The sequence below is a fragment of the Hoplias malabaricus genome, chromosome 9, assembly GCF_029633855.1.
Source record: "Hoplias malabaricus isolate fHopMal1 chromosome 9, fHopMal1.hap1, whole genome shotgun sequence".
Classification (NCBI taxonomy): domain Eukaryota; kingdom Metazoa; phylum Chordata; class Actinopteri; order Characiformes; family Erythrinidae; genus Hoplias; species Hoplias malabaricus.
This window is the reverse complement of record NC_089808.1, coordinates 21,387,286-21,675,643: the sequence shown is the minus strand read 5'-3', so window position 1 is coordinate 21,675,643 and position 288,358 is coordinate 21,387,286. Positions and strand designations below refer to the sequence as shown.

Sequence of the window (288,358 nt, the reverse complement as noted above, 5' to 3'; positions counted from 1 at the left end):
GTGCTTACAGCATTTGTGAATGGACCCCAACCTCTTATGTCCACACTTCAAAGCCTTGAAAGTGGAGGTCTGTCAGATTTCCAACTATATTCGCCAATAGAGTACATTCCCATTCAGTAACAAGTCCTACCGTACACATTTGATAAACAAAGACTGTGTGGAAAGAATGTTTAGAGCATGTAGAAAGTGCACAGTATTCCAGATCTCTGAAGGCTATTGTACTGACCTACATGGCAGAGTGTTTTTCCCTATCTCACTTCAGTTATAGCCTCTACCCTTCTTGAAAGGCTTTAGATTCAATATTACTACACTGCAGTGAGGGTTTGAACACATTTTCCCACATAAACCTAAGTGAGGTCAGGTACTGATGTTAAATAAATACTTTTGGGTCACAAACCCCAGTCCAACTCCTGAACGGTGATCCATCACAGCTCCCAGCCCAGAGCTGGGATGCTCTCCACACTTCAAGCCAACCCTCCATTGAAGCTAAGCAAGTTTGGGCTGGTGCCTGGTTGGGAGAACTCCCAGAAATATGAAAATGGGGTGGCTGTTGGAAGTGATGTTAGTGGCAATGATCTGTGTGGATCCCAATGCCTGAGTGCAGTGACAGGGAGACTGAACTGAATAAATGGCACAGCCCTTCTGATGACAGTTCATAAAACAGTCAGGGCGTTAAGTCCTAATTACACAATTCCTATTTTATGTGAAGAAAAAAAAATACTCTATGTTTGTTAATGGTTATTAATTAGGTTGTGTTAGGTTGTTATATTAGGAGGTAAGGACCTTTAAAATCAACAATAATCAGTTACAACACATAGATCGAAAGGGTAACAGTGGCCTGTTTACCAAATAGTGAACCCACATGTATCTAAAATACTTGCCAGATACTGACCTTACTTTGGCTCCTCCATCAGTCGACATTAAGCCTGTGAGCTGCAGCCCATATTTGTTAATAACTTTAACCATTTAACCACCAGGTTTAATCAAATATCTAATAGAATGTCTTTTTAGACATTGATATGTGTTGTGTAATTTAACATATGCAATGACATATTCATTACCAAGGCGTTTTCAGCAAGTTCTCTGACACTTTTATTTTCATTGTCTGTAACCACCTATTTAGTTCAGGGTCACGGTGAGTTCTGAGCCTACCTGGAATCATTGGGCGCAAGGCAGGAATACACCCTGGAGGGGGTGCCAGTCCCTGACAGGGCAACACACATATTCACTCACACAGTCACACCTATTGACACTTTTGAGTAGCCAATCCAGCTATCAGCATGTGCTTTTGGATCACCGGAGGAAATCCACGTGGGCATGGGGAGAACACACCAAACTCCTCACAGACAGTCACCCGGACTCGAACCCACAACCTCCAGGACCCTGGAGCTGTGTGACTGCGACACTAGCTGTGCTACCGTGCCGCTCTGACACTTTCAGTATTAGACAAAAAAATATATAATAATAATAATAATAATAATAATATATAAGAGCCTATAGGCTCTTATGGGTTAAGCTCTATATTTGTATAGTCAATGTGTTCTGCTACTAACTAGACGAGCTGTTCTGTCGTTGACGCTCATTATTTTGTTTGCAACCATGACAACAGAGCTCTGATTGGTCGACCTGATTTTAACGCATCTATATAAAACAAAATATAGAACAGGTTCTAACTGAATAACTGAGCAGCATCATATTCTGTCAGTTTCAGACTCTGTTAAAGACACCATTAACATACATGTTTTCAAATCTCAACATGCATATTTTCGCCTGTAAAATTCAGATTCTGTGATAAGGCCTTTAGTCTGATGTCAGGTGGAATCTGACACTATGGTCATTTCTGGCCTCCTAATTGTGCCCATCTTCACACAAACAAGCTTATGCATCGTCCAGGTGAATGTGAAGCTCTACGCAGGTCTAGAAAAGCTCACACGCATGTGATTTTCATTCTTCATCATTCAATGTCTACATTTCATATTCCATGAATCATTGTACAGTCCATATGGACAAATGCTTTAGTGAGACCACCTCTCAGTCTTCTGTGGTTACTATTTTACCCCTTCATCTGGGACTGTGAGAGAAGATTGTGATGGGGGTCTTTCAGACCTGCTGATAGTTAGCAGGAGAGTTTGTCAGGTTCAGATCAATGCCCCGTACTCTGATGATCCAGAGCTGACTTCATTTACAGCCCAAGCTCCTCTCCTCCAAACCCAGTCCCATTTCCCCAAGGTGCTGGGTGCTGGGTCGGTTCTATAGAGTGCCAAGATTAGATGTGTTGCTGGCGTGAAGTTAGCTGTTAGAAGTGTGAATGTTCTTTTTTCACAGGAGCTCATCTGAGCTCAGAAGATGGGCTTTCTCATTGCACTCAGTGCAATTTCTTTCCTCTCACCTTCCATATCCCTCACCCTCTTTGAGAAATGTGAAAGCTGGACAATAGCAAATTTTTCTGCTATTCTTGGGGGGATTTACTATGAAACACTACTCTGCTCTACTCTATGAAAGGTGTGCCTTATCATTAATACCTGAGGATATTATTATATGATAATGACCATTGTCATGTTGATACAAATTCATTCACACCAGTTTACATATGTTACATTTGTTTAAGGCAATATTGGGATTCCAACTTCAGAGTTGCCCTGCCTCCTTTTGTTTGAGTCTTTCCAATCAGTTCAATGGAGCCATGTTTGAGTGTGCAATGGTGAGCTTAAATGCAGCAAAACAAACAATATTCTGTGAGAAATAAGTGTACAGGTACAATGAAATGGTTAAAAATGAGCATTTCTGCTCCTCATTTTTCACTGCTGGCTGCCTCAGCTTTGAAAGTAAACAGAGGCTTGCAATTTGGCAATCATAAATTTTACATTCAAGAACTATTTTGTTTACAATACTTTTCTGTTATACACTGTAAAAACCCCACTGTATTTATATTAAAACAACAAAGAAACATTGTTTTACCATACAATTAACATGATGGCATAGTGTGACAAATGAGAGAACTGAGATATATAGCCATACTTAGATATAGCCGTACCGCATCTTATATTCAGCCCTTAAAAGTAGGTATTGCCGAAAGGAGCAAAGAAATGTGCGGCATCTGGGTTCCACAGTCCAGCACTCAGAACACAGGCTGATGGTAAAATTTCGGGACCAACAGACATCTCATCACAACATGCGCAGAAACACAAACACAAATACAGAAAATAATCACCCCAGTTCAACCTAAAATCAAAAAGTCTCAAAGACAGAGAAAAACAGAAAAACTCTGAAAATCACAGAAAATATTGAGCAACAAGGCATGCTGGGAGTTGTTTTGGCTGATATTTACGGTATTTCGCTGTTACAGAAACCTGTTTTTAGTGTTTATGGTCATTTAAAGTTATTCACCATAAAATTTACAGACATTTTTTTTTTACAGTGTATGTCCTTTTAGATATGGATACAAATGATTACAATGCTTGTTATCTAAGTAAAAGTATGAATCTCATATACCATATACACCACATTTCCCATTTTGCCTACGGGACATACAGAGCCTAAGTTTGTCGATATCTGCACTTTCAAAATTTCTTCTAAAATCAATTACAAACATGGAAAAACCCTATTTTGCTGTAGTACCACCTTCTACTCTTTGGGTTTCATGCACTTGAATCTTTCCACAAGATTTTGGAACACTGCTGTGAGGATCTAGGAGCATTTAGTAATGACAACATTATTAAAGTCAGGTACTAATGTTGAATAATTAGTTCTGGCACTCTCAATTATGACAAAAATCACTCCATTAACAAGTGGTAGGGGGTTTCATACCACTCTAACTGACGCTTGGCATTGAGCATGAAAACCTTAGGCTCGTTTGTGGCTGGTCCACAGTGGATGCCCATTAAAGTAGGTGCAGTCACTTCTTAGAAGGAGTGTCCATTTGACCAGGAGGGCCAAACATTTGCACATGATCAAAGTGAATCAAACAGCTCTTAAGCATGGTAAGAAAGAAAGAATCTGACCATATGCATCGCATCATCCGATGGTTGCCATGGATATACATCTTCATTTCCAAAACACATCAATACCTGTATACCTTGCACTCAAATATTTATGAAGTGTACATCAATGGAAGAACACCGAGCTTTTGATATATGACATTATCCAAGTCATTATGAAAGATGAAGGCCGATCAATGTCCAGCAAATGTTGGAGGAGGACAACAAACCCCAAAAAAGGCACAGAGAAAACGGGGAGATAAACAAAGTAATCTCCTGTGGAGGATCGTGTAATGAAGCAGTGACAGTGTGACAGATCTTTAGCATCTGGGGCTGCTTGGCAGTGATTGATGGGCAGTGGATGTTGTACAGACCTGATCTGACGGCTGATTTATGGCCCACCTCACAGCTGATTAGGAAATGTCATTAGAGCCTGGCAATCTGCAGGCCACAGCTGCGGCCAGTGATGACCCACTGGATGTGTCAGAACAATGACCCGCTGGATGTGCCGCCTTGACTTTGGAGCTATCGCATCACTTTTGATGAGTGCTTTATTATTTCCTTATCGTCCTCTTCAGAGGGATATTGTCTGGCATTATCTTATCTTGCGAACAGGGCTGCTGGAAACCACAGAGATAACCGAGCAAGCTCTGGCTCTCCACTGATAGGCTTTTGTGGAAGGATAGATAGTGACAAGGGGCATCTGAGAGGTTGAACACATCTGTGTTGCTGCTTCCAAATTATCCCACAAATAAGAGTGTACTTTCCTTGACAGAGAGTTTGCAACTGACTTTGTTTGGCCAAGGTACACAAAGAGGAAGGATCATGGACTCATGAACATGAGCTGGATCCATAAACACTGGATCTATACACTTGACCATCAATAGATATATGGCAAAGGACAATGACAGGGACAAAATATGCCAAGGCAGTAGCAGTGCATGCAGTCCAAGTGCACATAAAATGTATTACTGTCTCTGGGTGGGTAAGATAGCCCTCCCTCTCCTCCCATCATCCAATTGCAGGTGACTGTTAAAGAGCAGCTACAGTTCTGCTCAAAGCTAGTTGAAGTGATGCAGTGCCTGGATTCTGAAGTCTCAGAGGAAGCATTTGTTAGCTATTCGCCATTCTAGCTTGACTGGAAGAAATCTAGTTGGGTGGAACAGTTAATGACTAAATTTGGAAGAAGGAAAACAACTTAGCAATATGAAATGGAAAATAATAAAAATAATATATACGTTGTTCAAATGAGGGACCTCCGAATAGCCTTTGAATAAGGGGCTAACTTTGTAGAATCAGATGAAAAGGAATGACTTTATTATGGACTCAGATACGCTGTTGAAATATGAGGACATCTAACCATAGAAAGGTGTTCCAGGAAGGCATATCTACAATGTTCCACATTAGAATAACAGTGAAGACATCACCAATTGATGGAACAGATATGGAATTATGCAGATATAAACAACGCATATTATCCTAGATTCTTTCAGAGTTGAGCTCAGGCCCTCACTATGTCCACACAGAAAGTAAAAGTAAATCTGACACCAGTCCGAACAGATCATGCTGTTAAACTGAACCATTCAATGCATCTGGGTCACTGACCAGTGATACAAGTCTGTACATCCTGCCCAAAGCACTTTTATTTTGAAATGAATGAACAGAAAACGGACTGGTGTTTTAATGTGCAGTGCTGTATCACATAACAACCTGGTTTCTGTTTCTGAATGATTTACTGCCTGAAAAGTAGATCATAATATAAAGATTAATGAAATATTGAAATGTAAACTCAGTCAGAAAAGTCAATGTTTATCGATTGGCCTGATGTATGTAATTGTACTTCCTTCTAAGAATGAACTTCTAGGGGGTTTCCTGCAAACATGAGGTCTTCAAAGAGAAGGCAAGGAACTAAAGAGAAACTATTCCCTGGAGCTGTGACAGTGACACTACCTATTGACAGAGAAATCGTCTCTTACTTTTTACTTCTTTAAATATGCTTAATACCAATCTCCACAATTTTTAAAAACAAATAAATGATAGAAACCTGAATTAAGAAATGTAACAAATTTTTTGATTTCCCATTATATTTCAGAAAATGAAAATGCTTTGACAAGGTCATTTCTACCTCAAATTATCCATCCATCCATTATCTGTAACCGCTTATCCAATTTAGGGTCATGGGGGGGTCCAGAGCCTACCTGGAATCATCAGGCGCAAGGCAGGAATACACCCTGGAGGGGGCACCAGTCCTTCACAGGGCAACACAGACACACACACATTCACTCACACACTCACACTTTCGAGTCGCCAATCCACCTGCAACGTGTGTTTTTGGACTGTGGAAGGAAACCGGAGCACCCGGAGGAAACCCACGCGGACACGGGGAGAACACACCAACTCCTCACAGACAGTCACCCGGAGCTGGAATCGAACCCACAACCTCCAGGCCCCTGGAGCTGTGTGACTGCGACACTACCTGCTGCGCCACCGTGCCACCCCACCTCAATTTATCACAAAAATGTTTTGGCCAGATGTATATTTAGACCATCCCTGGCTATTGATGTCCATTTTACCATCCAAGCTGCATGAAGTTATGACCAACATCCAGACAGATTGATGTATTAAGCTGCTTAATTTATGATCTTGAGGTTAAATACAAAGAGAAAACCTACTAATCACCCCTTCTCTTCCAAAATAGCTGGTTTTCCACAATAGCCAAAACTTGCGTCACTTAATGACTTTGCTAACTTCATAAAATATTGATGTGTGTATGGGAAGTAGGTAAAATAAAATCCTAATAACTTCACGGAATTAGATTTGGGAACGAGGGGAAGGAGGGGGGTGAAGAAATGCATGAAAGACTTTAGCCGTGCAACTCATAAATAGTTTACCGAGCCAGTGAAGATTCATCACATTGCATAAGAGATAAATTCTATTTCCCTGCCTGGGCCCCCTCGCCCTGGACCCCTGGGTTGAATAAAAGATGAGGGGGATGGAAAATTGGAGCACGAGGCTAACTGGAGGTACTGCAGACGCCAGTGCAATCCAGATCTCCATGATAGGACGCTTTTGGCACGTTGTCACAGATTCTATCAGCCTGCCATGGATGGGGAATATATTGACAGTAATAGAAAGACCACCTGCTCTTCCTCAGCTTCAAAACTCTAGCCCCTGTTGCCACTATGTTGCCATATTCCACTGCAGCTGACCATGATGAAGCTATCATACATCTATACTATTGTACACACAGGTTAAGGCTGGGCTCAGGGAATTGAGACAGATGTGGGTTTCTGCATATGGGATTATTTGCACTAGGATACACGTCAGCTCATTTGACCAGGCCTGTGTAATATTTGCAGACAACTGTAAATGTCATAGGTCAATCCTGCTATTTAGCTTCTGCCATGAAATAATCTTTACTCCTGTAACTGCTCTAAATCCCTTTTTAAGCTTGTCTAGACATATTACCTTTATTGATAAAGCTCTGTGCAAACTGGACATGATACAGGACGGTGGGGTTTATACCCATTGGGAGCCCTGTGGTCAGAGAAATCTGAGATGATTGGTGGAATGCCATCGGGCCTTCAAAATGCACCAGCCACGTTTAAATCATCCTACACTTGACCATACATTACGCAGAGTGACCAGTGAGCAGGGTGTAATGTGTGTCCAAGACTAATGGCCAAACAGTGCACAAGGCCGACTGCTTCTGTTAATGCGTTTAGGTTGATGTATGACTCTAAAACTATATAGTGCCGCCCTGGCTTCTAGTTTCAATTTAATTGCTTTTATTCCGAGTGCTCATTTTGAGTCCCAGCCATCTCCGGTGTTTTATGTGTTTTGACATTGCAATCATTGGGATGAAAAGCCTTGCGGATGTATGAGCAACTTCCCCTCCACACTGCAGAGCCAGCCTGTTCTGACCAATCAGAAACTTCAGTGACATTGACAATGTGCCTCTAGATTTGTGGCTATTCCAAAACCTTTTAATGTGAAGTGGAAGTAATTGAAACTTTGAGTTTCTGTCACATTTGTCACTTTTTACATGTCCAGGGATTTACTGTACTTTAATTACAAATGATTCATTTTCAAGATCAAGTAAAATTAAAAAAATAACCTAAAATCTTCATCAACTATCTAAAATTTGAAAGGTTTTGGTGTTTAATGCGTCACTCTTTTAAGTTTAATACATCACACATACCTTTTTAGTTTAGTCTTAGAGGCTAGTTGCATATGCAGCTTCTTACATTCCCAGTAAGAACACATTCAGTGATGCTGATGTCAGGACATTTTCCTTTTCTTCACTAACTTTTACTTGACAGCTCCACATCTTTTCAAACCTAATAAAAGAGTGTACATTAATTTTGTTTCTATCACTTTCCGCGTTCTACCAGTTTTTTTTTTTATTTAACATTTGAGGGTTTTATATATATATATATATATATATATATATATATATATATATTAATTTTCATTTCAACTGTTACTTTGAATGGCATTTGTGGGAAGTGGTCTTGAATCTTGAAATATATTAAGAGGAATAGTTTACTTTTACTGAAAATGTAGCTAATAATAAATGAATGCTAGCAGGTGTCTGTTATCATTCTGCTAGTACCACATGCTAACTGGTCCCTAGTGACTTTCATTAGTCATTCACAATGATGGTGCTTAGTGTTTTCTTTGGGTAACTCTAATACTGAGTAATGCTCTCTTTAACATCTACTCTGAAGGTATAATTTTAGCAATGAAAATACCACTCCAGCTCATCCCTGAAGTTTTAAACCAGGTTCCACTACTTGTGAGAACACATTTCCCCCATTTCACAGTCCAAACCTTAGGGTTTCTACCCATTTAGCTGTGCACATGGTTAACTTAGGCTCATGTGCAGCTGCTCCAACACTCCTCATTCTGTTACTAAATGCTTTTCTATTGAGATTGTACACTTTCCAATGTTTTAGAAGCATATCTTTTTTGACTATGCTAGCCCTCCCTCAAGTGTTTTTTTCCTTCCCTCCTCTTGTTAGCCTCCTCTGGTTTTTCCCCTCCAGGTCCCTACACCTACTGTGACCAGATTTCCATTACGGAAGGGAGCCGGTCACTATGGTGCAGTCTCCTTCGCCTCTATCGCCCCGATCTGTTAGGGCTAATGCTTTTAGGCGTGTTAACCGAGGGACAGGCCGAGTTGCGGCAGGCGATAGCAACAATCTACACGGCCCTCCGCTGACAGGCCTCGGCCCTGTGCTGAAAAGCCAGAATTGATAGCTCGGCAGCCTGAATAACAAGTAGAAGAGGCCCTCCCGTCACCCCAGGTTTGCTAGCAGAGTCCCACCGGTTGCATGCTAATGGAGCTTGTGCTGTTTCCTCTGCGGTGCTACAGCGGAGATTGAAATGCTGGCCCACACCTCACCTGCTTCTCTTTTGTGCTTTAGGCTGAATATTGTGGAGTGAAGGTCAGAGAGTTGTGTAAGTAGCCCTAGAGGGGTTGTTAAATCTGTTGGGGGCTAGTCATAAAGCTTGGTTATGGGGCCAAATCCTGGCATGTATAAGGCCAACACATTTTAGTAGCTTTTTGCTTGTATTACTACCTTATATCCACAGATTTTCCTCTTTGCTGAAATTAGAGCATCACCTCTTTAAAAGAAAGGATATACACTAGATATTGAAACATTGCTGTAAGTATTTGATTGGATCCATCCACAAAAACATTTGTGAGGTCAGGTTGTGATGTCAATGCCAACCAATTATTTCTGGATCACCAACCACACTCTAGCACATGCCAAAGGCATTGGATGGTGCTTCATCTTCAGTTAAGTGATCTCAGACTCATGTTCAACTTTGCTATTATATATCATATGCATACTGTAATTCTGCCAGAGCTACCATGGCCCCAATTGAGATCAAGCCTGTGGACAATGCCATGCAGCTGATCCACCTCAATATAATTGTGTTTGGACTGGGGAAGAAACCAGAGCACCTGGAGGAAATCCATGCAGACACTGGGAGAACATACCAATCTCTTTGCACACTGACCAGAGATTTGAACCAGGATCTTAAAGCAGTGTGGCAGTGACACTACCTGCAGTGCTACATGGCCACCACTTTTGGAAATATCCATCCATTATCTGTAACCGCTTATCCAATTTAGGGTCGCGGGGAGTCCAGAGCCTACCTGGAATCATCGAGCGCAAGGCGGGACACTTTCGAATCGCCAATCCACCTGCAACGTGTGGTTTTTTTTTTGGACTGTGGGAGGAAACCGGAGCACCCGGAGGAAACCCACGCGGACACGGGGAGAACACACCAACTCCTCACAGACAGTCACCCGGAGCGGGAATCGAACCCACAACCTCCAGGCCCCTGGAGCTGTGTGACTGCGACACTACCTGCTGCGCCACCATGCCGCCCTCTTTTGGAAATATAGTGTATAAAATATTCCACTATGTTTTAAATTAAAAAAAAAAAAAAGGGGGAGGCAAAACTGGATTTTAAAAATGTATAAAAAAGGAACTCCTAATAGAAGGAAACCACATCTCAACTGGTGTAAATTTTGACAGTCGCTGATCCTTCAATTCCTCATCCCCCAGCTCCCCTCTCTGCCCACACCAGTGATGGTTAAAGTGTTCCTGGACAGTTGCATTTACTTTAGACAATCTGGAGCTCTCCAGAGTATGAAATAGTGATGAAATATCCAGACAGGTAGCTCTTCATTCTCACTCGCTGATGATGACAAATCTAGCATGCTTAGTGAAGTCATATGCCCCTGCCATGGATTCAGTGCCGTTCTACCGATGCTTGAACAAGAGGGGTAGGGGGCAATTATTCCTCCCAAACAGTAGTTTTCAAGCAAGAACTTGGCTTTAAAAATAACCAGTCATAGCCACAGAAGGTGACCTGTAATGGAGCAAGAGGATTATTTGTCCTTAAAAGCTCTTGGGCGGGTGCTTGGTAAGAGATACGATACTTTAAGGGCAAAGGATTGAACTGCCATTAACAGTAAATGAAGTGAACTGAACTTGATCCCTCCCATGAAATGGCTAAAACTGAGGTTTGATTAGCAACTCTTCAGTTCTGTCATTCTTAGCACAGCTGTGACAGTGAGGTAGCATTTGACGCAGCTAGTCCTGACATTGATAAATGTAGTAGCTAGTAGCTGGTATCAACGTGTAGTAGCAGATGGGGCAGCAACCACAGAGGACCACTTCAAGGCTGGTCCTCACTGAGGCTTGAAGCCTGCAGTTTATATTTTGTAAACTAGTGTAGTAATTGGCTTGAAAATAATGGAAGCATTGTAGATAATGATGCAACAGATAATGATAAATATTTAGCAACATAATATAATCATGTGATTTCAAAAATACAGATCAAGGGGTATGGCCTCCTTAATTTCAATGGAAGTCAATGTAAAATAATAATAATAATTCCAAGTTATTTGGAGTATTTCGAATCATTATGAAATTTTCACCCAAGGTGAAGGATCGCTGTTATGTTCAAATGCTGTAGCAAACTAAAAATCCACAAAAATGGAGATGCATGTTTTTCATTGGACAGTCATAGCCTCTTAATATATCATGGCTGAAGTGACAGGAGGTTCTTTGGACATGACACACTGTTGGACTTTTTATAGGTTAGTATCATTTTCTGAGACAAACATGGTTTGAACTAAGGAGAGATAACTGAAGAAGTCTAGAAGTATGAACTCCTTCTTAAATACTACAAAGACTGCAGACAGTAGCAAATTTGTGGCGAAAGGTTTGCTGTGACATTGATTTGGTGGGAAAAATAACTCATGGTAACAGTTCCAATGAATCCTGTAATCATATGGCATACATAATACATTATAATGACTACTGTACGTCTGTATAATTACTCACAGATAGAAATAGCTATATACATAATTTATAAGGTATGCGTTTGCAAATTTGTAACAGCAAGCGTTATAATGCACTATAATATCCATTCATAAGAACAATGTACATAATGTAGCAGCATGGACTCACTTGTTCATAGGGGCAGTTTTGGTTGTTAAGGGCAGAGCATTATACACCATCTGGGAGACTTGTGTGGCAGTAGATAATACTCATCATACACAAAATGATGAGTATTAAGACAAGGTCATTCTACCAGTATGTGTCATTTTTTGCCCTAATAAGGGAACAGGGCAGTATTTGGGCTTGGTGGATGATGAGTGACAGAGCCTCTCATGCATGGAATAGGAATGGGTTAAGCATTACTGAATGTATGTTTTTCCCTCATATCTAAATTGAAATGTCCCCTGAGCTACTTTACCTAGTGAAACACTTGCCAGTTGAGCAGTCTTTGAGCCTGAAGTGCTTTGAAATCTATGCCCCAATAATGAACCCTCTTTCCAAGACACTTAGATCTTTTCCTCCTGCCATGCTGATCCAAAATCAATGTCAACTGGGCCTGCTCAGCATTTTTAAACCTGCCAAAGAAAATGGTTGAATGTTAATGGCTTAATTGCATCATGCAATACACCTGTCTGGGACGTTACATTTATATTAATTAATGTTTTTGTACATAAATGTGGGTAGAAGCTTTTGACAAGCATCAATATCCTGATCATTGCAGAGGCTAAGCAGGAATCTTTCCCATAAGCACTGTGACAATCTGTCACAGAATATAAGCTTTTAGGCATGAAGTTAGTGTATTGACAGTTTTAGAAATTGTCCATGTCAGAGTTAAGATAAGAGACTTAAGCTCTTAAATATAAGTGATGGCAGCTGACTTTGAACATTAGCAGCTCAGATATTCAGTCTCAATTTAGTCCTTTTTCCACCGCTCCATGTCACTTCTGCTTTTGAAAGCCAATAGTGAAATGTGTTAAAAGAATTATCCAAACCTGCACAAAAACAAACTTAAAAAAAATAAATATAAATGTGTTTTTAATTGAAAAGAAAAAGAAAGATGTTTCTCAATTTTCTTCCTAAAATTTATCTTAAGAGTTTAATATTACAGTAAAATGCCTCACAAAGTAAATAAAATTAGAAATAAGAAAATATTTAAGCCTTTCTTAACATAATATTGGTAATATATAACATGTTCTCTATCAGTTGCATTTTATTTTCATGTATTTTCCCTGTACTTAAAAAAGAACAGGACCCTGTCGACTTGAAACTTGCTTCTCAGGATGCTGGGAAGTGTGGGTGGTATTTTTAATTGCTGATGTAACAATTAGCTGTTAGTGTTCTACTCCAATCATGTTCAATTAAACAGTACCTGACCTCAGTTTCTTGTTTGGCACATTTGAATATAGGAATTCACTTGGATAATAACATTCACAAAAGTATAAAATATAGGTTTGCATAAAATGGCAGCATGTAGCTACGTAAGCTGCAGTGAGAGCAGCCCCTGAATGGTAGGGAAAGAGAGCTTTGTTGATCACTTTTACTTACTTAAAGTGGAAAAAATACAAAGTGATGGAAGACCACAGCACTTTTGGATTCATGTACTTTTACAAGAGTGTATTTCCATTGCCAAGGTTCTGGAGTCTGTATCTGGGAGCATAACTATCCCCAGGATGCTCACTGTATGATATGATATAATAATAAGTGTATGTATTGATAAGTAGACATCTCACATACTTTGTTACTCATTGGTTTTGAGTTCAGAAAAGGCTTGCCGGGCACTGAAGCTATATATCTTTTGGGGATAGCACTCTTTATGCGAACAGACCTGCATCTGCGAATGCATAATTGATACAGAGCCTCTCAAAGCCGGCATTTGTATGCAGAGTGAGGTTATGCCTGGAGTGCAAAAGCGCAATAATTCATGTCGGAGCGATAACTGACGACGCCCAACTGGATGGATGGTGACAGTTATAATTTATGAATTGTTTCATTTTGGGTCTGTGGCACATCCTAAAGATTTAAGGTTTGCCAGGCTTGGCAAGTCAAGTCACTTGCAATTTGCGCCCCTTGGAAAGATTGCATTACTTTTCTATCAGTGTTAAATAAATCACAACACTTTCAAAACAAAAGCCCAGCCCTCCTACGCATCTACTCCAGTTGTGTAGGGAAAGACTTGCTGCAGGACTGTCCTCAAGAGGTTCTGGGAGTGTCTGAGAGCGTGTATGTCTGCTGCTTCTGACCTCCAGTTCACCCCGGGTTCAGCCCAAGTTCAATGCCTTTCCGTCCCATCATCCCCACTGATGCCTGCAGGACTATAACCCTTCCCTGTGGTGCTTTTGGGTGCAAAATTATATAACAACTCATTTACTCTGGATGCCATTACATTGGCCTTAATTAACTACTAAAGTGCAAGCTGCGTAAACATACCATGAATCATGTCCCAATGTATTTATGACCTTCATTCATTCTGAATATTGTTTAGATGTCTGCTTTCAGGCAAATTCTAGTGTTTAGCTTAGCAGTCAACTCTGTTCAAAGCTGATCTCAGGACACACAACATTGCTCAGCCTCTCCTCAGCAATTCAGAACCTTGATTTTGATTAAAACAGTGACATTTTTTTTACATTATGGTCGTTTCTCCTGCTTTATCCTGCACACTCGCTTTGTTGGAAATGCTCTGTGACCGGCCCATTACTTCTGCGCTAAATTATTTAGCCACAGATATGTGTAAGCTAGCCAAGCCCACTTGAATTGGGGACTGAAACATTGTCTATCCACAAGCTATCAGCTCCCTAAAGAATGACCTCAGTGCTAGCATGGCTAAGTTTGACAGAAATTTAGAATTACATTGTGGTTGCCTGAACTAGCAGGGGACACACACTGCTAGAAAGCTGAAACAGAGTGAAGACTTAAAGGTTAGCAAAACATATGGATGTTTGGTCTAGCTTTGGTCTTTATGATGTTTGGTCTTTATGACAGATTTTCACTTAAGAAAATCTAACAGTGAGTTGTAATAGGGACGTCATAGTTTATGACTTCATAAGAGTGCAATATGTTCACATTTGTGTAGGATCATAGTTCAAAAACTGCTAGCATAGAAAATTATTTTAATTAACATGACATCATGCTTACTTCAGCTAGCCTGTGAAGACAAACCTCCACAAAAGCTAATAAAGGTAATATGTTGACAATTATGTAGGTGCATAATTCAAACCCTGCTAGCTTTGCTAAGACAGAAGGAAAGTAAATATTAACAGTTAGAATGACCTCACTGGTACTTTAGCTAACTGACAAGAACAGGTCTCCTTATTATTGATATAGTTAATGCTGTCACAACTTGGAATAAACTATAACGGTGGTTCTCAAACTTTTTAGACTAAGTAACACCCATAGTCAAACCAAACCTCCAAGGACCACCTATGAGTGTTATCACAGACAGATGTGCACACCTGGTTCTTTCTCCATTTCAGAGTGGGTGTTATATTGCAAAATCTTGTCTGAAGTCTTGCATGGTTTAATGGTTTTTTTTTACTTTTTAAACTTAAAATTTCCAAGTCTCATGCTTGGTCTTGGCTTGTATTTCTTGTTTCAGCTTTGCCCTTTTTGTAATAAAGACCAAATTGCTGGCATCTGTCTCAAGCCTGTCTCTTCTGTCAGTAAGCAGCTGAAACTGGTCTTTCTTAACATCTATTATGCAAAAATATTGGGAGATTTTTCCCTATCTGTAAAAAAAAGTTGGGGAACTCTATAGAATTATGAACAAGGTGAAGCATTGTGTAATTTACATGTGAAAACATTAGATTTTGAATTATCAATCTAAGGGCGGCACGGTGGCGCAGCAGGTAGTGTCGCAGTCACACAGCTCCAGGGGCCTGGAGGTTGTGGGTTCGATTCCAGCTCCGGGTGACTGTCTGTGAGGAGTTGGTGTGTTATCCCCGTGTCCGCGTGGGTTTCCTCCGGGTGCTCCGGTTTCCTCCCACAGTCTAAAAACACACGTTGGTAGGTGGATTGGCGACTCGAAAGTGTCCGTAGGTGTGAGTGTGTGAGTGAATGTGTGTGTGTGTGTGTGTTGCCCTGTGAAGGACTGGCGCCCCCTCCAGGGTGTATTCCCGCCTTGCGCCCGATGATTCCAGGTAGGCTCTGGACCCCCCGTGACCCTAAAAAATTGGATAAGCGGTTACAGATAATGGATGGATGGATGGATTATCAATCTATTCTTTAATTATTAAGCAGTAAATTATTCAAACTCAGTCACACCTGTGGGCAGTTACACAGAGCTAACTACCTTTTTTTTTTTTTTTTTTGGCTGTGGGAGGAATCTGAAGCCCCAGAATGAAAATCCATGCAGACACGGTCTCATAGGTTTCTAATTAACATGGCTAAGAGATAATAGTGTATGCTGGTAATTACCCTCATCAAGGGTGTGGTCTTTATTACTTTATCTTTTGCTCTATTGTCGCATGCTAGCTGAGCATCTTAGTTTGTACTGAGCAGCTCTGAAAATGTGTTTAATCCTGATTTATATGATGTCACTAATCAAGCATGTATATAAACTAGAGTTGACAATCTGTCGCAGCCCACATTTACCGCAAGTTGCGCGTTAAACAGATTGCTCAATGCCAGCATCTTCATCATTTAACAGTGGTAATTGATTTTTCGTTCCCATCTTGGCAAAAGGAAGGCTCCCTCCTCCTGGCAGCTGTTCCAACACCATGTGGAAGAAAAATGTACTTGATGTTTTAGATGCATCTATTTATTAAGAAAAAGACAGTGGAAAACCAAGGCATATATAAAGCAGTCTATGCTTTCTCTTTACCTGTAATCATGTAATGTCAATATTTACATCTTTCATAACTCCTGACTGTTGTATTATAGGCCGATACAGTCTTCTTAGAAAGACATGAAACAAACAGGAATACTCTGAAGCAAGTTGGAGACCATGCCTAATGCCATAGGTCAGATAGAGAGTTGTATAGTCTCCTGCTATTAGTTTGTGGAGCAGTTGAAATTCCAGTGAGTTGTGATCCAAAAGTTCCAAAAAAAGATCCAAAAGCAGGTGTCTACAAACTTTTGGACATATGTATGCTCTTGATGCACTGCTTTGTCAGAGCTGACAATGACAAACCAGTGGCAGATTTTTCAGGTCTTTACAGGTAGAACTGCAGGAAGCCATTCATCTGTCACTGCCAAAAACAACAGAGGCGAGCGAAAGAGAGAGAAAATTTGTCCTTGTGTGTCACGACAGAGGTCAGATTGAGAAGTGCATGTGTGTGAACGAGAGAGAGAGAGAGAGACAGAGAGAGAGAGAGAGAGAGAAAGAGAGAGAATCTAGACTATAGATCACTGCCATTGCCTCTCACTGCAGTGCTGAGTATGTGCAGCAAGATATTAGCATGCATAAGCTGTGTTTGTGTGTGTGTGTGTGTGCTAGAGAGAGAGAGGGAACGTTCTACTTAAGAGCAATCTTTCACTGTGACAAACCATTTAAGGGGAAATAGGATGCCATTTTAATTTCCATTCAGCAGCCTACCCTTTATTCCACAGCTCACCGTGTATATCTAGCTTATCGCTAAAACAGTTTCAGGTCTTTAAGACCAATTACTTTGTTTTAATTATTTGTAAAAATGCAAATACTTCTTGTTTACAATTTAAAATAAATAAAGGATTAATTCTTATCTGGCTGCCTATTCAGGCCTGTGCTGTTATACACTAGATGTGCCAGACTTCTTATGAGTGACTTCAGCATGAATTTAAATGGGACGCTTTGAAGCAGCTGTACTTCTCTCCAGAACTGAACATTATTCTGGGGTCTTCATTAAACATCTGTTATGGTGAAAACAACATAAGGATCAAAGCCCACAGCAGTGTTCTTCCCCAGCTAAACAGCCCTATTCCTTTAAATGATAATGAGCTGCTCGCTGTTCACCCCAACCCCGAGCGCACAGCAGCAAAAAAAGGAGCAAAAGCTCTAGATACCATTTTCACTTTTAATCAAATCTCTTATTTCTCTGTTACACTGAGGTTAACCTCATCCTTGCGCTCTTACATAAACGCAGGTCCAGCGCTGTAATTGGACAGACTCAGATAAGGGAGTGGGACAATTCTAAAGTCTCTGCACTCTACGCAAGTTAAGCGCAAAATCAGCACAAAATCAGAATCAGATGTGGCATTAGGATGTGGAGCAGTTAAAGGCTAAGCACCACTTAATGAACCTCCATGAATATTTCACATTATTTCAGTTACTGACATAAGTATGAATTAAAATGAAAATAGCAGCTTAATTTACTTTAAAACTGACAATTTTATTAAATTGACGGAAAAACCCCGAGCTCTCTACTTAAATTCTTGAACGCAACCGTGACGTCACTGGTGGACAACAGCTGAAGTGCCGTGGTAAAACACTGTTATGACAGTATCCAGCTAGCTAAATAACCAACATTATTCATGACAATAGCCTAGCAATAAGCTAAAGTCAAATTTAGAGGTACTGTTATTCTTGTAAATGTGATCGAAGTCGAACTCGAATTCATCCGACACTATAAACCTCCGTAATGCAGCTACGTAGCCGAGTATAATCTGAGCCACCGAGTTTAGCAAGTCAAGCTAACGTTAACTAACACCAACTAAAACAGGCGAAGTGAGTGTCCTCACCCTGTTTACCTCCATGTTACAGAGGCTCCTGAACACCTTTCGTTGGTTTCCTTACATGCCCATATTGTTGGAAAAGCACCAGTGAAATGAGCTACAGATAACGGAGTGAGCGGATGGTCCTTTCCAAAGTGCCCGTTTAAAATTGACAAATTTAGTCCATCTTCTGGATATTTTGGGACATTTGTGCACAGATGTGGGATACCAACGGTCTTTTAAAACTTATTCCTTGAATTAGTGAGAAATAACATGTTTTCTGACTATCAATAATCACAAGTTAGGAACTCAAATTTCACTGTATTTATTTGTTTGACACTTTCATGTAGCTGGTGCTTAGCCTTTAAATGTGATGTCATTTTGGGATGAGCTGAACTGGTACCTGACCTCACTAACATTCACATAGTTGACAACCACCAAATCTTTAAAGAAATGTTCCAAACTGAAGAACCAGAGAACCTGAGAACCTTCCTAGAAGAGAAACTACCATCCTTGTTCTAATGCCTGCTTCACTATAATCTGTCATCCATTTTGTGCATCCATTTCTTAAATTGGATCAAATGCAAACAAACTTTGTAAAAGTGAAAAACAAGACATGTGATTCTGTTTGGCACTAGACATATTGGGTCAGTTGGAGCAATGACAGGTGTTCTGTTGTAAATCTTCACCCAGTGCTAGGCAGTGTTGATAGCATACACTTTGCAGTGTGTGACAGTGAAGACTGAGGAAGTTGACACCTGTCTAAAGCTCGCCTGAAGAGCCTTTAGCCTGGTGCTACCCATAATGCTGTGTGGAATATGCCTCCTTTAGGAAAAGCAGAATGAGTTTGGGGTCATGGTGTTATGTTGCATAGTCAATTTAAATCAAGCAGATATAAAAAAAAATGTTATTTTCTTAACATTGTACTTAAAGGGAATGTCTTTGATTATGGGGAAATGCAGTTTCTTATGTGCTTCTTAGACACATTAGACCAGTAGCCAGCCCACAAACAGATTTGAGAGCAGGCAAATGATGAGGGAAAAAAAAAAAACTGAATTTGATTTTTAAAAAATAATACAATCATGAACATCACATGATAATTTCAGTAAAAAAAAAAAAAAAAAAAAAAAAAAAAAAAAAGTAGGGCTATTTCATAAAGACAGGCCACTTATATAAGCCCTAAATGACCACCGACATAGACCTATGTGTATGATTTTCTTTATGCTAGATGACACAAATCAAAATAAGCAGTTCCAAATATTTATGTACTGGGCGTCATGGTATTGTCACTGCCAGGATCTTAGTGTACTGGGTTTGAGCCTCTCAGGCTACTGTCGGTGAGGAGTTTGTTGTGTTCTCCCTGTGTCCACATGGGATTCTTCTGGTTGGTCCAGTTTCTGCTCACAGTCAAAAACCTATATTTGTAGGTGGACTGACTTTGTGAAATAGTTCACAGATGTGAGTGTGGGAGTGACTGGGTGAGTGTGTGAAATTGTCCACATTTGGCCACCACTTACTTTAAGCCTCCTCCAGAGCTGTATTAGCAAGACCCTAATATAGATATGAACCTAGAAAACCCACACCGTTGGCAAATATAACTGAAGGAAACTAACAGCATGGCCCAAGGCTGTAAATATAATCCAGTTTGGTCAATTTGCTCAGGGTCAGCATCCCCAGAGACATCATTCTTCTCTACTATAACTGAATTCTCAGTGGTCTTGGCACACCACTCTTTGCACCTTTAGCCACTACCTGAATTGTCAAGTTAAAAGATTTATTGTGGAACGTATACAAGCACACAGTGAACATACATGAACTCATCGTTTGTTGAGATAGAAGAATCAGAGCACAGTACAGAAATTTCTTAGTGTTCTGAGTGTTTAGGGGTCTGATGGCCTGGGGCAGAATTTATTACAGATCCTGGCAGTGATAGACCAGAAAACGGTGGTACTTTCTGCCAGATTGTGAGGGATGGTTGGGTGGGATCTTCCACAATGCTGTTAATTTGCAGATGCAGAATTATGTACATGTATAAGTTAGACGTAAGAGGGCATGATGATCACCCCAGCTGTCCTCACTGTTGTCTGTATTGCTGCAATTCCCAAACCAGACAGTAATGCAGCTGTTCAGGATTTGATTAGGTGAGATTCTCTGCAATGTGAACAAAATCAAATAGTGTGCTTATACGCCTGTCAGTGTGTAGTGGTCAGTCTTCACTTTGTACACTTCTGAAGTCAATAACATCCCAAAAACTTCATTTGTCCACATCAAGAAACAGGTTGTTGGGTCTGCGCTTCATTTTATGCTGAATTTTCTAATTTGGTGATAAGACCTGTCATTGTAGTGTCATCAGAAACCTTAGAGACCTGGAGTAGCCACTGTGTACACACCAACATCTTGGCCATGCCATACAAATGTGTTCTTTCTGTAACTGCTCAAATATAGTATTCTGTGTCCAGTGTTTATTTCCAAATGGCCAGTGAAATAATTGCAAAATCGACACTTCATTACAACTCCCATCTTTTCTAAATGTCACAAAGAGTACAGCCTCAAAATCATGAGGAAAACAAATTATGACGTGTGTCCATATTTTATCCCAGATCCGACCACCGAAAGCCACCATCTCGAGTGCCCTCCTGAAGTAGGAAATATTAAAAACCAAGCATACTGACCTTTTATTTAATTGCCTCATTTGGATGCATGGTCTCTGAAAAACAGGTGTCCGGTTCATGTCACTCTCCACTCTAGCTCAGATTTCATGCTCCTGGAAACACAGGTTGATTAGTGGTGAGAAATCTCAGGTGCATTTCTATGGCATTATCCTGGTTGCTTGGGGTAGGCATACTTGTGGGCATGTGAATGCAAATGATTTTAGACATTCCTTGAAATGTCATGAGCTATAAAAGATCCCAAGTATTTTATGCCATGTTATGCTATCATCCATTTTTTTGTGCAGCATTCAATTTGTGTTACATTATAATCTGTTTATAGAAGGTATGCTAACAATGTTTTCATACCAGCAGTGACTTTTCATTTCTTGCCACCAAAGTGACTCGGCTTATCACCTGGGAACTTCAGCTGACCTTTGGCTGTCACTGAAGGCAAGTGTCATTTCAGAGTAGTGCACAATCCCATTGGAAATTATCACATTGCTTCACTCTATGTTTGCATAAATTAAAACTTTGCAAACAGTACTAAATAATGCATGAGGGAAAAAAAAAAAACACATTTCCAGGTTCGGATAGTGTAGGTACATCCCACAATTATGCCTCAAGTAAAAAGATCATATCCTACCCCTTTTCCTTTAAGATCCCTTTGGGGTTTTAATTAAATATGTGACCTGTTTTTGTTCTCCCCTGTATAAATATCCCTCTTCAGAAAGGCCAGTTTCAGGACTGTTCCTTTAAATTCCATTGATATTGAGCTGCTTGTAGTTCACCCCACCCCAGAGCACAGCAGTGAGGAGCGAGGAGCAGAATCTCTGGTTTTTAGCAGAGTTTTTGCTCAGTTCTCTTTCTTGTCCATTCTTCTTTTTGCTGTTTTTACTCAGTGATTTTATTTCTCCAAACTTGTTTTAGTTTTGTTTAATTTATAAATGTAGGTCCAGTGCTGTGATTGGATGAAATCAGATAAATAGGCAGGACAGTTCTAAAGTTTCTTTAAGTTTCTAAAGTTGCTCTTTTTGTAAGATGCAAAAAAAAAAAAAAAAAAAGTCAGTCTGGCTCGTTTTATCCCATGTTTTCTGACTTGGATTGTGTGGTCTTGTTTCAATGTACGTTGATGGGCTTCAGCTTCCCAAATTGATGTGTACAAGCACTGAACGACTGATTTATTCATATGTCCCTGTTAAAAGATTGAATAATACCTGAAAGTGTTAAAATATACACACATATGAAATGGTGTGTCTTTGTCACTGTCTTTGTCAGCTGAACAACATTTCACTACCCTGGCCTTGCAGTATAACGTAAGGATTAAAAAAAAAATGCATCACACAGTCTCCATGGTGAGGAGCACTACAAAGAAAATGCCATTCGGACTGAAAGTCTGTTATAAATTGCAGTACTACAAAATAAAACGTGGCTAAAATAGCTTTAGTTATGTAACAGTACCAATGCACAAGACAAGGGCAGAAAACCAAATTCCATATTGCACCAACATAGCTCCTGGTTGGATTTATTGGATGAAAATATGGCCTAAACTTGCCTCAAAGGAGGACACTTAGGGCAAAGTGTCTGTAATCATACTTTCTATTTTGGTGGATTGAACCTAGAGCACCTAAGCTGACTTTGACTGCCCTGACAATGCAATAATCCCCTTTTGCACCAGTTGGCAGAGGCCTGGGCACCAAGCTGTTGGCAGTATGCTTGCTTACCACCTGCCTGGATGTCTGGAATAAAAAAGCTGGACTCTCTGGCTACAGGCCTCATTGAGTTAATTATAATGTGTCATAGTAAATCTGTCAACAGATGCTGTCAATATATGATCTTTATTTGCTTATATGCATTCTAACCTAATAGAAATGATGCCTGCAATATGTTCCAACATTTGTAAACACCACAAATGGTTAGCAAATTCAGATATTAGTGGATAAAATGTCAATTGAATGGGATTGAGATAGTCTGCACACAAGCCAAAAGTCACCATGCGTTATACAAAGTATCTGCAACAGAGGAATAAAGCCCACACAGCATTTATTAACATTAACTAGCATTGTCCTCCAAGTGTGCTGAGCATTCCAGTAACATTAGCAGCTAGCCTTCACCCTACCAGATTTGTAACACTGTGAGATTGGGGAGTTCTATCCTGTGAATTTGGGAGACATTGAAGACAATAAAATAAAATTAAAATAAATCCGCTGCAGTCAGAATGTATTACACCTAAGTAGTCACTCTACGCTAGTATATAATATGCTAAATATGCTAACTTTTCAGGGCTGTGGTTGAGTTAGCCAAATAAATTTTTTTCTGATTGCTACAATCTTAATGTTTAAGAATATGAGCACTAGCTATGCTTGTTCATTCATTCATTCATTTTTCATTTTCTGCAAGAGCTTTACCAGTTAAGATTCTGGAGCCTACATACGAAAATAAAATGAAAGAGTGCCCATACATTGCAATGCATCACTCATTCACCCATTCACTCATGCACATATAGGGACATTTTCACACACTCAGTCACACACTCGTGGGCAGTTTCACACACGCAGCCAGTTTATAGAGAGAGAGATACCTTCGGATAGTTTTACACACGCAGCCAGTTTATAGAGAGAGAGAGAGAGATACCTTCGGATAGTTTCACACACACACTCATTCATTCCTTCATTCATACATTTTCTGTAACAAGAAACCACAGTAGGTCACCAAATCAACCAGAGAAAACCCACTCAGACACAGTGAGAACACACTTGAGGCAGGAATGTTTTATATCACATGTTAAATACAACCTCTGTATACCCCAGAATTAGTCTGGTCAATTAATTATACCAGTGTTTTTAGAGTTGTGTGGTGAGCTAATTGTTGTGTATTCCCCTGGTGTCATTCCTCTTCCACCCCACCACTGGCCTGCCTCGCTGCTTCTAATTGTTGTGTACATGCTCCAGCACTCCAGATTTAGTGCAGCACTGCCCTTAATTTAATTGGAAACCACGGAAGGGAAGGAAGAGAAAAGGAGGAAAAAAAACACGGAAAATGAAAAACAGAAGCGATCTTTCTTCAAGGGGCAATAAAAAGGCTTTGAATAATGCATGGTGCTGATGGGTAGCTTTGCAAGTAAATGTGTTGAGCAGGATGAAGGTGCACTTTGCTGTCAGTGTTCAGAAGCTGAAAGAAGCTGTTTGGCATGATTCAGTGTTACTAATGTCATTGGATACCAGACCGGCTAGGAATTATAAGACCTTAGAGGCTGCTAATACAGTGTAGCAAACTATGTTTTCGCACAAAATGATCAGAACGCGAGCACTAACAAACCATATGTCCAAACATTTCTAGACCAATTTTATAATTAGTGAATCCATCCCCTTTAAAGTCCACCCACTGTGAACTATGACAAAATGTAGAATCTCCACAGAAAACTGTGAAAGTGAATGAGACATTCTGAATAAGATCACAGCCAACAGGTTCACTGCTAACTATCAGCAACAGTGGAAGAAATTGTGGAGAAATGCAGCTCTAAGCTCCACATCTTTTAAGGTGGAACAGTATGTTTGAGGGAAAATAACAACTATTGTTCATATGTGGCTAACATTTAAGTTGTTTGCACGTTTTGATTCACTGTTTGAATTACTACAGAAACTCATTTGTAACTTGAGTTGTTTAGTTTTGTAGCTCTTTCGGTAATCCAGTTAGCTGTTTCCACCGTAAGTGATCCGAACAGCAAAAATGAGTCAATATTACTAACATATGGAGCAGGAATAGAGCAATATCCTCATCTCACTTCATGCTTTTCAACATTTGGAGTTCTGTCTGTTTTCTAAAACAACCCCAGATGACTCTGCCAGTAGCAGGCAGAGGGAGAGCAAGAGAGAGAGACCAACACACACACACACACACACATATATACATACATACATACATATATATATGTGTGTGTGTTTGTGTGTATTTAAAAAATATGTTTGCTTGTTTGTTGCCATATTCACATGTTAATTAAGGTTCAACTGTTATACATTATCATTTCTTTTAATGTTTAACATGTTCCTTGACTCCCACTGTTCTTTAGATTGTTCCTTTATCAACATAATTATTATTTGTATTGTTTATTTATTATTATTTATTAATTATTATTATTTTTATTATTATTATTACTAACTTTTAAATAATCAATATTGTTGTATTAAAGCTTTGGCAATACTGTATGAAAAGAGAGAGAGAGACAGACAGAGGTACATAGATACATTTTGGACTGAGCCAGTTTGCAGTTTCATTCATTTACAAACACTGGGGTTTTACAAACACATTGGACTGGTTTCGAGCACACAAACAGACATGAGAGCTAGTGAATGGTGAGGAAACATCTTGAACTATGCCTTTAATGTACGCCTTTAATTACAAAAAAAAAAATATCTCATTGTGCACCTCTTCTACTAGACGTCCACACCATGCTGGAAGGTTTACAAGTCTTCAGACAGCACTGCTAAAAACATTCTGAAAAATGACCAATTCTTGAGAGGAATACTCTGATACTCCTAAGCTAAGGTTGTTTACCAGACGCACTGTATTTAGCAGCCTCAATAAATCTTAATACCATGTTTCATTAGTTCATTTGACAGCCAATTACACACAATCACCATCACTTTTATTCATCATTAAATTACATGCCATGTACAAGATTGTCTTGTTAGATATCTTGTCTTCTCGCCACTAAACACACCAATTTGTTTTGGATGCAAGGCTCAATATGGACTGAAATGCAGGCTTGGATCCCACAATTGTTCACATAAACATTTGGCCATAACTTTGTGAACATCTACTCATCAAACTCAGGAGAGAGTTTGGCATAGCTTCTAATTATTTTTACAACAGACGTTGGAACATTTCTTGAAGAATTTGATTGCCTTCAGCTACAAAAAAAAATGTCATTTTGGTGTCCAAAAATGTTTCATATAGTGCGGGTAATAAATAAAATTCAGATTCTTAAGTCTGATCCCTATTAAACAGAAACACCAAACGTATTCAGGTTGTTTTGAGCTTCACCAGAATAATACGTTTGATTCCCTTGTTTGTTTGTTTTTTTTTATTTATTTATTTTTTTTATTTTAAATGGCTGCTTATATCCATGCACCTGTCAGAGTGAGTCTCTCATCATGGCTTTCCATTCAGTGATGTTCCCCAGGCAGTTGAAAGGACAGACAGGTGGCCAACTCAATCCCTCCCATCACTCTCACCATCTGCCTCCCTAACCCCCACAAAGTCTACACCCACACCTCATCATAGCCCTCATTATTTTTAAACTTCTTCTCCATCCTAACCACCCACACCACACGCTCAACAGAACACTTCAATTCTGTATTTCAGTGTAGCATTACATGTGGATTTCCATAGAAATTAACTTGCTAGAACTTTCTATCATGATTTTTGCCTCTTGGATGAGGTTCCAAAATCTCAAATTTTTCTCAGCCTCATCTAGACCACTGCTGGGCTGTGACTACAGCTAGGCCTTCATTTCAGGCCAGAAAAAGAAAGTAAAACAATCTAGTTGCTTATTGTTTGGGATTTCTATATTATGTACATATTTTGACTGGTTTTCCAGGACTAGCATTGAGCACACCTGCACTATTCGTTCATTTATTCATTCAGTTTCTGTAACTGTTTCATCCTGTTCAGGGTTGCGGTGTGTCTGGAACCTCCTTGGAATCATTGGATGCAAAGCAGGAACACACCCAATCCATCACTGGCACCTGCCCTTGAATAAGAATATTACACTGCAACAGAATATTTTGGAATGTTTTTGTTTCTTTTAGAAATGAACTTGCTAAACCTTTCCATCTTGTTTTCTTGCCTCTCAGATTAGATTCCTGTGTCCCAATCTTTCAGTCTCATGAAGATTTCAAAGCTAACCCTAAGTTTCAGGGAAGAAAAACACAGAAAAACAATTCCAATGCAAATTTTGCTAGCGCCACTATGGGATTTCTAATAATAAATGTGTACTTTACTGTACATAGTACGAGTAATACCCTCTGGAGGTGCAATGGGCAAACAGGGTACTAATTTGTCCATCAGAACTTACACTTAAACAGGTACACCTGCAGTAGTGTAAATATACTTCACTTACTAGCAAACATAACAGTTTATACATAACCTTTACCCATTCCTTCATTATTGCTCATAAATCATTAAAGTTACATGCATATGTTTTATGGCATCTGTAATTAATATGACAGTCTAAATATTGGCAGTGACCAAAGAAATACATGTAACTCCATTTTGTTGATATTAAGTTAATGAATCATTTGAACACAGTAGATTTCTTTCACAATGTGTGATGATTTCATGATGAATGTACCAATAGCAATGATTCAAAATTACTTGGAATTATACCTTTTTACATTGACTTCCACTTAATGCATTTTCAGATAAAGAATGGTTAGAGAACTTTAAAATGTGTGTTGGAGATGGCTATATAATGTGTCTATTTATGTTTGCACCGCATGCTTATGCAGACCCAGAAATTCAAAAGTAATCCGATTTCTCAATGCATGTATACACATACTCTGATTTATGAGCTAATCCAGCTCTCTTAAACTGATTTCATAACCAGATTTCTAGACCTTACTCCAATCTCAGAAATCAGAATATGCTGTTACATGACCACTTGAACAATCAGATACAGAAATCTCATTAGAACAGATTAAGTGCATGTAAATGCAATCACTTCCTTGTTGGGAGGAACCCATAGGTGGACCACAAAGACACCCATACAGAAACAGGGAGATCACACCAAACTACTTATAAACATTAAACAAAGGTGAGGCTTGAACCTAGAACCCTAGGACCTGGGGCTAGTGTGGCAGTGGCACTACCTAACATATATTTAAAATTAACATATATTAATTGAATGCCTTAGGAAATGTTATAAATGCATTTGTCAGAACCTCTTTCCTCCCTATTATTAGCCTGTATTCCAGTGACTCCACCAAATAACACCAGCTTTCTACAGTGAGAAAGATGGCGAAGTGTTTTCCACCCACAAAAGTTTAATGACTCTTCAAGGCAGTAATTAAAGCAAGTAAACAGAGACTTGTCGATGCTTCGTTTGCTGTGTGATCTGCTGCTTAAGAGGAGACTTGCAGCAGGTTGCCTTTGAAAGGAACTTGAGAAAATAACTCGTCTGTGAAAGGAAGGTTAGGCAGTGGTGTTTATTTGCTACCCACAATAAGCCAGACAGAAGGCGTGTGTTAGCCCAGATTGGCGCTTTAAAGAGCTGCAGTGTGATATTTACAGAGGCTATTGGAAATTAGCAGTTGATTAACACACCAGTGATCCAAGGGAGACAGCGTGTGCCGGAGCTTTCAGTCATTGTGCAAATTAATTAATGTGAGTGCGGTAATTGGCGCGATCATGACGGGCAGAATGGGATGCATCTATCCCATAAACTCTAGAGGAATTCAAATGCCTTTGTTTTACTCCTTTAATGAGGATCAATGAAAACAAACAGTGAGGAATCCTGACTACTCTGGGTCCTTCTCATCCAACATTTCTTCTAAAATGATGGGGGTTCATAAGGATGTTGCCCCTCCTCCCTTTGCACAATAACAGCCTCTACAGTTCTGGGAAGGCTTTATAATAGATGTTGAAACTTATGTGAACATTTAATATCAATCAGTCTTGAGAACATTAGTGAGTTCCTAATGAAGTGAAACAGTTCTTAATAAAAGGTAGGGGTTCCTGATAAATTAGCCAGTGAGTGGAAGCCCAAGGCAGTGGTGGACAGTGTGTGAGAGTCCAAAACAGAACTTCTTAAGGCAGAAGAAGGAGATTCCAAGAAGGAGATAGTGAGTGGATGTTCAATGAAGAAATTTCTAACAAAGAGGACAGTGTGAGGTGGTCCAATGTAGGACTTCCTAACAAAGTGGCCAGTTCCTAGATGTCCTAGGAAGGAGTTCCAAACAAGTTGGTTTAATACAAAAGTTACTAACAAAGTGACAAGTGAGTGGATGTCCTAGGTATAAGTTTTTAATAAATAAATAAAGTGGTCAGTCAGTGGGGGTCCAAAGTAAAATAAAAAAAAATCCTTAAAAAGTGTCCAGTAAGTGGAAATCCAAGGCAGACTTTCCTTATTAAGTTTCCAGTGAGTGGACATCTAAGACAGGAGTTCTTAATTAAGTGACCAGTGAATATGTCCAGTGCAGGAGTTCCTATCCAGGAGGGCAGTAACATTGTTCAATGCAGATGTTCCTAATACACAGTGACAAGTGACCAGATGTCCAGGGAAGGAGATCCTAAAAGAGTGGCCAGCAAGATGTGTCCAATGTCCAATGAGGAAATGCCTAACAAAGAGGCCATTGAGTGGAAGTCCATGACAGACATTCCTTATTAAGATTCATTTACGTCTAAGACAGGGGTTTGCAATAAAGTGGTCAGTGCATAGAACTCCACGTCAGGGAATTCTAGTAAAATGACTAGTGGGTGGAAGTCCAAAGAAAGTTCCCAAAAATGTGGCCAGTAGATGGAACTCCAAGGCAAGGATTCTTTATTATGTTTCCAGTGAAGTCTAAGACAGGCATTCCTAATGAAGTGGCCAGTAAGTGGAAATCCAAGCAAGAGGTTACTAATAAAGTGGCAAGTGTGTGGAAATCCAGGGTAGGATTTCATCATATAGTTTGAGAGAATGCGGATCGGAATTAGTCCAAATAAACAGAGGACCATTCCCCCTTACAACTAAATCTCCAGGTGTTGGCTTTCATGTCGAACTACATATTTGCACAACGTCCTCCAGGACAAAGAGTTTCCAGGCTAAGAATAGCCCAATCTCCCCAACTCCAAATCCCCCCGCTGCCCTTGAGGATTCCGGCAAGTAGGACAGGCTGCGGAAAATGGGGCGGCTGTGTAGTACGACGAGCAGCACATTCAGGGTATCAATAATAAATGCCAGCCACAGTCATAGGGTGCAACCCCAGCTCTAAAAATAATCCGTCAACTCGGCGCAAGACATAGGAAGGCATCAAAGCTGGGAAAAAGAGGTTTAGTGTCTTCAGGTAAAGGGAGATGTCGGAGGTACTTTGGCAGTGGCCCAGTGCTTCCGAACTCCCTTAAGGCCATGGTAGGCCAGAGAATTCTGAATGGAAAGGACTCTGAGGCTGGTTTGTAGAAATAAGATCTGCTTTAAGTATCTGTGTCAAAAGGACAGAACAACATGACCTAGCAAGGACAACACTACATACCCAACCTATCAAGACATTGTGTGAGGTACATATCATCGCTATCCTTCAATTCCTGCCACATGGAAATTTGGCACGCCTTCAAATTGTGATTGAATGTGCCCCAGAAGAAAAAATTAGATCAAGACCCTCTCAAATCCTACAGTTGTGGACGCAGCTGTTCAGCCAAGAGCTATAACACATTGTTTGGGCATTCAGGCGCAGGGGTTCTCAAGGGTTGGAGAAGCCCAGTCAAGGGCTTTGCATCATATTGTAGGAGCTGAAGCGCTCCAGGAGTGGTTAGGGTGGACAGGGCCAAGGTTTAGCTCAGGAAGGGGGGCTAAAAACACACACACACTTCTTGATCCACAATGCAAACAAGTCTCTGCTGGTTTCTTCCGCTTTCGGCAATGTACTCTCTACCCAGACGTGCTTCGCCAAGGTCCTCTTGATTTTTTATTTCCTTGTGTGCGATCTCCACTTCCATCCATTCGTCTGGACATGGAGGATTTTCACACCAATTGAGTGAAGTTTGTGAGTTTGAAATGAACTTAATTGGTTACAACTAGTATAACTCCATATTAGGAAACACTTTTAGTTCTTCTTGTTTTGGATCTTAGTTCCTCTCTGTGGTCCTTTATCATCCCATGAGAGTGTTTCCTCTTGAGTGTGGGCTCCTCACTGTGTTTTTTTCTCCTCCTCTAAGAGTGTTTCTTATTTTGATCCTTGGTTCCACTCAAAGGTATTTTTCTCATCCTTTAATATTGTTTCTTGTTTTGAGTCTTAGTTCTTCTCTGTGGTTCTTTCTCCTTCTCTAAGACAATTTTTCATTTTAAGTCTCTGTTGTTCTCTCTGGTTCTTCCGTATTTCTCCAAGAGTCTTGGTTCCTCTCAGTGTTCCATCCTAATTCTTTGAGAGAGTTTCTCATTTTGAGTCTCTGCTCTTTTTACTGATTCTTCCACAAGCTCGTTTTAAGTATTAGTTCCACAGTATTTCTCCTTCATGTTCTAAAAATGTTTCTCACTTGTGTTCTCACTCACCTTGTGTTCTCAGAAAGCACTCCCTGCCACTCTTGCCTTTGCCGACCTTCATTACGATGCATTTCTGGAAAGCAGCTTGGGGACAACAAACCAATTGAATTGAAATTTGTTCTCCACCCAGAAGCCAATGTGCATCTACAAGTTGCCCCTTGATTCTGATGAGAGCGAGACCCCTTTTTGCGAATGTAAATTGGTTTGAAGAAAAAAGAAACTCCTTTGATATTGGATGTTTGTTTTACGACTGGAGTGTGTGTGCCCTGATCTGCTGGACTTGTGGAGCAGGCCCAGGGGGCGTGGAATTCTGATTGGAAACACTACTCTTGGCTGTCCGATGCTATCAGCGAGAACGGCAGGTAAGGGGCAGCCTACTCTGGTGCTGGGCCACTCTATTCATCAGAAACAGAATGACCATAACAACAGGGTTACGCTGACCACAAACTGACCATGCGCAAGGTGCTGGATGCGATAGAGCTGGACTGATCAATGTCTCGCAGTTCAGGTCTCACATAGCTGGAAATCATTTCATGTGTTGCTGCATTTCTGTGCAGTCATTTTTTCACTCAACTACTTCATGCTTCTCAGCTGTGCAAAAGTCTTAGCACCCAGTATTTTAGGAGAAGGAGAGAGATTGAGACATATACATACATACAAGGCATAAGCAGGAGAGAGAAAAATAGAGAGAAATGATGGGTGAAAGAGGATAGTGTGCCACTGTATGTGAGACGGGGTTTAAACAAGGATTATCACACTGTTAGCTGCCTGCCTGCTCTTCATTACACCCCTGACAAGCACACACACACACACACATGCACACACTTACTCAGTCTCAATTCAGTTCATAAAAATGTCAAGGTTCCACATTCTTTTTTGGGTATAAATGTAGATCATAATTATCACACAAAAACCTTGTATCTTCAATGTATCAAATTTACAGGAGAAAGAAACTAACCTTCTAAATGTATAATGGAAGTCAACCTTCAAAATGAATACTAAACCCATTTGGAGCACTTGTGCTGATTCATTCTCTTTCAAATGAATGGTTACCAAATCTAATAGTAAGATAGCGACAACGTGCAGGATCATACCTTCCCAGGTCTTTTCAGGCACCTGGATCTATTTGTTCAACGTGATCAAGTGACCACTGGCCACTTTAATAGAAACCCCTACTTATTACTTCCACTAACTGGCCAAAGAACTACAGACAGCAACTACTAGAAATCCTTGGATTATACTTCCATGTGTACTGGTCACAAACCAGTTTCCTAGCCATGGCAATGAGCAACCTAGCAATATGATCAACACTAGCTGAAAAGGTACTTTGAGTTCAAAGGTATCCACCTCTCACCATTCAGTGCGCTTGTTTCCAACTCCAGCAGGTCTCCAGTATCCGTAGTTTCAGGTTCCCAATAAGTTTGATGTGTCACATGACCCTCTTCTCATTGAAAAAACAAAAGTTGGATCCAAAATGGCCACCATGGTCACCACCCATCTTGAAAAGTTTCCGCCCTCCCATATACTAATGTGCCACAAACAGGAAGTTAATATCACCAACTATTCCCATTTTATTAAGGTGTATCCATATAAATGGCCCACCCTGTATTCAGACATACAACATGCTTTGGAGCTCATCTAATCATTCCCCATGCTATGCTGAGAGCAGTGGTCACCTCACACATCAGTCAGTGGAAAGTATAGAAGAACTGTCTCTGCCATCTGATGCATTTCTGTCCTGAAAATATGCAGGTTTTTGTTATTTTGTATTCATATGTATTTCATCTTCACAGGGAATAATTAGTGCATCTATCATGTTATGTCACTCAATAAAAGACAAACTGGTTATTGACCATACAGTTATGGTCATTTCAAATGCATTTCAATACATTTCAAATGGCCTCGACCCCCATAAGACCACAACAGAGCAGGAATTATTTGGGTGGTGGACCATCCTCGGTTCTGCAGTGGTTGTGGTGCCTATTGTGCTGGTACCAGTGGCTCAGATACAGCAGTGCTGCTGGAGTTTTTAAACACAAAGTGTCACAGCTGGACTGAGAATAGTCACAAACCAAAAATACCTATCCAATAGCTTCCTGTGTCCCATGATGAAGGACTAAAAGACAACAACACAAGCTGTGCAGCAACAGATGAACTACTGTCTCTGCCTTTACATCTACAAGGTGGATCATCAAGATACGTGGGTCAAACAGTACACAGAGTGGGTGGACACTCCTTCAGCATTGCTGTGTCTGATCCTCCCCAACACCACTGGGCATATTTGTCATGTCAATGAATCTTGACAACCTGAGCCATTCATCTACTTCAGTGTCTGTCTTTAAGCATCAGAGAAATGGTATGTGAATATGAGATATCTCATTAATTTGAGGTTGTGTGATATTTCTTCTCCACCTGAGAAACTTCGCTCTTAATGAGCTAAAGCCATATGAGGACACATCTGCGCGTCTATCACAAACATAGTGATATTCAACTGACAGCTAACATAAGAAAGTAGACATTGGCTTGGACATTGGTGTTTCATTTGGGATGCTGGACGTGTCCAGACGGACGCAGTTTGAATCCATCTGTCAGCATCTGATGCTTGTTTTCTAGCAGACTCACCCCAGGAAGTCTTTAATTGTGGCTGAGCTTGTGAGTGTGTTTGTGAGAGAGAGCATGGATGTGTTTAAACAGGCCAACGCTCTTCGCAAAAGTGGCCTAACCCCCCTCTCCACAGGGGGCTGATGATGAGTGGAGCGTGGGTGCGATTTCTCTCATCAAAGACTTGAAAAAGTAGCATTAAAAAAAAGGGAAAAAAAAACACAGCAGGAATGTGAGCCGAGTTATCAGACAAGATTTCGCTTTTATTCTTCAAATCTATAAAAGTATGGAGGCTGCCTGCGGCTACAGCTAACCCAGGTAAACAGACATATTTGTATCTGTAGGAAAAACAGCCATATTCCTTACTGTCAAAAAGTGTGACAACTTTACCAATCTGAAACAAGTGCATCAGCCCCAGGGGGCCGTCAGAGATCTTTAGGATACAATATTTTCACCAGGTATTCCTATAATGGAAGGTGTGATGAATTCACTAACATTCAATGCTACAACTTTCAGTATTGGACTTTTATTGTCTCTCCAAAGCTGGGTGTGAAAATACTTTGGGTTTTCCTTCAGTTTTACTCTTCAGTTTAGCCAATTGCTTAATGTCACCCACTAGCAAAGTCTCCACTATCATAAAAGTAGTAAAAAGCTAGTGTCAAAGTGCTATATAAGCAACAGCCCAAATTTTGTTATGCTTGAAGGAGAACATTAATATTCAATTTTATTATGTATCATTTCAGCTATTGGAAATTGCTAATTACAACATACAGGGTCTCCTCCTATAACACAAAGTGCTGAAAGTTAGCATCTAACTGCCATTGAAGCACCACCACAGCAGCTAAACATGCTTGGAGGAGAACACCAACTTTCAAGCCGTCTTTTTTTCCATTTCATTATTTCAGTTAATATCAATCACTAATTACCGCTGACTAGAGGAGTCTCAATCTAACATGCAAAGTGGTATTTAGCATTTAATTTCCTCAACACTTACAGCTGCTCAACACTCTTGGAAGAGAACAACACCTGTCAGTCCTAATAATGTATTATTTTAGGTATCAGCATTTGCTAATTACCACCCATTAGCCAGGTCTCTTCATACAAAATCTAGCATTAAACTGCTATTTTGTATTAATTTAGCATCAAAGTGAGTGATCAGGAAGTTTGGAGGACCATCTATACACACCAAGAGAGGGTCATTGTGGCCAAAAACAACCAAGGCAATGTTCAAGTGTGTACTTTCTAATTCTAAAGATGAAGTATACATAAGAATTTAGCCATAATGAACATAGATCTCTAGGTTTATAGTCCTAAGAGGAAAACACTGTCTTTAAAAAGCACAAATAAATACACTTGAATTGGGAAATTAGAATGTGTCCATGCTAAATAAAGCCACATCTAGAGGTTAGCAACTGTGCTAACCTTAGGCATGCAATATTACCTGCTGGCAAAGATTAGCTGTGTTGTTTATTAAAAGAAGAGGTTAAAATGATTAAACGTTTGGCTACATAACCAGGGGTCTGGGCCCATTTTGGCATTTTAATGCCCCTGAACTCTACATTTCTTTGCAATGGTAAACAATACAGCTGTCATAATTAATACTGTGAGTTTGAAACTTTCCAAACTAGAACAATCACTGATATCCAACAATGCTAATGCTGTTATAAGCACCTTCACTCTACATTGATTACAGTGTATGAAAGCCCCCCTGCTCCCACATTAACCTCTATCGGCTCAGCTCTACATGACTCTGTTTGGTTATTGTATTTTCCTAAGTAGCCACCTCGGAGACCATACAGATTCCTGCAATCTCAAAAAAGACACAGATAGATTTGAAAAATAGCCCCAATCCAGAATCAATAGCTGTGTCTGAATGCTAACTGAGACATAGACTGACGCCAAAGGGGGCTTATCGAGAGACTCTTGGGGTTTTGGCAAGAAGGAAAAATCCCTCCATGTGTATTTTATGAAAACATATTTCAACCAAGAAGCTAATGTGGCTAAAAGTGAGAAAAACCAAGAGCCAGTTAGCATGGTTAGCATGGTCTGGTTATGAATTTTACGGATTAAACATTGCAGCATTTTTAATAATTAAGTATTTTGTGCATTAATAATTCCTGAGAGAAGTATTATTTCACCACACTCTTATATATCAAAAAGCAAGGAACATGCAGTTTGTTTAGTGCTATAAAACATCCAAGTATCCATGCAACCATTTTAAATAAGGCCTTGTGGGATTACGATGCAAGACCTACAGCCAATCTGGGATCCTGTGTACTTTTGAGTCTACAGTCGGTTCCTAATGAGTACAGTTCTGTGGAGAAATGCCAGTGATAATAGATCAGCACAAGCACCAAAAGGCTTTATGAGAATGGGCTCAGGTGTTGAATGTATAAAAAGGAGATCCCACCACGGCCTCCACACTGACCAAAGATAAACCAGAGCCTCTAGAAGAGCCCAATGGCAAAAAAAGAACCCTGATAATGGAAATACATTTCATTTAAAAGTTATTTGAATCTCTTATGCAGCTTTTTAAAGCCCTCTCTCTCAACAATAGTGTGGAAAGTCTGGGTGCCCTGGGCTGTATCATGCTCTGTTGACACAGCCATTTCTGAAAATCTCTCATATTTACAACATACTATCACGTTCCATGCGTGTGATCCATGTGGAACACAAATGTACGGGCTCTCCAAAACCTTTACACTCTGATATTTAATTATTTATTTACATCAATTTTCAAACTTTATATATTTATTTTGAAATGGGTGACACGTTTTTGAGGAACCCAGTGAACATTGATGATGCATATGGTCCTAAGCCATGGTATAACTTTTGGGATGTGAACCCTGTTTATGAGCTTTGAGAGAAACTTGACTTACAGCTGGTAATCTGCTGTAAATTTCTCTTCAGACATGAAGAAATCTTGTTTGTTTTGACAGCCTTTATAATCAGTTCAAGAGCCATATGAATCAATTTGGGAAATTTCTCCAAGAAAAAAAAGAATTATAAAAAATTATTATACACACACACACAGAGAGTACTGTGCAGAAGTCTTAGGCACCTAAGATAATTATTTAAACAAAGTCTTCTCAGTAAGAGCAGTGCTTGTATAAAAGTTATATATAATCACAGTAAATACAAAAAAAATAGTAATATAAAACAAGAAGAACAATGTTTTGTTCAGATTCTCCTTGATTTGCATGAATTTGTTAAATCAACAGCATACATTTAAAATCATTTTTTATTAACTGGGAAAACAAGGTATTCGATTATAATGGCAACACGGTGGCTTAGTGGTTAGCACGTTGGTTATTAATGTGTGTCCCAGCGACTTGGGACTCGTAATGCCATATCAAACATGGAATGAATGAAACGGTTGCATCTGGAGGGGCATCCTGCAAAAAACCTGTGCTAATTCTAATATGTAAGCTGTAACTATTCACTGTGGCACCTCCTAGTCTGAGCAAACAAGTGAAGAAAGAAAAGAACTTTGTTTATTTTTATGTTTTCTGTTTGTATTTACTCTGGGATTAATGTGTTGGTTTCTAAAGCATTGGAGCTTCACAAGTGTTTTCTAAATTAATAATATCAGTGCATTATGAATTTAGGGCTCGTAGGAAGAGCTATTTGAGTTCTAAACTGACCACCTCCTTTGATGTCTAGTCTGTTGATTAGTACCAACACTTTTACTCTTATTCACCTATTATAATGCTTTAAACAGACCTTTTATGAAAACTTCACTGGTTCAGTGCATGCAAACCGTAATTGGTGGATCTAGAGCCTACCAACACACAAAGAGTGTGCCACCGGTTAGTTTTTGTGGGGTGGCTAAATCTGAAAACCTGGAGTAAAATGAAGTGCAGACACTTTAGAAATGTCCCACCTCCTTGTCTGAAACTCTCCAATCACAGAGCTAGACCTGCTTTTATGTGAGCACCCAAATGCAGGATCAGGGTGAACAATGAGCCGCTCATTATCATTTAAAGGAACAGGCGCTGAAACTGACCGTTCTGACCAGGAGAGTTTAGACAGGGGCAGAACGCTGCTGTGTTGTTTATCCTTGTGGTCTTTTGATCAAAGCAGGTCACAGGACACTGCATGAATACCCAAGAACCATGTTCCCTTATGGGTAGAATATCTCCAGTGCACACGCTGAGGACACAGAAATCCAGTTGCACATACAGGCCTTGGTTTCATAAGGTATGTTGCATAAAAGACGTCTAGAAACCTTTGGTGATCTAACATATAATGATTTTTTAAATTGCTGTAGTTTGATTATTGTGACTGGACATTTGGACATAATTCTGTTACATAAGTAAGTGAAAAATATCATCTACCCATAGAATGTGTCTATGTCCTCAGCTACTACATCAATGATTTGCTTTGGTTATATTCAGATGTGTCATGTCTAAAAGGTGATATGTTCCCATGTATGTTTCTGTAGAGTGCCATAATATTCTGCCCACCATTATGCCAGGTTATAGAACTCTAATTACCATTAGGTGAAAATAGGGGCTATTTGCAGCTTATATTGTTCTCAGCTCAGAAGACAGCAATGTATAGAGAGGGGTTTTTGAAAAGGCCAAAATAATTCAAGTCATTTTCCTTAACAGCCACGGCCTACGCCTTTCGCTCACAAAAGAGCCAGCATGGAGAGTGTGAATAGAGAGGTCCATTTTTATTTGGCGGAGAAGACGAATGGACCCCGGAGTCTCTCTCGCTTTTTCAATTATTCATGAAGAGAAATTCGCAAACACAACCTTCTACTCCCCAAACATAACACCTTTCTTAATATTTCATCACCAGACGGTGGGACTCAGGGAAGGAATGACCTGAAAATCACACAGCAAGGGTCAGTCTGAGCCAAGATACACCACAGTTTGTTACGAATGGAAATAACACACATATACTAAAGTTAGATCATGCAAAAAGCATGTTTTTTGCTGACTGGTGTTGTGCAAAATCATAGAACAATGTCTTGTTTCCAGTCAAAACTGTCACAGAGGGACCACTGGTCTGCTTATGAGCCCCATGGACCCCGAGGAACTCCAAACTGGAGAAACAGGGAGGCCTTGCCCTTAAGCATGGGGGTGCCTCACACTCTCCTAAACCTAAACATGCACATTCTTGATTTTCCACAGGCAGCAAGGCCACCCTGTTCCTCCAGTGTCAGGTTCCACAGGGTGCATGTTATTCCCTAGCTTAAGGGCAAGGCTGCCCTGTTCTCGTTGGTTGGAGCTTTCCTCACTAGAGCAGTCCCTTTCAAGTTTCCTCAGCTTCTAGAGGGCTGTATCTGTGGTAGCAGAATCAGAGAAGTAGTTTGCCAATGACAATTATTTTTCAGCTTCAGGAAAATCACAGATAACATTACATATATCCTGCTTTTCTGGTGAAGACTGAAGATCTAATATTGTTTTGTCAGTAGGCGTGTCTTGACAGATCCACATTCTTTCAGACCCATATTGTTGGGTTGTGCCCACATGGTAAAAGGATGAGCGGAAACATTTATGGATTTTTTTTTCATTTCTTCTCTCAAAAATATAGAGTTTTTATTCTAAGGAGGAATGCTTGTGGTAGAGTAGGCATTTCATGAATTTTAAGAGTCTCATTTCTTGAATTCCACACTACCCTTTGATATCTCAGTAGATCATCATTTTCCATATAATATCTTACCATTAAAGCCTGTAGAGGTGGTCTCTGAATTTTGCACAGCTCTGTATATTAAAGTTTTGACATATGAAATCACTTTAATGGAAAGAGAAAAGCCAGGCTAATGCTGCATCTCCGTAAAATTTAAAGCTGGAGCATTTCTTCAGGCTGTGAAATATTGACTGCTGCTCAGGCCAGTCCTACCCCCTACAACCAGCTTTTGAGGGTTTGGATTTCACTGTCGATTAAAAGCTTTGTCAACAGATCTGATTTTTCATCCTCAAATGTCAGAAAGCAGGCAGTTTATTCCCTTTAGGCTTTTTTTTCCTCTCCATGCTAAATCCAAAATGGTGGCTTTAATTATGGTTGACATTGATAACAAGATTTCCTGCTGCTCTTTTATTTACCACTTATGTAAAGATTATAAAACGATAAAGTGCCAGATGGATTTTGGTGCCCAAAAAAAACCCAGAAAAAATGATCTGTAAACCCACTTTTACCTTTTTTTTTTTTAAAAAAAACTGCTCCTTCAATGCAAGTCCAAAGTTTAGCCATGTTAGCATGTATGTATTGTTGTTTATATGACAGAAGAGGTATCATGAGTGAAATACGGGGTCAGCACCATGGCTGACCATATCTGTTCTGATTCTGATAAAAAAAAAAAAAAAAACAGACTAAGACGGCCAGGACTTATGTCATATATCTAAGGAACCAAACCCGTTTCTTTGCAGTACTGGGCTTTCCAACTGCAGGCAAATGGCAGAGGCAGGTGGAGATATTCATCTATTTATATATATAATAATTAAAAAAAAAAAAAAAAAAAAAAAAAAAAGATAGATCTGAAAAATGTGACGGTACACAGTCATGATGCTACTTTAAATGGACTGGGGACTTTTATTCTGGAAATAACTTAATGTGTAATTCTGATCAGAGATGTATTTTTAAGGATTAAACAATGGCCAGAAGGGACTTTGCCAAAATATTTTTTTTTTACCTCTGGATAAGATACCTTTATTCCAAAATGGATGCAGTATTCTATCCCAAAAAGAGAGGCCATGTTAGACTAGGAACATTCAAAGTGATTAGTAGGGGCATATAATCAAGTTAATGAGTCGTTCCCTTGTCCAAGATGCTGGCTCCTCTTTTGCTTCCAAACTGAAAGTGAAGAAGCTGTGATTGGTTGAATGCAGTCCATTGAGACTCATATTCCTGCAAAATGTGAAAATGTAAAAAGACCCCTGCCCCAACTCAAGCAGACATCCCACCTAGACACTCTGGAGTCAGATGGCTTTTACAGAGGGATGAGGCTCCAGTGACCAGCAGACCACCTAAATTCACAGCGCTAATGCTGAAACAGACAAGGGGGAAGTGATATTCTCCAAGTATCCAATATCTACAGACTGCTGACTAGGCACATTTGGAGCATCCATTTCACTTGAAGCCCCTTCCCCTCGCATTCACCAGCCCTCCATATAATGGACTATGACATCTTAAGAGTAGATTTGGACAGAGGCGCGAATAATTTTTTGTACTGTATTAGCTTTATTACATGCCTCTGTACTGAAGAGTATTTGATGGCACTGAAACCCAAGAAAATGTATAAGGCCATACTAAAAACAAAACAAGAGTGAAATGTTATTTCATGATTTCTGAAGCTATATGATCTGTAGATGAATAACTCGCAGATTACATCACAACATCTGAAAAATGCATTGAAGTCTTAGGTGGTAACAGTTTTCCTATGGCAAAAATGCAAATATGGCTAACAGAATATAACAGTTTTTTCTGCTCATTATGCAACACTATGCGAGCCTTTACCCCCCACCCCCTCCACCCCAACAGAAAGAGACAGTGGGCTTCTGTGCTTCTGAGTGTTGTGAGACTCTCTCCAGCACAAGGAGAAGAGCTGTGTATTAGATAAATCTATCCACCTTTCCCATCTATTCACATAAACCAGACAATCTGTCCACAATATGGCACCCATGCCAATAACTTCTTGTGACTGCAACTCAGATACCACTCAAGTCAACACTTTGATCACAGATTCATGTGCAGATGCTCATTGTTTAATCAGTGGGCACAAATTGACACCCATGTTCAGAATGGGTACACCTTAGTCAAGTTGACCAAAGCTACGATCTGAATAATAACTGAAGGCCTCATATAAACTGTAGGTCTCTGGATATGAACGTGTTTATATGCTAATAAGAATAAAAATGAGATTTCACATCCAACATGGCCATTACTCACGCTGCGTAATCACCACTGAAGCAATTACGCAGGTGTAATTAGTTTTTCTTCTCAAACAGGCCGTCATTTCTGAGCGCTAATAGTGTCCACAGCATGAGCGGCCGAGTTCAGACAATTGTTTATTATCTATCAGTTCTGAATCTCATTATATATGCCTGGAGGTCAGAGGACACTGAATTACAGTCGCATTGCCCAGCCAACGGCCATCTCTCCAGCCCCTCCCCAACCACCACCAGCTTTGAAACTGTCATAAGTTTGAATTAGGCTGAGATTCATTATCATCTCTGGTAATATTTCATGTTTGCCGCTTCCCGCTGCCGAGGGGCAATAAGGAAAGCAATTACAAGGCCATGCTTTTGCAAAACCAACATGCCAACGGCTGGACTATCCTCAATTTTTCTCCAACGCTAATGCACACATGTTTATCAGTCAAAACAAGCAAAGCAAAGCAAGAAAAAAAAATAATAAATAAATAATGGAGAACCTGAGAATCTTAACAACCACGCAAGGCCTGGTGCAAAAAAAAAATCATCCTTGAAAAATCTAACTTGTTTCAGTTCCCTGGCTTTGACTTAGAGGATATAGAGTGATAAACAAATCCTCAAATGGGGCACTCACATGTTCAGTGCATTTGCACAATAATTTGGGGATTTGGAGCCTACCAACGCACACAATGTGAAACAAGACCACCTCATTGTCATTTAAAGAGCTGAAATCGGCCATTCTGAACAGTGCTGTTTAGACAGGGGCTATTGTTAGGGGAAAAAATAGCCACAAAGAAGAATATTCGGAATGAATGTGTGTGGGTTTGGTGTCCTGAAGTATTGGAGGCTATAATAAAAAAACAGGATACTGAATAATTTGATGGCATACTTAGTGGTTGAGGATTTGAGTGTTGCTGTTGAATGTGTGTTTACATGTACTTAAGGAAAGCTAATGCTAATGTCTAATGGATGTTCATAGGTGAAGATCCAATGACTGGTGGTGATTGAAGATGCAGGTGCAGGAACAGAGAAGCATCTGCTGAATTTTATGGCTCAATTTTGGCATGCGTGTCCTCACTGCTTGGGACAGAATTCAGATTAGGCTGAAATTGATTTGGCACAGTACTGAACTGTTCCAAAAGCAGTTCCCTTTCTGCCCCTAAAATTCGGCAGAACATTCCGGATGCTGTCTGAAGTACATTGCAGAAAGGTAAGTGACCAAAAACTTGCCAGTCCTTCACAGGGCAACACAGACACACACACATTCACACACTTTTGAGTCGCCAATCCACCTACCAACGTGTGTTTTTGGACTGTGGGAGGAAACCGGAACACCCGGAGGAAACCCACGCGGACACGGGGAGAACACACCAACTCCTCACAGACAGTCACCCGGAGCGGGAATCGAATCCACAAGCTCAAGGACCCTGGAGCTGTGTGACTGCGACACTACCTGCTGCGCCACCGTGCCGCCCTGACAAAATGCAGTAAACAAAAAAAATCAACAAAAACTGAGATACATTGGACAGCCGTGATATATAATCTATATATTTCCAGTTGAATGGGAGAAGCTGTACATGAAGCCAAGCATCAGCTACAAGAGTATAAACCTCACCAACACTGGACTGTGAAGCAGTGGAATTGTGTCCTTTGGAGAGATGGAGCTCCATCATCAGTACCTGACCTCACTAGAATTTATGTGGTTGAATGCAATCAAATCCCCACAGAAAATGTTACATAAGCTTTCCTAAAAGTGGAAGTTGATGGACAAATGGTGTAAGTATGATAGAACTTTACACCAATCCACAAGGACCACCAGAGAGCAGTTGTTGTTTAGGTGGTGGATCATTCTGAAGGCTGCAGAGAGACAGGGTGGAGGGCTGTTAGTGTGAGTTGTGCTGGTACGAGTGGATCAGACATAGCAGTGCTGCTCAAGTGTCACTGCTGAAGTGAGAATAGTCCACCAACCCAAAACAGCCAGCAGTATCCTGTGTCCACTGATGGACTAGACATAACAAAACCAACATAAACTGAACAGCAATTGTAGAAGTGTCTAACAGAGTGGATAGTGAGTGGACACAGCGTTTATAAATTTGAGCAGCACTGCGGTGCCTGATCCACTCTTAATAACACAACACACACTAGCACACTACCATTACGGATGTGCTACTTTGTCAAGATGGGTCAGTTATTCTCCTTATGATTTGCTATCCTGATGGCCCAGTTTATTTGTTTGATCCAAGCCTGGAGATTCCAAAGCCTTAGCCTCAAAATGGAAGCTGTTGAAAGTCCTCCAAGCCATTTCCCTGCTTTCCATCTGGATCCAGATTTATGAAGCTTTGATGACAATGCAATAAACAGCCACTGTATTTTTTAATTATGTGCCAATAAATGGGCCAACAGAACTTAGAAGGGGATGAGGTTGTTTCTCCTTCTATCCATCACTCCCTTCTCTCCCTCCCTCCCTCCATCCATCCCTCTAGTGATTTAGCTTGTCATAAATGTCATAATTGGATACTCGAAAACTCACCCAGCCACTCAGCTTATTGCATTCCCATCAGCAGCACGTAAAAGCAGCACATGCTAAAAGCATTTCAAAAAATAAACACCCAGCAAAAAAAGTAAATAAATAAATACAAGCTTAAATATATAAATAAAATAAATCACATCATAAATCTTTGCATGCACATGCTCAGCTAAAAGCATCACCTTGAAGCCAATTTGGATTGAATGGCGCTCCCAAATGAAAGCCCAGCGTCGCTGGCTAATGCTCCTCCATTCCCAGAGTTTGGCGATTCAGACACTTTCAGCGTCCAAAATAGATTTGATCAATCGTCCATCAATGTTGAAATGCCCTTAACAACCTCTGGAAGGCATTGACATTTATGGATGTTTCCTCATCCTATTGCAGTAATAGTGAGTTGTGTCACACCTTCTACTCATCATGGAATGTTTTACAAGCTGTTGGAACATTGTTGTGAGGATTTGTTGGCACATCAGCGAGGTCTGGTACTGACAGTGGAGGATTTGCTTTGGGTCACAAACACCATTTTTGGTTCTTGGAACTTAAGTTTTTAGAGCCCAGTGCCATGTGCTGCCAGATGCTGGAGGGATAACTCCAGACATAACTTGCTGACACTTTGTCCCCCTGGAATAACAAGTTTCTAGCATTCCTAAACACTGCATTTTAACAGGTTAAATGCAGACAAAGTTCTAATCCTAAGAACTAACTTTCTCCTTGGAATAATAATGTTCTCTCTAGCAGGTGATTTTCAAGGAACATGAACATTCATTTATTGTGCAGGGTTACAGTGGGTCTGGAGGCTACCTGGAATCACTGGGTGCAAAGGTTCATCACAAGGCAACTAATACTCACACATCCACACCTATGGAAACCTTTGAGTCACCAGTCCTACCTACCAACGTGTGTTTTTTGACTGTGGGAGGAAACCAGAGTGGAACATAAGTTTACTCAATTAATGGAATCAATGTTGTAACAGATTGTCTATATGTAAGAAAACCAAAATGAATGTTTTAAAATCATGGCAATTATTTGATGATTTATGATATTTATGTTTATTAATTATTTTTTATTACATTTCTTGTTTTAGGACAAAATATATATATATTTTGACCAGTGCATGGGACAATTGTAGGTTTAAAAAAAACCACAAGTTTGAATTTACTGTAGGTCAGACAGCAACCCATGACTGTGCTAAACTGTCCCAGTAAGTCAATGTCTGAAATTTCAATCAGAAATGTTGATTTAATACACCAAAATATCTGTCGTCTTTTTGGGGGGTGGGGGGGATAAATGAATGAGAGCACAATAATATATTCTAATAAACTAATTTACTATGTAACCTCATTACCTTTTAGGCTTTAATTACTTTTCAAACTTATTCATTTATTCATTGTCTGTAACCTCTTATCCAATTCAGGGTCGTGGTGGATCCGGAGCCTACCTGGAATCACTGGGTGCAGGGCAGGAACACACCCTGGAGGCATATATTTTATAACAGGAGTAACGAATAGGTGGCCTATTCTATATAGCTGTCCTATCTGGACCCGGACCTGTAACTGATAAACTATTAAGAGCTGTTTCATTTTTAACAGAGTGTTTGTTTTCAATGGTGTGACTCTTCTAGTCGTTACGATTCAGGTTTACCGCTTCAGGAAATTACCAGACTAAATCACATGCATTTCTGCATATCACATGAGGCTAGTCAGTCAATCAGATCTGTGCATTATGATGAGCGCTGTGACTCCAATGAGTGACACACAGGGTAGGACTCCAGACACCACTGTCCTGGGGACAGTAAAAATAGCCCAAGGGACGTGATAAAAGCTCTTTTCGGACACTTTCAGGACGACAGTGTATTTGTAATATTTATAAATGTTGTATATTGAAATGTAATTGAAAGGTTAATTTGAGTTGATATTCAGCTGTAAAATAAAATATTGCTAAAACTACATAAAATAGTGCTATAACTTAACTACAATGCTACTTTAAGTAGGTTATACATTATGTTCTGGACCTTGGCTTGAGAAAAACTTCTCTAACTGGACCGTAATGAATTTAAATAAATTATCCCTGTTTTATAAAATATAAAACTTTTAAAGAAAAGGGAGATGAAAATATATAAGATATACAATTGTACAAACTTAAAATTATTAGTATTAAAATAATTAGCCATGTGGTCTCACGACAAATAATCGGAACCTGATTGGTCCTCTCACATGTACTCAAGGTGCTGATTGGCTCATGAATTAGAAATAAAACTAATTTAAGTTTAATTTTGGAGGAAGGACATTTTTGTTGTCCAGAAATACATAGAATATAAAAAATACACCACACAATGTTAAGGAATTATCACAAAATAAGAATATGTGAATAACACAATTTTTGGCATTGACAATGGTCACTTTAAATGGATGTTATGGAGGAGTTGCACATCAGAATAGTTCATCAAGTTCACCATGCCCAGTGCCAAGTGAGCTAGAGGAGTGTTTGTCCCCTGTGTGTTAAACTTTCAGGCCTATGATTTTCCAGCAGGGAATAGTCTACTAGTTCTTGGACCTGGATTCTAAGATCAATACAGAGGCTCCATTTTGTTCTTCTTCTTAACATTCCCATCGCACCATTGGTCAGACGTGTCCTAAAGCTATAGCCACAAATATATAGACTCTAGTTTCACTGCTAGCATCTTAATTCAAGTCTAATGACCAGTCCAACATGGCCAACTCAATACCTGATCTTCCCATGACCTCCCTCCTATAAGAAAAAAAAAAAAGCTAATGGAAAGACGGCGGCGTCCAGGCACCTGGTCTGGGCTCGCTGCATTGACTGCTTGGCTGGGTTTCAATACAGGATCTATACAGCCATACTGACCTCTCCCATGGCTAGGAACCTTATTGACCCTCTGAGTGGCTCTTCCTCAGCAAGGTTAATCTTGCTTTCGAAGCTGTTTCCTTCTTTGTTTGTCAATACACATGAAGGTGACCAGCATGGCTAACAACGTTGTGAAAGCTAGAAGGGAAGTTAGCATTAGCTCTTTCAGGATTTTCGTCTGAATTCAAGGACATTAGCAGATAGTTTGCTCCCAATCTGTCATAGAAACAGCTTCTACTCTCCTGTGAAGGCTTTAGACTAGGTACTGGAACATTGCTGTGATGATTTAATGGCAATCAGCCACAAAGCCTTAGTAAGTACTGATGTTGGAAGTTCTGGACCATGAAGCGTCTGATCTTAGAGGGAATTTGGACTCGAACTTATTTGTATTAGCTAGGACACACATTCTGTCTGAACACTAAGCACATTTGTCACTCTGGATAAGAGCGTCTGCTAAATGCTGTAAATGTAAATGATGTTGAGGGAGGAGACAATAATGTTTCCTCACTTCCCATTCCACCAATTTTCCTGCCATTCCAAAGAAATCAAACGGGTGGCCTTCAGTCCCGACCTACAGGTAGAAAGAATCAAAAACAACCCTGAGGCTATCTTGGATTTGGACACTTATGCAGTAGACAAGCGTTGAGAGGTAGGTGTATCTCACAAACTGCCCCACTACACCAAACACTGGGCAGAAAGAATCACGTAGGTAGCAAGCAACAACAGAATCAAACATATGTGAATGAGTCTTTAAGAGTGCTCCATTTTACTTAATATTTGTTGGTGGACGATGGAACACCTGTGTCTGAAATAGGGGAGGGGACACAAAATTTGTGGAATTCACTAATGATGAATGGTGTACATAAGCTTTGGTCAAGGTTTGGACATAGATGTCATACATTATTAGAGCTCCACCAGCTTGGGGGGGGGGGTCCTCTACCCACATGTTAAATGATTGCATCACCATGCTGCTAAAGGCCAGAGCCATCTCAGTGATGACCGCTGGGACCTTCTAGGTGTCATATCTGAGGGGACGGCAGATTGGGGAAGGACACTGACATTTCAATAATTCAGGGAACCTCTAGTGATATAATGAGGAGCAGGAAAAGGTGATGGAAAGTATCCCACTGGGGGGTCCTCCTTCTGTGAAAATATTGACGCTTCTGACCTAAGGCGCTCTCCAGTGTCATGTTACTTCTGGCTGTGACAGGTGTCCAGACAGCAGTGGACAGATGTGACTTTTCTGTTGATTAATATGCTCATCGCCATCTTTTGTCACTCGCTCTTTCAGCTCACATCACCTTTTGATCTCAATTCTTTTTTCTCAGGAATTTGATGGTTGCAATTGAATCAGTAAGGAGTTGCTCACAGTGGTGGTGAGGGTAACCAAGACGTCCGAGTTGTTTAATGCCTCTGAAAGCTGTCTTACAGAAAACTCTGTTTAAAATACATAATTATGTTCAATGGTGGTAATGGACAGTAAAGTTATTCCACTGTTGTGTTCCCTTTGCTAGCATTTAGTAGCAGCTCACATCAAATTAAAAACCCTGACACTCTCCAATAAAACCAACAATGGACCTGCATGATAGCAATGGTCAAAACATGTAAAGGTAGATGTTAACGGAATGGCTCTATTTGCACCAAGGACATTATGTCCCCTGATACCCATCACAGCCACATTATAAAAATCCCCCTGCAGGGAACTATCATTTTCTCAGCTTTGCTTAGTCCAGCTTCTGGCTTATTCTAACTAAATTTCAGGCCTGTATATAAGCTGGATCTACAAAATAAAGTAGTTGTTGAGCTTATTCTGAAAAGTCAGTGAAAGTTATTTGTCCATTTAACTTAAGACAAAGTTATAGTTTTGATTAAAAAAATAAAAATGCCTGTGAAAATAACAGGAGAAATGTCCTTCATCTTGTTCTGGGTTGCAGGGGGTCTGGAGCCCACCTGAAATGTTTGGGTGCAAGGCAGGAATAAGAAGAAGTGGTTAATAAAACAGAATTCTCATTTTAAATGCTCTCAGCAAATAATCTTCCCAATTACCGTCAAAATAGCTTCATTGTTTGAACATTAACAAAATAGAAAACATGTCATTTAGACCCAGTGAATCACCAAAAACGGCATCCACCTAATGTATGGGAGATCATTTACTTCCAGGTTTGCAATTTCCTCAGAAGGAATCAGGTAATCAGATAGCAATTGTTCTTTTAGAGCTGCAAACCCCCTATCCTAGCAAAACCAATCTGATCTAAATTTGATTTGATCCAAGATTTACAATGGCTGGGATACAAGACATTTGCCATCCAACTTATCCTGCAACAGATTCAGTATGTCAATTTTCTCTATTTTCAATTGATGAAGTCTGGATGAGTTTGTGGGTATTGGAGTATATTGAAGGCTTGCGGTTTTAAATTTGGAAAGTAGTCCGTCTTTAATTTCTCCAGTCTTATGACTCAGATTTGGATTAGAATAAGGTTATTCCACAGCAGTGGTTGAGAGCTCACATTTGGTGGCCATAATTATATAAGTTGTTTGCTTTATTTGGCAAAAGGATCACATAAAGCATGTTTGGTGATCTTGAGTTGTCAACAGAAGTTGCCAATATTAGGAGGCCACAGCCTACATACAGTAATTCGAATGTAAATCTAGATTAGGTAGGTTACAATCAACATATTGTCATATGCAGTATATGTCTAAACAGTCGTAGACACCTATCATAACTTGTGAGTTCACCAACATTTCAGACACAGATATTCATACAGCTTGGAAAGCTTGCACACAGAAAATTATTGAGCTTAAGGTCACTTTGCCCAGTGCCAATCATCAGCTAGAGAAGTGTGCCCCCTAATATCTTTGGGATGAAATAAAGTGGTGTTTGTGATCCAGAACTAACCCTCCAAAGTCAGTATTTGATCTCACTAATGTGCTTGCAGTATTATGCCATCAAATACTCTCTGCTATGTTCTAACATCTTATGAAAACAATTGAGAAAAATAGAAGCTGTTACTGTTGAATACACAAACCATGAGCCAGAGATATCATTTTTTACATATCATTCAGGACATAAATTGAATTCTGAACTTTAGAAATACAATTTGCATGATCAGACTCAGTGGGCTGTCAACACCTGAGATTCTAACTCCAATATGAGCTGTTCAGATGTGTCCAGATCTTTCAGCATCAATGAAATGCCTATTCCAGGTGAGGTTTGAGGGAATAAAGTGATTTAGACTGTGAATACTGATGTGTTACAGCCCTCTATGCTTTTCGCTGATGGGCTTAGCCCTCATAGGGCTGCTGGGAAACAGCCTGTCAGATGTGATTACGTGGGTTGGCACTGGGAGGCAGCTTTTGACCTCTTGGACCAGTCATTTTTTAGCAGGCAAGTGTGGTGGACAGCCCTCTGTGAGTAATCAGTGTCAAATGAACCACTGATAAATGTGTTTGGCTCTCATTCGCTGATCTGTTACAGCGATGGCTGCCGAGCAGCCAAAAGCCCAAGTCCAAGCTCTTTTACAACATAAATGAATGAATTAATGAGGACATGAATATGCCAAATTTAGCCTAGTTTGTGTGTCTAGAAGTTCTCTTTGGTTTAATCATCTCTGCAGTATTGTCACCAAGGCTGGATGAAAACAAGTCTCAGAATTGGGCTCTCAGTCCAGTGAAAGTATTGCTACTTGGGTTAAATAACAGTTCCAACCCCCCGGACTCTGCGGAACATGACAAACCTTAAAAAAGGGTGGAACCCACAAAGAGGGGAAACTACAACCAGAAAGAACAGGGCAGCCTTGGCCTTAAGCAAGGGAATGCCTCACATATGGAACCCAAATAGAGTTGGTAGATAATTGGTTCCCAATGTCAAACAAACATGGTTCGTATGATTCCTGAGATGGAATCAGAATGCGCAAAGTGTTCCCTTGATAAAGGGCAAGGCTGCTGTCTTGTTCATTTTATTTAAAAATAAATACCAGATGATCCACCAAAGAACACAGAAGACCAAGAACATTTAGTCAATTTTAAGAAGTACAATTATGTATTCACTGTAACAGGTTAGCGTAAAGCATGTGACGTTTAAGGAGGCTGTGCGCAGCTGTATGGAGATTTATAAACACACTACCACCACAAGATGTCTTACCATCACTTCCCTTTACGATATATCAGGCAAAGACACACACTCACATGAAATAAGACAAATTCAGCAGTCCTTCTCTCTCTGTGAGATATAATATGTGTGTAAATGTTGCAGAGATCCGAACCATCCTGCTATGCTTATGAACAGCAGAGAAACATAACGAATGCCGAACCGAGGTTCTGGCCAATGCGCATGGTGTCGTACCAAACACAGCCCCAGAAACACACACAAATGGAGCGTCTTCCTGTATTTCCTATTATTCAGCCACGGTTCACGCTGAAGAACTTACTCTTCTTTGGTACCAACCGGGAACAAATATATATATTTTTTTTGGGAACCTGTTTATGTCAGTGGAAATGCACCGAACTGTTCCAAGTTTAGTTCAGGAACTGGAACTGTTCCGGTTCCTAGTTAATGGAAAAGTGCTATGTGTATCATACTTTCGCATGCTCGTGTCAGCATTAGCAGTCAGTCAGTAAGAGGCCGGCCCGGTAGATGGTCTGGCAATTACTAGCAGGAAAAGAAGATTAAAAATGTAACCGAGAAATTATTTGATTCCTTAGTGTCCTCTGTCCTCCGATACTAACAGAGGAGAAATTATTAAAATTAAAACACTCAATAATTATAATTCCACCAATAACTTTGGTGCACAGCTGCACTTGAGTACAGAAACATTATATATCTACAATATTACTTAGTAATACAAGAGGGTACCAACAGCAATCAAACTTTATAGGCTACAAGAAGTGCTTCACAAGAGCACCATTGCACCATTGTTTTATCATTCAGCCCATGACTTTTTCTGGGGACGTAATGCTATTAGCTAGAGTGATATATTGTAGAAGGCAATGGAAGCACCCAACAATGATATGAATACAAAAACATGTGTGAGAGACAGAGTATATATGAGTCAGAGATTGTGTGTGTGTGTGTGTGTGTGTGTGTCAGGGGTGTAATGAAGAGCAGACAGGCAGCTAACAGTGTGATGATCCCTGTTCAAACCCCATCTCACATACGGCTGCACACTGTCCTCTTTCATCCATCATTTCTCTCTCTCTCTCTTTCTCTGCACCTGAGGGTTGCCATCACACCTTCTCATCCTCCAGAAACACAACTGCAGTCCACACTCACACTCCTCTCAGAAACAAAGCTCTACCACTATGTTCTACCATCTACACACTACAATATACACTACATATATTCTTTGTGTATATTAGGGTGTGTATGTGATGCCCTGTTCTGGACTGTCACCTTGCCTTGAGCCCAATGATTCCGGTTAATCTCTGAACCCATAATACCACTGATCAGGATGAAGTTGTTACACAGAAAACAAATGAATTAGTTAATGATTTCAATTATAAATTATAAATTATAAATTATGCGTATAAAATGTACAAACGTAAAACTATAACAAACCTGCATTACCATAAAGAGCTTATTATGGGACTCTATAGGTATTTATTCCATTTTGTCTGTTTGCACATTAAAAATCAAGATATGAGGTAACACTGAACACTCACTCTGGGACTAAATATCTTTCTGTCCAGCAAGCTTCCAGGAAAATGAAACCCATTACGTGAGCCTTCTTTAAAAATAGACCATTATTTTCAGAAGGGTGAGTATGTATCATAAGTACAATTTCAGATGTTGTTCGTAGTAAGTCAGTCAGCTTGTAGGCTACCAAAAAAAAACGTGTAATAGTAATAAACACTCTTTGTACAACATTGCTGTGAAGATCTGACAGCATTTAGCCACAGGTGTTAACCTCAGGCTAATAGTTCTACAGCCCAAAAAACTCCCCAAATTTATAACACAATCGTTTTAGTCTTTTGAGTCAGTGCTTAGCATTAGGATCATATGCTGCTACTTTTGACAATGCAACCTGGGCATAGATTATGATGGTGTTTTGTGACTGAAACTATATTTTTCCTAATATTTCCATATTAGCAAACTGAAGCTAAAATAAACCCACTGTAAAACAGATCTGTGAGGTAGCTAGTTGCTAAACTAGCATTAGAAGCGAATCTAACATTAGAATCTAAACTAGTTTTAGCAGTAAATACTTAAGTCCTTTGTGGTAGTCTGATTAAAAGGGTCAAAGCAGCCAATGGATCTACAACTTGATGATGAAGCTCTCTACTCATTTGTGATGGACCTGAACAGGCCTCCATGCTAATTCTCGCTAGTCTGAGGGGAAATCATTTGCATTTGTGTGGGCAGGAAAGCTGGTATTAGTTTGATTTTTTTTTTTTTTCAGCTTGTGTGTGGTTCATTAACACTGTGTGGGCTCAAGTCTACGTGTTACAGAGATTTGTACTGTAGACATACATGTTTTCCAACATTGTACAATATGGTCACAAATCAAGCTAATCTGAAAACACCAACTGTCCATTACATTGATCAACTATACAATTAGACATATCATTCAAATGATCACCTTGTTTCTACATTCACTGTCCATTTTATCAGCCCTATTCATCAGATGGTAATTCATCTATTGCTATATATACACTTTTTAAAACGGCCTCTTTCACTGTTTGTCAAGACCACCACAGAGCAGGGATGGTTTAGGTGATGGATCATTCTCAATGCTGCAGTGACACTGATGTGGTGGTGATGTGTTAGTGTGTATTGCTCTTGTATGAGTGGATCAGACACAGCACTGGAGTTTTTAAAAGTCCTCAGTGTCACTTCTTGTCCACCAAGCAAAAACATCCCGCCGACAGTGCCCTGTGTCCACTGATGAAGGACAAGAGAACACAAACTGTGCAGCAACAGAGGAGCTACTGCCTCTGACTTTACATCTACGGTGGGAACATCAAACTAGGTGTGTCTGACACCACATTAGTGTCACTGCAGCGCTGAGAATCCTGACCATTGAAGAATGGTTTGAAAAGTGGTCAACATAGTATTTTCTTTTCCCACACAGGATGGAATTTCTGTTTTCTTCTGAATTGACCATTTTTAGATGTTGTGTCCACTCTGATGAGCAAAGGCAAGGGAAAACGCAAATGCAATTCCACTCTTAGCAGCACTCTTCTTCTTTAATATCGAGACCGCTGTCACCGGCTCCGGATTTATCCACAAGCGAAGGTGGAGAAAAGGCCAGTCATTCTCCTTAATGAAGATTAATGCAGGCGTTTGGGATAAAGGTGGAATTTTATTTGGGATTAGATCAGTTCACTAATGCACAACTGCAGGCCCTGTCTTGAAGGCCCCAAAGAACAGTGACAGATGCTGGAAATTGATATTGATTATAAAATGTATGAAACTTTCTTCATTCTTATTTCATTTGTTTCCTTCCTCCTTTTATCTTCATGTCTCCCCCCCTTTTACCTTTCTTTCCTCCATTTCTCCATCTTTTTGCCTCTATAATTTACCTCTCTTCCCCTCTCCATTTCATGTTCTCTCTCTCTCTCTCTCTCAGCTGAAGCTGATTTCAAGGCCTAGGTCCTGACACATTTCAAAAGCCACCTAATCGAATTCCTGCTTTTTTTTATTCTCTCATTCTCTCTCTCTCTCATATCTCTTTCTTCTGTGGATCTCTAGGATACCGTCATGGATTTAATCCTTTAATTCTTCTGCAAAAATAATCGAATAAAAACAGATAAAAAAAGACTGAAGTGTTTAATATTTTACTTTGAAGCAAATACATTAAAACATTAATATTAAAAAGAATATAAATATATACTCTGCCAGGGTTTATGTCCATTTAGGTTTTCAGGACCCTCCAGGGTCTTGTAATGACAAAGACTCATCTTGCATTTCTTCTGAAACCAAGTGTATTCTGCAGGACATTGTCTTTTATTTACTCCAATTCCAGGATTTTTCTTCAGAAAATCTTTACATTTGAGGTCATTGCTGTAAGGATGTGATGGCAGTTAGCCATGAACCTTACAGAACTCTGTTTGCCTTTTCTTCCCCCTTGTGTAGAAACTAACAGTACTTTCAGAACAACCTCCACTTGTCCATTTTAACAAGATCAATATCATTGATAGTAATTCAGCTAACTGCCAACTGTAGAGGCTTACCTGAACAATACTCAACTCTAAGACAAGTGTGCGGTTTTCACAAGGTTAAGAAAATAGTTAAGAGAATACATTTTTAAAGATTTTTTAAAAAAATTTAAGATAAAAATTAGACAATTCTAAACAAGATTTGTGAAGAAAAGCAATTTATCTTAACTTTAATCAAGACACTTTTGTGAATCTTGCCCGAGATCTTCATGTATAACCTGCTGGACAAGTCCTGTTTCTTTAAATTATACGTAAAACTTTGATTTGAGTGGGGCTCAGAGAAACTGAGGCAAATTCTACTACACTGAAAACAAGAAACTTAGGTGGTTATTTACCACTGAAAAAGCACCACCCACTTTTGATGTAATAGTAGGTAAAGGATTTGTGCAATATTCAACCACTCATTTTTAATGAGACGTACCTTGATGATAATATATAACCTTTATATTTAAAGCTCAGGAGATCATTGATGTCTTGACGTAATTATCTTAAGAAAATAGGTCAGCGGAAAATCATATTTATACTATGGCTGATTGGCAAAGACATGTCTTTGGTTGAGAATTGCAGCTAGAAGCAAGATACTGTGGCATAGAGAATTGAGTGTCTATTACACAACTCTAGAGCCATGGGGACCTGGGTTCAACACTTGCCATGGCCCACTGTCTACGTGGAGATCAGTGTGTTATTTCCTCCTCTTCTGCCAAGCTTGTATGCTCCTCAATGATCAGAACCACCACACAGCAAGTGTTATTTAGGTGGTAGAAGATTCACATAACTGCTCTGACCCTGACATGTTATTGTGTGTGTTTTGTGATTGTACAAGTGGATGCTTAACCACATACCCCATCAATCCCAGTCCATCAGTGGGTGTCGTCCTGTCCATGGTCCTACAAATTCTGGGAAGCCCTGGAACCAGCTTGCAAATCCGTATTGAAGTTGGCACAAGCCCAAAGGTTTCAAACCACTTTAGCCCCAGGAACTCAAAACTATACAATCCCTTCTTGACCCCAGCATTTGTCCACACGTCCCAGCTTCTTTTCCGTATATCCCACCGACATCTTCTAAAGTCCAAATCAAATGTCAGGAAAGAGGAGAAATCTGAAATGGCAAAACATCAAGACAACGTTTCATGTGCCAGATTTAATAGCCCTTCCTGACACCAAAATTCTGACAGAGCACTTTGTGACAGATTGGGGGCAGAGGGGGATTTAGTGGGTGTCTGGAGGCTCGTACTGGGGGAAAGGTCTCAGGTAGAAACAGTGTCTGGCCTTAGATGTTCAGGAATAGACATTCTGCCCCAGGGCATCTGAGGCTGGGATTTGGGAAGGGCTGCTCTCTTCAAACCAACAGCAGCAGTTTCTGAAAGACCACAGGAGTGAGCAAACCTGGGGGGTTGGGATAACAGGATAACAGGGGATGATCTGTATTAAATGGTGACACTGTTTTCAAATGGATCCTGATAATGATATGGAGCAGGAATAGAGCAATATCTTTATTTCACTTCATGCTTTTGAATGTTGGGAGTTTCCTCTGTTGTCGAAAATACTCCAGATGCCTCTGTCATGAGCAATGAGAGAAAGACTAGCATACTGGACCAAGCCAGTTTGTCTTTTCACTCATTCACAGACACCGGGGTTTCATAACCACATCAGACTGCTTTCCAACACACAGTCAGACTACAGAGTTCTGAATTTCACAAGTTGTGTTTTTTTAAACTATGTTTTTAAAAACAAAACTTGTGAAAGCTCGGTAAGCTCAGTTCAACACTAAGAAGAGAACACTAATAGCCCTTTCTTTGCAGACGATAGAATGAGACTCTGAAGCAGCCACTTATCAATCTAGAGCCTTCATGTCCAATACCAAGGATCAGCTAGAGGATAATAAAGGAATTGCATTTTCGGGAGAGATGTTGCTCCATCCTGTATAACTGGGATATGTCACAGTGTGTTTGTGATCCAGAACTAATCAACCAAAATCAGTACTTGTCTTGATTAATGTTTATGTGGCTGAATGCAATAGGATCCTCACAGTTATGTTCCTTCACCCGCACCCCCAATTTTACCGCTGGTCATGGGGATCAAACCGCAGTTAGCTTCCAGTCCCAAGCCCACTCCTCTAACCATTAGGACACAGCTTAAAAGTAGTGTAGTCTCTCTTTTCACAAGACCAGTATGTCCCCAGAAGCAGTGTGAAAAGATAACTTGAAGAGCTGCGGTAAAACCTGAGAGAATTTTACACTCTGAATTACTGAATTAATGAAAGGTTGACTGGAGCCTACCCACAATCACTGGGCACCATACAGGAATACACCCGGGACAGAGCACCAGTCCCTCACCGGGCATGACGCGCACACACACACACACCTGCGGACACTTTTTGCAAATGCAATCCATCTACCAACATGTGCCTTTGGACAGTGGGAGGACACCCATGTAGACACAAGGAAAACACACCTACCTCCTAACAGACAGTGACACAAGGTCAATATCAAACCCACAACCCAGGCACCGTGGGTGTGTGTGACAGTGACACTACCTGTTGCACCCCATGAATCCACTCTCTTGCACAAAATATTTTTTAATTATTTCTTTTTTGGAGAAAAGTCAAATCCATGCGATTTGTATTTGTGTAAAAAGAGGTTTTACTGAAGCTGTTAGTGAGGGCTCTATTTCAGGAGAAGAACCCAGCCAATATATATATATATGGTTTTTAATTCAATCTGCATCTCTGGCTCTCTCTCATTATGCTGTCATTTAGATCAGGGTTCTGATAAGCAGACACGGCTGACTGAAAAAAACAAAGTAGAGAATTAAACACGTAGAAACATGCTCCTATAATCACATTACGCCAATGTCTGGTTTACTGTATTGTACATAAAAACTCATAGATACAATCAGAAACAACTGTATCCATGTAAAATTCAGGACACTGCAAATCCAGGCGGATCTGCATTTAAACAAACCTGTACCAAGGTTACACCTTAAAGACAATGTATTTCAGGTTCTAGGACATCATGGGGGTACTGCAGCTTGTGTCGCTTTCACACAGCACCAGGGTCCTGGGTTCCTGTGTGTAATCCCTGCCTCAGGTGAGTGTGTCAAACTGTCCAGAGGTGTGAGAGTGAGGGTGATTTGTGAGCGTGTCTCTCTTTGCCATGTGCCCAATGATTCTGGGTAGGCTCTGGACCCACGCCAACCCTGATCAGGATAAAGTGGGTACAGAAGATGAAAGAATTAACCAATGAACACCTTTGTAATAAAAAGGGCAAATGCTGAGAAATGCTCCAAAATCATCTGAATCAGATGATGCTTGCTTTTATGAGTAAGGACAACTTGCCAGAGCACAATCCAGCAGCCAAAAGGCGATGTTCACAATTTTAATTAAAGAAAAAACAGATGTCATACATTTCTGAGGATGTTTCCTCAACATTTGCTGCTCTTTGTTGAGTTTGCATGTTTTAAACTAGTGTATTGTGTTTTTATGAAGCCCAAGTGTCAGTAAACTGTGGGGGGTGGGGTCTATTCTTGCTCCATAAGTAGGTAATATTGACTTATTTGTGCTGTTTCAGATTACATAAGGTGGAACTTACTCTAAATTCGGGAGTGCGCTAACTGCACATAAGTAAACACGGACTGTGCTGCACAATTAAACAAAGGAGTTTCTGTGGTAATTAAAACAGTGATTAAAAACTTACAGAAAAGTTCAAGTTCAGCCACGTACAAACAGTTGGGGTTTTTTTCCCCCTCAAACATACTGTTCCACCTTAAAAGACACAGAGCTTCCCCCTCAATTATAGATGTTCCCTTTAAGTGCAATGCATGGTTGTAGGGGTTTGAGGTGTCACTAGAGGTCACTTCACAATATCTTGCAGTGCTGGAATATATTTCAGTGTCCTGTGCACAAATAGCCAATCCAGTGACAACAAAAACATGTAGAAAAATGAATAAAACATTATATATAAAGTATATAAATAATTGTGCAATTGTTACTATAGATGTGGACTGTAGATGGGAGGGGCCTAAATATAGGTTGCTGATTGTTTGCTAATATTTGGCAGATGGGAATTTAAAATATTGGTTGCTGCCTGTTCTTGTTTGAAACATTTTTCCAAAATAAAGAGAAAAAAACCTCAGTGAAAACATCATCTACAGCGTTTTTGTAATTAAACTGAATTCACTGAGCATCAATCTCTGCACTGACACCCATTTCACATGCTGTCCAAACTGTGGGACTTGGAGTTGTACAGCGCAATGATTTCTCATGGCACTGAAAATGCCCACTGACATTTCCCTTGCACTGTCCTCCCCGTTAACAAAGCCCCCGAACAGCTTACTTTAAGGCAGCGCCATGCTCATAAGCCATTTGAAATTGGCTATTGATTTTAATTTGAGCACACTAAAGCCAATTGAGCCTTGATTGAAAGGGGCCTTATGGCAAGTGACATTCACACCCACAGCAATCGTGATTAAGAGGCAAATGGAAACAGTGGCAGTAGCCGCAAGCCTTCATTTGCTTGGACGGATGAGCCTTCCTCTGTGCTTCCGAGAAGAAATGGTCAGACTGAGAGTTAGCTAGTTAGCTCAGATGTGATGGTAGCTTTCAATTACCGACAATAAACGGTCCATGTTCCTGCTTGATTTATGGACGTTAACTTGAATCTGATAGCTGTTCGCAAGCACTATTGGAGAATTAATATAATCTTCAAAGAAAAGCATTTCCAATTGAATGGGACACACTAGAGCAGCCACACATGAGCCTAGGGTCATAACACCCAGTTCCACACATTGACTAAAGGAGTATAAAAGGAGTACAAAGCCCCCAGCATGTGTAACTCTACCAAATGCAAGAATTATTAGCATAACTCTAGCTTAGCATAGCCCAGCACCAAATATTCCGGAAAAGAAAGTTATAATATATATTAAATAATTAATTATATTAAAAGGCTCACAGTAAGGCAAAGATACAACACAAAAATATAGACAAGCTCTACTTACAGCTAGCATAAAACCAAGAGATTTCTCAAAGAACCCCAAGGTGAAAGAACACACAAACAAATCTTCTACATTTTCACAGGTATGACCTTTAAAAAAAAAAGTCAAAGCAGATGTCCAATGCCCCCTACTGGACAGAAGGTATATATACAGGCTAGAAAAAAATGGATGAAAACAGCAAGCATGTTGGTAACATACCCCACTGACCTCAAGATCAACCTCCTTGGGTTGCAGTCACATAATTTGTTTGTTTTGTTTTTTGGCATGGACACCATATTAGTAACCAGTGCTCTGGTTTCAGAGCACAGCATTAATCTAAACAGATGTGAAAATTGATAAATATATCTTCATTCCCGGGCGACACGGTGGTGCAGCAGGTAGTGTCACAGTCACACAGCTCCAGGGACCTGGAGGTTGTGGGGTTGATTCCAGCTCTGGGTGACTGTTTGTGAGGAGTTGGTGTGTTCTCCCTGTGTCTGCGTGGGTTTCCTCCGGGTGCTCCGGTTTCCTCCCACAGTCCAAAAACACATGTTGGTAGGTGGATTGGCGACTCGAAAAGTGTGTGAGTGAATGTGTGTGTGTGTCTGTGTTGCGCTGTGAAGGACTGGCGCCCCCTCCATGGTGTATTCCCGCCTTGCGCTCAATGAATCCAGGTAGGCCCACCTGAATTGGATAAGTGGTTACAGATAATGAATGAATCTTCATTCCCTGTGCTGGAGAGAGTCTCACAGCACCCAGAAGCACAGAATCCCAATGTTCCTTTATGTCAGCGGGGTATAAGGTCCCACTGTGTTGCATAATGAGGAGAAAAATGAGTGTTATATTCTGTTATCCACATTAATATGGAATTAGATTTGTGCCAAAAAGAATCGCAAAAAAAAAAATAATCTCAAACATAAAACTTATAACTTGCAAACAAAATATCCAGCTCTGATGTTGGTGCTCCATGACTTTTGCGCGTGCTCTTTCTGTTTTGTGCGCCTGATCCCTGAGTTTTGTATAGAAGCAAATCTGTCCCATCAGACTTTTTTCAAATTCAAATATTATTTGAATATTTTTTTTTCGCACTGAAACTATGCATCTGAATATAATTGCTCTTGAATTTAACTCGTGAATTTTCAAAAACACGTTTTCACTGTTATTATTCAAGGTTAATAAATTCAGATAAATAAATTCTAGTTAAAAAAAATCGAAACAATATATTTCGAAGTTGCTCAAATTCGGTACGAAATTCAGACGCCAAATTACGAGTTACAAAAAATTCAGATACACATCCGGGACACCAAGAATGAGCAATCGATTCATTAGGATTTTCTCTATCATCTTAAATGGTGCAGTAGTTGCATTCTAGTCTAGTCGCCGCTAGATGGCGAAATACAAACACAACTTCCATACCGTGGAAAAACTACACGTTTAGCTTCTTCCACGGATATTATCTCTTTATTTTCAAAGTGTCTCATAAATCTGAAAGTCTCACTACAGACACAATATAACAGACTATTGACGTCCTGAAGATGAATAAATTTTACTGTGGAATTTTTGTTATGGCCCTGTGAACAGAGCATGTGTTAAGCAAAAAAGGGCTATATGTTTAAATATTAGGAAAGGGGAAATTCCATGAGAGCTATTCAGCAACGTTCATATGCGTGATATTCGGCACATGTGGAGTCCCAAAGCCAAATAACACACGATTGCTGCAATTGAGTTGTGAACAACGTCAGTTGTCATTCAAAAACTTGTTAGCCAATGGGAAGGCACCCTTGAAAAAACCCGCCCACGCGAGAGGTTTGTGCCAAAAAATGCTCCAAAACTCAGTGATCAGACGCGCATAACTCGTAGTGCTTGCGCACAGAACTCGTGCAGTTTGTACACAAAACTAAGAGAACTCACGCACAAAACTGAGAGAGCATGCGCAGAACTCAGAATTCACGTGTAAAAGTCATGGAGCACAAAAGTCAGAGCTGGATATTTTGTTTGCAAGTTATAAGTTTTATGTTTAAGATGATTTTTTTTTTTGTGAGATTCTTTTTGGCACAAATCTGATTCCATACATTAACGTTTCCATTGTAGGATCTAATGGAAAACATAGCACATTAGACTACAATGCATTACTCTGCTCAGGAACAAATGTGTTATTTCTTTACTCATACAAAGATCATATACAAGTTTTAGATATTGTTTTATTACACTCATGTTTTGTTTCAGTGTTTCAGTGTGCCATATATTACAGGGCAAATAATCTGATCACTGTCCCTGTTGTCTGAGAGTCTTGTCTGTGAATCCCAAATATCTCCCTACACCCTGGTTTCTGCACTAAAGTAGTGCACTGCATGTTGAAAATAATTTTTAATTGGCTATGAGGTTTATGTTTCACAGTTGAATTAGTGTCTAATTACTGTCTTTGTGCAGTATTATTAGTTTTTTCATGTGAGGTGCACTATGTTGGGACTATGGCACTATTTGGGACATGAGCGCATCTGTACTGACTGACACACAGGAACAAAGGTTTGTTTAAAATTATGCAGATAAATGTGCAGATCCATACTTATATTTCTTTCATTTAAACAACTAAATGAGGACTAAAAGTGTTGACAGAACAATAAAACAGTTTATACATCATCGTTTTTATTTGAGCTACTATTCACAGTGACATCACTTGCAATGTGTATGTTGGTTTGTGCTGTGGTTTCAGGCTATTTACCATGCCATTATACACTAATAAGCCACAGAAGTATGGGTCTCCATCCCCCCATGTCTGAAACCTTTTTTCTCCATTGTACATTCTCTAATATCCATGACCTACGACCAATAAGGCCCTAATATGGGGTTAACCTGGTGAGGTCAGAGCTGGGGAAATTAATTTCTAATCAAGTAAGTGTATAATGGAGCTTTATTCGATGCTATCACAGGCCTATGAGTACTTCCCATCTAATGTTCTCCACAGCCATTTCAAACAGCTTGCTTAAGGTTTTGCTTTGTATTGCCTCAGACAGATGAGTTATGGCCCAGCTAATGACCCGGTGTTTATTGCAGCCGTACACAAACAGCATATCTCATTCAGAACTGGACCACAGATGAAATCAGTGAAACCATGATATTGCTCTCCCCAACTCTCCCAAACCACAGAAGAATAGTCTCTGTGTGTGTTCCACCTCTTCATGAATGGCTTGCTTGGTTTTGTTGTTTGGTTGTTCCTGGCTCGGTCCAGAGAGTTTTTCTTGCTTGGAGAAAAGCATAAACAAGCAAGCGCGAGAGAGACAAAAACAAAACATCCAAGCTCACAAATTAATGACCATCGTGACTGAAGTGGTTCACTCCAAAACATGTGTCCCTACCCCATCTTGTTCTCATTTTCCCTCTCGTGGATCAGGATGTGGGCCATTGCCGTCTAGCCCAGGCCCATGCCCACATGATTTCTCACAGATGTTTCAATTTCATGCCTTCACAAGCCTGCCTTTCACTTGCCCACTGTTTTGCGTCTTTGGGATGATGGCCATATGGTAAGATGATATTGATCTGGCATCCCATCTGACAGCAAACGCATGTACAGCATTGGAGCAAAAGGCCTCAACTTTGGTGATGTCATTCGGTATATCAGTGAACATCTGTGTTGTGTGAGAGTAAGCTTAACGTTGAACAACCATAGGAAACCAGAATGTATTTTGTATTGTTGTGAGTCATGTGTAAATGTTGTATTGGCTTGCTTGGTTTACTTGCTCTTGGTGGTTTGGCAAAGGGTCCTTGAGAAACAAGGCCCCAGAATCTTCCCCCTTTTCTTGGTCTATAGCTCACTAATCATCTGCCTTGTTGAAACCTTTGGACAGCACATAAAATCCAAACGTCTGGCTCATCGAATTTCATAAACCATGCACTCTCAGGGGTGCCATCTTTCCAGTTTAGAACAATTTCTGTGGTGCACTTAGCTAGGCCACATGTGAAGACATTAGTATTCTAAAACTACAGTTGTAATTCCAATGGATTCACTGCTATCAATCTGTTCCCATCCATCCAACAGGGCTGAGTTTGGTTTGTAGAAATGCTGCCACAGACATTGAGACCTACAATGGGCATTGAAGGGTCAGCTGAAAATTAAATGGTCTGCCCAATACCACAATTATGCATTCAGTATTTGCATGTTTGTAGACATTCCTTTAAACTCCTTGGGGAAGACTCTAAATCACATAATAATGGGTAGAGTGAAGAAAACAAAGCTCAGATATTCCACCAGCACTGTTCAATCTGCTTTCAGGGCTTCAGGCAGAGGGTTACAATCTTGCAGCCTCAAAGAACCCTCAAAGCAGTCAATAATCCCAAATGACTCAAATGAAACACTCCATTTACATGGTTGATGGCTAGTTCTTTGCAGATGTTTCCATCATGGATCTCTGGTGACCTGGAATGCAACTTCTGGGAGAAGGAGAACCCAATAGCTGTTATTCCATTTGGTTCCCAAATCTTGGTCAGGATCGGAGGCGTGTGTTGACTGACAGTTGTGCAACACCATTACCCGGTTGGCAGGAGATAGTCCATAGTAGGCGTAGCCAAAGGACATCAATCAAGGCATCCAACATTTGTTCCTATCTTTAGGGAGCTGAGTCAAGCAAATTGAGTATGGATGGGCCACTGTCCAGTGGAGATGGGAATGGATTTGGGAATGAGCTGTGCTGAAATGAAGCTTCTGTCAAGGTGCACCATAAAACTGGAATGGACTCATTGATCTAGAGAAGTTCAGATTAAAAATTGATTAGGAAACAAGAAGATACACTGAAGACTTTCTATACCCTTTGGTAAAGTATTAAGTCAAAGGTCAACACATAGCTAAAAGTTAGAGGCTGTTTCCAATCCTCACAACTCTGACTTGTCCACTGAAATTGGTCACACAGAAGGTCACTGTAGGATTTGATTTGCTCTTAAGGAGTCTATTTTGAGTCTTGGTTCTTCAGTGTTTCATCTCAGTCTTAATGACAGATACTGACTGAGTCTTGGATCCTCTCAGCATTCTTTTGGGAGGTTCTGAGTCATGGCTCCTGTCAATGACCAGATGTTTTCCCTGGCATTTTCTCTCCTTAGGGAGCATCAAGCCCCTAAAGAAACCTGACTGAGGGACAACTTTTAAGAAATCAATCCTTATTTGACAATACAACCTTATACCCAAAAGGCCCATAAAGTCACAGGAATAGAAACACCTGCCTTGTATCTACACTCATTGTCCAGCTCCACTGACCATACAGGAGCTGTTTGCAGTTCTACAATTACAAATTGTAGTCAACATGTTTCTCTGCACACTTTCTTAACCCCATTTCTCTCTACTCTTCAGAGGACCACCACAGGGCAGGAATCATTTGAGTGATGGACCATTCCCAGAGCTGCATTGTCTGCAATCGGTGTCACTGCTGGCCTGAGAATAGTCCACCAACCAAAAATATCCAGCCGTCCACTGATGAAGGACTAGAGGATGACTAACAAAAACTGCGCAGCAACATATGAGCTAGTGTCTCTGACTTTACATCTACAAGGTCGACCAAAGATGTAGGAGTGTCTAACAGAGTGTTTAAAAACTCTAGCAGCACTGCTGTGTCTGATCCAATTGTAGCAGCACAACACACTTTAACACACCACTACCATGACAGAGTCACTTCAGTGCTGAGAATGATTCCCCACCCAAATCATACATGCTCATACATGAACTACAAGCATTGCCCAAAAAGACTGTGAAAAAATATCACAGTATGAAAATAAAAACATTTTGAGCTCAGTTTGTGTGGTCTAAATATGTATAATATATTTTTGCAATGTAACAGTCCCCCCCGTCCTCCAACAGTTTGAATACTACAGTCTTAAAGCATTATGAAGACAGTACTGATAGGGAACCTTTGATTCTCTGACTGAGCCACAGTCTCACGCTCATGCTGTGTGATTTTGACAGTGGTTTTGGAGCTGTGGGGGTAAATTGGGGTCTAGTTAAATGGTGGATCTCTCTCTCTGTGGGATACCTCCCAATGTGGGATGCCCCCTCTATTCTCTTGCCCATAATATGGGATTCCAGAGGAGCAATGTGCACCAGTTCTGCTGCCACTAGCCCAATCCTGTAATTAGAGTTTGCCAGTTCATCCAGCCAACACGTTCCCGTTTTTTTTTCCTTGCCAGGCCAGAGAAATTTGATGTTTGATTATTTTGTGATGTTGTTAAAACAGAGACCATTTAAGAAACAATCGAAAAAATAAAACCTAGTATCCTAAAAAGAGAATGCAAAAGAGTAAGGCAAAAGGGTCTATGACCTTTATCTCAGACCCACTCAGATCTCTTCTTCTCCTTCTTTTCAATGCCATCCCTGATTACGTAATCTGAAGTTTATTTGTAAAAGTGCAGTGGATGGAAACACTTTTTTTCTGTTGCTAATGTAAGGAAATGATACTCCAAAAGGGGAGTTTGAGAAAATCTATGAGGAACCAAGTCTCCCAAGAGGGACAATCTGAGAAAAAAAAACTGAGGAAGCACATCTCAAAAGAGAGACATTGTGAGGAAAAAACTGAAAAGAACCATGTCTCTAAAGAGAGACTCACTGAGAAACAATGTAAGGAACTAAGACAAATTCTGATCTGACCATGATCATCACTTCAAGGGGGGTCTATAATGAAGCCCAGCTTGAATCCTTGAGTGGAAAAACTTCTGAAATCTGGGCTAAGCTTCCAGAACAACATCAGTCACCACAAACCCCTTTTCAGCTCCAGATGTTTCCAGGGTCTTTCCAAGGCTAAGAGATCAGGATGTGGCACTAGGTTCTAGGATCCACAGCAGAGAGATGTCTTCATTTTTCAGTTAGGTGGTTCCCTAGCTGCTGAAAGCATCTCTGAAGGCTTAGTTTTTAGCCCAAGACCTCCAACGATTTCCAGCCACTTCAGGATCATGGAGGGTCCAAATGGGTCCAGTACCCCCATTCCTCCCCTCGTCCAACATTTCTTCTGACATCAAGGGAAGTCTTTACAGTAAGTGTGGGTCCCTCTTGAAAAATGTCTCTGAATTTAGCCACGAGAACATAACAGGGGTCAGGTGTTGAGGTCAGATTGGGGAAACCTGGAATTGGACTGGGTTTCCAATGCTCTACCAATGCCTTGCTATTGGTCAATACATGTGGGTGTGAGACATGCATATCCCAGCAATGGGTTCACCGTTTTTTAAGGTAGACCCACTAGCATGAATCCTTATGATTTTACTAAGCTTTAGAGTCTGTAAATAGCGGTTTTCTCAATTAATCTGTAAATTATATTTTATTAACTCATTAATAACTTATTGTTTTGAGATTATATTTTCTTAAATCAGAAGAACAGTAAACATACTTGATATGTTTATTATAAAAAGGTTTGGGATGGGAGACTACCAAGAAAAGCTTGGGTGGCTGCTGGAAGTGGTGATGGTGGGGCTAACAGGGGGTGTTGTCCCTGTCCTTTGTGTGGATCCCAATGCCTGGGTGCAGTGGTAGGGACACTGTACTGAACAAATGGTGCTATCCTTTTGATGAGACATAAAACCGAGGTACTGACTCTCTCTCTGATGTCATAAAAGATGTGTCCTCAACAAGAGTCACAACGAGAGCCAATGTCTGGCTAATTCTAATTCTGTGGTCACTTCTGGCCTCCTGATTGTCCCCATTTTCAAAAAAACAGACTCAGTCACTCTCTCTCAAACTTACAACTGAGGATCACTCACTGTTTTTAAGTTCACCACACATAAAATAATGAATCAATCTGCTTAGAGTCCCCAAATTAACCTGTTTATGCCCCATAGTGCGGGTTGCCCACAGTTAGTGGCCACAAACATCATGTAAATATCCTCTGAGTTTTGTTTAGTTGAGGCCAAACTTAACCACACTTCCCTTTGAGTGCTTGTTCTGAGATAAAAGGGTCTCTATACTAAAAGAAAGCCAACAGGTCAGGGGTCACTCTCCTCAGTGGCCAGAGGCTCAGGGCTGGGGTCATTCGCGATCTATAGGTGGTCGAGCAGAGGGCCAGCTCCTGTGTTATTTTAATGCCCGCTGCACTCACATTAAGAGACACTCAAACCACTGGCTGACAGCATGAGTGAAAGGTGTAATTACAGCCCACACCCTTGAGACCCTGCCACTACATGCAAGTGTGTGTGTATGTGTTTGTGTGTGTGTGTGTGTGTGTGTGTGTGTGTGTGTGTGTGTGTGTGTGTGTGTGAGGGCCCTCCACACACTCTTTTTTAGGCCCCATCAATCACCGGCCGCCCTCCAAGTCTTTAGCCACCGGACCGCGTAACCTTTTTCGAATTATGTCAATGTGCATTTTAAAAGGGATCAATACGGTACAGTAGGCAGCAGCCCACATCTGCTGTGATCCATAGAAGCCCCTCATTTGGCCCGTGATAAAATGCCACATTACAGCCAGGTCATCCATCACGTCCCTCTAAGTGACAGCCACTCATTTGTCCCGGCCCTCGCTCAGCAGCGTCCAGGGTGTCATATGATTGCTTATTATGGCCGACATGACGGAGAGAGATTGAGTGGGGCTGAATCTGGGTCAGGTGACCTGCCCCATAGCCCTGAAGCCCAACCCTCACAGACCCCAACCCTTCGTCCTTTCATTCCAAGCAGGGTCCTAATAAGATAATGTCCCTTGCTAGGTGCAGGTGTGCAGACAATCAACAGCTAACCACTACTCTTTAGGAGGCTATTTCGGAGATTAGATATGAGATAAGATATCAGATAAAGGGGCACAATGAAAGGAAAGGAGGGAGCCTTTACAACCATGCCAGACCTGGCTGACAACAGCACTGCCATAGTATGCATTAGAGGAGTATATAAAGGCTTCACCCACCGCAAACCTAAATTGCATAAATGCTTACAGACAATGAAGGAATGAATAATAATTCATTCATTCATTATCTGTAACCACTTATCCAGTTCAGGGTCGTGGTGGGTCCAGAGCCTACCTGGAATCATTGGGCGCAAGGCGGGAATACACCCTGGAGGGGGCGCCAGTCCTTCACAGGGCAACACAGACACACACACTCACACCTACGGACACTTTTGAGTCGCCAATCCACCTACCAACGTGTGTTTTTCTGAGAATGGTCCACATTCAAAGGATCCACCAGTTCTGTGGTCAGAAGCTGACCATTGGTAAAATCATAGCAGCTTTAGTGTCATTAAGGTAGGGTTTCTAATAAAGTGGCCAGTGAGTCAATATTCTACCTTTTCGTACACATTCTACCTTTTCGTGCACATTTCGTACACAAGTGGACTGTCTGAAGTGCCCGTATATGTTGGCTATAAGTTTTCACTGACATCTGTGTCCCTGTCCAGCAAAACCCAGCCTTACTGTGTGTCTGTGGAACATGATCCCAGAGGAATGGAAGGGGAATTTCAGCCCACAATTGGGATCTTCACGTTTTAACTCGATTAATTCCAAAATCGTCCTAATCCACTTCAGCTGAAACACATCTGCTTGGAGGGCTCGTTCCGAACACTCCCAGACAATAGCATCTGAGCAGGAGGAGACATTACTGTGGTTAATACAATGAGTCTGGCCTTGTTGGCAAGGCTCATGTAGGACATAGAGTAACATTTGTTTGGCAGAAGTTGCTCTCAGTAGATGTTCAAACATATCCCACAACAAAATGTTATATAACGTTAAAAGAAAAAAAAAAAGAGGATACACAAAAGTGTTTCACCAAAATATCTCAAAATACTTGGTTATACATTTGTAGTAGGTTTACACAAGGGTTTGCAAACATTTTAACCAAAGGGTCAGGTCAGTTTTCAGTTTTTCAAAGGGCCAGACTGAGGCTTAATAAGCAAATGATTTATAGAAAATTTGATTCGTTTTTTAAACATTATTCATTTATTTATTTGTATCAATGCAATATATATATTATCATGCGTCCTTTTATTGCCAAATTAAATAATCTATTTTAATTAAACTATTTTTATTTAACTATTTTAATTAAATGCCTTTTATGCTTTGTTTGTTTTGTTTTTTTAAACTCTTAATTCAACTGCTCTTTACTGTTTCTTTTGACTCTGTGAAGCACTTTGAGTTGCCCTTGTCTATGAAAAGTGTGCTGTAAATAAACTTCTATGTTCAATGAAGACATCTGCTTCATATCACCCCCAGTGCGGACTACTGTGATTTGGAAGGTTTCACCAAAATGAAGTGTTTTTAACAAGCATCCCTTAACGACCCGGCTTCTATAAAACATTCATTATGCAGAATTTTTTAAATCTCAGTGGACTTCCCCGTTAAATGTTATGCTGTGATTGAATTAGCTAATATCTGATATCACCCACTCCGCTGTCCTGAGATTTCATTATCAGAGGCTTCCAGCAAGCCCTTACAATTCATCCTACTGTCCAGCTAACGAGTGAAAAATGAGCCTGCTCTCTGTGTGTGCATGAGTGAGAGAGAGAGAGAGAGAGAGAGAGAGAGAGAGAGAGAGAAAAGCTGGAGATTGGGGATAATGGATCTAACATTGAGTGACAGTGAAGGTGGCACAGCTTTATGCAGTCCAATAAGAGCAGGAGGGTCAGTGATCTCTCTCTCTCTCTGTACAGAAAGAATATTCCACTACACTCCTTGACTTTCTCCTCTCATTCCCAACCTGAGATATCAGGCTCTCATGCATAGGTTTGTATAGGAGATAAAACTATACATTTTAAGTCAAACAAGGGTCTTGTGTTTGACCTCCCATGTCCAGTATATTGCACATAGCCTACATATACAGGTAAGGCAAACTTGATATGATATTATTTGGAAGTGGAATCCCAAATCCTATTTGCAGAAGCCAAATCAATTATTCTGGAAATGGGAGAGTCTGTGCATGACATTTCACACATCCTGCTTTTAAATGCTCCAATACTTACCTTCTGTTGTCTCTGTTCTATCATAAATATAGCTGCAGTCTTTGTTCTGCCTTAAATAGTGCTGTTTTTGCTTTTTAGTGTGTTTGTTCCAGCATAACTGGTGTCAGCATTTACATTCAGATTCAGAGTTCATATTGTTTTGTTGTGCCAGCTTAAATTATCCAGTACTTCCATTCTGGTGTTTTCATGTGTCTGTAATCGCTGTCATTTTCATGTACTGACGATTATTTCCACATTAATTGATGCAGCATTTACATTCCATAAAGGTCATGTATATAATGAATTTATATGGATATTTTATGTTATTATAATTTCACAGTACCTCTGCCTACACTCTAAATGTACCTTTAAATTTACAACAGTGTTTAAAAGTCCAGTTTTGTTCCTTAAAAGGTACATTACATTCTCTTCTCTTTCATTATAGAACTGTGTCATATATATATAAAAAAAACATAATATAATCCTGAAGATTAAATGGAGAGTATGAAATAAACACAATTTTAAAATCTATAATTATAATATATATATTAAGGTACAATTATGTTCCCTAATTAAAGGTACAAATACGTGGCCTTTTTTGTCAGTGTACTACAGTGATGCTGCAGTATACTTTGAAACCATTAAAGTTTTATCTCATATTCTGCACCTTAAATAGTGTAAAAAGTTACATTTTTTGTGTCCCACATTAAACAATGCATCATACAAATGTTTCTGTATGTATATCTTTGTGTCTTCATTCCACATTCAATAGTAAATAACTTTCATTCTCTTGTCTTTAATCCACCTTAAATTGTGCAGCCATTCCATTTTAAATTATGCAGCAATTACATCCAGGATTCAGGCCCACCTTAAATGCTGCAGAAGTTATAATCTTGTGTCTTTGTTCCACATACATTTTTTTCTGTATTCATATTCTGGTGTCTTTATTCCACCTTAAATCCTCTCGGCTGAGCTCTTTTGGAGCGAGTATGTTTTACCACCATTTCCATTTAATCTGTTTAATGAGATGAATCACATGGGGGTGTCCGTGATTTAAACAAGTTTAGTACAAAATCTAACACATCCAGGCAACTAGGTGTCGGTTTAATATGTGATTTATAACGTGAAGGGGGACTGCTGACTTTTAAAATGGCTGACTTTTAAATCTGGAATAAATGAGATTTCAAAATAAAAATCATCATCGAGTACAGTTTCATTTGAACGCACAATTTACTAATGACTGCTATGAGACTGAACTAGCATTTTTCAACTAAAGTGATACTTTTTCCTAAATCTGATTTTAACAGGAGAAGCCGAACAGAAGTGAGAGGCAAAGCCTTGTGGTGTGAAATAAAAAATATTAGCATATTTATTACAGCAACAGAGGACACACCCTCGCGCAGAAAGCCGCAATGAAGGAAAAGGGACAATGGGGCAACAGCTTTACATAGAGAACAAAAGGTCGTCTCACAATAGGAACCAGCCAAAACACATTCACAGATACAGGTCTGAAAAAAAGGGGACATCCCCCTCTTTCCTCATTAGAGCCGCTATTACGGACAATTCCAAAACATGGGTCTTCTACTTTACGTCACGATTTACCATTGGTCAGTACCCTGCCACTACCACGCCGCAAACATTCAGCTCTGATGCTCTTATTTTGTGTTCAGTCACAAATTGTAAATGTGGTCAGTCTCTTTTTACAATGATTTAATGTGGAAGAGGAGTGGGAGCCATCATCATCATCCTCAGAACCAAGGAATAAAATTCGTAAGAGGATTTTCAAGCCCAAACACTCTAAACCTATCATTCATAGCTTGACCCCCACCTTGTTTCTACATTCACGATCCATTCTCTCAGCTCCTACTACTGTGTAGTTCTACAGTTAAAGACTGTAGTCCACCTGTTGCTCTGCATACTGCTTTAACCTTGTTCTTCAATGGTCAGGACCCCCAGAGAAGGTATGATTTAGGTGGTGGTGTTGGGTGTGTGGACTGGATCAGACATCCATCAACACAAAGTGTGCAGTGACAGATGAGCTACTGTGTCTGATTTACAGGGTGGGCCGTTTATATGGATACACCCTAATAAAATGGGAATGGTTGGTGATATTAACTTCCTGTTTGTGGCACATTAGTATATGGGAGGGGGAAAACTTTTCAAGATGAGTGGTGACCATGGTGGCCATTTTGTAGTCAGCCATTTTGGATTCAACATTTGTTTTTTCAATGAGAAGAGGGTCATGTGACACATCAAACTTATTGGGAATTTCACAATAAATCTTGTGGAAGCCTGTGCTAGCAGTTCTCCTGTTGCTATCAGTGTTTTAAGAGTGGGAGAAGAGGGTTGCATTGACAATCCAACACAATGGGCAGGACTTTGAACACATTTTATAAGTGGTCAGAAACTTGTAAATAACACATGAAAGAATAAAGTTACATTAAAACAGCACACCATTGTTTTTCTTGTGAAATTCCCAATAAGTTTCATGTGTCACATGACCCTCTTCCCATTTAAAAATAAAAGTTGGATCCAAAATGGCTGACTTCAAAATGGCCACCATGGTCACCACCCATCTTGAAAAGTTTCCCCCGTCCCATATACTAATGTGCCACAAACAGGAAGTCAATATCACCAACCATTCCCATTTTATTAAGGTGTATCCATATAAATGGCCCACCCTGTACCTCTACAAGGTGGAGCAACGAAGGAGGTCTAACAGAGTGGACAGTGAGTGGAAAAACTTCAGCAGCAACTGCTGTGTCTGATCCACACGTACCAGCTTGACACACACTAACACACCACCACCACACGAGTGTCACTGCAGCGCTGAGAATGACCCACCACCCAAATCATACCTGCTCTGTGGGGGTCCTCACCATTGAGGTAAAATGGGCAAAACAAAGCATGCAGAGCAACAGTTGGCTCTACAGTCTGTTATTGTACAACTATAATGTGTTCCTGTATGGTCAGTGGAGATGAGTGTAGTAACAAGGATTCGGATCGGTGGATATTCCAACATATTTATACCTGACTTTAGTATTGTAGCTTTGCATGAATGCAATCAAATCTTCACAAAAATGTTCCAGCATGAAGCGAAAAGGCTGAAGCTGTGACTGCAGCCGAAGGGGCAAACTACCTACTAGAAGAAGGTGTCTACAAACTGTTGGTCATGATGTGTGAATGGGATAAATGCTTTGCTACCATTAGATTATTTCCACCACTGAAGCTGGACCTGTGTACCATAATGATTGTGTAAACAGTAAACAGTGTATGACGTCTTCAGGTAGTTCCATTTCTTTATGCTAATACCCCTGCAAAATACACACAACATCAATAATCTCATACCGTCAGGTGATAATGATCATTCAATGAACCAGTTAAAACCGTAATTATGAACATCAGTGCCAGAGGAAGACAATGCTTTGTATCATGTATAGAATATATTGATTTATATGACATCACAATGCATCAAATAAGGAAGAAATACCCTGCTGAAAAAATGCTTAAGCATTCAAGTTTCAAAGGGGATCGCTTTATATATCTGGCCTCAGATGGCTGCAACATCAATGGGGGTCCAAACCAGCAATCTCCTGGTCATAGGCTGCGTGGTCCCCTGTACCATTTGGGATCCACTTTAAGAGAAACATACTGAGTCGGAATACTTCACAGTGGTGAAGCTAGGAACCAGACATCTGAGAACTGAATGCCTTTAAATACTCCAAAATGCAATACATTTATTTAATTTTAAAAGTAGTTTGTTGTTTGTCCCTAGATAGGCATTTGGTAAAACATTATTCTCTCAGTGAATTAGAAAATAAATTATTAAATAATAATAAAAAAGAAAAGGAAATGTACATGTAGCATGAGTGACTGTGAATCTGATTCCTGTTTGTTTCAGTCTTGTAGTCTTAAGATTTTATGATGAAAAACAATATTCTAATGTCTATTCATGGCAGAGAGTTTCTTGTAGGGTTTTAAGGCACATTTGCCCAACCTATATACGTGTGTGTGTATATATATATATTTATATTTGGTGGCATGGTGGCGCAGCAGGTAGTGTTGCAGTCACACAGCTCCAGGGGCCTGGAGGTTGTGGGTTTGATTCCCGCTCCGGGTGACTGTCTGTGAGGTGTGTTGTCCGCGTGGGTTTCCTCCGGGTGCTCCGGTTTCCTCCAAAAGTCCAAAAACACACGTTGGTAGGTGGATTGGCGACTCAAAAGTGTCCGTAGGTGTGAATTTGTGTCTGTCTGTCTGCATCCAATGATTCCAGGTAGGCTTTGGACCCACCGCGACCCTGAATTGGATAAGCGGTTACAGATAATGAATGAATGATATATATATATATATATATATATATATATTTTTTTTTTTTCTCCACAATTTTACCTAAAAAGAGATAAAAAGAGATTCACTGCTTGTTTTGGAGAGTAAATAAAATATGGAACTCCCTGGTTCCTTTCATCACCACTGTTAAGAAATCAGACTCACTTCAGTTTCTCTTTAATAAACCATTTCATATCAAAATTAGTTTTTGTGTCTGAATTGAACTGAATTTTGTGGCGTTGTAAATCTTTGGAAATCTGAAGTTGCAAGGTTATGTTCTGAATGTGATGACATGGTGCTTTGGGATGTCCAGCTGGTCAACCACCTTGACCTTCCTAGACCACCAAGAGTGTGGTCTAATGGCTTTCAAAAAACAGCTTAGAGCACTGGAAACCAGCTGGATTTTTCAGCAGGGCTTTTGAAAAAGGGTAAAAATATCTTTGAGGGTAAAATTCCTGCTGAGGCTTGATACAAATAATCTTTCTCTAAGATCCTATATTATGACTTTGTATGCTTAAATAAAACAGGCATAGTGTACAGAAGGACTCGTACAAAAATAGTGTTGTAACTGACTGGCAGCCAGAGTAGGAGGATTTTTTGTTGAGCCTTTATAGGTTCTATCACTCAAATATCTTCTTTTTCCCCAAAGTCACATGCACCACCACCAATCTCTCTGAATGAAAACTGTGGTCAAAACAACCCTGAATGGAAACGTGTTGAGCAAGGCTTAACTACTGAACGATAGTCTTGGGTGATGCCATGATAAATACTATGTACATTAATATCTCATGATACTGCCTCTACCGGGAAGAAGAGAAGAGAAGAGAAAAGAGAAGAGAAACAGCACAGTTAATAAGGCATCTAAAATCAAGCAGCTACAGCCACCACTTGACTGAATAAGAAAGAACTGCAGTCACTTTCACTTGTCAAATACGAAGCTCGAGTTTTCCATGCTACATTCCAGAGTTTCGCTTCTTGCCCTTCACTCCGTCTCGCTTTTTCTTTTTTTCTTTTTTCTCTTCGAAAACTATTGTTACAAACATTCTAGAGGTTCTTTTTTAAATGCTATGTTCATTCGAAATAAACACTGTACACTTTTTACACTATGGTACATGTATACGTTGCGCTTCTCATCTTAGCAATCTTATCACTGTCGTAAACAGAAAGGTGATGGAAACGTGGTGTGGTGAAGTACTAGATAATTCCTAATCCTCTTTAGCATTATGCTAACATTACACTGGCCTACTTCTCTACGGGTTTTCACGATGCTCACGAGAACGCAGCCATGCATTAGGTACCAACTAGCCATGAAGCTACAGGTGTTAGCTAGCTGCAGGATGTTAAAGAGAATACTTCATTGAACAAAAGAAGCCTCTACCAGTTCATGGAATTAGCCACGTTAGCTAAGTTGGGTGAGGAATTGAGAACCTCTTCGTAGAGACATCTTCTGCTTTACTGCAACTGGAGGGAAATTAAATTGGAGAAAATGATAAATACATCTATAGGTCCACGCACTACCTCATGATTTCTCAAGACAATACTAGAGGTGCTTTAGAGCCAACGTCAGTTAAAATGGCCAGCACTTACCAAGATATACTAAGTGTATAATGGCATTCTGTTGATCACAGTATTGGAAAACTCTTCTGAGATGCAGAGCTAAATATAATACAGCCGTGCTGCTCTCCCTGTGTCCTCGCACGCCCTTAGAGCTCAACATCTTCCTAGTCTCCGAAGTGATCATGTTCCCAGTCCACTGCTAGCTCTATTTCCGCTGGTGAAACACAAGCTTCTGTTGCCACGGGACATAGGGATCGAATAGGCTTGTGTGTTTGCTACTGAGGGAGGATTATGTATATATAATCAGGTGCTGTACAAAAATTAAATGATCAGTCTGAACAAACATCACACAGACGGCTAATGCTTTCTGTCCATTTTCAGGAGAACGGCTGACATACCCACACCTGAGGCATGCTCCGAACGCACCACCTTTAGGTCCAGATCCACTCCAGCTATTATCAGGCACCTCCTTATGCATTCACAAACAAAACTGAACCTCCAACAAGTGGTGAAAGAAAAAAATAACATAAAAAATAAACAATGCAAAATGACTGTACACTTCACAAAACCAGTGTTCGTTAAATCATCTACGCTTTCTGAAAGTTTGTTTTCTCTGTAGTCTGCCAAGCGTCCTTTCTGTCCACCGTTCTGTCCGCCCTCTCCAGGTCAGTCTCTGAGGCTAGAGTGGCACTCCAATCGTCCGAAGGTGGGGGTTGATAAAATGAAGCTGCTGATTGGGGACTGTTCTGAGAGCAGCTCTTCTGGATTTAGCACTCTTGCTGTCTCTCCTTCTTCTTTCTCTCTCTCTCTCGTTCTCTCTCGGTCAGTCAGTCTTTCCACTGGGTTATACCTGGACGTGGCTGCCCTGGGCGTGCAGACCCTGGACGCTGGAGAGGATTTTCTTCTGGTGTCCCACAAGAGTCACGCCCATTTTACTCAACTCACTGTAGGGGGTTAGTGGAGGGTCAGGGTTTGGGAGATGTGTTGGGGAAAGACAGAGAAACAGAAAAACATATTAGGTTTTAAACTGGTGGTGTTATAACAACCACAAATACTGTTTGCTGTCGTAAACAGGCAACTCAGAATATTTACATAGATGGATGGATGGAAATAATGATGGAAACCCTTTTTTGTAGTGATGCAATCAGATATTGCAGATTCAACACTTGCCTGAACTGCAGTTTATACAAATTTCCTTGTCTTAACCCTTAGACGCTGAATCCCAATTCTCTTTAGTTCTACTACCATTATTTATTACTAGTGTTTCTAAAATAATTGTAGGTTTCACATCAAATAACATTGGATTAGATCACCAAACTGAAACATTTATTTTATTTATTATTTCATCATATTTTGGAAGCTTATTATAATGATAATGATAATGACTGTTACTATTATAAGCAGCTGAGTAAATAACCAGTGCACAAAAACTGTCTTTATTAGTTGTGATATTGCCCACATTGACCCTGAAATAAATGCTCAAAGGCTGGGCCTGTTGTGAACACCAGACTTGTGATTAGTCATGGATCCTAGTGCTGAGAATATCAAGAAAACACTAACCCTAGTCTAACAATAAAGTATTTCTGTGGCATGGGAAAATAACCCTGCAGATTTCTTGAAAAACTGAGGGTATGCTTCATGGAAAGGATTGCAAGCTGTAATAAAGACCAGGGGTGGACATATTTAAGACTGATATTATATTTAGCAATGACCTTTTAATGACTGTCCTTGATGCTCTTTTGACTGGAAAACTGAATTTAAGTGTGATATCATAGTGTGACATGCGTAATATTTAATAATCTCTGATACATCATTTATTATCTATCTAATTTGCATTTTCTGTACCTTAAGCTGATGTAGAGTACTGAGTCTAGTGTGACGTATCCAGACGAGGCAAAATTGTCTTTGTACTGGCCCATCTTGATGGCATCTAGCCACTCATCCACAGAACTGACGCTGAACTCTGGGGTGGTTGGGTCATCCCTGCAAAAGAACCGAATGTCTTAGGTCATGGCAGCTTGGGTATTTCGTGATTACTTGTAACACAAAAGAGAAGTAAATGTTATCAAGAGTCTTTTAAGGCTATTTTAAATCTGTTTGTCCAATCTGTCCGCCGCTGTCCTGTATGTGTCAAGAGCTGTCAACATGCAGCGGGGAGCCATGTTGTTTTGTTCACCTTGTAAAATGTGTATAACATTATCATACGTCACAAACTGCATTCATTTTCACAGTTTACATTCATATGCATGCATAACATCCATGGATACACCATATAGCTCATACAGTGTTTCTTCAGAAAACAAAGGGAATCGTAGGTATTTTCCTCCTTCTTTGCTGCAGTAAGTTCTGATCTTCTGGGGTGGGCAATATGGCCCTAAAATAATATCACGATATTTCACGGTATTTTGGCAATAACAATATTCTTTTTTCTTTTTAATCAAGAACACACTATTGCAACAAAATAAATGTTACATTAATTATATTAAATTAATAATATATTTCATTCATTCATTCATTCATTATCTGTAACCGCTTATCCAATTCAGGGTCGCGGTGGGTCCAGAGCCTACCTGGAGTCATTGGGCGCAAGGTGGGAATACACCCTGGAGGGGGCGCCAGTCCTTCACAGGGCTAATATATTTCATTTTTCAATATTAATTATAAACAATAAAGATTTATATTCGTACAAATGTAACATTTTCAAACATTCATACAAAACAAATAAATATGTAAATATCTGCTTATTTTGTAAATGACATTGTATAAAATAAACATTGTAGCATATAAATCTACCACACAAAGAGCAGAAAATTGTGTGCACATATACAGCAAACGTAAACAATATAAATATAAAAAACTACAATGCCCTTAGAACTTCCTTTATATATAATAATATATAATAATAACTTTTATCTGTTTCTTCCTCTACTAATACTTTACTCTCTTCACTTGGATGAAATGGCTGGTTTTAACTGGTATCAGATTTGATTCAAAATATGTTGGGCACTTTTTTTCATGTGTATGTTTTTTTGAAATATGGGCCATTTCCATTCAGGTATTTATTATTGTTTTTTTATGCTCTTATAGGTAATTGGCAAAATAATCAGTGGATGGAACTCAGACGTATATTACACTGTCAAAAACAGCTGAATGCTGTTTTTAAGAGGCTGTGGTGGTTTACCATATGGAGCTGTTGGCCAGCTCTTTCAGGCTGTTGGGGTTGCGAATCAGCTTGTCCAGGGTGTTGACTATCTGCCCAAACTTGGGCCGGTCACTGCGGCCCTTCTCCCAGCAGTCCAGCATGAGCTGGTGGAGCACCACAGGGCAGTCCATGGGAGCTGGCAGCCGGTATCCTTCATCTATGGCCTTTATCACCTGAGAGATAGACACAAAGAGATTTAGCTTCTTCCATTCCTGATAAGTGATCTGTGTGAAGTTCCATAAAATATGAATGTCTGGACATATTGCTTGACCAGTTATACCACTCACATCTTGATTGGACATCTCCCAATACGGCCGCTCTCCGTACGACATCACCTCCCACATGACGATGCCGTAGCTCCACACGTCAGAAGCAGAGGTGAACTTCCTGTAGGCGATGGCTTCCGGAGCCGTCCACCGGATAGGGATTTTTCCCCCCTGAAGCGAGAAGACAAAAGAAAATCCAGCAAAAAAAAAAAAGCATCAGTCAAAAGCCCCTACACTTTGAATGCTTTCCACATTCTCCTCTGCCTTCACTTTCACCTCTCCGGCTTTGTGGTTGATAAGCAGAATCAGGATCAAAGAACAAGGAGACATTTTCCTCCCTCTTCTCTGTGGCAGGGCTAGTCCACACTTCTCCAAGCTCTCTGTTAAAACACCCGGTCCTTAGTGGCTAATCTCTGCACTCAAAGTCAAACAAAAGGCAAACTGGTTCCACTCTATGTAGATGGACGTGAGGGGAGAGCCAAAGAGCAGACCAAGGGGCCCGTTGGGTGAAGCTTTTCAAATAGGCTTTTAAAAAGCTATCTTTACAGTTATTTAATTATATCACCCATCAAAGTCAAGCCACATAAATGTCTATATAAATGTGGCTTGGCTGGATACAGGGTTCCATGACTTCAGAGTCTGAAACCATGGAAAACAAGGGGAGCATAACATGGATGCCACTTATGGCTCTTACGCAGAATATTTTCGATAAAGTCTGTGCTTCTGAGGGTTCTAATAGGGCTGCTTTTACAGAGATCTGTTAGAACTGAATTGTTTTAGGCCGTAGCGCGTCTGTTACTGATGTGTAGTTAGCTTTCAGGAGGGTTGGACCAACTCTTGGCAGGCTACAGTCACATCTAGTAGAGCTAGACGATATGTCCAAAATTGACATCACAATATATTTCTGAATCTCGTTTGTTATGGTATGATTCTGATATCGATATAAAAGGCCCAGAAAAACTGCCATGAACGATCACCATCAAACATAAGCCTATTGGCTTTGTTAATATTTATATATTTTAAAAATGAAAAAAAAAAAAAAAAAACCTTAATATTAGGGGCACATGTAAATAAATACGGACGCTGTAAATAGTGCTTATTAAAATATTGTAAATGTGTTTAATTTAAATAATATGTATTATTATTGAAACATTTTATATTGTGATATATATTGATATTGAATTATTGTCCAGCCCTAACATCCTGAGAACAAACACTATTAGACTTTATTCAAACTGGGAAGAGTTTTTCAGGCTACAGTCAAAATTAGACACACACACGCAAAGCCTATATGCTGTGTGGTCTTTTTAGGCTTGGGGGAAGTAGTGTCCTCCCTGCTCAGCAGTGTAATTGGCTCTCCTTTTGACCAATGCTTTACACACCTGAGTGTACACTACGTCGCTTGCCTACTGCAGGCCTACGGGAAGCCCAGCTAATGACAGTGAGGCTGGGGGAGTGAGAAAGGAAGAGACAGGGGCTCCAGAGATGTGAAGCGGCACAGCACGGGGGGCATGGACAGGGCATGGTGCTCTCTCACAGTGATGTAATTAATATACAACTGGAGGAAAAGAATGTTGACCTTAGAGCGAGAAAAAGCTCACTGCTGTATTTGCCCAGGAGCATGCTTCCTTACACAGGCACACACTCACACAAAGAACACTAGACCCTCTGTCTCTTTTCATCATTCATTCCCTTTCCTTTCTTTACATAAACACGGGGGGGTATGGTAAAACGTGGCTTTTTTCCCACGTGGTCCGTGTGTCCTACCCGTGTTGTGTATGCAGCTTCAGGGTCATCCTCCAGGACTCGGGACAAGCCGAAATCAGACACTTTGCACACCAGGTTACTGTTGACCAGGATGTTACGGGCGGCCAGGTCGCGGTGGACGTAATTCATGTCTGAGAGATACTTCATCCCTGAGGCGATGCCTCTCATCATCCCCACCAGCTGGATAATGGTGAACTGTCCATCATGTTTCTGTGGAGAGGGAAAAAAAAGAAAAAGAAAAAGATAAACATAGCTGGATCATCTTACCCTCCATCCCCTCCACCGCTTCTCACCAGGCAAATATTATTACATTAGTCATCAAACCCGGGAGCAGCTCCAATTCAGCGGCTAAGTGATTGCACAAGTGGACAGGATGTTGATGTTTGTCCGAACCTGGTAAAACAATTCTGCTGCTATTTTTATACATTTTTTGTGTGTTTGCTTGGAATATGTGAAATATACAACATATGCCAAAAGTATGGAGGCAAGCGGAGCTTTTTTTAAGTTCCAAGAGAAATATTTGGCCAACAACAGACATGTGTAATGAAACCAAAATATCTGAATAGTCCATTGTTAGTCTGTCAGTTTGCTCCCATTCATTTTCATTCTCCTTTGGAGAGAAGGGAAGGATGTTCCAAATTAACGGCACATTGTTAGGGAGTGAGTAGTTAAACTTTACATAGATTCACTCTCAAAATCAAGTATTTACTAGAACGCTCTTAAAGGAACCAAAAGTGGTTCTACTATGGCCATGGGGAGAGTACTTGCTTCTGTGTGGACGGAAGCTCTCGGACAAAGGAGGTTCCAGGGGTTGTGGGTTCAATGCCCGACTTGGGTCACTGTCTGTGAGGACTGTGGTGTGTTCTCTTGTGTCTGTACAGGTTTCCTCCCACAGCCCAAACACACATGTGGATGTGCTGTGTGAGATTGTCCATAGGTCAGTGTCTGAGTGACTGTGTGTGTGTGTGTCAGAGTGACTGGGTGGGTGTGTGACACTGTCCACAGGTGTGAGTGTGTGAGTGACTGGGTGAGTGTGTGAAACTATCCACAGGTGTGAGTGTGTGAGTGACTGGGTGAGTGTGTGAAACTATCCACAGGTGTGAGTGTGTGAGTGACTGGGTGAGTGTGTGAAACTGTCCACAGGTGTGAGTGTGTGAGTGACTGGGTGAGTGTGTGAAACTATCCACAGGTGTGAGTGTGTGAGTGACTGGGTGGGTGTGTGACACTGTCCACAGGTGTGAGTGACTGGGTGAGTGTGTGAAACTGTCCACAGGTGTGAGTGTGTGAGTGACTGGGTGAGTGTGTGAAACTATCCACAGGTGTGAGTGTGTGAGTGACTGGGTGGGTGTGTGACACTGTCCACAGGTGTGAGTGACTGGGTGAGTGTGTGAAACTGTCCACAGGTGTGAGTGTGTGAGTGACTGGGTGAGTGTGTGAAACTATCCACAGGTGTGAGTGTGTGAGTGACTGGGTGAGTGTGTGAAACTATCCACAGGTGTGAGTGTGTGAGTGACTGGGTGGGTGTGTGACACTGTCCACAGGTGTGAGTGTGTGAAACTATCCACAGGTGTGAGTGTGTGAGTGACTGGGTGAGTGTGTGAAACTGTCCACAGGTGTGAGTGTGTGAGTGACTGGGTGAGTGTGTGAAACTATCCACAGGTGTGAGTGTGTGAGTGACTGGGTGGGTGTGTGACACTGTCCACAGGTGTGAGTGACTGGGTGAGTGTGTGAAACTGTCCACAGGTGTGAGTGTGTGAGTGACTGGGTGAGTGTGTGAAACTATCCACAGGTGTGAGTGTGTGAGTGACTGGGTGGGTGTGTGACACTGTCCACAGGTGTGAGTGTGTGAGTGACTGGGTGAGTGTGTGAAACTGTCCACAGGTGTGAGTGTGTGAGTGACTGGGTGAGTGTGTGAAACTGTACACAAGTGTGAGTGACTGGGTGAGTGTGTTAAACTGTCCACAAGTGTGAGTGACTGGGTGAGTGTGTGTGAGTGAATGTGACTGGGTGAGTGTGTGAAACTATCCACAGGTGTGAGTGTGTGAGTGACTGGGTGAGTGTGTGAAACTGTACACAAGTGTGAGTGACTGGGTGAGTGTGTGTGAGTGAATGTGACTGGGTGAGTGTGTGAAACTGTCCACAGGTGTGAGTGTGTGAGTGACTGGGTGAGTGTGTGATTGACTGGGTGAGTGTGTGAAACTGTCCATAGTTGTGAGTGTGTGAGTGACTGGGTGAGTGTATAAAACTGTCCACAGGTGTGAGTGACTGGGTGAGTGTGTGAAACTGTCCACAGCTGTGAGTGTGTGAGTGACTGGGTGAGTGTGTGAAAATGTCCACAAGTGTGAGTGTGTGAGTGACTGGGTGAGTGTGTGAAACTGTCCGCAGTTGTGAGTGTGTGAAACTGTCCACAGGTGTGAGTGTGTGAGTGACAGGGTGAGTGTGTGAAACTGTCCACAAGTGAGTGACTGGGTGAGTGTGTCACGCCCTTGTCCTGTCCTGTCTGTTTTCCCTGCCATGTGCTCTCTTAGCACATGGCTGTTTGTTATTGTCCATGTCTCCGCCCTAGTCCCGCCTTTGTTCCGCCTCCTCCTCAGTGTCCTCATCAGTGTCAGTAAGCCCCTCGTTATCTGTTTCAGGTGTCCCTTGTCTGTGTGGTGTATTTAAGTTCCCTTGTCGCTCTTCCTCGTGTTGGACATTCCATGTTTGCCTGTCTGTCTTGTCGGTTCATTGATTTGGTTCACCTACCTGTGTATCTGTCTGGTCTGTCTGTTTCTCCGATGTGCTTTGTGTTCCCTTTAGGTTTGTCTGTTTTAGCTTTCTGTGTAGGTTTGTTTGTTTATTTCTCCTTGAAACTATCCACGCGTATGAGTGTGTGAATGGGTGAGTGTGTGAAACCGTCCACAGGTGTGAATGTCTGGGTGAGTGTGCGAAACTATCCACAGGTGTGTGTGTGTGAGGGTATGATGCCCTGTGAGGGACTGGTTGCCCTGTCCAAGGTGTGGTTCTGCCTTGCACTCAATGACTCTGTGTGGGCTCTGTATTTACAGTGACCCTGATCAGGATGAAGCTGTTAAATAACTAAACAAAACAAACATAAATAAAGCATTACTACAGCAGACCTGAAGTGGACACTAATGGTGCTGCCATTATGCAAAAAGCCTGATATTTTACAGCCGGTCCTGTTGTAATAGCCTCAGTGCTTACAGGAGTTTATTGGTGTAAAAGCATGTGTTTTTGGTGCTTTTTGTGAGGAACAACAAAAGGGTCCGGACGTCGCCTTTGGCTCTTCAGCCCGAGCTACGAGCAATTAGCCTGATGCCTTAATCTGCATATCGCGGCGGTGAACTAATCTCGTTAAAACGCCTCTTTTGTTCCTCGGAGCATTATCAATCCCGAGCGCGGACTTGCATTTCGCATGCTCTGTGGGAGGAGAGTTAATTACGCCTCGTTTTTATGAAAAGTAGCTTGCTGATTGATTGCTTGGTCGGTTCTCAATCAAGCTTCAGTGCTTACTGTAAGAACAGTGCGAATGTGGGTGAAAGAGTGTGTGTGGAGGGCTTGTTTTTGCTAAATTGATCCACGCTCTAATTAAACACGTGTAACCCGAGTGGACAGGCTATGAGATATAACCGTAAAAAAAACATAATTACGTTAGCTTTTCTTTACGCGGGGCTAAATGCGTATTTATGGCGTTCATTACCCTGAGGGGAGATTGAAATTTTCAGACAGGCCTTTTTTATTTATCTAGTTTTTGAGCCAAATTTCATTTTCATTTGCTCAAAGTGTGGGCAATTAAAGCGAGTGTCCACTTAGAGGGAAAACGTATCTGTCGGGGGCGTAATAAAATTACGAGGCCCATCCGTCCAGGGTGACAAAGGCGCTAATAAATCCGAGCCCGGTGCGGAGGAGATGTTTGGACAGATTTGTGCTGCGAGCCTCGGCTTCATTATAAATCCACTGACTTCACTCTCTCGCTCTCCTCTGGGCTGTGCTCTTCATAATATCTCTCTCTCTACAGCTGCCCCCGAGGCCTGAAGCCGAAGGAAGCCGCGTCGTCTCCTGCAGGGCGTGTTATTCTCCGCTTAATTTCCTCGCTGTATCAGACTTTCAGGGAAAGTGTCCCGGGTCGTCCCCTTGAGCAGCGTGCGCTCTACAACGTCCCCGAGGCAATTAAAGCCTGAGCAAGCCATTGTGAAGAGTCTCCTTGCTTCAGCTGCTTTGGGTTTAGTTGTGCAAACGAATGCTACTCACCTTTAAGAAGGTATCCAAGGACCCGTTCTCCATGTACTCTGTTATTATCATCACCGGCTTGCCTGTGGACGTAAAATAAGAAACTCAATTACTACTGAGGATGGGTGTTGTGGCAGGAATATAACACTGCAAACCTGAAGGCATTTTTCACAATACAAGATACTTATGAGTACATCTTGATTCAAGCTCCACAGAAAGAGTAGTGTGCAGTGTAATACGGGGCTGGAAGTAATTACATTGTCAACTGAATAATTGCTATAGTCTTGAATGTGCTTTGATTGATTTGTAAATACTATTCTTTGACTATTTCCTTTATTTAATGTCAGCTTATTTGCTGATCACAATGGAAGTATCCATACAAACACTCGTAGATGTGTTCAGATCTCCTCATGATTTCCTCACGTGCCTCAAACCTAAACTAAAAATAAACCTTTTCTCTGTTGGTTTTCACATTTTTTATGCAACACGCACACGAAGTCCAGCGAATGGACTTGGCTGCTTTGGGGGCGTGTCATGACATAAAAAAGCAAGCAGGTTTGTCTGCCCCAAGCAAGTGTGTAGTCCAATGCTGTGTGCGAATGAAACATTGTGATTTTTTTTTTATATTATTGACTTGTGCAACCAATGATTTTATATCATGCTGTATGTTCAAACATAAATTAAAACATCATAATTCATAACTTGGGGTGGCACGGTGGCGCAGCAGGTGGTGTCGCAGTCACACAGCTCCAGGGGCCTGGAGGTTGTGGGTTCGATTCCCGCGCCGGGTGACTGTCTGGGAGGAGTTGGTGTGTTCTCCCTGTGTCTGCGTGGGTTTCCTCCGGGTGCTCCGGTTTCCTCCCACAGTCCAAAAACACACGTTGCAGGTGGATTGGCGACTTGAAAGTGTCCGTAGGTGTGAGTGAATGTGTGAGTGTGTGTGTTGCCCTGTGAAGGACTGGCGTCCCCTCCAGGGTGTATTCCCGCCTTGCGCCCGATGATTCCAGGTAGGCTCTGGACCCCCTGCGACCCTAAAATTGGATAAGCGGTTACAGATAATGGATGGAATTCATAACTTGCGTATGCAGTTCTTAGTGACTTCTTATGTACATGTTGAAGATTAAACCAATGTCATCCATTCGTGCTTCATTAAAAATAAATTAATTAATTAATAGCCCCCGGAAGTAGTACAAAAATTCCAGACACCTTCCGCCATGCTTTGTTTGGTTTGAATACATGACTGTAATCGTACAGTGAAGCCTATATCAGCACTGCTCACTTTCTCCTGCATTTTGCTTTTTTCACATATCCTTGACTGTTTTTGCTTATTTTGTGACGCAGCCCTTCCCGCACAGCCCTGATTGGCAACCGCCAGCGAAACTCACTTTTTATTTACATAAGGGTCTTGTTATTTTGTTCGTAGTACAGTACAAAGGTGAGCTATGATATTCTTAACATGTCAATTTGGAAATTAAAAATAAACAAACAAATAAATAAGTACTTTTTTCCATTTTAATGTACAGACTCTATAATCTATAGTAATGACATGGTTCCAGTCATGGACATGTGTGCAGTGTCCTGCACATTTTAATATTCCCCTGTAAAAATAAATAAATAAACAGATTAAAAAGAAGGGGGGACACTTTTATTCATTTATTAATTTTTTTTTTTTTTTTACTTTTTTTTCCATTTTAATGTACATACTCCATACTCTGTAGCGATGAAATATGGTTCCAGTCATGGACTTGAAGTATGCAGTGTCTGCAGTGTCTGCACATTTTAATATTTCCCATAAAAAATTAAATAAATAAATAAATGAGAGGGTGGCTTTTATTTATTTTTTGAAACATTTTTTTTCCAATTTTAATGTACACACTACACTCTATAGTGATGACATATGGTTCCAGTCATGGACTTGAAGTATGCAGTGTCCTGCACATTTTAATAATTCCCCACAACCACATCACCTAAGTAAAGGCTTATTAATTTATGAATTAGCTAATAAGTTAGATCAGCAGGCCACGAGATTACCAAGACCAACATTGGAAAGCACTTCCCTGTAACACTGAAAAACAACAACGAAAAAAACGATACTGCTCCAGGAAGCCACACAGATATAAATCACAGTAATGGCCTCATTAATCCTACAGCAGTGGGATACTACGGCAAAGGGGGATGTTGGGTTTGGGGGGAGGGGGGTGCTCTAAGGCCCAGGCCATGCCCCTCCCTTCCTGGGACTGTCCCATTATTCACTATGACAGATCCTCATCAGAAGGCTCCAGCAGGAGCAGCAGTGTTTAATTAGCCAAGGCCAATCCCCACTGAGCAGCTGGACGTTAACAGCGGTGACTGACAGCTCAGTTGGGCCCCTGAGGCCTGGTGGGTGGGGCTTACACCTGGAGAAAGTGGAGTGGTGACAGGTGCTGAAAGGAACTTCACCTGTAATCTCGACACACTTGCCATGCCTTCCCTTGAGGCTCCTGGTTTGTGTTACAAATGACTCCTGCCTCGCCTCGGGTTCCCGTCGAGGAAACAAGGCGTCAATCAGTCGATGGTGCATGCTGTACACATAGGCCGAGTGTTAATCTACTGATTAACCCAAGAAACAAACACACACACACATAGACACACATAAACACCTCTCTCCTGAGACAGCAAAATTACTACATTATTCTCAGTGCTAATCACAAAATGGAGGCTGGCTGTGAAGCCTACTGTATGTTTAAAGGCCTTAGAGACTTTACGCTTTCCTCCTGAGACAAAACCACAACACTGTTCTCACAACTAATCAGGCAATGCAGGCCTTAGAGACCTGAGGTTTTCACACATGCACACACTCTCAACAAACCACTTCAATTAATACACAGCACCTCAACCCACATACGCTACAGGTTAATATATTCACAGCCTGCTTAATTACAAAGTCATATCCTTGATTATTTATCTAAATAACAACTACCCTTTTTGAAAATATACCTAAGTAGGGACTACAAACGCAGCAAACAGAGGTCTAAAATGGCTGGGAACAAACTGTGAAACTATTGCTATCCTGGTAGAGAGTTGTGGCTTAGTGATTTTTATGGCTATGGCGTTAATATAGACATACTTCAAGTTGTCGTAACCTTCCCTCAAAATACAGAGGCTTTAAAGATACATATGTTTCTCCCACTTGTCCACAAGGGAACAGTGTATTGGGGTATTTGGGATATTAGTGAAACATCTGTGACCTGCTGCGATCAAACCCCAAGCCAGTTTTCTCCCCCCTGTCTAAACAGACATACTCAGAACCTGTTCCTTTAAAAGATAATGAACCGCTCGCTGTTTACCCCAACGCCAAGTGCATAGCAGCGCGAAACAAGGAGCAGAAACTTCCATTTCTGCTTGGTTCTCTTTCTTCTCTGTTCTTTTTCTGTTATTATCCAGTGCACTTATTTCTCCATGTCTGTTTTGCTCTGTTTAAATTCGTCTGTGCGTTCTCACATAAACACGGGTTCAGCGTTGTGTGGGGCAATTGTAAAGTGCCTGTGCTCTATAGAACATGCAGCACAAAATCAAAATGGCTTGTATAGTCCCATGGTTTGTGACATAAGCAGCCCACAAAAACTGAATGGGTTGTATTATACCACACATCGGTGTTTGGTATTTACTCCAGATTCCCATTAATGTGCAAATCCAATAAAAATGTAATTTTTAAATGTGCTCCTTTTAAGGCCCCTTACAAAGTCTCTGTCATATAAAAGAGGCAAAATTTACTCTGACTCTCTACATTAAAGCTCTATATCAACATCCATGGTTTTGGAATTAAATATCCAAGAAGCTCATATACTAGATTTGATGCTCAGTGGTCCACATACTTTTGGCCATATATTACAGTTGCTATTTTAAGTATGATTTGGCCCCTGGCCACTGGCCATTTTCTGAGCACAGGACTGCAACCATGCTCTGTTATAGCACTGCCTTATGAGTGTCACTGCTGAGCTGACCATTGTTCACCACCCACACAATACCTCGTCAACAGTGTTCCTGTGGTCAGAAGCTGACGAATTATGAATCAAAGAAGGTTGGTAAGTTGCGTATGATTGTATGAATTGAGCTATTCAAAGGTTGAGGATCAAAAATCAAACAAAAAAGATCCAGAGCTGGATCTGACACTGCAAATCAAAACATGACCGTTGGGCTGTATGTGTGTCTAATGTGGCAGCTCATATGTTAAAGTGTCTGCCTGGCGTGGCACGCTATGCCTGCCCTGGTTAAACTGTGGCAGCAGCGTGTGGAAAACCATGCCAATGTGAATCAGTTCACTAGGACAGGGAGGCGTAAAAAGCCAGCCCTTTGCGCTACTGACTTAGTAGCAGCAGAAAGGCACATGAAGGCCAACATGAGTGGGTATGTATGGCCAGTACTGGAGGAGGAACTGTCAACATATCCCGTAAAACCTCACTAAAATGATGGATGAGTGGAAAAAATCCCAAGTGTATGAAAAGTCAAGATATATCTGGTGTCTACAGTTTAATGGTCTAAAGTCTGCTTTTTCAGTTTTATATGGCACCTACAAGGGCAATGTAGCTTTAGTATTTTTATATTCCTTTCAAAAGCTTATGGTACATGACCATTTTCTATTGAAAATGTTGTACTGTATGGTTTTCAGAATACCACTTACAATAAATTAATAAGCTATATTTAAAAAAAATCAGGCAGTTTGTTTGTGATGAGGGTTGTTATTCTAATCAATCCAAGTTACTTTGTGGGGTCCCTCAGGGATCTATTGTGGGCCCATTATTATTCCTTATTTATGTTAATTATTTTTCAAATATTTTCAAATATGTTTTCCAATAATGTGTGCAGATGACACAACTGTTAAAAAAATATATTTTACATTCAAACTTCATCTGCCTAGGCAACATGATTTTACAAACCTTTGTTTATTATAGATAGGTCAAATTGTATTATCCCTAGTGGTAAGAAATTATACTCTCTAAAATTACAATTGAGTACACAGATGACTCATGTAACAAATACAATCTGTTGATGGTAATTTGTGACATTTTTGGATGGCCTCTGCCATAAGAAGGGATTCCAGTTTCCGTACTATCTTCTGAATAACACTCTGAGAGTATGTCACAAACACCACAGTTCTTCTTAATTTCAGTCTGACTTCGCTTAAATGAACTCACATCACGTCTCCTCCATCATCCTCCAGACACCACCATCTTCATGAGGATTCAAGTGACTGAATGAAAGGGTACAGGGAAAGTTGAAATGTGTGTGGTCATATGTATATATATATATATATATATATATGACTTATATGGATATATGCAGTGTGTGGATTGTTAATCCGTCTGATACGTTTATTCTACGTTTAAGTTTAACAGCACTATCCTCACAGGTCCGAAACCAAACTTTACAAAGCCTGAGACAATAGTATCGTCAATCGCCAATAGATTTCATGTCATGGCGTTTCTGCTGAACCACTGCTTTAAGCAGGCAGACAGATAGATAGACCCGGACATGGCTCCCATCTCATATGTGCTTAGCCGAGACGTTACAGCTCAGCTGTAAAGCTATTGTCCATGTCTCTTTCTCAGGGACGTGTAAATACTGCCCGTGCCACTGCTGATAAATGGCTCGAATCTGCTCCGGAATGCCGGAATATGTGTTGTGGAGATGGAGGTCAGGTTTGTGTGTGTGTGTGTGTGCGAACCTCTCTGTTGAGGGGAGGTCAATAGCCCTGCCAGAGCATCTCTGCAGCGTCCAGCCTAGTTGTACATCAGCCCAAATTAAATCACTATCTCACCATGATAGATGTATTGCCAGACACCCCCCACCTTCCGCTTCAAGCCAAGAAGGAGAAGGGGGTTGGGGGGAGGGGGGAGGGGGGAATCCAATTCCCTTTTACTTTTCGACTGCAGAGTAATGTAGCTGTCAGCTGACCCCAAGTGCCACAAGCGCTCTTAGGACCACACGCCAGCCACCGGACATTTGATGTCCCCTTGCATGCGTGTCTGCTTTATCACAGAGAAGCATGAGACGTCCCTGACAGACACTGATCCTGAGGTAGCAGGTGGCTGGACAGGTCCCTGATTGGACGACCGCCCAGGTTGCGAAACCCAAAGCTTCAGATCCAGGGAGTTCAGACTATTTCAGCACCTCCACGGATTGGACTACGGTTGTAGTCCAAAAAAACTGTACATATTTACTTGCACTGAATATTGAACTGTAATGTGGTAAAATTAGTTAAAGGAACTCTAGGTAAGATAGGCCTCGTCATAGTGTAACTCATTTTTACAGCACTGTAGTGAAATAAGTGAGTAGGGGTGGATTCCTACCCTCCTCCACAAGTTAAATAATGCAGTTTCTGCCAAGACAGAGGCTCTATTCTCCCTTCACAGCTCAGTGAAGCATCACAGTCTTTTTGAAGCTGTAATATTAAGGTATGTATTAATTTTTATTAAGGTATTAGTAATTATAAAGGTAGTATTCCTTTAACCTAAGTACATGTACTTGGAAGGGAGACAAACTCACTCTGGATTTTTAATCCCACCCCAGCTCAGATTTTCAAACAGATATTTCAGTTTAAAAAAAAAGCTATTAGGTTTTCTTACAAAAACGACATTTTGAAACCTCTTTATCAAAGCACTCGGCTAAGTGGTCTGAAAGGGCACCGGTGGTCCATGGTTGCGTGTGGAGAGCCAGGCACGGCAAATAAACCTGTTTAACTCTGCATTAGACACTGATTAAACATCTCGGAAACGCCTGAGGTACAAAAAGAAAATAGGACAAAATAAAAGCCTGTGAAAGAAAGGGTGAGATTTACTGTTGACAGTAATCTCTGGCTACCTTGAGGGGAGTGGTAATTTCCCTTCTAGTTCACACTGCTATCACACAGGCCAGCGCCCAGATACCTGACATGGCAAATTATCCCATCGAGGTCCTAAAGGTTATGAGTAAAAACACATTAAAAAAAAGCACACAAACTTGTAAAGAAATGTTCTCATTTTAAAGTCCACTCCAAACAAAAGAAGAGTCAGTTCAGGGTTTTGTAAAGCTCCTTACACTATTGGCCCAAGGCTCTCACTCATTCCCCCTCTCTCCCACTGAAACATGATTTGGGTGCCACAAAAGCTATTAGCTGATTGTACTAATGAATCACGATTGATCATGTAATTATACATAGTAAATTTAATCTAATTTCTCTTATGTTTTGACCCATAACACTCCTAGACTTTTGTACCTAGTTAACATCTGTATAGATGTTAAGAAAAAACACAAAGGCAGCATTAATGTTGCTTAAAAGGGACGTTATGAAAAAATATGCATTTCAATTTGGTGATCTGGAGCCCACCAACACACACACTGTGAAACAAGTCCGCCCAGTCAGTTTTCTGTGGGCCGCCTAAGTCAGAAATCATGGGCTAAAATGGGACATTTTTATGTTGCTCCGCTCGCCACAAGTGCAGACTTTAGAACTGTCCCGCCCCCTCATCTGTGTCTCTCCAATCACAGCGCTGGACCCACGCACATATTTAAGAGCGCAAAGACCAGGTTAAACAGAGCAAAACAGGCACAACGAGCGCGGAGACAAGTGAAGAAAATGAGGACTTAGAAGAAAGAGAACCGAGCTTCTGCTCCTCTCTCATCACTGCTGTGCGCTCAGGGTCAGAGTGAACAGCGAGCGGCTCATTATCATTTAAAGGAACAGTTGCTGAAACCGGCAGTTCTGAACAGAGCTGTTTAGTTTGGGGGAGAACGCTGACCCAGACCTGTGTTCCCTTGTGGAAAAAGAGGAGAATATGTCCCATTTAAACATTTATATAAAACAAGGTACAACAATAACTTTCCTTCAAGTTCTCTACTTGTTTTATTACACATGGAAACAGAAAATAAGCAGCTGGTTTCTCTGGCACTGTTGATGTTGACCTTTTCATTTTCCACTTTAAAATTGCTCCACGCTGCTGCACAACAACCACTTTGGAATTTGATCAGAGCTTAATACAGCTACGTAGCTGATGGTGATCAGATATTATCGGGACATCCCTGTAAACTGTAATAACAATCGTACTAGACGGAGTCTGCAGGAAAGACGTCAATCTTAGTTCCAGCTTGAGCCTGGATGGCCTGAGGTACAGAACCTCAATAAGAGCAGGATCTAGGGCCAGATTCAGAGGAAATGACAAACACAGCACTTCAGGGCAGTAATAAATGCTGCTTGACATGTAATGCCTTTTCAGAATCAGGCGATATGATTACACACGAAAGGTTCTTTAAGACTGAGCTATAAGGCATATATACATTTCATGTAGGAACATGTCAGAGACAGCCTGAGATGTGGAATCCAGTTCATAACAGACCAACACTTTCCGCTTTCCTTCCGACTCCAGTGATGGCAGCGGAGGATGGGGATCGCAGGCCGAGAATATTGAGCTGTCGCTCTCTGCTGGGAAGAGTAATTCCAGGTGTGCGGGTGTATTGATATCCAGGGCAGTGGCTCTGAAGCATATGCTTGTAAACAAAGTTGTCGCAGGGAGGCCTTGTCAAAGAGGCAGGGAGATGCCTGGAAATGTGGACGTAGCTGCGGGCGGAAATTGCTCAATAAACGCGTTCCCGCCAGAGCCGATCCGACCCAGATATTTGTTACACCTAAGTGCGGAGGAAAATAAGCACCTGACAGGAACACTGGGCCCACTGTAATCAAAGGCAAATGATGCTTGGCCCCTGAATCGCTGCAACCCAATACCACCGCGGCTCCACATGAGCCTGCAGCAAGCTTCTTAGAAAAGATTATCTCTCTGCGTGCAGCAGGACAGAGAGAAAAAAGATAGAGAGAGAAAGGGATAGACTACACAGTTAGAGATCTAATTTGCAGTTTCATAGCATTTGTTGGTTCGTTTGCTTTTCTATACAGTTCTGTCTACTTTATTACAATCCATGCTCCTGCATGTCTGCACACTGGCTACTTTATTGGAAACACTGCCCATGTGCTTATATTCACTAGCTTTATTTAAAAAAAAAAAAGTTGAAAAACACTGAGGTTACTGTGGCCATATACAGGCATACAGCTATAAGCAATAAGCTATGTGTCATTCATTGCATTCATAAGATCACTGTGGACTTCATGGATGTACAAATAAAGCTGAACTATCACTGACTTTAAACATTAAATGACTAATTTCAATATAAATATATAGAAAAGTAAAGGCATCCTGAGCAGACAAAGAAGATAGTGGACATTTTTGCCCTTCCCATGTTTGTTTTACCCTCCCTAGGAGACGAGAAAGTGGCCGCCCACAAAGTTTTCTGTATTCAAGTAAGTGAAATTTCAGGAGAAATGACCATCCACCGAGGTAAAGACACTTTCTTCACGGCCTTTAATAAAGTGTTGGTTCCAGAGTTGCTGTGGCTGAAATTTAGCCCCAGAGCCAGAGCCAGTGATAAACGAATAGAGTCAGGACAGGGTCAATGTTCATTCTTCATTTACAGCGGGTTCAGATCAGAGTGAGATATGATGCATGTGTGGAAATGTAGAGTTCTGAGCTTGAGAACAGTGGAGAAAAGTAGCCAACATGCCTTGACGCGCCTTTAACACAGCCCCAGAAAACACCCAAAAGGAGGTTCCTGTTTAATTTCCATTTATTAACATGTTATAAATGACCTGTCCAACACCACTGCGCAATAAAGCTTTATTTGAGGCTCAGGGCTCTTTCTGGAATTTCTTAAGATTGACACAGGCATGGACAACATCATGGTTTGTGCTGAAGAACCAACTCTTCTTTGGGAATTTACTTTTGTAAATCTATTTATGCTGGTGAAAACGTGCTGATAGGTTTGTGAACGGGAACTGTTCTGGTTCCTCGTTGGTGGAAAAGTGCAATAAGAGCTGCTGAAAGGCTCACAGGCTTCTTTTATTCTCCCAGAAACACGTTACCCTTGCTAATGTGGTGTGATGGCGGACTGGGAAAGTTTGGTTTCACTGACTCTACTTTATCTCTCCTCGTCAGGCAAATCCCGCTCTCTCCTGCTGCCATGTGGTGAGCTAGCGGACCCTAGTGTTTTATTTACCTGTGTCATTTCAGTGTTAAAACACACAGTATTAGCAGTACCGTTTTAAGATTGAATGTGAAAAAACGAACTAACTAATGAGACTCTAAATGCAGCCTCATCGAACACAACACAGAATTTAGTTTCGTATTGGGACTTCCCGTTTAACTTTAAAGTGTGCTCTAAATTAAAAAATGTACCATTGCTCTGTGTTGTTCCTTTGTCATTCAGGGCAGTTTCACAGCATTTTTCTGTGATATTTACCTTTCTCTGTGTTAAAAAAACAATAATTTGCATGTGCAATGTTTGGGTCAGTGTGACCTCCAGCTCTGTGCTGTGCTCCGAGTACTTGGGAAAACTAGATGGGAGGGAGGTGGAGTGTGGGGGGAAGCTGAATGGAAGGGAATTGCTGAATAAGACATATTTGTTTGGATAAGAGAAGCTGGTGCTCTCGTGTGACCTCTGGTGGCAAAATGTTCGGTAATGCACCTTTAAAATAGGGTACGATTTATTTCTCCATACACATTTGTCTGCCAAGAACGCCTCTGAGATCGGAGACTGACCACTGATAAAGGCATAGAAGGTGTATAACACAGTCTGTGCAATAAAAGCTGGACTACAGTCTCTAATCATATACAAGCAAGGTACAGTAACAAGGTAAAGGGGCTCATAAAAGTACATGCTCATATCTGCATTCCTCAGCAGATGAACCCCATTAACTGGCTAAACCAACACTGGCCTCTTCTCTCACCCTCCAGAGTGATGACCGCTCTTGCAGATGGACTATTGATTTTACAGCAGGTGTTAAAGTCATGGTCCAGAAAATGGCCACCTTGTACACCCTATATTCTCTTTCAAGCAGCAAACCTCCCTGTTAACGGTGGCCTCTAAAAGTGAATTCATTTTCATGTCCAATGACTTATTTTATTCCTGGCTGCCGGAGATGTGATTTATAAGGGAGTATCTCATAGGATTAAAAAGATATCGAACAGGCTGCCGCCCTTGCAGCCTTTCCCACGTCCTGCTTGTAAGACAAGCAACCCGGGAACAAAAGGGACTGTTATTTAACTCCAGTGTCCTATCGATTCTCTCTCTGTTTTTTTAATGGCTTTTTAACAAAACGACATATAATGTAGTTAGCAGTGATTCGCCATTCGAGCTGTGTTTCATGGGGGTAGATGAGGCCTAGAACACTGAAGCTTTAATTCATCATATATGATTCTGAAGTTAGGACATCCTGATATATCCCTTATCCCAATTCGAGTGCTGTAATATTGAAGATCTGACCATAACAATACTAGCATTTCTGTAGATCTTGCAGATTCCTACTGCAAATTTTAAAGGAAAATTAAATGTAGCACAACCAATCCAATTTAGCTTAGCAAATTACTTTAAAACTAATTATAAATTAAACCAGATGCCCCTCTGTTTATTAAACCTATAGCAGAACAGGCTGTGAAGCTGAGTTATTACATGTACAAATAAGTTTTAAAACATTGTTTTTTTGGTAACATATATTTCACCTGCTCCTTTGTCAAAAATAAATAAAATATTGAAATTTGTGAGAATTTATTGGTCAATTAGAGAAATTATAATTAGAGTCACTTTACTGGCCATTGTGCTTTCATACAGAGGAATTTATTCTCCGCATTTACCCCAATCCGTGCAGTGAAACACACATTTACACACTCTAGTGAACACTACGGGGCAGTGAGCACACATACCCGGAGCGGTGGGCAGCCCTAGCCATGGCGCCCGGGGAGTAATTGGGGGTTACGTGCCTTGCCTAAGGGCACTTCAGTCATGACTTGCTGGCTCTGGGGATCTAACCAGCAACCTTCACCCAGTTTCCTATCCAGCAGGCCATGGAAGTTATGGCTTCTTTGAGGACAAAAGTGCTGCATTTGCTCTGTTCTTAAGTGAGTTTTCATCTAGAAGATTAAAAGATTAAAAGTTTTTTATAAAATATAATATGACAATTGCTATTTGGAATACGGTGTAACAGTTGCCATATGACAAAAGAGCGGAAGAAAGTTTGATTTTTGTATTACAACATATTTGTACACCTCATATATAATATAAACATAAATGATAGCTGGTACTGTTCAAAGATTAAAAAAAAGTTCAATAAAAAAACTGGAGCTGATTTGAAAGTTTCAGCGCGTTAAATATTTTAAAATCTACTTTGTGAAAAGATGTCTTTTTACATTTAATGTATTACTTTTTCTGGATTCCTGGACTGAAACAACGTAATTGATTGAGACATTCAGCTTTATTCAAACAGTAAACACACCTCTTACAAATGTATGACAAGGGACCGAAACGTCACATGTGGCGTCACACTTAATAAGCAGATGAAACTCACCATAACTCAAATATGAACAGTTAATAAATAAAAATAAAAATTATAATATAAGATATAAGATATATATAAGATATATAAGAAAATCAGCTGAGACTGCATTCATTTAAATGCCATGCTATTACATAGCCTACAGAGCTAGCTGTAACCTCTATTTTGGATCTGCAGTAGCAGTGGTATTGGTTGAGGACACAAATGCACATGTCAAAGTTCATCAAACATTAACAATGTGTAAAATTATTGATAAATCAATAAGTGGCCTATTTACTTTGGGATAAATTTTCCTTTACAAAAGGCTAGGATTGGAGCAGGGCTAATACACTTTATTGGTATAATATACTAATAATAATGATCTGTTAACACATGCCCAGAAAAGATCCAGTCCTAAACTTACACAAGATCTGCCTTCCGTTGACAAACACTCAAAAATAAGACTCAATAAAAAATATAACAACTGAAACAGGAATGTTATTGACTGGAGCATGGTGGAAGCAAGCCTCCTACAAATTGAATACTGCCAGATTAGTTGACTCTTGAGCTTGTATAGAAAGGAGATGGAGGCGATAAGGAGGGATAAGCCGTGTTCTTGTGTGTTTTTTTCCTCCTGACATGTGACGAGAAGAACAAATGAAAGGGCCATTCTCAAGTCTTTCTTTTAGCGTCACAGCAATCTGCATAAGAATGGGGCAATCAAAGCCTGAGTGAGGGTTTAAAACATTATTCGGATAAAAGCAGTGATTGCGGCTGTGCAATGCGCAGTTTTGTGATGAACACACACACACACACACACACACACACACACACACACACACACACACACAATTATGCCTCCATGCCTATGCTTAAAAAAACCCATTCTCATACATTACCATAATTTTTACCCCCTTGAAGGAGCTCTAAAAGGATTATATGCTCAGAGATGCTTTTTCAATATTGAAGTTCATAAGCAAATTCTGACCATTGAATTTCAAGATTGTCTCTATGCAGGATATTATGGAAAAAAAAAATCTGTGTATTAGCACATTAAGGTGACTGTTGGGAGCCTACTAACGCGCACACAGTAAAAGAAGACTACCCGGTCAGTTTTTGTGGGCTGCCTTAATCAGTAAATATGGGACAAAACGAACCATTTTGATATTTTACTATATTTTAAGTAGAATGCAGAGAGTTTAAAATTGCTCTGCCCCCTCATCTGCATCTCTCCAATCACAGCGCTGGACCCATGCTTATAAGAGTGCCCAAAGATGGGGAAGGACACTGAGTAAAAATGGAGAAAAGGAGAACAAATGAGAAAGAGAGTTGAGCGGAAACGGCTAAAAACCCAAGCTTCTGCTCCTCACTCCTCACTGCTGTGCGCTCGGGGTCAGGGTGAACAGTAAACGGCTTATTATCATTTAAAGGAACAGGCACTTGCTGAAACCGGCCGTTCTGAACAGGGCTATTTAGACAGGGTGTTTGATCCTTGAGGTGTTTTGACCAAAGCAGGTCACAGATGTTTCATTAAGACCCAGAACTGAGTTCAAACTATCACACTAATAACGGCATAATTACAAAATAAAATGCAATACGTTCTAATAGTCAAGTCTTACTCAGTTTGTCTATCCTCGTTTTCACTGTGGTGAGCTGCCTGGACACTGACGTCTGAAACCAAGCTGTGAAGAGACTGTTACAGATGGGTGAACAGCAGAAGCTTATTGAGCTGATACTCTGTTCTCATCTGCTTTCACTTTCTCTCCCTTTCTTTTTCTCTCCTCAGTCCTCCGGCCGTTGACCTAATGGGCTGTGATGTGTGAAATTGCATCTGCTCTGTATCGCATGGGTGTTCATTCACATCCCCTGCTCTCCCCCCCAGACACATATGGATAAACTGACATGCCCGCTCTTCTATACACTGACGTACAGACTGACCACTGCTCACTCTCATATCTCTTGGGACCTTCCTCTACCGGTTCTCTCTAATTCTGCTCCCTTTTTCCATAGTTTCAACATCTGCTGCATTTCGGCAGAAAAGCTCTGCCTACTATGGAACAGTTCTGTGCTTCATGAGATCCCTGTAAAGGTTTTGTGAACGTAAATTGGACCGTTGGAAGAAACAGGTTTGCTCTTATGAACAAGTAATGTAAAACTGATATTACACTATGCAAAAAACAACAAACTTGTCAACACACATATTGCCGTAGAATCCTTTTCATGGAAACAATTTTAAGAACATGATTGAGAAGGCAGAGCCTGTGTTGCCCTGACATAATAATTCAATTATAGGTGTCACGGTGTTTCTATGCCTCTCTGTCAGATGTACTTGGGCCCCTTACTGGACTGGCATAATAATGGAGCCATTATCGTATTCTGGACAGGGACATTTTCAAAAACGGAGGGAAGACAATCTCTGGGATGCAGTGAGATATGTGAACAGCATCTTAGCTAGGTCCAGAAGAAAATGAAAGCATATTTATCTGATACTGGTTGGGCAGCATGGTGGCGCAGCAGGTAGTGTTGCAGTCACTTAGCTCCAGGGACCTGGAGTTTGGTGTGTTCTCCCCGTGTCCGCGTGGGTTTCCTCCGGGTGCTACGGTTTCCTCCCACGGTCCAGAAACACAGATTGGTAGGTGGACTGGCGACTCAAAAGTGTCCATAGGTGTGAGTGAATGTGTGTGTATGTGTTGCCCTGTGAAGGATTGGCGCCCCCTCCAGGGTGTGTTCCTGCCTTGCAACCCACCGTGACCCTGAACTGGATAAGCGGTTACAGACAATGAATGAATGACACACATGCCAACACATCCTCCAATAAGAACAAAAGAGTACATGTAAGAGGATGAGTCTTCATTTGCATCTAATGCTGCCTGCTTAGTTCTAGCTCAGTGGCTCATCTGAGGCTATTTCTGCTCTTCATCCAACACAAAAACCTTACAGATTTCCTTTGAAAATCAAACAATTTATGAATGAATGCTTCTCATTCATAAACATGCTCTTATGTGAGCTACTAATTGTGAGCTACCAGTGCGGTCGCCTGAAAACTTAAGCCTATAGCCCTCAGTAGACAAGTGATTAACCATTCATTAACCCTAACAAACACACACAGTTCATCATTAGTGAGAACGCACACAGATAACCTGCCCAAAAACATCCCTCAGCTTCAACTTCAAATGTACTCTCTGTAGGATCCTGAAGAAATGGCACACTTCTACCACAGGTCGTAGCTCCCTAGATGCTGTTAGCCTTCATTACTCGCAATTAAGCTCCTCTCACACCTCTTCCCTGACTTTTAAAGCAGCCTGGGCCACGTCCTCCTCTATTTCCATAATGCATTAAAAACACCACTTATTCGCGAAAGAGTGGCAATTAGGCAGCATCTGCCTTTTTGAAATGGAAAGCAAGCTTGATTTACACGGGTAATAGTTCTACAAACCGTACCGACCAGTGCTAACAAAAGGTCAGCATTTGCATTCGGCATTAGGGACTGGAATGAAGGGAAAGGAGAAAAAATAAAAATAAAAAAGGAGAAGAAAGAATGGTGCGAGACGGTGCTAATATGCATTCCTCTGAATATTTATGACTCTAAAACACATCCAATTAACTATTTAAATAATTAACATTAATGGGGTCATGCATATGCATGTGAGCTTTTGTTGAGCTCCATAGGTAAAACGGGGATCAGGAAATGTGCATTATGTGCCATGAAAAGCACATTGGGAGATCTCTATAATCCTACACGTGCCTTTATTGCCCAGAAATGACATGGAAAAGCCAGATCACGGCTGGAGACGAAGATTTTCCCCTAGAAGCGGCAGAACTAAGCAAGATGCAAATATGCCATGGGTGCTGTACATAAGCTGACAAACAATGGGACTAAATAAAACAGCGAGGAAGGAATGTGAAAGAACCAGATGTGTGTATACACATTTCAAAAAGCAGATAATGCCACATGTGCAACGCCACTTGGAGCTGAAAACTAGCTAGCTTGTTGAGGACTGAGCTTGTGTTCCCATCTAGAACGAAGTATACAAATACATGACGGAACAGGCCAGTCTACAGCAAGGCTAAACAATCAGTCAGACCTCTGTGCTGTGTGTCCAGCAGAGCTGGACAAATCCTCAAGGAAAGAAGATGACCTCACTCTCAAGGACTTGTATCTGGTGCATATAGACACGAGAAATGTATATCCATCCTCACATGGGGCACCAGCTATATTGGTACTCGAATGGTCTTTTTCCACTGAGTGTTACCTACTCTGCTCAGCTATAATTTACTCACCTTTGGTCCCTGAGTCCTGGCTCATTTTCTACTACAACAGATGCTGCTCGAAATGTAGCTGATGATGTTGCAAAATTATTAGAGAGCCTACGAGGGCCTACAATGGCAGAAACATTAAAAATGTTGCGTATTAAGCATTTTTGGGACTGAACACAGCTCTGCATACCAGTTCAGGCAGATCAGTAGTTTTTTTATTCCTTGTTGCACCATCCAGCTCTACCTGGAGTGTTTTTATATGGGTTACTGATCCAAGGAGCATTTGAATATCTTCAAAAGACCACAGCATATTTTTTACTGCAGTTGGAGTCATAATGCCAAGGTGACTGCTACTGTAGCTTGGAGATATTACAGATGAGGAGTTTGTGCTGGGTGTCTGCATTGTGTCATGCTGAATGATGCTTCTCTTTGGCCAATCAGCATTCTGCAAGGTTTATATGTCACAGATAGTCCAGATTTGGCTCTCTTGGTACCCAGAGCGAGCAGGTCCTAATAAGTACCTGGTTCCTGGTACTAGGACCAAAAAAGCTCCTTAAATACTCTACTGACAGGCTTCTATGTTTAGCGTGTCTAAGTCAATAGTAAGCAATGAATGTGTTTGGGTTTGGATCATGAGAGTATAAATCATACATTTTGCACAGTTCTGTCATTTTCTCTTTACCCCACCTCTAATCCATCAGCCAAGACGTGCAAAATGTTTTTTCTTGCTCTATGTATGCTTTCCTGCCTCTGCATCATTTCAAACACTCACATCTGGTGACCACTCCCTCCAGCCGGATGATGTTGGGGTGATCAAACTGGCCCATGATGCTGGCCTCGCTTAGAAAGTCCCGCCTCTGCTTTTCAGAGTAGCCAGCCTTCAGGCTCTTGATGGCCACGTAGATCTCCCGCTTGCTGGGCAGTTTTAGGCGGCCACTGCATACCTCTCCGAACTCTCCTGCGGAAAATAAGTACGGCAGGTTATGATAAGATTATGTTAAATTATTTATCGAATGACTTGAAGGTCCTAGAAAAGAGAGGTAGGGTGTTTAAAAAGACAGGTTCACAGTCATGGTTACTGCACAAATATGACTAAAAAACACCACTTTCAAGGTGAGCCGAATGAAAGGATATGTTCAATGCAGATCTATGATGGTGAGCAAGTATTCAGAACGAGCTGTGGATTTCACAAAGCAGAGCCAAGGTTCTGTGTATCAAGATAAGAGGACACAGACACTGTAATTAAAAACTCTTGGGCACACATTAATTGTCTAATGACTGCATTAGTTCAGGTCCTTGATAATGCTAATGTAGTAAAGGTAATATTTTAAAATGACTTGCACAGGTTCATAATATAATATAAATACTGTAATACCTACACTGTATGTCCACCTTTCCTAAAGAGGGTTTTTATGAATTTTTTATATGAAAAGCATGGTCGACAGAGTGAGACATTTTGGGGCAGCTGTAAATAATCTTTAGATCACCAGGCCCAATGCTAAGCATCAGTTAAAATGTATAAAACGCAAAATAAACTACTCTGAAATTAGCACCTCTGAAACTGCACTACGTAACTTTAGGTTGAGGGATCAAAACAACACCCCTTCCCCCACAGTAAAAGTGAATTACACTCTGCAACTGTAGGGGGAGCCCAGGAGCAAAAACAACAAATCGTACCTAGTGTTTCTTTAAGTGGGTCAATGCTTATTAGCAATTTATCTTGGCCAACTACTACTATATTTGTACCTTTGCTTAATAATTTACTTCAGGATTTCTGAATTCTGTCATAGCGAAACCTCTCCTAAGTCATGACTAAATAAAAAAATACAGATTGTAACTAAATGGGTCTTAGAATAATAATTAATTCAGCAAACAATCATACCTGCTCAGTCACATTTCTCAATGTTAATGAGAGACAATAGGGACAACTAAATTGGTCTCTCATAAGAATGTCAGCTGAGCCCTGTAGTAAACAGACTAATGTTTTATTTCACTCACCAGCACCAATGACTCTCTCTATACGAATGCTGGAAGCCTCAATTTCCTTGGCGAAATCCCGGACAGCTTGATTGGGGTCCTCGTAGGTGTGTGGGTGAATGTAGGTCCTGCTCCCTGGCAGCTTGACTGCAATCATAAGAAGAGGCTCTCAGTTCTGTGACAGACACTTTTAGATTTCTATTTATGCTTGGACAGTTGTGCGCCATAAACGCAAATGGTCTCCTAAAAAAAGGGTGGTAAAGAAGAAAGCATTCCATTTTTTTCTGAAAAGAGCCTCTTTTCTAGGTTTATGCCACCTCTAAACAAAGCCATTTTCTTGACAATCTATAAAGGCACAGTGTCGCTGGAATTGAATTGCCGTCTTTACCTCTCCCGTGCTGAAACTGCATCTTCTCTTCGTCCGGGTCTTGCTTGGCTTTGATGTAGCCGCAATGCCTGCAACACATAAAAGTGGAAAAAGATGTAAAATGTTAGCTGTAGAATAAAATTTTTGAGGATGCCTATTCTGGATGCTATAAAGCTAAGAATGGTGCTGTGACACACCCCAGTTTAGGCTCAGAGGCTTATGGGAGATGCAGGGGAGTTGTTGATGTGATTGATTCAGCTCAAAAAGAAATGGGCTCCAATACAGTGGGCACTAACCTTAGAGCATGCTCACTGTTACACACCCAAAGTATTCATTATCCCTTATAGGTTATTGCAGGCACACAAATAACATGCCTAGTTTTGCCGGAGCACCTTCGGTTGCAGAGCATTTATCATACTGGTGTATCCTGGCATTTCAACAATGGGAAGGTAGGGTTCAAAATACATAACCCTCTTTATTGGGTTTAAGCCCTTGAAAAGCATTGGTGCTTCATATCAGTGTCTCGGTTTGCATGTGGTATTTGATTTATATGATACTGTAGCATAAGGAAATGTATAAATGTACAGCTAATAAATGTAGAAATGGGGAAAAAAAAAGCATTGTAGTTATTTTGTAAGTTTTTGTGTGATTAGTTTTGTGTTTGTAAAAATGTTATGGAATTTTGTTTTTAAAAAAAATCAGCAGGATTTGGACATATTCATAAAACATGCATTGCTTGTATTATTAGTTGGTTTCTTCGTTCCTTTTATGTGAAAACAATTTCTGAATGATTTTAAGACCAAGGTTTCATTTTTTCCAAAACAGCACAACTGTCTATGTTTTCAGTGCAACCTCCTACTTAAAAATCAAGTCAGCCATTGGCAATTAAAAGGAACACTATTTAATATTTTTACCTAATGACAACTACAAAAACACTGTGAGGCTCCTCCAACATGTAGTAGAGAGAACAGTGCCTCTCTCACAGCTCCTGTTCCTTCCCCCCTGAAAAACTTGGCTATGCAACTTCAGAACCATGGGGTCTATCTCTCATGAGAAATGCATAATGCTTTACCACACATAGCTTATGGTTGTTTACCACGCTACAAGAATAATCTAGCTCGGTTTTCACGGTACAGATATCATGGCAGAGTGAGCAAGTAGGAGGGAGAGAGTGAGAGCGGTTCAAGAGTTAATTTTTGACAGAATTTACTCAGCAGAGTGAGCTGAAACAGGCATGAAGACACACCTTTTTTTCATGTGTTGCTGTGATGATGATATATTTTTTGAAGTGTTAAAATAAAGTTTTTGACCGGTTACTGAACAGTGACAGAACAGTTAACACCTGCTAACTAGCCGAATCAGCTCCATTTTTAACGGTAGACATCGATTCTGGTAATAAGTGCTTTTCTCTAGTTGCTGTGTGGCTATAATGGCCAGAGGTAATGACAAAGTCTTAGAATAAGGATTTTTGAGTTACTGATGAACGAGGGCCAGTGGTAGTGTCTGCTAACTTTAGCTGGATTAGCTCACTTATTAGCATTGGATATAGATTTGAAGCCCAAAAGCCACTCATGACCAATGTGAATATCCCTCGGTTCAGAAGGTCTCTGTGTGTGTGTGTGTGTGTGCGCGTGTATATGAGGAGAAAGAGCGAGAGAGAGAGAGAGAGAGAGAGAGAGAGAGAGAGAGAGAGAGAGAGAGAGAGAGAGAGAGAGAGAGAAAGTGCTGTGTGTGTATGTAACAGGTAGGAGGAGCCAAAACAATTTTCAATACTGGAGCCTTCAATTTAATTTAGCAGAGGTTAAATGCAGTAGTGAGCAGTATTTTAACTCTGTTTGTGCGTCCTTTAATTTAGTAGATCAAACTGTGAACCGAAGCTGGGGTTTTTAAGGTAGCACCAGACTAACAGAGGAATATTTTAGTGGCTCTTGAATACAGTCAAGGGTGGGGGACATTGTTCCAGGACAGCTCAGTTTGACAAACCCATACACACCATTGTGTATCCTCACACTATTCTCCTTTACCATAACATCTGAAGCAAAGACACAAACCAAGAAACAGGACACGGCAATGACTTCAGCTAAACTGAGCAAAAATGACTTGCTCATAACTCATGGAATTAAGTTTAGAAATGCAGTGGAAAGGATAGAAATCCTGTAGATGGATCAGGATTGTAAAGAAAACTGAAACAATACCAGTACTTTTGCCTCCACTACTACGCCACAGACGTGCTATACACTAACTACATAAAATTGCATAATGTAAGGTTACAATATAAAGCTATTTATATTATAGGGCAGATTTGTTTCAGGATTGGATTATCATCAATTCTTTACCCATTGATTACAATTTCCCCCCAATTAACCCCATGTTGTGTCCTGGCTTGCTTATCTCTGTATGCATTTACACAGCGCATATTTAATGAAACGCCGTATTAGGGAATACCACTTCACCTCCGTCCATCTCCCTCCCTCCATCCTCCTCTCCTTGTCTCCCATTACTAATCAAAGCAGGAATTATTAATGACAGCCCGTCGGAGGAGAAAGAGTAAAAACCCTCTCATTACAATCAAGTGTGAGCGCGTTTTAAAAATCATTTGCTGATTGTAATTGGCTCAGGGGCTGAGTTCCATGGGTTTTGATCTGGAGAGAGAGGGACTGGCCACATGCACGGTAGGTATGGGTGGTGGTGGAGGGCAGAGAAGAGCCGGGGGCTTTTGGACCTTAAATTGGCCGTAATGAGGAGCAGGAGGGGTAGTGGGGTAGCTGTGCCAGGGTTAGAGAGTGGGCAGGCTAGGGCTAGTTGGCTGGGGCTGGCTGTAGTTTGGGAGCTGAGAGGGATGAGATGTGAGCACGGCAGCAGCACTCCAGTTTGATGCTGATTTTGTTTGGCTGATTAAATGAAGGCTTGAAATCGTGTAAACACCACTAATTGGCTGGACTGATGGATCCCTTTGTGTGTGTGTGTGTGTTTGTGTGAGAGAGAAGAGGGGGGAGAAGAACCCACCTTCTTACAGCACCCTCCTCTACATTTCTGGGAAGAACCATTACTGTAAGGATTTGATGGCATTAAGCCAAAATATTATTCGCCCTCTTTTATGTTTGTGGCTTAAGAAAAAACAGACATATATATTAATTATGCAGATGTAGAAATTAAGGTGGAATAACTATAACGATGGCCCCCAAATTTAGCTTTATTAATTTACTTTTTTAATTTAAGGTGGAACAGAAAAATCAGCTGGCAAACAACACTAATTCTATTACAGCTGCAGCTTTTAAGGTGGAATAGAAGAAAATAACAAGCCAAATTAGTTGTTCATTCACCAGATTATAGCTTTGTGTCACCTTAAATGGTGCATTAGTTTCATCAAAGCACCTGTAATGGCTTCACTGAAAAGCTCATATAAGCCGGTGTTAGTGTGACTATGTGAATATAGTGGCAACATTTAAGGTGGAACTGAAACTTTGAAGAACTCAGCATAGCACTTGGAAGAAACAGCTTCATTTTTAAGGTGGAATGGGATAGTAAGTCACTTTCAAAGTATTCTGGTGAATTTGGGGAAGGTTAAACGAGTCCTAGGCAGTATGAAATGTTTCAGTAATTGTTCATGTTTCCTGCATGTTTACTCTGGCACTGTGAAGGTTATGGAGAGTCCAAATCCCCACGACCCCGCTCCACAAACCCACCTTGAAATCTTCCTGTTTATATATAAAACCGAATAGTAATCCTACAGTATAAAGTTATTTAAATGTCAAATAGCACTGTCTAGCACAGAACAAAATGGCTGTAGGTTGGGTTCTGTTCATTAGCGCACACACACACACACACACACACACACACACAACAAAAACATTCAAGATGTTCAGATTAATGCGTGTGTGAGCAAGTGAACATTTGCATGCATTTGTGCGTCTGTGTGTTTTTCACAGTGGCTGAATACATTTACATAATAATTATAAATGGTCTGATTTCAAACTGCTGGTAAACAATTTCACAATTAATTTCATACCCATCTCCAAAATGATAATCTCAGATTCTTTCATGTTAGGGTCCTTTTTGTCTCTCCTCCTTTTTCTTCTCCTTACACTGTGAGTGATTTAAACACACTGGGAGGTGAACGGTTTCCGAAAGGAATACATTTGAAATGGACAAGTGCGATCAGAGGAAACAGCGATTTCAAAGTGGAGAAGCAAATCCTTCACACAACACCACAAAGGATCTATTCATAAAGCTTGACATTTTTAAATTGATTATTTTTCATATTTTGTTCCTAAAGAGCTGTTTTACCTCTTACAGAACCTCACATTAAATAAAATTAGATTATCTTGGATAGGAGCAATACAAGAAAGGATCTTACATCAACATAAACATGCTTCTCATTAGAGACCGTTATGGCTCCTAAGGTTATAAAATGTATAAAACCTATAAAGCAGAAATGGCTACTGTTATGATAAACCTGCATCAGCCTAAGGAGCTATTTAATGAATTATATACACTCATTGATCACTGGATTAGTGATCACATGGTGCTGGTGTGTTAGTGTGTGTTGTGTTGGTGCAAGTGTTCCTAATTTAGTGATTGATCAGTGTAAATATGGCATCACTCTCCAATAAAAAACAGACATCTCCATGTTTGTATGGGCCAATAAACCAATGAACCAATAGAAACGCTCCAAAATTACTTTGAATAAAATTTTGACTGTCACACAGCTCCAGGGACCTGGTTCGAGTCCCACTTTGAGTGACTGTCTTGTGAGGAGTGTGGTGTGTTCTCTGGACCCACAGCGAACCTGAACTGGATAAGCACTTACAGACAATGAATGAATGAATGAATGAATGAACATGCAGCTGTACATTGCAGATAAAATTTGCTTCATATTGTAATGTAAACAGCTATTACTTCACTAGGCAATGTATTAAAATAGAATTAAAACAGAATATATTATAAGAATAAAAATAAAAATGTAAATGATTACAAAGCTATCCAAGTAGAATTTAAACTTAATTAAAATATAAAAGACAATAAAACAGGAATAAAAGAAAGAACAGTTATTAAAGTAGCAAAATAAAATATATATATATATAATAAAATATATATATATATATATATATATATATATATATATATATATATAATAGTAAAATAAAATAAATAGATCTACATCTCTAATTCAATCTAACTGCAACGCTACTCAAAAGCACAGGAGAACAGGAAGGTTTTTAGTCTACTGCACTTTGCTCAGTTCATAGAGCTGTAAAACATCTCTTTTCTTTTTCTCTCTCTTTCCTGAAAACAAAGCTTTTAGTTTCTTAATGCACGCTGTGTTTCTTTCTCAAGCTCAGGAACGTTCTGTACTATCCTGGAATGGTCACCTCACACAAACCTGCTGTAGAACGCTGACAAGAGAAAACAGAGCCACTCCTGAACCTCAGCAGCTTCAGCACAATTCACATTCATGTTAACTCTCTCTCTCTCTGGCTCCATTTCTCTTCTCTCGACATACTTGTGGACTCAATTTGCATATCAATTTAGTCTCTGCCTCTAACATGCTGTCAATCGTGAGTCATTTTTCATGCAGTCACTGTGGCTTCCTCTCTCTTGGGGCACTCACCCCTACAGTTCCAAACCTCAGCATCTCTCTCTCTCTCTCTCTCTCTCTCTCTCTCTCTCTCTCTCTCTCTCTCATTTTAAACTCCAGTGCTTCCTCAGTCTTTTTTTCCTGTCCTCATCTCAATCTCCTCACTTCCCTTTCCTATTTTCTCTCTGCCTTTGCCCTGTGTTTTCATTTTCCACTCCTTTCTACCCTTCACTTCTTTTTCAAACCATTTTGCTCCTTTATCTCACCTCCTATCTCAATATCTGGATCTTGGACGCTGTCCGACACCTGAGTTGCCAATGAGGCTCTGGGCTACGCAGGCTGGCTGCAGAATACCAATGCTATTGAAGAGAGGAGACAGAACAGCACACCCCACGTTCAGCAATGTTTAAGGATCACCTCTATTGATCACATTTGGAGTGTAAAGTTCACTGATGCAAAACAACCAACGGCAAACCACAAGTTCGCAAAGGTGCTACAACAAAAACACACACTCAGGAAACAAACTATTATGCACAAGGTTATATGAGCAAAGATAGCTTTAAGAAGAGGCTTGAGTAGCTTTTAAACATGAAATTTCATACACTTCTATGGATTACAGTGTGTTATACAGCGGGGAAAAAACAAAAACAAGGGCACACTACGGGGTTTAAGGCAAAGGCATTTTGGTTGTAGTTTTTTTGTGACACTGGCTACATTGCTTTCACTTTACAAGCACCCCAACAGACTGCCACACACATGTACATATTTTTACATTCAGCCTCCACTAGATTTAGTCTTTATTTTAAAGACTAAAACTAACTTCTTAATGAACAAAACTAAATAAAGTGACAGTGGAATTTTTCACTATTTGCCTTGCTGTGCCCCCACCCCCAACCACCCCTAATAACCCAGTGTCCCCTTTGGGAACCACTGTCTTAGGGTAATGCCACAGTTTTGTAAATGTAACCATTATCGGGATTTGAATCTCCAGTGGTGCAACGGGCTGTTGATCTACAGTAGCCCTGAATAACCATGAACCTCTGATGGAGCTTGAAAACAGATGTAGGCAGTTATTGCCCATTCAAGCACCCTACAATAGGGGTCATCAGTTCAATTTCTGGAAGGCTAGAATCAGAATTCTCTGTTATTAATTCAAGTGGCACAAACTCAGGCGTTGGAAACGGATCCTCCGGGATTGGAATAGGTGTCTCTTTTTATGTAAGTTTGCCACCAGAAAACCGGCAGAAATACAGTAATACAAATACAACAAGTAGACTAACAGCGTCTGTTGGCTTCTTCTTGCTGCAAAGCACATTAGCAAGTGAGGAGCTCGGCGAGGCCCAGCAGTTCGAGTGTGTGATTTCTGACAAGCTTGATGGAAAAAGTACTTCCCTTACAAAGAAGAAAACAAACATTTAGAACAGAAACTCTTTAGGGTCAGTGCTGAGGCGGAAACAAAACCAAACAGGCGGAGGAGAGGATGAGAGACTGAGATCAAAACACTGGAAGAGTCCTCCTCTGAGCTCTAGCAGGAGATGGCAGGGCCTTGACGTATAGTTGAGAACAGAGTGTGATACCTTTATGAAGCGCGGTGGGAACCTGATAAATATGGATGGAGAGGGAGGCTTTTTGAAAGTGAATGCTGCAGCGGGCTGGAATATGGATCTAATGGAAGTTCAAAGGCGCGCCGAGTGGAGTTTCAAAGCTGAAAGGAGCCGATCAACCTTGGCTAGAGAGCCCGGCGCTGACGGGAAAAAAAACGACGTGATAGATCAAGTTGTATCGTTCAGTATATTTCATGGGACGCGGAGGGTTTTATTAGATTAATAAAAGAATGCTGAGCGGAGAAGCTGAATTTGATATAGTGCTGCATGTGTGTATGTAGCTTGCGGGGAGGGGGGGGTAAAAGTGGACAGCGGAAGCAGGGCGGAAGGTCAAGTCTTCCCTCCCTTCTCCTGCTGCCTCTGCATTCATCTCCATTAAAAGCTCCTTGGCCTAACGTCCTTGCCCACTGTCTCCATCTCACTCACACTTAGCGCTAGAAAACTGCTCAGATATTCCCTGGATTAGCACTGCCTTTTCACAGCGTTATCTCCACAAAGCTGGCTGGACAAAGTCCTAAGGCTTAATGGATCTCATTTTACAAATATTTAATACACTGGACATCCAAGTGAACCTGAGACCATAGTTGAATCTAATGTGCCTGGAGGTCAGCAGGTAATCAGCGAGGATTTGATGACATGTAGAAGACTGACTTACTTAATAATGGAGGGATAATGGGCCAACTGGGAGGTCTCAACATTTCCCTCCTCATTCTTAAAGTAACGGAAGCACATAGAATTACTCTCTAATTAGGGATGAACACTGATAAATGTCAATTGTCAAATGTCTCCTTTAGCATGATGCTAAATGTGGAACAGCTCTCGCTCTGGGCTCATTTAATCACTTCTCAAACTCAACAGTGATGGCACAGCTTTAATAATCTAGACACAATGTAGTTTTAGAATTGTAATTTAATTTCATTCACAGCCAAACCAATGTTAAGTATTTGTTATTACATTTTTGAGGCCACAGCCCATGAAAAATGGACTGAGTGGCATTGTTTCACAGTGTGGCTGTTGAGATCCATGTTCCATAATCTCATAATATGTAATAATTGAGGAACACAAGTGAACAGGAACTCCCCAAAGCACAGTTCAAATAGTGATAAAGTGGGACTTGTCACACACAAGACCTAAACGACCACCAAAACTGGCACCTCAGATAATTGCATTTTCATCTGCCAGGTAAAATCAAGCTTCACTTGCTGCAGATTTAAAATTAAAAAATAAAATAATGTCTATCTGCTATGAGAAGACAAATCTTTATGGCACAATTACAGGTCTGAACAAATGTGCAAAGGTCAAGAAGGTAATAAAAGAAAAAAAAAGACAAACAAAATCAAACAAAAAAACTGCTGCTGTTCTCAGAAAAATAGGCTCCTCCCCAAAAAGTATAAATCTTAAGGGGAATGTATATGATTGTGGGGAAACGCAGCTCTACGCTCCGAATTTTTTAAGGTGGAACAGTGATTTTTGAATTTTGACTAAACACGTTTCAGTTTAGTTTAGTTTTGTAGCACTTTCTGTAATGCAGTTAGCCATCTCTCAAGTTTCCACATTAAGTGATCCAAAACAGCAAAAAGAAGTCAATGTTATCCACCTAAGGAGCACAAATAGAGCAATATCTTTATTTTGGTTCATGCTTTTCAACGTTTGGGTTTCTCTCTATTGTCTAAAAATACTCTAGATGCCATGAGCAAAGAGAGTGAGAGAGAGAGAGAGAAAGAGAGAGAGACTAGCATACCAGAGGAGACAGTTTGTTTATTTATTCATTTACAGACACTGGGGAATTGTTTAAACATTAGACTGGTTTCCAGCACGCAGACAGACTGGAGACCAGCCGATGGTGATGAAACATCATCTGCCTTTTGTAAAAAGTGTTTTTTGATTACAATCATGAACTAATGTGTTTACAAAAACAACGGTCAACCAACAATCATTTTTTCACTTTAAACACACTGTTCCACGTTAAAATATGCAGAGCTTAGAACTGCATTTCCGCACAATCGTAGACATTCTTTTAAACACCATGGGACATTTCTGGAATTACTTGAATTGTGAGAAGCAGAAAAAGCATCTTGGAAGATTGAACCGTGAAGTTGTCCTGGCAGATAAACATGAAGCAGGTCTTCTGAATAGAGTGAAAGTTGCAATTAAAAGTGTAGCTAAACTAAAATCCTGAAAAACTACTAAAATTCTTGAACCTTCTATGCAATGTATATTGTCTTTACCTTGGCTTAGCATCCGTTTAGCCTGGGAATGAAGTCAACGAAAGGGTGGTCTCTGACTTTTTGCCCAGTGGCTCTCTCAAATGAAACCAGTCACTAATAATGAATGAAAGTTAAAATGTGCACAGCTTCCATTAGCCTTTGCTCCATTTTAATAGCTGAGGCATTTTTGAGTTACGTGTTCCTATAGATCTCATCCTAGAGTACTTCCTCTAAGTACTGCCATCCTGATGATAAACTCAGTGCAATCTTGCTGATGCCCTATTCTCCACCCCAGACCCTTTTCTCTTCTTGCGGTGTTTAACGTCTGGCAGTGTTAAATGTTTACTTCCTCTCCTGTGCAGCCTCCAGACATTTTGTGCCTGGGGAAGCTGAAAGGCATGAAAGATGAGAGGCTGGAAGGGCAAGGCGTGCTGGCTATTTCCGCCGATAATGCTTAATTGCCCGTTTTGATTACCTCGTGCTTCTCGCTGTCTTAAAACGCGACATAGCCAACCTCAGCCTTTCATTTGGCAATAAACATGTGACCTTGAGATGTGCGGCAGCTCCGGCTAAACAAAACAACCATGAGCTCAGCGGATATGCGCAACATTTTTTTAATAATTTAATTTTAATGCGGACGCAGCCAAGACGTAGAGGGCAAAGAGAAAGACTCTCTCATTCTTGGTTGACAAAAGGTTGATACTTTGGAGATTAGGGGTGTTAGGATGTAGTCTGTCCTTCTTTCCCATGGTCAAAGCCTCTAAACTAGATGCTGAAACACTTCTGTGAAGACTTGATGGCATTCATTTAGGTCAAGTACTGATTCTGGATGATTGGCTATGGATCATAAATGTATAACTAGAGCAGTACTTCTCAATCCTGGAGCCACTGTCTTGCATATTTTAGATATTCCCCTGTTCCCAGTTAGAGTTAGGGTTAAAGAGTAGGATTGAAAAACCACTGACCCGTGTCAAGCTCAAATTTTGATTCTATGTTTTAAACCAATATAGTTTTTATAAAATTCAGAGACTGATTCCTCACCATTTGAATGATGCTGGAAAAAGGTCTTGTGTTTTTACGCAGTCCTGGCTCTGTAAATGGTCTTTGTCAGAAATGTCTCAGGAAATGGCACCTGGAGGCATTTGGACAGTGGATAGAGCTCAGAAAGTTGACAAGCAGGAAAAGAGATGAGGATGTTGCTCTATTCCTGCTCCACAAGTGGGTAACATTGACTGATCATTGCTGCATAACATGCACTACTTAAGGTGGAGTAGTTGGACTCCAAATGAACTGAGACTGTACCAACTTGGTATGAATGTAAACTCAGACTGAAAATGCTGCAAAACTTCAATCACAAACAAGCTACAGCTGGCTTCTTACACAAAAGCATATAGCGCCACTTTAAATAAAATGTTAAAAACATTTTAAATAAATAAATATATAAAATCAGTCCTAGCAATGTCTTCTGTATGAACTCTAAGAATAGGGGAGTTTGCCTTTAAGAACTTTACTTTTGCAAGACATTTTCACAAGAAGCAGCTTTGTGAACGTTGAAAATCAGTGTCAGTAATAAAGATAAACTCGGAGGTCAGTGCTCAGTAATCAAATGACCAACTGCCAGCTCTGTATCCCCTACAGAAACAAGAAAAGAACACAGCATCCAAAGGCAATTACTGCTGTACATGGAGCTGGAGAGGGGGGTCCAGAGAGAAAGAGAGAGGACATGACATTGCAGGAAGGAGCCTATCTCCGGCTGCACATTTGCAGCAGGCGGTAATGCTTTGGTCACAGTGGCTGGGGGCAGGCTCTGATTTGCATTGCTTTAGGCAGATCAGCTGATTCCAAATGCTCCCTCGAGTGATCGGTGCCGTTAATTGGATGGAGCCGGACAGGAGGAACCGGTGCTCCCCCTTTTGCTCTAATCACCCCGAGTGGTTCTTCACATTAATGTCGAATCACGACTGGCCGGTGGCGCTGGAACGCCGCAGGGGCTTAAACCCTATCACTTCCTTATCATATAATAACAGCTCGGGCAAATGAATGTGAAATCTAATGTCCATGCCTTGTCTCTTCTCTTTTTCATTTACTTAGAGCCTTTCATCTCTTAGCCAACCCCCACCACTCTCGCTCTCTCTCTCTCTCTCTCTCTTGCTCGTAACATGTACCTGGACCCTATCCAGTGCAGATCTCTTTGGAAAAAAAGGTATGTTCACTCTGGCCAAAGTCATTATTAGCGAAGGAAGGGAGATTAAATGGAGATGCTAGTACCAAGGCAGGTCTGTGTCTCTGAGGGTTGCGATGGGGACATTCAATTTGGGGGCTATTCATTAGGGTAATTGTGGACGCAGAAGGCGATAATGAGATAGGGATGCCGACCTGTGAGGGCAGTATTTTTATATATCAGTTTGATTCAGTACCGGCCAATTAATAAGCTGCATTCAAGCACCAGCGGCTGACCTCCACACCCATGGGCACAAATGAAAGGGCTAGCAGTAAAAATCTCATTTGCTTAAGTCCTGCAGAAGAGCTATGACTGTAGGTCACCCAGAAGCAAACTCAAGGTGGCTCTTCTGTAAATGCCACGAGAACTGAACGGAATGCAACTGGAGTTCACATTCTGTCGTTTGTCCGGACGAACGGATGCGACTCAGAATGAGAAACTACAAATTTTCTTCAGAGAAGTTAGCACAATGACCAGATGACCACAAACACCCGATCTTGCAGAAGAGAGCACATAGTAAACGTGTTCAGATTAGTCAAGACATGGCTAGAGTTTTGATTGGGCCTAATATTAGGTCTGGACATATTATGGAAGAGAAAAAATAAACAAACAAAAGAATAATAAACCCAGTCAGTTTTGTGTTGTAAACATATCTAAAATGATAATATCAGCTGTTCTGTGCCTCTCCAACGAGTGCAGAGAAATAAAAGCACTGAGTAAAATGAAGAAAAACGAATGAAAACTAGACCTTTAGTCCTGCTGTGCACTTGGCATCAGGGTAAACAGCCACTGGCTCATTATCATTTAAAGGAACAGGCGCTGAAACCAGCCATTCTGAACAGGGTTGATTAAACAAATGAAGAACACCGCTGTGCTTAATTCTTGTGATATTTTGACAAAAGCCGTTCACAGATGTTTCACCGAACCTGTGTTCCCTTGTGGAAATGGGGTAAAATATGTCCCAATTACGAATATGTCTGCTTGAGCGTGGCCATGTTTAGAATTCAAAATCGACACTATCCTGATAAGTTGATCCAACCCAACTGTAGGGAAAAACGTGCTGGCTTTATATATTGTTTCCGACCTCACACCTCATGAAAACTATACTCTGTCATAAAAAATGACACACTCCCTAAATAGCATACTTTAAAGACTTTTTTAACTACTACACCACTGCATTGTGTACTACATAGAGATTCAGCCCTGTTGTGGCGGCAATTGCACAGCGATGCCGACACCAATGTCGAAGTATATATGCTCACAATGGGGCAGGGCTCTCGTGTACACTGCAGTGTATTCTCGGCATCGAGTCAATGCAGAAGCATAAAAATCGACCTTTAGGCACTGTAAACAATGTAAAGTAAACACTAAAGCAGGAGTGACTGCAAGTATAACTTTGAGAAATCTAAACTGGTCCAAACTACTTGAAATACCTGAAGTGAATCCTATGGGCTTTGACCAATTTCAAGTTCTCGTCAGCCTTTCAAGAAGAGACAGCACTGTCTGTGAAGCTAGTGCTACTGTAGATTACAGCCAGGACTTTCAAACAGTGTGGGATCCCATACAGTGTTTCCTCATGCTCTGAGAGGAGGTCTGCCTGGCTGTAATTGCACTTGAATGATAGAGGCTTGCTGTGTGTACTTGCTCTTTGTTGGCTGAGCTGCATTTCATGTCCTGGATGCACCTAGAGGCTCGGTTCTGGCTGAGCTACAGCTCTAGCTGTGCTAGGGATACAATTACAATGCGGAGCTGGTGCCAGAGGGTTGCTTTCGCATACAGCTGCTATAATCCAGGTGATAGGCCACTCCATCACATTAAGAGGATAGGGAATCCATTATACCATTAGCATGCACACGATAGATGCGAGTACGGTTTGTGTGCGTGTGTCTTCTGTTGGCAAGACATTATAAAGCTCTTGAAACTGGGCTTGCTTGAGCAAAATGCTAGACTCACCAGTACAGCTGGTTGTGTGATAGAGCTTGAAAAAAAAAGCACATGCAATTTGCAAAATCATTTGGCAGTATCTCGTTCCATCCATTGTGCTAGGAACGCAACACGTCTCGCTTTGCAGCACTGGCACCTTTCCCTCAGTCACAGACAAAGTGCCACACTTGCATTGTGATAGTGCTGGCTGAAGCTCGACTCTAACATGCTGTTCAAAGTTTTCTAGACAATGAAAGCCATAAAAAGCTGAGCTGCTTTTTTTTTTTAATTTTTAAATGAATTCCTTTGTAGCCCCCAAAAACTTTGTCTTCTCCCATGTGAAAATTGTGTCTGAGGCCCCGTCAATATGGACAGGTCTCTTGCTTTGTGGTGTTTTGATGTCCCTTTTAAAACAGTACTTATAACCCCCTACTGGACTGGCATGAAAATGCAATCATTTGTGTATGTGCCTGGACGTGGATATTTTTAAAAACTTCCCTCCCTCCCTCCATTTTTGAAAATATCCCCGTCCAGACCGAACGCAAACGGTTGCATTTTCATGCCAGTCCAGTAGGGGGCAATCGGTACCGCTTTAAAAAAGACATCAAAACACCATGAAGCATGAGGGAAACAAAGGTTTAATCCCATATCACTCCATAATCCCTATGTAGTACACTATGTGTGTCATGGAACTGCTGAATCTAGACCCTAAAATTGCATTACATAGTTCTAATACAACAAAGTTTATATTTATTAATATGTGGGCATCTGAAAACTATTTGACTACTTCATGTTTGACTACTGACTTCATCTATACATTGTGTTTTTATGACTTATGTAATTCATTATAAAGGGAGTGAGGATCCATATGAATTACAGCCAGAAACAGACAAAATGTGGACAGAAGGCCTAAAAGCAGACTAAACCTTTTTATCCATCCATCCATCCATTATCTGTATCCGCTTATCCAATTTAGGGTTGCTGGGGGTCCAGAGCCTACCTGGAATCATCGGGCGCAAGGCGGGAATACACCCTGGAGGGGACGCCAGTCCTTCACAGGGCAACACAGACACACACACACTCACTCACACACTCACACCTACGGACACTTTCGAGTCGCCAATCCACCTGCAACGTGTGTTTTTGGACTGTGGGAGGAAACCGGAGCACCCGGAGGAAACCCACGCGGACACGGGGAGAACACTAAACCTTTTTATTAGTTTTTAAATATATTCGTATTCTGAGTTCTGAATATGACTGCACACCTGCCCAAAGGTGTGAGTAAGTGACTGGGTGTGTGTGTGATGCCCTGTATGGAGTGGCACACATATTCTAAACAGAGCCATTATTTAAAGGGAATGTAGACATTTCTGGAGAATTGCTGTTCTCCCCCTCCAGCTTGTTTTCATTCTGCATCTTTTGAGGTGGAATGGTACGTACGAGTAAGATGCTGACGGTTTAACTTCTGCAAGTTTTATTTGGTTTGAATTACCACAGAAACTCGAGCTGTTTAGACTTTGGCTAGCCCTTTTGGTATGAGATTACCTTCAAGGAAAGGTGAAGTTAAAGTCGGTTCTACGAGTGGAGACAATAAGTCAATATTATGCTCCTATGGGGCAGGAATAAAGCGACATCTTCAACCCTTTTAGTTCTCTTGTCTGTCCAAACACACCTTAGCTGTGGCTCAGCCAGCGACACACAGAGAAAAAGCCAGAGCCATTTCTGATCAAGTAACATTGACCCATTTACAGAGCCAAGTTCTTTCCAATTTACTGAGTATTAACACTGGACCTTTTTCTAGTGTGCAAACACACAGGAGAGCTGGCAAATTCTCTGACTAGCCATGGCATCAGTAACCACATCATTTATATGATATATTGCAATAACTATAGAGCAAATACATTTAAATAAACTTTAACAAATATATTTATGTGATTTGTGAGCTGGTGAATTGCTCATTGACGGGTTTGACCAATCAGAAGTTACCAACAATGTGTTGTATCATAACAAACCACAACTGACTTAGCAGTGTTCAAGTGTAAAACAATGGTCTTTTTGGGGGGCTGTACCTTATTTTGTTACATAATCCCACTGGATATTTCCGCTAAAATGCTCAACCTTAATTTGGACAACTTTCAAGAATTTCAAATACTAGCCTGGACCACATCAGCCAGCCTTTCAAGTGTAAGGAAAGAATACTTTCTGCTGAAGCCTGGTCCATTATTACCAAGAGAAGTATGATTGAAATGCTAAGAGTTTGAAACCCTTCCAACACATTGATGTGTTATTTTATTCTTGGCTTCTAGGGGCAATCAGCAGACAGATGTGTGCACATGTGCGTGTGTGTGTTACGTACACCTTCCCATCATCATTAACTTTTAAGAATAACCTAAGGCGTATACCAGATGCTCCCTCTCTTTAATGATGTTGCACTGACAAAGAGCCTTTTCTTCCCATTGATTAGCAAGACTCCAACGTCTTCCTGAGCACTTCGCCCTTTATTACACAGACGTTTTCATCTCTGCCACGCTGCACAATAAAGATGCCACTCGCCATTTTTCTCAAAGCTCTGAGCTCGGCAGAGAGAAATTACCGTTGAGATTTCAGAGATAACACAGATTCTATTCTACAGACGTCTATTCCATAGACGCATTGAAACATTTCTGCTTTTGTGTTTCCACCTTAAAAAAATGAATAAAAATGCACCCGTTAAAATGCCTCTTCTCTGTGCTGTTATTTATTGGACAGGTTAAGAACACAATCTAAACAAGGCATACATCCTTAAGACTTTTACAGTGTTGGTCTAATATTTATTGATACAACACATGAATAGCAGCATACATCACACATTTTACCCTAAAACTCCTACCTCTTCTTTGTATTCATTCAGAAGCTCAGCAACTTTTTGAAGGGGAGCTGTGTGTTTGAGTAAGAAGTCGACTGTAGCTTGTGGCTGAAGTCGAACTGGTCTGTAAGTTTTAATGCACTGTTTGAAATACCACAGAATCTCATTAGTAACACGTTACTAATTGTTGTTTCATTTTTTGTAGCACTTCTGTCTGTGTTTACTTTACATTTACATGTTGTTTGCCATCTCTAAAATTGGGTGTCAGTTCCACTTTAAGTAATGCAACTAACAGCAAAAATAAGTCAGTGTTACCCTGGAGCAGGAATAGAGCAGCAGTAAAATTGGAAGCAAGGCATATATAATAGTTCAGAAAATAAAAATAATATAAATGAAATAAAATAATAATTAAAAAAGAGCCATATCTGGAATCCACTGATGCATCCAGGTGAGCTAATATAATAATAATAATAATAATAATAATAAAAAACAAAATACAAAAAAGTAAATAATTTCCCCAAACTTTCCAAATACCCAAAAACAAAGAGACGAATCCTGAATCTGGTGAAGTGAGAAAACGAGGGAAACAGCAGTGGGGTTTTTGGCATCCCATTGGGCGAGCTCACAGGAGTTAGCCACACTCTCTCCCGTCATTAGCATTCAACTGGCAGATTTTAATTGCTTCTCTGGGAAACAGAACCAAAGAAAGAGAGGAAGAAACAGTTTGATGCACGTTGGCCATCTGGAAGCTCTAACAGGCCAAAATTCTTCTATTGTTCAAATGCAGCGCTACCTGCCAATACGCAGCGCATGCTGAAACCAGCAGATTAAAGCTGTGAGTATTCTCGTTATGTGGGACTCTCTGTCCATGAGGGTGTTTATCGGAGGTGTGAGAGGGGCTTGTTAGTAAATGCTTCAGAGTCTTTGCATATGTGCTTTGATACACTCCAAAACTCTGGAGATCTTAGCACGCCAGTTTGATTAGTTTCAAGGCATTGATTTGATGAGAAATTAATGTTAAGCATAAATTTATCAGTGTTTCAGTAGCCAATCAAATGTATGCATACTTGTCAGAATAGTCAAGAATCATTATACAATAAATATATTTACATGCAGTATATGCAGTACATTTTTTGTTGTTAAAATGGCCCCAATCTGGAAAAAGGAGTGTTGTTTAAAAAATGTTTTGTTTATGGAAACTTTTGGATTCCCAGTGCAACTCTATCTACAGATCTATCTTCAGAGCAAAACATATTTGTATATTACAGAAACCTCAAGGTGTCTATGGAGTTTCTTCACCTCACTGTGCTGTAAAATTCCCAACAGGCTTAAAGAGGAACAGTTATTAAAACAAAAACTATATAAAGTATTAAATGATTTATACAGCTTTCTCACAACAACCATGACGCTGTAAATTATGCATGAAGCGTGTGTATCTACAGTATTAAAATGCTACGTGGCTTACAGTAGTCAGCAGGCGTGGTGGAAAGCTGGGAAAGAGCGAGGGGAAATGATCGTCTGGAAGAGAAAGAGGTGAACAGAAGGGGGGGAAGGAACAATGGCATGAAGGAGAAGGAGGCTGAATAGCGTGGTGGATGAAAGAGATGTTGGTTATGTGAGTAGGGGAGTTAAGAGCTGGAGCTGCAACACCGAGGCCTGTCTTTCAGCCTTCAAAGAATATCCTGTCAGTGCCATTATTCTCTCCTTCCTCTCTCGCTCTCTCTTTCTCCTCTCATTCACTGTTTCACTTACCTCGTTTTAAGAGGTGGCAATGATCCAATCCCCAGTCTCAGGACTGGGCCGACACCAGCTGAAAATGCTGGATGGAATATCAGAGATAAAGCTCAAAGAATCGAATCGGATACTATGACAAAGCTAGCCGCTATGGAATTGCTTATAGTGCAACATAACGCAGTGTGACACAGCAGCTGTATTTAGGCTTACGTTAAAAGTTAGGGTTAGTGTTAAAATAGTGCAATGTTTAAAAAGTTTACAGCTTGAACGATGCAAATCGTGGCTGGTTTGTCTACGGGAAAACTCATGATTGTAGCCCTCATTTTCAAATACAGCCTAAACAATACGTTTTATAAAATTCAGAAGATGTTTCCTCACCATTTGCTAGCCCCAGTGTCTGTAAATGAGTTAAAAAACATACAAACTTTCTTGGTCCAGTATGCTGGAGTTTTATTTAGACAAAGGAGAGAACGCCAAATGTTGAAAACATGAAACAAGATGAGGATATTGCTCTGTTCCTGCTCCATATGTGGGTAATATTCACTTAATTTTGCTGTTTCATATCACTTAAGGTGGAAATGTCTCTATATTCTGGAAATGGCTTACTGCGTTACCGCTATGAAACTATTAAACTAAACAACTTCAGTTCCAAGTGAGTTTCTGTGGTATTTCAAACAGTGAATAAAACTTACAGATATGTTAAATGTACAAAAAGGCAGTCATTCCACCTTAAAAGACGTGAAGATTCTGAATGTAAACAACCAGCGAGAACTGCGTTTCCCTGTAGGTGTTCCCTTTAAACAGACATATTATTAACAACTCATTTATTCAGTCCATGTGCACATTCTGGAGCCCACCAATGCACCCACTGTGAAACAAAATAACCCAGTCTGTATTTTGTGATGTGATCTGGAAGTCAGAAAACATGAGATACAATAAGTTGTTCTGATATTGTGTTGGATGTTGCATAGAGGGTACACACTTTAGAATCGCCCTCTCTTCTGAGCCTGTCCAATCATATTACTAGATCTGTGTTTATGTGAGAGCGCAAAGAGGATGTTAAACGCAGCAAAACAGACACAATGGGCATGGAGAAATAAGAGCACTGAGAAAAAACGGAGAAAAGGAAAAACTGAGCTAAAACAGCCAAAATCAGAGCTCTCCTCACTGCTGTGCACTCAGTGTTGCGGTGAACAGGGTGCAGCTCATTATCATTTAAAGGAACAGGCGTTGAAACTGGATGATTCCGAATGCGGCTGTTTAGACGAGGGGCTGAAATAGAACAATTATTTGTTATGATTTGTTTTAGGCATAGTTTAGACACAGTGAGAATGAGGTTAAAGGTGTGTGTGTGAAGTGCGGAGCGGGGTTTGCTGTAACTAAACAAAAAAAGGCTGTGATTCTATATCTCATGTTGTTGAATATGGATTTATTCCTGCGGCAGTGTCTGTATATTTCAAGCCTGTTTTCACATACTTAAGTGAAGTGCTTCAATTAACATTTAATTAAGTTCATTTAAAGCAGAGGGTGCTTTTAAAGAAGGGATACTGCTTCACCTGGGGCTTTTATTTTCAGTATTGGAAAACAACGTGATGTTGTGTCGTCTCCTACTCTTCCATTCAGTGTCTGGGACCCTTTTGCCAGTCTATGGTTGTCTACTGAATAGCTTTCAGCTCTCCCCTCCGTCTATCTCCCACTTCACCTAGCCTCTCCTTTCTGTCTCTCAAGTGGTCCCTTTCATCATCGGAGAGTAGGGCATGCTGTTGCAGAGCTACACACACAGCACTTATACTCTGTAGATAGGCTTCATTGGACGAAAACCCTTTGACGAACCCCCTGCCCCCCCCTCCCTCTGCTCTTCTTTACCGGCTTTCAATTTGGTGGGAGCTGAGAGCAGGAATGCGTAATTCATGAAGACGTATCGACGCGTGTGTAAAACCTGCTTAGCGCCTTATTTGCCTGGCACCTGGCCAGCTGGGCATAATTGCTGTTTCTTTCTGAAGGTTTCCTCTCTCTCTCTCTCTCTCTCACTCTCTCTCTCTCTCTTTCTTTAATGAGAACAGACCCCATGCCTGATTATGCAGTGGTCAGGCGAGAAGCTTGGGCACCTCAAAGAAATAAACACTGTTGGATAATTTTGGAGGTTTGTTATCTCTGGATCAATATGAGCTTCGATGGTAAAATCTCTCTCTGTGTGTGCATGTGTATGTGTGTGTGCCTCTTCTCAACAGGCCATGGTTGGATCTGATAGGTCTCGGCCCAGTCAATCCCGAATAGAGCACTCAACGTGATAGGCAATCACCTCCAATCAATACTAACGTTTTTAGAGACTTCAATACAAGCTCTCTTCAGGAACGGAATAGCAATTTAATTCAGTCTGAGGGTATTATATTTATAGGCCCGGAGACTCCCACCTCGGCTGGTTTGCCTTAAAGGGTTCAGTTACTGCGCAATACGACAACACGGGTTCTATAGTCTGAATGAAAGAATGAATCAGAACTGTTCTAACGGCAGGATCTGCTTTATATTTGGACTGATAGACTGGTATAATATATGAGAGTCAGAAAAAATAAAAGTTTTGAAGAGACATGTTTTAGAACTTATATTCCATTTGAACTTATATCGCTTTGCAGTTAATGTCCCACCTCTGTACATTCACCCATTGGTAGATTTATCTATGTAAATGGTATAATACCAAAATATCAGCAGTCTATACCAATAGCAGTGTGATTTGCCAGTCCTCAATACAAGTTTGTTGCTACAGCAAAAGACTATGAGGAATGCTATTAATCGTGTTCATTTATGCATTGTATTGTTAAATCCATAATGACGCCATGCAAATGCTAAACCAGTAAGTATCTTAGTACACATTTAAAAAAATATAAGAATTATTCATTATCAATTATCCATTGTCTGCCACACACTCACTAACACACACCTATGAACACTTTAGAGTAGCCAAGCCATTTATGGGTGCAAACCCACGCAGACACAGGGAGAAGACACCAACCTCAGGACCCTAGATCTCTGTGACTGTGACACTATCTGTTGCACAACCGTGCTTCCCATATAATAACTAGTTCTGTCAAAATTAGGGCGTTAAATCACACAGTGATTTTTTTTAACACTAATTAATAATTTTATCAAATTTGGCCACAACAGCCTCCCATAATTCACTCTTTTTACAGAGGTCAGTGATGTATTAGAACTTTTATTTAGCAGTGTAAACACAGCATCACAGAGGTCAGAAGGTCGATTACATTTCATTTATGCTGAAAAATATATAAATCTCATAAGAACTCTCACTGTTTTGTCTAAATATCTCTTTGAAACTTTTACACAACAACTGAAGAGATTCTAATCCAAACATCGCTAGAACTACACTGACATATTATAATCTAATAAAACTGAATGGTTTCCTCTCACCAGTTTGTCATATATATAGCAGAACATAATTATCCCCCTCCAAAAATACAAGGACGTACTAGCATATTAACTTTATAGTTGTGATTACTTTTTTTGGGTCAATAGATGCTACTAATATAAATATAATTCCATTGTGTTGTTTTACTTTCATTCTTTATTCATTCATTAATTGTCTGTAACCACTTATCCAGTTCAGGGTTGTGGTGGGTCCAAAGCCTATCTGCAATCACTAGGCACAAAGCGGGAATACACCCTGGAGGGGGCACCAGTCCTTCACAGGGTGACACACTCACATTCACTCACCCACTCACACCTATGAGCACTTTTGAGTCACCAATCCACCTACCAACATGTGTTTTTGGACTGTGGGAGGAAATCCACACAGGAAATCCACGCCGACACTTGTCTTAAGAAGGGACAATGCGATTAATCGTGATTAATCACAGCAAACTGCTTGATTAATTAGTTAGTTTTTTTAAGAGATTTGACAGCCATAATATGATAAGTTTGAGAGTTCTCTTTACAAAATCCAGAAAATTACCTGACATGGTCAATCAGGTATGTTGATATGTCCAAACAAAAGTTTGATGGCATTAGAGACCTTAGTCGCAGGTAGAACTGACTACAACCAAATACTGCTTATGGCTGTCTGAAATGCAAGCACCAAAGATCAGCCTGGTCTCTGCAGATACAAAAGTACTGGGGAAGCATAAAAATGGCCGTAGCATTTGTAGTGACTTTTAGATAAAGAGAGAAGATCAAGGTCCTACCTTCCACTCACTACAAAGCAGGCCACCAGGAAGATGAGCAGCACCACTCCCCCTGCTATTGATACGGCCAGGATGGTAGACTGGTTAGGGTCTCCAATAGCCAACATATCTGAAAGAGAGAGAGAGAGAGAGAGAGTGAGGATTTACAGTATGGCGTGGTACCTACGTGCACTATGAGATACCTGATGCCCCAGAGAATGCAGCGCTGACATTCTATTGCCCCACATCGACAGCAAAACGTCAAAGTCAATTTTCTCCGTTCGAACGTGATGTCCAAGCGGCCGCTCCTCCGTTCCTAGAGGCGCGCCTGGGATTGGACGGTTTCTCCTTGCGCGTATGGATTTTGCTCTGCCTCGATCAAGCCATTACTCAAAACAAATACATCATTTATCAAGCCAGGCGACGCATGAGTAAGTGCCCCTCTCAGAGAAATGAAATGAATATCCCCGGCAACATGAATTGATTTCGAATTACAATCGCTAACATTCAGCACTCGGAAAGTCATACACTAGATACTACAACACCGTGGAGCACGAGGACTTGGCAGGAAAGAGGACTCTGTGCTAATTTATTGAAACACCTCAGCGGTGGAGATAATGTCAACAGTGTGGCTCTCTGGGACGACTGACTGCTCTTTTGACAGTGCTAATATTAACTTTGCTGCAATGAATGAGAGACAGAAAAGAGCCATGCTCCTGGCTTTTGCTGCCTTCTTGTCTTCCATTAAAAAAAACAGCATGATATTGTTTGATATTTTAAAAAAGGACATTTTTCAGTGAGCTGTAAAGATGACTTGGCTCCTAGACATTTAAACACCATTCAGCAGTTTGGGACCTCTTATCAATAATACAAAACTAGATTTGATTTTAATACCCTGCATCTTGGCATCTTGACCAAGTTGGAATAGGGTAGCTTTTAAGAACCAAGTGGGAAACTTCCATTTAAACATCCTGTACATACAAGAGTTTCTCAAGAGTTCTTAGTTGATGTCATTCCAGTGTGTCAAAGGACACAAAAGGTCAACATGATTTTTATTTATTTATTTATTTAGTTAGTTAGAGTAAAAGGAAAGGTTAATTCGTGAAAACTGTACAGTTGAAGGAGACTCTAATACCCTGTTGGGTCACCTCTAGATGAGATATGGCTGGGCATGGAGGCATACAGGTTCCTTATGGCATCCTTTAGAACATTTGCCAACAGATGTTGCAGATGTTGGTCCCATAGAATCTCGATTGGTGACAAATCTGGAGACCGAGGCCAAGGAACTGTCACAATCTGGTGGAGACATTCCTGGGATACCCTTGTTGTATGTGGGCAAGTATTATTCTATGGAAAAATGCCAGGTGGAGGCCCTGCCATGAGAGGCAATACATGTAGCCATAGGCACATATCTATGAGCTGTTTGTGTCCCCCATATCACTACTAGGGGTCCAATGGCTCCACAGTTGGGGCAGTGTGCCGACCACTGAAATCAAACCAAACTTCTGGATACAGTATTATCCCCCAGCGACAGAAGAAATTGATGCACATGCTTTTGAATAAAAATAACAATCGTCATTTTTAATACTACTCAACAATTATGATATAATGACAAATCAGTGGGAGATTGTTTGCATTTCTTAATTAAAATTATACACAACTATCAATCCCAATTAGAGATTGTGCATCCAAAAGATGCAGTGGCTTGCTTGCCATGTCTTGAAAAAGAGCAATGATGTGTGGTGAGCTTACATCCATGTAGACTGAGATGAAGGTTTAATGTAAAATAAATAAATAAATAAATAAAGCACTATATACTGTAAGTATATAGAAATTATTGTTCATTCCATCCTTTATTCGTGAGCTAGCCTTGACCCTCCCTAAATCTCACAGGTAGTAGCATATACAGAAAAAAGTATATGGTCCTCAGAGGCGTCTGAACAAAGAGATTCTTTCATGAATACATCCCGACGAGGCATGAGCTTAAGTGCCTTATGTCTATTTAAAAGAGTAATTAACATGATTGATGTGCAGAATTAGAAAAGTAACCTTGGCTATGGTCGGGCAGTTCTGATGGACCAGAGGTGTTTTGTGGGGCATGGCAGGGCTTTAATTAGTCTCATGCCCTTCTACGGTCTCCTGGAACGGCTTTTGAAGTGCGCCCAGATTGCCTGCCCCACATCAACGGCAAACAAGTTAGCGCAACACAGCTTTCTGTATCCTCTGAGGCATTGAGACATGTATGTTTCCTCCCGGGGGGATGGAGAGAAGGAGGTAAATAAGTCACACTCCGCTTCACGACATTAAAATAAAAATCCCATGCCGAGTCCCACAGCAGCTGCTCAACGAGGCACACGAACTCAGGAGAAGAGGAGGGGTGGGAGGGGAGAGAGAGAGATAGCGAGAGATGCTCAGATGAAAAGAAAGGATGCAGTGTGGAGAATGAGATGGTTAATGGATCAGTTCTTTAACAAAAAAAAAGCTAAATACTTGAACTACTCTCAGATACAATTAAGCTCATGAATAAAGATCTAAAACAAGCTTGTTTAAGCCCCCCGTCTTCACTTTAAAGTCAGTTTAAGAGTGTAGACCTGTTTGCTAGCTACTGTGTTTTGTATCACAATTAACACATGCAGCAATTTTGCCCATGCTATACTTTTAAAAAACAAATATTAAACTGGGAAAACAAGGAATTGTATTCTTGTGTGTAGACTGTGGATTGTGAAACAGAGAAAGGTCAAAGAGGCTTTTACGAAGAGGTGTTAACTGACCGTCATGACTGGTCTCCAGCTCGATCTCGCCTCCATAGCTGCCGTATCCTCCGTCGGTTCGAGCGCGGACCCTGAACACGTAAGTTGTCCCAGGTTTCAGGCCTTCTACGGTCATCACATTGGACTTAGTCTTTAGGACGGTGTAGTTCTGGTCCCGCTGGTTCTGAAAAATCCACACCACATGACAATGTTACCAAACCAGCAGAGCACATTCCCTGAAGAGTATACGGAGTGGTTATGGAGCTTAAATATTTTCCAGGTACAGACAGAAGTAGTGAGTTTGCAGATCAAACTAGAAGGACCCCTAGAAGTGATATCACTGATTAAAGCTATAGTATTAGCATATATTAGGTGCAGAAATAGGTTTAAAGCACTTTTATGTAAAATATAGTTATTATTCAGAATTCAAACATTCCACCCTGTAAAGGTGCCCCCTCCAGGTTGTGCTCTCGCCTTACGCCCAGAGATTCCATGTAGGCTCCGGACCAACCGTGACCTTGAACTGGATAAGCCGTTACAGACAAAGAATGAATGAATGAATTTCGTCATTTCATTTAACAGTTGTTTAGAAATAAAAATGACAATTTTAATTTTATTTAAAAAATAAACAAATAATTAAAATTTAAATACTAATATGTTATGATCACTAACATCAAAATTGCTATCTTTAAGTCGTCTAAACTAAAACTCACACATAGTTTTGGATACAATACTATCCCCCGGGAACAGAACAAATTGTTTCAAGTGTTTTTGCAGTGCTTTTTCTTCATGGAACATGGAATAAGGAATGCAGAGACCAATAAAGTCTTATCGTTGCCATTTTCCAACGACTTCCACTTTGTGTTATTCTTTGTTCAAGAAAATAACAATTGTCCTTTTTATTACTATGCACCGGTTACAAATTAACATGACAGTTAAAATGTCAAGAGTGGGAGAATGCATGATTTTTTATTACATTTTTTAGAATGAGAATCACTTTATTGGCCACTGCACTTTCACACAGAGAAAGTTGTTCTCCACATTTAACCCAATCCGGGCAGTGAAACACACATTTACACACACTAGTAGTTGGGAGTTAGGTCATGACCCGCCGGCTCTGGGAATCAAACCGACAACCTTCCGGATACATTCACAGTTTCCTAACCACAGCTGCTAAAAGTTTTTAAAAACCTTAAACAATTATTGTATCCCTAATAAATGGAGCTCCAATGTGATCACATAATTGTACAGTACGGTAGATTTAAAATGCATTAACACTACGCTTTTTCATCTATGGGTTGAAATGTAAGCCAACAGCAATGGTGTATATAGTCAAATATTAAATGTAAAAAAAATTACTGAAAGGGATGTATTTGTACAACGTATCAGACAGGTTTTTCTCTGTATGTGGACGTTATTAAAGGAATAGGCTTTCAGTAACGTTCTGAAGGTCTGAGCTACTGAATAGCCCTGCCTGAATATGCACAAATTGCTGTAGCAGTGAAAAAGAGGACACCTGTAAAGAGTGCTGCTTTAATAAGGCTTCTCAATGTGGAAGAGGGGATTAGAGGAATTAATACTGAGTATTCATTCACAGCCCCAGCAGTGTGCAGAGTCCACGTGTAGAATAATGCCAGGTCTTTCTTCAGGGTGCCAATGAGGGTGGGCTTATTAGACATTAAACAAAGAGATGGCCACGTCATGAAAGTGCTAATTTTCTGAGGGGTAGTATAAGGTCAGAATCTGTCCCTCTTAACGATGATGTGATGCTTGTACCGTGGCATAAGGAAGGTGTGAAAAGTAAACAACAGAAGAAGGGACTTGGAAACTTGGAAGATGTTTAAAAAAGGAGACTGGAAAGACGTCTAAAAGCCATTACTAACTGGCGCAAAGCACAAAATTCGGGAGGAAACCCACACATGGGACATGGGAGAACGAACCACAGACAGTCACCCAATCATCTTAGACGCTCTTTTAAAATTCGGTGCGCATTTTATTAGTTTATTATTATTTACAAGTAGCACTTCTAGGGTGTTTCTACTCTGTGAAAAGGTGATTTACTTTATTGTTGATGGAAATGAATGTAATATTTTTTATATTTCTCTGGAGAATATTAGTAGCTTGAAATGCATTAGCAACTCCTTGGAGCAAAGGCTCATGTGCACTTCAGATAGGGGAAGAATCTTACCGTTGTATACATAATAAGGCACAACAATATTTCTTTAATATATATATATATATATATATATATATTGGGAATTTTTGTTTTAAATATGAATTTTAGTTTGTAGTTCTGTTCTCACGTTTGTAGGGTAACGGTTATCACATTTGTTGCTCTGTTCTCATGCTTGTTTTTGTGTTGTGATCCCCTTAATGCTGTTATGTTCCATTTTATTTTTGCTTTGTAAATGTATTTGTGATATGACTTAGTGGGCCACTACGACCTAGAAACCTAGACAGAGAGAGCTAAACAGACTAACCTGGACAAAGAGAGCTAAACAGAGACCTAGACACAGAGAGACAGATACAGAGAAGCCTAAACTGAGTAAAGACAGACTTAAGACAAGAGAGATACAAAGACTGACTTGAAGGGAATGAAGAACAGATGAGACAAACAGACCAAAGACAGACGAGCAAATGAGGAATATCCAAAAAAGAGGCCCTAAGACAAGGGAACTTAAATACACACAAGGACACCTGAGACAGATAACGAGGGGGCAGGATTACAAATGAGACACAGACGAGGAGGTGGAACTAAGGCAGGACTAGGGCAGAGACAGGAACCAAAATCAACAGACACATGACAGGACCAAGGCGTGACAGTCAGAAAAGTCTCTGTATAAAGTCTGTATAATTCCAAGAATAAAGTCAGAATATTTAGAGAAACACTGTTTGGGTTATTATTTATTACAATATGTAGACAGACAGACTCACAGTCTGTGCGCCAGGAGTGAGTTGTGAAAGAAGCAGTCAGTGAAGTGAACAGAATTATTTATTAATCGCATTCACACGACATGACGACTAACCCCCGTCAGTGCAGCCCCTGACTGCGATGCATAAGGCTTTAGTTTATTGTACGAGTACGAGCCGTAATGCGATGGAGTTCCACTCGCTCTGGATCCATCATTTTCGTGATCATTAATTGTATCATGTGAAACTACATGCCCTCTTCTGAATAAACGGGTACTTGCACCGATTCAGGGTTTAAATACTAATCACCACCTGGTCCTGATGTGGAAGATAAAAAATCTATACCACAGTACGACTTAAGCAACACACTGCATTCCACAATACAGAGATTATTGGAATCTTATTATTATTAATATTATTTTTAATGCCGTGGCCCTAAAACTGTGCGTTGACAAGTTTAAACGTCTGGTCGATATACGAACACAAACCTGTGTGTATGTGTGGGAGAGAAAGCAGGTCAATGTTTTCATTCATATAAAATAAACAACTCATTAAAGCTATGCCCTAAGGCTCTGAGGTGACAACTCACTACCCTGCCTCCGCCAACACACCGATTGATGAATATGTGTGTGTGTATGTATTTCTGTGCTTAACACCTCCGTGGAGAAGTGTATGAGCTAATCATACAAGCATAATACGAGGCAATATTCCTGAGAGAAATTAGAATGCCACCCACTGTCACTCAGGTTAGAGCCGTACAACTTTCATCAGTGTCTGATCGATCCAGCCTCCGAGCCAATTAGAAAAAGGCCATTCCATCGGCTAATGAGCTCTGGAGTGACTGGACGCTGTGTGAACAAGTCTGGTGCGTGTGTGTGTTTGTGTGGCTTTTGACACACACATACACAGCACCTGCCACACACTCCTCTTGCACCAGACACCCATCTGTGTATTCAATATAAGCTCATAACCCATAATCATGCTAAATCTGGCCTATGCGCCATCCGCTGCCTGCTGCATGCGCTCGCTCAGAGTAGTGCAAGCTCTGAATGATGTGGCGTAACTCAACAAGCAGCATTCATTCACTATCGAAACTCAGCGGCTCTCAAGGACAACTTACGGTGGATAAGTAAACACAGCGCTATGTTCCTTAAATAGGAGAGTTTTTCATTTTACACATGATACACATTTCCACAGGAACAGTGGGGAGTGATGGTGAATTAAAATGATTAAAGATTGTGTTCTGTCTTGCAAAACACAGCAAAACACTACTGTCGCGACATGTGGACACAACTAAATGAATATATATGACATGGTGGTGGTGTGTTAATGTGTGTTGTGCTGGTACGAGTGGATTAGACACAGCAGTGCTGCTAAAGTTTTTAAAGCCCTTAGTGTCACTGCTGGACCGAAAATATTCCACCAATCAAAAACATCCAACCAACAGCACCCTGTGGACAGTGTCATGTTTAGGTTCATGAACAGAAACTGAACTGGTTCCACGTGGAAAAAATCTTATATGCAATGACGTAGTTGCTAGGTTACATTTACATTTGGCGGTGATACATTTCGGGCTCTAATAGTGGTCAGAGAGTTATGAGAGTGATCTGTGTGTGTGTGTGTGGAAAGAGGGAAGGGGGCATTGCAGAGGGGAAAAGAGAGGAGAAAAGAAAAGAAAAGGTGAAGAGGGAGGAGAGGAAAACAGAAAACAAGTGGAGAATAGAAACAATGAAAGAAGAGAAAAATGAGAAGAAACCTGTGTTTACCTTTTCATAATAGATGACTTCATATTCCACGATTGCTCCGATTGGCCTTTCAGGTCCCTGCCACGTGAGAGTGATGCTGTCTTTGCTCTTCCTCTCTTTCAGAATAACACTCACTGCAGGGAGAGGGGGAGGGAGAGAGGAGAGAGAGAGAGAGAGAGAGAGAGAGAGAGAGAGAGAGAGAGAGAGAGAGAGAGAGAGAGAAAATGTAATTGAAATTGATTCCAGTCATTTTTTAATGAGAAATTACAGCATGATCAACAGCACAGCATGACGGTTTTAATGCATTCTGGGGACTGAGCACAGGCAAAATTACATTCCAAATGAACTGCGTGTGTTTTCGAACAAACACTACATCATTCTTTATGTTAATGACATGCACTCTGATATGATTTCTATAAAATCAATCCTGCCATAGAAATCCACTTTTAAATCATCACCACAGCGCACAAACACACACACACACACACACACACACTGAGGCAGTGTTATAGAGGGGGTTCAATTCAGCAGGTAATTGGACCCCTACACCTGACAGATACAGTCTAATACCTCTCTCTCTCTCTCTCTCTCTCTCTCTCTCTCTCTCTCAGTCACACAGACACAAACACACACACACACACACACACACACACATACACACACAGTAGATGACATACAGATCATACACTATCACAGATGAAGTGAGAGAGGGAGCAGGTCTATGGAGCATACGGTTAGGTGTTCAGTTGTAAAAGTTTTGGTAATCTCCTCAGTTCTCCATCACTAACACACACACACACACACACACACACTGACACACAGACACACAGACACTAAACACTACACCAGCCAGCACGACTCCTAATCCTTCCCAAACTCCTGCTCCCCACCGGAATTTGAACTGCAGAACAAGTACCCCGCAAATATTTACATGACTTTTACTGTATAATCAAATCAGACCAGTTTGTCTGCAGATGTGGAAGTGCCTCCGTGCATTTCTGGCCCAGTGCACGTGTTTATTTCCAATGAACCCCCAGGCTCGGGCTGATAAATATTCAGCGAGAGAAATTTTCAAATTCCTGAGGCCGTGTTTGACCCCTGGCTCTCGCTCATTCCTCTCTGAAAACTCCCCTCATCACTCGCTCAGAACACTCATGCATATTTACAGCCAGGGTCAGAGGGCTACACAGTTACAAACGTGCAGCCACACACACACAAACACACACACAAAACAGTGAGTGACGAGAAACGTCAGACTTTTGACACTGGTCTGACAGAGTATGGCACACTCGATCTTATGTTTAATTTAGTGGCTGTGAACTTTTGAACTTTTACAAGAGCAGGCATCTTAGTGTGTGTGTGTGTGTGTGTGTGTGTGTGTGTGTGTGTGTGTGTATGTATGCTTTGTGAATTTCATAACCTAAAAAGAAGTGTGAGAACTGCTGATGCAAAAACTAGACCAGTCAAGGCTGTTTCGATGTTACTGTGCTGGAACAAACGGAGAAGGATATCCATAAATGATATACAATAGATAATATACAGTATCTAAGGCAGGAAATATCAGAACATGTCTGATTTGATTTTGTTGATACTTAACTACTGACACGTCTATTATACGCCGGAAGAAGACTGGGTAATGCTCATGTTCTAAACAACACCCAAAAATGCCTTAAAAAAATAATCACATAAAAATGTGTTTAAAGCTGTAAGCCGTCTCTGAAAAGAACAGATATCTAAATAAATGTGGCTAAGAAATTTCTCTGGCAACACATTTAAATTTTTGTCATAAGGCTGGACGATTTGGCCAAAATGTATGTCACGATATATTTCTTAATTTTGGTCGATACGATATAATCCCGATATCAATATGAACAATATAAAATCCACTTAAAAACTTCCAAGAATAAATATGAAACCACCATCAAACATAAACCTATTGACTTTGTCAATATTAATATTTTTAAACTAAATTTTAAACTGCACGCTCTGAATTAACAACAGCGTCCTGTAATGAACTGCAGTCAGTGACAGATGTTGTAAACAATGTATAATGAAATATTGAAAATGGTGTTTAAAAATCATATAATTCTTATTGAAACATTTAATATTGTGATAAATATATAGAAATATTGAATTATTGCCTAGCCCTAACTTGTCAGTAATGATAATCTGAGGTATCTTATCTTTCTGTATCTTACTTGTAATGCGGAGAATAGAGCCTTTGTCATTGCTACTCCAGACTCAGCACTGCAGAAACTGCACTATGTAGCTTTTGGAGGAGGGTAGGAAAACATACCCCTTACATACACTCACCACCTTCATTTCAGGACAGAGTTCACATTTCACACAAACCCTGATCTCTGAAGCTTTACAGATTGACCTTATGTGATGCAGTAAGATTTTGATAATGTAATAATTTCCTTAAAGCTGAACAACATGAGTGAAATTTCACAGGTGAAATATTGCTAGGCATTCCAACCACACTCACACTTTAGAGTTTTAGAAAGATCTGTTCTTGAATAAAACAATAACCTTCTCTGTCGGCACAATGATACCTGAACAAGCAGATCTGCCAAGCATGAAGAAGAGACCTCTCCCTCCACGTCTCAGAAAAGGTACAGTTCAAAGTTTCTGAAGATTTTAAAAGGAGCTGGATTTCTGCCTGAATAGCGCCGACAAAGTAGTCTCCCACAAAGTCAGCATCTGATTCATAATTATGAATACACACAGCTTTAAAAATAGTCTTATATAATAACCAGTGTTGAAAGGGTTACTTTTAATATGTATTCAATTACAAAATACATGCCCCAAATTGTAATTTGTAATAAATTCCATTAGATTACTGAATGTGAGCAACATATTCTGAATGCTTTGAAATATTCCAACATTTTCTTACATTTTAAAACAGTGTTAATGTGGCAATAACACCATGGATTTTTAAGGAGAATATTCTGCTGGGTTCTCCTTTAGCAACTAGCTGAATGTATTAGAGCATTCCTGAATGTATAAAACATTTGCTGCAAATGAGTAAAGACTACGAGAGAAAACATATTCAGTGATTTTTCTGGTAAAAAATAAATTAAGAAAAAAGACTCAATATTCCCTTGACTATTTCCACAGCTGTTAGGAGTGAAAACTATTAGACAGCCATAAAATATTCTGTTTTTGTAGAACTCTTACTCTTACTACTACAAACGTTTTTAGCACTTTTAGTGCATTTTGTGTTGTAGCTAATCCTCTTAAAATAAATGTAGCACCAGCATTTTCCTTCACATTATTTGAAGAGTCAAATAACTATTTAATGTTGACTTTCAGAGCAGCACCATTTATGGTGGAAAGGAGCACAAAACATCCATTAAAAAACATTCATCGTTTAAGGTGGAACAGAGTGGCAATTTTGGAAGTCTAAAATGCATTATTTTCTGTATGAGACGTATTGTTTTTTTTTTTTATTTATTATTATTTTTTTTTTTACAAATTACAAAAAACTACTAAACCATCACATTCGTACACCCAGTTTCTAACAACCACACTAAATGGTGTGTCTTTACAGTAGCTTACTTTTCACTTCTTCAGCTTCAGGTCTTCAGTTTATCACATGAATTGGTCAAATGAACCAGTCAGTGAAATGTAAGCTGCAGAAGATTTTAGCCAGACCCCAAAAAGAATTTATTTCAATTTATTACTTCTTTTGAAGGGGAGTTGTGGAGGCTGAAATCAAGTTAGTACCTGGCAAACAGAAATTGCACGGCAAAATATTACTCTCTCCTTTTACTTGCTTAAATATGAAATTCTGTTTGAATTTCCAAGACTGAAAAACTACTTCTCTCCTGGCAATGTTGTGTCAGCTCCATGACCTTGAGTCAGCAGGCAACTAACAAAACTGAAAACATGTTGCCTGTTATATTTCAAGGACTTCTAGAAAATACATGAACACTGTAATGTTATTTGAAATACTTGGGTGTATTAATTTTACCATTGTAACAGTATTCTGAATACTGCCTATTTACGTTGTTACGGAGTACCATTACTTGTTGTTACGGAGTACCATTACGTTACTTATGCTTTGTAAAAATGTAACCCCATTAAATGTATTCCATTCCCCCAACACTGGAAGTAACAAACCACTATCCACTCATAACAGATAAGAATAAGGTCAAAAGACAAACCTCTGAACACATAAATACTAAATAGTAAAATCTCATACAGTCATGCACTTTTTTTTGCACACTCTTTGCCACTCTTTTGAAGATATGCCCTCAAATATATAATTTCTTCTGATTCATTTTCAAACATCTTCCTTTTAAGGTCTACTGAAGTCTCAGAATTGTGTTGTTAAGGGGGCACAATGGGTCAAGATCAATTATGAATTAAATGTACTTTAAGTTGTTAAATATGTTTTATATCGGTTTCCTATTTACTCATATTTCATTCATGGTCATCTAACAACTTAAGAGTTATTCACAAAGAAGCTAAGACTTATTTAAAATGCTTCTTTACCACTGTGCATAACAGCATGTGCACATCTGATTACACTAACTACAAGTTCTCACTTCAGGGTCAATCAAAACCAAAAGCCAGAGGTTAGCTGTGGGTAGAGGACAGCTAGAGCATATCTCTTTATAATAAGCTTTGCCTGAGGCGCTGTTTTACTCTGATTGGGGGAAAACACACCCAGTGAAGCATGTTTAGAGAGCTGTGAACAATTTTGTACATGTTTAATGGGATTCTGCCTGACTGCAGATTCTGAGTTATTGAGATAAGCTAGACATGGAAGATACAGACAAGTAGTAAGAGAAGAAAATATTTTGATAGGAGTATTTTAGTCAAAGAAGTTCCATTGGTCTACAACAAATCCAGCTCCCTGGACCCCCAGAAAACTCTAAAAATCTGGACTGGAAAGGGAAAACTCCAACCTGAAGGAAGCGAGAGGTCTTGCCCTTAAGTACGGGAACACCTCAAACCCCGAAACTTGAGTAACATGGAGGCCTTATCCTTAAATGAGGGGATGCCTCTCACCCTGTGGAAACTGAACTTAAAATCTCAAGAGACCTCCATCTACTGGCCAGAGGTGGCATGTGAATCAGCTCTGTCCAAGACCATGAAATATGGCTCAAATGAGCAAACCTGGTTCACATACCACCCCTGCCGAACTGATGATTTCTATAGACTGATGATGTCTATAGTGTGTGAAGCATTCCCTAACTTAATGTCAAGGCCTCTCTGCTCCTTCAGGATGGAGTTTCATTCACCTGAGTAATCTCTTTTGAGTTACAGAGTTCCTCAGGGTCTGGGGATCTGATTCTGTGGTAAATCAAGAAGATAACTGAACACTCCCTGACAATTTCAACAGTTTTGGACAACTGTTTATGTTATGATGGAAATTTGTTTATGTTATGATGGGAATACTTTTAATCAGAAATGTTAAGGTATTTTTAAGAATAATTGTAATTTCACAAATATTACTTAGGTACATAGTACGTTGACTGTGCCATTCATCTCACAGCCAGCATAACTATTATTAATTTTTCACTGAATTCTAATTATAGTCAGTTTTTTTTCTTTTTCATCTTACAAACACAAACATGGTATGGATTGAGAGATGTGACTCATGAAGTATACATACATAAAACCTGGTTAAAGGTTCCTACCTGTCTGGCCTGTGGTGATATTAACAGTCACTAGCTGTTTTGGTGATGGACTCAGGTCAGATACTCCATTGACAGCCTCGATGCTGAAGGTATAGTTGGTGTTGGACAACAGGTCTGTGATCAGCACTTTGGCCATAGAGATTCCAAACTGACGGGGGATAAAATGGACGCCACTGCCACAGGGGCTGCACTTCTTGCTGTCTCCCGGGCACTTGCTGCAGTGGATGTTGTAGGTGACATCACCGCGTCCCCCACTGTCCCGTGGGGGGCTCCACTCCAGAGTGACAGAAGTGTCGTTGAGGGTGGAGATGGGGTTTTCCGGAGCGGAGGGTGGCCCTGGGACAGAGAGAGTTGGAGTGTTAGAGTGCTTGTATTTGTAGAGTTTTTATAGTAGTAACATAAGACTACAGTATAGTAGTAACACACAGACTACATAATCAAGATTCATACATTATAAAAAATAACAGGTATAGCATGTAATTGCCCTAATGACAGTACATATTTAGATAAAAGCTAATCCAGCTCTTGTAAGATATTTACAATACTTCTTTAAACTGTTATTTCAGTGCTTGGCAACATTGCAAACAATCAATAGAGACTCCAACTGTGGTGAATTTGAGAGAGCGAGAGAGAGACAGAAAACACAAAGAGAGTAATGAGTGCTTGTTATTGATAGGAACCCTCTAAGGCAACCTTTCCCTGCCTGAGAATCTATCTCTTGTCGTTTTTTTTTTTTTTTGGCGAAGACTGGAAGACAGAATGTATCCCAGAGCGTAACGCTAGTACAATCTAATCTCATGCAGAGAGCAAACTCTGCGGCGAGAGAGCGAGCGAGCAGAAAAACAAACACATACAAACAAACCAACAAACCCAGATCTACTTCGTCTACAGCAGGCTGTTTTCATAAAGGCTGACGTGGTGAATGTGCTTTTTCTGGTAGTGGACATGTTGGGCAAGAATCTGTAACCATAAATGAATGTGCATCACAGAGAGAAAGGAAGAAAAAAGAGAGCAGTGCAGCAGGGGGGTGCTTTCTTGGTGGGGGGTTATATATTCTCACTCTCTCAGCAGTTTTTTAGCAGTTTGCTTTCTGTATTGCAGCCCAGACTCTCGACTCTCTTCACTACTGACAACAACAAGCTACTGTAAAACTTTTGGCCATAAATAATTACACACCAAAACATTTGAGCAAATGATGTGGTGAAATGTTACACTGTGTGTTCCAAACACAACTGTAAAAAATTATTATAATTGTAAATTTAATTGCAGTTTTCCTGAATTTCTTCAAAATTATCAGTCGATCCCAACTCCACACAGTGCCACCAACCTCGGGAGAGTGGAGATGAATATGTGCTTCCTAAACCCTATAAAACATTTGAGTCAAGTCCACTGCTTCTTTTCAAACCACCACTGAAGTAAGGCCACTGAACACTTATGTGCGTCAGGAGGGCATGCAAACAGTCCAGATCTGCCACATCTGACAGATGTCTGGGCTAACTATGTGATGGGGAAGACTGTGCTGTCCTACCCACCCAAAGAGCGAGGCCAACTCTAGGACTCCCAGTCTTAGATGGCTGAGACATCCCCAGATTTCAAACCTGTGATATCCTCATGATAAGGAATGGATAGCCCAGTAAGTTTTAAAATTTTTGTGGTTAAAACATTCTGTGGGGGGACTGGCGCCCCCTCCAGGGTGTATTCCCGTCTTGCGCCCAATGATTCAAGGTGGGCTCTGGACCCACCGCGACCCTGAACTGGATAAGCGGTTACAGATAATGAATGAAAAATGAATGAATGGTTAAAATATTTCTTCTATGATATGTCATCTGCTCTGCCATTCTGCAGTGATATCAGAACTTTAGATAATTGTAAGAATTAATAATTAAGAAAATTATTACCACCCCATTCCTAACTCTTCTATTATATGAAGCTAAATTCATCTTCTTGTTCAGCAGCTCTTTCTTCAAACTTTTAAGGTCCACCTTAAATTTTGCAGTGGCATCACTCTTAAAGGTGGAACTGGAAATTTACTAGCTAACTACTCAGATATTCAGATACTACTAGTGATGTTTTATGTTTGTTATGAAGTCAAGGGTCATAAACTACATTAAACTAAGTTAATACAATAGTTATAATAGTTTTTAATGGAGAAGATAGATTCACAAGATATTCATACCACTCCAATCTGAATTGTGCCTCCGGAAAATCTGTTTGAATGTCTATGTAGCCCTACATCTTCATCCTTAATATTAAAACAAGAATTTAGACCCTTACCACTAAGCAAATCTGAGGGAGGTGGCGGCTAAAGGCCAATCAGGGCTCTAGACTCTGACTAAAATGGTTGCAATCGCAACCACAAATAGTAATTCACGATTAAAATAATTTATTAAGTCGCCAGTGGCGATAGGTGGTAACTTTTAATTATTATTATTATTTTTACATTGGTATGTAAATCATATAGCCTGACTTGAAGCATCTAATCACCATAGATGTGTCTGGCTATCAAAAATACCTGTGTGCTCATGGGATTTTGACCAAAATGTGACAACCAAAGCACTAGCTAAGTGGAGCTGAGCATTTAACAGTGAACCGTGGTGTGTAGAAAATGGCGAAGCAAAAAATATCAGATTTTTTCACACAATGTACATGGCCATCTGACCTGAAGAGGCCATCTACTCAACCCCAGACTGACTTTGTTTGCACCCGTGGAGTAGTGGGAGACACAGACAAATATGAAATTTAACAGCCATCCACCTCAAGCGATATTACAACCGCCAAAAGACATTTCAAAACTTCTTGACTTCAGGAGTTTGCGTGGCTCAGCTACAGTAACGTAAAGCAGGCTATGTACTGTGAATTATGTTCGAAAGCAAGCAAGGATTTCGCTTCAGAAACAGACTCTGTAACAGGAACAAATAATAATAAAAAAACAGACTGTGAAAAAACACGCCTTAAGCTAATTTTTTGGCTGGAGCCCTGTCTATGCTGCAAACAATGCATAGGCCCTGCATCTATGTGAACCCTAAAATTTTGAGGTTTGGATATTTGTTGGGTTTTTTTGATAAATGTGGCTATCGACAAAGGCAACGCTCCACTCCACCCACATTCAAGCACTACAGAGGTTTAAATCCCTGCTCTGCTCCCCCAGCACTCCATCCGTATTCTGCCTTGTCAACATAAAAGTCCTGAATGAAGCCAAAACCCTAACACACTCGAATGTTTGCTGAATATTATGGCCGAAGCTCTGAAGTCCTAAAAATGAAATTCGGGACAGCTCTACTGCAGACAGCAGCAAATTCATGGCAAGGGATTTCCTCGGACATTGTTTGGATATCATTCATTCATTCATTCATTCATTGTCTGTAACCGCTTATCCAGTTCAGGGTCTGAGGCCTACCTGGGATCATTGGGTGAAAGGCAGGAACACACCCTGGAGGGGGCGCCAATCCTTCAAAGGGTGACACACTCACACATTCACTTACTCACTCATGGTTTGGACATCATGGAAAGAATAAAAAAAAAGTGAAAAATATAGATGCCGCTTGAAAAACAGCATTGTATTTGTTCCTTTCCTGGCACCACATGTAAACAATAATCCAACTATGTTGCAGTTAGCTCCCTAATCCCTAAATAGTGCACTTCATAGATTTCTAAACCTATTGATGTTACACCACTACATTGTGTACTACATATAGTCGAGGGAGGTATTTGTGATTCAGCCCTAGTGTTTTGGTGGTGTAACTACAGAATGGCATAAACACCTGTGTAGGCTGGTGTTGGCTTTGCACTGTGTTGGTATTCACTCTAAACCCACTGCTCTGCTCGAAAGCCAGATCTAGATATTTATGATACTGATAATTGTATATATAGAAATATAGAAATAAGCTCTTTGAAGATAGAAGAATAAAATAACTGCATGCAAGATATGGACAGACGCAGAATGAGATCCATCAGATTCACACTAGCTCTCTTAATCTGCTATCCACTGGCCAGGTTAAGAGAGCTTATGAAGGGATGACAGGGTGGAGGGGCTAGACTGAAGAGTGAATAGAGGGAAGGGGGAGGGAATGGAAGGGTTTTAACGGGCTCCGGTGATGACATTTCATCAGATCTACAGGCCGAATGAATGAAGAAGGCTCCCTGGAGACCTGTCCATCATAAAGACCGCCCAGCACCATCACACCCACAAGACCTGTGTGGTAGACAGAGTGTGTGTGTATGTGAGTGGGCGGCTGGGTCCCTGCACTTCTGTTTTAGTGTCCATCTAGCACCCTGTGTGTGTGTTTGTAGGGCAGCCTGGAGCAACTGTACATGAGTAATCATGCCCAATACCAAGAGTCTGACAGAGGGGTATAAAGCACTGGGTTGTGTGTACTAAGGAATGATGGAGCTCCATGAAATAAATTTGGTGGATGAGTTGTTGTGGAGTAAGTACTCACTAGTGCTTTTGTGGCTGAATGCCAACAAATATTCACAGGGATGTTTCTATGGAGAAGAGTAGAAGCTCTCACTGCAGCAAAGTGGGAGGGTGGTGCAAATTATTCTTCGTGCTTAGAACTCTGATGAGCGACACAATGCATATTTTGAGCTGCAGAAACTGAAGGGGTTTTTTTGTGTGTATGTGTGTGTGGTGGCAATGCATGTGTCAGCGTATTCTTGTGTGACTCATGACGGAAATGGCAGTGATTTGATTAGCACATTATCGTTGCTTCCTGCCTCATGATTTCCACGTATAAACAAACACTCGTATCTTTCCAGCGGCCTCATTCTCTAGTTTATTGCATTAGAGATCCCAAACCAATGATAGCGCCTTGACTCCAGTGTGTGTGTGTGTGTGTGTATCAGTTTGGTTCATATTTTTAGGAATACGTCTTTCTTGTGGGGACCAGAAGCTGGTGGAATTTTAAGGTGAGATAATGTAATGGAAACAAACTCTGTGTGTGTGTGTGTGTGTGTGTGTGCGTGTGTGTGTGTGAGTGTGTGTGTGCGCGTGTGTGTGTGTGCGCACGCGTGTATGTGTGTGTGTGTGTGTGTATGTGTGTGTGTGTGTGCAATGAAGCGTGCTGAACTGAAGGTCATTATGCCCGTTGGTATGCATGGCTTGTCTTATCAATAGAGCGGATCCGTTAATTGCATCTCGCGCCTTTTCAAGAGATAAATGAAACAAAGGCAAAATGACAGAAGGTGAATTTAAAGTATGCACAAACCCCAGTTCCTGAAAAAACTGGGACAGTGTGTGAAATGCTAGGAAACTCTATAGGACAGCAGTGAAAAACAAATTCTCTTTAATTAGATAAACAAAACAACTTATGGTTGTCTTTAAGAAATGTATTTAAAGGCATTTATTTATTTATTTATTTATTATAAATACAAATAAACAATGAATGCTAGTTACTCATTTACAGCAGAGCTGGACGATGTGGCCAAAATATATCACAATATAAATTATTTTCTTTTAATTTCAGTCAATATGATATAATTACGATAGACACATGAACAAATTAAAAATCACAGAACAATTCCAATAATTCAGCAATGAATATCTGTACCTTCAAACCTCTGAAAATGTATTTGCCGAGTCTATTAAATCTCCTTCTATAATTATATAATCTATATAATGTTTTATAAACAAATCCACCCACTTATCAGTAAATCAAGAGAAAAAATAAACGTATAGTTATAGTGTATAGGTGTATAGTTTTCATTACTTTTTATTTTTTAATTATTTTTTGTTTACTTATGTAAATATATAAATAAAAGCAAAAACACAATCCTTTGCAAAGTAAACATTTGTTCCTACAGTAAAAACACATTTGAATTTAACTGATTGAACTGCTGTATGTTTAAATCATTGCCATCTGACTTTTATGAAATTTCATGCAGGGGACTTAATAATAACAGGTGGTTTGAGTAGTGGACCCTTCTCAGCGCTGCACTGACACTGACGTAGTGGTGGTGTGTTAGTGCACAATTTGGCTGTACACTGCACAAAGACAATAAAAGCGGTGTGCCCTTTAGGGCTGTGCCATATCGTATCATTTCGCAATATCGTCATCATTTTTAAAACTATTTTAAAAAGTCAATATCGTGATATCGTGATATTCTAACATGTTTACCTAACGAGGTCATGCAATTAGTGCAGTTTTAATATGGCATACATTCTTTACTTGAGTCGTTTAGGCAAAGTGAAGTATAGTGGAAAGTGGCTCTAAATGATTAAAAATACATTTGTAGTAAAAAAAAACCTCTAAATAATAAAACCATTTAATACTTGTAATATATATTATGTATATTTAATATAATTCATATTAATGTAACATATTTTTGTTGCAATAGCGTGTTCTTGAAATTAATAAAAGTATTTTTCAGATTTTTCAATCCAGAGTAGTAACAACAGAGGCTCTATTCTCCTTATTAAAGCTCAGTGGAGCATCACAATTATTTCCAAGCTGTCATTTTAAGGTAAACTATTTTTAAAGTGTAATAACATATTTTGGTCAAAAACTGCCTTGTCACAAATATTGTGGAACATGTTGCAAGCAAGAAATTTAGACTGATTGCATATTGACAAGAAGAAGAAAAAGGACAAAGAAGAAAATCAGGTAACAATATTTAAATATTCTGTGTTTATACATTTTTTTTTAAATACAAGTCAATGTGATTTACAATGTTACATTTTACCTACCATCTCAAACTGGTTTATTTACTCAGTCTCTCTCTCTCTCTCTCTCTCTCTCTCTCTCTCTCTCTCTCTCTCTCACACACACACACACACACACACACGGATACCTATTCACTCCACTTATGTCAATACGCTGACCTCACCACCCTTGTAAATGTTCTGACAAATGTCCAGTTGAGGCTGGCTGACATTATGAGGTAATGATGTTAGTGAAAGTACACCATACTCACTTAGTGATAACCTCTAATACATCAAAGAAAATCCCCAGCTGTCCATCCATTCTTTCATCCATTCATCCACCCATCCATCTACCCTCATGTCCACCCTATGCATGTTTTCTGGGAAACTGTAATCTCACACTGGCCCAATAAAAAAAATAATAAAATAAATGAATAAATAAAAAGATATTTCATCCTTCCATTCATTAACACCTTACATCCCTCTACACATCCATCAATCTATCAGGTCATCCATCTATCCATCCATCCTTCTCTAGCATCTCTGCCAACTAAATGAATGCTGGCAGTAGTTTATCTTGCTCTACCTCTACCTTGGATATAGAAGAAAAAAAACCCACACACTTCCCTTATGTACATATCAAACTGCGACGCTTGATTTTCTAATCCCCATCTATCCAACGGTCACCCTTCATTGCTTGTATTCATCACTGTACTTACGGGTGCAGGCCATGGATCGAGGGTCCATGTCGGCACGGTAGTAGCCCTTCTCACACGTGCACTCAGAAGCTCTCTCCTCGTGAGAGTAACTGTGTGGCGGACACTTGCTGCAGTAGCCGTCCATGGATGAAGCCTTGTAAGTGCCTGGTCTGCAGGCTGTAAACCACAAAACATAGGACACACAGAGTAAGGACAAGGTTTTAACTTCATACAAATAAATATTAACACGAAAGCTACATATTAACATATGATACAGTTGATTTACATATTTTTACATAGCAATGTCTGTTTCATTTTGGGATTCCAAATTACATCTGCTTATAATATTAAACTGATCATTATTTCAGTGTTGTATTGATGATCCCTTCACCCTGATCGGATCACAGTGAATAGGTGTTAGTGAAAGTGTAAAGGGCCGTATGGTTAGGGTTTAAATGGAACATATTATGCAATTTTTCCATAAGTGAATAGACTTCTCTTAATGAAACGTCTCAGACATGCTTTCATCAATATACCTCAAGGAACTCTTCCTTCTCTGCTCTTCTTTTCACTGTTTTAGCTCAGTTCTCTTCCTTCTCTTCTTGTTTTCACTGGTTTAGCTCATTTCTCTTCATTCTCTGCTTGTTTTCACTGTTTTAGCTCATTTCTCTTCCTACTCTGCTCTTGTTTTCACTGGTTTATCTCAGTTCTCTTCCTTCTCTGCTCTTGTTTTCACTGTTTTAGCTAATTTCTCTTCATTCTCTGCTTGTTTTCACTGTTTTAGCTCATTTCTCTTCCTACTCTGCTCTTGTTTTCACTGGTTTAGCTCAGTTATTTTCCTTCTCTGCTCTTGTTTTCACTGTTTTATCTCAGTTCTCTTCCTACTCTGCTCTTGTTTTCACTGGTTTATCTCAGTTCTCTTCCTTCTCTGCTCTTGTTTTCACTGTTTTAGCTAATTTCTCTTCATTCTCTGCTTGTTTTCACTGTTTTAGCTAATTTCTCTTCATTCTCTGCTTGTTTTCACTGTTTTAGCTAATTTCTCTTCATTCTCTGCTTGTTTTCACTGTTTTAGCTCATTTCTCTTCATTCTCTGCTCATGTTTTCACAGATTTAGCTCAGTTTTCTTCCATCTCTGCTGTTATTACACTGGTTATTCTCAGTTCTCTTCCTTCTCCAGTTTTCACGTAAACGCAGTTCAAGCACATTGACTGAAGATACTCAAATGGAGAATGTGTAAAATTCTAAAGTCAAACAAAATCAGAATGATTCAGTATGTTATGTTTTCTGACTTATTTGGTAGCCAACAAAAAAATTGACTGGCTGGTCTTGATGGTGGGCTTCAGAACCGCACGTCATTGTGCACAAGATTTACAGCTTTTCTGCATTGCATACATATAAAAAATGCAACTATGCCCACTGAATGTTTATGTATCAACAACATGACTCTAAACTGCTAGGGTCCAAGCACAATTCCATTAGTTTTCTCTGAAATATCACACTAAATTTTACAAATCTCAGTTTTACAAATCTCTAAACACACATTGCATCATTTAGGAAACTTTGGTCACCTTGAAACACTAGCCTCCAAATTTCAATTCCTGATTCCCAATTATCCTCATTCATGTTGCACCTGTACAAATTCAGTTGGGAGAAGTCTTTGATCATTTGTAAGTGTATAAAAGAGGTTAGGATGTAGAGTAATCTACTTCATGCATTTTGCAATAAATACATTTTTTTTTTGTATCTGCCCCTTTTTTCCTTGTAGTGTTTCTCACTGTTTTGCTACATACTACGTAAAATGGGCCACATTTTTGTTACATATACATGTAGTTTTGTAAATGCTGTTTTGGGACAAAGACCCAAAGTTTTGATAAATGGATCCAAGTTTCTGGAAATGTTTAAACTTTGGGAAAAAAATGTAAGAGCTCATAATAGCCTAAGAAAATAATATAAATAAATGGAAGGCCCCTTGTTTTACACTCTTTTTCATATATTATATTAATTAATTAATTAATTAATTAATTAATTCATTCATTATCTGTAACCGCTTATCCAATTCAGGGTCGCGGTGATATATTATATTATATTATATTATATTATATTACAGTGTTGAGTTCAATTAAACAGTTAAGTGATTAGTTGTTGAATATTAACCAAACTGGAATCAATACTGGTGTCAACATCAGTCAAGCCCATTTACTTTTTCTTGCAGTGAAATGCACTTTGCTTTTTCATGCTCAGAGTTATTACAACATCCCATCTTCAGGAGGAATATAGGTCAGGCAACATGCACTTAAATAAGCAAAAGCAGAAAAACGACTCCGAGTACAAGAGTTACTAATAACTTCCTGAAGCAGTGGGTCCCTGAAGGACTCCACAGACCAGAACGTCCCCGGATCCTCGATTTGCATTTCGCTGTTTTCCTTTTTCAGTAACCAACCCCCCCACGAGTATGTTTACAAAACTCAGTGTCTACACAGCTGCCATTTTTAGTCTACAAGCACTTTTAATGGAAAAGGAAAGGAGAACATATTCAAAAGCTTCCTAGCACCCCAAGATCCTGACTTTTTTTTTTCTTTCTTGTGTCTTACTCCTCCCGCCCCTCGTCTCCTTCGCCCAGAACTCTGCTGGATGACCCAATTTTGCCAAATCTCAGAGGAGCCTTGTTCAACTACACGAGAGCATATTACCTTTTTTCCACACTCTTGCAAAATGAGAACTCTTTGACCAGACATTTAGTAGAAAGAAGTGTGCGTTCGCGAAATGCCACTAGCTCCCGGCGCTAACAGACCTATTTGCTAATCTTTTTGGCACAACTCTTTTCTTTATCAAACAATGCATTATAAAGTGTAATACGATGTGTCAGGACATTAAATCCGTGGGGGTAAAAAACAAAAGAAGACACCAAACCTTTGCATACAACTGTACACTGTATGTTCAGTGTGAATTCAACCTCTTTATTTTGCCCCTACTCTTTAAAGGAGCACTATGTAATATTTTGACCTTAATATTACTTCATTACTGCATGTTAATCATTGTGATACTCCATTGACAAGTAATAGAAAGAACTGAAGCTTTTTCATTCCCAGACAGCGAGCATATATTGGTCCACTGGCATAAAAAGGCTGGCACACCACTGACTGTAGACCACTGCTGGTCCACCATCCAGATGTAACTCATTTATAATCTCCTCAAACAGATTTTACATTCACATAGACTTTTATTCTGGAAAACAAACTAATACAAATATTACATAACAACTATGAGAGATATAATAATGAGTATAAGCCTGATATAAAATGATTATGCTGTAAATGGTGACACTGTGCTGGATTAATATGATTTACTGCTCTTATTTATAAAGAAGTAAAAAATAACCTAATGAAGGAAAAAATGTAAATTGGACTTTGAATGGAAAAGTGCTAAAATGTGTCATTTTGTCTAAAATTCTGTTTAATCACCAGTGATTCGCCCAGAAAACGCTGTGAAAAACACTACTGGACCTCCAACTTTGCCCTCAGTGGGTCTACAGTGGTCCACCGTCTCCTTGCTCTCAGGGTTAGTACACTGGGCTCAGCACTGCACTACACTATGTAATTTTAGAAGGAGGGTAGGAAACCACCTGTTCTTCTCCATTGAATTCAGTACAGTGCAAATCATTCCCAGTGTCCTTTAAAAATGGCATTTAACTGAACATAGCTTGTAAAATTCCCCAAAACAAAAAAAAAAAAAAAAAACAAAACAAAAAAAACCAAATAAACAAAAAACAAAAACAAGAAAAAAACACTGAACAGCAGAAAGGGGTGCTCTGAAGATTAGCATTGACCTGTAGAGCAGGAAAACAACTTTGGGATCATTTTAAGTGAAAACTGTGATCGAGAACTCCATCCATCCATCCATTATCTGTAACCGCTTATCCAATTTAGGGTCGCGGGGGGTCCAGAGCCTACCTGGAATCATCGGGCGCAAGGCGGGAATACACCCGGGAGGGGACGCCAGTCCTTCACAGGGCAACACAGACACACACACATTCACTCACACACACACCTACGGACACTTTCGAGTCGCCAATCCACCTGCAACGTGTGTTTTTGGACTGTGGGAGGAAACCGGAGCACCCGGAGGAAACCCACGCAGACACGGGGAGAACACACCAACTCCTCACAGACAGTCACCCGGAGCGGGAATCGAACCCACAACCTCCAGGCCCCTGGAGCTGTGTGACTGCGACACTACCTGCTGCGCCACCGTGCCGCCCGTGATTGAGAACTAATCATCAAATATCAGTAGCTGACATCACTGCTGTTTATGCGGCTGAATGCAATCCAATCCTTACAAAAATGTTCCCATATGTAATGCTAAGACATTTCAGAATAAATGTTAAAGAGAGCTGATCTGAGAGCTGTTTACGATCCTTAATCCATCCATCCATCCATCCATTATCTGTAACCGCTTATCCAATTTAGGGTCGCGGGGTTAACTTAATCTAAAAGACAAGCCCCTTGTTATGCGTTGAAATAGGGCCAAAAGTTTTTGAGAAACAAAACACAGGCAAAACTAAATTTAGAAAAAATAATATTGAGAGTTTTAAAAACAGGTTTATGAAGAGAATATTTCCATATGTATTGTTTATTTTGTATTCACATTACGCTTCTCCCAGCCTCGCTTTCAATTTCCAAAAGCTTCTCTCTTCAGAGCTCTGGTCGTGTTTAAGTGGGAAGGCAGGATCTTGTCAGCCATTGGCTGCTGGGGATAAGCCCCACACGCACGCATGTTTAGACTTAAAAAGACCTAGGCGTCCCCAAACTTTTGACACGGAGTATATGCAAAACGGAGGAGTGCGCAGAGGAATGCTAATGAACTGGGGGGGGGGGGGGGGAGGGGGGAGGGGGGGGGGGTCAATTTGATTTGATCGCCAAGTCACTCTGCTCAAGAAGAGGGGTAAGGCCGGTGGTGCCGGGTGGGGGGCTGTCTCAGAGGCAGGGTCGTAAATTCACAGAGCGGTTAAGGCACGGGAGCGGTGGGCAAATGTGCGCGGCGAGCAAATTGCACGATCTCGGGGCCGGCCGGCGAGGTCAAGCCGTCGGTGGTGTCGGAAACGCAATTCAATTGATGGATCAATGCCATGATGAATTTACCCTCGCCTTGATTGTGCGTGCGAAGCGGTGAAGGTCACGGATTTAATCAAGGCCTGTGCTCGTAAATCCACACACAGCCGTACGTACACACACACACACACACACACACACGTGAGCACACTGGAGGCCAGAATCTAACAACACGATGATCTCGGTGCCTCCTCCCTTTCTTTCTCACGCCCACACGTCTTTACCCGAGCCGTACGTTCGCGCGCTGAAAAACAATTATTACAGTATAATGCTAGGAGAAAATGTCATCTTCGGAATTCAATTACACGCTGACTGCAGGGGTTCGCTTGAGTAGAAATTTATTAACTAATAAGGTCTGGGAGAGTAAGGTCATTGACACCCAAAAAAAAAAGTTAATTAAATGGAGAGGGTACCAATAAGTTTCAAAGGAAAATGAAATGCTAATGTAACTTTGAATGAACTGTAGAGGGGAACAAAAAAAATATTAATAACAATACTGCAAAATGTATAGGCACACTCAGCCCCCTACCCCCCCACCCCCCATTGTTAGAAATCTTTAACCAATAGAAGGGGACATTCTGGAGACAGGGTGCATGCAGAGGTGAGGAGGCAGGCTGAAAGTGCAAAGGTGGGATGACATAAACCTGTTTAGAGTTCTAAACCTGTTTTCCTGTAACCGCTTCAACCTTTCCAAGGCTGGCGTGGACCCAGAGCCTACCTAGAACCACAGGGAGCAAGGCAGGAACACACCCTGGACAGTGTTCCAGTCCAACAAAGGGCATCACACACTCACCCAGTCACCCACAAATCATAGTGATGCATGCTTTTGAGAAATTAATCTACCCACCATTATGCGTTTTTGGAGAGCACACCACACTCCTCACAGACAGTGACCTGAAGCCGGGTTTAAACCCAGAACCTCAGGACCCTGGAGCTGCGTGCCTCTCTGTTCCTGCAGAATAAATACTTCACTAAAAAAAGCGAAAAAACGTGAAAAAACACTGAAACAACAGACGAGCTGTTGCTCAATAATCACCGAGGAGTCAGAAAGAAATCCAAGAGAAAAGAGGGAATAGAATGAGTAAATGAATAAACAAACAAATAAATAACCAGGGGACAAATGGGACCAGTAGCTACAAGCTACAAGCTTAAGGTCACCCTGCTCAATGGCAATGATGGTCAACAGGGTTATAAAGCCCCCTAAATCTGGGCTGTACAGCTGTGGAACTTATTCTGTGGAGTGATAGAGCGTCTTTCAGGCTTTTTAGGATGAATTAGAGTGGTGCTAGCAAATGAGACACTCATATGAAGCAGAGAAAATGATGGGAAGTGTTACTGTTAGAGAGAGAGAGAGAGAGAATGGGAGAACGAGTGAATGAAGTCTAATCACTGGTTAAGTGTCTGGGCGCTGTGCCCCTGTTTGGACTCCTGCTGAGGGTTGCCTGGCTGCTCCTCCCTGGCGCTACTCCATGCCCTGACCACACACACACACACACAAAAACAGGACCACACTGCCAGAAGAAATCCCCATTTAGTAAAACTAACTCTCTCTGAGGGTTATTTGTTTCAAGGCACAGCTGAGAGAAGCAGTGACCTCAAAAAGGAGAACAAACTCCACTTCAGCCACGTTCAGTCCACTCCCGACCTAAACATATGACTGAATTAAAACAAACAGACACTTACACTCTTCAGGCATGAATATTTCATGTCCATGCTGGTCCATTATTAGCCGTGATTAATCATAATCATGTGATTAATCTGAAAATCAATGGTGCATCATATCAATAATCAGTTATCAAATGGAACTTCCATACCCTGATCGATCATAACGTTATGACGTCCTCCTCGTCTCTACACTCACAGTCCGTTCTCTCAGCTCCACTAATCAGACAGGAGCACTTTGAAGTTTCTTCATCTCTTGCTCTGCATACTTTGTTTGGCTCCTTTCACGCTGTTCTTCAACAGTCAAGACGTCCACAGAACCCCCACCGAGCAGGTATGGTTTGGGTGGTGGATCATTCTCAGTGCTGCACTGATACAGTGTGGATCAGACACAGCAGTTGCTCCCGGAGTTTTTAAACACTGTGTCCACTCACTGGCCACTCTGTTAGACACTCCTACCTCGTTGGTCCACTTTGTAGATGTAAGGTTAGAAACAGTGCTGTCCAGTTTTTGTTGGTTGTCCTCTAGTCTTTCATCAGTGGACACAGGATGCTGTTAATGGACTATTCCCAGTCCAGGAGTGACACGGAGGGGTTTAAAAACTCCAGCAGCACTGCTGTGTCTGATCCACTTGTACCAGCACAACACACACTAACACACCACCACCACGTCAGTGTCAGTGGAGCTGGGAGAATGGAATGTGAGCGTAGAAAAAAGGAGGTAGTCAATGTTATTGTTGATTTGTGTGTGTGTGTGTGTGTGTGTGTTACAGCTGCAAAATCATTGTGATGCACCACTGAGCTGTAATAGGAAGAATAGAACCTGTGTTATTGCTACACTGGGTTCTGCACTGCAGAACCGGCACAACATAACTTTTGGAGGAGGGTAGGAAATGTAAACATGTGAGACATAATGAGAGCTGAAAAATTAGTGAAACAAGCAGAAATGAAAGCGGAGAAGGATGGAAACCAAGCTAAATCAAAAGCTACTGCAGGCTTGGCTTAATATTGCTGCTTGCTCAGGGGTGAGGGTGACTGTGTGTGACTCATTGTCATTTAAAGGAACAGGTGCTGAAACCAACCGTTCTGAACAGGGCTGTTTAGACAGAGGGAGAACATTGCTGTGGCACTTGATCCTTGTGGTATTTTGAACAGAATATGTCGCAAACTTTTAGTTAAAACCCCATAACTTATATTTTTGGAAGAGTGGTAGATTGTTACTTTTAATTGCACAATTTCAGATGAATTGAGATAATCAAGCTGTTAAAAGATCTAGAGAATATGAAGATGTTTTCCGTGTATATATATACCTCGCCTGAAGGATGTCCTGTGGACAAGAATTTCATTCAGGCTCAGGAGAATACACCTAAATTGGCTGAACACCCTGTGAAAGTTAGTTTCTGGGGTATAGGGGTGTGTGTGTGTGTGTGTGGTTTGTACTGCCTGTAAGCCTCAGGGACTGTGTGGATCCCAAAAGGGAAGAAGCCTGTCTCACTACAGCCGCAGCAGACGCACTGCAGAGAGCTGCTCAAATGAAGCCTGATTTAGAAAAGAAGAAGGAAAAAAAACGTCCTCTAAGTGCTGAAGCAAAGACTTGCACTGGAAACTCGAGACAACTTTTAGCCGGGAGGGCTGGAGGATTCATGTTTAATTTAACTCTTTCATACCTACATTAAGGTGTTTATGCTGTTGCTTTGCTAAATGTGCAGCATTTCTGACAGTGACACTAATAGGATATACACTAGTATAATACAGCATTTATTCATGTTCTGTGATCGATTAATCTTGACCAGGGCCAGCGTAGGGCCTCATCCTAGCCAGAATCATAGGGCACAAAGCAGGAACACCCCCTGGAGGACTACAGAATCAAGAAAAATCCAAAAATGAAATGAACTTGTTATTAGAACTCTCCTTTCCACCTTAAGAAATGCAGCAGTTACAGGTGCTTAGCAACTTTTCCTTCCAACTTCAATGGGACAGTAATGACATTCTGGCATCAACAGAACTTTTCTTTCCACCTTAAATAATGCAGCATTTAAACTTTGGCACCTACAAGCTTTTAATTCTGCCTTAACTGGAGCTGAAATTAAAGTAGTTGTGTTAGAATTACCCATACCATCTTAAATAAGGCAACTCATTTTTCCCCTTCTCTCACACGCAGAACTTTTCATTTCACCTTAAATAGAGCAGCTATTATAAAAGGGTCATGGTAGAATTATCCATTTTGTAGTAAATGTTGAATTGTTTAAGGTGGAAAGTAAAATTGCACCACAGTAATTTTTCCTTTTAAAATGGATTAGAAATTTCAGCAGGCACCAGAATGTGATCACTGCCCTGTTCAAGTTGGAAGGGAAAGTTGACAAAAGCTAATAATTGCTGCGCATTTTAAGGTGGAAAGGAGAGGAAGGCAAGGAAAATAATGGGAAATCCACACTGGCCTGGTGTTTGTGATCCAGAATTAATAATACAACATGAGTACCTAACGTTGGTGATGCCCTGGTGGCTGAATGCCATCATATGTCCCAACATTATTCTAAAAGCAGTCTAGAAAAGTAGAAGCGCTGACTGACTAGGTATTAATACTCTTCATGAGCAGGTATCCTTAGATTTTTGTGTGTGTATATTTGTATCCACAGTGGACACACCCTGAAAACAGAGAATACACTAATTATAATTATAAAGGGTGTCTATGAATGTTTAGACGTGCAGTGTATTTACATAAGGGGGCTTATAAGAGGCCTGTGTTTTTTTTCTTCTCCCAATTAGTATTCTGTGAAAGACCCAGGGCTGAAGAAGATGTACATGCCCCTGTGCTGTGGACTGAGAAAGCTCTTACTCAGGTAGCAAATCATGAGAGAGAGAGAGGGGGCTTTGGTGGGGGGAGGTGAATCAAACTAGTAGAGAAAGCTCCATCTCTGATGTCTTCGGCAAGCTCTGATTAAAAATTCATACCACTCTCAGACTCCGCTCCTTTTGTTTATGGCAATCGATAGCTTTTAGATATGATGTCTGTGGAGGGAAGGCTCGCTCGGGGGAGAAGCGACGGCAGGCAAAAGCGATCCCATTGACAACACGGCAATGTTGACAAAGCCGATCCCCGTTTTAATTCACCCGGGTGCTGCTGGAGAGCACAGCTTGACGACACAATTGGCAGAGGTTTCCAAATGAAGTTTATAAAAGCGTTTCTTCTTTGTGTTTGTGTTAATGCCTGTTTGGCAGAACCCAAGTTATGCAGGGAGGAGGAGGGAGGGGGTGCCTGGGCACACTCATTCTTTTAACCCTTAAACCTTTAACCTTCGATTTTAAATATGAATATAGCAGCAAACAACTAATTTCAATGTAATGGTGTAGTGGAGTTAATGTTCACGATTTTAATCAAAAAAACCCTTCTTATAAAATTCTGAGGATTTTTCCTCACCATTTGCTAGTTCTCCATTATGTTTGCTGCTGGAAACCAGTGTAATGTGTTTACGAAACCCAGAACATACATACAGTACCACTTTAAAAGACCAAGAGCTTCTGAACATGAACAAACAAGAACAGCCGTTCCCCAGAATCATCAACGTTCTCTTTCAGCCTCCTGAACAGAGAAAGACACATTTTTAGCAAAAGAAGTCACCAACAAACAGTGAGAGAAGAATGCACCGGCGCATTAAATAAGAACATTCGCGATGTTTCTATTAATATTTTAGCGATAACACAGTGGAGAAATACAGTTCAAACACTCTGCGAATGTGCAGAAACTGCTCTTTCAATTGCATGTTATCGCGACTGTATGCGATACTGTACATCCCGAGTTACGAGGCCTATGTATAAGCTTGAGACATGCTTCCTCTGCCTCTCGTCATGTCCAACTGGTGGATTCGCTTGTTTTTAAGACTCTGATAAAACTATTTCAATCACCAAAACAATTCATCCACACGAGTAAAGGGATATTTCACAAGAGATATAAAATTTTCTAAAATCGAATTTACGTTTTTCAGGGTTAGAGACAGATTATCTCTTCATATAATGCTCTAGGTCATATGGGCCTCTCTCAACGAGAAAGCTGAAATTGTTCTGAACATTTTGATATAAAACATAAACAAGTGGGCATTATATTATAATACAAGTACTTTAAAGGCGAATTTCAGAAAATTGAGAAAATGTCCTTAGACCCCAAAGGGTTAAAGGCTCCCACAAGACTTTGAACTCACAGGAAATCTACTAAAAGGACTGTCCCAGGTCAGCAACTCATTTTCCCGCTGATGTGGATTAATGGAACACTGAAATACTGCTTTATCTTCTCTAACTACCTTCATCAAGTAAATTCCCGCTTCACCCTCTGCTGTGTGACATCTGGCAGACTGGAAGAGAGGATTGTCACATTCCACATTAAGCGTTGTTGCAGTTACACTGTTTTAACTCTGCATCTAATTCGCTAGTTTCCTATTCAGATTTCCCATTCCACTATAAAAGGAGCACTAAATAAAACTGTGTTACTGTGTTGTTCATTTACCATTCAGGGTGTTTACTCAAATGTGCTTTTCTCAGTATAAAAAACATGTTTAATTTCACCTTAAAAGCAGCTCTAAATTAAACTTACTGTTACGGTTACTCTTACGGTTACTGTCATGCTATGTTCTTTTTCCATTCAGGGCATTAACACAGTGCTTTATTTAACTTTATCAGAGTTAAAACACAATGTTCACTGTCACCATTTAAGGTGGAATGGGAAATCCCAATGAAACGCCACAAAGACCACTGCAAAGGGTTCACTGTTATAAATTGTGAGTCAAAGGTAAAAATATTAATGAAGTACATTAGGAAGAAGGGTGGCACGGTGGTGCAGCAGGTAGTGTCGCAGTCACACAGCTCCAGGGACCTGGAGGTTGTGGGTTCAATTCCCGCTCCGGGTGACTGTCTGTGAGAAGTTTGGTGTGTTATCCCTGTGTCCACGTGGGTTGCCTCCCACGATCCATGTTGGTAGGTTGATTGATGACTCAAAAAAACACACATTGGTAGGTGGATTGACGACTCAAAAGTGTTCGTAGGTGTGAATTTGTGAGTGCATGTGTCGCCCTATGAAGAATTGGTGCCCCCTACAGGGTGTATTCCTGCCTTGCGCACAATGATTCCAGGTAGACTCCGGACCCTGAACTGTGGCTGTGTTAATTGGCTGTGGGAAGAACACTTTAGCTGTGTCGTGATTTGTTATCCAATTGGCAGAGCAGAGGCGAGCGTTTTTCAATTACTGCCCTTTGTTGAGCAGCAAACAAGTATGTAAGAAGAAGGGACGGCCCTGCATTATGCAGCAGCCGGAGTCTTTTAAAGTACGTAGCTAAGTAAACAGAAATAATGGCAGTCACAAAGTCAGTGCAGCGCTCACATCAATAAGCAGCCGAGAGTGTTTGTAAAGAGAACACGTCTGTGATTACCTGCTCCTTTTCAGGGAATACAAGTGCAGTCTGATTTTACAGTGTGACTCCATAAAAGCTAATTCTCTAAATGAATTACTTTCACAGTATCACTGAAAAGCAGAGAGGTGTCACGACTTCAACAAGAAGTTTATTACAGCAAAGACACAGACAGTTACAACACTTACTAAAGCATGAACAAAAATAATAATAATAATTCTAATAATAATAAATGCATGTAACTACACTGATCAATTACTGTTTTATGAACACCTACCTTGTATCTCCATTCAATGTCCATTTTATCAGCTCCACTGACTAGTTCTACAATTACACACTGTAGTCCACCTGTTACTCTGTGATTCAAACATCAGGACCCCCAAAAGACCCCCACAGAGCAGGTATGATTCGGGTGGTGCATTATTCTCACTGATGCAGTAATACTGATGTGGTACATCACGCATGTATGAGTGGATCAGACACAGCGATGCTGCTGGAGTTTTTAACTGCACAGTGTCACTACTGGACTGAGAATAATCAACCAACCAGCAGCATACCTGGGGACAGCGTCCTGTGTCCACTGATGAAGGACTAGAGGACGACCAACACACATTGTGCAGCAACAGATGAGCTACTGTCTCTGCCTTTACATCTACAAGGTGGATCAATGAGGTAGACGTGTTTCACCAAGTGGACAGTGAATGGACACAATGTTAAAAAACTTCATATTATCCATTAATATGTGAGCTATTATAAGACATACAAGCTTCTGAACATACAGTTTGTCATATTTAAGGCCAAAGCAAGACTGAAGTTGTGACAGAAGCAGAGATGTATGATAATGATAACATACAATACCACTGCCCATTCCCCTCACAGGCTCAATCTCAAACTGTACGACTATACAGAACACACATACACAGTGTCCGTCAGAGCCCGTGGTGAGAGGCTTCCTTTAACAAGTGTGAAATCTGATAGAAATGTAATCATGGCCAAGGAGTGTTATACCTAGTCCTGAGGCAAAAAAATAAAAAATAAAAAAATACAGGGCTGTGAAAAGAAAGAGCGAGAGAGAGAGAGAGAGAGAATGAGAGCTTCCTCAGGCAGGGAAAATAAGAATCACACACTAGATAACTGGGAATTACATCCAGGAGGATGACATCATTACTGGAGCATCAGCCGCACATGGAAGTAGCTAATCGCCAGGGGCATGTTGCTTTCTGCATTGTGTGATAAGGCCCTGAGTCCCTTATAACACACAAAAACACACACAAACACACACACATACACACACATGAAGCCGAGAGTATAAACTCACTGCATAATATGACTTTAGTATGTTTGAATTATCTATAGTGTAGTAGCTATTTAAATTGAGAATTGAGGCTATATATATATATATTTATTTATTTTTTAGTAAATTGAGGTCATTCGTGAGGTCATCTTACTCGAGAGTAATACTCTATAAAAATTCATAGAGTACTATAAATATAAATCAAAATAGCATGTACATTCCCTGGTTAATAAAACAGCTATATTATCTTTGTAAACATTCAGACTCCTGGTTCCTATCATCACCACTGTTAAGAAAATCAGCCGCTACATTTTTTACAGTGCACCATTCCATATCAAACAACACAGAGAGACTGTTCCATCCACTCGGAATCTGCTCCTATACGGCTCTAACTCGGCTCTGGTTTCAGACCTATCAGTAAAGCAAACAAAAAGCTAGGCCTCGGTGTCACTACGCTGCCCAAAATAAATACCCTGTGTAATATATATAAGCGTTAGATAAATGCTTTATTTTGCGAACAGTCTGGACGCTTCTTGGATGAAATCTTAATGATTGCATTGATTGTGGACGAATGGGAGCAACCTGGATCATGGCCAGACCACTTCTTCTTATTTTTATTATTATTATTTATTTTTTTTATGAGCCAAACCCTTTCACAGGTCTGTCACTGCATTAAGCCCAGGATAACTGCACACAGTTTAGCATCCTGCCTATGTCTGTACCCTAACCATGCTGTCGCATGAAAATTAACCATGAAAGCTTCGTTTTTGGGCACTGTCTGTCAGGAAATGTGCTTGGCAACTGTGGTCAAAAGGCTATCAGGACAAAGCACATTAAAAATCTCTCATTTTGGTGAAAACACCTCCCAAATCAGGATCCAGTCAAAGGCTTTGTTTACATTACCAGGCTGAAGTGACTTTTTTTTTTTGCCTTAACGTGCTTTGAGCTTTTCAAGGCTGTGTGGACACGTCAACTGCAATTTTGTCAAGTCAGATTTGAGTCACTTTGGCTATGTTCACATCTGATTTTGTGATCTTTTTTTTGTTTTTTGTTGTTCTGCTGTTCACACTGTCTATATAATGTGACCTAAATCTGACATCAGTCTGAACATATGACATTGAACCACATATCATTCTCAACAGCCATGGAGTGACATAAAAGTAACATGAATTCCGATCTGACTTTTCAGACAGTGTGGCATTGCTACAGATTGGATATGGATCGGATCTCATTACCACATTTGAAAGTGGCCTAAATCTGATTCTAAAAAGTCTGATTCAATGCAATTTTTGCTGTTCACACAGCCACACAATCAACATGTCTGTGTCACATATGAAGAAACAGGTCAGATTTGGGACATATTTCCCTGCTGTGTGAATGCAGCCTTACACATGTGTACTTAGATTGGACAGGTATCCAGTACATGAATGTGAACGGTCAGATTGGATTTAGAGATTGCATCTTTTTTTTCCTATATGCATGCACTTAGTGCTACCACCAGCTTCATGGCAAAACAACAATGGAGGAGAGGCAAGGGTGAGTCCCAAATAACAACATTTCTTACATAGTGCACGTCACACATTATAAAACTAAATTACTCCACCCAGACTGTGCAATACTCTGACAGCAAGATGTAACTTTATAGTCTAATATAAATGTTTTCATTTTTCACATACAACGCACAACCCAAGTTCAGAAACCTTTATAATATACTCTACACTGTGCACTACATAGTGTCATGGGAGACATTTGGGACTCAGCCAATCTCTCAGCAAAGCAGTAAAAGCAAACTGGCTTGCTTTTTTCGCCTTCTCGTCCTAATCATGTACACTCTACGAGCTGTTTGCCATCCTCCTGAGCAAAATGAGATGAGCACAAGCTACTGACATGTCTGTTTTTCCAGTTTTAATACAAGATGTCTTCTCACGATGGAGGTGACGAGCATATACGTATCAATTTGCGCAAGTGTGCTGTTTTAGAGACAAATTTGTTCACATTACAGACAAATACAGGTCACTTACATTTATGAATGTGAACCATCAAGACAACCAAATCTGATCTGAGGCCTGGAATGTGAACGTAGCCAAACTCCCTCACGGTCTCCCAAGCCAAAGCCCAGTCAAACTGTTATCGGTTGACTAAAAGTATGCTGTGTCTAATCCGATAAGTGGATGATCAAAAAAAGAAATCACTGCGTGGTAAAGATTTGTGGTAAAAGCTTTCTCCCTCTCTCTCACATACCCACAAAGCACACAGACAACTTAAGCTTTTCAGTGTCTGACAATTTAATTAATATGCACTGCAATGCATTTACTTATGCTTTTAGTAAAGGTCTGCAGGTCTTGCTCTGCAGGGGGAAAAAATAAATAAAAAAATAAAAAACACAACTCCAGCACATTTCTCTCTCCATTACAAATCCCACAAGTGCTCAGACCAGCTGACGGAACCTTCTACAGAAGAAAGGACACGCTCACTCATGCAGGAAGGAGAGGTGAGTGTCCTTGTAGTCGCCATGGAAACGTCATCTCCAGGTATACCACCTCCACCCCTCACTCAACAACTAGGCCTTCAACGTGTGAAGTGTCTTTCTTTGGATAACCTGTCTTGCTTTGGCCTCATTTTGGCCTACCCCCTTTCAATAGTACTAGGCATATTACTTATTAAATTACGATAATAGTGGCCAAAATGATCATGGTTATCAATATTAGAACTGTACTTTTAAGATGTGCTAAAAAGTACTGATATACAAAGTGAAATCATTACAGCAAGTCTGAACAACACAAATAAAACAGCTGCTTTTTTTAATTATTATTTTTTAAATATTTATTCACCTTTATTTAACGTGGTAACAGTCATCATGTGAAATTAAGATAGTAATCTTATTTATTATGTTTCGTTCAACAGACAATCAGTAATCACAAAAGAATAAACAGTAAAATTAAAGCAAAAAATAATAATAATAAAAATAAAAATAATATTATACCAATAAATAATTAATATCTAGAATACAACATCCATGACAGTATGTACACAGTAAATGCACCAGTGTTAAATCAACATTATTAGTGTTAACTTAACACTGAGAGTGCTAAATTATTACACTAACAGTGTTCATTTAACAATGGTGAATTTACTGTGTAGAAAAAGCAATAAAAATAATACTACTGACATGATTTATGAAGCCCAAAGAATGTGTTTGAATATAAACTTACGCCATTTAAAGTTCCACCTTCATATTTTATAGTGGTGCGGGAGAAGTACGATTATACAATTATAGCACCATTTAAGGTGGAACCGGTTGCGAGTTTATAATCCTGGCTAGAATGCGTTCTTTTTTGCGTATGAGGTCTTGTTTGTCATTAAAAATTAAAATTAAAGAAAAATGAATAAACCAGCACATTTCTGCAGCCACACATGTTTACAAGAGAATCAATGTCAATTACAGCCCATTAGTTTACTCTTCAGTGTTCAGTAGCTCTGGTGTGGTTCCTGGTTTCGAGGGTCATTGGGAAGTGAAATCAGGAGGGGAGGTGAGATTGGGCACCACACCGTGGTTCTGTTATTGCACTAATAAATCCTAGGTAACATGCAGTGCAGTGCTGAGACCACTGTGAGACTTTTCCTAACTTGATGGTTGAAACATTGAAGCTGTAATGCTAAACATCAGGAATTTACTATGGTTTACGATTAAACTGGTAATTGTTTTAGGTCTACAACAGTAAAAAACAGCAATTGTCCACTTAACAACATCTATCTTGTGCTTACATCCATTTACTGGACACTTTAATATCTAATATTACTGGCATACATTATTGAATGGCTTGAAGAGGACTAACCGAAACAGAGCTCATATTAACATCCAAAAAAAAAAAAAGTACAAAGCCAACACAGCATACAAGTCTCTCAGAAACAAGCTGCTGCTAATTATTTACAGTTGCCTGCGCTTGTAAGTTTGGGGACAAATTTATCTGAGTAGCATCTTGCCTATATTAATGTAATAAAAGCACTAATGCTATCGGAAAGTAAGCAACCTTGATTCAAAATGCCAGACCGGGGCTCACAAATTGCATTGCAAATCTTAGAATAAGAAAAACGTGGCAGACAATTGTACCTGCACGCCATGAAGCCCCGCATCGAACAATGCCATCTGGAAGATATAGGGATTCAATTACAGTGGTTGGCTTCATGGATTTCTGGAAACTCATGAGGTCATTTGCCAGCAGTTGTCGGCTGCCTTTAGAGCAGGCCATCTACCTGCGCCCTCCATTTGCTCTTTATGATTTCATAAAGTTGTTCCCTGAACGTATTACAGTGGGACATTGACATAAGAAGCTGCTCCTAAAGGGCCTGAAGCAGTGACAGCAGCCGTTCGTCATGGGAGAAAAGCTTGAGACGGGCAGACAGTGGTCCAGACGCAAGCAAAGTGTATAGTATGGACCAGCGGGGCAACCCTTCTCTGGGTTAATAACAGTGTAATATCAGTAGAGTGATCTCTAATAATCTGAATATCTTTGACCTGGGGGGGGGGGGGGGGTCAGAAAAATGCCACCCTTTAAAAAACCTTTTTAATGAATAATCTGCATCTGGGTTTTTTGCTGCGTCCGCTGTGTCAACTCACAACTCACAACGCAAGCTACCTGTCCCTCCATGCCGATAGTGCGCAAAGACTCAGATGGAAAATACTGAATAAATGGTTTGCTGAGAATTTTTAGATGCTGCAAGAGAAGGTCAGAATATTGTGACCTTATTCTCGACATTCTCTATTCTCAAAATATGACATTATTCCCCCCAAGTTTCCGACTTCACTTCGAAAGCAGCCGTAGCTGCATTTTCATGAAAGGTTATCAAATTTAATAGCTTTAATTTATCAAACTTATCATTCAAAGAATTAATGAATGGTGTGTACGCTACATCATGAAGTATCACAAGATCAAGGGAGGACAAAGGAGAAGGTAAAATGGAAGAACAAAGTTGGATGGAGTGTGTGTGTGTGTGTGTGTGGGTATGAGTGAGTGAACAAAGCCAAACAAATGACTTCATAAAATGTGGGTTATAGCAGAGCTCCCCTGCTGAGCCTCTTTGAATATTTTCAGGCTTATTAATTACCGTTTAATGCTCCCCTTGTAAAAAGAGGGGGGGAAGAGAGGACAGAGAAGGAAAGAGAGGGTTTGGGAAAGAGAAACAATGTGAAGAGGAAAGAGGAAAGGCTGAATGAAGTGTAATGTGAGTCCTAGTGGCTCCAGATGCGATTGATTTTGTTGAGCCATGTCCCTCGCTGACTCTCCAGGTAAAGCAACGCTAGGCATGGTCCTCTGCTGTGAAACCCTCAGTCCACTTCATACTTCATAAGTTTACATACTGAAAGGAACATTGGGTAGTATTTTTAGTTTTAAATTACAGCTTTAAAATTACTGTAATATGGAGAACAGGGACTCTGTCATTGCTACTCATGGCTTTTACTCATGTAACTTTTGGAGGTCAGGAGGAATTACTGTGCTGTTTAATCAGAGGAAATTTAAAGCAAATCTGATCTGTAATGTTTGAGATAAACTGCATAAAACTTACTAGATTGTGTTGAATAGATTACCTCACACTTTTCACATATAAAACAACAGAGAACAAGTACAAGAACTGAGAAGAACAGCTATAAACCAGAGCTTCTGCTCCTTGTTCCTCACTGCTGTGTGCGCCGGGTCGGGGTGAACACATTGTGGCTTATTAACATTGTTCTAGATTTTAAAATTATTAAAAAATAAAAAGTGGATGTTTCCTCACTATTTGCTGACCTCCAGTCTGTTAGCACTGGAAACAAGTCTGATGACTTAAGGTGGCTGGCGCCAAATTGTGGAGACGCCTAACTACATGCAACTAAACACAGACTGAAAGTGCTACAAAACCAAAAAAGTCAAGTTACAAATTCTGTGGTGAAAAAGGAGAATAAATACTTTTTTTCTTAAAACATGCATACTAATCAGAGAGAACTGCAGTTCCCACCTATCGTCAACCTTCCCTTTATAGAAAAAGGGCTGTTTAAACAGGGGGTGAATGCTGCTGTTGAGCTTGATCCTTGTGGTATTTTGACCAAAGCAATCTAAAGATTTCATTAAGACTCCAGAACTGTGTTTGATGGTCAAATTGAGTAGAATATGTCCCCTTTCAGGGGAAGGAACTCTGCTATGGAGCTTGATCCTTATGGTATTTTGCTAAAGGAAGTTGCCAATGTTTCATTAAGAACCCAGAACTGTGCTCATTTGTGGAAAAGGAGGAGAATATATCTTTCTCTCCACTGGCTTGAATTGGTGAAAGCAGCTGAATCACCACTTGATATGACCACCTAGACACTTGGACTTGAACTGATCTCACTTGATATGCTCTCTAACTTCTTGAAACAGAACAAACAGTTTCAAATTCTTATTATATTCCTTAATTATAGCTTTATAAATGCTTACACCCCTCCCCACTCCCCCCCCCAAAAAAAAAAAATAAAAAAAGGCTAAGGCTTGGTTTGTTATTTCACTGCATCACTGTAACTGCTAGCGTACTCAATTATTAAAGAATACCGTAATGTACAGCTCATATATTAAAATTTTCTGCACAATCAAGACTCAGTCAACATGTATGCTAACCTTTTAGCTCTGGCTTGATGTGGAAAGGGAAAACCTTCCAGAAGCAAGTGGGTGTTGTGTTATTTTTTGGGATTTTTGTGGAGCAGTCAGCGTTCCTGAGAGAACACGTTCACACAGCACTGCGCTCACTTTAGCTGCCGTTAGCTCTGAAGCTCAGGAGGGCGCATGAAGACGCTAAATCCAGCCCGAGTGGCTTTTCTCATCGCAAGAGGGGCTAAATCCTAATAAGCACTGGAGCACACCAAATCCCTTCACCCCTGAGAGAGGCAGGGAGAGAGAGAGTCTATATATCAGCTGTGAATAGGACATGACTCATATAATGTTCAATGAGAAGGCCATGCTCTAGCTAGCAAACACACACACACACACACAAACACGGCTAGACGGACTTAAAAACCCGCACGGGCAACTCCAGCCACCAATACAATAGAATAGAAGTATCATTGCTGCTGAAACAAAAGTGTGTATCTTGTGAATTCATTTATTCATTCATTAATATAGACCATTTCAAACACTCACCCAGTCTCGCACACACTCCCACCTGTGGCCAACTTCACACACTCACCCAGTCACTCACACCTGTCGCCAATTTCACACACACACTCATCCTGTCATTTACCCGCACAGCTGTTGACAATTTCACACATTCACCCAGTCACTCACCCTCACACCTGTGAACAATTTCAGACACTTACCCAGTCACTCACTCACTCACACTAATGAACACTTTCTGACACTCACCCAATCACTCACACACAAACAAAAAAACACAAAAATGAATTATTAAAAAAATAAATAATAAAATATAATAATGGCGGCACGGTGGCGCAGCAGGTAGTGTCACACAGCTCCAGGGTCCTGGAGGTTGTGGGTTCGATTCCTGCTCCGGGTGACTGTCTGTGAGGAGTTGGTGTGTTCTCCCCGTGTCCGCGTGGGTTTCCTCCGGGTGCTCCGGTTTCCTCCCACAGTCCAAAAAACACACGTTGGTAGGTGGATTGGTGACTCAAAAGTGTCCTTTGGTGTGAGTGTGTGAGTGAATGTGTGTGTGTGTCTGTGTTGCTCTGTGAAGGACTGGCGCCCCCTCCAGGGTGTATTCCCACCTTGCGCCCAATGATTCCAGGTAGGCTCTGGACCCACTGCGACCCTAAAACTGGATAAGCGGTTACAGATAATGAATGAATGAATGAAAATAAAATAATATAAAATAAAACCTTCATGCCACAGCCTCTGTGGATGTTTCTAGGATTGTTATGGCCAGTGGCATTGGGTTATAAATAATGTCTACCCCTACAGACACACACACACACACACACACACACACACACACACTTACAGACACACAGAGTCCAGCAATGCTTGACAGCCCACTGAAAATGTGATTAGAGCAATTATATTGATAGCCAACAATAGTCACTCTCACTGAGCTATAATTACATTAATGATTAACACTTCTGAAGGGTGTGATAATAATAATGAGAGCGGTGATAATGATAAAAACTGTTAAAGGTGTTAATAAACTCCCAGGACAGCCTTTGTGTAATTATCACCTTGAACATCACTAATCAGACGTTGTAACCTTCACGTTTCCCTGTTTATTAGAAAGTGGTGGGACTGCACCACACAACTGAAAATTATAAATCCATGACTGAAATTCGGAACTCGATAATTCTAAAGCCACTTGTCTGAGAAGGAAAGACAAGGCGTTTGTTTATCCCATAGAGAGAAACTGAGCAGACGCGTTGTTTGTTATACGGGCACAATGCCCAGTCTACGGCTAGTCGGAAGGTTCATTTGCATACTGCAGGCTTCTGCAATATCAGCCAATACTGCAACACTTATTAAACCATACTGACCCATGTGTGAGTCGGTGGTGGGTGGGTGTCTGGGGGGCTTGTGAGAGTTTATGTGTGTGTGTGTGTGTGTGTGTGAGAGAGAGAGAGAAAGAAAGAGTGAGTGAGAGACATACTAGGTGTACTGAGTTAAAGGATGTGTGAATATGCATATAAATAATCCATAGCAAATCATGAATATTAAAGACCCAAGAGATGTAAGTAGGTGAATTTACAGAACGCATCATTATCATAAAGACTTCTGACTAAACCCTGCCAATTTACCATGAGGATTCCTTTCAGCTGATACGTTTATTTGAGTAATGTGTTTTGAGCGAAATATCGGGACAGCCCTTGACTAAAAAAGAATGTTAACCCATTAAGAGCCATAACTCAAGCGGAAACCTGCTGACTATCCTGTGATCCCTTCTGTCATTCTCTCTCTCTCTCTCTCTCTCTCTCTCTCTCTCTCTCTCTCTCTCTCTCTCTCTCTCTCTCTCACTTTTTTCTATCTATTCTACCTTTTTTCATCTGCCTGAGTGGCAGTGGGATGAGCCGGTCCACTGCTGGCTATTGATTTCCTGTCCCGCTCGGTGTGGGCAGACTTTCTGAAATCATCGTCCATCCGTCCCTCTTTCTCTTCTTCTCTCTCTCGCTTTTTCCCTCGCTCTCCTGTGTAACCTGCTCTCTGATAGAAAATAAACATGCCACTATTCCCGCCTGTACCTAGGTCAAGACAAGCTGAGCTAAGCTTTTCTCTCTCTCTCTCTCTCTCTCTCTCTCTCTCTCTCTCTCTCGCTCTCTCTCTCTCACTTTAATAGCTCCAGGGAGGCTGCAGCAATGCATGGGCCTTAAAAAGCCAGTGGGGGAAATTCACAACAAAACGAATCAGCTTTTCTACTTCTAAATATACAATATATATGTGTATGCATGTATGTAAATAAATACATTCATAGATAAATAAATAAATGACAGGTTACTGAATAATCGCTTCTGCCTAGAGTGGGGAAAGGAAGGGGAAAAAATCCCCTACAACTCCCACTCTGCCTGAGGAACAAAGTGCGATGATTGTGGAAAATCAATGGCTGGATAGAATAATGATGGTGTTTTTTGGAGAAGCCGTGTACAATGTGTAAAGCCTCATTATCTCTTACCTCCCACCAAAAAAAAGGAGTTGGTGATGGAGGAGATTGCTGCTTTTCTCCTGGGGGACTCCAGGGGAGTGTGCGGACCACTTAAGGCTTGGTAAATGCAAGCTGTCTGTCAGTGAAATGACATTCATTTCAATGGAATCTATCACGGTTTGAATTTGCTAGGGATGGGGATATGATGCACTCTAATATTAACACTGTGCTTAAGCACATGACTCTATTGCGATGTTTAAAGGCTGATAAAAATTGAAATGATTGTGATAGTAATTTATATTTACGCAGAATTAGCAGAATTAGCTCATAGCTCTTACTAGCTGAGTTTCCATCCCGGGGAGTTCTGAGTGCCTTTTCGCTTCAATAACATATGGCCCTAAAATAATATCAAGATATTTCAAGAAATTTTGGTGATACCGATATTCCACAATATAAATATTATATTAATATAAATCATACTAAATGAAATGTATTTAATAAATATGTATTAATAATATAATGTTATTTTATTTATTAAAAAGATTTATTTGACTACAAATGTAATAGTTCAGTGGCGACAAAAACATCTGTAAACATTTGCTTATTTGGTAAACAACTGTAACTTACCAAGATTCTAGCTTTGTTTATTTATTAAAATAAATGATGTAACATAGAAATCTACCACACACAAAAAGTGATGAAAATTTGTTTGTGCATAAACAGCATTACGTAAACATGTCAGTATCACAGTTTTCACGATATTGAATTTTATTAGTTTTAAAATGACGATTTTATTCCAAACTATACGATATAGCACAGCCGTTATAACACTCTGGGTGTTGATGGCATTTCTAATACACACAAGGTGATTTGTCACGTTATTTAGTTTTTCAATAAGAAAATTCAGTTTTATATGAATTGCAATGTTTAAAATAAAATTCAGTGCAATCCAGAAGCAAAAGACATGTATGAGTGTGTCGGAGGTGGGGGGACACTTGAAAATATTCTCATCTACAAAATGAGGCAACTGCAGAAATAGTTTGGGAACCATTGCATTGCATTGTTTAATTAATCACAGCAATGTCTCCAGTGCCACACGCCCTGGAAATTACCTGGTCCTCTGAAACAATCTAAACATCAGTGTTTTGCATTATTATACTGCACTCATTTTAATAAACATATTCAGTTAGGAGGATTGTAATTTTTGGGAATATTGAGAATTTTGTCCACCTTCCTGTGCCACTCTTAATCATTCCTGATGTTCCAAGTGGTTCAAACGCCACTTTTCTTTTCCGACGGCAGCTTTAGGGCGCTCTGGCGTGGGCCCTCCGCCTGCTTCTGGAAGCAGTGTGACACCTTGATGTGCTGATTATCTCCCTAATCCTGTGGAAAACACTTCAATTTAGAGCCTGGAGGTCACAGGCCCAGGAGCTTTTTGCCCTCTGACCTCAGGGGTCATGCTTTCACTGGCGCCAGAGCTGTGTTACAAAACACAAACACACATGACATACATTGGTTGAGATGAGACTCCAGTAATTAGGTGATGAGTAAAACCAGACCTGTAGACATACTGTGCACACACACATTTTTGAAGACATGTTGAATCCCTCTATTTTTTGTTGGGGTTTAGGTCTGTCACAGTAACCTTTTTCTTTCTTTCTTTTTTTGGTTGTTTTTAACATTGTCCCCATATTAATTGTGAAAAATGATATTATTCTAATTTTAAAACCATTTTATGCCACTGATAATGATAATATAATACCATAACAACACAATTGCAGCCCGTTACAAATCAAAGAGTTACTGAGTTGTGATATAAATGTATGCTAAATCAATAAAATTAGGGATGTACAGAATATTCAGGAACAAAAATATTTGGTCAGTTTTGGTGTTCAACCAAGTAGTTGAAAAGACAATGTTATTTTTTTTTCCTGGACACAGTCCTGGACCGAGTGAAATTTTAGCTTCAGAGCTAGTTGCAACTGTTCCATCTTTTTTAGTAATTTATTTAGGTCATATTCACATAATTTATTTTTACTTTTACTGGTAAATTATTATTATTTTATTTATTTTTATATTTTATTTATTTTACTAATGTATTTGAATTCATATTGTGCTTGTTTGTATGTTGTGGGATGTTAAAAATATTCAGTTATCTATAAATATTTTTAAATATCAGTTTAGTTTTTTTTTCTTTTCCCTTGTAAAACCTAGACACGCATTTAGCCCGTTTAATTTATGAAGTGGTGAAAAAAATGGCAAAAATTAAGTAAAACTGCGAAAAACCTGTTCAAACCTGGATCCGGAGCCTACTCGGAATCACTGGGTGCAAAGTGGGAACACATCTCAAAGGGGGCGCCAGTATTCAGTTTGCTGAACGTTACTGTTACCCATGTGAATCTGCTTTAAAACTGCAGATTCACTGTAGTCCAATGTATGGTTCACAGGCCTTTACTCCCCTAGTGGACAGACAATACAGCAAGACAGCTGATGGTCCGCCAGAGACAGAGCCTGATGGACAGACAGAAAGAAAGACAAACAGAGGTCGATTGTTATTCCTCACTGCCCTCGGTGCGCTGGGCCTGCCGTGTGAAATTAAATAAATATTAGTGCAAGAGTATGGCACGAAGGTCAGGGTCAAACTCTGACAGACAGGCACGGCGGGGGGGGTGGGGGGGGTGCTCACACACAACCACACACACACACACACTACATACTTCGTCCCGCAGACTCATGGTGTGAATGCTAAAGAGTTGAGTGAAAGCTTTTCCTCAAGAACTCATCGAGTCTCACAACCACCAGAATAGATTCTAGATAGGACTGTGTTAGAGATAGAAAAAGAGAGAGAGACTGTAACATCATTATTTATCCAAAAAACATTTCCATGTCTCTTTCGCACATTCCGGCATCAGCGATATTCTAATCTCAGCCACAAAAGCTCCACCCACAAGTAAACAGAGAGTCTGATACTTTGTAAGGATTCTGCCAGTCGTGTTCTGATCGGTTCCCTCTACCTTCTTATATGCACTTCAGTGTATTATTTTGTACTGGCTCTGGTATTGGTCCGATGTGAAAGATACCTCATGCCAGAGTGTCACAACTGTGATTTGGTCCTTAGTTCGTGTCAGTCAAATAAATAATTAAATAAATGGTGACCGGAAAACCCGAGAGAGAGAGAGAGAGAGAGAGAGAGAATGTTTATAGGGAGTGGGTACCCAAACTTCTGCGCACAACTCTATCCCCCAGCTAATGTCATATTGATTGAGAGTTTGCGTTTTCACAGATCCGCGGCGCTTGTTTCGACGTGAGAGATAATTAGCGTCAGATTACATGTTCCTACGGGCTATCTCCACATCTCAGAGCCTGCGGCTTGCATTTCTCTTTTGTCCCCAGCCTCCTGGTGGCTCCACTTGTATCAGCTCTTTTTAAATCTGAGACCTGAGACAGGGGGAAGGGTAGCGGGGGTGGGGTTGTTCATTTGGGTAAAAATCCCAGCTGGGGGAGGCTGAGTCTCGGCTCTCAGTACAATTACAGATCACCGAAGAGCAACCCAAGCTGATCGCTCACTAATTTCATGCATTCCTACAGGGGCTATAATCACCCGGGCACGCTCAAAACCCAAATTGATCCCAGCTGCATTTGGCCGCTTTGTGTGCCGAGCTGGAGAGAGAGAGAGAGAGAGAGAGAGAGAGAGAGAGAGAGAGAGAGACGGCGAGTGAGAGAAAGAGAACACTAGATAGTTTGGCAAGAGTAAATAAGCTCAATTTCAACATCTGTGGCATCAATTAGGAATTTGTCCTCCCTTTGAGGCAGTAACTGACTTTTCTGAAAAAGCTGTAAACTTTGGAACACTGCGGTGAAAATTTGATGGCATTCGGCCACACAAAACATCAGCGAGGTCAGGTACGGATGTCGAATGATTAGGTCTCTTTGGATCACAAACACCACTTGAGCTCATCTCGGATTTGGCAGTTGCTTCATCACTAGAGAAAAACACAGTTCCACAGCTCCACAGCCCAATTCTGGTGATCTTCAGACCCCTGTAGATAACACTTGGCATTGAGCATATTGATCTTGAACTTCTCCACAGTGCTATAAGCTGTGTGTGCTCATGGAAACCCATGTTGTGTTTGTGTTATGAAACAATGAAACAGGCTGAAATAGTATAGCAACATTACATTGCATTACACACAGGTCCAGAGAGTTTTATGTTAACTCTTCATTATATACAAAACAGATGGAGAGGAAGATGGATGGAGAGAGAGAGAGAAAGACAGAGACATACATAGACACACACACTGTTAGAGAGAGCAGAGAGAAGCCAATACAGAATACAGAAAAAGCTAAAAGTGTGTGTGGGGGGGTGAAGCTCTGGGGAATAAGTGCTAGATGAGGGGATGGAAGTGGGAAAAGAGGGATGGGTGAATAGAGAGAGGGAGAGAGAGCGAGAGAGACGGGAGTTTGCTGTGTGATGTGTGGAGTCATGTGGGAGACTGAGTGGTAAATATTTAACACCGAAGGCTGGAGCTCACGTTTCTTCAGCAGGTGCCACCCACCCACACACACACACACACACACACACACACATTTCACTCAGTTCTGATATAATGTTTATATATAGGACATTGGTATACGGTGTGTAAACATATCCTATAAATAGTTGGCTTTGATAACCATTTTGTTCCACAGTGCATGAGATGGATGAACAGGCGTCTGCATACTTTTGACCATGAACCATATGATTTAGGCCATTGTTGCTCTTAGAATAAATCACTTTCAAGGTTTCCCAAAAAAATAGGACTGCAACCAAAGATCCTGAGTCTGAGGCTGCATCTCAGTTGTGTACTACACACTAGCACTATGCAGTATATACAGTATGTACCAACATTAAAATTGTGAGTTTGGCAGACAGCGACACAAACTATAAACATACTTCACTCTTTCTTACTAACATGATTAATTGTTGTTATGACAACGCACGGCATACCAGCTGCAGATGCAATGCTGTCCGCCATTTTAACTCAGATGTCTCCTTTCACACCATGTAGTGCACAGTGTAGGTCATAAAATAATAAGTTTCTGCACTGGAATAGAGTATTGTATGTCAAATAATAAAATCATTTATTTTTAACAAGTGGGCAGCACGGTATCGCAGCAGGTAGTGTCATTGTAATTCCAGGGTCCTGGGGTTGTGGGTTCAAATATTGCTCCGGGTGACTGTCTGTGAGGAGTGTGGTGTGTTCTCCCTGTGTCTGCGTGTGTTTCCTCCGGGTGACTGTCTGTGAGGAGTGTGGTGTGTTCTCCCTGTGTCTGCGTGGGTTTCCTCCGGGTGCTCTGGTTTCCTCCCACGCTCCAAAAACACACGTTGGCAAGTGGATTGGTGGTTCAAAAGTGTCCGTAGGTGTGCGTGTGTGAGTGAATCTGTGCATGTGTGTTACCTTGTGAAGGACTGGCGCCCTCTCCAGGGTGTGTTCCAGCCTTGCACCACCTGATTTTGGGTAGGTTCCGGACCTAATGAATGAATATTTGATAAGGTTAAGGTCCCTCTGCCTAACATTTAGTGCACAGTCAGTCTGTCGTATTAGTTATATAATTTGTGAAATGCACTATGGGTGTAGTAGGGCGCTGTTTGTTTTGCTATATTTTTCATAAATTTAAGCTCCTCTCTTTCTGTTTCCCATTGGATTAAGGGATAACGGTGCCCTAAGTATACACTGGACTTTTTAGGCATACGCGTGTGACACGTTACTACACGCAAACGATAGTTAGAATCAATATTAAGTGCGTAACTGGGACACAACCGTATAGTTGGTCATTTAAGCCTGTGAGTTTTGACTTAGACCTCAGCACTGACCAACACATTGGTCAATAAAGGCCTGTTTACCTTCACTGCTGTTAAAGGCGACATTCACAATTGAAAAATGGGTAAAACATGCAAAGTAAAATACTTTTTATAAATTCCAAAAGGTGATTCCTCATCATTTGATAGCTCTCCAGTTGGTTTGAACTGGACACCTCTCTAATGTGATTATGAAGCCCCAGTGTCAGTAAACGAGTAAAAAACACAGTGGCTCAGTCAGGCATGCTAGGCTTCCTCTCTCTCTGCTCAAGAAAGAAAAACGTCAGAGCCCTCCAAACATTGAAAATCATGAAAAGAGATGAGAACATTGTTTTATTCCTCCTAAATATGTGGCTAATCCTGACTTAATTTTGCTGTTTAAGATTATTTAGGTAGGAACCCACTCCCAACCCAAATCTGGGATTGTGCTAATTGCATGAAAGTAAACACAGAACTTAAGTGCTACAAATTGAAACAACCAGAGTTACAAATAGTGAATAAAATTTCCGCCACCTACAAACACCTGTCGTTTTTCACCTAAAAAAAAAACACTTACAAAAAGACGTTCCCATTAAGTTACTGCCAAAAAATTCAAAACAAGTACAATTATTATTCAGATAAAAAACACAAAAATTAATTTCAATTTTACCATTTTAATCAACACCAAACACCTTTCTCCCTTGGTATATGGCCACAATCGTTCAGACTCCCCCCTATCTGACATAATTTTAAAGTGAGAGTATGTTTTAAAAGCCAAATGTGAGCAAATGAAACATAAATAAATTCCAACCCAGTGTGGGATCAAAATAGAAGGAATTATGTCTGAATATTCAAGGCAATTACGTTGTGCTCACAGTATGATTTAATGCACCAGAGATGAAATGCAGTACATCTAATCTGAGCTAATTAGCCAAATTTACACAAGTTCACTGGTATTACGGTCAATTAGGCGGTATTAATTGTGGAGGACAACATTAGGCGGTATTAATTGTGGAGGACAATATCATGCTCGATTAAAATACAACTAATTGTTTGATTTTAATACACTCAGACACACACACACACACACAGACACACACACACACACACACACACACACACACACACACGTCTAGCCCTGTGTCATCTAACCCTGAGGTTGGAGCAGAGCCAGCAGCAGGTTCCCACTCTATGTCATTTACAGACTTAAGGTCTTTCAAATAAAGGCCAATAAAAACGGAGGATCTGCTTAGCTAAACCACTCTTAACCCACTCCTGAGCTCTCCCAGGCATAAAGTTTCAGAAATATAAACTGAGCTGTCGGCCCCTAGACATCTGAGCAGCAATTCCAGAGTGATTGAGACGAAGGGGCTCAGTCTTGTCTTCCCATTTCACTGATAAAACACAAACAAAGAGAGGAAGTGACCTGGATGGTGGTAGGAGTTCTCCTCCTGGTTCAGCCAGCTGTGGTCCACGATCTATGGTAACTGGTCCAGGTCTGTTCTTTGATAAATTCATTACCATAACTTCTTCTGTGCAAACTTCATGCTTCTTCAGTGCAAACAGTCTTCAAAACGTCTTTAGTTTTTTAATTTTTTTCAGCAGTTATGCATCTTTTAACGTCAGTTGTGTACAGGTTGTACATGAGTTGTCACATGACAACAAGTTCTAGTTCTCATTGATTTTATTTGGTTTATTTCTTATCCTTCTTCTGATATCACTCTCCCCGATAAAGTCCAGAGATCTTTTATCACCTACACCAAGTAACTGGTTCATGTTTGTAATATTTTGTTGCTCAGAATATATTTTCTGGCAGTATCTATGGAAATGTGTGCTCAGAGGCTAAATATGGTGTGCAGCAGTGCCCAGACACCTATTCTATCCAACAGGAGGCGAGATCTGCCTATTACAACACAGAGATTTGCATCTAGACTCATCCTCAATAGAAATTTAATCATGTCCAGACAGGGCTTTACACAGCTTTTAATTATGGTGTCACCATAGCAAACATAGATAAAAGCTACATTTTAAACGGATACTTCTGCTTTATCCCAAACCACACACTAACAAACTACAACAAACTACGCAGTGCATCATTATTAAAAAGGTAGTGTAGCAGTATAGAAAGTAAAGTGGGCACAGAATTAATCAGCCAGTGCAATTTATGGTGAAACAGAAAATGTGAATAAGGAGCTGTTAAACAAGCATTGCAAAAGTAAGTAATATGTGTGGTTGTATCTTACATAAGTTATATCTTGACACCAAAACTTACCAGACGAAATGTAAAGAATATAACAAATGACCAACTTATGTTCGGACACTGACCTGCATATTCATGTGTGAAAACACCCTAAGCTATAATAGACTTAAATATATATTCCTAGAAATCTAATCTCTTAAAGACTTGCTCTGTACTTTAAAGCTTATACTACATTCACTTTCCTGAAAGGAAATAAAGAGTCTGGAGTGGAGACAGAGTGTATGGAATCAGTACAACTTAAGTAACGTATAATTACAGTGGAATGTGGTACAATTTTGTTCCCTAACTAAAGCTAAAGAGGACTTCTTGGCAGGAATGATGTAACATAAAGAAGCGATTTTTCTTCTCTTTTTGACAGTACTGAAATTTTCTTCACCGTGGTCAACTGCTATCACTCATTAGTGCTGGACGTATGCAACAGGAATCATCACATACTCCGTGGCTTTTCGCAGAATTGTGAGAAGCGCTATTGCATACGACTGACAGTAGTATGCAGCTGATATATTAGCCCCTGCCAAAAAGCCATCATTGATATTTGCTAAGAAGAACGTTGTCAGATGTTTTATTTACTAGAAGTGGAGAAGGAATTATGAGAATGTAAGATGTGAGAATGTAAAAAAATGTACACAGCACCCAGACTTTTTGCTTGGAAGCTCAGTGGGAAAGAGTTGCATTCCTCTCAGTTAAAGTACAGCACTTCTCATTGTGGAATTCAGCCCTGGGGACTTTAGGATTCTTTCATTTGAAGGGAATAATAAATAAAAAGTAACACTGCAGAGAAAATGTACTGTACAACTAAACAAAATCCCACTGTTGAATTTAAATTGGTCTAACGGGGATGGGATAGCTACCGGAAAGGATATTTTGTAGTGTATGGTTTGTGGATATTAAGAGGAAAAACTCAATCCTAACACTCCCTCCAATTTACTCTGTTCTTGCGGTCTCAATCCTATGCTCATATCCTATAGATATTCCAGAATTAATATTGTCCCGACATAGGGTTGAACAATTTGGGAACCTATGACAGAGGTCTTCAATCCGGACTTTGGGTCTAGGTTCCAAGCTGTGATTTTTAAATTTCCGGCTGGTATGACATTATTGCAGCAAATTTTAATGCGCCTGACTGTTCAGGTAAAGTGGAAGTATATTGTAAAATCCTGACCTGGAACATGGATTAAAATTCAGATATGAAGACGAAGTCAAAGATCAACAAACAGGTCATGACCTCAGTGTTACCTGGTTAAACTTGTCTCCTTGTAACCTAAGACATAGTTGCTGATGATGGTTGCTGGGCGTTATGAGTGCAAATCAATATCACAATTGACTGTACATTTTACCACGATTACGATTAATGAACGGTTATTTTGTTTTTGTATTTTTGACCCTCATAGTTCAGTGGATTCTGACAAGGATTGTACTGTAAATATGCTCCAGTATTAAAGCTGGAATATTTTTTCTAAAGTTGCTGGGAGCTTGTTCCTCTCTTGTTTTCTGAGCTCTGTTTATATTTGATGTGTGATTGTGCTTTGGTCGCTGAAACTGTTTTTTCTCAGCATTTACTTTTGACTTCTTTTTGTTCAGTGTCTTAATTATAGTCAACACACTTTGTACGGGTACGGGTCGCTTGGTCAGCCTTGGCATTTAGGTTGCTTCCATGATGCAGATAGGGGCAGAATCACATGACATCAGCCTGGTAGCGTGGCTTTAAAAGGGACAGTGCATGAACACACAGTGGGCACATATCAGAATAATAAAACAAACAAACAAAACAAACAGTAAAAGAAATTGATGAAATAGACAAGATCATTTCGATTAGAAGGTCTGAATGTCGATTTCGATTAATTTTCGATTAATTGACCAGCCCTAATGGTTGCTATTAATACAATCACACATTTGCACAAAAAATAGACCTCAGTCCTGCCAGAATGTGAATTTCTCAGTTCCATTTCACTCTAAAGTCTGATTACAAGAATGAATGGCAGACTCTCAACCAGCTTCGCCTCCAGCCTACGAGTGCGTAAGCTGCAGCTGAGCTTGCGGCGTCTGCCTCCTGTTTTCCATGTTGTTTTCTCAGACACAAGTCTATTCTACCCACTTCCCCCTGCCATTGCTCCGCTCTTATGCCGGGAGACTTTCAGTGTGGCAATAAAGACGATAAAACATGATGAAACACGAATTCTTTCTCTCTCTTTTCTTCCTTGTCCAGAATTGATGGCAAACGCTGGTGCCTTCCAGGCCCTGGCTGATAACGCTCTTCATGTCTGGAGTTCTGTGAAAGGACAAATGTCCACTGATGAGCTCTTCTTCATCGATAAGAGATGCTAATATCCACGTTAGCCCCTCTCTGCTGCCCCTCTGCCTGTACCAGATTGATTCGGAGCCGCAGAATTCTTCATTCCTTTTGAGGCAGGCCCTTATATGAGGCCAAGGTACCAAATCTATAAGGAGACAGCACACAGCAGGGTTGCAACTCATCATTATTTCTCTGATCAATGAACCTATTCTCTAATATTTGATGCCAATATCCATCAAAAGTTCCACTTTTTGATAAGTGTGTTCTGCTTTAATCATGTAATAAAAGCTATACTGCCTTATATGTCTGGGTTACATTTTTAAATGCTATCTAAATATTGTTGCTGTCCAGTGAAACACATGTATCTTCATTTTTGCTGATTTTTATTTTACTACATCATATGAACACTCCCCCTCAAAACAACATTTGAATATTTGCAGAATATTACTGGAAAAGCTCTGAATCAGTAAAAATGTTATTCAGGACAGCTCTACTTCTAATGTTACAAGCTGGATATCTCTTGATAACAAGAAGAATCATATTTGGTGCTCCATAGAACCCTTTTCAAAACAGTATATATAAAATAAAATAAAATAAAATAAGATACAGTTTCTATTAATCTGAAGAATCCTTTCTCAATGCAAAGAAACCTTTAAACATGCAAATGCTTCTTTGCCTTTCAGTATGAATTCACTAAACTTCAATTCTCCAAATCGAGTGAATAATTTTAAGTCACATCTTGAAGTATGAAGAAACTAAAACCCTGTATCTGTCAAGGCTTCAACCTTCAACAACTCTCTTGACCTCACAGTACTTGAGCCTTTTATTACAGTTTTTAATTCATAGAGTGAAACTACAACTTCTCTTTGCAATGATACACTTGTAGGCAGTGGAAGCTTTGTTAAGAGCCGATTTAAAACCTTGCTAAACGGAGCCCATTAATCAAGATCAACATTCAAAGGCTGGGCCCTTTCCTCAGAAAGACTATTATTACGAGACGGTGTCGAGCTCGCTCCAGACGCCTGTTTGAAAGCAGGTCATTCAGGAATTCACAGCTGCTACAACATTAACCGCTCGCACCAACACACAGCTCTTGCTTAACTCTCATCTAATTGGCTTACCATAATATACTTTGTAGGAGTGGAGCCTTCAAAGGCCGGGTTGTCGGCTTTGCCTCTGTCTCAATTAAGGCAGGCCTGAGGGGATCTAATGGAGTGGCAGGGCTTGGGGTTTACTCACTCTTGCTTTTCTGCTGTGTGACTGTTGTATGAGTCTCAGGGTATTGCCATTCACTGGCTTGATTGCATTTTCTGTTTCCCCTTAAATGGTTGAACTTTTTGAGCTGGCAGATTAATACTGTGTCCCAAACCACACCTGCCCACACTTTGTGATCGCTGTTAAATTTTAGCTTTTATTTTATATTTATTACAGTTACACTCAATATAACAACAACCAAGAAAGTCCAGACTGGAGAGTAGAGCTGTGTCATATCGTATCATTTGCGGTAATATCATAATAAATTATAAAACGACTTTAAAATATCAGTATCATGATAATAGTGATATTCTGACTTGTAATAAATAGTGTTCTTCAAATTTATAAAGTATTTTTCTGTGTTTTTCATATCGCCAAGAATATTATTATCGCCAAAATACCCTGAAATATCATATTATTTTAGGGCCATATCGCCCACCCCTACTGGAGAGAGGTGGTATATTTTATTCCCTCTCATATGAACAATTCTAAACTTCAATACAAACATAAACACTGAAAAAACTTTTATATGAAATGATGTTCACTGTTTATTGATGATGAGGTTTTCACTGAAGGAGCATGGTGTGGATATGGAAATGAAGTTACAGCTTAGAATTTAGTTCACTCACTAAATTACAATATGAAACCACAACTTACAGCATCACATGTATACAATGTAGCAAACCACAAACTTAGTTTTGGAACTTGGTCCGGAATTTCGTATGCGAAAACACCTTTAGGCTAAGTTTACGCAACAGGTAAAAGTGGCCCAAATATGATTTCATGATGTAACTCCTCTTTAACTCAAACCTGGAGCTTAATGTTAATGTTAGCAAAACAATTCTGATTTTAAATCACTGTGGTAATATTTGTACGAAAAATCACAATGAAATATTAAGACTAAGTGAGATGACGAAGCAGACGAGCCACATGTAGATGCACGGTAAGCTGAGAAAAAGAAGAGCTAGAATGGCCCATGGTCTGAGGGAGCACACTGCTGGTCCATCCTCTTTTTTATATTCAGTTCATTTCTCTAAATAATTCATAACTCTGGCTACAGGAATGCACAATGGCAGAGGCCAAGCTCATCGGCGCATAATATCTAGCACTCTAGATAAGGCTTGGTGATACAGTACAAATATAGTTATCACAGTACATCTGATTTCAAGACTGATCTATGGACAGGATTTCCTGCCAGTGAAGTGCAATACAAGTGTGTGAATTGCTTTTCAAGGTGGATTACATTCACATTTGACACTAATTCAGCATTTACTTGGGGATAACATTTATATTCCCCAGTGCTCTCACTGCTTTATGATCTACACTGTCAGTATTTTATAGACATCACTTTGTATTAGTGAATTCGGTGACATTATAATCACAGAGGTGCAGTGGTGCATAATAGTGCATAATGGTGCATAATAACAAAATGGTGAGGTTTTAAAAAAAATAAGACATTTAAATAATCACAATTTTTTGTTTTACAATTAATCGTCAGTTAAAATTTCATGCTTGTAACCGCTCTAGTTGGGATGCCTTGGAACAGCTGTACAATCCTAAAGTCACCAAGCACTGGGCTGTGGGGCAATGGGTCTATGTATTCTGCAGTAATGGAGCTTCATCCAATACTATTCACCTAAATTTAGAGCCAAGAAAAAGCAACAGACCTTTTGTAATGGTTACTCAGTCACAGAGCTATGGATACCATCATAACTGAGAATAAACATGGACTCATGCTGCAAAGAAATGGCCTGAACTTTAGCAGCGAAATGATCAAAGACAGATGCTAACAAAAGAGCACTCTCTATAATTAGCATGGAGATGTCTAGCTCATGGCTGATTTTTAATGAAGCTAGCGTGTGGTGGTGGCGGTTGAGGCCAAGTCAGTCCGCTACCCTAGGCTTGTCCAAAGCCCAGAAGAACAGCGAGAGGTGATTAGCAGTGATTAGCTCGCTGCCTCTCAAATGCCACAGCGCTAATAACCGCTAACGCTAACTCATGCAGTTTTCCGAACACACATTGATCTGGAGGAAGTCGGTGGCGCGTGTGGGAAGGGATTAAAACCACCCGGTGACATTATCAAAAAGTAAGCTTCTGTTAATGATGCAAAGGCCGTGTCGGATTTGGGAGTGGTGAAAGCAAACTGGACTTGCAGGCGCTAGCCCGTGATATTTCCGGAAAAGATTTGAGAATTGATTTGTTTTTCTTCTGTGCTCCGCAGTCATTTTACCAATACTCCTGCTCTCGACACCTACTTATTACGGTACAATCGTCCTGGACGGTTTATCATTGATTGCAGCTCTTTTGCACTGTTGAACAATTAGGAGCAAAATTTAGTTGGGAGTGGAAGCTGTCAAAGAATTCACCAAATAAAGCTTATATTCTCTTGCAGGAAGAGAGTGGAGTGGTGGCACGTATGTGTGCTGTGTTTTATGTGTGTCTGTGTGCATGTGTCTGTGAGACATACAGGGAGAAAATGGCCAAGTGCTAAGTCTTTCTAGCACACAAATCAATTCAAAGTGTGTAGTCCAATATAGCACATCTTTACTCAAGCTGCTATTCAGGTTTCAAACACAAATTACCTAGGGGCCACTACCCTGGTGGTTATTCTCAATAGAGGTTGAGTTACTAAACACGTATGGAAAGGTATAAGTTATATTCTTCTCCAATATGAATTTTAACTACAAATCACATGTGCTCACCTAAAGGCAATAGGATGATTCTGAGACTACTGTTCTTACAGCAAAATAAACTCCACCTTCAAGTCTTCATCTTTTAAGGTGGCAGGGAATGTTTGAATAAGAACCTGACTGTAACTTTGTCATGGTTGAAAGTTACCTTCTCTGTAAATTTTTAACCAATGTTTGAATTACCACAGAAACTCATTTGTAACTTGAGTGCTTTAGTTCTGTAGCACTTATGCTCTGTTTATTTTATAACACTCTTCCGATTTTAGAGTCAGTTCCACCGTACTCAGTCTGAAAGAGTAAAAATAAGACAATATTACCCACCTGTGGAGCAACATCCTCGTATTGGTTTTTGCTTTTCAATGTTTAAAGCTCTCTCCACTGTCCAAATGGCGTTTCTCCACTGAGAGAGAGAGAGAGAAATCCTAGCATACTGGACCAAGACCTTTTGTTTTTTAGCTGTTTATTGACACTGGGGATAAACACATCACCCCAGTTCCCAGCCTGCAAACGGACTGTAGAGAAGCAAATGGTAAGGAAACATAGTGTGAATGTTAAAAAACATTTTTACATTTTGTTTTTTAATTGAATTAAATTAAAACGTGGCTTTAAAATGTGGACGAATGCTTGAAATATAACTAGTTTCTATAAACAGTTAGAAATACAGCAGCTATAAAGTAAGGAGTAAACCAGTTAGCATAACACCACCTGCATCATGCTTGGTATTCTCCTCAGCTGAAAACATGCGGTTGATGCACACACTCCTACATACTTGAGGTGACATGGCAGCTCACACAATCTGTTCAATAACAGCCCTGTTGGCTGCTTTCAGAGCTTTTGAGTTTGGCACTTAACGTCAGATTGAGCCAAAATCCAGTTAAAAAAGACAGTGTAGCAATCACAGACAGCTCAACAGAAAAAATTGACCTTCTATTATTTCAGTTATTTCAGTGGGACTGAGTCAGATGTAACCTTTCATTTTGAGAGCAGCTCAGCCACTTGAGCATCAGCGACATGTCGCCGGATGCCATGCAGCAGCATTTTACAGAGGACAAACTCCTCCGGGCAGAAGGGTGGAAAGGGACTTAGGTGCAACGTGTTTTTCATCAGAACATAGCACAATCGGGTTAACGTGGGTAAATAATAGAGTGGGGTGATTGAAATCATCTGCCAAACTTGTAGACACTCCCTAACTTATCCCAAAGGTACTTGATGGACTCAAACACTCCTGGCAACACAGTGTGGAACGCTTCCACCTCTCCACAGCCTCTAAATAGTGCTTGACATTGCGCATGGTGACCTTCGGCTCCTGTGCAGCTGTTCCTCAGCATCATTTCATAAATTTCTATGGAGATTATACAGTACTGTGCATTATAATGATCTCGATTAGTACTGTGATAAACATTTGCTCGATATTGATGATAAACTGATTGATGATGGGCAATAGAGTTCAATAAACATTCATTTATTTGGTTTAACACCACCAGCGGAAGCAGTCTGATCATGCAGCACCCTTTCAGGAGCCTATATTCAGGATATTATGGGAAATGAATGTATGAGGTCTTATGAACATAAGAACGTAAATATAAGCACTTGTTTAATTCAAGTGCTTGTTTGTATGAATTAAATATATTTTAGTCTCCTGTACTCTCTGTGTTTGGGGTGTATTTATTGAAAAAGCATGAGTATATGCACCTGATAATATGCTGCGTACTCAGACAAGTAGCCCCCCACTGTTAGAACTCGCGTGCAGAAACTAGACAACATGAACAGGTATAATTTCAATGGGGCGAGGTGTTTTGTTTGTCCTTTGTGCAAGATGTTTTTACCCATTTCCCGAGAGCACTTTTCGTCCCCAGCACAAACATTTTTTACCCGTTTGCAATTTTTAAATTGGCTCTGATTTCGTAAATCAGGCTGCTTCTCTAGGCAACAAACATTCTAGATATTTACTACAACAAGCATTCTCCCACTGTTACAAGCCTTCTAATGGGTTAAATGTAATATATTACAGTTCAGAAAGTTGTATTGGGAGTGTTATTTGTTTCTATTCTGTTTTCTCTTCATTGTAAAATGCTTAAGGTGGTTTCATGACACAAGACACAAATAACAGATTACAGTTTTATGGTGAGAAAATGATATTAGAAGTGAGTTTTTCATTATTTGAGGAATGTAACCCAAATGAAATCCAGTGAATCCTTTCCTCGTGGTCTTGAGTAATCTGCATATGTAATATACATTTCAATATTGTTTAGCAGTATTGTGATAACATTTCTGGTCATATTGCCACACTCTAATTATACATTATGAGCTACATATGCCCAGTGGATGCATCCCCTTATTATATACACACCTTTAGATAGACCGTGTGTCTTTGCAGCTCTAGTCCTGCCTGGGAATGCAGACTCACACCAGAAGCCTTTACATTATAGATAGCTTGCTTTTCCCACTCAGGCGTTTCCTTCCTTTTCTTGGCATCATTTTGTTATTTCAGTATACAGGTCAATAGGGAGAGGATTGGAACATCTGGGCACAACTGGAACTCACTGCCCCAAGATTAGTGTGACATCTGTAGATGCTCTGCCTCATGCTTGACTGTCTCTATGCATAGATCTTAGTTCCAGTTCCAAAATACCAAAGAAATAGTGATACTGTACAGTTATACTAATTGATCAATAGACTTTGAAGTTTTTATAATGATATATTGCATTATATTGCATATACCTGGTGTATGTCTGTTTAATGGCTCTTAGGAGCAATTGTACAGACTTATGCCAGAAATAAATAAAAGGAAACCCAAGATGGTGACGCAGCTTAAAATGCCCCACCTCTCCCATTGTTCCCACTTCTTGTGAGGCTGTTGTTAAGGTGTTGCTATGGCATAGGTGTTGGTCGCTAAGGCGCTGCTGGGGTACACGTGTTGACAGCTAAGGTATAATAACAGGTTGAAAGGTCACGAAGTCGGAGGGCTATCAAACTGTAATTTGACGTGATGCAACCAAGGTTCCCCAGGTCTGAGCATTGGAAGCTGAGCAAATTAGAGCAGTTTGACATTGTGGACAAAAGTTAACAGACACATTTCAATACAATTCCTATGGGAGAATTTTGTCCAATTGTCAAATGTTATGAGAAATAATGAGTATTATTCAACCTATATAATGAATTTCAAATACAGTTATTACATGTTATGAACAGACGATTCATAAGGAGTGTTTAAACTAATGCCCTTACATTCCACTTCTGTCCCCCTTTCCTCTCCTCTTCTTGCCTATCATCCCCTCCTTTTCCGTCCATTTCATTCACTAAATATGGTATTTTCTGAGCTCGTCCTTTTTCATCTCCCTCCTTTCATCCCTCTCCACCCCATTCAGTTCAGTAACCGCGCATTAAATCACATCATTATTTAACCGGATAAAAACGGGAAAAGAGCCGAGCTGCCGACCCCGACACGTTCCGATGTGTCTAATTAAAGTAAAATATGTACTTATCCTTTCGTGTAGTCTACCACTTTTGTCCCTCTCTCTCTCTCACTCTCTCTCTCTCTCTCTCTCTCTCTCTCTCTCTCTTCCTCTCTCTCTCCTGCCTCGGTTCATCCGCAGGGGAATAGAGAGTCTATATTTGGCTGTGAGGTGTTTTAACAGAACATCCGTTTACTTCTTTGGCCTTGTTTTTTTTTTCTTTCTTGAAATAGTTGGGAGTAAAATTCATTCTTGTCTTGTACGAGGAAAAAAAAATGACGAGGGGCATGAACGAGGGCTGGAGGGAAAGCGGAAAGGAGAAAGAGGAGAGGGTGCGAGAGCTAATGTGAGCTGAAATGAGGAACAGCTGGATGGCTGCAGGGAGGGGGACACAGGGGGAGAAAGGATGGAAGGGTTACGGCGAGAGGAGTTAAAGGTGCTAGATTGAGATTTGCGGAGTTTGTTCACGTTTTGCCGTCGAGAACACCCACAGAAACATCTGCTGCTGGACACGAACGCCCTGCTGCTCCGAAGGCAGTGGAACAGACACCCTGCTGTCTTCATACAAAGAGAGAGAGAGAGAGAGAGAGAGAGGCATATATATATATATATATATAGAGAGAGAGAGAGAGAGAGAGATAGATAGAGAGAGAGAGAGACAGAGAGGATAAACAGAAGAGAACCAAAAATGGAGAAGAAAGAAAGAAGTAGATAGTGAAAGAGAGCGCAAGTGAGGGCAAAAAGGAGAAATAGGAACAACAAAGAAGAGGTAACTGAGCAAAAAAGACATGAGGTAGAGAGAGAGGAATAGTGAGAAAGACAGAAATACAAAGGAACAAATACAGTTATGGAGATAGACCGATAGACACAATGGACGAGAAAAAAAGTGATGGAAAGGGTATTAGAAAAAAAGACAGTGATAGAAAGTAAGAAAGATGAACACAGACAAAAGGAGAGAGAGAAGGAGATGGAAGGAGAGTGAGTGTGAGAAAAAGAAAAAGAGAGGGAGAAATTATGCACTTGCTTAGGGAGTGTTTGCCCTTCAAATTTGTTTCCCTGCCCTGTGGGGACACTACATAGACATCCATTCATTTTGTGGAGACATGTTCTTAACTTACCATAACTACAACCAGCAATACCTTAAACACAACCTTAGGTCCACATTAAAACGAAATGATCTGTGTTGTGGTGACTGCTGTAAGAATGAGAGGTCTTTAGAATGTGAGCACATCTACAGGTTTGGGTACCCACAAGGTGACACACACACACACACACACACACACACACACACACAGAAACACAGAGACACACAGCCATGCGCTCGTACACAGACCTAGCTCCTACTGATATATGACTTGTGCGGTTTGTGCAAAAGGAAGAGAAGGTATCTGAACAGTTCCCAGGAAGATGAAGGAGCTCTGGAGGTGAGGAAAATATCTTCTGCAGCTTTGATGATTAACCTCCACAACATCTGTTTCAGCTTCTGATACCTTCATATATCACTATATTACACATAGACTCTTTTCAATAAAGGACTTCTGCTCAGTCAAACCTATGAACGGCAGGAAAATGGAAGCAGAGACTTCAGTGAATGTAGGAGAGGTGTGTAAGTGTGTGTGTGTGTGTGTGTGTGTGTGTGAATGACTGGGTGAGTGTGTGAAATTGTCCACAGGGCTGAGTGTGTAAATGACGGGGTGAGTGAGTCAGTGAGTGTGAAATTTTCCACAGATGTTAGTGTGTGAGTGACTGAGTGAGTGTGTGACTGGGTAAGTGTGTGAATGACTAGGTGAGTGTGTGAAACTGTCAACAAGTGTGTGAGTGACTGGGTGAGTGTGTTAAACTGTCCAAAGGTGTGAGTGACTGAGTGAGTGTGTGAAACTGTCCACAGCAGGTGTGAGTGAGTGACTGGGTGAGTGTGTGAAACTGTCCACAGTCCACAAGTGTGTGAGTGATTGGGTGAGTGTGTGAAACTGTCCACAGCAGGTGTGAGTGAGAGACTGGGTGAGTGTGTATTTACCCAGTAACCAACGATACTGGGTAGGCTCTGGACTCACTATAACATGAACGAATGAATGAATGATGGGTGGATTAGTGAGCAAAAAATGAATGATCAATGTGAGGTGCATTTAAAAGAATGAATGAATGAATTAATGAACAAAAATAAACAAAAAACAAACTATATGTTTAATGAAGGTGCAGAGATTACATTAAACAGTAAAACTCAAACACACACTCTTGCACACACACCATTCAAGTTCAGCAGCTATTAGAGTCACTGTGAAAGTGATTGGTTGGAGCTCTAATCTGATAAGTGGGTTCCGTGCCGCCTCACAGACCTGCAGCGGAGATGACTGGCCGCTAAAGGCCCAGCAGGGGCCCCGGGGACGAGGGCCTCCAATAGCCCTGACCCACTTCTCTCTCTTGCAAAATCAAATCAGCAAAATCGCTCTGTCTGCAAACACGTGCCAGCAGCCGACATCACTCTCACTCTGCCGCTCGCACCCTGAAACCGAGCAGCTGCTTCCAGGAAGGTCTGGGGTAGGCCCATAGGCTTAACCTGTCTATGTAGTCCCTATGTCTATATGTAATTACCTTTACAAACAATCCTAGGAATGCATTCAAGCTTCACGGCCTGGAACCTACACGCCTCGAAGCGACTCGGCTCGTTCGCTTTTCCATGATCTCCAGCGCAAACTCACCTGAGCTTTCACATTTGTTTTTATACGACTCCCAGCGGCAGCTCCTAACATTACCCCGAGGGGTTTTAGAAGAGGTTTAAACACTCCTTGGGTCGGTGGCCGAGGAATATCTCCAGAGAAAGCCAGGAAAACCGATCAGTGAGAACTGGGGCACGGAGCCCTGTTCAGTCCAAAACACAACAACAACACGCAAATATACGAGTAAACAGCACCTAACTTTACCATCTGCATTGTTGTGGTTTTCCAAGCCTGCGGTTCCCACTAGAAACAGGGTTTTGATGATGTCACCAGCGCCGTTTTACGGGGAAGCGGTGCTAGGGGAAAGCGACAAGTCGTCTCAGGCCGATCCCAAGCAGCGAAAAAGCACCATTAGTGACAGAAGGTACATTGCAGAGTGGTCTGGGACCAAACTTCATCAACATGGACCTTCTTCGCTATTAAATCGCTTAAATATAACCCAAGATATATGTTTAAATCTAAGGCACCGGAATAATTCACTTAGTGAATGTACGTAGCAAGCCGTGTGACACTAGAAGATAAACGACTGCATTGGTGACAGAGAGAGCACTGAATGGAGAGTGAGAGAAAAAAATTTTGCTACAATACATTTCTTAATTTTCTTTTAGATTCGGTATATAAGAGGTTCTGTGTGTGTGTGTGTGTGTGTATTTCTGTGCATATGAGTTGGAGGTTTGGGACAGGATGAGAGTGGGAGTCAACATGTGAGAATGAGAGAGAGAGAGAGAGTGAGAGAGAGAGAGAGAGAGAGAGAGAGAGAGAGAGAGAGAGAGAGAGAGAGAGAGAGGATTGGGTTTCCAGGCAGAGGGTTATGACAGGTGTCTCTTTACTGGGGCTGTAATTGGTCATGGCAGACACAGAGAGCATGAATGGCCTGCTTCATCCCCCTGAGAGGGGTGGGGATGGGGGGGGGGCACAGAGGAAAAGGAAGAAAAATTCCTGAGAGAGAGAGAGAGAGAGAGAGAGAGAGAGAGACCTGATAAAGAGAAGTAGAGAGCATGCTCACAGATGAAACGGCAGTGGGACAGGGATCTCTCCAGCAGCTGGAGCTGTGTAGGTGTAGGTGTGTGTGAGAGAGAGAGAGTGTGTGTGTGTGTGTGTGTGTGCGTATTATGACAGCAGAGTGTGGTTTAACTGTTACATAATCCCTCTGACAGTGCAAATCAGGTCTGTGCTGGTGAATGTATGGGATTAGTCCGACTGAGGGGACTGTAAGTGATCACTGCGCGTCGTTTTGAGCCGTCGGCAGCACACAGGCTGATAAAATTCAATGTTTACAGAAATTCACGCTGCTGCTACAACAAGCAGGCTGCTGTTGGACAGACTCGAAATAGAATTCCACCTAACGGATTTATGACCCGAGCTTAAGAGGCATTCCGGCAACACGAGGGACATACAGAAAGAGCAAGGCAGGCCTTTTACAGGGTGGGTTAACATACTTAATTAAGAAGTAGACACTTCAGGGTGTGAACAAATACACGTGACAAAGCCTACACACTGTGGAACATTTTTTAACAAGGGAAATAATTGTTTTCGGGTTTATCATTCATTGATCTCATATAAAAGAAAGGCTTACACTTCCTTATACAGGAATGGTCTTGACGACAGGAGTCCTCCAGGCTGTGTTCACAAAGCAGAAAGAAATGAAGAATTAAGCCTTTCTCAAGTAATACGCTTGAGTAGATCCTTTGAGTACAATGGTGGATCTGGGGGGAAAAAACAGTCAGTGATTGAATTCTTAGTGACTGATTTCTGACTGTGTGTTTGGGACGTCTGGTACATCTTAATGTGCACCCTTTCCCTTTAAATAGCTGTCTAAAAATGAGCAACTACTGTAGAGAGCTCGTAGACAAAGAAAAAGAAACAGAGGAAAGCAGCCTCCTATCTCCTTCTGCACAATCATTGACCTGTGGACAGAGACTTCTTATCAGATGGTGCCACACTGCCAGGCTGAAAAGGGCCTGCGTTAATGAGCGCTCCCCCGAGACAGACGGACAGCTGGAGCATGCTAATCGACTAGCCTGGGTTTGAAGCTCCGCAGATCTGGCCTGGGGTCGCCTTTTGGAGACGGTAATAATGATCTTGAGAGTGCGAAGGAGCAGAACAGCCCGGGAGGAGGCACAGGCCACTTCCAGCACCATTGCGCTTGCAAAATCCAGTAGAACCAGGTCCAAAACTCATAAGCAACCATATGGTGGACACAGCTGAGATGCTTTCTGATTGGCCAGAGTGCACACTGAGTGGTAAATAATGAAAACAGCAGACACACATCACTTGATCTCCATTGAGGGTGTTATGCTGGCTTCAGGTTTGACATCGGTTTGGAAAATGTTGACAAATCTGGAACCATTATTCAACAGTGCAGCAATGAGTTGACGTACATGAAGAAGGGACTGTGTACAATAATAAGTCGATATACCACCTCGTATTTTTATTAATTTTGTTTTTATCTAACACCTAAACATTGAGTATCAGCTCATACAGATTTTATTTTCATGTCCTTTAAAAAATACTAAGCATTTTCTGTTTTAGGCAGCCCATTAAAAACATACGGGGTGGCCTTGTTTTACAGTGTGTGTTGGAGGGCTCCAGATCCCCAACTCAATGGCCACAAACAGCTGACATCACTGTGCAGAGTAGCTTGACCTTCTCATTACTCAAACACACAATTTGAAACAAATGTCAGAAATCTTCAATATACCTATTCACACACAGTGATTAAACTTTCATTCCGTGATAACAGCAGCTTGGGCCCGAATCAATAACACTGTCACTCGTATGGAAACGCTCCAGAAGGGAGTCTGATACATCGCAGAGGTTTCTGCTTTTGAGTGGCTCATCCTACATCAGTGTTCGCTGTGTCACTTTGAAAGCCACATCTCAGATAAATTGAATTCTACCTAAAACAAAAGTGGCCCAAAAACGGGAAGGCTAAGATTTGGCTCCGGCGATATGAATATTTCATTCATGCCACAATGGCGTATGCATCATAGAGATTGAAGAACGATCCCCAAGGAGCTTCTGCCTGACTCACTGCCCTCTTTCTCTCTCACACACACACATACACAGTGCTTACTCAAACACATTTATGCAAACCTCTCTCTAGCTTATACACACACAAACACAGACACACACACACACACACACACTTATTGCTCAGAATTCAAATACCCAGCCTCGCTGACTTCATGATGAGCGACGGGGACATGCGGTGAGTGGCCAAGCCTAATTGAATTTCATCATTTTCCATTATTTGTTTGCCTTTTTTAATGAAAGCACTTAGCCTTTTTTTAGCCACGTCTCTTCAAGACAGGAGATCCATGAGGGCTTATGAATATTTAAAGGAAAGCCTGACTGGCTCATCTCCTGAGCCCCTGAGTCGTCCCGGACAGGACCCTGCTGGAGAACCTACCAAAAACCAACAACAAGAAAACACAGATTAGAAAAGCAAAAAAAAACTTAGCACCGTGGAAAATGTCACCAATTAGAGCGGACGGCCATTTCAGCCTAACTGATGAGTCCATTAGCAGTTGTGCTGTACACGGGAAGCGAACGAGCGAGCCAAAGTGAGAGGCTCGTTTAAACACATTAGCGCCCTAACTACTGCATAGCAAAGGCCACAGGGTGGTGGCACCCTCACCTTTTGTTTTCCCTCAGACGGTTGACTACTTTGTGGTTTTCTGCTATAAATGCCACAGCAACACAAGCTTAACCTGCTAAGTAGCCTACATTGTTTACAAGAGCGGAAAACACAATTTTAATGATTAACAGAGTGGCTCAATATATCAAATATAAAATTGTTTTTTTTAATACAGCTGCACACAACCAGGTGGATATTACCAAATGTCCCATTGAATCCCTGGAAATATTAACCCTCTGTGGTCTAAAGGCATTTTCTCAGTTTATAAAGATCTAGTTAAAGACATATTATGGAAAACAGGTCGTTTTTTTATGTATGTGTATATTAATATGGAGATCTGGAGCATCTATCAACACAAACTGAAATAAAACAACCCAGTACCTTTTCTTGAGCTGCCTATGTCAGAGAACATGGGATTAAATGATACGTTCTGATGTTGCTCCACACTGCCTTTAGAATTGTCCAGCCTCTTCGTCTAAGTCTCTATAATCACAGCGCTGGACCCATGTTTATGTGAGAGTGCAAAGATGAGATGTAAATGGACTAAAAGAGATCAAATGAGAGTAGAGGGAAAAAAATGTGAAGAAAGAGCCTCTGCTCTTCACTCCTCACTGCTGTGTGCTCAGGGTTGGAGTGAACAGTGAGTGGCTCATTATCATTTAAAAGAACAGGTGCTGAAACTGGCCGTTCTGCCCAGGACTGTTTAGATAGTGGTGGACACTGCCATGGGGTTTGGTTCCTGTTATATTTTGACCAAATCAGGTCACAGAGGTTTCATTAATACCAGAACAGTGTTCATTTGTGGAAAAAGATGTCTCATATATCCACTTTAAATGCACTTAAATGCAAAATGAAGGCCATATTATGATCAAACCCCTCAGGCTCTGAAGCTCATTATCTGTGTCACTTTCCAAAGCTGCTGCAGCAATTTTTCAGTGCGTGTGTCACATTGGTTAGGTTTTACACAAAATGTAGGCGGACACACAAATTTAGACGACATGCACCTCATGTATCTCAACCCCTTGTCAAGGAAAAAAAAAACAGACTCTATAGATTCAGGCTTGAACCATATTTCTATTAAGTTTTATTCAGTCATTCATTATCTATAACCGCTTATCCAGTTCAGGGTTGCGGTGGGTCCAGAGCCTACCTGGAATCATTGGGCGCAAGGCAGGAATACACCCTGGAGGGGGCCCCAGTCCTTCACAGGGCAACACAGACACACACACACACATTCACTCACACTCAGACCTACGGACACTTTTGAGTCGCCAATCCACCTACCAATGTGTGTTTTTTGGACTGTGGGAGGAAACCGGAGCACCCGGAGGAAACCCACACAGACACGGGGAGAACACACCAACTCCTCACAGACAGTCACCTGGAGCAGGAATCAAACCCACAACCTCCAGGTCCCTGGAGCTGTGTGACTGCGACACTACCTATATTAAGTTTTATAGCAAAGATATTAATAAAAACATACACATTAAATTTGCATGCATAGGTAGATAAATAAATAGCCAACCAAGCAACCAATGCTGTAGTAACATTTCTATAGTAATCTATGCCATTTTCTTGTGTGAGTAATAATTAATTGTGTATTGTCCTATAATGAATACAGTAACAGTCCAAGTTTACACTGCGACTCTGGTGTAGTTATGCTCTATCCTTGATCTATCACTGTTTACCAAACTTGTATGAAATAAGTTCACTCATCTGCAGTTTAAAAAAGCTTTTTCCTTCACATTGTCATTGTCCTTCACCTTCCCTTCTCATTCCCTGAACACCTGTCTTTGGAAAAAATCTTTTTTTTTCTATTGAACACCCATGTTTACTTTCTCTCCCTATCTCTGCTGTGAGGAGGATTAGCGATTCCAATCTTGGGGATTTAACAAAGTCCAATAATCTTTCTCCAGCTCTATGTGGCATCGAGCACCTCAGAGTTTTCCCAGGCCAGGTGTCTATGCACTGCTTCACAATACCTGCGAAGACATCTGCCAGAGGAGTTTAATGTAACCCCACTGGGTTATTTTACCCTAAGAAGCCGTTTCTAAAGAGTGTGGTGCTTCAGTAGAGCAGCAGAAAAGGATTGTGAGGACTTTCACACATGCTTTATATGTGAGAAGCTTATGGGATCATTCATACTCTGGCATTTAGCGCACATCTGAAGCCTAGCGAATAACACAGGGCAGACATTAATAAAAGGATATGAAAAAAGATTTTGGATATAATGCATCGTGTACGCAGCCTTTTATTCACTGCAGTTTGTATCAATATATCCTTTGGCAGAAAAACAATTGAAGTTTAGATGTGTGTATTTGTCGTATATGGTTCATTGTTGCATATCATAAATCGTATATATCACCTTAGTAAATCATAAATCTATTTTATTCTGGTTAAAATGAGTAAAGTTTGTTCTGTCAATGATGAAACCCTTTTTTTGTACATAGTTCTTGTAAAATCTTTTTTTTTTTTTTTTTTTGCAAATGCTTCTTCTGCAAAATGGTTGTTACAAATCACTTAATCTTGAACTGGTACTATCCGTCCATCCATTATCTGTAACCGCTTATCCAATTCAGGGTCACGGTGGGTCCAGAGCCTACCTGGAATCATTGGGCGCAAGGCAGGAATACACCCCAGGGGGCGCCAGTCCTTCACAGGGCAACACACACACTCACACATACGGTCACTTGAGTCGCCAATCAACGTGTGTTTTTGGACTGTGGGAGCCGGAGCACCCAGAAGAAACCCACGCAGACATGGGGAGAACACACCAACTCCTCACAGACAGTCACCCGGAGCGGGAATCAAACCCACAACCTCCAGGCCCCTGGAGCTGTGTGACACACTACCTGCTCCGCCACCGTGCCGCCTGAACTGGTACTATAAAGAACTCATTTTTTGCTAGGAGTGTTGTTGGCATATGTGGTCTACTGGTAACGAATGATATCGTTGGTTTGGTATAGGAATTTTTTACTGCTGCAGTTAAAAATATATATATAAAAAACTGGCGTATTTTATAACATCACTGCTATACATTGTACTTAAAAACACATTTGAAGTTATGGAGAGTGTGCTTTGGATAACATCTTTCAGAATTGTAGCGCTGTAGCTTTAGGCAATAAATCTGAGAAACGCCAGCCCTTCCCCCTTCAACAAACACACACACACACACACACACACACACACACACACACACACACACACAGAAAAAGGGGAAAAAGAGACTACAGTTGAAAATGTCACCAACACAGCATGGGGCCAGCTAGCATCTCGTCACGGAGGCACTGTCATTAGCTCCTCGGTAGGGCCCTCGGTGTGTCTCCACCCGGGCCATTATCAAACAACATGAAGCCACTCAGCAGCCATTAGAGAAGAGGCATCCAAATGCACATAAAGAAAGAAAGCTTCACGCAGCCAGTGCACCATTACATCGTCTCTGCGACTCTCTCCATTCTTTCTATGCGTCAAATCTCTGCTGGAGAGGTAAAAAGTGCTACCTATACCAGCTGCACAGTGTTAGTAGAATTTACAGCAAGGAGGAATGTGGAGAGAAATGTATGCAAATTGAACCCGAAACGTACTTGGACTTGCAAAAACCAATTATGCCGAAAAACACAATGAAGTGTGAATGGGTTGGAGGGAATCTTTGCTCAAGCTAATTTAGCTGTGTTTCCCGGCTATGCAGAAAATAAAACCTGAGAATGCAGGTGAGATAATTAGGATGGTTTGCCATTCTGTTTAAAATGCTAACAAAACACTATCAAAGAGCTAGTTACTGCCATAATGATACCCTTCAGTGGGACTAAATGAGACAAAGGGAAAAGCATATGCAGGCTGCGAACAGCTGGATTTGCTTCCAGCAGCCTTACTAGAAAACTGTCCAAAATAAAACTCTGCATACCGCTGCGGACGTCTGGGTTTTCAGACAGCACAAAAAAAAAAAAAAAAAGAAGAGCAGGCACTCTGTAGGAATTACATCTCAATACTGTGCATCCTGAGGCATAGCTACCATCCTACCCAGCAGGATAGAGACCCAGGATGAATAGGTGTGACTCACCGATGCCTTAAGCTATTCTCACCACACACACACACACAATGCCATAGCACACTCAGGAAAAGTCTCTAGAACAAACTTACAGGCAATTTCACAGGAATCCTCTGCTCTGTTGAACATGCTGCCAGGTCACGCCATTTTATAAATCTTTACAAACCACACAAATTGAAAGCAGCGCTGCACCATGACCTTGTCCTCATGTTTGGCCTTAAAGCTTGCCACCAAAACACAGAATACCATAAGGCAGAGATGTTCACAAGTTGGTTTATGCAAGTGAAGGTCAGGTTGAACCGAGTCACGAGCCCCTGAAGTGCAAGCATGAGTCAAGTCTTGAATCTTTAGTAGAGAATTTTTGTTTAGTCTTGTACCAGCTGCAGACATTGCATTGTACAAATATGACCTATAAATAAAACCTGCCAGCTTCAATATGGCTTCAAATAATTTAGAGTTACAGTTACAGATGGTGTTTTTAAACTAGTCAGCTTCCAATCACTCTGCTTCCAACTATTTGCTTCCAATCTCTCTAGTATCACTGGGTTTTGGCATTTCGCGTCACCTCGCAAAATGGGCATGTCTTCCATTTTGGTTCAGCAGTTTCACGTCGGAAACGCTGGTATTGTAGCAACAGTGGGGGGAAATCAGGGCTTCTCAGAGAAGAGAGTTTTTTTAGCTCTACTTTTGCTGTGTCTCAGGCTTGTTGTGGTGAATCTCATTAAAATTAATGGAATGTGGCAAGCAAATATTCGCAGAAAAACTCAGTGTGACCGCAGCTATTGTGCAGTTTATTAAGGCCAGAAATATACTTACTGTTAGGCCATACATTAGAGTAGAACAGAGTAGAAAACAGCAGAAAAACGTTTGGTTTATGTAGCGGAAACATTTCTGGTGTTTCCTTAACATCACTCTAAACCATGGGTTACTCACGTTGGCAGTAATCCTTGCTCTCCTCGAATCCCGGTTTGCAGACGCATCGCCCAATTGGCACCAGCCATCCTCCGTCAGCGCTGCAATACATCCTGGGTGCCTCAAATTCCTCTGAGTCATTGACACAGGAGCCTCGTACCTCAACCAGAGCAGAGTCGCCCCCAGTTACCGTATCAGGGAACTGTGCAAGGTTCAGCACAGCTGTGGGACACTTCTTATAGAAGACTCGTAGGGAAACCAGGGCGATACATGCCCCTACATCCTGGAAAGCCAGATAAAAGCCCTTCTTGCTGAGGTTGCTGATGTCGCGTACCTCCGTGTTGAGCTTCATGACGCGGTCGCCAACGTCTGTCTGTGTAAAGCTCTCATCGGCCGCTATAGTGTCGATCTTGACGTACTGGCTTTCCTTGATGAACCACAGGTTGGGGTTGTTGGATTCATAGTAGTACATGTTGAAGGTTTCCTTACATGTGCCAGGGACTCCAGGCAGGCTGTTGCAGTCACGCAGGGTGAACTTGATTTCGATGTAGACGCGCTGCGCGCCATCTCGAGGGATGTGGCGTGTCCGAAGCCAGTTGTTCTGGTTGGCCTCCATCACATTGCATACTTGGTAGGAGCGCATGGGCGTGTTGCGCTCATCCATCACACTGATCTCCTCCCACTGCAAGAAAACAAGATGGAAATTAGGTATGCAGACCTACATTCCTACCTCTCTCCAAAATTTCACAGTGCAGTTTCTGCAGGGTGGAGCCTGGAGTAGCAATGCCAGAGGCTTATTCTCTCAATTAAAGGTCAGTGAAGCATCACAACGATTAATAATAAGGTAAAAATACTTCCTGTTGTTGCTTTAAAATCAGACAAATAAAAGCTTTCCACTAAAAGGTGTCTGCACAGGATGCGCTAACCAATTCACCATTAAGAAAGCCACAAATTAATTTATTCATTGTCTGTAACCTCTTACCCAGCTCAGGGTCGAGGTGGGTCCGGAGCCTAGCTGGAATCAATGGACGCAAGGCTTGAACACACCCTGGATGGGGTAGCAGTCCTTCACAGGGCGACACACACTCACACCTATGGACACTTTTGAGTCATCAATCCACCAACCAACGTGTGTTTTTGGACCGTTGGAGGAAACCAGAGCACCCGGAGGAAACCCACACAGACACAGGGAGAATACACCAAACTCCTCACAAACAGTCACCCAGAGGAAACCCACGCAGAAACAGAGAGAACACACCACACTCCTCACAAACAGTCACCTGGAGGAAACCCACGCAGACACAGGGAGAACACACCACACTCCTCATAGACAGTCACCCGGAGGAAACCCACGCAGAGACAGGGAGAACACACCACACTCCTCACAGACAGTCACCCCGAGCAGGACTTGAACCCACAACCTCCAGGTCCCTGGAGCTGTGTGACTGCAACACTACCTGCTGCACCACCGTGACACAAATGATTCCCCTGATATTAGCATAAGACCCCAAAAGGAAACTTTTCAGGCCTTCCATGTAAAACACTGGTGGGCATTTTTATACATTTTCAGAATGTTCCTGTTATGCTTAACATTTAGGAGAAGCTGCCACAAAAAAATTAAGAGTGTGTCAATATGTGCGAGAAAAAACTATAAAAAGTGTGTCCATGTGCTTGCACACGAGTCAGTGACGCAGTGATGGTCTAATTATCAGCATGTGTGTGTGTGTGTGTGTGTGTGTGCGGCCAATATTAGGCAAGACAAAGTGACTTTGTCTCCCGCCGTCATGAACCATCTGCTTCCACTTGTGTGAGATTTTGTAATTGAGGACACTTCTTGCATGAGTAAGAAAACATTTCTATTCCTTCAAGAGAAAGAAAATAAACCGGGTGGGCAGTCATGCTGGGGCAATCCCTCAAACGTCTGATTCCAGAAAAAGATTCCGATTTAGCCAAATATAACCCAGAGCTCCCTGCGTATGGATCCCATTTGAAGTTGAGATAGGCTCCTGGACCACCATCTCAGTTAAGAGCCTGAGTGATTTGAGGCTCCCTTTGAGCTACTGAGAAATGACCAAGCTCTTACCAAACAGAAAAACTCGAGGCCTGCTTTACAAATGCTTGTGTGACTGGAGTTGCCTCTTGAAGCTTTTCCCATTCATTTCTCTCAGTGTTTATGTAAAGGACTGGAGAATGGTTTGATTTCTGAACTGACAAGCTTAAATAGAAATCTATACAGCTGGGAAACCTAGGTTTTTCATTTTGTGAAACAAGCTACTAACAACAATAACTCAACAAGGCAACCTATAAATCTGTATACCACTGTTGTAACACAGTTTCATATCTCCAAATTGCTAACTTCAATTAACTTCAGGTATTGTAAGCTAATTTTAATGTACACATAAGTATTAAGTGTACAAATCATTTTAATAATTTAAAAACAGTGGTTTCAATGTTAGCGGTCGTGAACTTAGTGGTGCCTGTATGAATTTCTAATTACACGTATTGCTTGATGAAGATTCCTTTCAAATACAAAAAAAAAAAAAAAAAAACGTTGCTGAACAACTTGGAGTAGCTCACCAAACTTTCAAATTGTTTACTGGGAATGGGAAAGTTTCACAAGGAAGCAAAATGGCTGCCAAATGAATTGAGTCAAATGAATAAGGATGACTATCTTATGTCATCATGTCAAGTGTTTGAATCTGTTCAACAAACAACAAAGAAAGTATTTCCTGTTGAAAATCTAAATGGGTGATTAAAAATGGATTGATTACGATTATCCCAAACCTAAAAAAAACATCGGGAACATCCTGGGAAATCTATGGGATATTAATGGGTGCGATGTATCAGATGTATCATGAATTTTGGGAACAAGGTGAAACTGTTAATGCCTCAAACTGAACCAAAAAATAGGTGGAAAATGTCCATTGCTTCTTGACAATGTTAGGCCTCATATTGCTAATCTGGTCAAGGAACGTTACTGACGTTGTGTTAGGTCTGTGGCCCCTGGTGTATAGTCCAAACATAGTCCCTTCCAACTATCGTTTGTTCTGATCCATGCACAGTGCATTGTCTGATGTACACTTCAAAACATCTGAAGAAAAATGGGTTGATGAATTCATCAGGTCAAAAAGACTGATGGACTTTTTAAGCTGCCCAAAACATGGCATCAAATCCTCACAGAAATGTAGATGAGGGTGTTACTTCAGCAAAAGAACTCAGACTTCACTCTCTCTCAACTGCTCCTGGGCTTTACATTCTACCGGCAACACTTTCCTATAGAGATTATACAAGCTGAGCATTTGAGAACATCTACTACAGATTGAAAGCATCAGGTCTGGAACAGATTACCTCCAGAAGAGTCAAGGAAAGCTGTATAAATGCTCCATGCCACTCTGGTGGGTTTAAAGCTGAGGTTGGGAAGACTGTTACTACAACCTGCCATGATGTCACGAGCTATAACAACATGATTGTCTTGAGAACCTCTGCCAACCGCATACGGTTTAAAAAAATCAACTTAGGCACTAGGGTCAATTACAACTACAGGCTGCCTTTAAACGGATCCGTGTGTGTATGTGTGTGTTGTTCAGTGTACGGCCGCAGGCGAACGCTGAAGATCAAAGTGACATGGCCATGGTACGCGTTTCTGAAAGAAAAGCTGCACTCTTTCCCCAGAGTGCAGTAATTATGACATTTGGAGGAAAATTTATGCAGCAATAAAGACAGGTTTATGAGCTGCTGTTTATTTATTTTCCAAAAAAAGTAAAAAAAGTAAAAAAAAAGTCCTGTGCTCAGCTATGACAGAAATGTTTCCATTGGGGAGCCATTGTCTGGAGTGGGGAAGTATTTTCCCTTCAAGGAGTGGTCTGCAAAGTTTTCAGAAGAAAGGTTTAGCGCTACTTAATGCAATGATTGTGATGCCATATGGACAACTGACCATTTGCATTTTCCAGAAACAGCAGCAATATTCCCACATGCTAGCTAAATTAATAAATAAATAAATAAATTAGAAAATTGTGTTGTGTTACAGGCAGGTTGTTTGGACAGGAGGTAGCGCTTAGCCACGCTGACTGAACACCGCAGTCATATGGCTGACGTGGGTGTCTAGTTTGTTAGCTGTTCCAATAAGGCCTTATTTCCATGTATGTATTCACATTACTATAACCCATTCATCTGTCATTAGTTCACTTTTACTTCTGTTCTGTTCTCTGTTGTGTCTTTGGTGTCGACCCGAGGAGGATGAGTTCCACGTATGAGTTCCTTCCAAGGTTTCTTCCTCATGTGCCGAGGGAGTTTTTCCTTGCCACGGTTGCCCCTGGCTCGCTCATGGGAGGCTTGGACCCAGATCTCTGTAAAGCTGCTTTGTGACGACTTTTTGTTGTGAAAAGCGCTATATAAATAAAATTTGATTGATTGATTGATTGATTTCTACGCACAGATTTAATTTAGAAGAACATTCACATTTAAGTGTGATTTATAAAACATTTTTAAATTAGACAGAAATAAGTCAAAGCCAACTTACTACTGTCTAAAGCCAAATTTATACTTCTGTGTTGAACCTAGACCATAGGCAATGCGTCGACGCTAACCCTACGCCGCAGCCTATGCCATAGCCTGGCAATAATAATAATGCAATTACAATCCTTTTGCTAGTACGGACCACGCCCGTAGAGGCTGAAACCGTGGTGAACTCAGGAGTCTTTGGGGAGGAGTTCAGGGTGAACGCGTATGAAGCCGGACCCCTCCGTTGGATAAATGAATAAGAGAAAAGGGTGGAGACGGGGTGGAGGTGAGAGCAAGTTTTAAAACAGGAGGCTCCGAATATGGGGATCAACAGGAATGACCTAGTGCGGAGGAGCGAGCTGACGTAGTGAAGCAGTCGAGTCGAGATCCGTCTCCTGAACTAAATGAAGCGAGAAATTGTGAATTTGCAGGGTATATATAGGGCTGAGAGGTGGGTTAGAGATGCTATAGGAGCTGGAGCAGCTGTAGAGTAGAGATATGTTCCAGTATCTAGAGTAGATCTTCCCAGAACATTGTGCAATTTGTCAAACATTAACTTATTACAAATCACACAAAGGCAATAAGCATGAAATTCAAGTACATTTTTATAAATGGCCTTGGTGCTGGTTCTTTCTGTGCTTCATCTGGTAAAACCTTAACTCCATTCAGCAGCCAACTTCCACACAGCCTGTCGGCTTTGAAGCTGGGGAACCCGTCAGATCAGGGCTTCTGCTGAGTCTGTCTATGGCTTAACTTAATTCCGCGCCCGCAATCATCTGTTAGTTTAAGATACTTATGGTGTAATTGGCTTTAAATCCCCTAAAGAACGTCTGGTTTCAGAGAGGTTCCTTTATGAAAGACACATCATTAGGTTTACCTGTTTTCCTTCACCCTGCTTGAACTGTCACAGGCTTGGGTTCAGACAGGCGCACATACATGCGCTAAATGAGTGCAGAGCATCAAACCAAAACAAGGCCTCCTCCACATCTGGCTTTAGGCTGGGGGGCATTAGCTGAGGCCTGTCAGGGTCAAGTGGCAGACGACTGAGTCACTAAAGTAAATATCCAAAGCTGCAGAGCAGGGAACCATGGGAACGAGCTGTCTTTCCTCCACGCCTCTGAACATAGGGCCGCCTGCCACTTCCCCAGGTCGGAGGTCAGCATGCTAATCTGCACCAATGCAACCCAATAGTCCCAAACTTCAGCACCTTTAAATAATCACTGTGATAGGGAAACAAGCCCTATCACAACCATCACAGCTAGGCATTCAGGCCAGCTGGAAACACTGAAGAAATTTCACTGTGTTGATGTGGTTCAATAGAGAAACGACGACAAGAGCAAATGTCCAAGAACCAAAAACACTTGTCTGATTATTGAACTGCTTCACTGAAAAAGCATAGATTATGACTCTACCGCTTTATCCCCTACCCCTGCCAAAAAAAGCCCATGTAGAACACATTCAGCCTCCTTAAGGGATCAGTATAGTGCTCTCTATCTAATTCAAAATCTTAACCTAGAAGTAAGTCTGAGGTTATCCTAGAACTTTTACTTCAGTACTTCATCCTAGGTACAGTGAAGGGTATACTACTACTGCTGAGGGTTTCAGTACTTGTACACTGCCCCTTAAGCCGAATTCATACTTCTGCGTCAAACCTATGCCATAAGCAACATGTTGACATGAACCCTACGGCACAGCTATATGTCATAGCCTGACGAGCACCTATCCAGAAATGTAACTGCGTAAAATGTCAATGCAGACTACAACGACTGTGATTGGTCAGTAGTTGGACGGACATTGTTTAAGTTGAACCAAAGAAGTACACAAGCACCTCTCCTCCACATTACAGAGACTGCAGACAGCAGCAAATTCATGGCGATTTCCTTAGACATGATGTGGATGTCAGGGATGAATAAAAATGTTGAATATAGGACCAAGCAGGACCAAGAGGGAAAATCAAGCAGACTTTGTATTCATTTCTTTCTTGGCACCTCATGTAAACTCTGTCACAAACAGTGCCTTACTCTCTACATAGTATATTTTAAAGATAAAAAAAAAAACAAATACTACACAACACTACATTGTGTACTACATAGTGTAGAGGTAGACATTTGAGATTCAGCCCTAGTGTTGTGTCAGTGTAATTTCAGAGTGACACAGTCACCAATGCAGAAGTATAAACGCTCTCAACAGCATAGGGATCTTGTGTAGCTTACGATGTAAGTTCTGCTTTAAATCCTTTAAACCACCTTTGTCAAACTACTCTTATTTAATAATTTGATTTTAGCAACAGTGATACTCATGAACATAGAATTTACATATATTTTACTATTTGATTGTATTGCTTGACATTCTATGATACTGACATTGCAAGATCTTAACATAACTGTCACACAAGATCCAACAGTATGCTTGCACTTCCACAGAACCAGCTGAGAAAAACAAAAAAATTGGAAACCTCTAGCAAGGAGAAATTCCAGCTCAGGAACAGGTTGGAACCTGGGCTTCACACTTTGTGGAACTTAGACCCTCACTTACAGACTCATACCTGTGGACCTGAACATGTGGAGGAGACCCATGCTGACACTAGACATATCTGGATATGTGTCCTTTTTCAAAGGACAGACAGACCCATCAGCAACGCCATCAAGTCTTCACATTTTCTGACCCTGTTCCCAAGCTTGAGAATGTGAGATGTGGAATTGTCTCAGCTCTGACCCCCCACCCTGCATCTTCTGCTGTGAGCGGACCTCCACCGAGTAATCTCCACTCTCCCAGATTATCATACCCTCTAATCTTATTAATGTACATGCAGGGATCTTACTATGGGTGATGTAAACACTAAGACCCATTTATCTGTCCTCACATCTTCTGCCTAGCATGTCTCAGCCGTGGAGTTCTGAAAGCCACCAGGGCTGACTCAAACATGCTGTGTGGTAAATGTCACTGAGCAGCTCTCAGCCTCTTTTAAGAGAGGTGGCAGAATCGAAGTCACACATAAACACTGGCCAGTTGCGTAACATAACACAGCGTTATGTAAGTCCTACGTTTCTGAGGAAATGGGCTCTCTCCACACACATTTCAGGGCAGCATCAAGTAAAAAAGAAAGCCTTGTCAGCGTCTTCTGAATCAGTCGCCCCAAAACCAAGCTGGAGGACTTGTGTGAGTGTGTGTTTTTTTCACATTTTCAGCACAAAAACATCCAGGACAACCTGCTTTTCCAACGATTTCCAATTCCACCTGTCAGTGAATCTCATCCAATATCCCACAGTCCCACCAGCCACAGGAGAGTGGAAACAAACATGTCCTTCCTCTGAGGCATGTTTGGTCAGCTCACTGCTTCTTTTTGAACGGTCGCTGATAAAATACCACTGAGTAAATTATGATGTCGTAGCAGACTACTGCACTCTCTAAGACACTCTCTGGCCTCGGAGGGTCATGCTCTACCTGGATTCAAACCTATGTTCTCCATGTGACAGGCTGCTCCATCACTTAGGAGACACTCTAGCACTTTTAGGCAGAGGTACATTGCCCCACAGCCCAATTCTGGGGGCGTTTTTCCCCTCTGAGGCATTGCATTGAAGATGGTGACTCTAGGCCAGGGGCGTTGGACAGCGGGCGGTAGTGGCCCTGCTTACCTGGGGCCCTCCTTGGTTGGGGGGCCTTCCAACAGCCTCAGAAATAAATTTTGGTTTCTAATATTTGTACTCTGAATATTACACAAATAAACGATACCAGACCACATCTGTTTGCTGCGGCCATTAACTTCTCCACACTCTCACTACCACACCCCACGTCTCAACAAGCCTCTGACAAACATAAAGTAGACTTAGAGTAGTTAAACTCACTAATTACATGGGTTATCTAACCTTTGCTTCTACCGTGAATGCTATTTATTTTGTAGAATGTTGCGAAACTCACTTATTGTTGATAAATGAAATAGATGATTCGGTACAGTAGATATACGTAATTCATATGGGACATATGTACAATTGCTGTCCAGTTAAAAACATGTATCTCCAAAATAGCGACTTTAAAGGAAAATGAAAAAAAACTACTTATCTCCCAAAGGAAATCAGTGTAAATAGACTACTAAATAGAATTTTATTTCCAAGTAAATTTTGAGCATTTCTATTGGTCCAATCATCATGATTTTTTTACACAATGTGAAGGACAGATCCTGTGTTCAAATGATGTAGTAAGCTAAAACAAATCCATGTTTTTCATTGGAAAGCTATGAAATACATAAACAAATAAATACAAATGCTAGTGAATCTATGCTCATGAGGGAACAAAAAGGACAGAGATATGATCTAGCTTTTGACTGCTCTATTAAACCATTAAAAAGTCAGATAATCCCTGAAGATTTTCTTTTAAGGCTGGTACGACTTTTGCTAACTTGATTACTTTGAGGCTGAAAAGAGCACCTCATAAAACAGATGGAGCATCACTCTTCCCTCATCTCTCTCTCTCTCTCTCTCTCTCTCTCTCTCTCTCTCTCTCTCTCTCTCTCTCTCAGGAAGGTCCTCTCAGCCATGAGGGATTGTGTTCCTGCTTTGAAGGATCATAATCTTACTTCCTCCTCGAGTAAGTAGGAAAACGTGTGCAGGCTTTTGCTGTTCCAATAAACCTGCGCTGCCCGTTGCTGGAAACAAAGCTAAGCCCCTAAAACCCAGCTGCCTTTGGAAACCACACGGATGACCTTGAGGCCGTTTCACAAACACATGCGCCTTCACACACAGTGGACATATTTGAACTAGAGAAACCACTTTCTGTGCAGTGCTCTTATCCATGCTCATAAATATGCATGAGCAGGTGGACTTGGGACTTCCCGCCGCTATTCTAAGGAAGGAACGCATTTTCCACTGCAATTACTGCTGAAAAAAACATGCAAAGTCTTGGACAAAGGTTCAAAAAGTTGTCTGGGTCCAGAGGAAGTAAGTCGTTTGGATATAATGAAGCCCAATGGTTTTCTTGCCAGCTTGCACAAGCTTAAGCGCTTGACTGGAATGACCAATGACAGGCATGCTGGTACTGTAAGCAGCATTTAAAGGTCCCCCATCCTACACTGTTTGCTTTTCTTTCCTCCTGAAGTCCACTTATGACATTTGTGGGAGTATGTACCAAAAATACCCTCAGTTGTTTCTTACATGAACATCAGGGTCAATGAAACCCTGTTTACAACTTCAACATGAAGAGGAAAGGTTAAACTGCTTTGTTTTTATTTTTTATTTTATTTTATTTTATTTTATTTTTTTTTGTGACATAATCAAAAATTGTGGATTCAAAACAGGTTGCTTTTGCAGATTAGTTTATGTGTATGGACTGTATGGGCTGGGGAATTTACTACAATGCTCATATACTTTATCACACTCTTATTTCAAAATGTTTTAAAACAATCCTGTTGGTAAATGGACTTACTTGTGGATTAGGATTAAACTATACACATACTGATTAAGATTAAAATTCAAACATATATTGGTACTAGACTTAAAACAGTCACCGGTTTCACTGTAAACCATGATAAAATTCCTGGCAGTTTTTAGTAATATTTAAATGTTAATTACCACAGTTACCACGATTTTCAAGTTACAGCATCAACCAAAATTGCTCTGCACATAACGTAGGTTTGTTTTGTGTCAAGGAAAACGTGGCACAGTGACAGAGCCACAGTGTGGTGGCCAATCTCACCTCCCCATCCTGATTTCACTCCACAAGTACTCTCAAAACCAGGGGACATGAAATCAGGACCAGGAGGTGAGATTGGGCACCACTCCGGAGCTCCTGAACACTGAGGTGTAAACTAAGGATCTGTAAATGATGCTGATCCTCCTGTTAACACACATGTGGCTGTAGAAATGTGCTGGTTTTGTCACTTCTTTTCATTTTTAACAACAAACAAAATGTCTCAGGCAAAAAAGAATGCATTCAAGCTAGAATTACAAACCCAATCCACCTTAAATGGGGCAGTGTTCCATTCCAGCTTAAATGATGCTATTATATACCAGTGCTTTTTTCCCCCACTTTAAATTGTGAAGATGTTCTGAGATTCATTCTACCTTAAACAGAGCTTGGTATCAAACCAAACATCCACCTTAAATGGTTTAATGTCACATTCAAATGCATTCTCCTTTGCGCTCTACTAGCTGTTTGAAATAAACATGCCGCTTAAAAAGGAACCACAGTTTTATCTATGCAGTAAATATTTCCAGAAAAACAATATTGAGGGTTATAAATGTATTTGTTTTTGTGGTAATAAAACAAAACTGAAGATTTACTGATCATTTGGGTTTACTTTTGTTTAATTTTTATTTAAATAAGTACATATTGGTGCTAATTACTTCAGTTTGTGGATCAGTACTTTTGGAAAGTGTTCAATAAATTTTAAAGATACACCAACAATACTGATAACAGTGAAAATTTTGGCCACTACAATCGTGATGTTAAATTGTCATACTGCGTTTGATAAAGTGCTTGAAAAAAAAAATTGGCAAGCACAAATTATAATGCACCAAAACCCTCTGTGTGAAAAAAATGGACCCAGTTAAACCAACATAACCCTCTGGTCCTATAACATTCACCATTCATGATTAATTTAAGAGCACTTTAAAACTGTAATCAGAAATTACGTAATTATAATTTACTATAATCTAGATATTTCTGTTCTAATTCATGTATAATCATAATTAATTTCCCTGATGCAAAACTGACAATCATATCAGTAAGATACTGTTTAGATAGATAACTAGCGGAAAAGACTATTCCCTCACAGCTGTTGAAATGAGTTTGCCCTTTTTATACACTACATTTCTGTGTTCCTTAATGAGGCCTGTGGATGGTTTTGTTTCTACTCACCCCTTCTGCTGGATAGGCCTCCCAACCAAGGTCTCCCAGAGCAGACATAGAGTCCAATAACGTAACTAAAGACAGAAACAGAGGGAGAAAGAAATGTGACATTTTATTAGTAAAACCAGACTGTTATTTTGGCCATTTGAATTTACAATTGTTTTTGGCTAGTGGTAAATTACAGCTCAGTGGAAGATAATCAGAACAGCAGTCTCCTGGACGTTAGTCAAGCCTCGCGGTCTAAATCATTCCCAGAAGCCCCCAATTCATCACCCCAGGGGAAAGCACGCTGCTGGTGACCCCTCAGTAGAGAAACGGGGGTTTGTAAGGCAGAGCTATCAATAACAGACCCATGACAAGCGGCATGTGAAAACAAATCCTGCACACACTTTGCACTTCAACAGCCGAAAGTAATAAGGTTTACTCAGTGTTATTATTGCTGCAGGTCATGGAAGGATACTACTAGTGGAAAGCTTTGCTTGAGTCTAAAGCTTGAGAAGCATGTTCTAAGATTTACATGGGTACACAACCAGTTCGTATATAAATGCTCCTGCAAACCAACAAAGTTTTAATAGCTAAGGCACTCCCAGATATTTGACATGCGGAATCCATATTGAGGCCCACTCCCTCTTCCCTGTCCTGAGCCTCTGGATTGTGTTTTCCCAGTCTGCGCTGTATTCCAGGGTAATTAAGGTCTTAGCATTGCCAGACATTAATTTTTAATTAGGGCTCATCTGCAGATGTTGCCTTTTCACACTACAGGGCAGGCTCAAACTGCAGCCGAGTCATGCACGCAGTCACATCCACTCTGGCTTTCACTGAAATGAGATGGAGAAGGGATCCAAAAAAAATCCTGATCTGATTTTCAAATGGCTTAGAAAGGGAAAACTGTGCTGTGCAGGAAATTGAGGCAATGTTATTAAGGGGAAATCAACCCGTGTTCAGGTTTGTACACATGCAATTACTGGCTGTGGATTTAGTCACAAGCCAAATGAGCATTTCTGTTTAATCACATTATAGACATAGGCTGTTCTTCATTATATATACGTGTGTGTTCTTATGCTCATGTTCTCCCTTTACATCATCTTCCACTGCCAAATTTACATGCCAATATTCAATTTAGAAGAATTCCTAATGAATGCATTTACATTACATTCCTGTCACATTGTCTTACACATCAACTCTGACATACTATCAGCGAGGTTAAAAAATCATTATAAAGTAACGTTAGTAACAGTGCAATCTTCAGGTTAACACCTAAGCCCACACATTTATCCTCACAGTCATGTCAGTGCTATGTTGTTATAAAACATTTTGTCTGCATTTTCAAAAAAGTCTTCTTCAGCATGAACAGCATTTCCGAAAAAATCCACATCTACACGAGAACACAAAAAAACTCTAAAACACATTTCTATTCTCTTTTTTTACTGTCTGTTTGAATTTCTCTTCATTTTCTCACTCTTTATTCTATGTCTCTCTCTGTGCCCTAATAGTAAATATCCTTCCTTGAACCTTCAACAGAACTAGGGTTGGGTGTTATAACGGTAATACCCTATAAAGCGGTATTTACAAATGTGGACGATATCTCAAAATGAGGGGTGGTATATATGACATGTGTGTGGTGTGTCAAATTTCTGTTCATTGTCTTTAAGTACACAGAAGTAAAGTTTACGTAAAGTTCATTTATGTGCATTTAAGAGCGCCACAGGAAGGGGGCGTTGTGGGAGTTTAACGACTGGTAATGTCTCACTCTGAAAACAGGTGGAGAAAACACAAGCCCAGTAGTCCACCGCAGTTGTGCATTTAGCACTGAGTTTGGGTTAAAGAAGAGAGAAATGAACCTGAAACAGGCACTCGTGAGTATATATGTCAGTTTTGAATCTCAGTTCACTGGAAAATAATCTGCTGTTGTGTGCTAAACCACAAGTGTCTGTTAACTGGCCAGCTATGCTTCTAAACAGTGTAGAGCCTTATTTTGAGCCTTATTTATCTTATTTTGCTTATTTTCAAATCTTCTAATCCCCCAGCACCAGTCGCTGAAATTTGCTCTCTCAGAAACAGGTTTTTATTGTCAACATGTGTGTCTGTATGCACTGGGTGTGCTGAGCTGAACTGCACAGCGCCAAAAACCCTTCACTCAACCCACACTCAGATATGAGGTTCATGTAGCCCGTCAGTGCACTACCAACCCACTTTATACCCCCACAGTATACAGTGGTAATATTGTGAGACAGTATGAGGGTATGAACATGTGGATACCACACATTTCTAAACAGAACACCATAGAACCTGCTGCAGACAATCTCCTCAGTCTCTCTCTCTTTCTCTCTATCTCACAGAAACACACACACACACACACACACACACATGTGATTCTGAACATGCTCTGCTAATGTAAACTGTGCAGCTCACAGTGTGACAGCAGCATTTTTCCAAAAGCTAAGTTTTGCCCACAGACACAAACACACCAGTTGTGTCCACACAAGCTGTGGACAGGAATAAGGATCGTAAGGTATTGGCCCTCTCTGTCTGGTATGTGATAAGTGAATGACATCAAAATCGGGCCTGATATCGATATAGGATTGGAACGAACCCATCTCTAGTTAAAATACGCAGATTGTTTCTTGAATCCGCTTTGAATGACAAGGACACGATGGTTTGTGACTTACCATCGAGAACAAAATATAGATAACAAAGTTTAAATAGCCATACAGTAATTTTGTCTGAATGTCTATGCCTTAATGTCCCTAACTGTGTTATTAACCAACAACAAAATTAACAAAAACTATATGCCATTCATTGTCTCTTTAAAGGCACTCTAATTGGGTATCAGTTGCTAACAATACGCTACAGTATCCAATCCTGCTCAGTGTTTCCAAGACTGCACTGATATTTCCAGCACACTTTATCACTCTATGGTTTCAGAGACATGTGGGAACCCTATTTGGGCAGACAAAAACATTTAGAGTCAATATTGTAAGAAATCAACTGAGAGAAATTGCTGAGCTCAGATGAGCTTCACTTAAATCACTTCAGTGTAGCATGCAGGTCACATTACAGCTTCTAATGCTTAATTGATTTTGTTGCATTGTTTAGTGTTTTACTGTAATGTCAGGACAGGTCAATACAGGAAACAAATACTGTGTAGACTTTACAACAGGTGAAAATGGGGAGCGTGAGAGAGAGAGAGAGAGAGAGAGAGAGAGAGAGAGAGAGAGAGAGAGAGAGAGAGAGAGAGATACCCCGTGATAAAGTGTGCACGTGTGGTTGATTTATAAAGTCAGTGGTGTGTTTGTTAAAGATTAATGGAGAGTGATTCGTAAATAGCTTCCCACATGCCGACTGCAATTCTTCAGCCAGAAAGAGCTGTATTCACCCATCCTGTCTATTCAGTGCACTGTGAAAAGACAGTAACAATCAGAGAGGCAGCATTCCAGTCTTCAGAGCAGCTACGGAGCTGGCATGCGCTTGTCAGATCTTACAATGATGGGTCAAAAATTGTCAACTACATACACAGTGCTTCATTTGTGGGTATTAGTGATCTCCGCCACTGAAAAAAACAACAACAAAAAAAAAAAACTCTCCCTGTGCTTAGAAAACACTTTACAGGCCAGAGATGCTTCAAAGTGAGGCTTTAAGAAAGCTACACTCAAGTCACAAGGCACAGAGAATCGAACCCAAGTCTAATCACTGGGATGCAAATCTGAGTCACGAGTCACTGTGAACAGAATCGGAGTCTAATCACTGGGATGCTTCTCCAAGTGAAGCCACAAGTCTCTGGGAATCAAATCTGAGTCTAATGACTGGAATGAAAATCCAAATCAAGTCGTGAGACACTAGGAGACAAATCTGTTTCTAATCACAAAGATGCTCCTGAAAGTCAAGTCACAAGACACTGGCAATCAAATCTGAAGCTAATCCCTGGAATGCAAATCTGAGTCAAGCCACAAGTCACTGGGAATTGAATCTGAGTCTAATCACTGGAATGCAAATCCGAGTCAAGCAACGAGTCACTGGGAATCAAATCTAAGTCTAATCACTGGAATGCAACTCAGAGTCAAGTCACGAGTCACTGAGAATCAAATCTGAGTCCAATGACTGGAATGCAAATCCACATCTGAATCTGAATCTGAATCTAATCACTGGGATACTACTGTGACTCAAGGCCTAAGTCACTAAGATGTGAATCCTAGCAGAGACACAAGTGATGAGTCTGAGTTTTGAGGCCTCAGTTTAGAATTGGCCAGTTCCTTTCAAAGAAACCGCCATTTGCTGCTTGATTTCTATATAAGCCCTAAGCTCTGAATTCCAAGTTGAGTCAAGACTCATAAGATCGGAAGCCTGAATCATCCCAGAATCAATTTACTGACTCACAAAATTCAACATGGTCTTCAGATCCATTACGCCCAAGTCTGAAATTGAAGTTGTATTATTTCTAAACACATTTCTATAACGCTCACAACACAGCCTTACACAGAGTACAAGCCACTTATAGGGAACAAGTTCATTACTAGCTTTGCCTCCAGACATTCAATATGCGGACTTGTTTTTCATCTAATTGGAGTGAATTTGGCCCATAGATAGACAGGGGTTTGTCCTAATACACTTCCATTATGTTAACAGCCTGAAACTCATGACACTGAGTTCCAGGAACATTCTTACAATGAGCTATTGATTAGACTCAGGGCAAATAAACTTTGAGAGAAAGGAAATTTCTGCATGAACTGCAGATCTTCATTTGAGTCATAATTAAGGGCGTAACAATTTCTGTACTGTATTGAGTTACTAAATGCTGCGTATTGAATTTCAAACGGTATTTCCAGTACACCCTTCTGTTGCTTCCCATAAAGTGTTTTTCATCAATAAATAGTAGTTTAGTACATGTTTGCATGACTTATTTTTTCTTTGTTGTTACTACTAGAGGCAGCAGGGTGCCACATAGCCTTAGGGTCCTGTGGTTGTGGATTCAATCTCTGACTTTGGTCACTGTGAGGAGCTGTGTGGGTGTGTTCTCCACATATCTGTGCGGGTTTCCTCTGAAAGTCCAAAAGTGTCCATAGGTGTGACCTGTAATAACTGAGTCTATTCCTGCCTGGTGCCCAGTCATTACAGGTAGCATTTGGACCCACTCTCTCTTCAAAAACGAGATATTATACAAGCTTTTCGTGTGGATTTCTACATACAACAATAGTGAGAGTGAAATTAAATCTAACATCCAGTCAAGTGACAGCTTTTGCTACTTCTGTCAGTTAACGCACAAGTAACAGAAGCTGCCCCTCTGGATTAGCTGTTTATTTTCTGCTTAGTGTAGGATGTAAAAGACCTAGGTGTTGTTTTCCATTCCGACAAAATGAAAACTGTCATTTTTGATGGTCACAAACAATATATAAGATGTAAAATAATGTGAAAAACTAGCTTTCTACAGCCCTGCCATTGCTTCACTGAAACTATAGTGGTTTGTACGTCAGTAAGAACCAAAATATTTGCAAATAGTGATTTCACAATCTGAATACTGTTACCTAGAATAGTTAACCAAGTTCGTCGGTACTGTTGCACAATTCAAAATCACAATGGACAATAATGAAAAATGAAAACCTTCTTAAATTCCACACCTCACCCCAACTCACCTCTCACTGCTGAATGGATAAAAACCACTTTCCCAAAGTCCTAAACTTGGCCTAAGGTAAAACATTACACTCCCTTCTGTGTCATTTCCAAATAACGAAAATAAAGAGGGACTTGTTGCCCGAGGTTTTTCAGCTGAGGAGAAAGTGAGGGGATCAATGCATGGAGAACACCTTTATTCCTTTATGAACTAGGCTCGTTTTAGACAGGGAGATTGACTGCTGATTTGCTAAATTTAATAATGTGCTGGGGTGCCACAGTGGCGCAGCAGGTAGTGTCGCAGTCACACAGCTCCAGTGACCTGAAGGTTGTGGGCTTGAGTCCCGCTCTGGGTGACTGTCTGTGAGGAGTTTGATGTGTTCTCCCTGTGTCTGCGTGGATTTTCTCTGGGAGCTTTGGTTCCCTCCCACGGTCCAAATGTAGTGCAGTATTCGAAACAGGGTGTGGTTTTAAGTTTATTGTCTATGTATTATTTTTTGTTACATATTAATGCAACCTGGAGAAGCAAAACCAGAAACATTTCCAGAAATGAACAATACATTTGTTGTTATTGTTACATTGTTAGGTGGGTTGGTTACTCAAAAGTGCCCATGGATGTGAGTATGTGAGTGAATGTGTGAGTGTGTGTCGCTCTGGGGACCTACTCCAGGGTGTGTTCCGCCTTGAGCCCAGTGATTCCAGGACACACTGCGACCCTGAACTGGATAAGTGATTACAGGCAACGAATGAATGAATGAATGAATGAATGAATATGAATATTATTATTATAAGGAACTGAATTCAGGAGGGTAGTGAACAAGTTTGGACACTATTTCACATGGGTCTTTATCAACAGCACAGTGAATTATGGGTATCTGCTATCTACTAATGTACACAGGTTGTACACTACATTCTGCGGTGCATTGTGGGATAGTTTGAATGCACTGAAAACTGACCACTATGTTTTTGAACACTACTACAAAATGGTGGAACCTTAAAATAGTGGGGCCTATATTGTGAACAGGAAGCAGTTATAGACACAGCAATGAAAAATGGAGGGAAATCTCAACAGAAAAGATCCAGATCCAAAAGTAATCCAGACACTAACACAATGAATGAATGAATTGATTAATGATTGCCTCTGTAATACAGATACAACAGAAAGCTGCGGTATGCACACAAGCTCTCTAACCCAAAGTTTCTCACAGAATTATTATATACTTTGGTGCTGAGGTGTAGGCCAGGCTAGACAATATACACAACAGGGACAAAAGTTTTAGAACACCTTTTCATCCAACATTTCCTCTAATATAAAGGGGATACATTCATTACCAGGGCTGAGATGAAGTGGTATCTATGATCCATAACTAATCATCCAACGTCAGTACCTAACCTCATTAATAACTAAAATCCCAACTATACCCTTGATTTTAGAAGAAATGCTGGGTGATTAGGTGTCCACAAACCTTTGATCATACACATTTTAGCAAGGCATATCACAGGAATCTATCAAAGTGACAATGTATTAACTCTTCAGGTGAAACCCATTTTTTATTTTTATCCCTACCCCTTGTTTTCAACTGTTAACCTGACCCTTGTAAATGAGTAACAATTTGTAGCGGTTAAAATCTTCCCCTAAAAAAGAGGATGTGTCTTCCCTCAGGAGCCTGACCCTCATCAGAACATGAATAAAATAAAATAAGAGCAGTGTTTCAGTGGTTCTCTGTTGGCATTCTGCAGTGATATCAGAGAAGTGCTCCTGGCATTTAACATAATTAAATTTAAGGTGGCAACAATTAAAGGCATTCAAAAATGTTCCACAATCATATATTACCACCCACTCCTAATTCTAAGTGACATGAAGTTGAATCCAGCTCTTTATTAGGCATTTTCTTTGTTTGAAACTTCCAGTTCACTCTCATATTTTGCAGTAACCACAGTCACTAGCATGTAATTGCTTCACCATTTCTGATGGAACTGAGATAATACATTTAATGTGGTCCGAGACATTGACAAAATATCAGCTATATTTTATGCTTGGTATGAAGCAATGGCACATCATGCACTGAAACTACATTAAACTACGATAATACAAAGGTTATCATAGATTTTAATGGAGAAAATGCTGATATATGTGGCTTTTTTTGTTTGCCACTGAATAGCCCTTGGCTTGAAGTGTGCCCTTGAAAATCTCCATTTCAAGGTGTATATAGCTCTCCGCCTTGGCCCTACCACTCTTTCCCAACAAGGATTGAGACCACCTACCCCAAGGCAAAACAGAGGGCTAAGGGGTGAAATGGGATTCACCTCGTGTGTGTATCACGCAGCTCTACATAGAGTAAAGCTAATACTCCACACATTACAGTGTGTTAGTGGATGAGACATGATCTGTGAACTCTGAATCAAAGGAAAGGCAACAGATAGCAGTCATCCTGGTGGAGGACATTCACAAACAGAATAACTCTGCTTTTGTGTCTCCCAGTGTCTGAAAATGTTGAATCGATAATGAATCCATCTCCACTGTCTTGCCAAGTGTCAGTTCTCTCTGTCCTTTCATCACAAATCCACTCTTTCTTCTTTCTATCCTTTTATTCCTGTGTGTTGTGCCTAAAGCATGTGTGGGAAATGTTCCCAGGGGAAGAAATGAAGAAATATCCAATCATCTCCTCTCTTTCTCTCTCCTTCTTCTGTTTCACTCTGCTTCTCCCTTTCCTCATGTGTCACTATACTCTCTCTCTCTCTCTCTCTCTCACTCATAGATGTCTACCCATTCTCTTTCAGCCTCTTTCTCCTTTTTTACGTTGCACTGTACTTGCCTATTTCCCCATGTCTCTTTATTCCCTCTTCTCTCACACAACTTTCTGTTTAACTCTGCCTTTTCCCATGTGTTCCTCCTCTCTCTCTCTCTCTTCTGTGTAACATTGCTTTCCCCTTCCCCATGTGGCACTCCATTCTCTCGTTCTCTGTTTCATTCTGCCATCCCCTTTCCCCAGATGTCTACTAACTCTCCGGCTCTCTCATATTCTTATTCGCTCCCTCTCACACTCCCTACCCCGCCATTCCCCCACACCCCCATCCCTCTCTGTCCCTGAGGAGCATGCTGAATCCTCATCCAGTGTAACTCTAACTGTGTTGCTGTGCACTCCATATCTCTGTGCTAAAAGACCTGTCCCCATTACTCCCTCATCGCCCGGCTCCTGTTCTACATTATCTAATAAAGGCTTCAGCAAACCCCATCAGCAGCTCAGAACTCAATGCAAAGTCAATCAGACCCAGCCAACACGTTACAACAAAGGATCTGTCTCCTTCCAGCTTGCCCTGACTGGATTGGCAGTTATGATGACTATAGCTGCTCCATTAGTGTCAGGAGAGTTAGAGGCGTGTTTCACCCAAAAAAGACTTGCTGTTTTAAATTTGGGTACTAAATTGTCTGCAGGGACTGGGGGTTTTGGATCAGGCAATCAGTAGAGCCAATCCATCAGGAAGGCACTGTAAAATGTCTCATGAGCAAAGATTTTAATCAATATTCGACAATTTGAATATTTGGGAATGTTGAGTAAATTAGGACAATCTTTTATAAACAAGTGACTTTTCTTTACAAATTAACATTACTCATGATCATATGCTAGCCTTTACAGAGGCTGTAGTCTGTCAGAAACCTGTTGTAGTGCAGTAAACATAATGATAATCCATCTCTATCTTCTCACCTTGACAGGGAAATAGAAAACATTTTTTTTTTCGGGCTTCGTTCTCGCCTTGACCCAGAGCATGTCTTAAGACTGTAGTGGTTATTTTTAGTTTTAAAGCCATAGTTCACAACTGTAATCAAAAATCACTTTTTATAAAATTCTGAAGATGTTTTCTCACCATTTGCTAGCTCTCCAGTGTTTGCATGCTCAAACCATGTTTACTGTGTTTACAAAGCCCAAGTGTCTAATATGTTTACAAAGTCCTGTGTCTGTAAATGAGTAAAAACAAACTGTTTTGGGGTGGTGTGCTAGTCTTTCTTTCTCTCTCTCTCTCTCTCTCTCTCTCTCTGCTCATGTCAGAGGATTGCTCTCTTCCGGCTCCATATGTGGGTAATATTGACTTATTTTTGCTGTTTCAGATCACTTAAGGTGGAAATGTATCCAAACTCAGGAGATGGCTAACTGCATTACTGAAAGTAATAAAAAACTAAACAACTCCAATTGCAAATTAGTTAAACATTGAATAAAAAATTTACAGACAGGTGACTTCATCACATACAAAGTTTTCCCCCTCAAAACACTTTAAAAATGCAGAGCTTAGAACTGCGTTTCCCCACAATTGTAGACAATCACTTTAATGTACTGTGCCATTTCAAATTATAAACAGTAAAAAACAAAGCAAAAAGAAGCTAGAAAAGAAGAGAACATTTTAGAAAAAACATAAATGTAACCTGAAATAACACACACTCAAATTGTCATCATGAGCAAACCGCTTCAAAAAAATACTAGGTATTAGTTATTAGTCATTATTGGTATCAATATATGTAAAGTAAATCTGGGGCTGATACTGAACATTAAGTTCTCTGGTCAATCCTCTCTTCAGGGACAAGACCTGATCTTAATTTTAAAAATGTTAAAAATGGAATCCTATTTTTTATTTATATTTATTACATATTTCTTAAAGATAAACATATTTTACAGTAATGTAAGTATATTCTCCTGCTATATTTATCACGCTATAATCTCATCGTGACATCCTCAGCATCACAGAGAACTCAAGAAACTGTCATATCAGTAATTGCAATTTGTTGTAACTTTGTGAAAAACAGAGACTCATGCAACAGTTATGAAAACTTTTAAGCAGCAGTGGTGTTCAGCAGCGGCATGTGGACGAAACTGTCTGCAGATTTCAGAGCAGCCCTGCTGATAACCCCCGCTTTCAGAGAGCAGTGACTTTTCAACAGTCTCCAGTTTCAAACATGCTTGGATATTGATTGGTCTCAGCAGGCAGTGCTGGACATGGGGACGAAGTGCTGTGAGGGAGGCAGGGGGAGATATCTTACTGGAATAAGACCCCCCCTCCAGAGCAAATCAGAAGCCACTCAACATGAAGGGCTGGAGTTTTTAGTGTGATAAATCAATAGCTCTGACGCTTTTAACATAATGTATTGACCGTGCCACCATTTAGCTTTGCATACGGTGGATCGGTTTGGAATGAATCAGTGAACACAGCTCCATGAAACTGCTTTGGTAACGAATTATTTAGTCACACAACAATCTGCATACACAGCTCTAGTTATTTCATAGTTATTGACTGTGGTGATTAATCATATACAGATGCAGCTGACCGAAATTAGGTTTGGAATTGCTGGAATATCAAATGAAAGGGAAATATTTCTGCATAATTTAATCTAAAAAAATATAAACAAAGCCATTCAACAGAGAGATGTGAAATTATAAAGAGAGTGCCCTTTACCCTGAGCCAGTTTCCCTCTAAACTGTTCTGTGTTAGGGACCAGAGGGTCCAAAGCCTATGATGTAAAAACAGCCATTTCATATGCTATTCAGAATGACAGTCAACCTAATCTAGCATTCTAGTTTGTGTACATGATAATAAAAATGGTAACACAGATTAGATTTAGTCTCACAAAATAACTTCTCACTGGTGATGGTTTGGCTGCACCTACCTCTCCAGTAAGAATGGATTTAAAACAGTAAAATGTTTTACTCAAAACAAACGGTTTAAGCATCAAGCAGCATCAGGCTGCCTGGTTCACATCGCCACCACTGCAAACGATACTGACAAGGCTTAGTTTCTCTACAGCTGAGCATTAAACATCAACCATGTCTCATGTAAAGATCTTAAATTCTGAATTTAGTAGATATTTTGAAAAATCTAATTCTGCTAAATAAATTGCCAAAACGTGGCAATATAAGTTCAGTATGGAATTTTGTCCATATCACGTTGCCGTACAGAAGAGTATGCACCTATTGCACCCTGATTAGGATCCTGGTGTAGAGGAGAAGTGTATTGCTTTGAGAAGGGCAGGGATGGTGCGTGTGTGTGTGTGTGTGTGTTTGTCTGTGGCTCTGATATACTACTTCATGCTCTCTGATCTGTGAGGATGAAGTACCTTTAATGCACCTGACAGCAATCAAACACTCTGCCTGTGCTGCAAATAGCACAGACAAAGCCAGACAAAAAGCCCAGAGCACATATGCACATGCATACACACACATCTAGAGAGGACTTATTTAGCTTTAAAAGAATATGCCGTGTCCCTTGTGATATTCTGTGGGGGGTGCTCTGGGAGTATGGGGTACTGGGCTATGAGCTATCCAGTCCCTGTATAAACAGAACAGGAGTCTGGTTCGTATGGCTGGCAGTAAGTCCGACTGGTTTCCAGTTAGAGTTGGACTCTGTCAGGGACTCTGCGCCGGGGCAGACCAAGAACACGCTGGAGAGACTACATGTCTCGATTGGCCTGGGAATGCCTCAGTATACCCCCGGAGGAGCTGGAAGCAGTGGCTGGGGAGAGGGAGGTCTGGGTTTCTTTACTCGGACGGCTTCCCCCGCGACCCGGACCCGGATAAGTGGTGGAAAATGGATGGATGGATGAAATGGATGGATGAAGAATATGCATGTACTCTTCCAACATAAGCAACTACAACTTTTTAGAACAATACCTTCTGAAAACTATCAAAAAGTACCAGAAAAAGTACCTTCAGAAAAAAGACTTGTTGTAGTAGTGTAATGAGTAAAAGTTACTCTGTAAAAGTTAGGAACACAATAATTTCAAAACTTTTGTTGTTCGTTACAGGATCGGCCAGACCCTAAATGCTCAGCACCATCATCAGTCAGAATGGATGGGAATACTGTGTCCTGTAGCATTGTCAGTTAGCACAGCGCTGAGTTTCTGTGTTGAAAACTTTTGAACCACAATATATATTGCAAATCTGATTGCGGAAATCAATTTCTGTGACAATTCTGGTCTTCTTTGATATTATGTATGACCACCTTCCCATTGGAAAAAACTTGCCCTTGAACCAATGTGGTGGCTTTCAAGATGGCGGCCATGTTCCGGACTTGCCGTGGTATTCAGATATGTTATGTTCCTTTTTGTTTCTGAAATAAAAGGTGTCCTGTGACCTTGGGCTCACCCTGTGCACACTGTCACATTAATATCTCATGTCATGATGCATCGTTACACTCCTAGAAAATGCACATTAAGCATCAACACGTGTTATTACCGTCTAAATCAAACCACATTTCCATTTTTTCCTTGTATTTCCATTTGTCTGATGCTCCAAAGCTACTTTGAATAAACTCTCGTCACATTAATGTACATTAGGAGTAAATAAGGTTTAACTGAGTACTGTCAGTTTGCTTTGTGGGACATACTATTTTTTCCTTTTTTTTTTGAGCACAGTGATATACAGAAATATAACTTTTTCTCTCACTCTCCCCCCTCCCCCTCTCTCCTCCTCTCTCTCGGAGTCCCTCATCTGAAAAAGGGCTTTGAGCTTTTGTTCCGCTCTCCTCCCTGTGCCATGGGTGAGAGCGTTGTCGTGGTAACAGCAGAGCAGGGAGCTTCAGTGGTTGGGGTGGAAGGGTGGGGGGGTGCGGGGGACTCGTGTATGGCACTCTCACACAGACATTAAACAGAGGCGCCGGAGCCCAGAGGGGCCGCTCAGACCGCATCCATGCCGGGTCACCCAGCAGCCAATGGCACATTAACCAGCACTGAAACCGAGCTTGCGAGCCAGCTGCAGTACCTGAGAGGACGTGAGCGGAATCTCTAACAGGTCCAGGCATCGGGTAAAGAGTCTCATACAGCAAACCTGAGGTGGGAATATATAAGGTACATCAACTGAACTAACTGAAAACGACTTACAAAAATGGCAATATAAGTTTCAGACTGTAGTCCACATGTATCTCTGCATACTTTCTAATCTTCAATGGTCAGGACCCCCAACAGAGCATGATTTAGGTGGTGAATAATTCTCAGTGCTGCAGTGACCTACTGGTGGCATCCTGTGTCCATTGATGAACAACTAGAAGACAACCGAGATAACTCTGTGCAGCAACAGATGAGCTACTGTCTCTGACTTTACATCTACAAGGTGGACTAACGAGGGAGGAGTGTCTCACAGAGTGGACAGTGAGTGGACACAGGGTTTAAAAACTCCAGCAGCACTGTTGTGTCTGATCCACATCTGCCCGCCCAACACACACGAACGAACCACCACCACCACCACATCAGTGTCACTGCAGCGCTGAGAGAATGTATGCAGAGAAACTCATTGTATGTATGCAGAGGACTACAGTGTGTAATTGTAGAACACACTCTGTTAAATAAAAACTAGGCTTTATGAAACTGGATAATGTAGGGCATTGCAGCATTAAGGAGAGGAAAAATACAGGATCTCACAGATACAAGCATTTGTAGGCATCACGAATCACTGAAACTGTAGCAAACATCTTCTACATAACAATGTGGTTTTGTATTACAAGGTCAGAAAACTGCAAACTGGCTAAAGCCTAATAAATATGCGACACGCTGTCTACATTCTCAGCAGCTTCAGTAAAATGTAATAACAGAGTTCCTCCACTGTAACAAAACCTTGTGGAGAAGAATATCATTTTATGTTCAAATGAGACATTCAAATCACATCGTCAGAATTCTTTAAATGACATACCGTGATAACAGTGATATTATGACTTGTTTACGTAATGACATCATGCAGTTACTCATACAGCCTTTTAGTCACAATGAAAGATGGTGGAAAATGGTTCTGAGCCACTTTATTTTGGCGGAAGGATTAAAAACAAAAGGGGAGTGACTTCAGAGGTCGTTTGATTATAAAATATCAGACGCAAAATAAATAATGTTATTGTGTAAATTTTATTTAATATATATTGAATAGTAATATAAGGTTTAATGTTTAATGTGTTTTTGAAATTATTAAAAGTATTTTTCAGTGTTTTGTTCATATCGCCAAGATTATCCTTATCGCCATAATACCCTGAAATATTCTGATATTATTTTAGGCCAATATCACCCACCCCTAGCACACATTTTAAGTGTATTTCCAGTTCAACTCTGGTATGGAAGCATGGGGACAAATTTTGAGAGAAGTACTTCATACTCGGTTACCCAACAATGCTTAGTAGTTTTGCTGTGGATTTGAGTGTGGTGCTTCATTCAGCTGCTAAGTTGAATTTATTTTTTAATCTTCTTCACTAAAAGCCTCCTCCAGCTCCTCCACTGGCAAAACCCGGAATATGACGGAATACTCCCCAACATGTACATTCAGGATTGGTATAACTTGCAGAAACATGACTGAAATGGTCTATTCAGATGAGACTAAAACCACTGAAACACTAATGATAATTAAGATAATAATTACTTCGCCCCATGTCCACAGGTTACCCAACCAAACATTCCAACCATCCAATCCCAACCAAATAGAGCAAAAAAAAGCTTATATTTGATTTGATTAACACATCTCCATCATCCATTTCAAAATTTTGAATCAGAGAATCAGTACCATCTCTGATATAAACAATGAAATTACCCATCAGGATATTTAAAAAAACACCAGGGCAGGAGTTAAAAGCCGCTGGTATATAAGACACATGCTCCATCCCTCTGTGCTGAAGCACAACCAAAGGAGAACCATCGATCCTTCCCATCAATCATTGATTATATTTGTTGGAATTAGAACGCGAGCTTCCAGCACAGGTGGTTATGAAATGCCATGCTTTGTGGGGTGTGTTACTGGGCTTCTGGCCATGATGGAGATGAGGGAGGCAGAATGCATGGACCTAGAGTTCTGGGCTCTGGGCAAGGACGCGCTGGAGCGTGACGAGAGCTGATGCACATAGAACTCAGGAGAAGGAACAGGCGTAATTGAATATGCTCTCTCTCTCTCCCCCTCTCTCTCTCTCTCATTCTCTCTGGCACAAACACAGACAGACAGACACATATTTTGGCATCTTAGGAAGGACGTAGCTCGGTACCATGGAAACACAAAGCTTCAGAAGGAGAGTTTGACTGATGGCATTCTCAGATCCCTGGACACCAAGGAGACCACATGGGGACAGATAGAGAGAGAAAGAGAGAGAGAGAGAGAGAGAGAGAGAGAGAGAGAGAGAGAGAGAGAGAGAGAGAGAGATGCCAACTGTGTGTGTATGTGTGAAAGAGAGTGAGAGAGAGAGCGAAAGAGCAAAAGAACGTTTCAGTGAGATAAGTCTAAATCCAAATACCTCAAGCCTGTGCAGACAGTAACTGCTGTTCACTGTTTTTCAGCTCGCTCGGTCTTAATGCAGGTCAGTGCAGTCCAGCTACCCTTGCATAAGAGCACCTCATATAATATTGACAAAGTGTAGGACATTAATTATTTCCTCCTTCAACTGCAGATGTTTTATTTAGCTATTGTTCTTCAGATGAATTTTCCTGATTATGATTCCTCTATCTTAGTAGAGAAACATACATCTGCACTGTGTTCAATCTTTTGGTTAAAACTGAATGAAGACAAGGTCAGGAGAGAAAGAAAACAGAAATGGACATTGTACATTTTAATCGCAACGGCGGCAGCATGTCAGAGTCCTAGCCCTATTCAGACCGGATTAGTTTTACCTGCAGGGATTGGGTAAAGCCCTGTGAAGGACTGGCGTCCCCTCCAGGGTGTATTCCCGCCTTGCGCCCGATGATTCCAGGTAGGCTCTGGACCCCCCGCGACCCTAAATTGGATAAGCGGTTACAGATAATGGATGGATGGATGGATTGGGTAAAGTCATTATTACCAGAGTATCTCTGGTATTTTCCTCCCATCTGAATAGATTAATTCAGTCTTTTCTCCAGAGTGTGCGCTCCTGTTTCAGGAAAAAATTCCTGAGCCTTTTACCTAGTGTAAAAATAATACCAGGTTATGGTGATCACATGAGAATGGGAATACTCCGTCATATCCCAGGGAAAAGATGTTTTCGCGGGTTTTCTCAAGAATGGAGGAGCTGGAGGAGGCACGTAGTGAAGTTCAAGCTGAACAATGCGCCACAAAATGACCTAAATGATCACTCAGTGGGGAGAAATGAACTTATTAACATTAGGGTAGGTTTGGTGCAAAATAGTAGCCAATTTTTTTTGCCATCTTCTTGCCTTTTAGTTGGTTTGAAAGACTAGAAGGTAAGGTCTTTGAGGGCTGGGTAGGCTGTTATCAGAACAGTTGTGAGTTTATAAAACTTTCAGGAGCATTGCTGTGGCTGATCCTTTGCTTGTATCGTGTAACCACACTTATCTTGGTTATTTTTACCAAGATTTATTCCCAGTGCAAATCCATCTTAAACATTACTGATATCCCTTGGTAAAATGACATTACCCCAGCATCCCATATAAAACTAATCCTGTCTGAATAGAGCTAAAGTCTGAGGCGTTAAATTACAATAGCCGTAAATATATAAAATAAAACAGTGTGGAGGCAGCTAAAAAACCCAACCCAGATCTCTTTCACCCATTCGTCTCATTTGTACCCGATCTGTTCACAAGCAAGAAACCCAGAAATATATTACTCTGTTATCACTTAACTTCAACAAGGTCAGCTAGAAAACTGGAAGAAAGTAATAAAGGAAAAGAGAAGCACCCTGACATCTCGTCCCAGTGCTGATTTAAGAGGCTTTTGTTTACAGAACGGTGTCTTATTCAGCGTCCTCCTTTCAGTTCAGTACCAAGGCCATTGCGCTCTGTCAGATTATTCTGACAATACGCTCTGGTTGTGGCAGTGGGTGGTATGGCATGAGTCCTTCCTTTCAAGAAACAGGAAAACGAATGAATGCCCTCTCACTTTCTATGTTCTTCTCTCCCTCCTTCGCTCATCCTGGGCTCACGTTGCATGAAGCAAGAAATATTAGCGCAGAGCCCTACAATAACATATCCGTTTCAGGCAGTGCCCAGAAAACAATGGGGCTCGACCTGCTCTCAGGGCACTTAACAGCTAACCACCACTTGTCCTGTGGTGCATTATGGTATCAATTTTACCCCTTTTTCCTGAAAAAAGAGTGACCGCTGCCCCATGGCTGGATTTATGAACACATCTAAAGGGCTTTTATTTTCCTGTCACAGGGTGCATTACTGCAGGATCTTTAAATAACATCTACAGTCGCTGCCTCATCCGATGCAGTGTGTGTTTTTGTGTGTGTGTTCAATTTCTGAAAACCCTTTCTCTCAAACCCGCACAAGACTAGATCATGTCTCCTGAAAGAGCATCAGGTTTGCCTGCTATCGTTATCAGACTGACCCAGAGAGGAGGGCCCGCGATGTTGGCCTTGGCACTTGAAAGAGATGCTCTCCGGGAGAGCGGCCGGAAATCACGGCCAAGGTCGCAGCCGCATCAGATTGAAAATATGACCACCGTTTGACCCGCCTTGCAGGAAGACCCCCATCAAACTGTCTGTCGTCCACCCCCTCTGTTCAGAGATATGAGGATAGAGGGGCCTGAGGGAACTGAACAAGTACAAAGAAAAAATCAGAGTTTTTATACTGAAATCACTATAGGAAAGAGTGTGATTTTCAAATCGCAAGAGCTGATCAGCTGATATCTTTCAACCGTTTCAGCCCTGATTAAAATGTGAACACGTTTTTGAAGACGTGGTCGATCCTACCTCTGTAGTGCCCCCTGTGGTTCAATTCTACTGTAGACATGGAAGATATCACATTCTGCAAATCATTCAACCAAACGATACTGCCCCTGATGACGCCCAGCTGTGCCGCAGTTGTAAAAGTGAGAAGCATACCCACATATTTCACCCCTGCATTTAACCTGTCATTTAGCATTCTAGCTATTATCTTTAGTTGTGCTTTAGTTGTGGATCTAACCTCACCACTGTCTTGTTTTGCCACTGATACAACACTGGCCAGCAAGTGAGTAGGCATGATAGGTCTGCCTCCCAATATCAGTACTCTCAGCACCCCCCCCCCCCCCAAATTATGGGAGAATTTTTTTTTATCAAAGTTGAACTAAGGGTGGAGTTAGCTGAAAGCAGCGGGGTGCAGTTACATGTTAACCTAAGAATTCAGAGCTTGCAATCTAACAGTCTGGCATTACATTCAGTGTTCAAGTCCCAAACTTGTCCTTGCATATATTCTTGAGGACGTAAAAAGCCAGGAGTTAAATTTTAAAAATAAAAAAATAAAAACATTTGTGACTCATCTGAGAAAAAATCACAAGTTGACATTTTCCTAAATAATCTAGAGCTAGACAACAGGCAGAGTTTGTTTGCCTTTTGTTGCTGCTACTTGTTTTTGTGCCATGTTAATACACCAATGTCATTCCAAACAGTTCTTTTAAACACACTGAGGCTCAAAAAAGCGAGAAAGAGAGAGAAACTGAGAAAAAAAATGAGAGGGTGGCAAGATGTTAACAGATTAATTCAATTAAGACAAATAAAAGGTCAGGATTGGAGGCCTAAGAGAGTGCAGGGAATGGGGGCTCACTGTGTGATGTTTGGAGCCAGAATCTTTAGTCCGCTATTGTGTCGACTAGCGTGCTAATGAGCTTGCCGCTAGCTGAGTGGTGGAGGAACAGGAGTGTGTGAGAGGCTCTCATTTGTTAAAAGAAGGCAAAAAAGACACAGGAAGAGAGAGAGAGAGAGAGAGAGAGAGAGAGAGAGAGAGAGAGAGAGAGAGAGATTCTGAGAGGCTCCTCATTAGCGAGCAAAGACAAGGCCTTTGGCTAACAGAGCGTTTCTGTTGGGGCCGCGGAGGGCATCCTGTGAAAGTGGGTTACCAACCCAGCGTGTCAAAGGAAGTGTTGCTTTACAAGTGCAATGGACACAACCCAAACAAACAAGTGAGCACACTTTAAGTGATCATTCTTTCCACTCACAAAGACTCCTTTCGCAGCTGTCGTATCACTCGCCACTAGCCACTGTTTTAGAAGAGAATAAGATGTACTGGTGGAAGCTATTCAAGCTTCGGTACCCTCTAAGGAGTGCACACTCAGGAAAAAAATGACAGAAATGTGATTAAAACTACAGCGAAACCCTGGTAAAAATTACATTACCACATGTAAAGACATGTCCACTGGTAAAACAAATCCTATCCAAGCAGTGCTTAAGTCCAAAGGTTTGTAGTGCATCCTTAAGATAAGTAGCGAATTCGGCTACTTTAGGGTGTTGCACCCCCGATAGACATTCAGTTATGCATGAGCCATATTTTGTGACCTCCACAAAAAAGCATGAAACTAAATGGAAGGCTCAAGAGCAGCTGCACATGAGTCACTATACTAAATGGCAAGTGTCAGCAGGCATGTAACCCAGGTTGCTGTTACAGTGAAGCTATGGAGCTACCAGAAATGATGTATGTATAGGTCCGGAACCTACCCAGAATCACTGGGCGAAAGGTGGGAACACACCCCTGGAGGGCACCCCAGTCCTACACAGGGCGACACACACACACTCACACATTATATATATATATATACTCACCACTTTTTACATTCCGATACCAATATTTCATGTTCAATTATCTGCTGATACCGAGTACCAATACCAACTCTTCTTTCTTAACTACTTGACAGATGCCTTTACATCCAGATATTTATAGTGTTAGACTTACAGATTTTATTTTGTTAAAGCAGTGTTCTGTCTCACTATTAACATAATATAAGCTTGAATGAACATCATTTACCTTTTTAATAACTGCACAATAAAAATGTTAAGTTTCAGAGCCGTGAAAAAAAAAATCAATTTTTCCACAATGCAGTAACAGGTACAAGTAGGACGACATAGTCTAGCCTGACTGAACAGTTTATTTGAATGAAGTCAGTAGCTTGAATGAAGTCAGTGTTCTTTGGCATGCCTTAAGCTGGGGTTACACAATACGACTTTTAGCCCGATTTGAAATATTTTGCTTCAAAATAACATTTCAGACCAGTCGCAGCCATATCAAATGTTTACATTTTTTGACCCGAATTTGGGCGTAGATACGTAGTGTAAACTCTCCACCAACTCCAGCATTAACAAGTCCCTTCAACAGCCAATGAGAACAGAGAACAGAAAGTAAACACAGGCATGTGCAGTGGAGCTCTACAGTGGAGGACAGATTAAATGGTGAAACTATGGAAAACTACAATATACTACATAGTGCTGGATGCACATGTCCCCAAATACCAAGTATTAACTGTAGGTGAACATGGTGCACCACACAACATGCTGTTACAGCCTTTATTCCAACTGAATTCTACTTGTCCATTCCACCTCAAATGAATTAGTGTGAAATACCCAGTCTGTTTATAATCTGCCCCAATTTTGAAATAAAGCTACATCTTACGGCATGCATGCGCGTCAGTATCTGCTTCATGGGGTGTGCCCCCAAAAAGTGTCCTGTGTACTATGGTATCTGTGCTCTCTGTAGCCGATAGTGATACTGTGTTTATGTGCCAATATCGGTGCAACACTAACATATACCATATTTATCCATACGTCTAAACCAGATACATGACACCACAGTTTCTACTTCTAATACATGCTTATGCCTTGGCACAAGTATAATCATCAGGTATCTACACTGGACAATTTAATATTCAGCATTCTTAATTTCATTAGCTTCATCTAACATTATCATCATGACTCAATCTTGCCTAAGAACAGTCATGGAATTGCGAGATACATGGTGAGGTAATGATGATGATAACGTGGGGTTTTGCAATCTCACTGTGGTCGTTTTTATGATTACACGTCACCTGGTGACCTGTAATTCCCAGCGCAAAGCCAGAGTAATCCCAGTAATAGAGGTGAACTCCAATGGTGAGTGGGCTACAATCGATGTCCTAATCAGTTCAAGGTCATGGGCAAAATTGCAGTCGGGATAAAATCTGGTTAATTACACCTCCTTGACTGATAATTCTGTGGATGATATATACATCTGTCCATGCCCGCGGCTATTAAGAATTTCAGGCAATCAAAAAACGGCTGACCTTTCACCTGCCAGGGGAGGATACGGGGCTTAGCTCTGGAATGAAGTTGTGAGCCTTTGGCTCTTTTGCATGCACCTCAGCTCACACAAAAGAGGCGCTAGCCCTGGAGGAAGAAAGGATTCAGACTCTCATGCCTGTTAAAAACCCAGAGACTAGGCCAGGGACATAAAGACCTGTGTGTGGCAACAGAGAGAGCCGTCCAAGACCAGAACAGTGGCTCCTTTACTAACTCTCCCAGCAAATGGCTGGCGGCTGTCTATCGCTGAGTCCGGCTAAATGAAAGCAGACTGTGGCAGGCGGTCACCCAAGCCCTGAGCAGGGAAGGATATGGGGATAGTGAAGAGGCTAGAGAGAGCTTGGCAGTGCATGGTTGAAAGGAAGATAAAGAGGTAGAGAGACAGAGAGCGAGAGATTGAAAGAAGAGCGTCATATTGGAGTTTCCAGGCAATTCTTTACTTCAGCACCTGTCCATTGGCTTCAGTTACTTGAGAGGTCTTCAGTTGTTTTACTAAGTACAGGAAAATCCTTTAAGACTGCTGTGTGTGGTCACAAGTAGTAAAGGGAATGAAAAAAATATCTTAGTAGGGATGTGCCATATAGTATTGTTCACAATATTGTTATATATTTTAAAAACGATTTTTTAAAACACCATATCGTTACAACAGACGTTCTGATTTGCTTCTGTAATGACATTCTGCTCTTGCGTATAATATGGCATATGTTCATACGTGAGTCATTTAGACACAGTATGGTTTTAAAAGTATTTTTCACATAAATTTGCAAAACGTTTTCTGTTTATATACATAAACTAGTTTTTTGAACTTTAGTTTTGTGGTAGATATGTGTTACATTATTTTATACAAAATGAGAAACTTACGAAATAAAATGTCTACAAAACATCACGTTTACAGACTCTTTCTGGTATCTTTCTATACAATGTTCAAAACTATTAAATCTGTATTGTATTAAGCACTGATTTTGTTGCAATATTTTGTTCTTGAAATGAATAAAATATTTGTCACTTTTTGCCGTATCAACAAAAATATTGTTCTCGAAAAAATACCCTGATATATCGTGATATTATTTTAGAGTCATATTGCCCACCCCTATATCTTCTCTAGCAATATTCTTCCCTCTAGCTTATTGTCTATGGTTACTGAACATACCCTATAAACTATGCAGACAAATATCAGACTGGAAAATGGTAGAATATTAATTTAAATCTAAAATACACAACAATTTCTACATGTTACAGCAGCAAAAAATGCTCCAGGGTATCAGCTGTTTTATTCAGAAGCTTTGCCCCTCAACATTATAAGCCATTAAATTGAATTTGGCCCACCAACCAAGAGTGGGCTCGATCTAATCTGCCTTAAAGCAGGAGGTAAGAACCCACCACTGTTACCCTGCAAGAGACAAATGAAGAGTGGCGTAATGTGCTGATCACTCTTTTCTCCCATGAACACTCAGCGCAACAGAGTGGCAAGATTACTTGTGCAGCCCTTGCAGGCTTAGCGCGACCATCCCCAACCGAGCTGCTAGACGGAGACACATACAGAAGAGGGTTGATTCACTCGTAGTAGTGGACGATAAATTAACTAAATTTTTGGGTACTATCAAAATGAGGGGCTTTGAAAAATCTCTTCAGTAAACAAGCACTGGGAGCTGAGCACTGGGATCAAAGAGCAAGAAGAAGCAGGAGCTGTTTGGTGCCCTCTGCTGGTCAGTAACTTCAGCCTGTTTCTATAATTTATTCTCACTTAAAAGGAGCACCAGAAACAGCTATGTACAGTATCCGCCACTGCATCATCTTGCTCTCTTCTTCCGTCTTCATCTTCTAAATGTGGCGTTTGTGCTCAGGTGCATCATTCCAAAAACTAATAACATTTTGTTAACGAAAACAATGAGTCTGCCAAACTGCTTTTAGTGCACAAGTGTAAAAAGCTGAAATAAATCAGAGTGCAAATTCAAGAGCTGAGGTGTGCTGAGTGACTGGGTTTGACTGAAATTAAAATTACAGCAGATCAATGATATTTTTAAAAAATAAATATCACAAGTCCAGAAAGTTTTTGGAGAACACAGAGCAATAGAGCAAGCTCTCCTCGCTTCATCATACTGGTATCTGCAGTTGTTCATCAGGTTTTCATAGAGATTTGACTAGATTTGACTGACATTCCTGATATTTAAAGACACATTTATTGCAGTCAAGAAAAGAACAATGTTCAAGTGACGCTGGACTCCTGCTGCTTTCAAATATCTGCTTTAACTTCCTGGAGAAATATAGACATTGCACTTCTCCATTAAAACTACTCATAGTGGAGCTAGTCCTAGTTTGATCATTTCTATACATGTCTGTGTATAAGCTTTGATATATACCAACAAATGACTGAATATCAACATTGGCTGGCAATTCTTATAGCTGCGTATCCTTAGGAAATATGGGTATTTCAAAAAGGACAGTGTGAATGGTCTAGAGCTGTGAATAATTCTAGAGCTGGCTAATTACATTCAGAGTTCCTGTCAATACACAGGTATGTTGTTCTTGTTGGGACAAAAAAAAGACCTGGAAAGAACTGAATTTCTCGAAAGACTAATATGGCACTAATCTGAAAAATCAGTTTTCATATTTCCCAGCTCCACCATTCACCTAGTAGAAACTCTCCGTCCAGGCCATTAGAGAGGGGAAAAAAACCTCCAGCATGTAGAACACCCGCAGTGGCTTAAAATAACAAACCCAGGACAATCTTTCAGAAGGGCGGGAGGGCCCAGCGGGCTGCCTCTCGGAGATGCCTCTTTATTTACTGCCACACGGAGCACAGCGAGGCGGTGAGGCCGAGGCTCGGGGCTTTCTCAGCGCTGGATTACTCACATAAGCCTCGCACTTCCAGTCACGCCTCGGTTAGAAACAAATACGCACTGTCATACACAGTCCACTGTGATTTGCCAATTAGGCCGGCGGTTGAGGAGACGGTTGAGGGCGTTGAAGAGCTGTCGGAGAGTTGAGACAAGGGACTAAAAGCTATCTTCAGGTCAGAAGCCTCTTACTACTCCTCTCCCTGTCTCTTCAACCCGGAGCTCCAGTGTGGCTCAACTCATTCATCCAAATCTCCTCCAAATTCTCCACTTCACGTCAACCAGCTCCGGTCATCTCAGTAGGACATGTCAAACTCACTTGTGCTCATCTTCAAACCTAGTTTTCCATCGTTTCAAGAATCTGAACACAACTGGCTTTCTCGATTCAACAAATCTACAGATACATTCTTCAAACAACAACACAAAACTCATGTTCATCGATATTATACAGTTCTGGAACTGCCCGGCAATCACAGTGGTCCTGTTCTTGCTATGGGACACCCTGCCTTCGCCACAAAAACAGCCCCAAGTATGGGCCATGTCCCAAACTAGAGCTTTTTCTTCAGTCTCAGTTAAACTCCATTTTATACACTGATAAAAGTCCTTACAGGTTAAAATATTGTTTTCGCATCAATTTGGATTTGAAGTCTGTGGTTATTTACTTTTAAAAGTGGCCAAAAGGTTAAACCAGGCTGTATCTGAGCCTGTTTTCTTCCAAAAATTATGAGAGCAATTTCAAGAACATATTTGTTTAACATCGTTGGAAGCTTTTCAAATTCAAAAACACGTGCTGTAAATTCACTGATATATATGTAATTATACATGTGTAGCATTATGTCAGTTTATTCTCCCTTTTCAAAAGTTATCAAACTGCCAAAAAAATGGATCCTGAATGAAACAAGGAATACGATTATTATTTGAGCTGATGTTCTCAGAAGAGCAGTTATTACATTTGTAAAGTTTGCAGGTGGTTTTGTTTCATTATGTTTTATTTTCGACGTTTTTTAGTCATGAAAAAAAAAACAAAACAAAAAAAAACACCAATTTTGAGGGCTGGACCTCAGAATAGGAAACTGACAGAAAATATAAAGCAATCTCACGTCCCAAAATCAAAATATAGCCACAAGCCAACTTTACCCAAGCTTGGTTCTGATTTCTACACATTTATCAGGTTTTAAAAATGAGACTAGCCCTGTTCTGAGGGGAATTCTCTTGAGGAAAGTGGCCAGAATCACTTCATCAATGTTTCTCCGCTCTTGTTTGGTCCTCGGAGGGTTGTGTACAGGTTCCAAGGCTGGACTTCAGTTAAATTAAACCTTTGGCCGTGAGAAGCATGGAACCGCGGCGTTAAAAATTCGCAAAGCGCCCATAAAGCACTCTTTACCAGCGTCCTCCTTACCTTCGTTTTCGGGGTAACTCCGTACGGCTCGGCTCTGTTTGAGGAAAGAATAGAGGCAGAAAATCGCGTAAATCCACAGCGGTGCCATGTTTCAGAGCAGCGCAGGGCGCCCGCCGCATCCCCTCTGTTTCTCAACCCCTCTCTCTCTCCTGCACTACCTACCTCTCTCTCTCTCTCTCTCTCTCGCACGTACTCGCCCTTTTTATATCTATCTCCTGTTCTCACCGTCTTTGTCTTACACTTATTGTATCTCTCCTTTTTTCAAGTTGTTTCTCTCTCTATCTGTTTCTCCGTCTGTTTTCCTCTCTTTCCGCTTGTCTCTCTCCGCTCAAAGTTCCCAGAGCTCAATGAGGAGCCGGAGCGGAGGGGGCGTGTCCGACAACCGCGGCGCCTGTCAATCAGAGATGAAGCGGACCAATAAGCGCAAAGAACGCGTTCCGCGATTTTTTTTATCGAGCAGAGGCACGCGACGCGTTAGTTTGAATTCAACGACCGTTGACTGAATATACTACACAATGTGAAATCTGCTATAGTTTTAATGGTGGTATTACACTGGGTTTTCTGTGCTATGGTGGCCAAAACACAGCATTAATTGTCACAAAAATGTTGGTGTTGCTGATCTGCACAGTAATATCGCAGTTTGCTATAAAGTTCGCTTACATTTCATTTTTGTTATTAATGTATGGGGTATAATTGCTAATGTCAGTAATTTGACAATATTTCCTAGATTGTTGTCACAACAATACGTTTGTTCATTGGAACTATTTTCTCTGGAGACATGGAGCCACACCCAGTGCATTTGAGTGGTTTTATGATTCAAAACATCAGTACCAACCCCCCGAATATTTTATTAGTTTCTTGAGTTTATAAATTTGAGCTCCTTCCTAAAAAATTAAAAGATGCATAAAAAATATTGCAGGATAATCCCATTGATTTCATATGAAAGGTAGCTGTCAAATACAGGTAATATTGCCCTCAAGTATAAAGAAAAATAAATAAATAAATAAATTGAAACTAGCAGATTCATAAGATATACATACATATACGTATATATATCTTATGAATCTGCTAGTTTCAATTTATTTATTTATTTATTTTTCTTCATATATATTTGCTTATCCTTTAATTAAATTATGCACATATTAACGTATAAAAAAATCCCATATAGTCTGGAAATAGGATTAAAATAATTAACATTTTGGCTCAATCCTCCCAATTATTCATGAAAACAAAGTCAAGGAACAGGTGCGCTTGGCCTCTATCTCTCTACTTTTAACCAAATAAAAGAAACAAAGTGAAGGCCCCTGGTTTGCCATGGACATAATTAATTGCTGTCATTTTCAGTACAGGGTCTTTATCTCCTCCAGACTAGCGGCCTGGCTAGCTTAAGCTTCTCCGCCGCAACACATTTAGGAAAGCCGCACTTCCTTGCTCATAGCCTGGGATTTGCTAAAGTGTCCAATTAAGACAACTCTTTATAGTGCATGCAGGCTGCTCCCTGATGACCTAATTTCCCCCCAGAGTGAGGTGGTGGTGAGGGAAGTGGGGGGGGGGGGGTCGGACTAGAGGAAGAGGAGAAAAGGTTGCTTTCCCGACCATGAGGCTACATTCATTCAACGACAAAACCTTGTCCTGTCATGCATTGCCCTGCCAAATGCATGACGTGGCCTCTTAAGTCCTGTCACAACCAACTCCAGACCTTCCACTGATGTGTGTGTGTGTGTGTGTGTGTGTGAGAGAGAGAGAGAGAGAGACACAGAGAGAGAGAGAGAGAGAGAGAGAGACAGAGAGAGAGTTAATAAGAAGAGACATGCACTTCATCAAAACACTTGGGCAAAGTCAATTATCCAGTCATTTAATTTCCAGTCAAAACAGCCACTAAGTACTAGTTTCTGGAGGTCTTATTTTTAAGAAAGCCCACTTAAATAAAGAAGAGGTAGTTTTCAAAAATCCAAAACATACTGGATACTGCATGGGACTCTTTTCATCCTAAAGATCTAGTACACAACCAACAGTATCTGCATCACAGTTGCTCCATGGTCCTGCCCCATTGATGAATCATGGTGGTCTTTCCCTTAAAGGAGAAAAGGTCTTGCACCATGTGCAGCTCAATGAAACTGTAACCTAGTGGACCAGGGCAGCCTTGCCATTACGCGAGAGGATGCCTCCTACCCTGTGGATCACAAACAAATCTGCAACCTGGAAGGTCAGGGCAGCCTTGCCTTTAAGAGGATGCCTCCTACCCTGGGGCACCCACAAGAAACTTAAACTTGAAGTAGCAAGTTGGTTTTGCCCTTATACGAAGTGGCATCTCAAAGTAACTCCAACCTGAAGGAGCAGGTTAGATTTGTCCTTAAGCGAGGGGATACCTCACACCATGCAAAACCCAATTATGCAACCTCAAAAGACATCTTTCAACCTTCCAGAGGTATGAACCAGGTTTGCTCGGCATCATGGACAGACGCTCTGCAACTAGATCTATGTCCTTTTGGCAGCCATTTGAATCTTCACTCTAGCTTTAGAACTGACCAAATCCACTGGGCAAATTTGTTTTTCAGACTGTGTGTCTGAGAGGATATATCTGAGAAAAGGAAATACACAAAAAGAACAGCATTCATTAATTCATTCATTATCTGTAACCGCTTATCCAATTCAGGGTCGCGGTGGGTTCAGAGCCTACCTGGAATCATTGGGCGCAAAGCGGGAATACACCCTGGAGGGGGCGCCAGTCCTTCACAGGGCAACACACAAACTCACACATACACATTCACTCACACACTCACACCTACGGACACTTTTGAGTCGCCAATCCACCTACCAACGTGTGTTTGTGGGAGGAAACCGGAGCACCCGGAGGAAACTCACGCGGACACGGGGAGAACACACCAACTCCTCACAGACAGTCATCCGGAGCGGGAATCGAACCCACAACCTCCATTTATCATCGATAAATGAAAAAACTTGCCCATGACATCCTAGACCCCAAACTCATTGATATAATCTGAACTTGGAGAAGCAAATATTAGAAAGAAATAGTAAGCAATGTAATAAAATCAAAGGGTGAACACACCGGATCCTAAAACTGATGTTATATTTAATTGTTGATGTTTCTGTAGACTAGAAGATAGTGTTGCTTCCACTTAGCTCCAGGGTTTGATCCTCATGCAGGTCACTGTGCACAATTGCCCACAGCTGTGAGTGTGTGAGATGCCCTGCAATAGACTGGCACCCTGTCCAGGGTGACACCACTTCACACCCAATGATTCCAGGTAGGAAATCCGCAGGAAAACATGCAGGAAACTGTATATGATTTGTCATTATTTTGCTGTTTGCTATGCAAATGGCCATTAGAGGAGGATATTGAGCTGCTGAGGTAGAGCACAGCTTCCTTGAGACTGCTGCTGCCTGCGTATACACTTTTAGCCACATTCAAACACATTCACATACTCACACAAACAACTTCATTACTAACTGTATGGGGACTTACATTAGAAAGTTACATTCCAGTAGCAAAATGAATCTAAAAATGAATAATAGCTTTCACCATAGTAGTCAGAACCACTTTACCAACACATTTGCTTCATGTGGATCCTTCCCTGTCTGGGTACTGCTGTGAAAGAATGTGACAACCTTCAAACTGAGAAGGGTGGACAATGAAAAAATAAAATATTAAGCCTTGGAATGTCTTGGAATGCATTTTCATGATCTTTGACCAGAGTTGACATCCAGATTTCCCCATATGACATATTAATTAATGTTTAATCATTCGTGTTAATGCCTCAAGGACATAAATGCATACCACTCCCACTCCAACACACACACACACCATGTTGGTATGCATAGCACATGACCATCAAGACTAGATGGCTGACCAACAGAGGAGAAAAAAACTTTCTCTCTCTCTCTTTCTTCTCTTTTGAAAAAATCCTGGACCCAGGTCACCTGCTTTCTCCCCCCTCGGCACTAAAGGTCAGCGTGTTTCCTCAGTCAGGTCAGGACCCACCCCTTGTGCTAAACATTCTCAAAGTAAGTTTGCTACAGGACTCTCGGGGGAGGGGGAGCGATACGGGAGTCACGAGGAACCAATTAATTCACAGACAAAACATGCGGCTTCCAGCAAACTTCCAGCAAGCTTTATATGTAGTTAGCCCTCTTTGCTGCAGTTACAGCCTTTACTGTTATGTGAAGGGGAAGATGGCTGTGATGGTTTTATTGAATTCAGTCCTGAGGGACATCAGTTCTGGATCATAAACCCTGCTCCAACTCAGCCAAAAAGCTTTAATGACACTTCATCACTCCAAAAAAACAACCCAGTGCTGGGGGCTTTACACGCCTCAATCCCAAACATTGGTGACTTTAAAGGCGATGTTCATGATTGTAGCAGAAAACACTTCGAAGACATTGCCTTTAAGATAATCTGCATCTGCTCCCTTGTGTGCTGTTTCATTTCTTTTGCTTTTCTATGGAAACTATAGAAGTTTGTTTTGTTTTCCTTGCTAGTTACAAGCATGCATTAATTGTTATGCTAATTTTCTACCCTCTCCCAAAAGTTACACAGTGCAGTTTCTGCACTGCAGTGACAGAGGCTCCGTTCTCCATATTACAGATCAGTGAAAGTCACAGTGATTTTAAATATGTAATTTTTACGTAGAAATATTACATAGTGTATTTTTATTTATTTAAGCAGTTTCAATAAAGAACTGGAGAACAGGTGCACAGCAGTCAAATATGTTATTTACAAGCTCCTCCACTGCGTAGGTTTCTGGGAAAAAGTCTGCTATGAAGAGGTCCCTGCTGCCAGACATCTCAACACAGTTTCTCCTGGCCTTTTCAGAAGCATTCACTTGTGTGCTAATGTCTCCATTGTGGTTGGCCAAATACATGGTAGCCAGTAGCTTGGGGCTGGCTTTGAGAAGGCGGCGAGTGCTCAGGGGTGGGGAGAGACCTTTCTAGGATTAGAAAGAGCTGGAGATACTTAATACACAGAGAAAGCGAAAGTCTGAAAAGAGGACGAGCGAGATAAAGCAGGAGGGATGGCAATGGTGAACTGGGAGGAAACTGGGAGGATGTGGGTGAGAGACGGAGGAAGTGCACTTTGCTTTGGTGACTGTCATACAGCCTTATGCACATATCACAGCATAACGGTGAGTGTGTTAAAGACAAAGCAGCACAACTCAGCACAATTCTATCACCACAAGAGAGTATTTATAAAATTCATTATTCAATATTTTTTTCATATTTTCTATAAACTGCAATTCACATGAGAAATCCATAGGTTGCAGCTGACATCACAGTGTAGGGTAGATGCTAGATTGGGGACCTACTCGTTTCTCAAGCACACAACTGTCATATTTAAAATTTATTGTTTCTGTCAACACTCGTAGTCCTCATTTACACATTAAATTTAAAGAAAAATAAGTATGGATCCCTGACCCTTTCATCAGCCTCACATTTTTGAACAGAACTCTGTTCGTCTGTGTTAGTCATTAGTGGAGGTTAGAGCATGTCCCATATAGAGTCATACTCTCTACATAGTGTGAATCACAGATAATAAAACTAATAGTAATGAACCCAGACAGTAATTAGATGCTAATTTGACAGGGAATTGCAAAACCTTAAAGCTGGCTAAATGTTATTTTCGACATTTACAATGTGAGTGAAGAAACCATTATTTTATCACTGACATGTGCCCTACAGAGGATGTAGGGAAATATTTGGGATTCTGCCTCAGCTTTGTGTGAACACTCACATTTTCAGACAAGGAAAACTACTTTATTCAAGTTTAAGCCCAATCAGAAAAATAAAATAATATCCTCCAAGGATCTGTTTCACTCTTAGAGTGCAGTGATCAGGTTAGATACCATGTAAACAGGGGGAAATAAAAGAGACAAAAGAAAATGTGGCTGTGTCTGTAGTCATTCACACACTGACACAGAACACAAATAAAATGATTACTGAAGCATGTATATGATCTGTGTATGAATAGCTCACAAATATTTGTTCACAAGAGCAGAGAAATGCATTGGAGTCTGATGTGCTAACAGTTTTCTATTAGATCCGATGACGAATATGCTAATATTGCTAACAGAGAATAATGTTTTTTTTTCCTCTACCCCATGACACAAAGAGTTGGTGAGCTTCAGTGCTTTTTAGTGTGTACGACTCTCTCCAACAGAGAAAGAGGAGCTGTGTATGAGATAAATTTATCTGTTGTCCCCTCTGTTAACATTAGCTTAGTAATCCTTAAATGAAGTAGGTTATGTTCCATAGAAGGGGCGCCACATATAGGAGTGTCCAGTGTTAGCTCAAAAAGAGATAGAACCGTAGGTCTGACACATCCAAACCACTAGGTGTCAGTATAAAGACTAGTTCATTACATGAAGAGGGATCAGTGGAGAAAAGCTTGCAGCTTTAAACCCTTCTGCTATGTTTCAGCCCCTATCTCTCTCTCTCTCTCTCTCTCTCTCTCTCTCTCTGTGTCCAAAGGCTTGCACTTGCCCCAGAAAATAATAATAATAATAAAAGAACATCTTTAGTTGGCCATCATGTCTAATTCCCACTTCAAACGTTCAATCTCTTTTCTGTTTCTTAGAAACCAAGTGAGCCAGGACACAGATGACAGTTCTGAGAAGACGATAACCACAGTGAGTGTTCACTTCATCTCAGCCTCTCTGTGAGAAACAGGATATTTGTGCTTGTGTTATTTATTTGAACACAGCTCAGACAAACAGCTGCTGAAACCAGGTTGACTTCAGGAAACCGCTGACATTTCCGCCTCTGGTTAGTGGCCACTGTCTACGATGTAGTTCTAAATGGCACTTCTGAGCTTTGAGTTACAGAATGTAGCTAGCTCTTTTCCTACCACTCATCCCAACCCGCTGAATGGCCAGTTCCACCAGATATTAATATGCTAACACCAGCAGGGTAGAGTCCAATTTGCTGTGGACAGCTCAGCCAAAGACATAGCAAGGTTACCAGAAATCAGCACACACGGCATTCTGTGCTTAGCTTTCCTTTACTGCTCACTGCTCATTAGTGTTGTCTGACTGTTACAGCAACCACTTGATCATTCAAAGTTTCCTCTGAGCGGCTGTAATTCTATATGTTGTATAACTGTTTCCTTTAAAAACTCATGGAATACCCTAGACAAAGCATCACACACTCACACAGGTGGACAGTTTCACATAGCCACTCCACCTAGCAGCATGTATGATGGAACACCTGGAAGAAACCTGCCCAGACACAGGGAGACCAAAATAATCTTGATTATGATATGTGTTCTCTTCAGTAGACATATTTTCATCAACAAAAACATGCCATTTCACCATGTGTTTTGCATGTGACTATATTTAGTGATGGAGACGACAGAGACAAGGCATACCCCTACCCCCACCCCCACCCAATCCCCATCCAATCAGAACATCACTGTGTTGTCGGTGTGCTGGAGGAGGAGCACAGGGGCAGCAGTAATGCAATGATGAAGGGGAAGAGTGACCCCTGTATTTACACCTTTTATTTACACCAGAGGTGAACACAGCACGCCAGGAAACCTCTCTCTCTCTGCCCTTCAGTCTCTCTGTCTATCTTTCTCTCCATCTTTCTCAGTTTCATTACTTATCTGTCTAACGCCCTACACTCATTATTCTCTCTTTTACTTTCAGTCCATCTCTTTCATTGTCTCTTTCTTTTCTAGTTTTCTGATTCTTTCTTCTTTTCATCCTTCTCCCTTTCTCTATATCCCTTCATCCTGTTTTCTTTGCTCCCTCTCTCTCTCTGATACAGACAGACAGAAGGAGCTTGTGGGTGATTTGTCACCATTTTGCTGTGGTTCAGACGCCCCTGGCCGGCAAGCTTCATCCCTAATGGACACTGGGTGAGCGCTAAGCAAATTAGCTGCCTGCATTACACCAGGAGCCCTAGACAGAGGGAGATAAAGATGCCCTGCAAATGGCTAACAACACTCTCTTCTAACACTGTGATGGATGCAGAAAGTAACACATTTACCTCTGCACCCCCTCCCACCCCCAAACCTCAGCTTCCTGAGAGGAGCTATGGCCAGACGTCTGAAAACGTATGCATTCCCCTAAACGCACATTTACCATCCATCAGCACCCAGACACCTTCAAACGCCATCACAGAGACGCTTTCACTTAGCACAACTCAGAGCAGGGAAAACAAACTCATCATCAGGCCCCGCCAATGGCTTCAGGCTAAATTTAGACCAGCCAATGGCCTTGGGTTACACTACTAGGTTCCACTGGAAAGGTTTTCCAATCAAACAGTGAACAAAGTTTTTTTTATAAGACAGCAGACTCCAGATACACACATTTACACACAAAAGACATGTGGCATTGACATTCCAAGCGACAATATATTAATAGTTTACTTTCACTGAGTAAATCAACCAAACACGCCACTTGTCAAACGCTGTTAAAAATACAGTCACCTCCCATGTTACACAAGTATATCGTCTGCGAATTTGAAATAATCATTTAGGTTTTTAGAGGTAAAAAGATTACATTATAATAAGTAAGAAGGGTACAAGAGTTGGTATGTAGTACTGTACCATGTTATGCCATAGGGTTTGCCTAATGCACCATCCGCAATTCAAAGTCTTACTACTATCAGTTTCAGCTCCCTCTTACTCTATGTTAAAGGGGTGCTGATTTCTCACAGTTCCCTCAGGATTTTGGTGCTACTTATCTATAAACATATAACCAGCAAAGAGGAGTTACAGTGGAAATAACCTTGAAAAAAAACACATTTTTTCTTTGTTAATTATTTTTTTTATTAAAGCATTTATTTTCAACCAGGACATGTTTTATGAAATTTGGTTATTTCATTGCTTTTGATGATATCTACAATTTGAATGTTTTTATTATTATTATTATTTTATTTTATTTTTTTATAAAACATACTCTAACTAACATTCATGAGCTTCATCTAGGCCTTTACATTTATTCTTATGAGAAAATTACATTTATATTATGTAAAAATGACATGCAACATTTTATAGACTATAAGCCTCGCATAAAAAGAGCTGTGACTATATATATATATATATCGCATTTGCCAAACCTACATTCATCCATCCAGAGTCAAGTGGTGATGTGCTTTACACCACTTCCACCAATACCTGGACTTGCTTATGGTGATCATAGGCTTGTGTGGAGCTGCTTGACCATGGAAACCCCCTCCTGGTTCCTGATGCTCCTGATGATCCATCTTTGTATCACTGATGTCCTAAGAAAAAAAAAGAAGGAGCAGGAAGGAGAGAAAGACACCAAAAAGAAACATTTCTTTAATGTAACACCACACAGTTAGAGACAGCTGTGTGTTTGGAGCAGAAGCAGGCGTGTTCGCCTCTGCAGATAGAGTTTGTCAGATAAGAGACTATAAGCGGAGGTAATGTGGTTAGCTGTGATAGAGAAGCAGAGAGGTGAAAGCCATTAGAACACAGTGTGAGAGAGTGAATCTCACCCACATTATCAGACCTTAATCAGGTTACAGACAGGTCTGATGTAGCACCGCCACCCTTCTCCTACTCTGTAGGTCTCCCTTCCATCTCGCTCGCTCTGATTTCTTTACCTCTCTCAAGTCCTCTCTTATGTAGCTCTCACTCTATCTCTCTCTGCTTCATAAACACATCTCTCATTTCTGCACGTTCATTGCATTACCCATGTCAGTGGTGCTAATGGTGACTGGCCCCAGGCCTCTCTGGTGTCCCTGAAAAAAAGCCTGAATGTGCTGTGGGTCATTGTGGTCTGTAAAAAGAGAAGCAATGTTATAGAAAAGGCCAAATGATTAACCCTTCTAGGTTAATATGAACCCTCCTTGGGTTCAGTGACTTTTTAGGCTCACAAAAACAACAGCTGCAGACTCTGAAATAAGTATCAGTTGTATTTACAAGTTGGGTTACAGTCTCATAGCTAAAAACAAAAAAAACATCTTTGGTTTTTCTGACATGTTTGTCATTTGTCAATGGCTGAAGACACAGGACAGCCCAAAAGCCAAACAACGGAAGTCTCCTTTAGCTCTGTTTGCACAGTAATACCATCTGTTTTGGAAATTGCCAAATAATCAGACAAATGAATGTACAAAGTAGAACTTAAAAAGGTTAAGTATTAATTGCCTTAGAAGAAGGATTCAAACGGTGGAGTGTATCCTCGTACTGGGGTGTGAAGGAAGTGCAGGGGACATGGGTGAATGGTATGAATGCACAAAAATAAATAAATAAATAAATAAGCAAACTACTTTTTAAATAAAAAGTTCTCATTTTCAATGAATTCAGTAACAGTTTATTTTATTTTATTGTATTTTATAATAAAGAATCAGCAGAGCAGGAGTGTGTCTTCTGTTCATATGAGCAGAAAAGAGGAGAAGCTCAGATTTTATTTTATTTTATTTTATTTTATTGTTCATTAATAATACACAGTAATGGACAAATGGGGTGATTAGAGCAGTTTCACACACTCACCCAGAAAATCTCTCTCACAGACACACAGTTTCACACACTGTTGCCATTTATTGATTTATTTATGATGTCAAAATTTTGGAAAATTGGTGGACTTTACCTTCGTCTATGTATTTTCATTTTACATTTATAAAATGATGTAACATAAACTGACTACAATGCAGAAACAGACATTCATTCATTCATTCATTCATTCATTCATTCATTCATTATCTGTAATCGCTTATCCAGGTCAGGGTTGCGGTGGGACCGGAGCCTACCTGGAATCATTGGGCGCAAGGGATCAGACCCTGGAGGGGGCTCCAGTCTTTCTCAGGGCGACACATTCACTTACACACTCACGCCTATGGACACTTTTGAGTCACCAATCCACCTACCAACGTGTGTTTTTGGACTGTGGGAGGAAACCGGAGCACCCGGAGGAAACTTACACGGACACGAGGAGAACACATAACAGACTTCAAATGGTTAAATACACAACTGTATGTACATTGTCCTATGGGCTTTGGGCTAGGTTTAGTGTGATAGACCCCATACAGAGATTTAGTTTAACTCACGGTGTAGGAACCCAGTAAAGAACCTGAGCTGGAAGAGAATGTCAGTGTTGAAGTGATCAGTCTAAACACATGGGCAGCGCAGTCATAAAGACTCTTGTGGAGAGTTCCGGGCCCTTTTCAGCTCCTGTCATGGTCAATGGGTTAACCAGCCGTCCCTAAACCCTGACCCGGCCAGAGCAAGGGGCTCTGAGGGCAGAAGACCTGCAGGGGCCCCATGACACCCCCTGCAATGGCTACAGCACACAATTATGACCAGTGTTTCCAAACACAGCTCAAGACTTGTCATGAGCAGGTCAGGCCCTTGCCTTAATCCGAACCCCCAGCGAACCCTGGTGAAGGGGCCCCTCTTTTAGAAAAGGGGCCTTTGATTTTGACCCCATTTAACCCCAGAGAGAGAGAGAGAGAGAGCTAGAGAGAGAGAGAGAGAGAGAGAGAGAGAGAGAGAGAGAGAGAGAGAGAGAGAGCTAGAGAGAGAGAGAGAGAGAGAGAGAGAGAGCTAAAGAAGGTTTTCTTTTTCCTATATATAAAAATTTGTTCCAGAAAACATTGCAAATGGTGAATGTGTAAACAAAGTCACTATTTCAGTCTTATGCTCCATTTTCACAGTAGCAGAGATAGGAAGAAGTCCCAGGAGTTGAATGGCTCTGTAAGATACCTCACAACGTTTTTAATATGAGTTAAAATTTCAAATAATTCTTATTTCCCAGTCTGAGCTGTTAATTTCTACAAATGCTTGCCTCCCATTGGGCACTACAGCCTGGGACTGACTCTAGAAGATACTCAAAAGCAACGAAAGCATCTGTTCCAGCCATCTCCCCAGTGCTAATCAATTCTGTTTGAATATGGAGGAGTGTGTGGCATGTCTGCTGAATGGTGACCCTGTGCTAAACAAATGAAGCAGGAGAACCACCATCTAAACGGATCATTTCTGCATCAGCTGTGGCTTTTAGTATCGATGACCCATGAAACCTGGAAAAATTGCACAAGACCCCTAACTGTCTATTGATTACGCATTGTTTCAGTTTTTGGGGCGTCCCTACCACAGTTCAGGACCGCTGGGAGAGGGAGGCGTTATTGGTCCCAGTTCCAAACTCATTCAGTGTCTGCTTAGGAAATATTTATTCTGATTTCATGGCAGTGCTGTTAATGAAAATTGACAGTCCCATCCATGACACAAGTACTATGTTTTGGCTGCAATTTGATAAAGCATTATCTTTATGATATGAACGTTATTTGTCCCAAACTAAAACTGCACAAAGTGTTTATAGAGCAGTTATATGAGGGTAAAAATAAAAAATACAGTTTGAATACAAATAAACCTCTGAAGTCATCATGCATCATTTTATAGACAGCATCATTGGACATCACACACTCACCCAGTCACTCACATGCACACTGGTGGACACTTTACCCTGTCATTCACAGACTCATACCAGAGGACAATTTCACACACTCATCCAGTCACTTGCACAATCACACCTGTAGATAACTTCACACAGCCAATCCACCAACCAAGGTGACGTTTATGGATACTGGGAAGAACATTTTGGCACAGGGAGAATAGACCACACTCCTCGCAGACAGTGGCCCATAGCTGAGCCTGAACCTAGGACCCTAAATCTTGCTGATATGTATGGGATATATTGTTGAGACTCTAAGTGGATAATCTGAAGGTCAGTTCTGTGCATAGAAACAAAAATGATTCCTTCTCATCGGATCAAAAAGTAACAGTCAAAAAGTCTCAGCAAAAGAAGGCTGTGTGCCCCTAAACCTTTGACTGTCAGCATAGGAACGCTCTGTGGATCTTGGCAATAACACGCGAGACATAACAGACAAAGAAGTAATTAATGCTCTCAAGATCAGCTTTGATACTCGACCACTTTCAGGACCAACAAGAGTACAAGTAGCGAGCGGTCTCCAACAGGTAGGTTAAGGTCCAGCGTGGTCTTCCACTCCGACGTCTTGATAAAGGAAACAAAGAAGAGGAGAAAATGGAATCTGAGGATTAGAAGAACAGAGGAATGAAAAGGCACAGCCGCACATCTTTACAGATCAGTGGCTGGGAAAAGGTCTGGGTATCGATTTGCGGGAGCTACCATTGTGGAATATGGAAACATGGCAGTGGATTTTTCTGTCTGCTGATGGCAGCGATGACCTTCTTAGACTCCTCCGAGATTGAGCTTGGCCAGCTTTAAAGTCCAAGCCTTGGAGCCTGGTCCTATCAAACAGTTGTTTTTTTTTTGTTGTTTTTTTTTTTTTGTAAGTTGGCCGCTGTATTGAATTTCATGAAGGTAGCAGAAAAAGCGACAGATCCAGGACTCCTTTCAATGAATGGCTGAAAGGTAATTGGCCTACTGTCTGCGGACTGCAGTGCTGTCAGATCAGACGTGATTGACGGCTCCCGGCTCCCAAAAAGCCTCATTTGTGTAGACTTTTTCACTCGCCACGGTGGTAAATATCCCTATCCCTCATCAAGATATATCCGCTCGAGTGGAGAGAGTAATGGTTAATGCCTTTCCCACCAAGACAGAGCGAGAGAGAGAGAGAGAGAGAGAGAGAGAGAGAGAGAGAGAGAGAGAGAGAGAGAGAGAGCACAAAGCTGGAGGTCATTTAATGATGCTACATCTTTCGATGTCTGGCATGGATGCACACTACTGATGATGACTAAAAGCCCAGAAGGAAGCCACTTGACAGCTACTTAGACAACACTGAGAGTATATCAAAGCCAGTACCTTAGCACAGTCTGAATAGGGTGAATATTTTATAAGAAACCCAAGGCAGTTGAAAGACCCTGACTTGCTTCTTGCAAATTCTGTCTGGACCTTTAGCCTTAGAAGCTCACAGCTCTTCACTATTTGTTAAACCTGTTACATTGGCAGAATGACCCCAAGGTGAGCCCCTTGATCCTCTGCCTGTTTTCCCACTTGTAGAAGTAACCTCTATGTCAGTGTGCATGATAATTATGTTTAGTATGGCCATTTTTTAACAGTCCAAACCTTGGCATGCTTCCAGGAGAGGAGTTAGGGGATCACATTTGTCCCACAGTCTTAGGAAATTGTGGGTGCCTCCTCTGTTTCAACTGAGTTAATGTGTATTATGTGTTATTGTGCCAGGCTCAGTAAAAGTCGATTTGGAACTGTTAGCATAGTGTGTATCTGTAATCATGTTCACCACTGCGGGTGGGGGGTATGAGATCCAGGGAGGGTAAGGTAATCATTTTCAAAATCTGAATGATCACAAACAGTGTACCATATCTAATGATGGTTTTCCACTGCGTGGTACCTACTCTACACAACTGTACTCGGACCTGCTTGCTTCTTGGGACCTGGAACCTGGTTTGTTTTCCAGTATAATGGGTCCTCCCCTGAATTGTATCTGGTGGTTTTGCAAAAATAAATCTCTAACAGGAAAAATGGCAGAGGTAAGGTTAAGCATTGTTTACTTATCCTGTATCCATGTGTTGTTTTTTGTTGTTTGGGACTGAACATGGCTTAGCCACACATTTGTTCAGAGAGATGAGTAGAGTTATGTAATTCTTTGTTGCACTGTCCAACTCTGGCTGGGTTCTTTTGTTGGCCACCAATCCAAGGAATATTTGAACCTCTTCAAATGACCACACTGATTAGCTGTTGTGAGCCAGATAAAAAGTAATGTAACAAAATTATGGAAAGGCCAAAACGAGAGTAGAGTAATATAGGTACCATGCAGTTGGAAGCACCATAACAATCAGATCCAGATATACCCAATGAAAAGGCTCAACATAGTCAAATAATGGATTTCTGAAGGAAAGAGATAATCAACAAAAGACCCAATGGTCAAATGGTTATAGAGCCCATATGAGGGGCTCAATTTATTGTATGGGTAAAATATTATACATAAGAAGTCTGTCCCAGCCCCTTATAGTTCCCATGCTAACATAGGGCCCACACCATCCCTCACTAACTAAACAGCTTTAAGACCTTAAGATCAGACTCATCCTTACATATCAAATGGTCCAAAGTGTATTGCTAAACCCCAGCACATGGTTAGGGGGTCTGGGGGGCACTATCTGAGCAAATCCTCCATTTAACAGAGCAGGCGGGACAGGGTATTGATTAAGGGAAGGGAAAATCCATTACTGAGGGTTATTCTTAACCCTGTCTCGCAGGGATGCCGCTCTTATTGACCAAAGGAGGACAAATGGAATAGAAGAAGTAAAGATGTGCAAAACCCCACATAAGAAAACTCCATTTCCCACAGGCAAATACACGCAGGGAAAATACAGAGTGGAAAGAAGGCATGAAAGATAAGTAGAATAACAAGTGAGGATCCTGCCCTGGTGTAGCTTGAAAAAACAGACTGGGAATAAAAAAGTTGTATCTCTATTGTGGCCTAGTAGTGCTTCGACACTCTCATAACAGAAGCATCCTCAAAGATGCTAGAATAAGATGATAACAATGCCTAGACAAGATCCACTGTAATGAGTCCCCCAGTTTGGGAAGGAGGTGTGAATTTCAAATCCATGCTAGTCAATATCTAGTGTATCAAAGAGATGTATGTGCCTTATTCTGACTTGCCTTAACGTACAGACCGTAAAACAAGGATTCGGGAGCTTTCAGAAGATTCAGCATATATTGCAACACTTATTATGTATGTTTCCTGTATTACATTTTTAAGGTGTTATAAGGCATTCATTGCCTTACAAGGTCCTACATGATACATTTGAAGGTTTTCTAATTATATGCACAAAGTAACAATACCCCATTATACCCCATATTCATTATTTGTTAAAGTCTGGTTTTGCAATGCATGTAGGCCAGGACCTTGTTGTAGTATCTTAAAGAGTTTACAGTGTCCTTATCAAAATATATGATACATTATTTAACCTAAAACTATGAAGTCATATGAAGTCAAGGTGTGCACTCATTTAAAAACTATTCAGAAGCCTCTACACAAGCTTATCCCTGACATTATATGTTTTATACACCTTATAAAAATATTAATTCATATAAAGTATTATGAACACAAGGTACAGAAAGATCACATTTGCATCCCAAGTTTTGCAAGCCACATCTAGGCTACGCTTTTGACATTCTGGTCTTATAATATGCCTGCATTAAGAAGTGGAAGTGTCTAGTCTGTAAGACTTTCATTATTTTAATAGGCACCTAAAATTCATAAAACGAGTGCAGAATTTAGGAACTAATAGCTTGTTACACCAAAATCCAGTGCGGAGTATTCTCGGCAGTGTAAAATTAACTCTGCTAGTGTTAAATTATGGATACAGTTTCTAAGGAGTTGACTTAGCACAGACACCTTAAATATAATGAGCATTGCTGCAGTGTCCGATGAGATAGTGGAATCCAATTCAAATTGGGGTATTTTGGAAAACCATCATCAACACATCAACTGATGAAATACTTTCTGGAAAAAGTCCTATTACTATTCCTTCAGTATGGTCAGTTGCAAAAATCTGTAGCCTTGTTACATGGATTTTGAAGTGAAACATGCAAGTTTATCAGGGGTTCCAAAACACTGACACATAACTATAGAGATACAGAAACTTGTAGAATCTGTGGCTGTGCTCTGAATCATTGTGTTCTAGCAGCATGTGGTGGTCTGCTAACACTTCTATGCTTCGGTTTTCACTTACCCAGTAATGTACTGCAATGACAACAAAAACATGACTCCACTCTACTTTTTTTGTTTTGTTTTGTTTGCTTCTCCATTAGGCATATTGGGTACTAGGAACTTGGTAGTTCCCTTTTCTCGCTTCCTTACTTGTGGTTCAAAGTGAGCCAAGTAGGGACTAAACTGTGATGTGTAAATGTGGTGTCAAAGGTTCTTGAAAGTAAAGATAAATCTGCAAGCAAAATCATTTGAATGAAGGGTGGTAATGCAAAATAAACCAGGTACCAGGGACTAAAAAGTGGGTAGAGTTGAGTACAGTAGGTATCATGCAGTGGAAAACTGTCAATATATTGCAAGATATAAGTGAGCCATTTTATTATGTGAATTCAGCTAATTCTGAGGTGCATTTGTCAATAAAATGAAACACACTGGAGCATCTGCAAATGAGCCTTGTGTATAAATCCCCCAGCTGGGTTGTGGAGCAATGGTACTTCATTTTCTGCAGAAACGGCAGGACCTAGAATTAATCCAGTACAATCAGTACCCGACCTCATTGATGTTCTCTTGGCTGAATGCAATCAAACCCTCACTGCAGTTAAACCTCTATTGCATGGTATTGCTTCAGGGTAACATACTTATTTCCCTCAGTATCACAATCACAAAAAACATACATCAGTAAAAAATGCCCATTTTAAAAAGGAGGAAGCAAAGGAAGCCAATAGATGGCTTATATTTGATCACATGACTTTTCCCACCTTGTTCCAGCTTCTTTTCTTCAACTGTCCTCACACGTGGCAGCCATGTGTTTTCAGCTCCAGAAATTTGAAGAAGAGTGACATTGACTTGAAGATTTTCATGAATTAAAAATATATTTTCACAATTTTGGGTCAGGGCGGCATGGTGGCGCAGCAGGTAGTGTCGCAGTCACACAGCTCCAGGGACCTGGAGGCTGTGGAGTCGATTCCCGCTCCGGGTGACTGTCTGTGAGGAGTTGGTGTGTTCTCCCCGTGTCTGTGTGGGTTTCCTCTGGGTGCTCCGGTTTCCTCCCACAGTCCAAAAACACACGTTGGTAGGTGGATTGGCGACTCAAAAGTGTCCGTAGGTGTGAGTGTGTGAGTGAATGTGTGTGTGTCTGTGTTGCCCTGTGAAGGACTGGCGCCCCCTCCAGGGTGTATTCCCGCCTTGCACCCAATGATTCCAGGTAGGCTCTGGACCCACCGCGACCCTGAATTGGATAAGCGGTTACAGATAATGAATGAATTAATGAATGAATTTTGGGTCAGTTCTGATTTCATTTTCATCCACTGTTTATGTTTCCTTTGAATAAATATTTTATAAATTGTTAAAACAGGGATGTTGCTTGAAAGCAACAACATGCAACAGTGGTTTGAGGATTACATGTTTTTATGCTTCCTAGCAATATGCCACACAGATGGCAGAATACTCAGAAATATTGAAATAATTGTCAGTATATGCCTTCTTTTTTATGTTAAATAACTAAATTTATGATATTTTTTCAGTTTGTACTCATCTGTGCATAGGCTAAGATATGGTGATGCTGTAGCTTTCTGCGCTCAGTGGGTGGGTGTGCATGTGCCCCCACACAACTTTGTAAATTCATTAATAAATTCAGTCTTTGTTCTTCAGTACATTACAGCAATGTTATGAACAATAAAAATGTGGTTTTATGTATTGCTGGATTTCTTAACCTAAAGACTGGACTGAGAATGAATGAACAAAATTGATATTATTTTTTTTTATCACATTGTTGCTTGTAGGTAACAAAATGACAGCTGATAATAACTGTATTATTTTTCAGCAAAAATGGTATTTTAATGTAGTTGTTTAATCAATTCTTTCATAAAACGTGATTTGCTATAAAATAAAAATATATTATATTTTAGTAAAATGCACATTTTCAATTTATTACCATTACTGCGCCAAAGTAACATACTTAAATTCACCCCCTATTATCATTATTTTTTTTTAATTACTGTTATAATTGTTCATTGTGCTCTATGGAAGGTAACAAAATGTGTGCAAATATTTTTTAATCCATTATTTCATATATCATGCAATAGAGGGTTAATAATTAAATAATGTGTGAGACTCACTTATGTAATTACACTCCTTATTCTTGAACAGGCTCCTCACACAGTCCACTAAGCCTTTCATCTCCGTGGGGTGACTGTCCTGTTGACCAGTCAGTAGAAAGTGCCAGGACGTCCATATGGATTGTTGAGGATGAACAAAGCCGAGGTCACTCGGCACACGGCTCACGTCTTTGCTGGACACACCATGCAAATGAGCCTGGCCTTTTCAGAGATCATAAGTCACATTAACAACAGAGCTGGTCACTTTTATTTCTTTGGTGTGTCACTAATGGCAGCCTTAGCATAAACAGTCTCCTCACACAAACACTCCTGTCAGTCAGGCTTTACACACCTGAATTTCAGCTTCCATACCACATGGCAAATGTGCTCTTTTCACACTCTATTAAATGGGAAATATAATGAAATGCACATTAATTTTGGAGACTACCAACCCACATACTGTAAAACAAGACCACCGAATCAGTATTTGTTATTTGCTTCAGTAAAATAAACATGGAATAAAATGAGTCGTTCTGATTCTTTATTTGTAGAGTACAGACAGTTGAGAATTGTCCCGCCCCCTTGCCTGAGTCTCTCCAATCACATTGCTGGACCCGCATTTATATGAGACAAAGATGAGTTTAAATGGAGCACAATATACACAACAAGTTCATAGAAAGAAGAGCACTGAGAAAAAACAGAAATGAGAATGGAAAATAAATAAAATCAAGTGCAAATATAACCAAATAAAAACCAGAGCTTCTGCTACTCATGCTTCACTGCTGTGCCCTCTGGGTCAGTTTGAACACAGAGTGGCTCATTATAATTTAAAGGGGCAGGCGCTGAAACTGGCTGTTTTGAACAGGGCTGTGTAGACGAGGAGAAAGCCTCTGTGGTTTTTGATCCTTGTTTTGTTTTTTGTTTTTATATTTTACATTATGTCACAGACGTTTCAGAAGTGTGTTCATTTATGGAAGAGGGTAAAATATTCTCACTTTAGAGCTTTCATCTTTGAGAGGGTGTAAAATATCAACTACACGTTTAGCTTCAGATCTGACCATCTGTCCTTGCCTCTTAAAGGAAGAGAAGCTGTCAAGAAATCATTGTCAACATAAGGAATTGAACAAAAAAGAAGACAATCAACAAATCAATCAAAGAAGCTAGACTTGGTCAGATACTTGGATTGTGAGAAACAGAAAATGCAACAAGTGCCTGAGACTGAACTTCTAAGTTGAAAAATAATCTGTACACACTACAAAGTGTTGTTATATTTAGCTGCATGGACTGACTTACAATAAATTACCATTTTTCTCTAGATTAAATGGAAAAATACAGTACATTAGTTATACCATCACCAAAGATGTAGAAAACGACTCCAGTGTTCCACGTGTCAAAGTATTCAGCTGTGGAAGCTCATTGATTGGCCGTGTCCTTGTCCAATGCAGGTGGGTCACTGATGTAATCTCCCCGTGTCAGACATAATCGATTCATTTGCAGCTCCACAGACTAAGCCATGAGTTCAAGTCCCTCTCACCTCAAATTCTCCCCTAATTTTTAACATCAATGTGACCTCCGGACCACAGTATGCCACTGGATAAGCCCATGATTCTGATCACTCCCAATCTGACTCCCACTTTAAGATGACATGAAAAAGACTTGTAGATTACCATCCATCACTGGGTTTTATATAAGCAATAATGTGCATCTGCCAGACAGGTCCAAGAGGGGGTGCTCTCATATAGCCTGGATAACAAAAGACTGAGAGCTTCTCAAGTGCCTTCAGTTCAGCAGGGGAACAACTGTGTAAAGCCAAATTATCTACTATTACCTTTACAAATATACAATTACCTACTTGAGGTCTATTAAAATTTTCCCATGTCCAAGCAATTCATCTGTGAGCCTGTAATACATTCATGTTTATAAGGATTCGTTTTGAATTTTTCCCCATTTCGTTTTAGTGCACGATTCTGTGGATGTAGGTTACAGATGAACGGCTTAGGGTCTAAGACAAGAGGGACTACTACAACGGGTTTAGTACTTGAGTTCTGTCCAGAAATCTTATTATCTCATACTCTACCACAACAAATGGTATCTTAGCAAAGAGGAATGGTCTTAAATTGAGTCAATATGAGAGACGTTTCTCATAATGAGATTGTTGTAAGAATATTACAAAATTATTTGGCTAATTTCTAGATAGATGTAATTTATTTAAAGTGTCTAAACTTTGCTGTCTAAGAAATAATGAAGGAAACAAGTAAAACAATACACCAATAGAATCAAACAGATAAAATCCCATTAACCCAGGTAAGACTGTTTAGAAACATGTTGAATAATTTGCAAATATAATAATAATAATAATAATAATAATTATTATTATTATTATTACACTTATTTACCACAGAAAGAAAAGTACAGTCATTGCATTAATTTGGTCTTTTAGATGTTGTGTTAGTTTGGGGGGCAGTGAAAACAGTTTTTTTCTGTATTATTTTAAGTTAATGTTTCACCCTTTGTGTGTACAATTAGTTTAGATAACTATTATTCATTCATTCATTCATTGTCTGTAACTGCTAATCTAATTCAGGCTTGTGGTGGGTCCAGAGCCTACAGGGAATCACTGGGTGCAGGGTAGGAACACAACCAGGAAGGGACACAAGTCCTTCACAGGGCGACACGCACTCACACATACACACCTAGGGTAGGGTGACCAGATCTGTCCATCTTAAAAAGAAGACACGTCTTGGGGGTGGGGGGTGGGGGGTGGGGAACGCTTCTCAAAATTCTATGTAAGCTCTAGAAAAATAAAATCCCGGACATTGTGAAATTTTAAGTCTAAAAAAGAGGACATGTCCGGGTAAAAGAGGACGTCTGGTCACCCTAACCTAGAGACACTCTTGAGCAGTCCTACCAACACCTACCAACGTGTGTTTTTGGACTGTGGAAGGAAATCCATGCAGACACAGGGAGAACACACCAAAGTCACCCAGAGCAGGGCTCGAACACACAACTCCAAGACACTGGAGCTGTGTGACACCTGTTGCGCCAACTGATAACTATTACACTTTTTATATTTTAGCCCATTGCCAAGTCCATCTGATATATAATACTCAACCAGTCCTACACAATGCCACTAAGCTGTGTATGTGTGTGAGGAATTGTGCACATTAACCTAAGAGTGTCAAGACTTTAGTGTTTCAGACGGGGGCATGAAGTCTATGTGTTTAATGGATTCAATCCAAAGTACTGACCTATATTACCTCACAAATGTGTCTAAATGCCATGAAATCCTGAGAGCAATGTTCCAACATGTAGTGTGGAGTTCCCTATAATTCAGTAAACGATAGCTACTAAGGCATGAGGGCAAAGCTGCTTATTAGTATACACAATTTCATAAGAAATATTGGATGAACCCACATGTTTTGTAATATGACAAAAATGAAAAACAATAAAAGTTCCATGCTTGCACACATTGGTTTTATGTGTTGTATATACACCTCTGTGAGAGTAGCCAGACCTGCAGGATAAAGTGATTGTCCCACCCCACTGCCTCCTCCTGCAGCCAGGGGGGTTAGGAGCTCAGGTCTTTCTTATTAATAATGTGTTATATTATCATATTTCACGCACGAGCAGCCCAGAGAAGGTAATTACCAGCTCCGTGCTATTAAGCCCAGTTTTTACTCTCGTCATTTTCGCCTGGCCAGCCGAGGCAGAGGGCTGCCGGCATTTATTTCCTGTCTGGAGATTTATGAGCAGCCCGCCTGGGCTCAGCTCAAGCCGTAAAAAAAAAGAAAAAATGAGAAAGAAAAAAAATGTCTTGGTGTGTCAGCGTACATAAGAGGTGGAGAGAGCAAGAGTAAATATTTGCATGTTTATGAGGATAAACTTAGTTTAATTGTGAAGACTCATGAATTTAGCAGTTTTTGGGGGATGTTTGTGAAGTACTGACCTTCAGGATGAGGATGTTTAGCATGCTCAGTGCAGAGTGTCAGCTGGATGAGTGTAAAGCCACCAGCAATAAGCAGTGTAGCAACTGTGTAAAAAACTGTAAAGTTAATTTAATCAAACAACAAGCCTGAAGATATTAACAACATAACACTTTTGTAAGAAGTGACTTAAGAAGTATGCATTTATGTTTCTTCCCTTTAAATGACTACAGTAAGTGACTTGCTTGCAGATGGACAAACATCCGATTTATTGTTAGTTACTCATTTCTAGAGAGATGTCTATGTGTCTAGCATCTATAGCATCCCTCACCACTCCCTACTAAAGCAAATGATAACAAACATAACATACAAATATTCTGTATTCATATAATTAGGACAGCAATTAAGACATGTTCAATATAGAGCTAACTTGAATCTGCAAAACTGCTTGTTTTTGCCAGTTTATTCAAGGCTTAATTGAAAGTCTTCCGCTTGACCATCTGAGTAATTGTGATATTGGGTAAAAAAGGAGGTCCTATGGCAAGCCACTTTAACGGTAAATCGTGTGACTGGATTTACTCTACCGATATCTGCAATTCATTTATGACTTGACATAATTCTAAATTAAGTTATCTCTAATTACATTTTGACTAGTATACATGATGTCAAATTTACAACTGAGTTCAATGGAAGCTCAAATTAAAGATATCTGAAATTAATTATTGACTATCTTAAACTTACATTTCAGATATTTACAATTAAATTATGATGAGTTAAAAAGTAAATTAGAGATTTTGTGCCTTTTGTAAGATATCTGAAACTAAATTGCGGCAGTGTCACAGTGGGTAGTGTCGCAGTCACACAGGTCCAGGGACCTGGAGGTTGTGGGTTCAATTCCCGCTCCGGGTGACTGTCTGTGAGCAGTTTGGTGTGTTCTCCCCGTGTCCGCATGGGTTTCCTCCAGGTGACTGTCTGTGAGGAGTGTGGTGTGTTCTCCCTGTGTCTGCGTGGGTTTCCTCCAGGTGACTGTCTGTGAGGAGTGTGGTGTGTTCTCCCTGTGTCTGCGTGGGTTTCCTCCGGGTGACTGTCTGTGAGAAGTGTTGTGTGTTCTCTCGGTGTCTGCGTGGGTTTCCTCCTGGTGACTGTCTGTGAGGAGTGTTGTGTGTTCTCTCTGTGTCTGCGTGGGTTTCCTCTGGGTGCTCCGATTTCCTCCCATGGTCCAAAACATTGGTAGGTGGATTGGCGACTCCAAAGTGTCCGTAGTTGCGAGTGTGTAAGTGAATGTGTGTGTGTGTGTGTGTTGCCCTGGGAAGGACTGGCGCCCCCTCCAGGGTGAGTTCCTGCCTTGTGCCCAATGATTCCAGGTAGACTCTGGACCCACCGCGAACCTGAACTGGATAAGGGTTACAGATAATGAATTAAACTAAATTGTAGACATCTTGAATAAAATTAACGACTAGTCAAAACTAAGTTAGAGATATGCAAAATTGTATTTTTGACTAGTCAAAATATCTTTTAAGATATTTTCCAAAAAAATACAGATATCTTGATCTTATTCACATTTTGTATTTCTGATATCTTAAATGATAATTCAGACTTGTCAAAATGTAGCTGATTTACTTAGCACATTTTGGCACCATGTAAAAGTTAACAGGTCTGCATATTATAGCGGCCTCTTGTTTTACATTTTCAGTAAAGTCACTTACAAATATTGGTAGTTGTGCATGTATAAACAACCATTTAAATATGGCAACTTCAGCATTCCTTTTAAATCTAAAGATCTGCCCAACGTAACGGTTAAGGTTAAATATTCCAGTCTCTTTCTCTATGGTGTTATATTTTTAATGTACAGTCCATACTCCCTGGCATGTAAATAAACTTATGAACATTCATTGAAGGAGCATCAGCTGGTGTTATTATGATTAGTTTTGATGTATGGTTGGGAAGGGTTGGAGTGAAAATGGCATCTGCAACTAATATTTGTAAGTGACTTTACAGAAAAATAAGCCCAAAATCGTTTAAATTGAGCAGACCTGGCAACCGCGGTAACACATGGGGGGACAAATGCACGCAATGACTAGAACATATCTGAAAATGTCATCTTCACTAGTTAAATTCGAATTTGAGATATCTTTAATGTTAATTCAGGATTTATAACTCCTCCGATGACAAATTCACATCCAATGACATAACATCATTAGAGACATCTTAAAATACATTCTGACTAATCTTAAATTACTGTTCTTGCTAGTCATATTGTAAGATATGTTCAGCTGACATTCTGACTAGTCAAAATGTAATTGTTACTTGCCAAAACTGTTGTAGATATCCGGTATTTAATTAAAGATAGTCAGAGGAAATACCATTTTAATGTTAAAACGGCTTGCCATAGAGGTCCGTGTGTCCCTGCTCATCAAATTCTTCACCCTCCCCCATAAATAAATAAATTAATAAATAAATACAACTATGATCAATATCAGATGATGGTGTGAGTCTGAGTATTGATCGTAATTTCCTGCAACGTTTCTTCCAATCACAAGCTTTTTTGAAGAATCTCATTTCTATCTGCCACTGAATTAGTGACCCCCAACAAACTGGAAGAATGAGAGAAAGATTCCAGACGAACAGAGAAATGGAAGCAACATTAAAGCCTCCTGTTTGTGACGTTGATCTTTGTCATGGTGTTTTAGCTCGGAGTTTAGTCAAATGCCATGTGGTTTATCAATTAATTAAGATGGTTTTTGTAATAATAATAATAATAATAATAATAATAACAATAAAAAAAATGTTTACACTTATATAACACCATCCATATACCCAAGGAAGCTTTATAACTAAGAAGGAAAAAGTGTTCTGAGATGAAGATGGGTTTTGAATATAAAAACAGAGGAGGAAAAGTGGATGGAAGAGGGTAAGGAGTTCCAAATTGTGGGGGTAGCAAAGCTGAAAGACCTGCTGCACATAGAGCAGGGCCTATATCTAGGAAATCCACAGATCTGAGTTTACGCAGGGGACAGCCAGCAGGGAGCGAGGCCCCCTGTGTAAGTCTTTAAATGTCAACAGCAGGATTTTGTATTTAATGTGTTTGGTAACTGGGAGCTACTGAAGCTATGGAGGACGGGAGTGATATGGGCAGATTTCTTAGTGTGTGCTAAGTCTCTGGCCGGAGTTTTGAATATACTGAAGTGTACTAGAATGTAAGCCATAGAATAGATTATTATGGTGATCTAACCATGATGGTAATGAAATAATGCACCAGTATCTCAGCATTTTTACAGGAAAGCAAAGGGCAAAGTGTAGATATACTATGCAGGTTTGCTACGTGGTCCAAAGTACAGAGTAGTATCAAACAGAGGATGAAGGGCTGACTGGGATATCATCAATAATGAGAGAACAATCTGAGTAGGTAGAAATAGCTTACTTGGAACCAACAAACAAAAAGTTGTTTTTTAGAGTTAACCTTGAGAATGGTAACCAATATGTTAACCTAAATACAGTGAAAATGGGGGTAAAGATTCATGGGTTTGAGGCAAATATAAATCTGAATGTCATCAGCGTAACAATAAAAATTAAGGCTGTTGCAGCGGATAATATCTTCAAGCAGATCTAAATATATGTTAAACAACAGGGGACACAAAACAGAACCCTGCTTCCCAATAGTAATATACTGAAATCTATCTTGTAAATAAGAAATGAACCAGGATAACACAGCACAACACCAGCAAGGCCAGCAGAGGAAAGATTTGAAATTGGTATTTTATAACTGATTGTCAAAAATAGTCTGATCCAACAAGAGTAGGCCTGCCTTGGCCTAGTATTGTACATCAGCTTTAAACTCATCCATTTAATGCACCTTCCACTCACAGAAACAGGTGGCTTTATAGTGGACGTATGCTGCTGTGACATGGTGAATTCCCTGTGGTACGTTTACCATTTGTGAAGGACTAGAGGACAACCAACACAAACTGTGCAGCCACAGACGAGCTACTGTCTTTGAATTTACATCTACAAGGTGTAACAAGGAGATAGGAATATCTAAAAGAGTGGGCAATGAGTTTAAAAACTCCAGCAGTACTGCTGTGTCTGATCCACTTGTACCAGCATAACACACATTAACACTCCACCACCACCACCCAAATCATATCTGCTTTGTGTGGTCCTGACCATTGAAGAACATTGTGAAAGTGGGAAAATACGTATACAGTATACAGATAATAGAGTATAAAGAGCAATAAATATATTTTAGTTTGTCACTATAAAAGTACAAAGTACTATCCATCCATCCATCCATTATCTGTAACCGCTTATCCAATTTAGGGTCGCGGGGGGTCCAGAGCCTACCTGGAATCATTGGGCGCAAGGCGGGAATACACCCTGGAGGGGACGCCAGTTACAAAGTACTACTATTAATAAAATAAACTTGAAAATATATGCTAGAAGAAACAAATATACCAGAGTGGAGTAAATAGATTTATTTCATCCCAATGTTTATTTCAAAGATAAAAAATATATTAAAACCCATTGAATGTTTCTATAAACCCCACTAGTACACTCCACTGCCTCAGTGCAGTGTCTGAAAATGCATGGTCATCTTTGTTTTGGAGACAAGAGCACTGGACAGTGAATAGCAATTTATCAGAATATCAGAGAGGCCTGCTAGGGGTGTGAAGACTGATAGTGTCACACATGCCCTGTGGGGCCAGGCCATATAGCACCTTAAATACAGAAAGTAAAACTTTCAAACCTATTCTACATGTTGCAGGGAGCAAATGTAAAGAAGATAGGACTGATGTAACAGTTTACCTTTTTCTCTTTTCCTTGTGCTAGGGAGGAGTGTAGCAGTGTTTTGAAACTTTGGACAGTCAGGTAGAAGATAAAATGTACATGATTTTGCACTCACCCTAGATGCAGTCAATCCACGTATGGAGTCCTTCATTAGTTAAGAACAAAAGCTGTGAGGCTAATGTTGCTAACAAAGGCTAGAACCCAGGCACCCACATAGCACAATTTTGTAAATAAAAAAAAAAAACTCACCCAGACATCTCCTAAGTTGTATCCAGGTCTTAATAAATGTCTCTCTGACTGCTGGATGTGTTTTAGGAGGCGGTGGGACTGTGAATTGTGAAAGTGAAACAAACTTCACAGCCATGTTCATTTAGCTCAGCCACCAGTTGTGAAAATAGAGGACTCTCTATTTTCTCTCAGATCAGATTTATCTGTCCTTATGATGACCATTCTCACTAAATTGATTTAAATCAGCACTTTTACTCTAGAAATGCAATGTTCAATTTGTGCTATTTGGGTGACTATTGGGTTCTATATTTTGTTAGCAACATTAGCTGCAACATTAGGGTCTAAATTAAAGAAGTCAAATCCAGACTCAAAATTTGTCTAGACTGATTAACATGAGTTAAGTGTAAAATCATGTATATTTAATTCTTCACTGTACCTTTCATTTAAAGGCAAATATATATAAAAGCATGAGGAAAGAACCATAATTCGAAAATGGAAAATCTCTTCTTATGAGTCTTGGTTCCACACATTGTTTCTGTCTTGTATACTTAGGGGGTTTTTCCAGCCAGAGTTTTTGTTCCATTTACTCATTAAGGGGGTCAACCTATGTTACAGCAAAAATTAAATAGCCAGTGTTGATCATAAAACGGTGCTACACAACTAATCCAAACTGCATTTAATAAAATACATCTCATTTTAACGCTTGAGTTTTATCCCAGTCCTAATGGGAAAATCTCAAGTTGAGACACAAATTGGGAGTGAAAAGCAGACTTTGGTTTGGTGAGTCTGACCCCATGTGGTGACTACCTGTCACTGCAGGAACTTCAGAGCAGGCCGTGTAAACCACACTTTCCACCACAGCATGATGAGTGTTGGCCAAAGGTCACTTAACCAGTATAAAAGATACCATGACACATAGGACACTGAAAACTGATTCAATCAGAAGACAATAAAAGGTGGAAATGAAGAGTAGTAGTTTCTAAAACACACAGAGCTGGAAAAACAGTTGCAATATATACATCGTTGTCAGGACAAAACTCATGTTTAAAAGAACTAATTTAGATAATGTAATCAATAGAAATGATCTAAAATGACTTGTAATAAAGCATTTCATAAATGTATCTTCTATGTCCCTGTTCTATCTCTCTCATGTAAAGTTCACAAATTCAATTAAAACACAGTTAATAATAGCTTTAATTAACAATAATATAGAATGTATATTAATATTATATAAAGTAGTGGGTATAACGCGGAACACAAACTGTACCAACATATCAGAGAGTAAAACATCTCAGTATATTCAACATATATGTGCATACATTCATTCAAACAATTTTTTAATTATTATACAGAACACTGCTTCTCAAATCAGTCCTAAAGGGCCCTAAAATATTCCAAATATTACTTAGCGGTCTATTCATTTTAGACTACTGGAGTTGGATTAGTGAGAGATGGGCTGGGCAATATGACCACAATATATATAATATATATAATAAATCTTCCATCGGCACGGTATAATTCAGACATTAATACGAAAAATATATAGTCACCGAAAAAAATAACTAGACGCCTAGAAAAAAACTAGAAACATGAAATCACCGTGAAACATAAACCTCTTGACTTTTTAAATATTATTTTTAAACTATCTTTAAAACTGAGTGCAATAAGCTGGTGTCAGTGCCCTGTAACTTACTTCAGTCAGTGGCAGATGCTGTAAACTGTGTAAACTGAAATACTGGAAATGGTTTCAAAAATCATAAAAATGTTACTGAAACATTTTGTATTGTGATGGATATTGATACTGAATTATTTTCCAGCCCTAGGGTCAGGTAGACAACTTGAACCCTGCTACATTCAGATAACACTGTCACTAAGGTAGTACTCCTCACATAGTTGTCATAACCTTCCCATCACTGGAGCTGCACCCTTCTCTCCCCCACCCCTTATCAATGGGTTGATCATCTTCAGTACCCTTAGTTAGAACTAAAGAACAACTGAAGCATGCTCCATTCCAGTGATTTACCTTGAGTTAGGAAACTATATATACACTATAAATGTGCACTTTCACATTAACCAAAGCGTAAACCCACACAAATGGATGTTAAGACCATCTTTGTTTCTTTGAAGATACATTTATGCTGTAACTGGACCTCTATGGAAACTTAATTTCAGGCAGTGTATGTAGCAGGATTCAAGTCAGGTTCCACACATTATTTTAGGTTATAGAAACCTGGCAGTGACATTTGAAAGCTTAAAACACACTACTTGTTTCTTTTGACCTGTATATGCACTTTGTTATGTGGAAGGTCCTCATAATACATTCCAAGTATTGGCTGGGAACCTTCAATGAGAATCTGCCACTCACATAAACAGATGTAGGTAATATACAAGTTTCTAAAGTCCAAAATGGACTGATCTCAAGCTAATCATGCATCAAAAGTGCCAGTGTGTATATCCCAAGAATGCACAGCTCAGAAAGGGGAAATGATACAAGGTAACCTCACGAAGTTTTGCTTGTGCATGTCTACAGCCATAACAATGGTCTCTGGCACCCAAAAAAGAGCCCTGACTTCTTTAATTATAACTTACATAGCCTCTAGATCCTTAAATAAAAAATAATAATTAAAAAACAAGATAGAGAGAGAATAGTCCATAATCTTAAATAAATTAGAACTAAAAAACAAGCACATTCATCTAGCCTCTTAACTTCCTTTGTGCTTTTCTCAGCCCAGTCTTTTTCTTCTTCTTCAGTCGATGTATTGTCCATGGCAGTTTCGGACCACTGCCAGGATTGTGTTTCTTGATTCCTGTGATTACAGTTGATTTAATGATCCTCCTCGTCACTGATGATGAAGCATCTGTTAAAGTCACCTGACTTGTCGTCTTTTTCCAGTCCGGTGGCTCCACGGTGTGTGGAGATTCCTGTGTTGGTTCTGAGGTGACAGAGGTGTGAATACTTGTTGTGGCAGATGTGCTAGATTCACTTTGCGTCGGTGGACGTGTAGACGTTAGTGAAGTAATTGGTCCCCGCTGTGTGGTCACTGAATTTGTTGTCCACTGTGGCAAGGTGTAAAGTGTTGAAGGGGTTTCTTTCTTCGTTCCTCTTTCTTCAGCCTTTATTCTCTGGGTCAGTGCTGATGTTGTTGCAGAAGATGAACTTGTCAAGGGTACCGGAGTAGAGGACACTGAGGTCTTAGTCCAGTTAGGAGTTGTTAATTTTGACATCATGTAAGTTGTTGATGTGCTTTCTTTTGGTACATTGAGGGTCATTGTTGGTGATGTTGTCGTATCTGAAGTTGTCAAAGGTCCAGGTGCAGACGTCACTAAGGGCATTGCCTGGTTTACAGTGGTTAAGCCTCCTGGAGATGTCCATGTCTTTCTGGTTGTGGTTTTAACAGTTGTTCTGTCTCTTTGGTTTACATGTTCTTTGACCCATTTAGCCCAGTTACTATGAGGATCAGAGCAAATCACGTTTCCTTTTTTGGTTTTAAACCTGTGAATTGATGATTCAGTTATTAGAGTTGGCTTTGAATAAAAATCAAAATAGTATCGATATACACAAGAACTGAATGAGTCTGACTTACCTCACAGCTCTCACTGGGCACAGTCCTGATGGGAATTGCTGGGTATAGTTCACAATATCTTCAGCACGAACCCTTGTCTTTGATATTTTTAGGCAACAATCCACAGGAGGTCCCATACCTGAGAGGACCAAAAAAATGATTGTTTATTACACTGATATAAAATATATGAAATAAAATGGTTGTGGACACCTGTTCATCCAAAATTTAAGCATATGCAAAGGTTGCCACCCTTTGCTGCTCTAACCGGTTAGGTACCAATTTTTGATCAGTCCTGGATCACATGCACCACACCAACTCAAGCCAAATTTAATGGATGTAGCTTCATCACTTCACAGCCCAATGTTGAGGGAGTTTATCCTCCTCTAGCTGAATCTTGACATTGGGCATAGGCTCATTTACGACAGCTTTCTACGAAGATTATACATTTTGTCTTTTCAAAATTCTATATCTGTGTTTTTAATTGGTGAACCTTAAAACAGCCACATTTACTAATGAAATATTTGAACATAAAATGTGTAAAAGTGTTAATGGTAGCCTTTACGGACATAACACAGATCAGGGTATTGACACATAAAAGCACACTCTGAAACTCCCCACTCCATCACCGCATATTCTACATTTCACAAAGAGCAAAGGAAGCTGAGGCAAGACCACAGCGTTCACTGTTAAATGGAGTTGAATTGTAAAGACTTTAACACTCACCTGCCGTTGATTCAGAGAGCGAGTGCATAGCGAACAGAAACGTGATGAGCTGATTAGGCCCCATCACGTCTTGGTGTTAAGCAGATCTGTGCCGTAGACGCAAAGGCTTAGCCAAAAAGTCTTAGCAAAGGGGAGGTCTCTAAGCCCACAAACCCACCAGCCCCCGATCCCCCACCCCTCTTTGTCAGTCAGGCCCACTTACACCTCAGTCAGGGACAGGAAAAGATGAGTGTTCAGTGGAAGATATGTGCAAACCAGACTCTCACACCTCTCCTTTGTCTTGTCGTGAACCATGGTGCAGAATACAAACTGATCTTGTTATGGCCACGAGGCACAGCTTGACTACTGATAGATATATCATATGATAGCATATTCATATCAAATGTCCATGTGGTTTCAGTCAAAACAGCAATTCTGTGATATTTCTGATTACGGTAAAAGCTACAGAAAATCAAGCTCAAGTTTTGCTTCAGATCTCAAAAAAATTCTCTTTTCGTTTGTCCATAGGTCCCCAGAGACAAGACAGCTTTGTGATATGCGTCTGGGAGGATGTGTTGCAGCCAAGAAGCCCTAAGAGAGAAAAGGAAATAGACACAAAAGAAAAACAATGATAACTATGATCATTTTCAGCTTAAAAAGAATGACAAGTAATATGGTTCAACCCAATTTACATATGAACTTAGTGCCTAGCTGGAAAAATCAAGATTTAGTAAACAGCCTGGAGAGCACTTTCCCTTCTAGATATCTCCAGTGTTAATTATCCCAGTAATGCCACTAAGGACTCAAAAACATGGCACTTTCTGTATCGTGTTACACATCTGGGATATCATTAGCTTAATCCTTACCATCTCAAAACTCATATCCATTAGACTATGTTTCCTATGGAGCCCCTAAACCCTGCTAGCAAGAAGATGGCAGACCACTGTTGGCCCACTGAGGGCAAAGTTGGAGGTCAACTAGTGTTTTACACAGCGTTTTCTAGGTTGAGCACTGGTGATTAAACAAAATTTTAGACAAAATGCCACAGTTTAGCACGTTTCCATTCACAATTCAGTTTACTTTCTTTTCCTTTATTAGGTTCTTTTGTTATTCTTTATAAATAAGATTAGTAAATAATTTTATTCCAGCACAGTGTCAGTCAATATTTGTTAGTAATATTGGTATTAGTTTGTTTTCAAGAATAAAAGTCTCTGTGAATGTAAAATCTGTTTGAGGAGATTAAAAACAAGTTATATTCTGTACAGGACAGTAATCTGAGTGGTCCGATGGTGGACCAGCAGGGGTCTACAGTCAGTGGTGTGCCAGCCTTTTTATTCCAGTGGACTGATATCGCTGTAGTCTTAGGTTGAAAAAATATCTAGAGATATTTCCCTCAGTTTAATAACCAGTTCCCTCTATTTAATACATTTTTTCTCACATTTTAAATTAAACTCCTTACCCTCAGTTTCTAAATACACCGATAAATATCATGGCAGCAACCTAAACTATCAGGGCATATTATACAGTACACAGGAGGACTGGAACTACTTTATTTAGTTTTATCTTGAACGCAGATTAAAATAAATAAATAAATAAAACACACTTTAGGTTTTGGCTGTTCAATTCAACACATTTTAAAAATGTGTGGTTTTTTAGGAAATCTGTGACATTAGTACAAAGCCTACAAGATAGAAGTGAAAAGATTAACTGAAGCATTTCATTTTGACGTTTACATATAAAAAAATATAAAAAATGAAAAAATTTGGCTCAGTTTCCTGCAGTTCAACATGCTTTACAAAAGCAATAATTTCCTTCTGAAATAATACAGCTACTGCCATGGGGAGGGGGCTTTATGCAAGTAGATATAGTGATTAATATAGCACCATCTATTGCACATACATTGCATGTTTACTATGTCTGTTTTGAAACTGACTTATGAAAAGAGAGTGGCAGCTGCTTCTTGTGTGCCACCTGTTGTTTTTTTTGTAAAGAGCAAAAATCAAGAGTTAAAACATAGAACCTTTATTTGTAAACTAGGTTTTGCTGCAAAGAAAATACCTTCTGTAATCATACACCTATGCAAGAGGCTTATCTGAAGAGTTATCATCAGATAACTACAAATAAAAATGTATTAATCCAGTATGTGGCGGCACGGTGGCGCAGCAGGTAGTGGCGCAGTCACACAGCTCCAGGGACCTGGAGGTTGTGAGTTTGAGCCCTGTTCCAGGTGACTGTCTGTGTGGTGTGTTCTCTCTGTGTCTGCGTGGGTTAAAAATTAAGTGATGTGATTTTGGCTGCATCATTATGTCCACAATAAATTACGATGTGTGAAACTTCTGCTAAAAATGCATGGAGTCCCTTAGGGTTCCAGATTATGCATTTGTATGCCTTCACACCGTTACTTTAAAATCAAGGTTTAAGTCTAAAATACGTGATCATAATGTGTAAATAATAAATCAAACACGGGCGATATTTAAATCGAGGGAATGGATTTTAAATTTTTGGCAACACATTTTAAAATTTTCCTTAAATCTTTAGAGGCTCTGTAGCTTTCAGTACAAGTCGATAACATATTTTCCGAAAGCTATATGAATGAGCAGGCTGCATCAAAAATGACAAGTTGCTGCTTGCTAATGGAAAGTCCAACTGAAGTTTTGGGCTCAACAGTTAACACCCACAGTCTGAACAGTTCATTCCACCCTAAGTGAATAGAAGCCCCCCACCACCCCACCTCCCACATGAGCTGTAACCTCAGAGAAAACCAACACAAATCAGGATGGAACTTGATTCATAGTGGTCTTGTTAAGATGATGAATAAACTCATAGCATGATCACAATAAAATGCAAAGGATGGGTGAACAACGGTACATTTGTAGTGCTTCACTAGTGAACAGGCTTGAGAAATCAGGGGGGAATAAACTGTAGATATAAACACTTTCATATAACTTTAATATTATGGTACATCCTAAGGTAGTCCAATAGCAATACCATGCCCAATAGCTCTTGACTATTCATGTTTCTAATAGGTAATACAATTAGGCAATTTAGCTAATGTAAGGTGCACTCATATCTCCACATACTACTGCTACTACTACAACTCAGCCCCACTAAGAAAACATGTCCCACTAAGAAAAGGGCAAATTCTGTTGGAATTTAATAACATTTTCATGAATAAAAAGAATCAAGGTTTTAATCAAGGTGTCCTTTGCAAATATTTAAATTTATTTTATAGATTTATTTTTAATTTTTAGTAATTTAATGATTATATGCTGGCCTACTGCCTACAAAATCAGTTGTCCTCGGATAGGAGATAATCATTTCAGCTTTATTTAAAAAACAAAAAGTAATAATTGAATTGAATAATATCTTAAATACAAACTACAAACAGTGATTTTTGAACAACATTTACTATTATTTTGTGGTTGCTCAAAATGTGTCCCACATATTCATCAGATATGTATAAAAATCAATAAAATCTGGCAACTACAAGGTCACACCTTCAGCTCAAGTCACTCAAGCTCCCGTAAGTTTGCTATTTTCTCTTAAACTTGTTCATATTTTTGGACACTGCTATTGTCACAACCACAACACAGCCTCTTTTGTATAAAAATAGAAGATTAGATTATGACATAAATGTACACGTTTTAAGAAGACATCTGAAGTGGCTAGTAACAGAGAGAGAACTAGATGGCTAATGTGAATAACTCATGCATATCATGTGACAGAGTTGACAAAAACAAAGTAATAACTGGAAAAATTTGTATTTTATGAAAAAAGATACAAAATGAGGAGGTTACACTGGTACATTGCTGAACATTATATAGTTTATAATGATATACCTTCAGAGCTGGTAATTTATCAAACTTTTTATTTTCAAAATTAAAGCCTGTTTTATCCAAATTCTCAAGAATCTGTATACTGCTACTACTAATAATACTAAAAACAACAAGGGGGGTAAATGCATAGACATGCCTTGCTATTGTACATATTGGGTGGAAATGTTCAAATACAGAGCTATAAACTGTTAAAGCTCCACATAGACCTCTATGATTTCCCTGCTCTGACGGTTAGAAATGTATTTGCAACTTGTGTGGAGGAATGCACTTCTTCAGAATCTTCCCCAGAGGCAGCAGAGAATTTAGCATATGAGCCATTGCTCCTTGCTGAAGTGCCCCCTTGAGGCTAATCAGTTTGTTGTCTTGTCCTGTACGTTGGGGTTTACCCCAGTGGATGAGAGGGTAATTTCCCTGCGCCTTTGGGTTGGGGAAAGGGCTCTGACCATAGTTTGTGCTTATGCACTGGAAAAGGCACACAGCCCCTGATCTGAACCCACAGAGGAAGTAGAGTTTCGAGATCCCGGGGAGGGCTCGTCTATCACTGGGGCTGAGGTGGCTGAGGTAGTAGGAAAACTTCCTGGGTTCCGCAAGGCTCTGGGTGTTGTGGGGCTGTCCTAGCTGACACATCTTTGCAACATAGTGTGGACATTGGGGGCAGTACCTCTGGACTGGCAGACTGGGGTGGTGGTTCCCCTGTTTAAGAAGGGGGATAAGAGGGTGCGTTCCAACTATAGGGGGATCACACTCCACAGCCTCCCCGGTAAGGTCTATGTGGTGGCACGGAGAAGAAAGTCCAACTGATAGTTGAACCTCAGATCCAGGAGGAACAATGCGGATTCTGCCCTGGTCGTAGAACACAGGACCAGCTCTTTACAATCACTAGGATCCTGGAGGGTGCGTGGGAGTTTGCTCAACCAGTCTACATGTGTTTTGTGGATCTGGAGAAGGCATTCGACCGTGTCCCTCAGGATATTCTGTGGGGGGTGCTCTGGGAGTATGAGGAACTGGGCTCTTTGCTACAAGCCATCCAGTCCCTGTAATAAACAGAGCAAGAGTCTGGATTGTATGGCTGGCAGTAAGTCCGACTGATTTCCATTGGACCGGTTCTGTTCATAATTTATGTGGACAGAATTTCTCGGCGTAGCCAAGTGGCAGAAGGTGTCCGGTTTGGTGGTCTCAGGATTCCATGTCTGCTTTTTGCAGATGATGTGGTCTTGTTGGCCTCATCGAGCCAGGACCTCCAACTCTTGCTGGACCAGTTTACAGCCGAGTGTGAAGTGGTAAGGATGAGGATCAGCACCTCCAAGTCCAAGTCCATGGTTCTCAGTCGGAAAAGGGTGGAGTGCTCTCTCCAGGTTGGAAGTGAGATCCTGCCTCAAGTGGAGGAGTTTAAATACCTCTGGTTCTTGTTCACTGTGAAGATGTTGGGTGTATCAATAACTAGCAGAGGTACAGTCACTGCAGAGTAAGTTTATCTTTTTGTTTTATTGGGTGAGATTACCAAAACAAAGAGAAAAAAGGAAAAAAAAAAACATCAAAAGAAAACACATTTCTTGCGCTTGGGTGCAGCCTCTCCACAAGCTGGCCCGCTCCAACTCAACTTTCCTCCTCACACCCCTTGCTTAAAAACCTTCCCCTCATTAACACTACCTGGGATATACCATCCATGAAGGTACAGTAAACCAGGAACATGCAGTTCCTAAAGAAACAAAAATCACTTTTCATCCCTTTAAAATAACACCAAGCACCCAAACACATTATTCATATTATTGAACTCAGAAATTAAAACATGCACAATGTAAATACTAACGTCATGTTAGAAATAAATTACACCCCTCCTTCTAAAACAGACATCTTCCACCCCAGAACCTCCAATAAAGGGCCATTAAGAGCAACGCGCGTGTTCCAACCCGGTTCCTAATAATGGATGTGGAAGTGGGAAACAGCGGCATCAGTGCGGGTGCAAGTTTTAACAGCGGTATTTTAAAACATGTTACCATCGTTTAAATGGAGCGTGTGGTAGTGGGTACCTCACTAGCCACATGTCCACCTATCAACATACAGAAAACTGCATTATGAAAACAAATGGCCACACGCTGAACGGACACCTGATGTTAATGAAAACCCCGATTCATATAGCATGGCGAAAACTGAAGCGACCACGAGACCAACGCACCCTGTGAGGAATAATGTGAGTTTTAGCAGGCACTTACCCAGATATTATTAAACAAATTGACATTTATATATGTCAATGTGTCAATGTGTGTGTGTTTCATAGTGATTCATCTCTCACGAGCATATGTCCAGGCTCATGGGGCTGTGAGCCAGTGAGAGAGGTTTATTCACCCTTTTCACATTCACGAGTGTCGGAAAGATGGAGCAGGACATTGACAAGCGGATCGGTGCCGCGTCAGCAGTAATGTGGGCTCTGTACCAGTCCGTTGTGGTGAAGAGAGAGCTGAGCAGAAAAGCAAAGCTCTTGATTTACCGTTCAATCTACGTCCTAACCCTCACCTATGGGCACGAGCTTTGGGTAGTGACCAAAAGAACGAGATCGCGGCACAAGCGGCTGAAATGGGTTTTCTCTGCAGGGTGTCTGGACTCTCACTTAGAGACAGGGTTAGGAGTTCGGACATCCGGGAGAGACTCGGTGTGGAACCGCTGCTTCTCTATGTCGAGAAGAGCCAGTTGAGCTGGTTCGGGAATCTGGTCCGGATGCCTCCTGGACATTTTCCTGGTGAGGTGTACCAGGCATGTTCAATGGGGATGAGACCCCGGGGAAGACCCAGAACATGCTGGAGAGATTACATGTCTCGACTGGCCTGGGAACACCTCGGTATACCCCCAGAGGAGCTGGAAGTAGTGGCTAAGGACCCAGATAAGCGGTGGATAATGGATGGATGGATGGATCTATATAGCATATTTCTAGTACCCAATGTCACTTTACAATAAAGAAATTAAAAAGAAAAAAAGACCAACAAAAACAACCACACAGACAAAGGAACAGCATAGTCAGAAGTAATAAGGAAAGGTAGCCAACCAGATGCACAAATACACATGATCATAATAGGCTCCCACATTTATAATCACTGTCAGCACCAACAGTATTAGCTTCATTATTGACTTGCTGGAAACCAGATCCTTAGGTCAGCACTTCCAGTCAACAGAATGGAGAAAGCTGGCAGGCAGCTACTAAATTAGCTGCGACAAGGTGGATTCCACTAGTCAGCAGGCTAATCTGTTAACATCATTAGCTGGGAGTGGGCTTCATCAGTCGACATAAGCAGCAGTGTTAGTGCCCACTAGCCACAGGCAGGCTCCCTCGGTCAGCAGCCAGAAAACCAACTATTTAGTGGCAGTAAGACAACCTCTAATGCTCAGTAGGCTGAGAGTTTAGCATTGGTTTTGGCAAGTGGCCAAACACCAGGAAGCACCATAGAAACAGCCTTAGCAAACAATCACACAGGAAGTATGTTTATGTGCAAGCTAAACATGCCCAGTGCCAAATGTTGGCTAGAAGAGCATTTGTGCTCCTCTCAGTATGTTTGGAATGAGTTGAAGTGGTTTGTGTGATCTAGAACTTAACATCCAAGACCTAACTTCGCTGATGTGCTTTCTTAGGCCCTGTCCACTATGAATCCAGATGTGTGTAAAAACTGACATTTTCCTCCATTTCCACAGTCTCTGAAAATACCCCAGAATGGGACCTTAGTGCCTCCAGCAAAACACCACAAAGCATGAGAGAAACACAAAGTTTTAATCCCAAACCACTCCATACTACCTCTGTAGTGCACTACATAAGTCATTAAATGACTGAATCTAGATTTTAACAGTGCATTATATATTTCTAATGCAGAATCTATATTTATTTATATGTAGGAATCTGAAATCTAGTTATATCTGCCTGTGTACACTGTAGTTTATGACTTATGTAATTTGCTCTATAAGTGAATGAGGAGCTACTTTTTCAGCCAGAAACACGGACACTGTGTGACGTCCGAAAAGCTCTGTTCCCCTCGTCCACATAACAACTCTGCAAATGGCTTTTTCAAAAAACTCTACCTTGGGCGTCTTTGAAAACTTGTTTGTCGTCCAGTAACCTTGCACTCGAACGTAAAATCATGCCTACCAAAGTAGTTGTCAATTCACATTTAGTTGGGTAATTCCTAGAAACTGTTGCAAAGAAAAACAATAATGATTAAATAAATACATTTTAATAGGCACATGAAACCAAAATTAACAAGTATACGAAAGCATCATTGTTGTAGGCTTTATGTTATGTAAAGCCAGACTCTCTAGTTAGCCCAGCTGCTGCAGCTGTAACTGTAAATGTGAATCACATTTCTTATATTTACCCCTACCATTGTTTTCCAGTGTCACACTGGGAACTGAGTTACAGGATGTAGCAGTTAAAATCTGCCCCTGTGAAAGGGAATAACATGTCAAGGGTCTGATATGTCATCAGAACACACATAAAAAAGAGCAGAGTTTCATTCCCAATAGCTGTGCACCTTTCTGCAGTAATATTGGAGGAGTGCTGCTGAACCTAAAGTAAATTTAAGGTTTTATACCTCTGCAGAAGTGTTCAACAATCCATAGTATCCCCCACTTCTAAGTGATATGTATCTGAAATCAGCTTCTTATTCTGCAGTGTTTTTTAAAGCCTCCAGTTCCGACTTGAATTTCGCAGTAATGTCAGGCACTAGAGTAAAATTGTTTGGTTAATTGATAAACTGGAAGTGGAAATTGAATAGTTAGCTACCAAGGCATCAGCCTGCTACTAGTGATGTTTTATGCTTGTTATAAAGAAGAGTCCTTCATTCCTACATTGTCAGTAACCGCTTAGCCAGTTCAGGGTCGCGGTGTGTCAGGAGCCTACCCGGAATCATTGGGTGCAAGAAACTCACTCTGGAGGTCACTAGTCCTTCACAGGGGAACACACATTCACTCACACTTATGGACATTTCTGAGTCACCAATTCACTTTAACTCTGAATATGGTTAATAATGGTGTCAAGGAACAAACAGGCCAACATCTGTTACATTTCATTTTATTATCTAGTAAATGTTCAGAGTTTTGGTTGCCTGGGTCCCAGTATAACGCAGTGGACAAAATGGGCGTTGTTTGAAAAACCTTAACTTGGACAACTGCAAAGAAAGGTATTACTGATGATAATCCAGTCTAACCACACTATGCTATACCACGTACTTTCACATTTCACATGTGCTATTTTTACACTCTGCTCACTTTCAAATAACCACAGAGAACATAGAGGAAGTCGAACTAAAATTGCATGTTGCACTGAAACCGTGCAGACCCTTAGTAAAATGGGTGGGTGTGTCAGACGTATTGTTGGCTTTATCGCAACAGGGATCATTAATGTACAGAACACAATTGCTGGTCAATGACCTGAATTAATTTGATATGCTGGAGGTGGAACATTGTATTAACACTCAAACTTATTAATTAATGAATGCTGCGATGTTGTACACTGAGGCGAGGGCTTGGGTTGCAAGTGTGAAGGGGGTTATATTTAAAACCAAGGAAAGTCATAAAGGAGTAAAATTAAAAATCATGAAAAAACAGCACACCGAACTTGGGCTAGACTCCAGAGAATAAGCACAGAACTGGTGCAAGAATATACAGAGTTTAATCACAATGAGGATTTAAAAAGAGAGTTTGTTCATTTTTGTTTTATTCTTAGTATTTTGACCAAAATATGTATTTGTTTTAGTCTCATAATAGTCTTTGATTATTGTTAGTTTTTGTCTAGTTTTAATCCATTCATTTATTTAAAATTAATATTTACTATTGATACTAACAAATATTAACAATGTTACATTAAAAAAATAAATAAATAACGGAACAAATATGGCCACTTTTTATGTTGAAACACATTTTATATATATTTAACTTCAATATTTCAAAAATAAAGCGCACTGCAAACAGAGACTGAACTCTATGGATCATTGGCCAACAGCTGATATGAGCCAACTCTCAAGGAATAATTTCTATAAGCATCATTGTCCTGACAACAGCAAGAAGACAGAGCATTTTCCTGTTTTTTTCTTCTTTGTGGTTTTCTGTTTTCAAATGAGAAATAACACTAGGTAAGATGTGAGTGCTGAGGACTCCCCCTAGTGCAATTCATTATTACAGCAAAGTACTGAAATCAGTGCTGAAGGGAAGGATGGTTTTCTACCCTCATCCAAAAATTACATAGTGCTGAGCCTGAAGTAACAAAGGAAGGAGGCTCTGTTCCCCCATTACAGGTCAGAGCAACACAATGATGATAAATCTGTAATTTTAAGGTCAAAATATTACACAGTGTTCCTTTAAGCAAAGTGAAAACATCTTGTCATGTTTTAATGTTATAATAAAATTATTATTATAATTCTTTAGTTCTTGTATAGTTTTCTTTTGGTTGCAAATTAATACATTTTGTCATCACAATAACAAACACCAAAAACACAAATACACAGGGCTTATATTTATGTGAACTTGTAAAACAAGCAGACAACAAGATGAAGGGTGGTGACAGGGACCAAAACATAAACACGTTATCACGTGGAACAGAAAGAACACAAGAGCACAAGAATAAAAGACAGAACATGACAATATCTAAGACAGCATAAAGTATCAAGAAATGGTTTAGCCATGTCACAGTTGATAATTTACTAATAATGGTAATAATTACTAAATTATTATTTTATGTGTAACATAATGTAAAAAATAATGTGACTTGCCATACAGTCATTAAAGAATAAGAATATATTAAGAATATATAATGATATAAGTATATATAGTAAAATAATGTTAGTTATCACTACTATCATAGATATTTCAAGATCATTTTTCAAGACCAAGTCCATTTTTTGGGGGGAGGCGTTGGGGTCACACCATCAGACCTCTCAAATTATGTCACTAATAAATGCAGAAGTCTGTGTTAGACAGTATTAGTACTAATGTACTATTGTCTTAATGGAGTGCTCATTACAGGAGTACTGTCATTAATGCAAATAACTGTATAACACAATAATGCATAACCAATCTATCTTCAAATCCAAACAATCAATACAATAATTTTGTCAGATAGTGTCACGATAAATGTTACATTCATATCAACCTACAAAATATCATAAGATGAATTACCTTATCATTGCAGAAGATGTTCAGTAGCACTGTATGAAAAGTGAAGGGTCCGGTGTGGAAAGAAATACATCTGAACAATGGGAGGGGTCAGGATATTGGACAGGACAGAAGGGGGGTAGTATGTCAAACCGAGGGGAATAAAGATTGGAAATAAAGAGGAGAGATTGGGATGGAAATGAAAGGAGTGAAAAGGACATGAGAGGAATTAGGAAATGGAGTGTAGGTAGATCTTTTAAAAATAATAAAAATAAATCGGCTCTATGGTCAAAGCAAGAAAACAAAACTCCTTTGCTAAATGTTGTGGTGGTTGAAAAAGCTCCTGCTGGAGTTGAGAAGAAGAAACTGAAAGTGAAAGAATACAGCAGACAGGATAATGCAGTATAAGGCATCATAAGCTCTAGATCAATCACATTAAATCTTTATGTCATGGAAAGAGACATTATCAAGCAAATCAATTTGCACTTATAAATATATTTATACATTACATATGCTGAAAATAGCATTTACTAACATCTGATACAAACTAACATTATATCTGAGAGCCCCTTCCATTAGTGAAATCAATTGTTAATGTGAACCAGAGTGGGCGAGAGCCCAGGTCTGTATTTTTCTACAGTAACTGGTTTCATTTTCACAGGGTTTTACACTAGATATAGCAACATGATTGTGAGGAAGCGGGTGAATTTAGATATAAAAAACACCAGTGTGCTCAGGTCATGATGTCAGATGATTAGTTTTGGAATATAACCCTCAGGCACAAAAGTTAAACTTCTAAAGTGATGCACAATCCAACGCAGGTATCTAGTAGTGCATTTAAATGGCATTTGATGTTAGTGATTGTGAATGGAGGGCATTAATATTGCATTTTTAGATCATTTTTTGTTGAATAAAATGACAATTGTCAACCTCCATGTCAATATCACTGCAGTGTTGAGAAAGATCCACCACCCAAATCATACCTGCTCTGTGGTGGTCCTGACCATTGAAAAACAGGTTTAAAGGAGACAAACAAATTCTGCAGAACATCCGATGGACTAAAGCCTGAATTTTTAGAGCTACAAAGCGCTCCTGTATTGACAGTAAAACTGAGAGAATGGTGATAATATTCTGCTATGACCATGTATATAAGCAAAAGAACCACAGTAGGGTTACACAAATTATAAACAGACTATAAAAATAACTTTAACCACAGAAAGTTACAGAGCTAAAAGCCAGAACGAATATTAAACTCTGCCCTCCACCTGAAAGGTTGGGTAGCATGATGTTACTCACCGCACACAGGCTAGTAATGAGGAGTTGACTTCCAGATTCCCAAAGTGTCAGCCTTTTGCCAAGGAGTTGAAATGTTTGGAGTTGACTCCGTCCCTGTTTGTGTTTTAGGGTTAGGGTTCTTGAACTGGAACAGACCATTAATTGGCATCATTTAAAAATTCATATAATGTATTTTCTTTAAAAAGAAGGGTAAAACATGTTTAATACAATTTAATCCCGACTGCTTATCTATGACTCGGGTGCTCTCTGTGTTAGAACAGAGGACTAATTTACTCAAGCATTGGTTAAAATGAAATGGAGTTGATTCCTACAATGCTGCTACCACAAAGAGTGATGCAATTTTCTTAGTGGACTCCCATAATTTTTGTAATCATGGTCATGTCTACACTAAGTGTGGGAGGCAAATCCATTTAAAACTGAAACTGAAATGAAAACTATAAAATTAAACTGCAAATACTGTTTTACCTTTCTTTTCCACACATGCACAAATATAATGTCAAATTTAAAAATGAAATGAAATAAATTCAATTACATTTTTCACCTAAGGATGCATCATCGCTGACAAAATAAAATTCAAATCAAAAAAAGGTTTTGTCATTACATTTTCAGTACCATGCTGGAATTTAATTGTCATATTTAAAATGAAAAAAGCACCTGGGGGGAAAAAACCCAAACTTCACTTTGGCTTGTCTTATTCCTCATGACCTGCATAATAACTGTGAAACTTAAAATGATACTGCAGCATGTATTTAATTCTTTATTTCAGTTACAATATGCTACAGATGGGGAATAATAAAAAAAAGGGTAAATAAAAGACAAAGTGACATTTTAAGATTCCATTTCCAGCCCTGAATTCGCTTTCAGTGACAACTTAAAAACGAAAATGAAAATTGACACCTACCACCAATATACTTTTCATTTTCAGACTGAACAATATGTAAACATAGAATATTTACTAGCTGTCTGTGATACTATCTTCCATTTTTGTTGTGAAGACACATGTTATCACAACACTAAAATGCTAAGTCAATTGCGGTACTGCTGTGTGAAGCTGCAATGGTTCTTTACACATGTAAATTTAGATCTAATTATTTGTATCAAGCCTCTCTTTGACAATCCTTTTTTGGACTTTCCTCAGCCCAGTCTTCTTCTTTTTTTGTAGGTTTCTCACAGTCCATGGTATTTTCAAGGTTCTGGGTTTTGTGATTGTCTGTGTTTGCTGTAGCATTCTGTTGTCTTCCTCGCAATTCTTCCTCACTGTTCCAATGAGAGTAGTCTGCTAGTGGTGGCTCAACTGTTATTTCTGTTCTTATTCCTGAACTTTATTTTGGGTTGTCATAGAGGGCTTGGTCCACTTTCCAGGGATTTGATTGGGTGTTACCATTTGGTCACAGTGCCTTTTTTTGGTGTAAACCTGTGGAGTGGTATTTCTATTATTAGAGTATACATTTTGTGAAAAATTTATCAGTTTAATTTAATAACAGTTTAATAAAATGTAGTTTATTCTGTATCCAAGAACGAGTCAGACTTACCTAACAGCACAATCCTGATGGAAACTGCTGCTCATAGCTCACAGTCTGGGTGAAATACATCTTTGTCTTTGATATACTTAGGCAACACGCCACACTGCCTGAAGAATATTTTTGATCCATAGATGTGAACTATATGGCCAGAAATGCTTGTGCACACCACCTTCTCCAACATTTCTGAAATGAAAGCGATCAGTAAGCGGTTTGCTGCAATAACAGATCAGGTACTGATGTTGGATGATCAGTACTGAATTAGAAACCCCACTCATGCTCCCATAATCCCAAAGGTTAATGGAGCTCCATCGCTCTAGAGAAAGCTATTTCACTGTGTTATATCCTTCTAACTCATGGTTAGCAATGAGCATGGTGATGTTAGGCTCTTAAACATCAGATTTCTATAGAGAATAAATTAACCGTGTGCAAAGTGGAATTTCTGCATAGTTGATGCAAGATGTTTTCCTCTCTTATTTATTAACTATTCGTGTAAAGCGCTTAACATCAACATGTTGCAGTCTACTAGTCAGAAGAAGGTGTTGCATGGTCTTGCCAGCAAACAATAAACAACTGTTAAAGATAGGATGTTTACCAGATGTTACATTGCACAAGAAACAGAAACAGTGTCTACTCTTCTGGATAGACCAGATGTTGGAACATTGATGTAAGAATCTGATGGTGTTCAGACACAAGAACAGGTCAAGTATGGATGTTGGATGATTAGTTTTGGATCAGAAACACCGGTCCAGTTCATCCAAATAGACTGCATGGAGCTTCATCACTCAATTTACATTCCTCTGGCCCACAATTAGTACTGAGTCACGGTAACCTACAGCTCTTGTGCAGCTTCCCCATGGCATCTAATTTCATATCAAGCTTTTCTAGGGTGACTGAATAAACTGGCCATTGATACACATAATGGGCACACAATGGGGTATGCTTTGGTCACTTGCTGTATGGGAGGATCTATCATATGTAGAACCTGTAAATATACTGATAAAATGAGTCATGTTGCATTGGGATTTCCTTCTCTAAAACCCACAGGATCATCACTACATTCACTATAGTTTCCCCTAAGCCAAAGGGAAACTGACATTTGACTACAGTCCATTAATGAACCAAGCTATTTCATAAACTTACCTGCTGAAGGGCCAACCAACAAAAGCACAGCAAACAGAAACATAGCAAACAAACTCAGGTGCATTCTCTCTCAGTTTTCACTGTAGACTGAACTCAAGAAACCTCTCCTGATCCAGATGGGACTGTGTTGGATTATTCAGTTTGAGAGCAAGAGGCTCTGGCATCATGGCTAACTCCTTTTGGCAAAGTATCATGTTTCAGATACTTCATTTTTCAAATAGGAAAAATGATGTGTGGTTTGTTGAACATTTTCTAAAGAGATGCTAATTCAGCATTACGAAGCACTGTGTGCTAATCGTGTGTGCTTGTCTCGCTCTCCTACCTGAAAGTGATGATGGGGAACTCCAAAGAGTCAACTCTTTCACTCTGATATGTCTGGAGGATGGAGTCAGCTTCAGGCCAAGCCACTCTGAGTGCTGAAATGTTAAAACTGAGTAAACTATGTTAAGGGTGGTCGTTTGCTCAGTGTGTAGCTGTGGTATTATGTTGATTAAAGTCAAGTATTAAAATCAATGGAATCGATTCCATTGACTCAAGCAGCAGGAATCAAGAGTTGGGGTTGACTCCAAAAAAATCTGGAGTAGTACATTACTTAAAAAAAGTCACAAAGTGTAAACATAATAACAGCATGGAAAATTATGATTAAATCCTAAATCCAGTTCATGGCTTTAAAAAGCCTGTGAACTTTATTGAGAGAGTCCTGTCCATCATTAATTTAATTTCAAGTCTCAAAATTCATCTAGACCTATAGGTATTACTTTACGTGATATTCATGATGACCACACATACACACTTGCTGGAATTGGGTCTAATTTGTTTAGAAAGCACCAGTTTCTGTAAATAGAAAAAACAAACTGTCTCTGCCCAGTATGCTAGGCATTTGCTCTCTGCTCACGGAAGCAAAACGGCTTCTGAATGTGGTTAAACAGTAGAAAGACATTCAAACATTGAAAAACATGAAAAGAGGTGAGGATATTGTTCTATTTCCTGCTGCATATGTCAGTCCCGGATATGTTTTGCTGTGTACCATGCACAATGTATGTAGTTGGATAGACAATACTACCCATACAAAGGGGTTTGTTTTGATTTAAAGGCTAATTCTGCATGCAGAAGGCTATAGCTTTCAGCTGGAATGTTGGGTGAGGATTCGGCCACATACTTTTATGCATCTAGTGCATGTGCATGTATGTCAGAATTTGTTTGTGCCAGTGTGCACTCATGGTTAACCAAACTAAAGTGTGCGGGTTTGTTTAAAACTTTGGGGGAGGGGGACACACTGCCAAATACTGAACCATAAATGCACACACAATCACACACTGATAAAATGATGGGTATAATGTATTTATAACTCTATTATGATATTTCATTTGCATGATAAAGTTACAAGTGAGCATGTCATCTATACCATCTTAAAAATACTGATAAATCTTTAATAAAGTTGCATTCAATACCACGTATGAGTGAAAGACATTTCTTCACTTGTCAAATCCTAATACTTAACCGTACACTGGTAATTAACTTAGAGACAAAATTGTTGTATTTAATACTGATTTCGAACACATGTGGATCAGTTAGAGAAAATTACGGATACAAAAGTAGGCGTTGGCACCTTCTTCATACAAAATATGGTGTTCTTCTTTAGAGATTCTTCATTCTTTGTTAAAATTGATATGTCTTTTCCTTGTCCACTGCTGTTGATTCTCGTTAGCTTCTGGTGCTGTGGAGGTTGTGGGTTTCCACCGTCTTTCCTTGCCACTGTTGTTGGTTTAGCTGTAGTGGGCTTGGTCCAGTTTACAGTAGTTAGGTCTGGAGAGGTCCATGTCTCTCTGGTTGTGGGTTTAACAGTTATTCAGTTTCTTTGGTTTACATGTTCTTTGACCCATTTAGCCCAGTTACTATGAGGATCCGAGCAAATCATGTTTCCTTTTTTGGTTTTAAACCTGTGAATCGATAATTCAGTTATTAGAGATTGTTTCGTGAAAAGTTTATCAGATGGCTTTGATTGTTCAAAATAAAATGCAAAATAGTATCGATATATAAGAGAACTGAATGAGTCTGACTTACCTCACAGCTCTCACTGGGCACATTCCTGATGGGAATTGCTGGGTATAGCTCACAATATCTTCAGCACGAACCCTTGTCTTTGATAACTTTAGGCAACAGTCCAGAGGAGGTTCCATGCCTCCTATATATGAAAAGAAATAGTGGTGCACAACTGCTCATACAAAAATTAAGGGTATGCATAGATTTTTGATCCTTTTGCTGCTGTAACATTACCCATCTATGGGTAATGATGTTGGATTAAGATCACATGTGTCTCACCAACTCAAGCAAATGTAATGGAGGAAGCTCCGTCACTCCTTAAATGCTGTTTAAGTGCTGCACAGTCCTGGAAGGCCTATACTTCAGGGTGCAAAAGAAAAAACTATATATGGCTAGAGAGGTACCACCCTTTGCTGCAGTGACAGATCATCATACTGATGTCTAAATGCTTATTTCTGATTCACAAACACCACTCCAACTCATCCCAAAGTAGATGGGTGATAGAGCTCCAAAACTCTAAAGAATGCCGCCCCACTGCTACACAACAACTATAAGGTGATTTACTTCGTCCTAGCCATAACTGACATAGAGCAGAGTGAAATGTTATTTTAGTTTCATGCTTTCTGTGGAGATAATACAAACCCTGAGTGCACAAATGAACATATGTGTCCACAATGTGTGCACCTTATTTAGAAATATAATTCTCCCTCTGTAACCCACCAGGTCTCCACCATATACTCAATATCGGACATAAAGTAAACTGAGGCTAGGCCACAACAGCCACTGCTGAACTGAGCTGAAATATACTTTAGAAACTCACCTACTATTATGCTGTCCAGGGTGAAGAGAACCGAGGTGAACAGACAGAGCCGCATCTTGTTTCAGCGTTTTCTGGGCACTGTGCTGTAGAAGTCTTAGCTTTAGAGAACCATTTCAGCTCTGCTTGGTTCACAGAGGAAGCAGTGCTAAGCTCAAATGTTGCACATAAACACACTGGGGGTGGAGCACTTTTCTCAGAAATCACAACATATTTATAGATACCATTTTACAATAAGGATCCCTTAAATTAAGAAGAGTAAAGGGCATTTTCAGCATAAATAAATGGCTTAGCCATGTCCCAAGTACATATTAAGTAATGATAGAAATATCTAACTTTTAATAATAATGTGTGGTCAATTATTTGTCATTGTACAATGAAAGGTGTCTTCCGTATTTAAGGAAATAAGGAAGTGGAAGTGAACACACACACACACACACACACACACTAGTGCACTAGGGGCTGTGAACTTGCACCCAGAGCAGCGGGCAGCCATTCCCAGTGCCCGGGGAGCATTTGGGGGTTCAGTGCCTTGCTTATATACCCTTACTGCAAAAACAATAATAATAATAAAAAATAAAAAAAAAACAATTTGTCGCTAATTGCTTGTTACCTGTGGGAGTTTCTAAGCTTTTTGAAACTTAATAAATGATCCACCTCACAAATAATACCTGCTCTGTGGTGGTCCTGACCATTGAAGTACAAAATGAAAAGGAGCTAATAAAGGATGATTAACAGATAAGACTACAGTCTGTAATTGTAGAACTACAAAGTGCATCTGTATGTTCAGCGGAGCTGATTAAATCAATTATAAGTGCAGAAACTAGGCTTATACACACACCAGTCAGCCATAACATTAATACCACATACTTGCTTCTACACTATACATCACTCTAACTCTACATAAAGGTTTGCAGTAGAACATGCATTAAATGAAACCTACTCCTAATAACATAGTTATATACTAAAAGAAATCTACAATGCCTTTTGGAACAAATGTCCTTCAATTAGAGAGAATTACTGATACAAAAGTAAGTGTCTGCCACCTTCTCCGTACCAAATATGGTGTTCTTCTTTAGAGATTGTTCATTTGTTGTTGAAGGTGGCATATCTTCTCCTTGTGTGTTAGCAGAAGC

At 40.5% G+C, this 288,358-nt stretch overlaps 2 protein-coding genes and 1 long non-coding RNA gene across 6 annotated transcripts in view; all 3 read right to left on the bottom strand.

Moving 5' to 3' along the window:
* The window catches only part of LOC136707050 (uncharacterized), a 112,862-nt gene extending 52,384 nt beyond the window's left edge, over positions 1-60,478 (bottom strand). The window contains exons 1-4 of one of the 3 annotated variants that reach the window (XR_010804194.1): positions 60,379-60,478; positions 56,227-56,482; positions 21,142-21,233; positions 12,219-12,420 (exon numbers count right to left, since the gene is read on the bottom strand). This is a non-coding gene — a long non-coding RNA (uncharacterized lncRNA). Of the gene's footprint in view, positions 1-12,218; positions 12,421-20,361; positions 20,621-21,141; positions 21,234-56,226; positions 56,483-60,378 lie in introns of those variants that run through there. The other 2 variants (XR_010804192.1, XR_010804193.1) reach the window with 2 other exon arrangements.
* Positions 60,479-73,866: 13,388 nt separating this feature from the next.
* On the bottom strand, positions 73,867-237,820 carry epha4b (eph receptor A4b). 2 transcript variants are annotated; one of them, XM_066680323.1, is made up of 17 exons: positions 237,744-237,820; positions 211,714-211,778; positions 200,383-201,043; positions 148,258-148,413; positions 140,899-141,234; positions 135,269-135,381; positions 130,614-130,776; positions 127,864-127,972; positions 105,577-105,644; positions 105,210-105,335; positions 103,984-104,169; positions 86,606-86,667; positions 82,355-82,564; positions 80,609-80,758; positions 80,301-80,494; positions 78,965-79,102; positions 73,867-78,063 (listed from the first exon to the last, which is right to left on the bottom strand). In XM_066680323.1, exons 2-17 carry the CDS (start codon positions 211,759-211,761, stop codon positions 77,964-77,966), a joined length of 2,820 nt encoding a protein of 939 aa, XP_066536420.1. In that variant the 5' UTR covers positions 211,762-211,778; positions 237,744-237,820; the 3' UTR covers positions 73,867-77,963. The 2 variants fall into 2 exon arrangements, with proteins under 2 accessions (XP_066536420.1, XP_066536419.1); XM_066680322.1 differs by having other exon boundaries at positions 237,505-237,802.
* Positions 237,821-264,749: 26,929 nt separating this feature from the next.
* xcl32a.1 (chemokine (C motif) ligand 32a, duplicate 1) lies at positions 264,750-287,355 on the bottom strand. Its single transcript, XM_066680239.1, has 10 exons — positions 287,226-287,355; positions 286,427-286,547; positions 286,230-286,302; positions 284,685-284,737; positions 275,884-276,009; positions 274,514-274,688; positions 273,662-274,118; positions 269,461-269,538; positions 268,759-268,876; positions 264,750-268,667 (listed from the first exon to the last, which is right to left on the bottom strand). The coding sequence occupies exons 1-10, from the start codon at positions 287,278-287,280 to the stop codon at positions 267,869-267,871; spliced, it is 2,055 nt and encodes a 684-aa protein (XP_066536336.1). The 5' UTR covers positions 287,281-287,355; the 3' UTR covers positions 264,750-267,868.
* Positions 287,356-288,358: the final 1,003 nt, after the last annotated feature.

What these genes read in the sequence shown, in the direction of transcription:
- xcl32a.1 (XM_066680239.1), bottom strand. Translation starts at nt 287,280, where the DNA reads ATGCGGCTCTGTCTGTTCACCTCGGTTCTCTTCACCCTGGACAGCATA. An exon ending in CTAAATGGGTCAAAGAACAT is followed by an intron (nt 284,738 to 286,229) that starts GTAAACCAAAGA and finishes TCCATCCTCCAG; the next exon opens with ACATATCAGAGTGAAAGAGT. An exon ending in GCTCTCTGAATCAACGGCAG is followed by an intron (nt 268,877 to 269,460) that starts GTGAGTGTTAAA and finishes TGGTCCTCTCAG; the next exon opens with GTATGGGACCTCCTGTGGAT.
- epha4b (XM_066680322.1), bottom strand. Translation starts at nt 237,592, where the DNA reads ATGGCACCGCTGTGGATTTACGCGATTTTCTGCCTCTATTCTTTCCTC. An exon ending in GAGTTACCCCGAAAACGAAG is followed by an intron (nt 211,779 to 237,504) that starts GTAAGGAGGACG and finishes TTCTGTCTTTAG; the next exon opens with TTACGTTATTGGACTCTATG. An exon ending in TATCACCACAGGCCAGACAG is followed by an intron (nt 135,382 to 140,898) that starts GTAGGAACCTTT and finishes CTCTCCCTGCAG; the next exon opens with TGAGTGTTATTCTGAAAGAG.